General features: G+C 45.1%; 2 protein-coding genes across 3 annotated transcripts; both read left to right on the top strand.

The window, feature by feature from the left end:
• Window positions 1-73,280: 73,280 nt before the first annotated feature.
• Window positions 73,281-132,337, top strand: paxbp1 (PAX3 and PAX7 binding protein 1). 2 transcript variants are annotated; one of them, XM_086007072.1, is made up of 19 exons: window positions 73,281-73,802; window positions 90,505-90,630; window positions 94,342-94,515; window positions 95,157-95,372; window positions 96,579-96,682; window positions 97,443-97,663; window positions 99,785-99,971; window positions 106,605-106,728; window positions 107,843-107,945; window positions 108,428-108,543; window positions 110,132-110,331; window positions 111,442-111,589; window positions 115,408-115,529; window positions 121,309-121,385; window positions 128,353-128,419; window positions 129,291-129,437; window positions 130,503-130,657; window positions 131,707-131,860; window positions 131,966-132,337. In XM_086007072.1, exons 1-18 carry the CDS (start codon window positions 73,358-73,360, stop codon window positions 131,822-131,824), a joined length of 2,850 nt encoding a protein of 949 aa, XP_085863198.1. In that variant the 5' UTR covers window positions 73,281-73,357; the 3' UTR covers window positions 131,825-131,860; window positions 131,966-132,337. The 2 variants fall into 2 exon arrangements, with proteins under 2 accessions (XP_085863198.1, XP_085863196.1); XM_086007070.1 differs by having other exon boundaries at window positions 131,707-132,337.
• A 15,386-nt stretch (window positions 132,338-147,723) lies between these two features.
• On the top strand, window positions 147,724-261,478 carry LOC147107770 (sorting nexin-9-like). The gene is made up of 18 exons (XM_086007069.1): window positions 147,724-148,041; window positions 152,648-152,731; window positions 157,370-157,444; window positions 168,723-168,806; window positions 170,427-170,466; window positions 180,517-180,604; window positions 185,410-185,491; window positions 189,233-189,358; window positions 191,131-191,248; window positions 195,608-195,738; window positions 196,560-196,660; window positions 197,769-197,869; window positions 228,247-228,324; window positions 239,544-239,620; window positions 239,786-239,875; window positions 246,511-246,625; window positions 249,494-249,585; window positions 254,990-261,478. Exons 1-18 carry the CDS (start codon window positions 148,030-148,032, stop codon window positions 255,032-255,034), a joined length of 1,539 nt encoding a protein of 512 aa, XP_085863195.1. The 5' UTR covers window positions 147,724-148,029; the 3' UTR covers window positions 255,035-261,478.
• The last annotated feature ends 26,880 nt before the right edge of the window (window positions 261,479-288,358 follow it).

Below are 288,358 nucleotides of genomic sequence, written 5' to 3'. Positions count from 1 at the left end.
ATACTGTGTGACGTAAGAAAACTACTAGGCACTTGGTCTAAGCGTTAAACAAAGCTTTAATCAACTGTTTTACAACATGGAGGTCTAGTTGTGTCCTTCACTAGTTCCTGTTAAGAATGTCCTGCGCAAGCTGGGCCCGTGCCCGAGTATTTATACTCTCCCTGGACAGCGCCACCCGTAGGCCGCTCAGTATTACTTCATAAGTCTTTCTTTCATGAATGACCGATTCATGTCACTGTGCTTTTGTAAGAGGCAGGAAAGATAAAATGTTGCAAATGGGAATGGCAAAATCATACAGCATGAAAAATGGGGGCAGCGTTTATAGTTTGAAATTGTTGAACTCAATGTTGAGTCCAGAAGGCTGTAAAGTGCCTAATCGAAAGATGAGGTGCTGTTCCTCGAGCTTAGGTTGCGCTACATTGGAACAATGTAATAGGCCGAGGAGAGAGAGATCAGAGTGGGAGTGAAGCGATGAATTAAAGTGACAGGCGACCGGAAGCTCAGGGTCACCCTTACGGACTGAATGGAGGTGTTCCGCAAAGCAGTCGCCCAATCTGCGTTTGGTCTCCCCAATGTAGAGGAGACCGCATCGTGAGCAGCGAACAGTATACTAAATTGCAAGAAGTACAAGTAAATCACTGTTTCACCTGGAAGGGGTGTTTGGGGCTGTGGTAAACCACTGTCATACCTGTCTGTGTCTGTATGTGTATTCCACTAGGTACAGGTCTGGACATGCCTCGGCTGACTCCTCCCACTATTCCAGGTATATAAGTGACTACCTCCCAGTCCCTTAGTATTCTGGACGGGTCGACCACTCGAGACAAGACCTTCATTCTTTAGTTAATAAAAGCCTGATTGTTACTCGCTCAACTTCAGTCTTTTGAGTAATTGATGGCGCATCAATTTTATTAACTAAATTTTTTATAATGGAGAAGATCCTCACACCAGCATGCCTGGACCTGGACAGTCGGGAAGCGGACGCTTCCACCAAGTTTGCTCACTGGCTTACGTGCTTCGAGACATTCCTGACTGCCTCCACTGCGGTCGAAACGGATGCGGACAAACTGTCTGTCCTGATCTCCAAGGTGAACCACCGAGTGTACTCAGTCATCCGGGATGCGACCTCGTACACAGCCGCCCTCCAGCTCCTCAAGACCCAGTACACGCGCCCTGTGAACGAAGTATACGCTAGGCACCTTCTGGGGAGTCGCAAGCAACAACCTGGGGAATCGACTGAGGAATACCTCCAAGCACTGTCCGTGCTTGGCCGGGCCTGTGGGTGTAAGGCGGTAACGCCCACTAAGTACACGGAGGAACTGATCCGGGATGCCTTCGTAGCGGGCCACAGGTCCAACTACACCCGACAGCGACTGCTGGAGCAGAGTGACCTCACCCTCGACAAAGCCTCCGACATCGCACTAACGCTGGACGCAGCCTTCCGGGGCATGGATGCCTACTCCTCTGCACCGTGGACGCCGCGGGGAACGACAACCTGGGACACGGTAGGACAGCCCCATAGCACCGTGCCACCCCAGCCACAGCCCAACAACGGCCCAACTACCGCAGCAGTGTCCCAAAGCCAGACAGCAGTATCCCAAGGCCAGAAATGCTACTTCTGTGGCCAGGCCAAACACCCCAGAGCGCGCTGCCCGGCGAAGAATGCAACCTGCTCGGGCTGCGGGAAAAAGGGACACTACGCCAGCGTCTGCAAGGCCAAAGCCACCCCGAACGCCAGCAGCGCCGCGTGTGGGCCGTGCGAGCCGCCATCTTGGGCCTCCCCAGCCATGTGCGAACCACCGCAGCAGCAGCCATCTTGGACGACTCCAGCCACATGGGAATCATGGGCGCCGCCATCTTGGACACCAGCCGGGACGCAGCAGACCGCCAACCCCCACCCATCTGATACTCGCAGCGACACACCGACCCCTACGCTGGCCTCTGTGACGCTGGACCAAACGAGACCGCACCAGTTAGCTCGGTCCAAAATGGACGTTAAGGTAAACGGCCATGCAATAAACTGCCTTTTTGACTCCGGGAGCACAGAGAGCTTCATCCACCCCGACACGGTGCGGCGTTGCTCTCTCCCAGTCCTGCCTGCGCACCAGCGGATTTCTATGGCCTCCGAGTCCCAGTCAGCGGACATTGGCGGCTACTGCGTGGTGACACTAGTAGTAGACGGGACTGTGTTCAATAATTTTAAACTCCTGGTCCTGCCCGACCTCTGCGCTGCCGTTCTACTGGGGTTGGATTTCCAGTGCCACCTCAAAAGCGTTACGATGGCGTACGGTGGCCCCCTCCCCCCACTCACAGTCCGCAGCCAGCAGCCTCCAAATTGCCCGCCGCGCACTAGATGCAACCTCTCCACACTCAGAGTCCCACCCCCCCCACTGTTTGCTAACCTCACCCCTGACTGTAAGCCCATCGCCACAAAGAGCAGGCGATACAGTGCCGGGGACAGGGTTTTCATCAAAACCGAAGTGGAACGGCTCCTGAAGGAGGGGATTATTGAGGGCAGCTCCAGCCCCTGGCGAGCCCAGGTTGTGGTCGTTAAGACCGGCGAGAAACAACGCCTGGTCATCGACTACAGCCAAACAATAAACCGCTACACCCTGCTGGACGCCTACCCACTCCCCCGCATAGCTGACATGGTCAACCAGATCGCGCAGTACCGCGTCTTTTCGACCATTGACCTGAAATCAGCGTACCACCAGCTCCCCATCAGCCCTGAAGACCGCCAGTATACTGCTTTTGAGGCAAACGGCCGCCTCTATCACTTCCTTAGGGTTCCCTTCGGCGTTACCAACGGGGTCTCCGTCTTCCAAAGGGAGATGGACCGGATGGTCGATCAAAACGAGCTGCAGGCCACTTTCCCTTACCTAGATAATGTGACCATCTGCGGCCATGACTTGCAGGACCATGACGCAAACCTCGAGAAATTCCTCCGCACCGCCCAACTCCTGAACCTGACATATAACAAGGAGAAGTGCATATTCCGCACAGACCGCCTCGCCATCCTTGGCTGTGTTGTAGAACACGGGGTCATCGGTCCCGACCCGGACCGGATGCGTCCCCTTATGGAACTCCCACTGCCCCACTGCCTAAAAGCTCTGAAGAGGTGCCTAGGGTTTTTTTCCTACTACGCTCAGTGGGTCCCCTACTATGCAGACAAAGCCCGTCCGCTGATCAAGTCCACCTCTTTTCCCGTGACGGCAGAGGCCCGCTTAGCCTTCCACCGTATCAAGGAAGACATTGCCAAAGCCACCATGCACGCAGTGGACGAATCCATCCCCTTCCAGGTGGAAAGCGATGCGTCCGACTTCGCTCTGGCCGCCACCCTTAATCAGGCGGGGAGACCTGTGGCATTCTTCTCACGAACCCTCCAGGGCCCGGAGACCAGACACTCCGCGGTCGAGAAGGAGGCCCAGGCTATCGTGGAGGCTGTGCGTCATTGGAGGCACTACCTGGCCGGAAAACGATTTACCCTGCTCACTGACCAGCGTTCAGTTGCTTTTATGTTCAACAACAAGCAGAGGGGCAAAATCAAAAATGACAAGATCTTGAGGTGGAGAATCGAACTTTCCACCTACAATTACGAGATCTTGTACCGGCCTGGGAAGCTCAATGAACCCCCAGATGCCCTATCGCGTGGCACCTGCGCCAGCGCGCAGATCGATAGGCTGAGGGCCCTCCACAATGACCTCTGCCACCCGGGGGTCACCAGGTTCTTCCACTTCATCAAGGCCCGCAACCTGCCTTACTCCATTGAGGAGGTCAGGACCATGACCAAGAACTGCCAAGTCTGCGCTGAGTGCAAACCGCACTTTTATAGACCAGACAGAGCCCACCTGATAAAAGCCACTCGCCCTTTCAAACGCCTGAGCGTCGATTTTAAAGGGCCTCTCCCCTCCTCCGACCGCAATGTGTACTTCCTCAACATCATTGACGAGTACTCCCGGTTCCCGTTCGCTTTCCCCTGCCCGGACATGACCAGTGCCACGGTCATTAAATGTCTGAACAGCCTCTTCACCCTGTTCGGTTTCCCCAGCTATATCCATAGCGACCGGGGCTCATCGTTTATGAGCGACGAACTCCGCCAGTACCTGCTCGCTAGGGGTATTGCCACAAGCAGGACCACCAGTTACAACCCCCGGGGGAACGGACAGGTGGAAAGAGAGAATGCAACTGTTTGGAAGGCTGCCCTACTAGCCTTAAAGTCTAGGGGCCTTCCGACCTCCCGCTGGCAGGAGGTGCTCCCCGATGCGCTCCACTCGATTCGGTCACTTCTCTGCACTGCCACCAATGCCACCCCTCACGAGAAAATGTTTGTCTTCCCAAGGAAGTCCACATCGGGGACATCGTTACCGCCATGGCTGACGTCCCCAGGGCCGGTACTACTGAGAAGACACGTGAGGGCCAATAAAACGGACCCCCTGGTCGAGAGGGTCGACCTCCTCCACGCCAACCCCCAGTACGCTTACATTGCGTACCCGGACGGGCGGGAGGACACAGTCTCCATACGAGACCTCGCACCCTCGGGGACCGCTGTAACCCACTACCCATTACCACCCCCCCCCACGACCCGATATCCAACCCCAGCAGCCGGCTCGCCTTGGACCGTCACCCATGAGGACTACACTCCAGGGCCCCAGCCTACACGGGACGCGACGCCGGAAGCTCCACCACCCCTGCCGTCGCCACGTCGATCACAGCGGCAGACAAGACCTCCGGAGAGACTCCAATACACGAACTTTTAAATACACTTCACCCCGCCGGACTCATTTTTAAACAAGGGGTGAATGTGGTAAACCACTGTCATACCTGTCTGTGTCTGTATGTGTATTCCACTAGGTACAGGTCTGGACATGCCTCGGCTGACTCCTCCCACTATTCCAGGTATATAAGTGACTACCTCCCAGTCCCTTAGTATTCTGGACGGGTCGACCACTCGAGACAAGACCTTCATTCTTTAGTTAATAAAAGCCTGATTGTTACTCGCTCAACTTCAGTCTTTTGAGTAATTGATGGCGCATCAGGGGCCCTGGACAGTGGGAAGGGAGGAGGTAAAAGGGCATGTGTTGCATCTCCTGCGCTTGCATGGGGAGGTGCCAGGCGAAGAGGAAAGGCTGTTAGGGGTGATTGAGGAGTGGACCAGGGTGTTGCGGAGGGAACGGTCCCGTCGGAATGCTGAAAGGGGAGGTGAGGGGAAGATGCGTTTGGTGGTGGGATCACGCATTTGGTGGTGGGATCACATTGGAGGTGGTGGAAATGGTGGAGGATGATCCGTTGAATGTGGAGGCTGGTGGGGTGAAAGGTGACAAACAGAACCCAAACTGATTTCAAATTTTATTCATAGAGAGTGAAGGCTTTCAACCCATTAGTCAGACTACATTTGAACCCAAGTCTATATGGCACTACCCTTATCTTCGAATGATAAAGAGAATAAAGAGTAGAAATGAAGCAATACAGTGATTGGCGATAACAGTGAAAATGCTGAAAATCTGAAACATAATCAGAAAATACTGGAGAAACACAGGTGGTCAGTCAGAATCTGTGGCGAGAACAGATAGAATGATAGTTCAGGTGTACAGCGCTTCATCAAAACTGAAAGCAATGAAAGACAAATAAGCATTTTAATAGAATCAGAGCAAAGGGAGAGAGGAGGTATTGCTGGAATTAACTATAATCAGTTTAAAGAGAAACAGGAGATTGCTAGATAGCTGAGATGATCTTTACATTAGAAAGTGGAAAGAAACATTAAAGACATTAGAGAAACAAAGAATGGAGGATAAGCTAAGGCAGCGGGAGGCAACACGAAGAAAAGAACATGGAACTCTTCTGATAAAGGATGATATCTAAAATATTAGCCTATACTTTCTCTTAACAGATACGTTGTTGTTGCGTTGCCAGCTTGTGCAGTGGATGTTGACTCTATGTAAGACTTCAAGAAAGAGGGGGCTCGTGGCTAGGGCTGAGATCGCATCAAATAGAAGGTAAGTGGATATACAGCTAACATACGCATGGTCAGTTTGATGATCTGGACTGCTTTTGATAGCCTGAGGAGGGTCAAGGAGGAATTTTCCAGATATTTTTTTCACTTGTTGGCCTTGTGTTTTTCCTGTTTTTATGCCGGTCCCAGGAGATTACATGGCTGCTGGGGGTTAAGAAGGCTCTCGTCATGATGCTCCAGGCATCATGTGTGTGGGGCAGGTGTGATGGACAGGCTGGTCTTTACCCACCCGTCATTTTCGTATGTTCCTATACTGATTGCCCTGCTGTACGTTTCCAGCAATTTCTGTTTTTGTTTCTGATTTCCAGCATTTGCAGTTTTTCTTTTTACTTGTAGCTCAGTCGACTAATTGCTTTGTAAGTCTCGACTGAGTACAAGCTATAGTCCCAAACTAAGACATTAATTCACTGGGGGGAATTTTTACCTGAAAAAACAGGTGGGTTTTGTAGTGTATGTGCCTTTAAGTCAGAACTACTTTTACAGCTCCTGTATACTGTAGTACCGGCAGTGACCACACCTGTATATAAGCTTTGCGCATGCCTCTGTACCCCCAGTCTTGAGACTACCCTCCTCCAGTAAAGACCTGTTTATTGTTAACTTACAGCATCCGTGTGATTATTGAATAACAGCATATCCTCAGAATCACGGATCTAACAGTGGCGACGAGTGTCGATTCGAATCTACCTGCAACGAAAAAAAAAAAGTCGAGGCCAGGAACACGGGCGTCGACCACGAGCACGCGCCCAGTCGTCAGGCAGTGAGTGAACATCGCAGGGGAGGCTGTGGAGAGCCGGGCTTGGTTCCCCAGCCACGACGATCTGCAAGAGACTGACGACAGGTCCAGCGCAGACCCTTCCCGAGCAGCGGCGGCTGGAGCCGACCGACGGCGGAGAGAAAGCCGAGCAGCGTCGACGGGGTAAGACAGGGGGTGAAGCGCGCAGGGCGCAGCCGGGGGTTGAACACCGAGCGGCGTCGAGAAAAAGAAAACAAACCGGAGACAGGGTAAAGAAACAGCCGGGTTCAAGACCGAGTGGCGTCGAAAATTTTTTTTAAAAAGGAAGAACGCGCAGAGCACAGCCAGGGCTCACGGGCTGAACAGGGTCCGCGGGGAGAAGAAAGGAGAGCGCGGGAGACGCCATTGAGCCGTGGAGAAGAAGGAAGAGCGCGGGAGACGCCATTTTGTGCCAGCGGAGAAGAAGGGGAAGCGCGGGAGACGCCATTTTTGACAGTTAACTCACACCCAGGGATGCCGAAGAGTGGCAGTATCTCTACGTTCGACAATGAAGTCAAAGATTGGGCGACATATGTGGAACGTATTGAGGTGTACTGCAGGGTGAATGAAGTGCCAGATGCTAATAAAGCACTGGTTTTGTTAAATTCCATGGGTGCAAAAACTTATGGGTTACTGCGAAATCTAATAACTCCAGAGAAGCCGGTGAACAAGAATTTCGAAAGCGTAGTAGAAATCCTACAGGACCACTTAAACCCCACACCGCTGCTGATAGCAGAATGATTTAAGTTCCATAAAAGGAACCAACACAAAGACGAAAGCAATGCTGAGTACCTAACGGAACTGCGCAAGCTATCGAAACACTGCCAGTTTGGAGCGGGACTAGCAGATACGTTAAGGGACAAGTTTGTGTGCGGGCTACAAAGTGAAGGAACCCAGAAACGGCTTCTATCAGAAAAGGATCTTACGCTGGACAAAGCTTTCAGTATGGCAGTACCATACGAAGCAGCCGCAAGGGGCACTGCAGAGATACAACGGAGACCGCAAGAATATGGCACCAATGAAATGTCCTATGGAACAGGGAAGTGCTATCGCTGCGGCAGAACAACACATGACCAGAAAGATTGTTGGTTCAAGGACCAAGTGTGCAGACAGTGTGGGAAAGCAGGACACATAGCAAGAGCCTGCAGGTCTGGGAAGAAAACCAACAATAAGAAATCTCCACAGGAGAAGTACAAAAAGGTACATCAGGTGATGGACAGTGGTTCAGACGAACAGAAAAGTGACACAGACTCCGGAAGCAAGGAGCTGGGTTGTCTGAAACTACATAAGGTAACCGAAATGGAGGATCACCAGACTATCTGGGTTACACTCAAGATAGACGGAGTCCAAGTGAAAATGGAATTGGACACAGGATCGGCCCTAACAGTCATAAATCAAAGGGACTACAAGCGACTATTTTCACATATACCCTTGAAAGCTACAGAGATTGTCTTGAAGACGTATACGGGGCAAAAAGTCTACCCCAAAGGAAAAATAAGGGTGAAAGTGATATATAAAGGCCAGGAAATACCTAAAATGGATATATATGTATTGCCAGATGGAGGACCACCACTGCTAGGACGTGAATGGATCCGGAAGATACAATTAGATTGGCATTCCATACAGGCACTGAAGGTTGAGGCCAAAAAGGATGACAACGTCACACCTGGACGACTGTCAAAAATGCTAACTGATGCAAAAGAAGTGTTCCAGGAGGGACTAGGAACACTAAAAGGCATAACAGCAACGATTAAAATAGAGGAAAATGCAAGCCCAAAGTTTCTTAAGGCCAGACCAGTGCCTTATGCGATCAGACCAGCTGTTGAAGCAGAGCTGGAAGGGTTGGAACGTTCAGGAGTACTGTCCAAAGTGGACTGGAGCGAGTGGGCTACACCCATCGTTCCTGTAATGAAGAGGTCGTTGAGTAATACGCCTGGGGAACCAAAGAAGGTCTGCATCTGTGGGGATTTTAAGGTGACAGTGAACCCAGTCCTTCACACGGTACAATATCCACTTCCACGAATTGAGGATATTTTCGCCTCGCTATCTGGAGGTAAACGCTTCACCAAAATTGATCTAACCCAGGCGTACTTGAAAATGGAGGTAGAAGAAGCTTCGAAACAATACCTTACGATTAACACTCATAAAGGTCTCTATCAATACAACCGGCTGGTGTTCGGAGTAGCCTCGGCTCCGGCTATCTGGCAAAGGGCGATTGATCAGGTCCTGCAAGGGATTCCAGGGACCCAGTGTTATTTGGACGACATCTTGGTCACGGGCGAAAATGACAGCGATCACCTCGCCAACTTGGAGAAGGTGCTCACCAGATTAAAGGAGTATGGGCTACGAGCTAATCGCCACAAGTGCGAGTTTTTCCAGAAACAGATCTCGTATTGTGCCCACGTCATCGATGAAGAGGGGTTACATAAGTCCCCTGACAAGATTGAGGCAGTAGTCAAGGCTCCAGCACCGGAAAATGTGTCACAACTGAGGTCGTTCCTTGGGCTGGTAAACTATTACCACAAGTTCTTACCAAATTTGTCTATGGTATTACACCCGCTGAACACCCTACTGCAAACAGGGGTACCATGGAAGTGGGATGACGAACGTAGACGAGCTTTCCAGAAGTGTAAAGAATTGATCACATCAAAAGAGGTGTTGGCCCATTTCAACCCAGCACTACCAATTCGTTTGGCATGTGATGCATCACCCTATGGTATTGGAGCGGTGCTGTCGCACAAATTCCCAGACGGGTTGGAGAGGCCAGTAGCCTTTGCATCTCGGTCACTAACCTCGGCCGAGCGCAACTACGCCCAGATTGACAGGGAGGCCCTCAGCCTAGTATGGGGAGTAAAAAAATTCAACCACTATCTGCATGGGCAGAAGTTCACCTTGCTGACTGACCACCAACCACTTGTCTCCATCTTTAATCCTAAGAAGGGCGTTCCAGTGATGACTGCACAATGGTTACAAAGATGGTCCCTGTTTCTAGGGGCGAATCAATATGAAATAGAATATAAAGGCACGAAACAGCATGGGAACGCTGATGGGCTATCGCGCCTGCCACTGCCTACTGTGGAGGAAGCACCAGCAGTGGACCGTATCGAGATATTTTATTCGTCAATAATTGAACGATTGCCAGTAACGAACGCGGATATAGAGAAGGAGACCCGCAATGATCCGACGCTGTCTCGGGTATATGATTTGACGGTGAGGGGATGGCCAACACATGGCGACTCACTGTTGCCAGCATTCTCATCCAGAAGAGAACAGCTGTCAGTATGCCAGGGGACAGTGATGTGTGGGTCCAGAGTGGTGATTCCACCCAAGTTAAGGGAGAGAGTGCTAAATGAGCTACATGAAGGTCATCTGGGGGGAGTGAAAATGAAAAGCCTTGCTAGGGCTTATGTGTGGTGGCCGGGAATCAATCAACAAATCGAAGACCTAACTAAGAGCTACTTAGGATGCCAGAAGGTCCAAAATGCACCACCACATGCCCCTCTACACCCATGGGAGTGGCCCTCCTCTCCATGGCAACGGGTGCATATTGATTTCGCTGGTCCATTCATGGACTCAATGTTCTTAATAGCAATGGATGCTCATTCAAAGTGGCCTGAGGTGATAAAGATGTCTTCAACCCCTACAGAGAAAACGATTGCAGTCCTACAGACCATATTTGCCAGAAACGGTTTGCCAGAGCAGATTTGCTCTGATAATGGACCACAGTTTGTGTCCGACGAGTTTCAAAAATTTATGAGAAGGAATGGGGTAAGGCATTACACATCCGCCCCGTATCATCCAGCCACAAATGGATTGGCTGAGAGGTTCGTACAAACCTTTAAGAAGGCGATAAAGGCCATGTGCGACGATGAAATTCCACTACAGCATAAGATGGACAATTTCTTATTAGCCTACCGAAACGCGACACATGCAGTTACCAACCAGACCCCGGCCATGATGTTCTTTAACCGAAGGTTGAGATCTCGTCTGGACTTGCTCAGACCAAATGTGCGAAGAAATGTTGAGGACAAACAATTCCAGCACATCAATGAGAAGCCGACAAGGAGCTTCAATGTAGGGCAACCAGTCTTGGCCCGTGACTATCGAACAGAGAAATGGCAACCCGGAACGATATGCACAAGGCAGGGGCCATTAATGTACACAGTGGATGTTGGGGAGAACATTGTGAGACGCCACGTCGATCAGATCTTAGCGTCACAGGAACGCGTCAACCCCATGTCTCGAGTACCTGGGGATGAACCCGACATACCGGTAGCATCTACCTCAGAACCAGTAGCAGTGGAACCCGATGAACTACCCGATGAAAAGGGGTCAGAATCGCCTCTGCACCAAGAACAAGAACCTCCGGAAAGGTGCTATCCCGAAAGGGTCAGGAAGCCGCCCCAAAGACTGAATCTATAAATGGACTATTGTTGTTTAATGTACATGTTAAAGTGTTAATTGTTATTTGAATATTAGGGGTACTACTAATCTAAAAGGGGAGGAATTGTAGTGTATGTGCCTTTAAGTCAGAACTACTTTTACAGCTCCTGTATACTGTAGTACCGGCAGTGACCACACCTGTATATAAGCTTTGCGCATGCCTCTGTACCCCCAGTCTTGAGACTACCCTCCTCCAGTAAAGACCTGTTTATTGTTAACTTACAGCATCCGTGTGATTATTGAATAACAGCATATCCTCAGAATCACGGATCTAACAGGTTTGGAGCATACGGGTAGTTAAATTGTTAAAACTTGGAATCCCAACCTCAACCCGCATGGCAGCTGTCTCTCATTCTGCCTGAACATTTCACACCTAATCTGAGCCGTCTTTTGTCTCCACTAGTCCTATCACCATCTCGTCTCGTTTTGAATACCTCTTAATGTCTCTTCACTTCTTTTGTTCTCTCCCAGCCCTGCCTTTCCATCTATTTCATTTCCTTTCCAGTTTTGAAAAAGGGTTAGACCCGAAACGTCGACTCTAATTTCTCTCCACGGATGTTGCCTGGCCTGCTGAGTTTTTCCAGCATTTTCTGTTATTTCAACCCGCACACTGCCGGTTTTAACGGGGGTGGGACGGGGGGGGGGCGGGGGGGTGGGGGGCAGACAGCCAACCCACTGTCAGGAGGCAGAACGTCAATTTAAATATTACAATGAGGCTGGAAGCCTCTTTAACCACCAGTTTGCTTTTAACTTATCTTGTCGGGTTTTACACACTTCGTAAAACCCGGCAGGTACTGCAAGACGAGGATTGCTGCATCCAGGAGGTAAATGCATTTACACTCACCTCCTGGATCCAGGGTCCCTACCCAGAGCACCACCCCGCGATCGGAGACCCCACCACGAGGCCTCCAATCACCTTCCCGGACCCCCCCCCCCACCCCCTCCTCCCCACCCACAACGATCATCCTGAGGCTGGCCAGGATCGTCTCTCCTCCCCCCACCCCGATGATCTTGAGGCCGGCCTCGATCTAATCCTCTTCCTCCCGCCCTCCTGCCCCCCCCCCACCCCTGCTGTCCCACCACATCAGCATAAGGCTGGTCACGATCCTCTGGTGGCCAGCCCCAATCTGATCTTCCCTCTGCCCACCCCCACCCCCCAATGATCTTGAAGCCTGCCCCGATCTTCCTCATCCCCCCACACTCGCCCCTCGACGGTCCCGATCTTTCCCACCACCATGTCCACCGCAGCCGCCCCCCCCCCCCCAACCTGCCCCGGTCCACCAAAGGCCGGCACCGACCCCCACCCGATCCCTCCCTCCCTCCTCCGTGCGGCCTTGTGTCACAGGCCTACCTGCCCGCAGCCAGTCAGCCTCTCCATCTGGCTGGCTGCGAGCGGGAAAAAGAAGCTTCAGATGCAAATCAGGCCCTGCCGTTAAAGTCGGCAGGGCCTGAGGGAAACCCATTCTCCTGGGGTTCCCGCCCGCATCAGAGCCCCACGCCCCCAACCTGCCTTCCCCATGAAAGTCCAGCTCACTGAGACTCTAGCTGCTTTTATAGTCCTTAAGACCGATGCTAGCACTACCAGTTCCTGATGTGCGGGGCAGCACTATTCCCGACGACCGGGTCTTGCACGGGTAGCTGCAACCTAAAGGCGAAACTGCCGGGATTTGCTACGGTGATTTATAACAAGTCTTTCTGGCGGCCTGGCCGATTTACCTTCAGGTTGCAGCTGGCTGCATGAGACTCTTGTGTCAGGAACCGAAGGTGCTGGCGTGGTCTCGCATAACATAAAGGCAGCTTCTAAGGCATTGGCACACTGAGACACAGAACTCACTCCTGCATTGACACCAAGAGTTGCACTGCTAATCATCTGTCAGCTTGGCCTACATTGCATTAGAACCATCCCTTGACCATTTTGTAGAATATATCACGTTAGAACTACACAGGGTGATGTACCCCATTGGGCAGTGGTTTCCTCACAAGTTTCCAACCTCGCTATCGGCCGAAGTGGTGATTAAAGGCAAAGGTCTTCTCTCCACGTAAGGAGAGAAGAAAAATTCAGGGAGTCAGTGATCAGTAATTCTCTTGTGCACCTCTCCCAGCAACCAGCTCAAAAATGCCACTGGCAGAGACCTTGGAGGAGATTAGTTGCCTGCCTTCTAAGATGTAGAATGGTGCATAATGCAAGCCTTGTAAAAGGATCTTGTAAAGGAAAGAATAACAAAATATGGGAGGGGAGAGAAATTCCAAAGGATCTTATAAAACTGAATCTATAGGACTCTATAAGACAATTTGAAAACTAGAAGTATGTAATAGGATCCCATAAAAAACTCAGTTTCCTTTTGGAGTATTGGCGATAAATGCAAATAACAAATCCGAACTGGTACTGCAGGTAATGCCTGTATTGGTACAAGCTTGAAGTTGTAGCACAGAACTCAGTTACTTATATCTACTACAGCCAGACTGCATCTCTGATGCCATATAATTTTCAAATGTTAAAATATCTTTTGATACAATCTGAAAGAGAATTGGTGAAAATGAGCTGGATTGATATAATTCAGACTGATTAGTAAGGGATGTTAAAAAGACTGCCATATTTGATCATCCAAATTAGCTCTATTGGTTTTCTGATTACTTTGGTTATACATTTACAAATGCTATTATTAGTTAGGATAAAAGTGTTAGAAATATCATAATAAATAGTTACAGGTATTGTAATTGTACAATCCCTCCTACTAAATGGGATCAGTGGTATTTGGATCTGTCAGGCTGCATTGTCGGATGACTGGCAGGTTGACACTGTTTTGTCACTGTTAATTTGGGCCCTTCATGCGACACATTGGCTAGGTTGCTGCTGATCTGTACCCAATAACAGCTGAAGCTGCATCTGCCATGCTTCATGGGTCTGCCAGTCCATGCTGGGTGACCAGATGCTTCTGTTTATAGTTGGCTCATTGCTGCCTTCTGGCCAGACTACAGCAAGCAGTAGCCTAATATTCCAACACTGGTTTACACATTGCTTCATGAGAATGCATCTATCTCCTAATGTTTCTGTGCAATGTACAGAGATTGAATTCTTTTCTACCATGCTACGGAGAAGCTGAAAGATAAATGGCAACCAGTTAAAAGGCTATTTCTTTCTGCCTTTTGAATCACTTGCTACAATAAATAAATGAAAAATTCTCTATAATATTAGGAAGTTGTTCGCCCAAACCCTGAAGCCTCGAGTCTAACTCGGACCGCAAATGCACCGTGGGGGGGTGCAAACGGCAGGCTCGCGGTGCTGTGCCATCGTGAGGCCTGGGCCATTTTAACTCCTGGGCCACATTTCCATTTGACTTACGGGCTACCCTCACGATCGTATCGGGAATCAGAAAGTCCGTCCACCTGCCGCACGCAATTTCTGGCGCAACTACCGAGGACTATTTAAAGCGGGAATGCACCTCTTAAAGCCAGGCTGAATCCCCGGCTTGGATTTTCGGGTGTCCAACTCTGCAGCATTAGTTTGCTACTGAGATGTGTCGGTCTTCCCTTTGCTTTTCAGATGCTTTCCTGGAGGTCCTAATGGAGGAAGTGAGGGCAACGAGGGAGGTTGTCTTCCTCACAAGCTGCAGAAGCATCCCGAGGCCCACAGTTGTACAGGTGTGGAAGGGACTGATTGATGGGGTCAGTGCCACCAGCATCACCCCTAGGATTTGGCTTTGATGTAGAAAGAAGTTCAATGAACAGATATGAGAACTTCAAGGGTCCAGCCATGAAAAGAAAACTACTTGCCTCACACAAGCAGTAGTACCAGGTATTGGAAAGCCTACTCGGGAGTTTCCGCACTATGGCTGAAAGTGTGGAGGAGTCCGCTTCCAACATATGTAGTGTCATCTTGCACGGCAGCAGCACTCTGTAGTCTACCCTGGAGAGTGTGATTGCCTCTAGGGACACTCCAGCTAGGCTCTCACAAAGGCAATCACTGTCAACAGCCTTTGCAACTTCGGTGAAAGCTCAAATGGTTGCCGTGCAGGCTCTGGGCTCCACCTTGGAGAGATTAGTGGACTGAATAGATAGGGGCTTTCCAGGAGTCACTCAGCTTCTGCAGATGAGTGGAAGTTCCCTGGGGGTGGCAATGGCACGATGGAACTTGTACGTCTTGTCCTCTCTCTGGATGTCAGCACATCTGCATCTTCGCCACCCCTTCAAACAATACCCGCCATGGTGCCAGAAAGTCAGCTGGGCCAGACTGCCCCAACAGCAGCCAAGGTGCAGCAGTCTGCAGCCAGACCCTCACAGGCTCGAGCACCCAGAAATCACTGGCCACGAGCATCTCAAGGGTCCCAACATGAGGAACAGCAGCTTTCTATCAGCCTTGCTGACATCACATCATAGGATTAATTGAGTTAGTAAACCCTCCTTTCTGAAACACACTATGAATTGATCACTTGGGTGTGAAATGAATGGAAGGCAATTAGTATGTTTGCCATTAAATTAATTACCTTTATCAAATTTGGCACTTTGGTCTGCTGTTCACTTTGGGTATCATCTGCAAATTTGACCACTTTGCATTGATGTGGCACTATTCTGTGGGCTGAGCGCTTGGTGCATGCACAGTCCCTTACTCTGAGTAGGCAGCCATTAGTGTTCCCTACCTTGACATTCTTCCTCCCATGAGCAAAGCACAGAGGAGACAGCATTCACATGACTGACCACTTCATGTATTGATTGCCTCCTTGCATAGTAGCTCTGTTAGGAGGGTTCCTCTCTTCTGCAAAAGTTGAAACTTATCCGAGCACCTTCTCCTTCAGCTGGATCTCCAGGCTCTCTCCAGTGAAGGGGTCAGTTCTTGTCGTTTATCCAGCCACCTCCGTTATCCAGCAGTCAACTTCTACCAAAAATAGTGCAGTACCCCTTTAGGTGTAGCTCCCCTTTAAAAGCTGCTGTACTTTGGCATTCCCCCACTGCCCCCACCCCCCCCCTCCCCAGATGACTCAGTGTTCCATGTATATACTCTTCTGTGAAACATCTTGGGACATTTTTCTACATTAATGGCACTATATAAATGTAACTAGTTGTGGCTGTTTTTTGGTATTCTCAGGATGTGGGCAATGTTGCACTTATTGCCCATCCCTTGTTGCACTGAGAAGGTGGTGATATTGATCCTTTGTGACTGAGTGTCTCGCTAGGCCACTTCAGAGACTTAAAGTGTCAACCACGTAGGGTTGGATTTGGAGTTGTGTGTCAGCCAGACACAATAGGGGTGGGAGGCCCTCTTCCCTGAAGGACATTAGAGAACAAAAAGAGTTTTTACAACAATCTAGCAGCTTTCAGGGCATTTTTTCCCCCTGCTGCCAGTCCACTGATCACCAGATTTATTGTATTAAATTCAATTTCACAACTTGCAGTGGTGGACGTAAACTCCGTCTATGGGTTACTAGTCCGGTACCTTATATATTACACTTCACTACTATACTTATACTATAATGGGAGGGTTAATGTACCAGAGGGATGAGTTTTAATGGCTCTCTCATCCCTGATTTTCCTTACGTTCTTGTATACCCACCGACTAATCACAATGAGTAATTCTTGCTGGCAATTTGAGAAACATTGGCATTTAAGTTAACACGGTGGAGGATTTAAATTTAGACTTTGTGAGTCTCCTGTGAGCTTTGGAAAAGCTGGAGACCTTCTATGTAAAAATCATTCACCCGATTCACTTTTTTTTGACATACGAGTTTAAATTGTAATGTCAATATGGAATAAATTTATCAAACGTAAAACGTTCCATCTGTTTGGAAGCTGTAGCAACAGTTCTTGCCATTCAGCGAGTGGGCACAAATGCCAATGGATTGCTCATCCATCTGCACAGAAGGAGAGCACTTTCATATTTGTGTGTGACCGTACATGTTTTAATTTCAGGTCATGCTAAGTAAAACGGTGCAATTTACTGTGAGCAGATGGCCACAAATGCAGACTGCCTTAATTAACCAACTGTACAACGCGGGGGCTGCAGGCCGAAGCATATTGCAAATACCCTGCTGTAACCGACTGCATAATGTGCGTAACCGAAACACACAAGGAAAAATCCCACATCATGGTGCTCGGAGCGGTGGGGGGTCGTCATCCAGTGTCTTCTTTTCGCAGAGTACAAGTCCACTTCTTTGGCTGCGCTCAACTGCCAGCATCTGTAGAAATGGTGGCTGTCAAACTAAATTAGGTTCCACGGTTCATCAGTACAACAATTCAGAGCTGGCACGCCCAAGGAAATGTTCCAAACAGTGAACTGGGATCAGACTGCGGCTTCCCAAGGAAAGCGACGGGCTGATGGCTCGGTATGGTGCCCAGAATCTTTTAACCTCCACAGTTTCATATTAACTTATTAACACAGCCTGATCAAAAGGCAACTTTTGGAAACTATGCGAGATGCAAGCAGCAGGAATTCTTTAAACAAAAGAGCTCGCGATTTCTTCAGCAGTGAAGGAATTTTTAGAGTCAGCGTTTGCCAAAAAAAAAGCCGAACTCTGAATTTATGACTTTAGTCAAATCCTAATGATATTTTTTTTAGTCAATAATTTATGTAGTTGAGTTTACATTTTATTTTTGTCAGCTGTGACTTATTCTCGTTCAGCTGTCTAGATGACACCTGTCAATCCAATATTGAGTGCAGTCTTTTGCAATCTAGTTTTGTCAACGCTTGCAACTTTGTTCATGCAAATGTAACACCGCTTTTCAAGAAAGGAGGGAGAGAGAAAACAGGGAACTGCAGGCCAGTCAGCCTGCTATCAGTCGTCGGGAAAATGCTGGAATCCATTGTTAAGGAAGTGGTATCAGGGCACTTAGAAAATCATAACATGATTAGCCAGAGTCAACATGGTTTTATGAAAGGGAAATCGTGTTTGACAAATTTATTAGAGTTTTTTAAGGATGTATCTAGCAGGGTAGATAAAGGGGAATCAGTGGATGTAGTATATTTGGATTTCCAAAAGGCATTTGATAAGTTGCCACATAAAAGGTTATTACACAAGATAAGGGCTCATGAGGCTGGTGGTAATATAGTAGCATGAATAGAGGATTGGAAGTCTTGCTACAATTGTACAGGGCCTTGGTGAGAGCACACCCGGAGTACTGTGCACAGTTTTGGTCTCCTTATCTGAGGAAGGATATACTTGCCTTGGAGGCAGTGCAACGAAGGTTCACTAGATTGATTTTGGTATGAGAGGGCTGTCCTATGATGAGAGATTGTGTAGAATGGGCCTATACTCGCTGGAGTTTAGAAGAATGAGAGGTGATCTCATTGAAACATACAAGATTCTGAAAGGGATTGACATGGTAGATGCTGAGAGGTTGTTTCCCCTGGCTGGAGTGTCTAGAACTGGGGGGCATAGTCTCAGGATAAGGGGTCGGCCATTTAAGAGTGAGATGAGGAGGGATTTCTTCACTCATAGGGTTGTGAATCTTTGGAATTCTCTGCCCCAGAGGGCTGTGAATGCTGAGTCTTTGAGTATATTCAAGGCTGAGATAGATAGCTATTTGGACTCTAGGGGAATCGAGGGATATGGAGATCGGGCGGGAAAGTGGAGCTGAGGTCGATGATCAGCCATGATCTTATTGAATGGCGGAGCAGGCTCAAGGGGCCGTATGGCCTAATCCTACTCCTATTTCTTATGTTCTTATGATTTATTGACTTTGCACTCTTGTGTGAGATTCTCTGGGAGAGAAGGGAGCAGAACAATCTCTTTCTCTTTTTCCTTTATCTCCATATACATTAAAACAATAGTGCAAAATCAATAAATTGCTAATGTAATCGTGAGCACTAGCAATGCTTGGAAATAGTAATAAACAGCAATAAAAATCATTGCATCAATCAATTATAAAATTAGACCCATTTTTTTCTCATCCTATTTTCCCGATATTTCTCCTCTTTTTCTTTGACACAGACTAATCAAAAGTCAGCTTTTGAAAAGTTTGTGTGTGTCCCCTCCCCCACTTTTGTGTATTTCTATTTCCTTTCATAGCGTGCCTGGCTATGGGATTTGCAAGTTTTCAGTCGCAGGTGAGTGGGGAATTGCTCATCTCACTCAGAGAGGATGCAGGATAGCTGGTGTAGGAAATGAAAAATGTCCAGTGGTACAGTAGAAAGTGCTAATATGCTTCCCTCTTGATGATAAAGAATTAACTAAATAACCAAGACAGGACTGCAGTGTAGTAAAATGATATGAAATGCAATATTTCCCTACCTCCACCCCACCCCAATTTTGCCCCTTTTTCTCCTCCTGATCATAGCCCGAGCATGGTTCCACGGGCTCTGGAAACCCTTGCCCTGGTGTTTCTTCAAGTATGAGCCTACGCAATGAGGTGTTGTCAAGGTATTTGACTATTTGACTACATCACAGTTAAGTCCTGCATTCCTGTCGTTACCTGATATCGAACAGCATGTATTTTCCAAAATGGGTGACTGGATCAAGAGCGGGTACCTGGGTTGATTTTTCCTCTCCCTAGCTCAGAGATGCTGAGGATTAAGCACTTTACAGCCTTCTGGACTCAACATCGAGTTCAAACAATTTCAGACCATAACCTCTGCCCCATTTTTTCAGATGGCTGCTGTTGATGATTCTGCTATTCCCATTTACACCTCTTCTAGACTCACCTTTTGTTACTTTACTTGTCCCATTACCATCCCCTTTTGCCTTGTACAATCATCCCTTAAAGAAGGGATTAATACAATTGTAATGAAGGATATTAGCTCTGATGATGTGGAATCTGTATGGGTAGAATTGAGAAATACTAAGGGGAAAAAAACATTAGTGGGAGTGGTATATAGACCTCCAAACAGTAAGGTGGAGGTTGGGGATGGCATTAAAAGGGAAATTAAAGAAGCGTGCAATAAGGGCACAGCAGTCATCATGGGTGACTTTAACCTACATATAGATTGGGCCAACCAAATTAGTAACAATACTGTGGAGGAGGAATTCCTGGAGTGTTTACGGGATGGTTTCCTGGACCAATATGTCGAGGAACCAACCAGAGATCAGGCCATCTTAGACTGGGTATTATGCAACGAGAAAGGATTAATTAGCAATCTTGTTGTACGAGGCCCCTTGGGTCAGAGCGATCATAATATGATCGAATTCTTCATTAAGATGGAGAATGAAGTAGCTGACTCAGAGACAAGGGTCCTCAATTTAAATAAAGGAAACTACGATGGTCTGAGGAGCGAGTTGGGCAGGATTGAGTGGGGAATGGCGCTCAAAGGGTTGACGGTGGATAGGCAATGGCAAACATTCAAAGACCGAATGGATGAGCTACAGAATTTGTTCATCCCAGTTTGGCGTAAAAATAAAACAAAAAAGGTGACTCAACCGTGGCTAACAAGGGAAATTAGGGATAGCATAAGATCTAAGGAGAGGACATATAAATTGGCTAGAAAAAGCAATAATCCTGAGGATTGGGAGCAGTTTAGGAGTCAACAAAGGGGGACAAAGGGATTAATTAAGAAAGGGAAAATAGAATATGAGAGTAAGCTAGCAGGGAACATAAAAGCTGACTGTAAAAGCTTTTATAGATATGTGAAGAGAAAAAGATTAGTGAAGTCAAGCGTAGGTCCCTTGCAGTCAGAATCGGGGGAATTTATAATGGGAAACAAGGAAATGGCAGACCAACTAAATGCATACTTTGGTTCTGTCTTCACAAAGGAGGACACAAATAACCTCCCAGAGATGCCGGGGAACATAGGGTCTGATGAAAGCGAGGAACTGAAAGAAATCAGTATTTGTAGGAAAATGGTGTTAGGAAAATTGATGGGACTGAAGGCCGATAAATCCCCAGGGTCTGATGGTCTACATCCCAGGGTACTTAAGGAAGTGGCCCTAGAGATAATAGATGCACTACTGATCATCTTCCAGAACTCGATAGACTCTGGAACGGTACCCATGGATTGGAGGGTAGCTAATGTTACCCCACTATTCAAAAAAGGTGGTAGAGAAAAAGCGGGGATTTATAGACCGGTAAGCCTGACATCGGTAGTGGGGAAAATGCTAGAGTCTATTATAAAAGATGTAATAGCAGAGCACTTGGAAAGCAGTGACAGGATCGGACAAAGTCAACATGGATTTACAAAAGGTAAATCATGCTTGACTAATCTACTGGAATTTTTTGAGGATGTAACTGGTAAAATAGATAAGGGAGAACCAGTGGATGTGGTGTATTTGGACTTTCAGAAGGCTTTCGATAAGGCCCCACACAAGAGATTAGCATGCAAAATTAAGGCACATGAGATTGGGGGCAAGGTATTGACTTGGATAGAGAACTGGTTGGCGGACAGAAAGCAAAGAGTTGGAATAAACGGGTCGTTTTTCGAGTGGCAGGCAGTGACTAGTGGGGTACCGCAAGGATCTGTCCTAGGACCCCAGCTGTTCACAATATATATTAATGATCTGGATGAGGGAATTGGATGTAATATCTCCAAATTTGCAGATGACACAAAGCTGGGCGGGAGGGTAAGCTGCGAGGAGGATGTCGGGAAACTCCAGTACGATTTGGACAGGTTGGGTGATTGGGCAGAAACATGGCAAATGCACTATAATGTGGATAAATGTGAGGTTATCCACTTTGGTGGCAAAAACAGGAAGGCAGATTATTATTTGAATGGCAATAGATTGGGAGAAGGGGAAGTGCAAAGAGACCTGGGTGTCCTTGTGCACCAGTCGCTGAAGGTAAGCATGCAGGTGCAGCAGGCGGTTAAGAAGGCAAATGGTATGTTGGCCTTCGTAGCAAGAGGGTTCGAGTACAGGAACAAGGATGTCTTGCTACAGTTGTACAGGGCCTTGGTGAGACCGCACCTTGAGTATTGTGTGCAGTTTTGGTCACCATACCTGAGGAAGGATGTTCTTGCCATGGAAGGAGTGCAGCGAAGATTCACCAGGCTGATACCTGGGATGGCAGGAATGACGTATGAGGAGAGATTGTGTCGATTGGGCTTATACTCACTGGAGTTTAGAAGATTGAGAGGGGATCTCATCGAAACCTATAAAATTCTGTCAGGTCTGGACAGACTAGATGCAGGAAGGATGTTTCTTATGGCCGGGGAGTCCAGAACCAGGGGTCATAGTCTAAGGATAAGGGGTAAGCCATTTAGGACTGAAATGAGGAGGAATTTCTTCACCCAGAGAGTGGTGAACCTGTGGAATTCTCTGCCACAGAGGGCGGTGGAGGCCAGTTCATTAAATATATTCAAGAAAGAGTTGGATATGTTTCTTGAGGCTGAAGGGATCAAGGGATATGGGGAAAAGGCGGGGACAGGGTACTGAGTTTGGATGATCAGCCATGATCACATTGAATGGCAGAGCAGGCTCGAAGGGCCGAATGGCCTACTCCTGCTCCTCTCTTCTATGTTTCTATGTTTTGTCTTTTAATCTATCCTCCCTTCCACCCTATCACAGACCTTCCCTTTTGTCCTTTCCTCCCCTCCCGCTTTTCCCTGCCTCTGTACTTGCTTAAAACCTGTTGCATATCTAACTTTTTCCAATTCTGACAAAAGGTCATCGACCTGAAACGGTAACTCTGTGTCTCTCTCCACAGATGCTGCCTGACCTGCTGAGTGTTTCCAGCATTTTCTGATTTTATTTCTGATTTGTAGCACCCCATCTCTTTCCCAGCTGAGATTAGCTAACTACGTTCTGATCAGGGATTGAATCTGAGACCTTCCTACTCTCTACGGTTCAGTACCACACAAGACAATACATTTACCCACTGACTCATCGAAAGAGTTATGAAGAGTGGTTGATGAACAGTGACACTAAAATGAACTGTACTTGGAGCAATAAAGTTGTCATTATTACCTTGCAATGGACAACACAGTGGCCCCTGCTGCATACGAATGGGAGTGACTTTAGAACTCATGTACCAGAAGTTACTTTTACTCTCTGCATTTTAAAGATGAATAACTGTAGATGGGGAACCTTCAGACTTGGTAAATTCTTTAAAGTTGTCAGGATCTCTTAAGCAGATGTTTATATTTATTTGGAACTGCGATAATGAAAAAATTAGCTTTTTTACCCTCAGAAGTGCTAAAGAAATTTTACAGTCTGTTCTGTCAAAGATCAGTTAGTTTTTTTTGCAGTTAATATTAATGAATGGATGATTAATTATTGGAAATAACAATAATTGAAGAAAGCAAATGTACATATCAGAATTGCAGTTATATGAGCCTGGGATTCTATGCAACTGAGTGAATGGAAAGGTTTTTTTTCCATTGGAATTCTACCCTTAAACCAGATATACTCTGCTTAAAGATAGCGGCACCTGATATATGTGCACACAGCAGAGGCCAGTGTTCTGAGGCAATCAGTGGAGAATGATGAGAAAAGTCCATCTTTTAAGTTTCCTAAAATCAATGATTCCATTTGTAAGGCCATAGCTCACCTCCTCAAATGTTACAGATGGCACTGGCAGCCCTATGGATTTCATAAGGACCACAATTAAGGAACAGCTTATTTGGACAAAAGCTACATGTCCCACAAGTGCAGATTACTTTTTTTTGTGTGTTTCAAACCAAGCGTAGACTTTGTGTGCATCTGTGTCTTTCAGGGAAGGGAAGCAAAGGGAGGCCATTCAATCAACTCAAATCAACAGGAAACTTGTTTGTTGTTTCTTTTCAGAATGAGGGGACACTTGTTCATTTGATCACTGAACAATTATTTCCATGCTGGAATCCAGTCAGTTTTATCTTGTACATTATCTTTGTGCTTTTGATTAGGAGATGTATTGCTTGAGTAGGTGTCTGTGGTAGGCTGAGCAGCCCCAGCTTCTGTTATTCTTTCACTGATGTTAATGCTTATCATTGCACAACAAACAGATGAGACTATCTTTTTGGCAGCTTCTCTTCCCCTTATTAGCATCGACTTGTGCTGTTTTGGGAACACCACCAGCATTTAAGCAGCAAGAGTTTGCGCTTAACATCAGTAAATTAGTTTACAGATAGTTAACTCCTGCATTGCAGTACCTTGAGTTTGCTGACAGAATGGAAGTCATATAGACATATAGACAGTTTGAACAAAAAAGCACCAACAAACATATGTAACTCAGGAGTCTTAATTATAAGCGAATTACACGGATGTAACCCATTCTGTGGTTTATCTTTCAATAAACAACTAAGTCCTAAAAATGTTTCTTCTTTCTGTCACACAACGGGATAAATTTGGACAGTGCAATAGTGTAAAATGGGTGATAATGAATCAGCAGCCCATTTTACAACTCTCCCAACTTTATTTCCTTCAGTGGAAATAAAAATCAGGAGAGAGGTAAAACAGGCTGCCAACGCTCTAGCACCCGTTTTACGCTGTCGCACCTAGTCAAAATCTACCCCATTGTGTGGAAGAGGTAGTTTCAGGTTGCTTATGCTGAGCATATTTTTAATAATCATTTCAGCCCTCTTACTGCTGCACAGAAGCAGGCTGTACACTCAATAATACACGTTAGGAAATGCAGTGGTTTAATTATAAAATTCTAACCGGACTAGACAGACTAGATGCAGGAAGGATGTTCCCGATGGCGGGGGAGTCCAGAACCAGGGGTCACAGTCTAAGGATAAGGGGTAAGTCATTTAGGACTGAGATGAGGAGGAATTTCTTCACCCAGAGAGTGGTGAACCTGTGGAATTCTCTACCACAAAAGGCAGTTGAGGCCAATTCATTAAATGTATTCAAGAAGGAGTTAGATATATTTCTTAAGGCTAAAGGGATCAAGGGATATGGGGAGAAAGCAGGGACAGGGTACTGAATTTGGATGATCAGCCATGATCTCATTAAATGACGGAGCAGGCTCGAGGGGCCGAATGGCCTACTCCTGCTCCTATCTTCTATGTTTCTATGTTTCTGTCACGGTCAATTTCTTTTTTTTAAGTTTAGCATATTGGTATGAACATGGCCTTAAATTTTTTATTAAGTGGTAGAGAAAAATAATTGTATATATTGGGGTCAATTTTCATCTTCGGTTGACATCGGGCGGGAGCTGGGCAGAGCGATCGCAATGCCCACCCAATGTCACCAGCGAGACGCCCGTACCATTTTGATGGTCGGGCCTCATTTGCATTCTACTGGCGAGCTTCCTGGTCATTTCCAGCGTTGCTGGACTGCTCGCAGTCTTGGAAGGGTGGGATTTCCAACAGGGCAGCCATATAAGCATGGGTTCAACAGAAACGGGTCAAAGAGGATGGCAGGGCCGATCGGGGGATGGGGAGGGTGAGAGGCGACAGAGGGCATTACTAAAGGCATTGAGGACTTTGAACAAGGATCAAGAAGAACAATTAAACTGATGCTGAAGCCACAAGACTGCAATAAACATAGGCCCTGAATTTGCAGTTGGAGGCGTACCGGAAGAATACGCCTCCGACCCGAAAAAAAAAGTCCCGAAAGTACCTGTTGTCTTTGGAACTTTGGAGTCTTCGGGTCCTGGGCCTCCAGGCATACGCCTGCGTAAAGGCCCACGGATCCCATTTTATTCCGGCCCAAAATTTACATGAACTAATTTTAAATGTTTTTGTATGTTTTAATCATTTTAAAATTAATTTAACATTTATTTTAACCCTTACGCTGGTAAAACCAGGCCTTATGCTTGCTTTTACCGGGCGTAAGGGTTTCGTGGACATTCGCTGGGCAATAGTTGGGCAAATAGCCCCACTCTACGCCAGTGAAAGTGTTTTTGGGGCGCATGCGGATGATCTGTCAAGGAGAAACTTGACAGATTGCAAGTTCCGAGTTTTCGCGCATGGGCAGCGCATGCACAGCACATGCAGAAACCCGGACCTTGCGGGGCCATTCTGAGGACTTACGATGGCGTGCGCTGTGTGTAGGCTGTCATTGGCCCCGTAAAATCCGGGCCAATAATAATCTACTTACCAGAGGGGTACATAGATACATAGAAGATAGGAGCAGGAGTAGGCCATTCGGCCCTTCGTGCCTGCTCCGCCATTCGATGAGATCATGGCTGATCCTTTAATTCAGTATCCCGTCCCCGCCTTCTCTCCGTAACCCTTAACCCCTTTTGCCCATAGAAATATATCTAATTCCCTCTTAAATATATTTAATGAGCTGGCGTACACTGCCCTCTGTGGCAATGAGTTCCACAGGTTCACCACTCTCTGAGTGAAGAAATTCCCCCTCATCTCTGTCCTAAATGGTTTAGCCCTTATCCTTAAATTATGTCCTCTAGTTCTGTTCTCACCCGCCAAGGGAAACATTCCTTCTGCATCCAGTCTGTCTAGACCTGTCAGAATTTTATACACTTCTATGAGGTCCCCTCTCAATCTTCTAAACTCCAGTGTGTACATCCCTAAACTACATAGTCTCTCCTCATAGGTCATTCCCGCCATTCCTGGTATCAGCCTGGTGAATCGCCGCTGCACCCCCTCCATGGCAAGAACATCCTTCCTCAGATGAGGCGACCAAAACTGTACACAGTACTCGAGGTGTGGTCTCACCAGTGCCCTGTACAGCTGCAGCAAGGTATCCCTGTTCCTGTATTCTAACCCTTTTGCTATGAAGGCCAGCATACCGTTTGCCTTCTTGACCGCCTGTTGCACCTGCATGCTCGCCTTCAGTGACTGGTGTACAAGAACACCCAGGTCTCTCTGTACTTCCCCCTCTCCCAATCTATTGCCATTTAAATAATAATTTGCCCTCCCGTTCCTGCACCCAAGGTGGATAACTTCGCACTTGTCCACATTATAGTGCATCTGCCATTTATCCGCCCAATCGCCCAGTCTGTCCAAATCGCTCTGGAGCTTCCTGGTCTCTTCCTCTGAGCCCACCCCCCCTCCTAGTTTAGTGTCGTCTGCAAATTTGGAAATGCTGCATCCGACTCCCTGATCCAGGTCATTAATGTAAATTGTGAACAGCTGGGGGCCCAGGACAGATCCCTGTGGTACCCCACTTGTTACTGCCTGCCATTCAGAAAATGAGCCGTTTATTCCAACTCTCTGTTTTCTATCTGACAGCCAGTTCCCTATCCACGCCAAAACTTTCCCCTTTATCCCATGAGCCTCAATTTTCCATGCTAATCTTTTATGTGGGACCTTATCGAAGGCCTTTTGGAAGTCCAGGTACACCACATCTACTGGCTCTCCCCCATCTATTCTACCAGTTACTCCCTCAAAAAATTCCAATAGATTAGTCAAGCACGATTTACCCTTTGTAAATCCATGTTGACTCTGTCCTATCCTGTCCCCATTTGCTAAGTGCTCCGCTATTTCATCCTTAATGATGGACTCCAGCATTTTGCCCACAACTGATGTAAGGCTTACAGGTCTGTAATTACCTGCTTTTTCCCTACCCCCCTTTTTGAATAGTGGGGTAACGTTAGCTACCCTCCAATCCATCGGTACTGTTCCCGAGTCTAATGAATTCTGAAAAATCATCCTTAGTGCATCCGCTATCTCTAGGGCCACCTCCTTCAGTACCCTAGGATGCATGTTATCAGGCCCTGGGGATTTGTCCACCTTCAATCCCTTTAGCTTCCTTAACACCATATCCTTAGAGATATTGATTTGCGTCAGTTCCTCCTTTGCCAATGTCCCTATTTTTCCCGATATCCCAGGGAGGTTTTTTGTGTCTTCCTTCGTAAAGACTGACCCAAAGTATGCATTTAGTTGATCTGCCATTTCCTTATTTCCCATTATATATTCCCCCGTATCTGACTGCAATGGACCAACTTTGGTTTTCACCAGTCTTTTCCTTTTGATATACTTATAAAAGCTTTTGGAGTTAGTTTTTATATTTTCCGCCAGCTTGTTTTCGTAAGCTATTTTGCCCCTCTTGATTATGCCCTTTGCCCTCCTTTGCTCTATCTTAAACTGTTCCCAATCTTCCGCTCTGGCGCTTTTTTTGGCTATTTTATACGCCCTATCTTTGGATTTTATGCTGTCTCTAATTTCCCCTGTTATCCACGGTTGAGTCACCTTTTTAGATTTCCTTTTATGCCAGATTGGTATAAACAATTTTTGCAATTTTGTCATTCTATCTTTAAATGTTTGCCATTGTTTATCTACCTCCAGTCCTCCCAGGAACGTTGTCCACTCAGACCTACTCAGTTCCCGTCTCATGGCATCATAATTCCCCTTGTTTAAATTCAGGACCTTAGTCTCTGAGTCAATTTCTTCGCTCTCCATTTCGAGTGAGAAATCGATCATGTTATGATCGCTCTGACCCAAGGGTCCCCGTACAACAAGATTACTGATTAGTCCCTTCTCATTGCACAGTACCCAGTCCAATATAGCCTGTTCCCGAGTTGGTTCCTCGACATATTGATCCAGATAACCATCCCTCAAACACTCAAGGAATTCCTCCTCCTCATTATTTTTACTGATTAGGCTAGTCCAATCTATATGTAAGTTAAAGTCACCTATGATGACAGCTGTGCTCTTATTGCACGCTTCTCTAATTTCCCTCGTGATGCCCTCCCTAACCTCTATTTTACTATTTGGAGGCCTATATACCACTCCTATTAATGTTTTTCGCCCCTCGCTATTTCTTAGCTCCACCCATATAGATTCTGTATTAACTGAGTTAATATCCTTCCTTTCAATTGCATTTATCCCCTCTTTTACTAGCAATGCTACCCCTCCTCCCTTTCTTTTTTGTCGATCCTTCCTAAATACTGAATACCCCTGTATGTTAAGCTCCCAGCCCTGCTCACCCTGCAACCATGTTTCCGTAATCCCAATTAGATCATAATTATTAACCTCTATTTCCACAGCTAATTCATCTACCTTGTTCCTGATGCTTCTCGCATTAAGGTATAAAACCCTCAGGCTTTTTTTATGCTCACATTTTTTATGAATTAGTTTGGCCCTTTGTTTTTTGTTCCTCACCCTTTTATCATTTATTTCTGTCTGCCTTTCACTTTCCTCTATTTCACTACATAGGTTTCTAGCCCCCTGCCATACTAGTTTAAATGCTCCCGAACTGCTTTATCAAAAATTACCCCGAGAACATCAGTTCCATCTCTGCACAGGTGTAGACCGTCCCTTTTGTATGGGTCTTCTAGAAATTCCCGTTTTTATGGAATTATTCAGTGAAGGCCCATAGATTGATACCCAGACAGCACCCCATCTTCCAATTAGGCACTTTACAGCCTTTCAGACTCAATATCGAGTTCAACAACTTCAGATCATAACCTCGGCCCCTATTGTATTTTTATATTTTTTATCCACACTTTTGGTTTGTGCCTTTTCCTTTTTTTCCTCTCTCTCCCACATGGCAGCTGTCTCTCACTCTGCCAGCGTATTTCACACTTCATCCAGAGCCATTGTGTGTTTCTTTACCTGTCCTATTACTATCTCGACTCACCTTGAATATCTCTTAATGTCTCTTCTTTCATCCCCTCCCCCATTTCCCAGCCCCCAAACAGCCTTTTGTTTCATTTCCTGCCTTTTCTCTCAGTTCTGTAGAAGGGTTTCAACCCGAAACATTGACTCTATTTCTCTCTCCACGGATGTTGCCTGGCCTGCTGAGTTTTTCCAGCGTTTTCTGTTGTTATTAGTATTCCAGCTTTGTTTATTTTTGGTGAAATAAATGTTTAAGTCGCAATTTGAGTAACTGTCCTATGAAGGGATACACAAGAACGGTCTATATTATGGCCATTGATTCATTGTGTGGAGCGGATCTGAGTGACGTGGTCAAGCGCTGTATAAATGTAAGTGTTGTATTACAATGGCCCTGAATTTGTGGTCGGAGGCGTACCTCTGAAGTACGCCTCCGACCCGCGAAATATTTCCGTACTTACCTCCTGGCTCCACCGCTATGGAGAGTTCCCTTCTCGGGCCTTCCGGCGTATTCCAGGGGCGCATGCAGTTCGCAAGCATTAACCAATCAAAAAGGGAGGGTTCCTTTGATGCTTATGGGGTTTCCATTTATTAGAAATCCCCAAATAAATAAGAATTCACACCACTTGAATAAAAATATATGTTCAAAAATATATGTTCCCATGTTCAAAATTAATTAAAAGACCCTTTAATTAAGCATTTTAAATAAAAATATCATTTTTTGAAAAATAAATTGAAACATTGTAAAACGGGCCAAAGTTTACCTAAACTAATTTTAAATGCATGTGTATGTTTTAATCATGTTTAAAATTTTATTTTAACATTTATTTGAACCCTTACGCTGGTAAAAGAAGGCTGAGCTAACCTGTCGAAACCACCGTAACTTCAGGCCCATCATTTTAAAATCGTGTCAGACCTGTTTCCAGCAATCGGGTGAAGTGATGCTAGTCCTGGTCGTTTCCTAGTAGCTATGCTGTACTTAACCAAAATGTAATTGGGTTCTTAATAACATCATACAATCCTGATTTGCATGACATACTGAGGTTCTTGCCTGTTTCCTGCGGGAGCGTTGACTGCATAAATCGAGGTCTACTCAAAAATTGTAACATGCGTGCCTTCGGCGGGAAGTTGGCAGGAGTGTTTTTATTTAATTTTGTTCTCGCTACTGCCCTGTTGCCACTGAAAGATTGGGCCATCGTGTCTGTTCCCCTCCCTCAAGAACATGAGGAGCAAAATGAAGGTTCTACTTGGTGATGTTGAACCCAGAAATTGGTAATAATTAGTCACATCAAAAGAAAACTACTGATTCCTGTCTACAAGTGCGATATAAGTTTCTTTTTTTTCTTCCTTCCCCACCCCCCTCCTCACCCCGGAATTTACCGAGGTTCCATGGATGATGCTACCCTTCAGTGTCTGACCTAAGGGGCCATTCTTCATGAGCACGGGCAGTAAATGTCAGCAGGCCATTCAACCATGGCGGGCAAGGAATAATAACCAAACCCCACTCACCAGACATCTATGCATAAGTACTTTCCAGTGAGGTTCACTAGATAACAATCAGGAATCTTCATTGTTTCTAATCTGCCTAGCCCAGGGACATTGAAATTAATGCTAGTATTTCCTCCACTGTCCCAGATCACTCCGCATAGTCACAGATTGAACCTGGGGCTCAATGCTGCACCTTGTAGTGTATTATCTACTAAGCTATGGGGGAACCTATTTAATTTTGTTTTAAGTACCACTGTCGTCCATATAAGGGTCATGCAAACTATTTTCCAAAGTTTGAGAAGAGGTAAGAAAGATTGTACTGCAATTTTATAATGAGATTTTTGTGAGCCATGAAAAAATGTTAACAATAATTGGATATATAGTTCTGATGGAAGGTCATCGACCTGGAACATTAACTCTGTTTCTCTCTCCACAGATGCTGCCTGACCTGCTGAGTATTCCCAGAATTCTTTTTTTTTAAATTTTCACAAACTTGTTTAATAATGTATATACAGTAAACTCTTGTTTAAACAGCACTTTAATCATCCGGAATACTTTAATAACTTGCAAAATAGATATATCTCAATACAAAACAACACCTCAATAACCGGTAATCTTGCCGAATCCATCCAGCACTCGTTTTGCCGAGTCCGAGTCTCCTGCGGTGGCCGAGTTAGTCAGTGGTGATGGTGAGTGGAAAAGCAGCACCGTGGTAGGTATTCCTCTCTGTTATCCAGAATTTTTCATCAACCGGCACCATCCTGGTCCCATAGGTGCCGGATAAGAAAGAGTTTACTGTATATATATATTGGCCCATAAACTCCGTTCCCTATGGGTGTGTACGCGCTGTGTACTCACCCGTAGGGCCAACGGAAGTGCCGGTTTTAGGCATGTACTGCGCATGCGCTGGAAACTGGAACGTCCGTTCTGTGAAGAAAGGGCTTGACACGTCAAATGCCTGCGCCGGAGAGGCAGCGCGAATGCCTGGAACTTCCGTTTTTTTCACAGTTGCTTCAGTCCAGTTAAGTCGAAAACTGCTGCGCCTGGAAAAGCAGGCACAAGGCCAGCAGCTCCGCGGCGCAAGGCTTGCTTTTACCAGGCTAACAGTTGAAGAAAGTATTTTTTTTTCCACTGATTTATCATTTTTAAATACTTTAAAGAAAGGTACTGTTGAGATACCGCGGCAAACGTGGGAGTCGAGACCAGAGCCAGTGAAACAGTACAGCTTTTTATTTCAGCCTCATGGCAAAACAGGAACTAGAAAAGCCCGCGCATCCACTTAAATACTTCCCAGACAGGAAGTGCTCCCGGCAGCCTGTCCCTGCGGGAAACAAGTTGCTGGAGGAAAGGGCCCCCGGCTGGGGGCTTCTGCTTAGACTGTCTGTGCTGCCGTGAGTGGATTATGTCCAGTGGTGGCGTGTCGCCACAGAGCTCCCCCCAGAATCCGCTTAGGAGGAGTGGACGAGTCGTGACGGTGGTCTAATGGTTCTGCCGCAGCGGCTCGGAGTGGTCGCCGGTCTGGTTGGTTGGGTCGGGCGGTTCGCCGCCGGCTGTGCTGGCTTGCCGGGGAGACGGCCTCTAGTTGGAGGCTGGGCCACGGGGACCTGTTCCCCTGGTTCGGTGTGTGCTGGTTTGAGCCGGTCGATGGAGACTGTGTCGACCCTGTCGCCGAGTCGCAGCTTGAAGACCTTGTCCCTGGTTTGTAGTACCTCGTACGGTCCGTCGTACGGGGGTTGCAGGGACCCGCGGTGCGCGTCGTGTCGCACGAAGACGAAGCGCGCCTGCTGTAAATTTGGCGGGACGTGAGGTGCGAGTTCGCCGTGTCGGTTGACCGGAAGTGGGGCGAATTGCTGAGCGGAAGAGAAAGAGTTGAGCCGCTGCTGTTCGGCCGACCAAGGCTTGGTAGGCTCCGGAAGGAATTCGCCTGGGACGCGCAGCGGTTGTCCGTAGACTAACTCCGCTGCCGAGGACTGGAGGTCTTCCTTGACCGCGGTGCGTAGGCCGAGTAGCACCCACGGCAGGCGGTCAGTCCAGGTACTGTCCTGCAGGCCGGCGCGGAGTGAGGCCTTGAGTGACCTGTGGAAGCGTTCACAAAGTCCGTTGGCCTGCGGGTGGTACGCCGTGGTGTGGTGGAGCGTCACCCCGAGGTTGCGTGCTGTGGCCGTCCAGAGTTCGGAGGTGAACTGGGCGCCTCTGTCGGAGGTTATGTCGGCCGGCACGCCGAACCTCGCAACCCAGGTGTTAACGAACGCCCTGGCGATGTCGGCTGTGGTGGTGGAGGACAGCGGCACTGCCTCAGGCCAGCGTGTATAGCGGTCGACCATCGTGAGGAGATAAGTTTGGCCTTGCGATGGCGGCAGGGGACCGACGATGTCGACGTGTACGTGGTCGAAGCGGCGGCTGGGTACCTCGAAGTCTTCCAGGGGTGCTTTGGTGTGCAGCTGTACCTTAGCCCGTTGGCAGGCGAGGCAGGAGGTGGCTCAAGTCCGAACATCTCTGCTGAGGCCGCGCCAGATGAAGCGCTTGGAGAGGAGTTTGACGGATGCGCGGGAACCCGAGTGAGAGAGCCCGTGGAGCGCGTCGAAGACGCGGCGGCGCCAGGTCTCAGGGATGACCGGCCTGGGGTGGCCGAGTGAGACGTCGCAAGTGACTGCCGTGGCTTCGGGCCTGTGCACGACCTTGGCTAGGCGTAGCCCTGGCAGGCTGGTAGCCGCCGAGAGGAGGTCTGGGTCCGTGAGCTGGTCCGCTGCTAGTTGTGCGTAGTCGACCGCGAGGTGATTCGCACAGACGGCGGGACGGGAAAGGCAGTCGGCGACCACGTTGTCTCTACCGGAGACGTGCTGAATGTCCGTAGTAAACTCGGACACAGCCGCGAGCTGGCGTTGCTGCCTAGCGGACCAGGGTTCGGTGTGCTTGGCCATCGCGTATATGAGTGGCTTGTGGTCCACATACGCGGTGAAGGGGTGGCCTTCCAGGAGGGACCTGAAATGGCGGACCGACAGGTGGAGCGCGAGAAGCTCGCGGTCGAAAGTGGAGTATTTGACCTCCGGGGGGCGCAGTTGGCAGCTGTAGAAGGCAAGTGGCTGCCACGCGCCATTGACCCACTGCTCGAACACGGCCCCGACCGCGTGGTCGGAGGCGTCGGTGGTGAGCGCGACCCGGGCATCGGCCCTCGGGTGCGCGAGCAGAGTGGCGTCGGCGAGCGCGTTTTTGGTGGCGTCGAAGGCGGCTGCCGTGTCAGTGGTCCAGGCTACGTCCATCTTGCCGGATTTTCCTCGGAGGGAGTCGTATAGGGGCTTCATGAGGGCTGCAGCTCTGGGGATGAACCTGTTGTAGAAGTTCACCATCCCGAGGAACTCCTGGAGGCCCTTGATGGTTGTGGGGCGGGGAAATTGCTGGACGGCCTGCACCTTGTTGGGCAGGGGGACAGCCCCAGCAGGGGTGATGCGGTGACCGAGAAAATCGATCTCGGTTAGGCCGAATTGGCACTTCGCCGGGCTGAGGATGAGCCCGTGTTGGGCTAGGCGCCCGAACAGGATGCGAAGGTGTTCGAGGTGTTCCTGTTTGGAGGAGCTGGCCACGAGAATGTCATCTAGATAGACGAATAGGAAGTTCAGGTCCCGGAGGACTGAGTCCATAAGGCGCTGGAAAGCCTGTGCTGCATTCTTGAGGCCGAAGGGCATCCTCAGGAACTCGAACAGGCCGAATGGGGTGATGACGGCCGTTTTGGGGATGTCCGCGGTGTGTACGGGGACTTGGTGGTAACCGCGCACCAGGTCGACTTTGGAAAAGACGGTTTGTCCGGCCAGTCGGGCCGAGAAGTCCTGGATGTGTGGCACCGGGTATCGATCGGGGGTGGTGGCGTCGTTGAGGCGGCGGTAGTCCCCGCAAGGGCGCCAGCCTCCACCGGGCTTGGGGGCGATGTGGAGGGGCGAGGCCCAAGGGCTGCTGGAGCGGCGGATGATGCCGAGTTGTTCCATGGTGGTGAACTCGGCCCGCGCGATTTCCAGCTTGGCCGGGTTGAGTCTGCGGGCGTGGGCTGAAACTGGGGGGCCGGTGGTGGGGATATAGTGTTCCACACCATGCTTGGCGGCTTTGGCCGAAAAGGTCGGGTAAGTGAGGGCGGGAAACTCAGCTAGGAGTGCCGAGTAGTCGTCCGTGGCTCTGGCGAGGCAGTAGGTCGTCAGGCCGGCCGAACGGGCCGGGGTAAAGGCGCCGGGGATGGGGGCCATAGTGTTGATGTCGACAAGGCGGTGCCTCGGAATGTCGACAAGGAGGCCGTGGGCGCGTAGGAAGTCGGCGCCGATGAGTGGGCAGAGGACCTTGGCTGTGAGGAACTCCCAGCGGTAGCGGCGGCCCGCGAGGTCGAGCGTGACCATGCGGGTGCCATATGTGCGGATGTCAGAGCCGTTGGCTGCAGCCAGTGTGATACCCCGTGTGCCGCGTTGGATCTCGAGGGCGGAGGCGGGGGTGATGCTGTGCTGGGCCCCTGTGTCGCACAGAAATCGGCGGTTGGTTCTGTCGTCAGTGACGTACAGTAGGGGCTCCTTCTGCCCCGCGGCCATCGCGGGGGCCGGTGCGGGGGGGGGGTTTGAAGGTACACGGTGGCGTGCAGCGTTGAGCCCTAGTGCCAAAACGGGTGTGGTAGTAGCAGTGACCCGGAGTGGTAGGGCGGTCGGGCCTAGCGGCCCGGGAAGACCGCGTGGTCGTTGCCGTGAGGTCGGGCGCGACGTCGCGAGCGGCCTGTGCAGAGAGCAGCCGGTCGGCCTTTTCGGCTATATCATTCAGGTCCGTGGAGTCGGACTCCACAATGAGCGGGCGGATGCTGGCGGGGAGCTGCCGAATGAAAAGCGTGCGAAAAAGGGCGCCGGGATTTTTGTCGTCTGAGAGGGACAGCATGTGGGAAAGCAGGTCTGATGGTGAAGCGTCACCAAGGCCGGGGAGGTCCAGGAGTTGGCAGTGGCGCTGGTAAGAGGACGTTTGAAATTTTTTAAGCAGTGCAGCCTTCAGATGTTCGTACTTGCCCTCCGTTGGTGGATTCTGCAGCACTGCCCAAACCTTGGGGACTGTAGCGTAGGTGAGCGAGGCGACGAGGTAGTCGTACTTCGTGGCGTCGACTGTAATGCCTTTCAGCCGGAATCTGGGCTCAGCTTGAACGAACCAGGCTTCGGCGAGGTTCTCCCAAAAGTCTGGTAATTTAACCGTGACTGCGTTTGTATCCGCCATGCTAGCTTTGGATTCGTCCTGAGCATCGGGGTCACCAGTGTTGAGATACCGCGGCAAACGTGGGAGTCGAGACCAGAGCCAGTGAAACAGTACAGCTTTTTATTTCAGCCTCATGGCAAAACAGGAACTAGAAAAGCCCGCGCATCCACTTAAATACTTCCCAGACAGGAAGTGCTCCCGGCAGCCTGTCCCTGCAGGAAACAAGTTGCTGGAGGAAAGGGCCCCCGGCTGGGGGCTTCTGCTTAGACTGTCTGTGCCGCCGTGAGCAGATTATGTCCAGTGGTGGCGTGTCGCCACAGTACGTTTATTTTTAGCCCCGTTAAAAATTTTAATTATTTTTTTCAAAAATTTAAATTTTTGTTTAAAATAGTTAATTTATGTAATTTATAGTCATTTTTAAAATGTGATTTAAAAAAAAAATGTATTTGCAGTTTTACTTATGTTTTGGGGCTGATCTCTATTCATAGATTTGACAGGTCTTCCTGTCAAATCTATGAATGGAGATTCCCTGCTCTGATTGGCTCCCCATGGCCCACGTGATCCCAGGGACGCTGCGAACTACCTGCGCCCCTGGGATACGCGTGCCCTGCACACCGGCAGTTTGAAGAGGCACAGCAATGGAATTCTGCGCCTCCCGGTGTTGCGTCCGTGTATAATAAGACACAGACTGCGGAGAACGGTACAACAGGTGTTTACTCAACATGGCTCACACTGCAACTGATCTGTACAGATTACTACTCAGTGTTATATACAGGTGTGGTCACTGCCAGTACTACAGTATACATGAGCTGTACAAAGTAGTTCCCCCACTTAAAAGTATATACATTACAATTCCTCCCCTTTTAGATTAACAGTACCATAACACTCATTTAACAATTAAATATCGAACTAATTATAATTAACACTTTTAACCTGTAACATTAGCTGAAAATAGTCTATTTATATATTCAGTCTTTGGGGAGGCTTCCTGATCCTTTCTGGATAGCGCCTTTCCCGAGTGTCTTGCTCTTGGTGCGGAGGCGATTCTGGCCCCCTGTCGTCGGTTGGTTCATCAGCTTCCGATGCTACTGTTTCTGGGGTAGATGCGACCTGTACGTCAGGTTCATCACCAGGTGCGTATGGGCGAGGCATGGGGTTGACTTGTTCCTGTGACTCTAGGATCTGGTCAGCATGGTGTCTCACGATGCTCTCCCCAACGTCCACTGTGTACATTAGTGGGCCCTGCCGTGTGCATATCGTTCCTGGCTGCCATTTTTCTGTTCGGTAGTCGCGGGCCAAGACTGGTTGCCCTACATTGAAGCTCCTTGTTGGCTTCTCATGGATGTGCTGGAATTGCTTACTCTCAACATCTCTTCGTACGTTTGGTCTGAGCAAATCCAGGCGAGATCTTAACCTTCGGTTAAAGAACATCATGGCTGGGGCCTGGTTGGTGACTGCATGTGTCGCATTCCGGTAGGCGAACAGGAAATTGTCCACCTTGCGCTGCAGCGGAATGTTGTCATTGTACATAGCCTTTATTGCCTTCTTAAAGGTTTGTACGAACCTCTCAGCCAATCCATTTGTGGCTGGATGATACGGGGCGGATGTGTAATGCCTTACCCCATTCTTTTTCAAGAACCTCCGGAACTCTTCGGACACAAACTGTGGTCCGTTGTCGGAGCAAATCTGTTCTGGCAAGCCATTCCTGGCAAAAATGGTCCGTAGGACTGCAATAGTTTTCTCCGTGGTGGTGGAGGACATTTTGATGACCTCAGGCCATTTTGAGTGCGCATCCACGGCTATTAAAAACATTGAGTCCATGAATGGACCAGCAAAATCAATATGCACCCGTTGCCATGGAGATGAGGGCCACTCCCATGGGTGTAGAGGGGCCTGTGGTGGTGCATTTTGGACTTTCTGGCATCCTGAGCAGCTCTTGGTCAGGTCCTCGATTTGTTTATCGATTCCCGGCCACCACACATAAGCCCTGGCTAGGCTTTTCATTTTTACCCCTCCCAGATGACCCTCATGAAGCTCATTGAGCACTCTATCCCTTAACTTGGGTGGAATTACCACTCGGGATCCACACATCAAGGTCCCCCGGCACACTGACAGCTGTTCTCTCTGTTAGATCCGTGTATCTTGATGTTGTGTCATTCAATAATTAGACAACAAGACTGCAGGGAACGATTCAACAGGTGTTTACTGAATGAGGGTTACTCTAGAACTAACTGTACAGATCACTACTCAGGGTTTATATGCAGGTGTGGTCACTGCCGGTACTACGGTATACAGGAGCTGTAAAAAGTAGTTCTCCCCTTAAAGGTACATACATTACAATTCCTCCCCTTTTAGATTAACAGTACCATAACACTCATTTAACAATTAAATATCAAACTAATTACAATTAACACTTTTAACATGCAACATTAACTGAAAATAGTCTATTTATAAATTCAGTCTTTGGGGAGGCTTCCTGATTCTTTCTGGATAACGCCTTTCCCGAGTGTCTCGCTCTTGGTGCGGAGGCGATTCTAACACCCTGTCGTCAGTTGATTCATCAGCTTCCAATGCTATTGTTTCTGAGGTAGATGCGACCTCTACGTCGGGTTCCTCACCAGGTACGTATTGCCGAGACATGGGGTTGACTCGTTCCTGTGACTCTAGGATCTGGTCAGCATCGCGTCTCACAATGTTCTCCCCAACATCCACTGTGTACATTAATGGCCCCTGCAGTGTGCATATCGTTCATTGTTGCCATTTCTCTGTTCGGTAGTCGCGGGCCAAGACTGGTTGCCCTAATTTGAAGCTCCTTGTCGGCTTCTCATTGATGTGCTGGAATTGCTTACTCTCAACATCTCTTCGTACATTTGGTCTGAGCAAATCCAGACGAGATCTCAACCTTCGGATAAAGAACATCATGGCCGGGGCCTGGTTGGTGACTGCATGTGTCGCATTCCGGTAGGCAAACAGGAAATTGTCCACCTTGTGCTGCAGCGGAATGTTGTCATTGTACATAGCCTTTATTGCCTTCTTAAAGGTTTGTACGAACCTCTCAGCCAATCCATTTGTGGCTGGATGATACAGGGCGGATGTATAATGCCTTACCCCATTCCTTTTCATAAATCTTCGAAACTCTTCGGACACAAACTGTGGTCCGTTATCAGAGCAAATCTGCTCTGGCAAGCCGTTCCTGGCAAAAATGGTCCGTAGGACTGCAATAGTTTTCTCCGTGGTGGTGGAGGACATTTTGATCACCTCAGGCCACTTTGAGTACGCATCCACGGCTATTAAAAACATTGAGTCCATGAATGGACCAGCAAAACCAATATGCACCCGTTGCCATGGAGATGCGGGCCACTCCCATGGGTGTAGAGGGGCATGTGGTGGTGCATTTTGGACCTTCTGGCATCCTGAGCAGCTCTTTTTCAGGTCCTCGATTTGCTGATCGATCCCCGGCCACCACACAAACGCCCTAGCAAGGCTTTTCATTTCCATCCCTCCCAGATGACCTTCGTGAAGCTCATTGAGCACTCTCTCCCTTAACTTGGGTGGAATTACCACTCGGGATCCACACATCAAGGTCCCCTGGCATACTGACAGCTGTTCTCTTCTGGATGAGAATGCTGGCAACAGTGAGTCGCCATGTGCTGGCCATCCCTTCACCGTCAATTCATATACCCGAGACAGTGTCGGGTCATTTCGGGTCTCTTTCTCTATACCAGCGTTAGTTACTGGCAAGCATTCAATTATAGTCGAATGAAATATTTCGACAGGATCCACTGCTGGTGCTTCCTCCGCAGTAGGCAGTGGCAGGCGTGATAGCCCATCAGCGTTTCCCTCCAGATAGCGAGGCGAAAATATCTTCAATCTGCGGAAGCAGATATTGTACAGTGTGAAGGACTGGGTTCACTGTCACCTTAAAGTCCCCACAGATGCGAACCTTCTTTGGTTCCCCAGGCGTATTACTCAACGACCTCTTCATTACAGGAACAATGGGTGTAGCCCACTCGCTCCAGTCCACTTTGGACAGTGCTCCTGAACGTTCCAAACCTTCCAGCTCTGCTTCGACGGCTGGGCGGATCGCATAAGGTACCGGTCTGGCCTTAATAAACTTTGGGCTTGCATTTTCCTCTATTTTGATCGTCACTGTTATGCCTTTTAGTGTTCCGAGTCCCTGCTGGAACACTTCTTGTGCGTCAGTTAGCATTTTTGACAGTCGTCCAGGTGTGACGTCGTCATCCTTTTTGGCATCTACAGTCAGTGCTTGTATGGAATGCCAATCTAGCTGTATCTTCCGGATCCATTCACGTCCTAGTAGTGGTGGTCCTCCATCTGGCAATACATATAGGTCCATTTTTGGTGTTTCCTTGCCGTTATATATAACGTTCACCCTTATTTTTCCTTTGGGGTAGACTTTTTGCCCCGTGTACGTCTTCAAGACAATCTTTGTATCTCTCGAGGGTATATGTGAGAATAGCTGCTTGTAGTCCCTTCGGTTTATGACTGTTAGGGCTGATCCTGTGTCCAATTCCATTTTCACTTGGACTCCTGCTATCTTGAGCGTGACCCAGATAGTTTGGTGGTCCTCCGTTTTGATCACATTATGTAGTTTCAGACAACCCAGCTCCTTGCTTCCGGAGTCTGTATCACTTTTCTGTTCGTCTGAACTACTCTCCGTCACCTTATGTACCTTCTTGTACTTCTCCTGTGGAGATTTCTTGCTGCTGGTTTTCTTTCCCGACCTGCAGACTCTTGCTATGTGTCCTACTTTTCTACACTGTCTGCACACTTTGTCCTTGAACCAGCAATCATTATGGTCGTGTGTTGTTCTGCCGCAGCGATAGCACTTCGCTGTTCCGTATGACATTTCATTTGTGCTATATTCTTGCGGTCTCTGTTGTATCCCTGCCGTGCCCCGTGCTGCTGCTTCGTGTGATACTGCAATGCTGAAAGCCTCGTCCAGCGTAAGATCCTTTTCTGATAGAAGCCGTTTCTGGGTTCCTTCACTTTGAAGCCCACACACAAACTTGTCCCTTAAAGTATCTGCTAGTCCCGTTCCAAACTGGCAGTGTTTCGATAGCTTGCGCAGTTCCGTTAAATACTGAGCATTACTTTCATCTTTATGCTGGTTCCTTTTGGAAACTTAAATCTTTCCGCTATCCGCAGCGGTGGGGGGTTTAAGTGGTCCTGTAGGATTGACACTATGTTTTCAAAATCCTTTTCCACCGGCTTCTCTGGGGTTACTAGGTTTCGTAGTAAGCCATACGTTTTTGCACCCATTAAATTCAACAATACCAGCGCTTTCTTGTCATCTGGCACTTCATTCGCCTTGCAGTATACTTCTATGCTTTCGACATATGTCGTCCAATCTTCGACTTAATTGTCAAACACTGTGATACTGCCACTCTTCGGCATTTTTGGGTGTGGTTAGACTGGCTTAAAATGGCGTCTCCCGCGCTTTCCTTTCTTCCCCGCTGCGGCTTAAAATGGCGTCTCCCGCGCTTTCCTTTCTTCCCCACTGCGGCTTAAAATGGCGTCTCCCGCGCTGCTGCCAACGCCACTCTCGGCGGTCCTCGTGGCAAATGGCGACGCCCTGTGGGTTTCATGCGCTGCTCCTGCGCTGCTGCCAATGCCGCTCTCTGCGGTCCTCGTGGCAATGGCAGCGCCTCGCATTTTCCTGCGCGCCTCTCTCCCCCGTTGACGCTGCTCGGCCCTTGAACACCGGCTGCGCTCTGCTCTCTCTCGCCTCTCTCCCCCGTTGACGCCGCTCGGTCCTGAACACCGGCTGCGCCCTGTGCGCTCTACCCTCTCTCTCTCCCCCGTCGACGCTGCTCAGCCTTTTTCTGTGCCGCTCGGTCGGCTCTAGCCGCCGCTGGCCGGGAAGGGTCTGCACAGTACCTGTTGCCAGCCCGTTTCGCTGGACCATCGTGACTGGAAAGCCAAGCCTGGCTCTCGACAGCCTCCCCTGCGATGCTCAAATCTCCACTGGATGTCTGTGGGGTTGCCCGTGGTCGACGCCCATGCTTCTGGGCTCGGCCTTCTTCCACTGTTCTCCAGGAGCGAATCCCTGGGAGGTGATGCAGATTTGCAGGTAGGTTCGAATCTGCTCGTCGCCAATGTTAGATCCGTGTATCTTGATGTTGTGTCCTTTGTAGGGGGTTTCTCTTGCTTGCTCTGGTCTCCTGCCAGGCTTCTTGCAATAATTACCCGTGAGTGGTTCGACCCACTCGCCCCTACGGTTCTCGACCTTGGACTTCGATGCAGGGAGCTGTAGTGCAGAAAAACTCAATAGACCAGGTCGAATAGCACGAAATGGATGCCTTTATTGAACAATTTGCAGCATTATAAAATACATGTCATATGCACAGATTAAAGCAACTACAAGCATGCACACATCTATAAACTTAACTCTATGGAAATGGGGAACACACGGCACATCGTAAAAGGGGTAACACATTACAACTACCCTTAACCCCCTCCCTAGACCTAACTAAGTATCGATTTGAGGAACTCGGGATCATGCTCACCACTTTAAGAATTGCGAAAAGGGGTTTGCAGCCTTTCGACACAGCTTTCCGTCGTCACGTGGGTTTGGAAAGTTCTGGCGCAGCTTGTTTTCCTCTTGGTCCTCCTGCGATGTAGGCAGCCGGTACAGCCTTGGTGAGCGCTCGCCACGGATGAATCCGTTACCGACGTGATTTTAAGAACTGGACGCACATGGGTGAATCCATTGCCGATGTGATGTTGAGACACTGGAGTGCCGGGCCCTGAGTGTCTTCTTCTCCGGCCTGGGTCGTCGATCTCCCGATGGTCTTCCTCGGGGCGGGACGCTGGTCCCAAAAAGCTCTCTTTATGCAGTCATAAATGTCCTTCTGATTTGAAGCAGAGCTGGAGCACAGGGTGTCTTCTTCTTCGGCCTGGGTCGTCGATGATCTCCCGACAAAAGTACCCGGGCCACCCTTGTCGTCTTCTCGTCGTGGCCGGGCCTTGCCTGCCCGAGCACCGAACACGGTTCGAACTGAAGTGCTGCTTGGTTCCGATGGAGTCTGTCCCGAAGCGTACCGATGGAGAACTCGAAGAAGTACCGTAGAAGTTCCGAAGCTACTCCGAAGCGTTGAGCGTACTGATGGACCTTTTCAATCCACAGTTATACCTTTTTGGAACATTCTTATCTCCCGCCAAATCATAGTCCTGTCTTTGTAATAATTTTGGCGGGCAGAACTCTCTGCAGGGGTGTTTTGTCTTCATAACGGGAGTCGGTGATAGCTTAACTGGCCTTCCTGGGCCGATAATGTCTTTGCTTTGTCACCGTAACTCGGCTTGTATATTGATCGGTCTGGAGATTGCCCTTGATGGCTGTTAAACGGCTTTTCTTTGTACAGTAAATGGGTATAAGTGTTCGTTCAATTGTCCGCCCATTTCTAGATGGGTCTCATCCTGCTACCCAAATCTGTCCTGTACTTATAATCTAATCAATATGTATACTCAGTTCCATGAGTTTCGGTTTCCCAAAACTGGTTTTCGCGGGCTTTAATGTCCTCAAGCCACAAGCCTGTCTGGCTTGCAGTAACAGAAATTCAAATGGTTCCAGAAGCTGGTCATGAGGTCTGGCGGCCATTTTGTGTGCCCTTTTATCAAAGGTTTCTCTGTACAAGCTCCTTTTGGTCAATAAAGCTGTTTTATTAACCCTAACTTCTTGCGTGATTATTTATGAAAATTTCGCGAATCTTACACCTTCAATAATTAGACAACAAGACTGCAAGGAACGATTCAACAGGTGTTTACTGAATGAGGGTTACTCTAGAACTAACTTTACAGATCACTACTCAGGGTTTATATACAGGTGTGGTCACTGCCGGTACTACAGTATACAGGAGCTGTAAAAAGTAGTTCTCCCCTTAAAGGTACATACATTACGCTCTCCTTGTCGAGAATGCTGGCAACAGTGAGTCGCCATGTGCTGGCCATCCCTTCACCGTCAAATCATATACCCGAGACAATATTGGGTCATTTCAGGTTTCCTTTTCGATACAAGCGTTAGTTACCGGTAGGTATTCAACTATAGTCGAATGGAATATTTCGACAGGATCCACTGCTGGTGCTTCCTCCGCAGTAGGCAGTGGCAGGCGTGATAGCCCATCAGCATTTCCATGCTGTTTCGTGCCCTTATATTCAATCTCATAGTGGTGCGCCCCTAGAAAAAGTGACCATCTTTGTAGTCGTTGCGCAGTCATCACCGGAACGCCCTTCTTCGGATTAAAAATGGAGACAAGAGGCTGATGATCAGTCAGCAAGGTGAATTTCTGCCCGTGCAGACAGTGATTGAACTTTTTCACTCCCCACACTAGGCTGAGGGCGTAGTTACGCTCGGCTGAGGTTAGTGATCGTGACGCGAAGGCTATTGGCCTCTCTGAGCCGTCCGAGAATTTGTGCGACAGCACCGCTCCAATGCCGTAGGGTGACGCATCACATGCCAACCGAATTGGTAATGCTGGGTTGTAATGGGCCAATACCTCTTTCGATGTGATTAGTGTTTTGCTCTTCTGGAAAGCTCGTCTACATTCGTCACTCCACTTCCATGGCACCCCAGTTTGCAGTAGGGTGTTCAGTGGGTGTAGTATTGTAGACAAATTTGGCAAGAACTTATGGTAGTAGTTTACCAGCCCGAGGAACGACCTCAGTTGTGACACATTTTCCGGTGCTGGAGCCTTGACTACTGCCTCAATCTTCTCTGGGGACTTATGTAACCCCTCTTTATCGATAACGTGGCCACAATACGAGATCTGTTTTCTAAAAAACTCGCATTTGGGGCGGTTAGCTCGGAGCCCATATTCCTGCAATCTAGTGAGCACCTGCTCCAGGTTGGCAAGGTGATCACTGTCATTTTCGCCCGTGACCAGGATGTCGTCCAAATAACACTGGGTCCCTGGGATCCCTTGCAGGACTTGTTCCATTGCCCTCTGCCAAATAGCCGAAGCTGATGCTACCCCGAATACCAGCCGGTTGTATTGGTAGAGACCTTTATGGGTGTTGATTGTGAGGTATTTTTTTGATGCTTCTTCTACCTCCATTTGCAGATACGCCTGGGCCAGATCAATCTTAGTGAAGCGTTTCCCTCCAGATAGCGAGGTGAAAATATCTTCAATCCATGGAAGTGGATATTGTACGGTGTGAAGGACCGGGTTCACTGTTACCTTAAAGTCCCCACAGATGCGAACCTTCCTTGGTTCCCCAGGCGTGCTGCTCAATGACTTTTTCATCACAGGGACAATGGGTGTAGCGCACTCGCTCCAGTCTACCTTGGACAGTACACCTGAACGTTCCAGACTCTGCAGCTCTGCTTTGACGGCTGGGCGGATCGCATAACGTACCGGTCCAGCCTTAAAAAATTTTGGCTTGCGTTTTCTTCAATTTTAATCGTCGCTGTCATGCCTTTTAGTGTTTCGAGTCCTTGCTGGAACACTTCTTTCGCGTCAGTTAGGATCTTTGACAGTCGCCCAGGTGTGACGTCGTCATCCTTTTTTCAGCCACAGTCAGTGCCTGTATGGAATGCCAATCCAGTTGTATTTTCCGGATCCATTCACGTCCCAGTAATGGTGGTCCTCCATCTTGCAATACATACAGGTCTAGTTTTGGTGTTTCCTTACCGTTATATATAATGGTCACCCTTATTTTTCCTTTGGGGTAGACTTTTTGCCCCGTGTACGTCTTCAAAATAATTTTTGTGTCTCTCAAGGGTATGTGTGAGAATAGCCGCTCGTAGTCCCGTCAGTTTATGACTGTTAGGGCTGATCCTGTGTCCAATTCCATCTTTACCTGGACTCCTGCTAACTTGAGAGTGACCCAAATGGTTCGGTGATCCTCCGTTGTGATCACATTATGTAGTTTCAGACAACTCAGTTCCCTGCTTTCGGAGTCGTTATCACTCTTTTGTTTGTCTGAACTATTCTCCGTCATCTTATGTACCTTCTTGTACTTTCCTTTGGTAGGTTTCTTATTGCTGGTTTTCTTTCCCGACCTGCAGACTCGTGCTATGTGTCCTACTTTTCCACACTGTCTGCACACTTTGTCTTTGAACCAGCAATCATTCTGGTCGTGTGTTGTTCTGCCGCAGTGATAGCACTTCTCTGTTCCATATGACATTTTGTTTGTGCCATATTCTTGCGGTCTCTGTTGTATCTCTGCAGCGCCCCGTGCTGCTGCTTCATATGATACCGCAATGCTGAAAGCCTTTTCCAGCGTAAGGTCCTTTTCAGATAAAAGCCGTTTCTGGGTTCCTTCACTTTGAAGCCCACACACAAACTTGTCCCTTAAGGTATCTGCCAGTCCCGCTCCAAACTGGCAGTGTTTCGATCGTTTGCGCAGTTCTGTTAAATAATCAGCATTGCTTTCATCCTTATGCTGGTTCCGTTTGTGAAACTTGAATCTTTCTGCTATCAGCAGCGGTGTGGGGTTTAAATGTTCCTTTAGTATCGTTACTATGTCTTCAAAACTCTTTTCCATTGGCTTCGTTGGGGTTACTAGATTTCGTAATAAACCATACGTCTTTGCACCCATTAAATTTAACAATACGACGCTTTCTTGTCATCTGACACCTCATTTGCCTTGCAGTACACCTCTATTCGTTCGACATATGTAGTCCAATCTTCGACTTCATCGTCAAATGCGGTGATACTGCCACTCTTCGGCATTTTGGGTATGGTTTAAAATGGCATCTCCCAATGGCTTAAAATGGCGTCTCCCGTGCTTTCCTTCCTCCCCCGCTGCTGCCAACGCCGCTCCTGGCGGTTCTCGTGGCAATGGCGGCGCCCTGTAGGTTTCGCGCGCTTCTCCTGCGCTGCTGCCAATGCTGCTCTCAGCGGTCCTCATGGCAATGGCGGCGCCTCGCGGGTTTCTGCGCGTCTCTCTCTCCCTCTCTCTGATGCTGCTCGGCCCCTGAACACCGGCTGTGCCCTGTGCGCTCTGCCCTCTCTCTCTCTCCCCTGTCGACGCTGCTCGGCCCTTTGCTATGCCGCTCGGTCGGGATCTAGCCTGCCGCTGTCCGGGAAGGGTCTGCGCACTACCTGTTGCCAGCCCGTTTCGCTGGACCACCTCGACTGGAAAGCCAAGCCTGGCTCTCGACAGCCTCCCCCGCAATTCTCGAGTCTCTGCTGGATGACTGGGCGGTTGCCCGTGGTCGACGCCCGAGTCTCTGGCCTTGACCTCCAATCCACTGATCTCCAGGAACGAATCCCCGGGAGGTGATGCAGAGTTGCAGGTAGGTTCGAACCTGCCTCATCGCCAATGTTGCGTCCGTGTATAATAAGACACAGACTGCGGAGAACGGTACAACAGGTGTTTACTCAACGTGGCTCACACTGCAACTGATCTGTACAGATTACTACTCAGTGCTATATACAGGTGTGGTCACTGCCGGTACTACAGTATACATGAGCTGTACAAAGTAGTTCCCCCCCTTAAAAGTATATACATTACACCCGGGAGCCCTCCGGTCCAGGCAGAGATTTTTCCAAATCGCAGCCCTCCGCCCATGGGAGGGCTGCGAACGGAATTTCTGGGCCATTAACTTAAACACAATGGGGGTAATTTTGACTTTGGGTGATCATGTAAAATGGACATTATCGATTTAGCCGCCTGATGTACAATTCTCCCAGTAAATGAAAATTGGGAGAAATATAAAACAGGCAGCTGAATCAATATCGCTCATTTTACACTCTCACCCATAGTCAAAATTACCTCCAATCTGTGATGCAATATCACCCCATCACTGCTAACTTTTGTTTACAATATACCTTGTACGAAAGGCTGATATTTAGAGATATTTAGTAGATGAGAATCATGTATGTATAACTTCAAGTGTAGCCATTGACCAAATAATATTACCCATAATTACTCCTGGGTAACTAAGAAAGCCAAGACTTGTTCAAAATGTAGCTGCAGACAGTCAAAAGCAGTTTTGACTAAGTTTTGATAACAAGCAGCCACAGACTGCGAGTGAAGGTTAAATCATTAAATAACATATTATAATGCTGTATAGAACTTAGAATTCACTTACCAAAACTAATTGCAGTGATATTTAAAAAATAATTAGGATATGTAGGGAAATGGTGTTAGGAAAATTGATGGGACTGAAGGCCGATAAATCCCCAGGGCCTGATAATTTACATCCCAGGGTACTTAAGGAAGTGGCCCTAGAAATAGTAGATGCATTGCTGATCATCTTCCAGAACTCCATAGACTCTGAAACGGTACCCATGGATTGGCGGGTAGCTAATGTTACCCCACTATTCAAAAAAGGTGGTAGAGAAAAGGCGGGGAATTATAGACCGGTAAGCTTGACATAGGTAGTGGGGAAAATACTAGAGTCCATTATAAAAGATGTAATAGCAGAGCACTTGGAAAGCAGTGACTGGATCGGACAAAGTCAACATGGATTTACAAAAGGTAAATCATGCTTGACTAATCTACTGGAATTTTTTGAGGATGTAACTGGTAAAATAGATAAGGGAGAACCAGTGGATGTGGTGTATTTGGACTTTCAGAAGGCTTTCGATAAGGTCCCGCATAAGAGATTAGCGTGCAAAATTAAGGCACATGGGATTGGGGGCAAGGTATTGACTTGGATAGAGAACTGGTTGGCGGACAGAAAGCAAAGAGTTGGAATAAATGGGTCGTTTTCCAAGTGGCAGGCAGTGACTAGTGGGGTACCACAAGGATCGGTCCTAGGACCCCAGCTGTTCACAATATATATTAATGATCTGGACGAGGGAATTGGATGTAATATCTCCAAATTTGCAGATGACACAAAGCTGGGGGGGAGGGTATGCTGTGAGGAGGATGTCCTGAAACTCCAGCACGATTTGGACAGGTTGGGTGATTGGGCAGAAACATGGCAAATGCACTATAATGTGGATAAATGTGAGGTTATCCACTTTGGTGGCAAAAACAGGAAGGCAGATTATTATTTGAATGGTAATAGATTGGGAGAAGGGGAAGTGTAAAGAGACCTGGGTGTTCTTGTACACCAGTCGCTGAAGGTAAGTATGCAGGTGCAGCAGGCGGTTAAGAAGGCAAATGGTATGTTGGCCTTCGTAGCAAGAGGGTTCGAGTACAAGAACAAGGATGTCTTGCTGCAGGTGTACAGGGCCTTGGTGAGACCACACCTTGAGTATTGTGTGCAGTTTTGGTCGCCTTACCTGAGGAAGGACGTTCTTGCCATGGAAGGAGTGCAGCGAAGATTCACCAGGCTGATACCTGGGATGGCAGGAATGACGTATGAGGAGAGATTGTGTCGATTGGGCTTATACTCACTGGAGTTTAGAAGATTGAGAGGGGATCTCATTGAAACCTATAAAATTCTGTCAGGCCTGGACAGACTAGATACAGGAAGGGTGTTTCTGATGGCCGGGGAGTCCAGAACCAGGGGTCATAGTCTAAGGATAAGGGGTAAGCGATTTAGTACTGAAATGATGAGGAATTTCTTCACCCAGAGAGTGGTGAACCTGTGGAATTCTCTGCCACAGAGGGCGGTGGAGGCCAGTTCATTAAGTATATTCAAGAAAGAGTTGGATATATTTCTTAAGGCTAAAGGGATCAAGGGATATGGGGAGAAGGCAGGGACCGGGTGCTGAATTTGGATGATCAGCCATGATCTCATTGAATGGCGGAGCAGGCTCGAAGGGCCGAATGGCCTACTCCTGCTCCTATCTTCTATGTATCTATGTATCTATGTATAAGGACATAAAATGAGAGAGATCATGGAGATAAAGTATTTATCTGGCCGATTAAAGTGAGATAGTTTGGATGCCTCAAGATGAGTGAAACAGCGCTGATATGGGCCCTTGGTATTATGGCCTTGTACCAGGGAAGCTAGAAATGAAAGAGATAAAGTAAATTCCAATGGAGTGAAAAACTATAAACAAGATAACACTGAACATTGGCAAAGTTGGTGGAAAAATACTGGAAAGGCGGGATGCTACCTTAGTCTGAGTGACAATGGTACTTTGACCATTAGAACCAATTAAAAAAGGTGATTTTGTTAAAGACCATATATGGACACTGGCCAAACCAACTTTTGATAAGAAAAGGGTTAAAACCTCGATACCCAAAGAACAACTTCACACAGACGTACTGCGAGAACAAAGGAACAGACTTAAGACGACATCATCTGTGTCCGAGAGGTTCCAGAGATCTAGGACTGCGAGCTACTCGTTAAAACTATCGCCTAATATTAAGTATATTATGCTGTTTGCTTAATAAATCTTGATCTATTGCTCAAACAGACTGGCTGCTGCCTATTGGTGTCTTGTCCAAGAACTCAGAGATCGTTAAGATCTTACAACCTGGTAAAATATTTCCATCACATCCACCTGGAAGACAATACTCTTTAAATCAAAATTAAAGGAAGAAACTTGTTCAGACGTGGAGCTATATTTTCATTTTCTTTGGCTAATTTTGTTAAAATATGGATGAGTATAACGTTCTTCAGCAAACTGAAGAAAATCTACCCCACATGGAGTGAAATTGCTTCAGATGATATTAGCATACAAACATTTTAATTCACAGCATAATTTTGCGCCAGCAGTATCAAACACAACCCAGTTAACAACATTGTGTAGTTTTAGTGAGTTTTCAAAATGAGCTGTTTCAGAAAAGCTCCTCATGACAGCGATCATATGCATTTACAATTAAAGAAATCACTTTGCAGTTAAATGGTTAATTGTGTTGCAGCTATTTGATGACTTTTGCAGTGATAACAATGGCCCGTAATTTCCGATAGGAGGCTTCCTGCGTGCCCAATTAAAGTTTTTTTTAATGAGGCTAAAAATAAACTTACCTTTTTTAAAGTATTTTTAAATTATAAATGAGTGAAAAAATTTTTTTTTTACTTTTTAATTCTCTTATGCTGGTAAAAGCAGGCCTTACACCTGCTTTTACCAGGCGTAAGATTTTTAAGTAATTTCAGCGGGTGGAGGTTCTGCAGAAAGCGGAATGCTCCCCCGCAGAGGCCCTTCTCCAGGGCAGGCGTCCGATCTGTCAAGAGTATTCTTGACAGATTGGAAATGCTGGTTTTCAGCGCATGTGCTTTGCATGCCTGAAACCGGCATTTCCGATGTCCCTACGGGTGTGTACACACCCGTAGGGATCAGAAAATACGGGCCAATGAGTTAACAACTTGGAACTGGACGAGTGAGATTCACACATATACAGTTCTCTGAAATTGTGAATACTACTAATGCTGCCAGACCCCAAAATGTTGGACCCGATGTACATGTCACTGTTGCGTCCTATTTATGTTTTGCCACCAGTGGCATATTCAATTGGAAGCAACAAGTGAAATCCCCGTGCCAGGAGGATTCTGTTGTCGCCTACATCAATACTATCAGGTTATTTAAGTTGCCTGATAGTTTAAAAACCAGCTCAGAATAATATTGGCAGATACCTGACAACAGGTTGCCTGGCTCCTCTTTTAAATCATCATGTGGTGCTGGAGGAAGAGCACAGCATGAAGGAAAAAAACAACACAAAAGAAAGTGGAGTTGAAAGGACATGAAAAGCAATTTTCTGCAGCAATACTATGATGTCATACTCCTTTCATTAAAAAAATACTTCTTCCAGATATTTGAAGTTCATAGGTAACATTTGTAAACCTTTTTCACAGTGCAAACACTTCAAAGGGGCATCAATTAAACGTTGGGTGGGAATGTAAGTTGTGAGGAGGATGCAAGGAGGATTCAAGGGGATATAGACAGGCTAAGTGAGCGGGCAAGAACATGGCAAATGGAATATAATGTGGTGAAATGTGAAGTTAACCACTATGGTAAGAAAAATAGAAAAGCAGAGTATTTTTTTAAATGGTGAGAGATTGGGAAATGTTGGCGTTCAGAGGGACCTGGGTGTCCTTGTACAAGAATCACTGAAAGTTAACATGTAGGTACAGCAAGCAATTAGGAAAGCAAATGGTATGTTGGCCTTTATTGCAAGAGGATTTGGGTATAAGAGTAAAGATGTCTTACTCCAATTATATAGGGCCCTGGTAAGACCACACCTTGGAGTATTGTGTACAATTTTGATCTCCTTACCTAAGGAAGGATATACTTGCCACAGAGGGAGTGCAATGAAGGTTCACTAGACTGGTTTCTGGGATGGGGGGATTGTCCTATAAGGAGAGATTGAGTAGACTAGGCCTATATTCTCTAGAGTTTAGAAGAATGAGAGATGATCTCATTAAAACATACAAAATTCTTACAGGATTTGACAGGGTAGATGCAGGGAGGATGTTTCCCTTGGCTGGGGAGTCTAGAACCAGGGGTCACAGTCTCAGAATAAGGGGTTGGATATTTAGGACTGAGATGAGGAGAAATTTCTTCACTCAGAGGGTGGTGAATCTTTGGAATTCTCTACCCCAGAGTGCTGTGGAGGCTCAGTCGTTGAGTATATTCAAGACAGAGATCGATAGATTTTTGAATATTAAGGGAAGCAAGGTATATGGGGATAGTGTAGGAAAGTGGAGATGAGGTAGAAGATCAGCCATGATCTTATTGAATGGCGGAGCAGGCTCGAAGGGCCAAATGACCTACTCCTGCTCTTATTTCTTATGTTCTTATGTTCCTGACCCTTGATAATGCTGGGTTATGTTGCCAAATCAGTTCAGCTCAAATCTCCAGAAGTCTTGCTGAAGCTGTACTGTGTCCTGGTCAAGCCATGCCTAGAGAACTCTGTACAGTTCTGGTCACCATGAAATAAGGGCCATCCAGGTCCTAACTAATCCTCGGTGTCAGAGGAAAGAGCTATGATGAACACTCGATAAGTTAGAACCCTTCAGCTTCGCAGTGATGTTGCAAAGGAGAATTTTAGAGCTTCATGATAAAGTTAACATAGAGAAAATAAACAAAAAATTATATTTATAAATACCATGGGAAAGTATGATAAGACAACACAGGTTCGTGTGCTGAAGAGAAAATTTAAGACGGAAGTCAGGAAAGATTTCAATATGGAGGGTAATCAACAACTTCTAGTAGCTTGCCAGGAAGGGTAGATGAGGCTAAGAAACTGGGTTCATTTAAGAATTTTGTAATAGGAAAATGGTAGGATTGGTATTGCCCCTGGCATGCCCCAATGCTCCCATTGAGCCAGCATTGGTCTCCCAGCTCGATGGTGATGAAAGTGTAAGGAATGTCAGGCCACGAGGTTACAGATTGTGGCAGTATACAGTTCTGCTGCTGCTGATGGTGCACAGTGCTTCGTGGATGCCCAATTTTGGGTGAAGCGTCTTCTTCACCTGAACCTATGTGTGTTTACCGATCTCCACAAACCTTTTGGAGTTTTAAAGAGTTTTTTGCAAAGTCCAGCTCCTGCAGTAGTGCAGCTGTAGGGCCACCCTGCTGGAAGTGTGGGATAGGACATGTTTTCTCTGATATTCCACAGCCTTTGTTAGTGCAGTTTTCATATTTTGGTCTAATTAAATTAAAACTAAGGATTGGGAAAAAAATGAATGTAGAGGCACCAGAAATGATCGGTGACTAAAATGATATTGTCATATCGCAACTTTTGTTCTCTGTGTGGAAAGAAATTAAATTGGGTTGAAATTACGTTATGCGACATTGATACATTTTGATGAAATTCCTCTGATCACTATTTTAAAAATGGCATTTAACTTGTTAGCATAAAATAATTGGGTGAATGCCTTTTCCAAAAAAGAAAACGAAAGCATTTCATATGAATGCATAAATATGTTTGGTTTGCACAGCATAATTTCAACCCTTACGCCTTGACTTCCCTTTGCCAGGTCGAGACTGGGCTTTAAGTAGAGAAAACCATTGGATTAGATTGAGTGTCAAATATTTTTCCATAATCTGTAATTCACAAGTATGTCACCAGACTGCCTGCATCCTATATCTTACTTAAAGGAGCTATATCATTTTGCAACAAAGTAAGTTGCCTCAATTTTAAACACATCTGCAACATGGATCACAGTACATACAGGCAGTTGGGTCTGTGCACACTGAAGCCTCCGTGCCACCCCTGCACTTCTGAAGATCGCACAGCCTCTTTAATCTGTTGAAATTGCATTATTAATTTACTCGAATAACTTTAACCACAGTTATAGAATAATTAATGTCAAAAAATTAAACTTGCCATAGGAATACTCATTCCCCATTCTAATTAAGTATTTTAATCTGTGCTTGTATCTTATTCCCAATGAATCCGTCCTTTAATTGGAAAATGTAGAGGACTATAGCTAATGAACGCCACTAAACAGGGTGATCATCAGACCATTACAGACCCAGCACTTGATTATCTCAAATTACCTTCAGTTCTGTCTTTTCATTCACCTGTGACACCAATTACTAATAGCTCCTGTGTGATACGGTACTTTACTCAAACTATAATTACCTCTTACACTTTTATACAAAGCGAATAATGCAGGGAAATTAAATAAAATGTCCGGATTTAAAGAAGTAAGAGTTGGTTTATTAATTATCTTCAGGCTGACAATGGTTATGATCCAGGTCATTTAAGGGGACTAAATAAATGTTTATTTCGTGAGATTTTGGCATTTTTATTAAGGTGTTGGGCGTCACTTCTGTGATTCCATCCAATTCGCCAAATGTAAAATATAAAAAGGGCTCCCTTTACTCAGGGGCACTGCTTTACAATAACTGAGTGAGTTCAATTCTGTTTTCATTATGTGGAATGCCCAAATTAACCAAGTGTTGTGGGGAATGCATTCTGCAATTTCATCCAATTTTCTGTGAAAACATTGGAATTTTTACAATTCAATAATTCTTTCTTTCGGATGAGACGTTAAACCGAGGCCCTGTCTGCTCTCTCAGGAGGACGTAAAAGATCCCATGGCACTATTGCAAAGAAGAGCAAGGGAGTTATCCCCGGTGTCCTGGCCAATATTTATCCCTCAAATCAACATCACTAAAAAAAAAAATTATCTGGTCATTATCATGTTGCTGTTTGTGGGAGCTTGCTGTGCGCAAATTGGCTACATTTCCTACATTACAACAGTGACAACACTTCAAAGGTACTTCATTGGCTGTAAAGCACTTTGGGATGTCCTGAAAGGTTGTGAAAGGCGCTATATAAATGTAAGTCATTTTTCTTTTTCTTTTCTGCTGTTTGTTACTAACCCTACATAATTAGATGTGCATTCCATTTGCATGCACCCTTCTTAGGCTGCATAGTGGCATGGTGCTTCAGAAACAGATTTGTGCTTCATCACAAAATGAATTGCAAAATGTTGTGCTATTGTGAGGTTGGAATTATCAGGGACCAGACATTTCCATAAAGAAAGGGTAAATCACCCCAGGCTAGCTTCACATACATCCTAGTGGCCAGTTTACACAGCATCATTGGCAGGAGTCTGGGAGTGGATTGCATGCCTGATCATTCTGCTGGGAACGATGTACAAAGTGAAGCGATCAAGAGAAAAGGAAAGAAAGTAATAACTGTAAGATTTATTTTTTTAAACTAACCCACTCCTCATTTTAACACACTTGGCACCCAAAAATGTTTATTGTCACCTTACAACTTCAGTTACCTACCTGTCCCAGTTATGAGGTGACTAAACTAATGCTTTGTAATGATTATTCATAGTAAGTTTGAGTCTGAAGTTGGAATCATTTCTAAAAGCAACAGAATTTATGTGCACATAAGAAACCATGCTATTCTTCCCTTAGAACCATTCCCTCCAATGTACCATTACCAACTACAATGTCATGTCCAAACCCAATCCAAAATCCCTGCAGAAGATTTGCAACAAAATAGCCAAAACAATCTATTTGCTCCACATATTGCTATCATATACTGAATAACATACCACAGTGCTCCATAACTATTTAATCAACTAGATACCTACATTTAACTAACTCCAAAATTCATTTGAACTTCACTCAAATGGCCACCTTTCAGGTGTGAGCTATGTCGGTGTCTGCTGGCTATTGGTCGATGGAGGGCATTAAAGCCACGCCTAATCCTCTCCTCACCAAATGTACACATATTCAGATTACCAGCATGGGTCACTGAGTAGATACAAAATAGCAGGAACTCTGACCAAGCTTCCTCTTTCTAGCAAAGGGGTGTTGAGGCCAATTATACCGCCACCCTAGTTCGGATTATCTAACTCAGCACTGACGAGGGCTCAAACCAGGGTCTTTGTATGCATTTACCAGTTGAGCTACTAGGTGGAGCCCTCAACAGTGCAGCTTTAGGAAGCAATTATGTTTGGCATATTTTGCGTGTATTCCTCATTATCATATTTCCTAAACATTCCAAACTGGCAAAGTATCATCTTGGAAGCTTTTGAATTGGAAAAAATATGTTCATGATCTGTAAAGCAGTAAACTATTTGAAGGTTAATTGAATTAATTAATTTATTTCAAAGAAAGCATTTGAATGGCAGAATTCATGACCGCTTTCTACATTGTCCCTACAACTCGTGTAAATCACCTTCGCCTGCAGCTTTTCAAAATATCTTCAGCATTCGGCCAACATGTGTACAAACACTGTGCAAACATTCTTTGGCTGAGTATTTTCAAAGACTAAACGGAAGAAGTCTGATTCTTCTATCAGCATTTGAATGCAATTTTTGCAACAAAAAAACAGTGTAAACATTCTTTCCGATTTATTGACTATTTTAAAAAGTTATCTCAGAGAAGCGTGGTTATTTTTAAAACAGTAATCGGTTAAGTAAAATGAGGTAAACAACCTCAAATAGCACGGGCCTTGTACTTGGGCTCTTCTCAACTGCTCATTTGTGTTGCTCACGTATGAACCCATATCGCTCCATAAATCACCCATTCTGCTGGACAAAATCAAGGTTTTCATAGACTAAAATTGATTATACCTGCTGCCAAGTCAAACGTGTGAAGGTTAAACTAATAGGGTCATTACTGAGTTCTCTACAGAAGCAAGGGATGGGACCTGGAATAATATAACCGCACCTGTTACTTTGATTTTAAGCAGGACACGAGGGAATTAATTTACTTGACTGCTTATGATTATTGCATTTCCCTCTTAATTCAACACTCTTTCCAGTGACTCCCCTTAAATACATGCAAGGTTTGGAATCATATGGGGGGGTAATTTGAAGCCAGCAGTGATAGGTCCCCCAGGATGCAATTCAATCTTTTGTAAATTACAATCAGCAGACTCCCAAGTCACTCCAGGATGCCATTTCCATGCCTGTTTGATATGACAAGGTTCTGTGTTTAAAGGGGGGAGTTATAACTCCTTTCATCTGGTGGACCGGGAGTTAAAATTGCTTATTGCTTGTTTCCCCGCTATGCAGCTATTTTAACGCCACTGCTTTCTTGGGTGGTGGAAGCCTCATAAATATATGCAAATCGGGATCCTATCACTTAGGCAGGAGCCCGGTGCTATTTTAACTGTCTGCTGAGCGGGGCGCCTGCTGCAACATACTGCTCAGTGAAACATGCCGGACATCCAGCAGTGCCCTGTAAGGTAAGTGTAAAATTTTCTTTGTGTGCTCCTCCGGGCCCCACAGAGAAGTTTGGGCCGCTGCCACCCTGGGCTCCCCTGCCCACTCCCTGTCTTGTTTTACACACTTTGTATAAAAATAATGGCCCAGAAATTAGGTTCGGGGGCTTGCCGCGCGTGCAAGCCCCCGATGTGCACTTACCCGGCGCGCCGGCCGTTCTGCTCCCAGGATGCGTGGAATTCCTTTTTTCAGTTGATTACTCCCGGGAGTGCAGCCAGCGCGAAGCCTCGAACGCGGAGTGTAAGTGAGACACGCCCCTTGAGGTCTCCTTACCATAGGCCACGCCCCCAATTTTTATCACAAGCTGCAAAGCATTTTTACATGCAGAGCAGCATTTTAAATAGGTTTTTTGTATTTTTATTAATCTTTTGCTAACTTTTATAAAGTTTTAAATACTTTTACATTATTTTGAAGAATGTGAAGTAGTTTTAAACAGAATTAAAGCGTAGTTATTTTGATGAGTCGGCTGGGATCACGTGAGCACTGGGCAACCAATGGGAGGTTGCAAAAGTTCATTCATGAGTTTGATAGTAAGAACTGTCAAACTCATGAAAACTCAGGGCGCCCAAAACAGCACTTAAACTACAAATAAAAGTTTTTAAAAATCCCACTAAATAAATGAACTATGAATAACTGTAAAAAAAACTATTTTAAACAATTAATCAAATTTAAAAAAAAAAAAATTTTTTAACAAATCGGGTATAAAAATACACTTACCTTACTGTAAATTCTTTAAAAATAATAAACCTGTGGAAAAAAAATTCTAAATTGTATTAATAAACCACTTACCTTTTAAAACTAAGTACTTACGTCTGCTTTTTTCACGCGTAAAAACCGGAGGCCTTTATGCACGGGCAACTCTTTACAAAAAAAGGAATTTCAGCGCGCACGCGCTGCCTGAAACGTCGCACGCGTTCTGCCTCTTAACCCCTTGGTTTAGAGGACAGAAAATGCCGGTTTTCAGCGCATGCGCTGTGCATCCTGAAAACCGGCACTTCCATCGGGCCCACGCGTGAGTACCCCGTCCATACTCACGCGTTGGGACCCAAATTACTGGGCCAATAAATTGCAGGACAACGGAGTATTACAGTTTAACTCTTACAGCACAGTGGGGAAAAGATGGCGTTAGGACCCCTAGCCTGGGTCTTCAAAACAATAGTAGTCCTTACAGATGCCTGCAGGCCAATGACAACTCAGCATGTGATCACATGTGAATATAATAGGTATTCCTTACAGATGCCTGCGGGCCAATGATAATTCAATATGCAAATGTTACATCTTTTAAAAGAAAAATGTTATGCATTGCTTTTAAACCTTTCTTCTACATAATGTTCTCGGTAGCATAAACATATAAGTAAACTCAGCATTTAACTAGCACTGAAAACATCACAACGTTTCAATAACGATGTACAGTTTTTTTAGGGCAGCGATCCGCCTACACCCTTTGACAGTTCACAAGTCACGGATAACTCTAGGCTTGACCTCTCGTCCCGACCTTGTGTGGTATGGAACTGAGCATGCTCCTGAATCGGTCAACAATTCAGGTTCAGGTTTAGGTTCAGGTAAGTATGATGTGTTTTGTGTATTGCTCTGTTCATCACACTCTGTTGAACTGATCCTCTCGTTGAAATGACGATGTTGTTCCTTGGTGTTCAGGAGGTGCCTGCGATTGCGGCGGTACACCTTAATCATAATCAACTTTATTGTCATTGATAGTGCACAAGTGCAGGACAACGAAATGTAGGCTTGCGGCTCCCGAGAGTGTACATTTAGATTAAGACATTTAAACATTCAACATTCATTTGGCTTGTAATACATTAACATAAACATAATAAAGTGCATTGGCAGATGTGCAGGCTTTAGAGTTTATTTGTGGAGTTCAGTAGGATGACAGCCCTGGGAAAGAAGCTGTTCCTAAATCTGGTCATTCGGGTGCGAATGCATCTGTAGCGTCTCCCAGATGGCAGGGGGGCAAACAGACTGTGGCTGGGGTGGGTAGGGTCTTTGATGATGGTCAGTGACCTCCGTAAACAGCGTTTCTGGTATATGTGCTCTATGGTCAGTAGCCGGGTGCCGGTAATGCATTGGGCAGTTTTGACTACCCGCTGCAGGGCTTTCCGGTCATAGGAGCTACAGCTGCCATACCATACTGTGATACAGTTTGTCAGGATGCTCTCTATAGTGCAGCGGTAGAAGTTAGAGAGGGTCAGGGGTGACAGGTTACATCCCTTCAGCCTCCTTAGGAAATATAGGCGCTGCTGGGCCTTCTTCACCAGAGAGGAGGTATTGAGGGACCAGGAGAGGTCTTCCGTGATGTGGACTCCGAGTGTCCTTCTGGGGTGCAGACGTGATACGATCGCTCAGTGTCAACTGGCTGGATGACGACTGCTGGCTTCCAGTAGTCATGCTCCTGGATTCTGACGGATTCTCCATTGTGCAGCGGCGGCAGTAGTCTAGCTGACCTGTCATAGTATCTCTTTTGGTGTTGCTGTCTCCGTACACGTTTTGCATGCACTTGCCTGCAGCTGACGACCTCTGGCTGCAGCTGCTGGCTGGTGCTTGGAAGGATTGTGCGAAGTCTGCGGCTCATCAACAGCTGTGCTGGTGACTTGAAGTTGTCAACCGGAGTGTTGCGGTACTCAAGGAGACTGATGTAGGGGTCTCTTTTGTCTGCTTTGGCTTTGTCCATGAGTGTTTTTGCAATCTGGACAGTTTTTTCAGCAAAGCCATTACTTTGAGGGTAATGTGGGCTTGATGTGATGTGTGAAATCCCATGCCTTGGCAAACGACTTGAACTCTTTTGATTTATATTGGGGGCCATTGTCTGAGACTAAAGTCTCTACTATGCCATGCCTGGCAAAGGCTGCCTTTAGCTTGTGGATCACAGCTGCAGATGTGGTGCTGTGAAGCTTGTCCAGTTCAAAAAATCTGCTGTAGTAATCAACAGTCACTATGTAGTCCTCATTGTTCCATGTGAACAGGTCCGTTGCCGCGACCTGCCAGGGCCTGTCTGGGATATGGTGAGGTATCATGGGCTCTTTGACATTTGATGGGTGGCATTCTAGACAAATGGAACATTTTCCGACAATGTCCTCAATGTGTTTGCACATTCCGGGCCAAAACATAATGTCACGTGCTCTTTGTTTGCATTTTTCCATGCCCATATGTCCAGCATGAATTTTTGTCAACATCTCTTCTCTGAGACTGGTAGGAATGATAATTTTCTCCCCTTTGAAGACAATTCTGTTGATTTGTGACAGTTCGTCTCTGTGGTTCCAGAATTCAGATATGCTCTGAGGGCATTTCCTCCTTTCCTCAGGCCATCCTTCATGTATGACTTTGTTCAGCAGCGTGAGTTGTGCATCTTTCTCTGTTCCTGCTCGGATCTCCTTCAGTTTTGATTCACTCACAGTTAAGCTGTTGTACACCATGTGCACCTGCACATCCATGCCTTCACTGAGGCTGCTGTCCTGGTAGCTAAGAGACTTTCTGGAGAGCGTGTCTGCGACAGGAATGTCTTTGCCTGGACGGTGAATGATTGTGAAGTCATACTTCTGTAGCTGAAGGATCATTCTCTGTAGCCTTGGTGGGGTTGCGGCTAGTGGTTTCCTCATGATTGACTCGAGGGGCTTGTGGTCAGATTCCACAATGACTTGTCGGCCATAGACGTACTGGTGGAAACGCTTACATCCAAACAGAATTGCATATAGCTCTTTCTCGATTTGAGCATCGTTGATTTCACTGTCTGTGAGAGATTTGGAAGCATAGCCGATGGGCTTTCCTTCTTGCAGTAATACTGCGCCTAGTCCGTACTTTGACGCGTCCACTTGTAGTCTGAGCTCTTTGTTGGGGTCGAAGTAGGCAAGAACTGGTCCTGGTTCTCTGGTGATTAGGTCTTTCATTTTCTGAAATGCTGTGTCATGTTGTTTGTCCCACAGGAACTCATTGGATTGTTTGAGCAACTGACGCATAGGTGCATTGATTTCGGAGAGGCTCGGGGCAAACTTCGCTAAGTAGTTAACCATGCCTAGTACTGTCTCTAGCTCTGCGCGGTTCTTCGGCGGCTCCATCTTCTTGATGGCGGAGATTTTCTCTGGATCCGGCTTAATGCCATCAGTTGAGAGGCGATGCCCAAAATAACTGATCTCGCTGGATCTGATTATGCTTTTCTCGGGGTTGAGCTGGATACCTTTCTCCCGTGATCTTTGTAGCATCGCACGGAGGTTCCTGTCATGTTCCTCTCTATTCCTGCCATAGATGAGGATGTCATCTACGATTGCGACTACTCCGTCGAGGCCTTCATAGGTTTCGTCGATCTTCCGCTGGAATTCATCCTGAGCTGAGATAAGACCAAATGGTAAACACAGAAATCGGTAGCGTCCAAATGGTGTGTTGAACATTGTTAGCTTAGATGACTCTTCCGTGAGCTTGATAGTCCAATATCCTGATCGCGCGTCCATTACACTGAAGTAACGTGCTCCCACTAGCTTGGGTGTGATGTCATCTAGCGTTGGTAGAGGGTAGTGAGGGCGTTTGATAGCCTTGTTCAAATCTCTGGGGTCGAGACAGACTCTGAGCTTGCCTGTACGTGGTTTCTCAACCATTACTAATGCGTTGACCCACTCTATCGGTTCTGTTTCCAGGACGATGATTTCTGTATTCTCCATGCTCTGCAGCTCCTCCTTCAGGCGACTATGTAGAGCAAGGGGCATCCTTCTCGGTGGGCAAACCACAGGGGCTGCTGCTGGGTCAAGGTGAATAGTGCATTCACCTGGGAATAGTCCGATTCCTTTGAAAGCGTCAGCAAACTGTCAATGATAGCACTAGCTTGACGAGGTCCATGTCTAAACATGCCTTTAGACCTAGCACTGGAGGTGCTTGAGTGTCAACAGTGTAAAAGTCCAACATCATGCCGCTTTCTTTGTACTTGCATTTCAACACGCATGTGCCTTTTACAATGAGCTGCTCACCCCCATAGCTAGTCAGTCTGTGTGAGGTGGGCTGTAGCTCACACTCATCCTTCAAGCTGTGATATTCACTCAGAGGAATTACATTAACCTGAGCTCCAGTGTCTAGTTTAAACCTAAGCTCTGTGCCCTGTTTTCCTATCTCAATATCAGCAAAGGCTTGCTCAGTCTCTGAAATCTGTTTTTTCTGTGACACAGAATCAATAAACAGTTCCTCTGCATTTGGCTCTCTATCTGGCATTTGGCTGTCACTCACTGTGTGTACTGCTTTCCAAAAACAGTCCTGCAAACTTTAGCAAAGTGGTTCTGTTTACCACATTTAGCACATTGCCTTCCTTTGGCAGGGCAATGCTCCTTTTCCCCATGCACCTTATTTCCACAATATCCACAGTTTTTGAAGCGTTTTATGTCTATGTCGCTCATTTTTAGAACTCTCTCTGTTCTTTCTGTTCTGAAACACGCTCTCTGGGTGGTGTTCTTTGGTGTGTGTCCATTAACTGCGTGCACTGTCTGTTCACGCGAGCTGCTCGTGGCGCCAGTTATGGTTTTCAACTGTGCTTGGGCTATCTCGGCGATCTAGCTATGTCCATAGCTTTGTCCAGCGTTAGCCCGGACCTAACATTCAAAAGTTTCTCTCTCACTTTAGCTGAATGTATTCCAAACACGATGCGGTCTCTGACCATCTCATCTTTATCTGCATATTCACAGTCTTTTACCAGCAGTTTTAACTCAGTCACGAACTGTTCAAACGACTCACTAGCTCCTTGTACTTTCTCCTGAAACTTGTACCTAGCGAATATCGTATTTGTCTTGGGCATCACATATGACTCAAAATGGTCAAAATAACTTTTCAGTACCTTTGCTTCATCTGCGGTGAGAGACCATGTGTTAAAAATATCTCTCCCTTTTTCTCCGATCCACAGGAGTAGGTAGCTGCATCTTTCTTCCTCCCCTTTGCTTTTCAGCGGACCCGAGAACATCAACTCCACATGTTGCTTGAACTTGCGCCATTCTACAGGTAAGTTCAAAGATCCCCAATCGATTTGAGGCAAGGGAGCTCCAACGATGTCCATTTCCAATCCCTGTTCTGACAGCATGTCTTGTTTTACACACTTTGTATAAAAATAATAAATTGCAGGACAACGGAGTATTACAGTTTAACTCTTTTATTAAGCATTAGGTCTGTGATCTTACTCATACAGCACAGTGGGGAAAAGATGGCGTTAGGACCTCTAGCCTGGGTCTTCAAAACAATAGTAGTCCTTACAGATGCCTGCAGGCCAATGACAACTCAGCATGTGATCACATGTGAATATAATAGGTATTCCTTACAGATGCCTGCGGGCCAATGATAATTCAATATGCAAATGTTACACTTCCCACCCACAAAACCCTCCCAAATCCGCCCTCTGCAACTTACCTGACAGCTGGCCTGACAACCGCCCAATCTTCATCGCCCCGAAGCAGGCCTGCAGCCGCTGGATGCCGGTTTTAGGTGGGCATCTGGCCAGTGGGATGTTAAAATGGACCGGGCCTCCGACTGCAGCTCCCGGGCGGGTGGCTCCTGTCTGTCCCTTAAATGTCAGAAAGACCAAATTAGGGTAATATTCAACAAATGTGATTCCATATGATGAACTTTATTACAGGCGCGATGCCTTTCAGTTTTGATAAAACGGAGCAGATTTTCGTGTGACTGCTTCCACTGGGCAGGAGGTGGGTGGAATGAGCCTGCTGTCTGCCTGATGGAAGTGGTCGGAGGCCTGAAGCTTCAACATGGCAGGCCTCATTTAAATATAATTGATGAGCTGCAAGTGCTAAGTGAGTGCTGATCAGGGGGAATGGGAAACCTGGAACATTACTGCTCCTCCTGGCCCCACAAACACTGTGCTGCGAGGTTTTTGGAGCGGCCTCCAGCTATTAAGGACCATTGGTACTTTAACATTGCATCGGGGTCCTATTAACGACAAAGGATTCAGATTTGCAGGGGCTAACAAGGCGCCCACTCATTTCCAGCGGGCACCTGTACCACCCATTTCAAGGCCCCAACCAAAATGGTGGAGGCTAGAGCAGCAGCGGGAACAGGGCAATAAGTCCTCCGCTGCAATTTGCATTGTGCTACCGTCCCGTTTCCACCCGAGGCCCTTAAAAAACACCCCCAATCTATCAAAGAGAGAAAGAAAGAACTTGCACTTATTTAGCGCCTTTCACGACCTCAGGATGTCCCAAAGCGCGTCACAGCCAATGAAGATACTGTTGAAGTGTGGTCACATTTGTAATGTTGGAAACACGGCAGCTAATTTGCGCACAGCGAGGTCCCACCAACAGCAATGTGATAGTGACAAGGTGATCTGTTTCAGTGATGTTGGTTGAGGAATAAATATTGGCCAGGACACCGGGGAGAACGCCCCCGCTCTTCTTCAAAATAGTGCCGTGGGATCTTTAGCGCCCACCTGAGAGGGCGGACCCTCAGTTTAACGTCTCATCTGAATCAAGGTAAACAATGTGCAATTGTACACTACCATGGCATCCTCCTCCCTCCCGCTGGTGGCTGGCAGCGAAGGCTGACTGGCTGGTTGCAGGCTGTTTGTTCTGTATGCTTCAGCTATTCATTAGATAAATTCGCATGTTTTGTTTGTATTTAATTGTATGGTTTTGCGCAAGATGAAGTAGGGTACACATTATAAAATATTTATGTATATATCAATCATCTACTCCAAAATACTGGAAAATGTACCAAATACATTTTTTGGGGAGGAGAACATATCACGAGATCTCCTAAAAATAAATCTACATAATGTACAGGTATATCCACTTTTAAAATGGCCACTACACCATTAGGTGGAGGTGAGGATGGTGGCACAATGTGACACTCCAGTACACCATCCTTAGAGGATAACACTGCAACATGCTTTTCTGGGGATAACATCCAGGATCATCACAACGTACATTACCCATAGCACCTGGAAAAAGATGGCATATCTCAAGGAAGCTGCCATGGTCAGGGTATCCAAGAGTACCGAGAAGCTGGATTTGTTTCCATTAGAGCAAAGGAGGTTGAGGGACAAGATTATGACGGGTTTGGATAGGCTAGACGGGAAAAGGCTGTTCCCACTAGTTGATGGTACAAGGACTAGGGGACACAGGTTTTGGGCAAGAGATACAGGGGGGACGTGAGGAAAAACTTTTTTACGCAGCGAGTGGTGAGGACCTGGAATTCGCTGCCGATGGAAGTGTTGGAAGCGGCGACACTCAATGTTTTCAATGGAAGACTGGATAGGCACTTGAGGGAAATAAACTTGCAGGGCTATGGGGATCGAGCAGGGGAATGGGACTGACTGGATTGCTTTACAGAGAGCCGGCACGGACTCGATGGGCCAAATGGCCTCCTTCTGTGCCGTTATGACTCGACTCTATGACAAGGTACATGGCCCAATATACTTATCGCAAAGTGCGACTTGACAACCTGTTGAATGGTTACTGCTGCCTCATGCCAAGCCCTCACACAACCTTATAACTCTTTCACTGCTTACCAGGCATATCCATACTCCAGCAGAGCACAGGTCTGAGACCAGTAGCAGAGTACAACTGCAGTCACAGCAGTAATTCAGTTTCAGAGTTCTCCTAAAGTTGATAAACTGATCAACTTTTCAAGACATCATCAGACCCACTCAGCTGAGCTTTATAACTCAGTGCCACTTGTCTATTCCACTGCATTCAGTCACTGAAGTGCACTGTCAGTTTTTCTTTTACCTCACGAGGCTGGTACAGTAGAAGCTGTCAAGAATTTCATGATATTTTGTTGTAAAATATTTTAACAAAAAAAGTGCAATTTCACCCTCCAAAGCGGTCTCAGTGTGATCAGAATTGTGCTGAGACCGTCTCTTTGTACGCAGTCTTCTGAATGCTTTGATTTTTTTTTTATAGGTTGTTCAATCTGGTTTGTCCAGAGCTCGGACAGCAGGCTAAATGATGCTGAGTTAACGGATCTCAGCGGAGGGGGACAGAGATGTTCCACAATTGGCCTCAGTGTTGCTGGGCCAGAGATGGTGGGCGGGGGGGGGGGGGTGGGGGGGGAACAATACACAGGGAGGGTTCTCATTCTTGATTGTTATCCTTGCTGAAAATTGCATGTGCTGACGTCGGGTAAAGACAAAATAAGGGAGGAGAAAGGGGCAGAAAACTGGAAAAAATAATAGAGCCAACTTCTGATAGAGCTCTAGTGCCATCAGCTGGATAGTTTAGGAAAAATGTAAGAAGTCACACAACACCAGGTTATAGCTTTATTTGAAATCACAAGCTTTCGGAGCGCTGCTCCTTCGTCAAGTGAAGTGGAGAAATGCATAAATACACAGCTTATATAGTCAGAGAATAATGTCAGATGTTTACAGGTAATCTTGCCAACTGCCATTTATCACACCTCGGCAGAGAGATAATCACAGCAATCAAAGGTGTGAATGGTGTCCAAACAGGTCAGTCAGGAAAACATTACATCAAAGAACAATGAGGTGGGGTCACAAGGGGTCAAATATTGCAGATGCTGGGGTCTGTATGAAAAACAAAAAAACAGACAAAAAACTTTTTTTTTGCTGGAAATCACAGCAGGTCCGGCCGCATCTGTGTAGAGAGAACAAGTCAATGTCGACTCGAGTCTGGATGACCCTGCGTCAGGTGGGGTTACATCGAACAGAGGTCGATAAATTTTTGGGAACTAAGGGAATTAAGGGATATGGGGATAGTGCGGGGAGGTGGCGATGAGGTAGAAGATCAGCCATGATCTTGTTGAATGGCGGAGCAGGCCCAAAGGGCCAAATGGCCTACTCCAGCTCCTAATTCTTATGTTCTTATACCTTTAAACAAATGAATCCAATACTCTTTCTATATACACAAAGCATAACTGTGAATCACAAAAACATTTAAATCAGATTACAACTGGTGCAATAGATTTGCTTTGATGTAAAGCATGGTTGATCATTAACTCACGCAACTACTCACACTGTAGCTTCATTAACTTACGCCACTACCAAGTCACCAAGGGTTCATCAGCGCCATTCTGAAATGGTCCAAGTGGCAGCAGTGATCGTAGTGGCGTTAATTTGGCAAACTGCCGATCGCCACTGATCTTAATCAGGTACATAAAGTCATAAAAAAGCCCAGTATAAGTTTGGTTGTATAATTTTTTTAATAAAGTGCAAAAGTCAACAAGTAATGAAATGATGCAAAGCACTGGTTGGGACACAGTTGGAGTACTGTGTGCAGGTTTGAAAATCCCATTATGGAAAGGATATTTAAAGCCAGAGAGGGAAGACAGCATCTGAACGTCACAGCGCCTCCAAAGTCTGAGCTGAGTCACAGCGCCCCCAGAGTCTGAGCTGAGTCACAGCGCCCCCAGAGTCTGAGCTGAGTCACAGCGCCCCCAGAGTCTGAGCCGAGTCACAGCACCCCCAGAGTCTGCGCCCAGTCACAGCGCCCCCAGAGTCTGAGCCCAGTCACAGCGCCCCCAGAGTCTGAGCCCAGTCACAGTGCCCCCAGAGTCTGAGCTGAGTCACAGCGCCCCCAGAGTCTGAGCCCAGTCTGAGCTGGGATGATCCCAGGGATCGGAAATGGTAGTTAGACTCGGCGCTGACTCTGGGGGGGACGCTGTGACAGGCCGGGCGCTGACATTGGGGGGGACTGGGACGGGTTCGGTTAAGAATCTGGGGGCGCTGTGACGAGCTTGGCTGGGACGCTGGGGGCGCTGTGACTGGGCTCAGACTCTGGGGGCGCTGTGACTCAGCTCAGACTCTGGGGGCGCTGTGACTCAGTTCAGACTCTGGGGGATGCTGTGACTCGGCTCAGACTCTGGGGGTGCTGTGGCTCGGCTCAGACTCTGGGGGCGCTGTGACTGGGCTCAGACTCTGGGGGCGCTGTGACTCCGCTCAGACTCTGGGGGGCACTGTGACGGGCTCAGCTCAGACTCTGGGGGCGCTGTGACTGGGCTCAGACTCTGGGGGCGCTGTGACTGGGCTCAGACTCTGGGGGCGCTGTGACTCGGCTCAATCTCTGGGGTGCTGTGACTCAGCTCAGACTCTGGGGGCGCTGTGACTCAGCTCAGGCTCTGGGGGCGCTGTGACTTGGCCTAGACTCTGGGGGCGCTGTGACTGCTTTGCTGATCATCTTCCAGCATTCGATGGAATCTGGAACAGTACCCATGGATTGGAGGGTAGCTAATGTTACCCCACTATTCAAAAAAGGTGGTAGAGAGAAAATGGGGAATTACAGACCGGTAAGCCTGACATCGGTAGTGGGGAAAATGCTGGAGTCCATTATAAAAGATGTAATAGCAGAGCACTTGAAAAACAGTGACAGGATCGGACAAAGTCAACATGGATTTACAAAAGGTAAATCATGCTTGACTAATCTACTGGAATTTTTTGAGGATGTAACTGGTAAAATAGATAAGGGAGAACCAGTGGATGTGGTGTATTTGGACTTTCAGAAGGCTTTCGATAAGGTCCCGCATAAGAGATTAGTGTGTAAAGTTAAGGCACATGGGATTGGGGGCAAGGTATTGACTTGGATAGAGAACTGGTTCGCAGACAGAAAGCAAAGAGTTGGAATAAATGGGTCTTTTTCCGAGTGGCAGGCAGTGACTAGTGGGGTACCGCAGGGATCGATCCTTGGGCCCCAGCTATTCACAATATATATTAATGATCTAGACAAGGGAACTAGATGTAATATCTCCAAATTTGCAGACAACACAAAGTTGGGTGGGCGTGTGTGCTGTGAGGAGGATGCCGAGAAACCCCAGGATGATTTGGACAGGTTGGGTGATTGGGTAGAAGCATGGCAGATGCAATATAACGTGGATAAATGCGAGGTTATCCACTTTGGTGGCAAAAACAGGAAGGCAGACTATTATCTGAATGGCAATAGATTGGGAGAAGGGGAAGTGCAACGAGACCTGGGTGTCCTTGTGCACCAGTCGCTGAAGGTAAGCATGCAGGTGCAGCAGGCGGTTAAGAAGGCAAATGGCATGTTAGCCTTCGTAGCGAGAGGGTTTGAGTACAGGAACAAGGATGTCTTGCTGCAGTTATACAGGGCTTTGGTGAGACCACATCTTGAGTATTGTGTGCAGTTTTGGTCGCCTTATCTGAGGAAGGATGTTTTTGCCATGGAAGGAGTTCAGCGAAGATTCACCAGGCTGATACCTGGGATGGCAGGAATGACGTATGAGGAGAGATTGGGTCGATTGGGCATGTACTCGCTGGAGTTTAGACGAATGAGAGGGGATCTCATTGAAACTTATAAAATTCTGACAGGACTGGACAGACTAGATGCTGGAAGGATGTTCCCGATGGTCGGGGAGTCCAGAACCAGGGGTCACAGTCTAAAGATAAGGGGTAAGCCATTTAGGACAGAAATGAGGAGGAATTTCTTCACCCAGAGAGTGGTGAATCTGTGGAATTCTCTACCACAGAAGGCAGTAGAGGCCAATACATTAAATATATTCAAGAAGGAGTTGGATATATTTCTTAAGGCTAAAGGGATCAAGGGGTATGGGGAGAAAGCAGGGACCGGGTACTGAATTTGGATGATCAGCCATGATCGCATTGAATGGCGGAGCAGGCTCGAGGGGCCGAATGGCCTACTCCTGCTCCTGTCTTCTATGCTCAGTCCCTGGAAAGGCGCTGTGACTGGGCTCAGACTCTGGGGGCGCTGTGACTCGGCTCAGACTCTGGGGGTGCTGTGACTCGGCTCAGACTCTGGGGGCGCTGTGACTGGGCTCTGACTCTGGGGGCGCTGTGACTCGGCTCAGACTCTGGGGGCGCTGTGACTGGGCTCTGACTCTGGGGGCGCTGCGGCTCGGCACAAACTCTGGGGGGGCATTGTGAGTTGGCTTAGAATCGTGGGTGCGTTGTGACAAGCTCATCTCTGACTCTGGGCTGTGACTCGGCTCAGACACCAGGGGGGAGGTGTGATTCTGCTTAGACTCTGGTTGGGCCTTGTGAGTCGGCTCAGAATCTGAGGGCACTGTGACTCAGTTCATGTGACTCAGCCATGATCTTATTGAATGGCGGAGCAGGCACGAGTGGCCATATGGCCTAATCCTCTTATTTCTTATGTTCTTATGGTTCAGACTCTGGGTGGCGCGGTGACATGGCTCAATCTCTGGAGGGTGCTGTGTCTCAGCTCGAACTCTGGGGGCGCTATGATTCGGCTGAGACTCTGGGGGCGCTGTGACTCGGCTAAGACTCTGGGGCCGCTGTGACTCGGCTCAGACTCTGGGGGATGCTGTGATTGGGCTCAGACTCTGGGGGCGCTGTGACTCAGCTCAGACTCTGGGGGCGCTGTGACTTGGCTCAGACTCTGGGGGCGCTGTGACTGGGTTCAGACTCGGGGGGATGCTGTGACTGGGTTCAGACTCGGGGGGATGCTGTGACTGGGCTCAGACTCTGGGGGCGCGGTGACATGGCTCAATCTCTGGAGAGTGCTGTGTCTCAGCTCAAACTCTGAGGGCGCTGTGACAGGCTCGGCTCAATCTCTGGGGCGCTGTGACTCAGCTCAGACTCTGGGGGCGCTGTGACGGGCTCGGCTCAATCTCTGGGGCGCTGTGACTCAGCTCAGACTCTGGGGCGCTGTGACGGGCTCGGCTCAATCTCTGGGGCGCTGTGACAGCTCACTCTGGAGGTGCAGTGATTTAGCTCAGACTCTGGGGGCGCTGTGACTCGGCTCAGACTCTGGGGGCGCTGTGACTCGGCTGAGACTCTGGGGGCGCTGTGACTGGGCTCAGACTCTGGGAGCGCTGTGACTCAGCGCAGACTCTGGGGGCGCTGTGACTCAGCTCATACTCTGGGGCGCTGTGACTCAGCTCAGACTCTGGGGGCGCTGTGACTCGGCTCAGACTCTGGGGGCGCTGTGACTGGGCTCAGACTATGGGGCGCTGTGACTGGGCTCAGACCCTGGGGGCGCTGTGACTGGGCTCAGACTCTGGGGGCGCTGTGACTCGGCTCAGACTCTGGGGGCGCTCTGACTGGGCTCAGCCTGTGGGGGCGCTGTGACTCGGCTGAGACTCTGGGGGCGCTGTGACTGGGCTCAGACTCTGGGGGCGCTGTGACTGGGCTCAGACTCTGGGGGCGCTGTGATTCGGCTGAGACTCTGGGGGCGCTGTGACTCGGCTGCGACTCTGGGGGCGCTGTGACTGGGCTCAGACTCTGGGGGCGCTATGATTCGGCTGAGACTCTGGGGGCGCTGTGACTCGGCTCAGACTCTGGGGGCGCTGTGACTCGGCTCAGACTCTGGGGGCGCTGTGACTCGGCTCAGACTCTGGGGGCGCTGTGACTCGGCTCAGACTCTGGGGGCGCTGTGACTCGGCTCAGACGCTGGGCCCGCTGTGACTCGGCTCAGACTCTGAGGGCACTGTGACTCAGCTCAGACTCTGGGGGCGCTGTGGCTGGGCTCAGACTCTGGGGGCACTGTGACTCGGCTCAGACTCTGGGGGTGCTGTGACTTGGCTCAGACTCTGGGGGCACTGTGACTGGGCTCAGACTCGGGGGGATGCTGTGACTGGGCTCAGACTCTGGGGGCGCTGTGACTGGGCTCAGACTCGGGGCGCTGTGACTCAGCTCAGACTCTGGGGGCGCTGTGACGGGCTCGGCTCAATCTCTGGGGCGCTGTGACAGCTCACTCTGGAGGTGCAGAGATTTAGCTCAGACTCTGGGGGCGCTGTGACTTGGCTCATACTCTGGGGGCGCTGTGACTGGGCTCAGACTCTGGGGGCGCTGTGACTCAGCTCAGACTCTGGGGGCGCTGTGACTCAGCTCAGACTCTGGGGGCGCTGTGACTCGGCTCAGACTCTGGGGGCGCTGTGACTGGGCTCAGACTATGGGGCGCTGTGACTGGGCTCAGACCCTGGGGGCGCTGTGACTGGGCTCAGACTCTGGGGGCGCTGTGACTCGGCTGAGACTCTGGGGGCGCTCTGACTGGGCTCAGCCTCTGGGGGCGCTGTGACTCGGCTAAGACTCTGGGGGCGCTGTGACTCAGCTCAGACTCTGGGGGCGCTGTGATTCGGCTGAGACTCTGGGGGCGCTATGATTCGGCTGAGACTCTGGGGGCGCTGTGACACGGCTCAGACTCTGGGGCTGCTGTGACTCGGCTCAGACTCTGGGGGCGCTGTGACTCAGCTCAGACTCTGGGGACGCTGTGACTCGGCTCAGACTCTGGGGCCGCTGTGACTCGGCTCAGACTCTGGGGGATGCTGCGATTGGGCTCAGACTCTGGGGGCACTGTGACTCAGCTCAGACTCTGGGGGCGCTGTGGCTGGGCTCAGACTCTGGGGCCGCTGTGACTCGGCTCAGACTCTGGGGGCACTGTGACTGGGCTCAGACTCGGGGGGATGCTGTGACTGGGCTCAGACTCTGGGGGCGCTGTGACTGGGCTCAGACTCGGGGCGCTGTGACTCGGCTCAGACTCTGGGGGCGCTGTGACTCGGCTCAGACTCTGGGGGCGCTGTGACTCGGCTCAGACGCTGGGGGCGCTGTGACTGGGCTCAGACTCTGGGGGCGCTATGACTCAGCTCAGACGCTGGGGGCGCTGTGACCGGCTGATCACTGCGAGCGGAGGAGCCACCGTCACTCGAGTTTGTCGCGCTGCCGGTTTCGATGCGCCGAGCGCCCCGGCGAAGATGTTCAAAAAATCGCGCAGGAATTTTCGGCGGCGGAACGACTCTGAAGAGGAGGAGCGGGAGGACGGGGCGACCCAGGAGGCGGCGCAGTCCGGGCCGGCGACCGAGGCCCTGCTCACCAACAACAGCCACGAGAAAAGCGCCGAGCCGCCGGCCCCGCCTCTGCCTGTGGGCAGCAGCGAGCCGGCTGCCGGCCTACTGCCACCGCCACCGCCGAGGCTCGCCATCTGCGCGCCGGTACTCGGCCCTCCCAAGCCCGGGCCCGGTCTCTGTCCTGTCAAAGTCGCCCCGGGCCTAGGTGCTGCTAAACCCGCGTTAGGTCTGGGATTCGCCAAACCCGCGTTAGGCCTGGCTGCTGCCAAACTCTCTGCCAAGGACAAGAAACGAAGCCGCGATAAGGACGCGCCCAGGGCGGCGCTGCTCAGCTTCCAGGATGAGGAGGAAGGTGAGGAGAGGCCGCAGGCCCGGGGCTCGGCTTAATGCGCAAACGCGGGGAGGGGAGGCTGAAGGCTGATCAGAGTTCAGGGCATTTGTAATAGTAGTTATAATAATTAGATGCTGTTGCAAAAAGTTCGAAGTAGTTGATGTGTAATGTTAAATTTGAATATAATATAATATAACATGTTAATAACTAATTACAGAGCCTAGTTCCATTTTGTTCCACAGGTCTGGGATTTTTCCTGGGAATTTGTGGATCGAATTTCACTATTCTGTCCCATTTTTCTGAGCAAACTGTAAATCATTTTGAGTGCAGTCTGCATGAGAAGTGGCAAGGAACATACAATTGAGATCTATATGTGAGATAAACAGACCGTTGAAGTTGGAGAGGATTATAGCAAGGGTTCTGTCCAGTCTCAATGCGCGAAGATTCAATTTTGTAATCAAAACAGAAAATACTCGAAATACTCAGCAGGTCAGACAGCGTCTGTGGAGAGAGAAACAGAGTTAACGTTTCAGGCCGATGCAATTTTGTGTTGAGATTGTTCAAGAAAGGATAAAATGGGTAACCATAGTGCAGTTTAATGTCTTAACTCTTAGAATCCATAATTTTAGATCAAATTAATAGAGAGGCTTGTTAGAAAAACTCAAATGTACGGTACAGGAAGCAATGCAGCAACATGGACAGAAAGTTGGCTGACAGGCGTAACCGAGTTAGAGTAAATGTGTACGATAGCAAAATACTGCAGATGTTGGAAATCCGAAATAACAACAGAAAATGCTGGAAAAACTCAGCAAGTCAGGCAACATCCGTGGAGAGAAATTTGAGTTGACGTTTCGGGTTTGACCCTTCTTCAAAACTGGAGAGAAAAGGAACTAGATCGAAGGCAGGGCTGCGATCGGACAAAAGAATAAAAGAACCAAAAGAAGTAAAAGAGATTAGAAGCTAGACGAGATGGTAATAGGCTGTGATTAGGTGTAAAGTGTAAGAAGGTTCCGGAGGGGCGTTGGTGTCCAAGAGTTGATGAAGCTTGCGATCCTTGACATCGGAAAGGAAGAAGAAAAGTTTTTTGTTGAAGCGTCGGATGAGTCGAAGGATGAAGTGGAACTGAGGACCCGGACAGCTTTGAGATAGAGTGCGCCGGTGTTGCTGAAGAGAGAAGTCGAGTGTGTTCATGTGGCGCCGCATGGCGTTGAGCGTGGATCTCAGGATGCGGCGAGAGCAGTAGTTCGAGGAACGATGAATATCTTGGAGATATTTGTAATCCTGGGTGGATCCGAAGCACGAAGGGTGGAAGTTTAGTTGGAATCCACGTGGAGTAAGTCGGAACTGGAGACAGTTGCTGAGGAAAATGATGTGGCTGTGAAACCGAGTCTTGGCAGATACCTGATCAAACACGAGAAGGGAAACTGAAAGTAATGAAGATGAACAAGGTTGAAGAGCCAAACGGAGATCCCGTCGCAGAGAAGAGCAGAACTTCTTCAAGGTAGGCATTCCTAGAAGAGGTGTGGCAGTGAACCAAACACTAGTACGATAGCAAAATACTGCAGATGTTGGAAATCCGAAATAACAACAGAAAATGCTGGAAAAACTCAGCAAGTCAGGCAACATCCGTGGAGAGAAATTTGAGTTGACGTTTCGGGTTTGACCCTTCTTCAAAACTGGAGAGAAAAGGAACTAGATCGAAGGCAGGGCTGCGATCGGACAAAAGAATAAAAGAAGGGTCAAACCCGAAACGTCAACTCAAATTTCTCTCCACGGATGTTGCCTGACTTGCTGAGTTTTTCCAGCATTTTCTGTTGTTATTTCGGATTTCCAACATCTGCAGTATTTTGCTATCGTACTAGTGTTTGGTTCACTGCCACACCTCTTCTAGGAATGCCTACCTTGAAGAAGTTCTGCTCTTCTCTGCGACGGGATCTCCGTTTGGCTCTTCAACCTTGTTCATCTTCATTACTTTCAGTTTCCCTTCTCGTGCTTGATCAGGTATCTGCCAAGACTCGGTTTCACAGCCACATCATTTTCCTCAGCAACTGTCTCCGGTTCCGACTTACTCCACGTGGATTCCAACTAAACTTCCACCCTTCGTGCTTCGGATCCACCCAGGATTACAAATATCTCCAAGATATTCATCGTTCCTCGAACTACTGCTCTCGCCGCATCCTGAGATCCATGCTCAACGCCATGCGGCGCCACATGAACACACTCGACTTCTCTCTTCAGCAACACCGGCGCACTCTATCTCAAAGCTGTCTGGGTCCTCAGTTCCACTTCATCCTTCGACTCATCCGACGCTTCAACAAAAAACTTTTCTTCTTCCTTTCCGATGTCAAGGATCGCAAGCTTCATCAACTCTTGGACACCAACGCCCCTCCGGAACCTTCTTACACTTTACACCTAATCACAGCCTATTACCATCTCGTCTAGCTTCTAATCTCTTTTACTTCTTTTGGTTCTTTTATTCTTTTGTCCGATCGCAGCCCTGCCTTCGATCTAGTTCCTTTTCTCTCCAGTTTTGAAGAAGGGTCAAACCCGAAACGTCAACTCAAATTTCTCTCCACGGATGTTGCCTGACTTGCTGAGTTTTTCCAGCATTTTCTGTTGTTATTTTAGAGTAAATGTGTGTTGCTTGGAGTAGAGTGGTTGGAAATGGTGTACCCAGAGATCTACACTGTATCCACTATTCCTTATACAGTATATGTAAATTACAATCTCAAATTTTGCTAATGGCACAAAAGTATGAGGTTTGGCAAACAGTGAGGAGATCTGTAAGAAGGTGTGGATAAGTTAATGCAATGAACGGCCAAGTGATAATGTGGATAAATAAGTGAGGTCATATATGTTTGGCTTAAAAAACAAAGGATGACAGTGGAGGATGTGGATAAACGGAGACCTGGGGGTGGTGGCGATTAAATATATATTTCCCTGAAAATTAGAGTGCAGGTATATAAAGCCATAAAAAAGCCAGTAGCATTTTGGTTGTATAAATATGGCCATAAAGTGCATGAGTAAAGAAGTAATTAAATTATGCAAAGCACTGGTTAGGCCACAGTTGGAGTCCTGTGTGCTGGTTTGGATACCCCATTATAGAAAAAATATTAAAGCTATGGAGAGCATACAATACACCAGGGTGATGGTAGGGATGGGAAATAATAATAATCAACTTTATTGTCATTGTTAGTGCACAAGTGCAGTACAACGAAATGTAGGCTTGCGGCTCCCGAGAGTGTACATTTAGATTAAGACATTTAAACATTCAACATTCATTTGGCTTGTAATACATTAACATAAACATAACCATAATAAAGTGCATTGGCAGATGTGCAGGCTTTAGAGTTTATTTGTGGAGTTCAGTAGGATGACAGCCCTGGGAAAGAAGCTGTTCCTAAATCTGGTCGTACGGGTGCGAATGCATCTGTAGCGTCTCCCAGATGGCAGGAGGGCGAACAGACTGTGGCTGGGGTGGGTAGGGTCTTTGATGATGGTCCGTGACCTCCGTAAACAGCGTTTCTGGTATATGTGCTCTATGGTTGGTAGCCGGGTGCCGGTAATGCGTTGGGCAGTTTTGACTACCCGCTGCAGGGCTTTCCGGTCATAGTAGCTACAGCTGCCATACCATACTGTGATACAGTTCGTCAGGTAGCTCTCTATTGTGCAGCAGTAAAAGTTAGAGAGGATCAGGGGTGACAGGTTACATCCCTTCAGCCTCCTTAGGAAATATAGGCGCTGCTGGGCCTTCTTCACCAGAGAGGAGGTATTGAGGGACCAGGAGAGGTCTTCCGTGATGTGGACTCATCACTTGAGATACTAGGACTATTTCCATTGGAATAGAGAAAACTAAGATACGCCTATCCTTCAAAAACAGCATATCCTCTGACCTAAAGTGTTCAACCTAAAATGTATTCTCCAAAATTTGAATGATTGAGCCACTTAAGTGTTGCTCTCAATATTTATAATGGCTTTCAAACCACTCGCGAGTTATAACCTATTGATGCATTCCCTGCCATTATATATTCTATTACAACAAGTTTAAAAATGTATTGTTTTAATTAAACTTTTCCTGTTCGTTATCTTAATCTTGCTGCAGAGCTAGTATTGTTGGATCAAAATGAACCTGAAGAAAATTGCTGTTTTAGTGGATTTGAATGGGAAAGCTTAGAAATCAAATACGTAAGAACAGTTGCTTGAGAGCAAATTCAATACCATAACACTGAGTTCAAATGACATCTGTAAATTGCTTGAGCTTCGCTTTTGTAATTTATGGACACTCCAAGTGTGTATTTTTAAAATTTTGCATAGGACTATTGCAATCTAGTAAATACTTATCTCAGTAGGATGCTCTTTCCATTTTATTTTTAGGAAACTCTCCCTTCTCTCCCCATTAATGTCTAGTATCGGCTTTATACATTTCTTTGCTTCACCTCTGTGTTGTGATATGAAGCTGCCCAGCAAATCTCAACAACCATATGTAGTTGTTGGCAAAGATGAGGAAAAATCATTTGATATGAAAGATTGATGAGTTTGTTCAGTGCTTCAACTGCCAAAGCTCAAACTGTCCACATGAATGTCTTGAGTATGCTGTCGTCTTGTAATGCACTCCCAAGTCTGTGCATTGGCCGCTTACCACATGTTCAGGAGAAGCTTTATGCAGCTTATTAGGTTTCATGCACATCGTTCCATTCCCTCTTGAAGAATGTGCTTACACATAGCATGTACAGTAGCTGAGCTTTGCAACCATATTCCAATATAAAATGGTGCAAGTGTACGCAAATCCTCTCTTCCCTCCTCACCAATGTCTAGTATCAGCTTTATAAATTTCTTTGCCTCTCCCATTCTGTGTTGTGATGTGAAGCTGCCCAGCAAAACTCAACAGTCATATGCAGTTGTTGGCAAAGATGAGGAAAAATCAGTAACAAAAGATACAAATGAGAACTGGGGAGCATTGAAAATGGTGTAATTTTGTTATAAAATGGCAAATGTAATGTGTACCAATATTTTCTCTTTTGAAGAAAGCTTCGACTTTGAAACTTGCATGAAATGGTCCTAAAGATCAGCCTGGAGGCATTAGAATAGGCTGCAATCGCCTGTGAAGCATTTTCAGACTATAAAGAGCTCGACCTCTACATTTTCCAATTCGACCTTTTCATTTTCCAGTGTTTTCAGTTGCCAGGGTTAGAAAATAGCTCGCCGACCCTTTTTTCACATTCAAAGGTTGACTTTAATGAGACCATGTCAATCTCCACATTTTGGGCTTTCGCTTGCCGGCAAACAAAAATGAGCACTGCAAAAATTCATCTTCTGAGTTCTGGGAAGAGGTTTGCACTATTCCACATACTTGTACACACTTTCGTGCTGTTACAAAGCTCTGAAAATGTTGACATGCAGAGGTGGATTAGAGCAAGGGCAATTCGGAACTATTTTCAGAATAATTGCAGACCCAAATCATGCCAATTTGTTAGGCAAGCAGAAACCGGGCATAGCTTTAACATGTATAAAAGAATAAAGCCAGACTAGCTGGCTGTCTGCTGAGAGAATTGGCTGACTTTTAAGTTGGCATGGTTCGTAGTAACTCTTGATATTAAAATTATAATTGGAGAAGGCAGGATGAATGAGAAGAATTGGGGCTGCCTTGTCATTGCATTATGTAAGTTGCAGTTCCTTTTGATATTAACATTGTGCATGTGTCAGTTTCACAACACACCATGTTGCAAAATAATTTGATCTGTAACTCACTTGAGAGGTTTGGAAGCTAATAACGAGTGAAGCTTAAGTGGTTCACACAGTCATTAAAACTCAGGATATATTAAAGCCTTGGACACCTCTTGCACCTTTACAGAGTTTTTGCTGTTGGTGATATTACATTATATAGGATTATTACATTACATAGGATATACGTCACAGAAACAGGCCATTCGGCCCAACCAGTCCATGCCGGTGTTTATGCTCCACTTGAGCCTCCTCCCGTCTTTCCTTATCTAAATCTATCAGCAGAACCCTCTCTTCCCTTCTCCCTCATATGTTTGTCCAGCCTCCCCTTAAATGCACACTACAGGAAACTTTGTATTAATCCGGAGGCTAAATGTCCGGCAAGCTCGAGCCACCGGCAAAAATCAGGAGCCGTTTTGTTAGGTTTTTTTTCAAACAGTCAGGCTCTGCAAAGTCTCTCTGAAGCTGTTGCTAAGCGACAGATGCTTCCAAGGTACGGCCGACTGTTTAGAAGCAACAGTGTTTGTTGCCAGATACGGAGCCTCCGTATGCTTCAACATTAGCGCTGGTTTGTCTGGCAGTTTTGAGGGAACGGCAACAGCTCGATCCCGTCGGTGCCGGATAGCACAAAGTTTCCTGTATATTATTTGCTTCAGCCACTCCCTGTGGTAGCGAGTTCCATATTCTCACCACTCTTTGGTAAAGAAATTTCTTCTGAATTCCCTATTGGATTTCTTGGTGACTATCTTATATTGATGGCCTCTAGTTATGCTCTTCCCCACAAGTGGAAACATTCTCTCTCTATCCACTCTATCAAATTCTTTCATCATTTTAAAGACCTCTATTAGGTCACCCCTCAGCCTTTTTTCAAGAGAAAAGAGACCCAGCCTGTTCATCCTTTTCTGATATGTATACCCTCGCATTTCTGGTATCATCCTTGTAAATCTTCTCTGCACCCTCTCCAGTGTCTCTATATCCTTTTTATAATATGGTGACCGGAACTGTACGCAGTACTCCAAATGTGGTCTAACCAAGGTTCGATACAGGTTTAGCATAACTTCCCAGCTTTTCAATTCTATCCCTCTAGAAATAAACCCTAGTGCTTGGTTTGCATTTTTAATGACCTTGCTAACCTGTGTCACAACTTTGAGATTTGTACTCCGAGATCTCTTTGTTCCTCTACCCCACCTAGGCTCCCACCTTTCAAGTGACAAGTCATAGAGTCATAACGGCACAGAAGGAGGCCATTGAGTCCATGCCGGCGCTCTTTCTCTCTCTCTCTCTCTCTCTCTCTCTCTCTCTCTCTCTCTCGAGAGCAATCCAGTCAGTCCCATTCCCCCGCTCTATCCCTGTAGCCCAGCAAGTTTATTTCCCTCAAGTGCCTATCCAGTCTCCCCTTGAAAACATTGAGTGTCTCCGCTTCCACCACTTCCATCGGCAGCGAGTTCCAGGTCATAACCACTCACTGCGTAAAAAGTTTTCCCTCACGTCCCCCCTGTATCTCTTGCCCGAAACCTTAAATCTGTGTCCCCTAGTCCTTGTACCATCAATTAGTGGAACCAGCCTTTCCCCGTCTAGCCTATCCAAACCCGTCATAATCTTGTACACCTCTATCAAATCACCCCTCGACCTCCTTTGCTCTATAATGAAAACAAATCCAGCTTCTCCAACCTGTCCTTGTAGCTAAGATCCCTCATCCCCAGAACCATTCTGGTAAATCTCCTCTGCACCCTCTCGAGGGCATTCACATCCTTCCTAAAGTGTGGTGACCAGAACTGGACGCAATTCTCCAGTTGTGGCCTAACCAGCGCTTTTTAAAGGTTCAGCATAATTTCTCTACTTTTGTACTCAATACCTCTTTTTATGAAGCCCAAGATCCCATATGCTTTGTTAACCACTCTCTCAATATGTCCTGCCACCTTCAGGGACCTATGCACATTAACTCCCAGGCCCCTCTGTCCCTGCACACTCTTTAAAACTGTGCCATTAAGTGTATATTGCCTCTCCCTGTTCCTTCTGCCAAACTGCATCACCTCACACTTCTCTGTATTAAATTCCATCTACCCATTCTGCTAGCCTTTCTATGTCCTGTTGTAGTCGACTGGTATCATCTTCACTGTTTGCCACACCCCCAAGTTTGGTGTCATCGGCAAATTTAGAAATTCTACTCTGTATTCCAATATCCAGATCATTTATATATCAAAAAAGCAGTGGCCCCAGCACTGACCCTTGGGGAACACCACTATCTACCATCCTCCAGTCTGAAAAACAGCCATTTACCACAACTTGCTGTTTTCTGTCCTTAAGCCAATTCCTTATCCAAGCTGCCACTGACCCACCTATTCCATGAGCCTCAATTTTGTTAACCAGCCTTCTATGTGGTACTTTGTCAAACGCCTTCTGAAAATCCATGAGGACAACATCCATTGCATTCCCTTCATCAATCCTCTGTTACTTCATCAAAAAATTCAATTAGATTAGTCAAACATGATCTGCCTTTTACAAATCTGTGCTGGCTCTCCTTAATTAACTTAAACCTCTCCAAGTGCCCGTTAATTTTTCCTTGATTATTGTTTCTAAAACTTTACCCACCACTGATGTTACACTGACCAGCCTGTAGTTACTAGGATTGTCCTTGCACCCTTTCTTGAACAATGGTGTCACATTTGCCACTTTCCAATCCTCAGGCACCTCTCCTGCATCTAGGGAAGATTGGAAAATTATGGCAAGCCCTTCTGCTACCTCCTCCCCCAATTCCCTTAGCAACCTGGGATGCAAGCCATCTGGACCAGGCGACTTGTCCCTGTGACCTCCCTATTCTTCCTACCAAAATGTAATACCTCACATTTGTCTGTGTTGAACTTCATTTGCCAATTATTTGCCCATTCTGCAAGTTTATTAATGTCCTCCTGTAATTTGTTGCAGTCCTCCTCAGTATTATCTATCCCCCCCTAAAAAAAAAATTGGTGGTATCTGCAAATTTAAAAATTGTGTTTTTGATTCCAAAGTCTAAATCGTTAATGTAAATTGTGAACAGCAGTGGTCCCAGTGCTGATCCTTGTGGAACACCACTACCCACCTTCTGCCACTGTGAATAGCTACCCTTTACTCCCATTCTCTGCTTTCTGTTTTGAAGCCAGCTAGCAATCCATTCTGCTACTTGTCCCCTGACTCTGCATTCTCTGACCTTGTTCATCAGTCTATTATGGGGTACATATTGAAGGCCTTTTGAAAATCTAGATAAATTACATCTACTGCATTACCCTTGTCTACTCTCTCTGTTACCTCTTCAAAAAATCCAGTGAGGTTTGTCAAGCAAGATTTTCTCTTTTGAAATCCATGCTGACTATTCATTATTGTGCTTTTTGTTTCTAGATGTTCTTCTATTCTCTCCTTTAGTAGAGATTCCATTATTTTTCCTACCACCAATGTTAAGCTGACTGGTCTATAATTCCCTGGACATGTTCTCGCCCCCTTCTTGAATATAGGTATTACATTAGCTATCTGCCAGTCCTCTGGCACTACACTTTTTTCTAATGAATTATGAAATATGTGTAGTAATGCCTCTGTTATCTCTTCCCGAGATTCTTTTAAAATGCGTGGATGCAATCCATCCAGGGGTTTTATCCTTTGAGTTTGATTAGTTTATTTAATATATCTCCTTTTTAAAATTTAAAATGCACTTACCTCATTACTCATCTTATCATCCAATGTTATGTCCACCTGTTCTATCTCCCTGGTAAATACTGAAGCGAAATAATTATTTAATATTTCTGCCATCTCCCTATCGTTACCTGTGGTATTGTCCTGTCCATCCCTTAATGGCCCTATTCTCATCCCAACCTTTTTTAATTGATGTGCCTGTAAAATACTTTACTGTTTTGTTTCACGTTCCTTGATAATTTAATTTCAGTTCCTCTTTGCCTTCCTAATTTTTTTTGACTTCTCTCCTAATCCCTTCGTATTCTCTCTTGTCATGCACTCCTCTGCTGTCTATGTATTTACTGTATGTCTCTTTCCATACCCTCAATTGTTTCCTTATGTCTTTATTCATCCATGGAGCCTCATTAGTGTTTAGTTTGTTCTTTCCTTTTAGCGGAATATATTTTTCCTGCACTCTGTTGAACACCGTTTTAAATGTTTTCCATTGTCGTTCTACATCGTTGTTTGCCAATATTGTTGCCCATTTTATCTTCCCAAGCCATGTATTGTAAAATCACTTTTCATGCTTACCCATTTAAATTTAGGTTATTTAGCCCATTACACACTAAATTACTGAATCTTGCAGTTTACTATTGACTTAGATTAAGCCTTTAACTCAATGGCTCCACAATAGCTGAAACAGTTTTCTTTCAAGTTGTTTACTGAATCGATCCCTATTGTATCCCGCACGGATGCCTTTCGGTATTCCCGGTGATGCATTATGTTTTCGAGGTCAATATATCAGTGAATTCTCTTGGGGATTCATTGTATAGCATCACTAAGGAGAAACCCAAGCAGTTCCCGTATCCGCATAATGTTTGACAACCTTTTGTTTTTATTCGTTTATGGGATGTAGGCGTCGCTGGGAAGGCCAGCATTTATTGCCCATCCCTATTTGCCCTCGAGAAGGTGGTGGTGAGCTGCCGCCTTGAACCGCTGCAGTCTGTGTGGTGAAGGTACTCCCACAGTGCTGTTAGGTAGGGAGTTCCAGGATTTTGACCCAGCGACGATGAAGGACCGGCGATATACTTCTAAGGATGGTGTGCGACTTGGAGGTGGTGGTGTTCCCATGTGCCTACTGCCCTTGTCCTTCTAGGTGGAAGAGGTCACGGGTTTGGGAGGTGCTGCTGAAGAAGCCTTGGCGAGTTGCTGCAGTGCATCTTGTAGATGGTACATACTGCAGCCACGATACGCTGGTAGTGGAGGGAGTGAATGTTTAAGATGGTGGATGCGGTGCCAATCAAGTGGGCTGCTTTGTCTTGGATGGTGTTGAGCTTCTTAAGTGTTAGAGCTGCACTCATCCAGGCAAGTGGAGAGTATTCCATCACAGTCCTTATTTGTGCTTTGTAGATGGTGGAAAGGCTTTGGGGAGTCAAGAGGTGAGACACTCGCTGCAGAATACCTAGCCTCTGACCTGCTCTTGTTACCACAGTATTTATGTGGCTGGTCCATTTAATTTTCTGGTCAATGGTGACCCCCCAGGATGTTGATGGTGGGGGATTCGGCGATGGTAATGCCGTTGAATGTCATGGGGAGATGGTTAGACTCTCGCTTGTTGGAGATAGTCATTGCCTGGCACTTCTGTGGTGCGAATGTTACCTGCCATTTATCAGCCCAAGCCTGAACGTCATCCAGGTCTTATTGCATGCGGGCATGGACTGCTTCATTATCTGAGGAGTTGTGAATGGCGCTGAACGCTGCAGTCATCAGCAAACATCCCCATTTCTGACCTTATGTTGGAGGGAAGGTCATTGATGAAGCAGCTGAAGATGGTTGGGCCTAGGACACTGCCTTGAGGAACTCCTGCTGCGATGTCCTGCGGCTGTGATGATTGACCTTCAACCACACAACCATCTTTCTTTGTGCTAGGTATGACTCCAGCCAGTGGAGCGTTTTACCCCGGATTCCCATTGACTTCAGTTTTATTAGGGCTGCTTGATGCCACACTCGGTCAAATGCTGCCTTGATGTCAAGCGCAGTCGCTCTCACCTCTGGAATTCAGCTCCTTTGTCCATGTTTGGACCAAGGCTGTAATGAGGTCGGGAGCCGAGTGGTCTTGGCGGAACCCAAACTGCTCATCAGTGAGCAGGTTATTAGTGTGTAAGTGCCCCTTGAGAGCACTGGTGATGACACCTTCCATCACTTTGCTGATGATTGAGAGTAGACTGATGGGGCGGTAACTGGCCGGGTTGGATTTGTCCTGCTTTTTGTGGACAGGACATAACTGGGCAGTTTTCCACATTGTCGGATAGATGCCAGTGTTGTAGCTGTACTGGAACAGTTTGGCTAGAGGCGTGGCTAGTTCTGGAACACAAGTCTTCAGCACGATAGCCGGAATGTTGTCTGGGCCCATAGCCTTTGCTGTATCCAGTGTACTCGGCCGTTTCTTGATATCACGTGGAGTGAATTGAATTGGCTAAAGACTGGCTTCTGTGATGGTGGGGACCTCAGGAGTAGGCCGATGTGGATCATCCACTCTGCACTTCGGGCTGAAGATGGTTGCAAATGCTTCAGCCTTGTCTTTTGCACTCACGTGCTGGGCTCCACCATCATTGAGGATGGGGTTTTTCATGGCGCCTCCTCCTCCCGTTCGTCGTTCAATGGTCCTCCACCATTCACGACTGGAAGTGGCAGGACTGCAGAGCTTTGATCTGATCTGTTGATTGTGGGATGCTTAGCCCTGTCTATAGCATGCTGCTTCTGCTTTTTAGCATACATGTAGTCCTGTGTTGTAGCTTCCCTAGGTTGGCACCTCATTTTTAGATATGCGTGGTGCTGCTCCTGGCATGCTCTTCTACACTCCTTATTGAACTAGGGTTGGTCCCCTGGCTTGATGTTAATGGTAGAGTGAGGGATATGCTGGGGCATGAAGTGACAGATTGTGGTGGAATACAATTCTGTTGCTCCTGATGGCCCATAGCGCCTCATGGATGCCCAGTTTTGAGCTGCTAGATCTGCTCTGAATCTATCCCATGTAGCACATTGGAGGGTGTCCTCAGTGTGAAGACGGGACTTCGTCTCCACAATAACTGTGCGGTGGTCACTGCTACCAATACTGTCATGGACAGATGCATCTGCGACAGGTAGATTGTTGAGGACGAGGTCAAGTAGGCTTTCCCCCTTGTGTTGGTTCTCTCACCACCTGTCGCAGGCCTGGCAGCTATGTCCTTAAGGACTTGGCCAGCTCGGTCATTGAATCCCCCACCCAGAGTACATTCTGTTCTCTTACTACTCTCAGTGCTTCTTCCAAGTGGTGTTCTACATGGAGGAGTACTGATTCATCAGCTGAGGGAAGGCGGTAGGTGGTAATCAGCAGAAGGTTTCCTTGCCTGTGCTTGACCTGAAGCCATGAGACTTCGTGGGATCCGGATCCCATGTTGAGGACTCCCAGGGCTACTCCTACCCGACTGCATACCACTGTGCTGCCACCCCTTGTGCGTCTGTCCTGCCGGTGGGATAGGACATACCCAGGGATGGTGATGGAGGAGTCTGGGACATTGGCTGAAAGGTATGATTCTGTGCGTATGACTATGTCAGGCTGTTGCTTGACTAGTCTGTGGGACAGCTCTCCTAGATGTTGGTGAGGAGGACTTTGCATGGTCGGCTGCGCTGGGCTGAGGTCGATGCCGGGTGGTCTGTCCGGTTTCATTCTTATTATGGTTTTTCGTAGCGATTGTGTACAACTGAGTGACTTGCTAGGCCATTTCAGAGGGCAGTTAAGAGTCAACCACATTGCTGTGGGTCTGGAGTTACATATAGGTCAGACCAGGTAAGGATGGTAGATTTCCTTCCCTAAAGGACATTAGTGAACCAGATGGGCTTTTACGACAATCCGATAGTTTCATGGTTACCATTACTGATAACTAGCTTTTTATTCCAGATTTATTTAATTAACTGAATTTAAATTTCTCAGCTGCCGTGGTGGTGTTTAGTCCAGGCCTCTGGATTACTAGCCCAGTGACATTATCACTACGCTACCGTTCCCTTGGCCTGTAAGGTTTCATTTGTAGGGGGAAAGGGGATTGATTTGATTGCTTGGGGTATTTTGAGATAAGAAGAATTAAAGAAGCAATTAGGCCACATCTGTAGTTGAATACTTTGACCAGGTGAAAAGGGAGGAATTATGACAGAAGTATTGAGAACTGACTATATTAAAAGTGGTATCATCCTGGGAATTGAAGGCGTACTTGTAGTTGTTACCTCCAGCTGACGGTGATAGCTCTGGATAGATTATCAACTGCAACCCAGGCTTTAGAAAGATTATAAACATTAATGAAGGTACTTGGACACATTTTTTTTATTGATATGTTACTGTGAAATATGCATTTTTTGTCATAATAAACATTAGTGTCAACATTAGAAATTTAAGTTCTTGAGAAATAATGGCAGCAAAAGCACTTAGTTTATTTTAATCCAGTTCAATTTTTGGGGTTAGATTTCCTTCACTGCTCATAGTTACTGACTTGTTGCTGTTTTACAAATATGAAATTTAAATCAGTCAGTTGCTAGACATTGGTCTGTGACCTCTCTTCCGTACACCCAATTCCTCCATCTCCGTTGCATTTGTTCTGATGATGCCACATTCCATGCCAGTGCTTCCGATGTGTCTTCCTTTTTCCTCAACCGAGGATTCCCCTCCACTGTGTAGGAGGCCACGGTCAGAGTGGGAGTGAGGTGGTGAATTAAAATGACAGATGACCGGACGCTCGGGGTCACGCTTGCAGACTGGACAGAGGTGTTCCACAAAGCAATCACCCAATCTGCGTTTGGTCTCCCCAGTGTAGAGGAGACCGCATCGTGAGCAGCGAATACAGTATACTAAATTGGAAGAAGTACCAGTAAATCGCTGTTTCACCCGGAAGGAGTGTTTTGGGCCCTGGACGGTGGGAAGGGAGGAGGTAAAAGGGCAGGTGTTGTATCTCCTGAACTTGCACGGAAAGGTGCCATGGGCAGGGGTGTTGGGGGTGATTGAAGAGTGGACCAGGGTGTCACGGAGGGAATGGTCCCTTTGGAATGCTGAAAGGGATGTGGAAGATGTGTTTGGTGGTGGCATCAAGCTGGAGGTGGTAGAACTGGCAGAGGATGATCCGTTGAATGTGGAGGCTGGTGGGGCAGAAGATGATGACAAGGGGAACCCTGTTGTGGTTGTGGGAGGAAGGGGTGAGATCATAAGTGCGGGGAATGGGACGGACATAGTCGAGGGCCCTGTCAACCATGGTAGAAGGGGAATCCTCAGTTGAGGGAAAAGCAAGACATATTGGAAGCACTGGTATGGAAGGTGGCATTGTCCGAACAGATAGGAACAGGAGTAGGTCATTCAGCCCCTCGAGCTTGTTCCGCCATTCAGTGAGATCATGGCTGATCTGTGACCTAACTCCATATACCCGCCTTTGTCCCATATTCCTTAATACCTTTGGTTAACAGAAATGCATCAACCTCAGATTTTAAATTATCAGTTGACCCAGCATCAGCTGCCATTTGCAGGAGAGAGTTCCAAACTTCTACCACCCTTTGCATGTAGAAGCATTTTCCTAACTTTGCTCCTGAAGGGTCTGGCTCTAATTTTTAGGCTATGTGCCCTAGTCTGAGATTCCCCAACCAGTGGAAATAGTTTATCTCCGTTCCCCATAATATCTTGTAAACTTTGATCAAATCACCCCGTAATTTTCTAAATTCCAGGGAATACAACCCTAGTTCGTGTAATCTCTCGTAATTTAACTTTTGGAGTCCAGGTATCATTCTAGTAAATCTACGCGGCGCGCTCCGATGCCAATATATCCTTCCTACGGTGTGGTGCCCAGAACTGAACACAGTACTCCAGGTGTGGTCTAATCAAGACTTTGTACAGCTGTAGCATGACTTCAAATCCCGTGTATTCTAATCCTCTGAATATAAAGGCCAACATTTCATTAGTCTTTTTCATTTTCTTTTATACCTGTCCATTTCACTGCTAACTTTTCACCATTTAGAAAGTACTCTGGATCTATCCTTTTTAGGTCCAAATTGGATGACCTCTCACTTGCCTATATTGAAATCCATTTGCCACACTTGCCACAGAGACGGAGAACCTGGGAGAATGGAATAGAGGTAGCGAGGTGGGAGGAAGTGTAGTCAAGGTAGCTGTGGGAGTTGATGGGCTTATAGTAGATATTGGTCGACAGCCTATCCCCAGAAGTTGAGGAAGGGAAGAGTCTGGGGTGGACCATATGAAGTTGAGGGAAGGGTGGAAATTGGAAGCAAAGTTAATGAAATTTTCCAGTTTGGGGCAAAAGCAGGAAACGGCACCAATACAGTCATCAAAGTACCGGCAAAAGAGGTGAGGGAGTGGACCTGAGTAGGACTGGAACAAATAATGTTCGACACATCCCACGAAAAGGCAGACATAGCTAGGATCCATACGGGCTCCCATAGCAACACCTTTTTATTTGGAGGAAGTAAGTGGAGTCAAAGATGAAATTGTTCAGTGTAAAAAGTTGTTTAGCCAGGCGGAGGAGGGTGGTGGTGTATGGGGACTGGTTGAGACTCCGTTCAAGGAAGAAGCGGAGGGCCCCCAGGCCTGGTGGGGGATGGAGGTGTAGCGGGATTGGACGTCCATCGTGAAAAGGAAGCAGTTAGTGGCAGAGGGCGTGGGAAGGGTCATGGATGTAGGTGGGAAGAGACTGGACAAGGGGAGAAAAAATAGTCACGGTAGGATGAAATCAATTCCATGGGGCCAAGAACAGGCTGAAACGGTGGGTCTACCAGGGCAGTCCTGTTCATGGATCTTGGGAAGGAGGTAGAAGCGGGCTGTGCGGGGTTGGAGGCCATGGAGGGAAGCTGTCCAGAGGAAATTGGGTCAGTGACAGTCTGGGAAATGATGGCTTGATGTTTCGTGGTGGGGTCCATGGTCTAGGGCGAGGCAGGAGGAGGTGTCGGAGAGTTGGCGTTCAGCCTCTGCAAGGTAGAAGTCGGTTTGCCAAACAACAAGAGCGCCACCCTTGTCAGCATGCTTAATGACAATGTTCGGATTTGATCTGAGAGAACGGAGTGCTGCAAGTTCAGAGGGAGGTAAGTTAGAGTAAGTGAACGGAGTAGAAAAATCCTGGTTTTATATCTATGGAGAAACATGGCTTGTTTCATGCTGAATTTGTTTTATTTTCCTTTCTGTTCACTAGATCATTGATATGATGATGCTGTTTTTTTTAAAGAATGTTGAACTTTCAAATAACCTGTTTTCTGATGGTGGGAGAACTCACGTCTGTAAATTCCACACTGCCTGCTGTTTAAGTATCCAGCTTTACTTTGTTTTTCCCTTCTACAGAAGAAGAGGTTTTTAAAGTGAAGAAATCAAATTACAGCAAAAAGATTGTAAATAAACTCAAGAAAGAGTACAAGGAGGATCTTGAAAAATCCATGGCAAGAAGTGATGGGAACTCTCAGGTTTCAAGTAAGTATTAACATTGCAGAGGTTCACAGCTTAATATTTCTCTTGCTACTGCTGGAAAAAAATAGTGCTGGTTGTATTGTCACCAGAAAACTAACTTTATTCTGTATATACTTTTATTGTTGCCTTGACTTGCAGAGTTTTACTACAAACGACCAGCCTCTAAACTTCAGCTCATCCAAAACAGTGCTGCATGTATCCTAACTTACACCAAGTCCCGTTAACCCATCACCCCTGTGCTTGTTGACCTACATTGGTTTCCGGTCCTGCAACGGCTCGAATTTAAAATTCTCATTCTTGTGTTCAAATCCCTCCATGACCTCGCCTCTCCCTATCTCTGTAACCTCCACAAGCCCTACAACCCCCCGAGAACTCTGCATTCCTCCAATTCTGGCCTCTGGTGCATCCCTGATTTTGATTGCCCCACCATTGACGGCCGTGCTTTCAGCTGTCTCTGCTCTAGACTCTGGAAATTCCTCCCGAAACCTCTCCGCATCTCTAACTCTCTTCCCGTTTTAATACGCTCCTGAAAACCTACCTACCTACCTCGATGTCAAAATCTGTCTGATAACGCTTCTGTGATGTTTTACTAAATTAAAGGTGTTATATAAATGCAAGTCATTGTTGTATGAATCCACATTATAAAACTGCCCATAATTTACACTAAATTGTAAGTCTCGCTCAGACTTTGGCAGCTTATGCATATTCTTTGGACAGTGTGGAGGGAGCTTTGCCCTATACTTGATCAGGGAGTGCTTGATGCTCCTGGTAAGTGCCTGGGTGCTATCTTTCAGTTTGGTGAACAAAAAGATTCCTTCAAAAAGAAGTGTCCAATCTGCCAAAAAGAAACACTTACTTTTCTGTTATTGATTCCATAGCTGAGAACTATGGAATGGGGCTCGGAAAAGGGGCAGCACTAATATTTTAAAGAGTAAATATATTGCAGGAATTGTAGAACCCAGTTTGAATGAGAACTAGAAAAGTATGAGACAAAATTAGATTTATCAGATTCTTTCTGACTGAACACTGCACATGTATGATTGAGATCCAGTCGGTACTTGCTGTTCCTGGAAATCAAATGCAATGTACATTACATTCTGGCTAATTTTCACACTTCAGCATAAGGCAGAGATCTATATAGTTCAAATGATCTTGGTTTGTATGGTTTCATTGTTGCCATTATACTTGGATGGGGTCCTAATAAATCGTTCAAAGTATTTGAAACAGATTGATGAATCAAACCATTCCATTCTGTTCGGTTTAGTCAGCTTGACATTTTGATCAGTTACATACCGAGAGGCTGAGAGAATGGCTTTAAACTTTATTGTACTTGTCTGGACAAGCATTTTGGATAATTGACAACTGTTAACCTGATGTAATTGAGCGATACAGTTGTCTGATGTTCTTGTGCGATACAGTTGTCTGATGTTCTTGTTTCAGTATGTCTTCAAAGATGTTGAATGATGCAATTGTCTGATTTTATTAATCAGCAGTCAATCTGAAGCCAGCAGGGAGACGGAGCTAGACTAGTGCTCCGTGATGGCATGTCGCCACATAAGAAAGGAGTGGCCATGTTTTGAGGATTGATTTTATGTTGATTGTACAGGGGAAGCATCTTTGTTGTTTTGGCATTTCAAGGAGGATAGTGTAGTTTGTAAATTACTGTAAATATGCTGTTTGTACTGAGTACTGTTCATTTACCTGTTTAATGTTAAATAAATTTGTTGGTTTATAGCCTGAGACTCTGTCTGAAAAGTGTGTATTTATCATCTACCAAAGTTGAGGAAATCATGTGACGGCACATGATATACTCCAGTAAACCAAAAAATATAGTGGCAAGAGTTCTGTTCAATCATTGCAGTTACAGCATAGGGGACGCAAGGTCCACTTACGGGTTCAGACATTGATGCTGAGCTCATATATTTAACATAATTCAAAATTGAATGCTGTGGAAGTTATTGCTTCTAAGATAAGATAATTTAACAAGCAATTCTTACATCGCCACCTCTTTTAGAAATGTTGGTGTGAAGAATAATCCAGCTTCTAATCTAGTTTTTGCATACATTTGCGCGCAAGCCTACATTTCGTTGTACTGCACTTGTGCACTAACAATGACAATAAAAGTTGATTTGATTTGATTTGAAAATTGAATGTATACAACAAACTTATTTTCACAATGCATAGAATAAATTTGAACAATGTGCTGTCATCACATAAAACAAACCTGGATTAACATCTTCATTTATGCACTGTTTGCAGATTGTGGTCACTGATGTAGCTGTGCTTTTCATGAGAATAAAAACAGAAAATGCTGGAAATACTCAGCAGGTCAGGCAGCATCTGTGGAGAGAGAAACAGAGTTAACGTTTCAGGTCGATGACCTTATGTCAGAACGTTCTGACGAAAGGTCATTGATCTGAAACGTTGGCCCAGAAATTTGGGTCCCAACGCGTGAGTACGCACTGGGTACTCGCGCGTAGGCCCAACAAAAGTGCAGGTTTCGTGCATGCGCGGGAAACCGGCACTTCTGTTCCCCTGAAAGAAGGGGTTGACAGGTGGAACGCGTGCGCTGGAGAGGCAACACGTGCGCATCGAACTTACATTTTTTTTGCAGGTTTCTCCGGGAGGGTAAATCTCCAGCAGTTACACTTTTAAAAAGCAGGCGCAAGGCCTGCTTTAACAAGGTAAGTGGTGAATTAATTAACATTAAAACATTTTTTCCACAGGTTTATTATTTTTAAATACTTTAAAGAAAGGTAAGTTTATTTTTAGCCCCGTTAGAAAATGTAATTAATTATTTCAAAAATTTAAATTATTGTTTAAAAGTTATTTCATGTAATTTATAGTTATTTTAAAAATGTGATTTAAAAAAAAAAAAAAAAAATTATTTGAAGTTTGTGATGTTTTGGGGCTTATAGTATTTATAGCTTTGACAGCTCTTCCTGTCAAACTTATGAATGAAGCATTCCCTGCTACCATTGGCTTTCCATGGCCCACGTGATCCCAGGGGACGCATCGAACTAACTGCGCCCCTGGGATACGCAAGCACTGCGCGCCGGCAGTTGGAGGAGGCCCAGGATCGGAATCCCACGCGGGCCCACAGCTCAGCGGCCGGCGCGCTCGGTAAGTGCAGGTCAGGGGCTTGCACCCGCGGGAAGCCTCCGACCCGAATTTCTGGGCTGTTAACTCTGTTTCTCTCTCTACAGATGCTGCCTGTCCTGCTGAGTATTTCCAGCATTTTCTGTTTTTATTTCAGATTTCCAGCATCTAGTATTTTGCTTTTGTATTAGCTTTTCATGATAATGTAGGACTGGACAATATTATTTCCTAATTGTACTTGAAAACTTTAAAAATTTGTCTTTGTGACTACTGAAAATATGAGGCAACCCCCCAAATGAACTCATTTGTCCCAACCAGGAGTTGCAGTGAAAACAACCATTCAGCTTTTTAAAACAAATATAAAGTTGATCCTTGCGACTTGCAACATCCTATCAACTTGATAGCATCATCTCACTTTAGGTTATGTATTCCGAGCAGTGGAAATCCTGTTCGCCATATCAAAATATGCTAAATGTTACTGTTTGACTTTGGTTAATTTCCTATTTGTAGAAATACAGATTTCTTGTTGAATTGACAAGTATCCAATGCTCTTTTTTCTTAAGTGCTTTTTTTCAATTATGTGGCTTGATGCAGCTGTATTATCTTTCTTGGCAGATGTCACAGCAGAGAAACCTGCTTTGGTGAAGGAACTTGTTCAAGATGATGGCCAAAGCGAGAAAGGAGAGGAGGAGATGGAGGTAGACAGTGATGAGCAGGATGAAGAAGGCAAAGCAAAACCTGTGGGAGCCTTTGCTAACACTCTGTCGACACTGAATGCACTTCGACCAGGTGTGAAATACATACAAGCATGAAACATTTCGAAGGAGGAATTTCACTTTGACACCCAGTGACCAAGTTTCTACACATAACTCATGTAATGCATTCTGTTGCCAGTGTACTTAAATTTACCATAAAATGTCCTGGCAACAGTAAAAAGTATCATTTTCTGAAAGGAACTGAGCAATAACCAATCACTATAAATCACTTGTCATTCCTAATCTTTATAAAACTGCCTGAACTATATTGCAAAACAAATTCTGCCTTTATTAGGAATTAAAATTGAAGCTGTCTTTTATTTATTGTTATATATTTAGTCCTTTAAATTACCTTTAGCTTTCTACCATATACTGAATATTATAAGTTAAGTTTAAAAGGATATTGGAAACCAGTTAGCATTTCTATATTAACAGTATTTTCTGAGTGAAATCAAAAACTTCTTGCATTTATTGTAGCTGAAATGCTATTGTATTATTAAAGAGAAGCTTGTTATGAAGGCATATTTATGGTACAGAATTTAAATCAATCTATTTGTATCTGAATATGTGCAGTGTATAACTTTCAGGGATGCAAATAGAAGCCATATGTCTTAATTTAGAGGAACTATGCAGTTCAAGCTTGCGTTAATGCAGCTGACTGTGATTATTTTATAGGAGAAATCCCAGATGCTGCTTTTATCCATGCTGCTCGCAAGAGGAGGCAGATGGCTCGTGAGCTTGGGGATTGTCCAGCCGTAGAAATTGAGACAAGTACAAACCGACTTGTACGTGAAGATGAGAACGATGCCAGTGATGATGATGATGAGAAACGCAGGATTGTTTTTTCGGTGAAGGAAAAAACGCAAAGACAAAAGATTGCAGAAGAAATAGGTCAGTACTTGCTCTGGGCAGCTATAGTACGCTAAACGATCATTTTTAATGGCCCGGAATTTGTGGTCAGTGGTGAACTAACGGCGCCAGCTGTTCATTACACTTGCCCACAGACTTTCAATGGGCTTTTGCACTGGAACTTGCAGTGATTAGAAATCCATTTCAGCGCCGCGCCCTCTACAGGGGATCTGGGGCCTGTGTGAACAGGGCAGTATGATCAGTGTATCTGCTTAACTAATCAGATTGAAGAATCCTTACTGAGGCACGCAGAGTCTGAATCAGGAAGTGTAAGTTAGAATAGTTAATTCAATGCCAAATCATGTATAGAAAGCAAAATAAAGAGAAGGAAAGAAAGATAGGATTAGGAGTGAGAAATAAGAGACCGAAAGAGTTTAAAAAAAATAATTATTTACATTTTTACATTTTTTTAAATCCCACAATAATTAAAATCTGAAGTAATGAGACCCCGCACTTGGTATAAGTTCATTTTCAGTGCTAGAGAGGTTGTTTAATTAAGACTTATCGCGCCATTAAAAATGTACTTACACTGGAATAGACAAACCCTGCCTTTTTCTGGTGAGTTTAGTGGGTATCTGTTCAGTAAGTACCGCAACTTCATGCCATGTATTTGAATGCCGAGTCTCTCGGCGAAATACTGTTCTAGTGAAGCTTGTGGAGGAGCAGAGCAACTCTGACAGCAACTTCCTGATTTCCGTGTTTAACTGCTCGTGTGCGGTCGCCGGAAGTTCTGCCTGGTTCACGCTTTAATGGTGAGCACTGATAGCCTCACCGTTATTTTCACTGCATAATCCAGGCCATTGTGTTTTGAATATTAATGAGAAAATAGTTTTTTGAATTAAAAAGATTCTTTTCATCTGTTTCGTATCCTGTTTTATTTTCCTCAACCATATGCTTCAAAAAAAATTCAAGAATTTAAGTAGAGCCACAATGTGTTTCTTCAATTTTTAAAAAAAGTAATCTTCCATATTTAACAAATAACCAAAGGTAGGCAAAATATCTTTTTTTTTGTGCTGATCTAATTAGTTTGTGGTGCTAAATTATTAGCCCACTACAGTATTGCAATACATAATAGTAGTACTAACACAAAACTTTTAATATGGGTAGAGTTATCAATTCAAGCAGTAGGAATTAAGGAGGAGTTTTTCTAACTTGTAGTGTTTTACTCTTGTTTCTGTGTGTGAACAGGGATTGAAGGAAGTGATGATGAAGCACTGGACACAACAGATCAGGATGAAGAATTAAAGATGTGGGAACAGGAGCAGATCAGGAAAGGAATTAGCGTCCCTCAGGTAACTTTTTGCTGTACTTGGCCTGTTATTTATTTGTGTTGACTAGTATGCAGTTAATAACTAAGATGTGAAATTTTGATTTAAGTTCACTCTTCATTTTTTAAATAGTTTTGTGAAAGTCTTTATAGAATTGTATGTTCTGAAAGTGAACATTAATGACATTTTCAGTCATTACCAAAGTATTGCTACAGTGTTGACAATCTGATAGCCCTGCACCCTACAGTAAGCTGTAAATGTTTGATCATAGTCTCATCTTGGATCTGGCTACTTCAGATAGTGAGCACATTTGCTACCAAGAGACACAATCACTCTGGAAAATGCACTTTGAGCAAAATATTTTTTACATCCTGTCACTTTTGTAGTTCCCAAAAATATACTATAGATTTTTTCCCCACAAGTTACTTTATTAAAACCTATATGTCTATGGACTTGCATTCTGTGCAAAACAAAATGCAAAGCTCTTGGGAAAGGGGATGTGCTCCAAATATAGATTTTTTTTAAAGTGTGTGTGTATGAAGTATGTTGAAGTGGTGGAAGTTGCAACAATTAATTGCTACTTTGTTGCTCCAAAGAGCTTGGGTTAGAAGTATTGTGACATTTGATCCTGATCGGTATTTGCAAAACTCTATACAGTATATTTTTGTGTATGTGTGTGTTATATACAGTAAAGCTCTAAGTATTTGTCTTGTCTCTCAGGGGATTAGCCACTTGCTGTAAGAATTTAGTATATGTGCTCATACCTGTATCTTTTTTTATATAGGTGCAAAGCAGCCATCTTACAGACTCAGCTAGCATTTACTACCAGAACAGCTACCAGGCTATACCATATGGTTCTTCCTACAACCTTCCTTATACATATAACACCTATGGAACAACAGAGTCCAAACCTATCAAGACAGATAATGCTATTGCTTTCAAACCTTCCATTAATGAGATGCCTCCTGTTACTATTGATTTGGTAAAGAAACGCCTTAAAGACAGGTAGGGCAGACCAGCTCTCTCAAACAGGCTTCTGAGACCTGTGCTGTAGCTTTCTATCCTTCAGGCACAAAGCAGCCTGCTGAAGAAGTGACAGAATTGTGTCGTGGGACATTCACTAAGCAGCGCACATTCTACATAAGAAGACATCAGCCAGTACTCGATGTTGTCTTGGAACACGACATCGGTTATGACTGTATGACTACAGTCTTTGTGTTTTAAGAATGCAATATCATATTTGCACTTCTGAAACTGTTCCCAATAACTTTTAAAGAGTTGGATCTTAGAGAGTCTTGTGCAAGTGTGACAAGGCAAGATTTAATTGACTGAAAATGTATTATACGCTTATATTGTGAAGTGAAAGTTTATCTGACCAATTGTGTTGAATCAATTGCAACTTTTAGTACAGTGAGATTAAGTTTATTTCAAAGACTGCAGCTGTTATTTTATTCAGTTGACGTGAATTATAAAGTCCGTTCACATCTATCCATGAGGTCCAAGAAAGGGAAACTCTAAGCTTTCTAAATAGAGGTAATTTGCATGTAAACATCTTAGCTCTTTGCAGCTGCAAGTCTTGCAATAAATGTTGCAGGGTGTGAGGATAGCAGATTTTTGTATTAGTGAAGAATGTTACAAGAGGCTGAAATCTGTAAAAGAGACAGTACAGGTACAGTGGAACTCTTATCAGTCTCTAATCTCTAAAGTAAGAACGACTTGCATTTATATAGTGCCTTTCATGACCTCCAGATGTCCCAAAGTGCTTTACAGTCAATGAAATACTTTTGAAGTGTTGTCACTTCTGTAATGTAGGAAACTAGAGGAAGGTGGGATTAGCATTGGGGGAGGGGGTGTAGAGAAAGAGGTGGATGCAGGCAATCTTAAAAATAAAAAGTACTTGTCTGTGCAATTTAGAACCATTAAGAATAGGTATAGCTTTATTTTACATTACCGTTTTGACCCATTTGGGGTTGCCGGCCTAACCCCCTCTTTTGTGTTAAATGAGCGAAGAAATGTGTATTCTTGAAAAACACGAAAGGGTCATCTAGTTTCTGATATAATCTTAGAACCAATCTGATCTATTACCAGGTAACTTTTCATGATTGACATCAGTTAAACAAATTAATACTGGGATAATTGCTCTCCTGTCCAGCTGAACAGCAGACTTTACTCCACTCAACGATTTTTCAGTCTTGCTGTAGTTCCCTTACGCTCTCAAGGCTACTACTCTTGGCTTTGTTTTATTTCTTTGCTATCAGGTTGATCCAGGACTACTTTTAGGTCAGTTTCTGCTACTGAATCAAAAAGAATAGAAATGGTATAGAAAACAAGATCATGCCTAAAAAGTGATTGAATTCGTAGTTAGTTTTTGTTTAAAAAATCAAAGGAAACGTATGATTGTACTCGGTGAGTTATACCACTACTTCTGCATTGCTGCAAAGTGGTTTCCTCACGTAATCTGTCTCTCGCTCTCCTTGGGCTTGACACCACGTAGAGTATAAATCAGATGTGGTATTGAGCTAGATTTTAAAGTGCTTAGGTAGTCTATTGGACCTCCTTAGCTCTTTATAAACTAAACTAGAGGTTTATTTTATGTTCTTAAGAGTGCAAATATACTTGCCTTCGCTCTCAAACATTCAAAATTTACCAGCCGGGGTGGATCTCTCCGCATGCGTCAGCATACATGCACAGAGCTCTGTCCTGATGCTCAGAGTGCAGTTCACAACCAAAGGCTCCTTGCATTATAGCTTGGGGTTTGCTGGCTATGAATTGGACTTTTAAGCTAGTAGTCTCAAATCAGTAGCTCAATAAGAGTTTGCATTTATTAATGGTGCAGCATCTTGTTATAATGCACAAAGCACTTGGCCCCTCAGGAGTGTTTTGAAGGTGGAGTATATTTGTACTTTGATACTCCTGAGACAGCATTCAGCAGTGTACGGATGTTTGCGATTGTTTCTTTCTAAATCTAAATATTAGGTAATTCACAATAATGCAATATCACAGTAGATATGTAATAAAATTTGGGTAGAGAGTAGATTTGATATTTTAATTTTGACTGGTAATATTCCTATTTAGTCTTTAAAGTCAGTGTTCAAAATAACTTTCATGGATTGCTGTTGTTGTTAGGTTGGATTCAATGAAAGAAGTACACAAAACAAATCAGCAACAGCTCGACAAACTTCATGAAGATGTGGAAAACTCGTCTAAAACAATAGAAAGACTTGAAGGCATCACAGATGATAGTGGACGGTATAGATTCTTTCAAGAAATGCGAGGGTATGTCCGAGACTTGCTTGAGTGTTTCAACGAAAAGGTAAGTTGAAGTAATTGTTTATGGACTTCCTGCTTGTAAGTAAAAACAAAACATTTAGGTGCTATGTATTAAGGGTCCTCACCACAGATGCCACTGCAGCGATGAAGTAAAGTGAACGGCGATCTGTGCCTGCAACCTCTTGTTTTGGGTAATTGACATTCCAGCCACCGTCCACCAGATTCCTTTCAAATAAAGTGAATACTGCACCTTTAGTATAAACGTGTGACAGAAAAATGGCTGGGAAGCTGCTTTCTGTAGTTGAATATTTTAAAGGTAGAGGAGGAATTAATGGAACAGTAAGAGTAATTCCCTATATTGGAAAAAAACTGTTGAAATCTTCTCCATTTAACCAATCATCCTGTGTTTTGTGAAAATGGGCAACCGCCATGGGTGTATAACTCATTCTGGAAAAGCGGACAAGGTTTTGCATTTGTTAAAGCCAAATATAACTGTCCAGGTAATTGCTTAGAATGTAAGTACTTATCCCTTTCTTTGTATTTTTTAAAATTATTTTCAATTTCCTGAGAAAACACTAGTTGAAGGGTTACTCAGTAGACTTCATATGCCACATAATTGGTGAAGTGAAATGGCGTAGACCAATAATGCCATGAAGGAAGTTCCTGTTTAATATGTCTGTCACCTGGTGTTGATCAATTAAATTGATTTCGTTCCAAGCTGATCAATTTATTCAAAACATCAGAAAGATGCATTTAAAAGAATAGTGCAGACTGTGACATTGGGTTTCAGTGCATGGTGAACTTGGGCTTGTCTATAGTCCACTGGGCATTGTTACTGTGGTGAAAGCGCCACGTGGAAACCAATCACTTCCAAAAACAGGAGCTGTGTTGTCATTGGGCCACACTCATAGTTACCAGAGGCCAACTCAAGAGCAGCATTGCTGAACGGCCTGGGCCTCTCTGGGCTGGCTTAGTGGGAATAAAAGGAAGGTGAAAATAACTTGGGGAAAGTAGAGGATAGGCAACCTCACCAAAAAAAAAACTACTTGACCATTCAGAAAACAAGCCAGTTGCATGCTCATTAATGTTAGACAACGAACGTGCTCTATAGGAGCAAAGTAGTTGTACTCAGTTATGCCTTCAGCTTTATAGAGGAGATCTTCACTAACCAATTTCTTGAGAACTATGACTTCAAAGGGGGGGGGGAACCACATCAAGTGATAAATACTTATCATTAGACACCTTTGTTTCTAGCCATTCTTAACTCTTCTGCATCAACACATTTTGTAGAGCTGTAGGCCATCTCATATTTTACTTTATCAGTAACTGTTATCTAACCCTCAGAGTGCTAGTCACAAAATTGTTTGACATTCTAGAGTTTCTGTGCTTTCATGGTGAGTTGAGAATCCTCCCCATCAAACCTTGAAAGGAATCTGGATGAGTGAAACTGAAACTAAACTTTCAAGTTGCCAGTTTTACTAAATGAGTTTGGAGGACATCTTGGGTTATAGGTCATCTGCACTCCTTTTATAAAGTGACTTGTCTAATGTACAGGATTCTGTTTATGCAATGAATTTAATGGCAATTTGTCTGAAAACAGAACTTTGCCACGAGTGTGATTTTCTTTTTGTATTAAATCAAGTCATTAGTTATCTTTGAATTCTTAGCCAGTTAGAGTTTCAGCTCACGAGATAGCAAAAATACCATCTGGGGGTCGGAAAAAAATTGTCACTTGTCAGATAAGCTAATGTAAAATACTTTTTATTGTTAGTAGTGTGGTGAGAACTCTCAATACATTTGTTGGAGGAAATGAACTGTGAAGATGTCATGCAAATGGAATAGCAATAAAATGACCAGAATTTAATGTATCCCTCCCTCCCTTACCCACCAAAGTAGTTTCTATCGTACCGGGCACTGCTGAGCTATATGTAGCCTAATGAGGTAAAAACTCGAGGTCAGAGTGACCGGTTAAGCTTTGTTTTAACTTCAAGCTTAAAGCACATCCTGTTTGCAACTTCCATGGTTTGAGTTTTGTTTGGAACGTTCTAGATTGCTAGTCAAGCATTTCTGTTGATGGTGTTCCTTGAAATAAATGGCCGTTTATCAGTTTTAGACTGCGTACCAGCTTTCAAACCTGAAATCTGGTGACTTTAACTCCAGTTAGTGAAATTCATAAATTTAACTTGTAGCTTTTTTTTGTACTGGAAGCAGTTAATTCTCCATCATTGTATGTTTAGAGTTGTGCATAAAATACAATACTTAGGAATACAAAACAGCCATTTAGGCCAACAAAATCTCTTGATTTTTGACCTCACGCCCTCCCCCCTGGTTTCTCATCATACCTCTCAATCCTGTCTGTCTCCAGGGATAGCTCTCTGCTTATTCACTCGGCTTTCCCTTGTGTAATGTTCCACCCTTCCTCCCTCTATCTCCCAAGATTTGTAATGTATTTAAACCAGTGTACAATTTATCTTAATGTACATTGTCAGTCCCCTTTACAATCTTGAAAACCTCAGTTAGGTCATCTTGGAGTCTCTCTTTGAAAGAGGACAAACACAGTTTTCTTCAGTAATTGACTAATAAAATGAATACAGTGGGTTTACCTTTGAATTTCTCTGTAAATACTGTGAAGCAAAACTGCCTAATGCAAAGATTGAAAATTGACTCTTTTTGTAGAAGCCAGCAATTGGAGAATGTCCTCTTGCATCTCAAAGTGCTGGCTGCTCAGTGTCATTTTTCACTTTCAGTCCTTGTTTCATGTCATTAAAAAGAGCATGCTATTCTTCAAATCTGTATGCGTATTTTTGTTTCCAAAACATTAAGAATTGTGCCCAAAGTACATTTTAAACAGAAACTTTAGGGTAGGGGTAAGTACGTCCCTGGATGAATTCCACATCTTTTTTCAATCCAGAGATTTGAGCACATATTCTAGGCTGACATTTTAGTGCAATACTGCACCATCAGAAGTGCCGTCTTTCAGAGATGTTAAAACAAGGCCCAATCTGTTCCCTCCGGTAAATACAAAAGATTCCATGGCATTGTTTGAAGAAGAGCAGTGTCCTGGTGAATATTTATCCCTCAGCCCGTACCATTAAAACAGATTATCTGGTCAAGTATATCATTGCTGTTTGTGGGACCTTGCCATGCACAAATTGGCTCCCGCATTCTTCTACATTACAACAGTGACTACACTGCAAAAACATTTAATTAGCTGTGACGTCTTGAGGACATGAAAGATGCTTTATAAATACAAGTTCTTTAATGGAATGCAGTTAACTGTTCAAAATGACATTAAGAAGCTTTGTCATTTTAGTTGCTATTCTGAAATAGATGTGTTGAGGTAACTTAGCTGAAGGGTATCCTTTGGAGCATGCCCATTTATTATAGACATCTTCCCCCCCGGCCCTGCCCAATTTGTCTCAAGTACTTAGCCACATTTTTCTACAGTCCCCATGATCTCAAAATGGTGCCCCTGTGTTTTTAAATCTCCTCCTTGAGATGATGTTTTGAAATGGTACATAATAGTCCAACCAACTTGTCTTAATTTTTCACTGAAATCTAAGAAATGCAGATGCTCATTCTGAGAGCACAAAATGTTAACAAAATAAAACATTCTTGTTTGGAAAGATGAAAATACACTTTTTCTACAGAGGTTCACAAGCAATGCAGTACTAATTTTCTGGAATCATAGTATTTATTTATATAGTTAGCCAATGCTTCATCTGAGGGGCAGGAAGCCATGCTTCATAGTGCTGTCCACATTTTGTCATATGATATAAACAAGGAATCCTTGGGAGCATGTCAATTGTAACAATCAGATCAATGTGTTTAATGTCCTGTTTATATTATCTTCAAGATCATATGCTGCAGGATGAATTGCTTGTGTCCTGCATCACTCAAATCATGTTGCATAATTGGCCATGAATTTGGAGTGATTTTGCAGCAGTCAGCAATGGCATGTATCTCAATGTTGCAGTGAAGACGCACATAGTGACATCTTCGTTTCAAGTGCATGACTGTCTTTTGTGTACTCAGTATTTGAAGATCTGAAATGTTCATACCACTATATCTGAAATCCCCGACTAATAATTGATATAATTTGAAACACTGCACATTCTTTTGGGTATGTAATATCAATTAAAGATTGTAACACTGCATTGTCAAGATTCTCAGTTGATTGGAATAATTCATTTCGTCACAGAAAGCATAGTCGATAAGTCCGAAATGGGACGTCATACCATGAGCTGAACAGTGTGGAGCAAAAGGTTCACTGCAATCAATTGTTTCATACTCTGCCAGTAAACTACCTACTGACATGGTCTGTAGCAATCTGATCTATTTGCTCTAAAGCAGCTGGGTAGTGCATTCATTGTCACTTGGAAATCAGATTGCAAGTGAAAAACTCTTTCTAATTGACAATATAAATAGGGATAAGAGTCGTAAGAGACTCTTAACAGGTGTAGGACATTTACATATTATAATGGAATGTTACTTTATTGTGATGGGTAAAGGGTGATGAAAATTCATGGCATTTTTTACATTTTTCAATTGTTTATCTTTATACCTTGCGATTGTACCGTCAGCTTTGAGACTTCTACAAGACAACAGTTATGAGCTTATAGGTTTTTAAAAAAAAAAAAAACTGGAAATGACACAAATCTGAACTAAAAGGTAGAAAATGCTGGCAATACGCAGGAGGTCTGTCGGCATTTGAAAGGTGAAAAAAAAATGGGTTAACGTTTTGGGTAAAAGCTTTATTAGGTCAGAACAGTTGTGGGCATAGACCTAGCCCCACAGTAACCATTTGACACGAGTTAGGGCAGGCTCTGGTTTAAGTTGGACGAGCTTTGTGTAACTTTCATAAGCACAAGACTGTTTCATCTAGTGATTGAAAATGGGGAAAAAAGCAGAGGCAACAAACCGTCAGAAGAAAATACCAAATTAACTGTGGATGATGCTCATATAAAAGGAAACCTATGACATGGGAAGCACTTGGTGCCTCAAATAGGGAGAGTAATCTACACTGCAACAGCAATTGCTTCCCAATGCAATTTAAATCTATAAAATAGCGAAAACAATGAGCCGGAATTTGCGATCGGAGGCACACCTCCGGAGTACACCTCTGACCCGGTTTTTGAAAGAAAATCCGCACCTAGCTTCAAGATCCCGGGCTTCAGAGACTTTGAATCCTGGGCGTGCAGGCATATGCCCAGGGACGCAGGCAGTTAGGAAGCGTCCCTGGGATTACATGGGCCAGGTCCTCCAATCAGAAAGCAGGATTCCTAATATGCTTATGGGAATTTGATTTATGAACGGAATCCCCAAATGATTAAATAATTTATACAACTGGAATAAAAATAAATGTTCCCATTTTCAAATTTAATTAAAAGTCCCTTCAATAAAGCATTTACAATAAAAATTTAATTTTTTCAAAAATAATTTTAACCATTTTAATCTGGGCCAAAATTTACATAAAAAATCATGCACATTTAAAATTAAGTTTAAAATAATTTAAGGTTTATATTGACCCTTACGCTGGTGAAAGCAGGCCCTACACCTTTTGCCATGCTTTTACCAAGCATAAGGGTTTCTGGGCATTTGCTGGGCAGTAGTTGGGCAAATAGCGAACCTTGACAGATCGCAAGTTCCGGGTTTTCGCGCATGTGGAAACCCGGAACTTGCGGGGTCTTTAGCAAGGCTTACGTGAGCGTACGCTGTCATCGGCACCGCAAAATCCAGGCCAAAACTTACAAGTCTGTTTCTTGCATATTACTAGTCATTGTTGCAATGGAGTCTGGAGTTCTATTTTCGAATAAATATGGATAAAATATTATTCTTAAAAAAATGTTTCCCCATCATGTAGAAGGCCTTTATAATCCATTCAGACTAAACTACTATCCTCTATAGGATACATTGACTCCTGAACTCTTTAATTTTCCAAATGATCATTTGTAACATTAAAATATTCATTTTGTTTAATGGCCAAACTTGGAAGACACTGGGTTAAAGTGCTTCCTACCTAGAACATTTCCATTATGGCATTCAGTTTTCAGCCTGTACATTGCAGACCAGCGCAAACACTGCTTAAATCTTTTTTGTTTAGTAACGCTATACTTTACAGTGATGCAGAAAATACATTGTTGGTTTAAACTATCACATCAGTGTACATGACTGCTGGAATTGGATTCTTGTGTGAAGGCCAGAAATTCAAGATGGGAAGGTTCGCTTTATTGTGCATTTTTTTTGCTTTAACTTGCATTCTTTTTATACATCTATATCCACTGGCTGGTTTTTGTGAAAAGTATCGGTGACTGAAATGAATGCATTAAATACCATTTTTGTCCACTTACTGTAAAAGTGTGGGTTCCAGTTTGTACTGTAAAAATACATCATTGTGCCATTAACTTTCCAGATACATTTGACTAAATATTGTGTAGCAGACTGAGTGAAAGAGTTGAAATTAACTCAGTAAGAAAATACGTGGAACTATCTTTCTTAACCTTGCTTCATTTTTTTTCATTATGAAAACAGCTGATTTTCATCACTTTGGCCACTTTAGTTGAAGAAGATTTGCAGGGGCTAGCTGGAATTTAAAACTGTACCCATGGTATAACTAGCGCAGGCCAGGGCCTATTATGAAGGGCCTAGGTATTACGTAGTGTGTTCTATTTTTCAGGTACCCCTGGTTAATGACCTTGAATCTGCCATGCACCAGCTGCTGAAACAGCGGGCTACCCGGTTTGTCCAGAGACGGCAAGATGATATTAAAGATGAATCATCGGAATATTCAAGCCATTCAAGTCAGTCCATCTTGAAGGTTTTTATTTTTCATTGAACAGCCTTGTTCATTGTAATACATTAGATTAATAAAAATGCATATTAATCCAGCAGACAAGACTGGTTTGAGGCTACTGAGGGAATAGTTTGATGTGGTTTCTTTTTTTTAAAATTATTTAATACAGCTAGGCTAAGTGCAGCAAAATAGCTTATTCAGAGATTGCAAGGTGTTCTAATTATATGGGGAAATGTTGATTGGACACTTGTGTTACTCTTACGTGATAGATAGGTAACGTTTGTGTTCCAGTTTTGAATTAGATATAGCTAGTACTTATAAACCGATAAACTCACAAGTATACTTCAAAAAATAAATTCATTCAGCTAGAGAAGAAGTTTTAAGTAAGATTTGTATTGCTTGATATTTTTTGCACCATGAGGGTTCATTTCACCCTTCGATTATTCCCTGTTTTATCAGGTTATGATTTGAACAAAAAGAAACTCATAGAGGAGCGTAACGGCTTTCTAGGGCTTGCATGAACAGCTGCTTTTACCAGCTGATCTCCTTCAGCACAGAAGCACCACGATACAAAGAATCCTTTCCTGTGTTCATTTTAATACAGCTTTTTGTGCGCTGTGTCACACTTCAGTGTGAAATATTAAAATCTACCAGTTGGTGGTTCAGCTGGGGGAAAAAATTGTTCAATGTTTCAAGCTTTCCATGTGTCTCAAAGCTGATCTCTCAACAAAATCTTTTATAAAAGTTACATGCTTATTTCATAGCATTTTCTCATTTTGAATGCGCAAGATATGTATACATTAATTAATTGGTAGAGTATTGCATCGTTGCCTGTGAAATCGTGTGCTGCCAAGAATTAAATTATTGTTATAATTTAACAATGACTGCATTTAAAAAAAAAAAAAAGTTTTACACACTTTCTTTCTCCTCGCTGACCTCTAACCAACTTAGCTTCAGTGCTAGTTGCATTAGTTTCTTACTCAACCTGACTCAATTTACGAACTCCTAATGGTGTGGGTCCCAGTAGGCTTAATTTTTGTGGTCAATGAAAATTGAACTTGGTGTTACTTTATACTTTTTTAAGAGAGCTTTTGGTAATTTTGTCAACTTTATATTTGCAGGCAAAACCGTTATGACACCAAGTCTGGATTCATTTGGTCGTGATCGTGCTTTGTATCAAGAAAATGCCAAGCAGCGAAGGATTGCAGAGAGAGAGGCTCGTAGGTATGATTGCACGTTTAAAGTCAACCTTTTTACATTTTAAAACTGCGTTGCCCTTTAAATGGAGGCAGCTGCATTATTCATCCCTAGATCCTGCCAATTGTTTTTTGCCATGTATATACCATGCTGTTCCCATCTCAGTTGCAATTTCAGTTTGATTAGAGCATTAATAAACACACTTGGTGTTTGTGAGCTAAACTGAATGTAATGGAATGAGATTCCCAGACTATTATATTGCAGAACACAGTTAGACATTTAGCAAATATGTACACAGTACCTAATGACTAAGATTCTGTATCCAATCTATTGTAATTCAGAGCATATCAAAGAAATAGGGAATAATTAGGAAATTAATAAACATAAAAGTGAAGCATATATATTTTTGAGACTTTCTACAGTTTGAGTTTGACGAGAAAAATGTATATTGATGAGAAAACCGTCCTGATGAAAATGCCAGGCATTAACTCTGGATTCTTCTTATTTAGAGCACGTCGAAGGCTGGCCAGAGAACAAGCAGGAAAGATGGCTGAACACCATGAAGGACTATCAAGTGATGATGAAGAAACTTCCACAGACATCACTAGCTTTAATATAGAAAACGGTATGCCTATTGCAAGATATACTGAAATGACTATTTCAGTTACAAAATCAAGGAAGGAGATGCTTTGAAAACTGTAAACTTTAGTACATTGTCAACAAAGTGTATCCTGTGGGAAAATTCACCTTTTCTCATTAGAAATTATAATCGCATGTGAGGGATGAGCTATTTGAGCTAACTCAGTGGTGGCCTGTTTTCATTTTTCTGGTGGGACGTGTTGCCCAAGGGCTGCTTCAACTAACGAGTAGTTTGCAAATAACTTCTCCAAGTAATGCTCAACAGCAAGGACCCATCATTGTCTGTTGCGAAATTATAAATTTACAAACTGAAATTGTCTGCAACAGGAATAAAATCTATATGGTCAGCAGAGCGGGCTAGGAATGTGCTATCGAAGTGCCTCTTAAACGGTGCCTTTCCCTTCAGAGACCTGTGGATTGTAGATCTTAAATAAATTAATGTAGAAAATCAATTTTTACATGCGACTCCCCATCCTCAAATATTTGCAATTAATTAAATGTAATTATTTTGTATCAGCTATTTGAATTGTTCTTAAAATTATGGCACAGATACCTCAAGCTTTTATGTATGTGAAAACAGTCCCCACCACACATACCATCCATGCTTATCACAGGCAGCCACATTCATCAGGCAAATAACGCTACCATTTTCCAGTACCATAAGAGCCAATTACAAAGGCACCATTTATAACACGTTAAGCTTGCCAACTATTTCAGGCAGCCCATTTAAGTTCTTTGCACCTTATCATATTTGTATTTAAATACCCCAATGATCGCTCTGTGCCTGTTTTGACCCCACGGTCTCTTAACCGCTCTGAATTGGAATCTCACCCATGGTCCCGTTACCACTAACTGCTTCAGAGATTTAAGAAAGCCAATCCCTCCCTCATTCCCTGCATTTTACGAGCTCCTGATTCTTCAATTGGTAATTTGGGAACATTGGAAAACCCTTGTTTTAAAACCTGGACAAACAATTTCTTGATCCCTTTCCACGTTAAATTTTGTTAACAGTAACTGCGATGGTGGAATTCGAATCCAGTCAGCTGTTGGTTTCCTTCTCTGTTGCCGTTCTCTTTCAGTGTCTGTAAAACCTACACACTGATCAATGCTTTTAGCGGGTGAATTACGTTAACACCGCATGCTATAAACAGTGTGGACATTGTGTGTGTGTGTATACATACAGGAAACTTTGTGCTATCCGACACCGACGGGACCGAGCTGTTGCCGTCCCATCAAAACTGCCGGACAAACCAGCGCTAATGTTGAAACATACGGAGATTTTGAGCTCCGTATCTGGCAACAAACCCTGCAACAGCTTCTAAACAGTCGGCTGTACCTTGCAAGCATCTCTGTAGCTTAGCAACAGCTTCAGCGAGACCTTGCAGAGCTTGACTGTTGAGAAAAAAGCAACGAAAAGAAAAAAAACCTAACGAAACGGCTCCTGATTTTTGCCGGTGGCTCGAGCTTGCCAGACATTTAGCCTCCGGATAACACAAAGTTTCCTGTATATAGGTGTGTGTATAATGCAGAAACAATTTTTGAATGAATACATAAAATGCTCAAATCTTTTGCAGATCGAATTGTTAATGAATCCAGGAAAGTGTTTGAAGATGTCTTGGATGATTTCTGTACGCTTGACTGCATCAAGACCCGATTTGAAGTCTGGCGACAAATGTATTATACTCATTATAAAGATGCATATATTGGTCTATGCCTCCCAAAATTGCTTAATCCACTTATTCGGTTACAACTCATCAAATGGAATCCTTTTGAGGTGAGAACTGGAGGTTGCTTGAAAAAAAATACACTTCTGACTATAAGGTGTTCTCAGTTTATCAAATAATTGTGTAGTGGAGCATTAAGTCTTGGCTTTGTAAACACGATCCCCCCCCCCCCCCTCATTGACAATCCCCAATCTTGACTTTCCCACCAGAGGGATAAAATGTGGCTTGGTGAGTCACCAGGGCTGTTCATCAGCATCCCCTAGTGGATGGTTAGAGAGTAGCACTGGCAGAGAGCAGATGGCCTGCACAGTCTTAAGAAATCGTGTGTGGTTGGCAGGGAATGGAGTGAAATGGATAAATTTTATTAATTTGGAAAAAAATTCTGCTTTCTCTATGTAAATAAATTACTAAAGAGACAAAGATGAAGGGCGAGTACTTCAAATTATGAGGATTGAATCTGCAGCAGCACCAAGCTAATATTTTTTATGGCTTATGTAGCTTTAGATCATGGCCCCAACCTCCCACTCCAAAACTACTCAAACAATGATTGCCATCTATCTCAGTAGAGCTGTTCTGAAAGACATGCTGATTGTCTCGTCTACATGTGGTTTGGGGAAGAAGTGAAGATCCAAAATGGAGGGTCTCCATGAGCTCAGCTATCAACTCAATATTTTCTAAAAACTATGAGATGCAAGAGTGATTTCAACCCCTTCCCCTGCCTTGAGAGATAATAGAGTACCAGCAGAACATACTTCCCCTAGTTTTTTTTTTCTCTCTCTTGACTAATTGGGTTTTGCTGTGTTTTGGGTGAGTGCAGTTGTGCTATCTATCTGTATGTGAACCTTTCAATGACATAGCTCATGATTATTTTTTAAAACTGCCCATTGGAAGCCAAGTTTGTATATCACTGTATTTGTAAAACCAAATCTTCCAGTAATCCTGAAAAATCATGTAATATTTTCTGTTGTAAATTGGGAAATGAAAATACCCTTTAATTCAGGCAGGACCTGGGTAAAATTTGTTTACTTTAAGGTGCAAATCTCAACATTTTAGGGACAGGGGAAAGGTAATTAAGGCACTACTTTACAAATTGTTAGTTTGTGTATTAACCGCAGTAGCTAAATACACGTTGCATAAATCACTGTGTGTCTTTCTAATAGCCAAATTGTCGTGACTTTGAAAGTATGCTCTGGTTCGAGTCTTTGCTGTTTTACGGATGTGAAGAGGGGCAAGATCCACAGATGGATGATGTTGACACATACCTGTTACCCGCAATTGTAGAAAAAGTGGTTTTACCAAAATTGACAGGTAATTAATGTTTTAATACCTCAGACCTGTGGCGGAATGCATCCAATTAACACTATCCTCTGATTTGCCCAACATTTCCTCACTTCAGTGCTATTATATATTATTTATATATATCTCTAGGTATCCAATTAGTTATTGAGGTAGCTGCTATGGTCAGATTACAGAACTCTTAACAAATTCAATTTCACGTATTTTATGGGGACGTGTTATGCAATAACATGTATACTGAAATGTATTTGTATTTTGGAATGACTGCACCAAAGTGTTTCTGTGTACGACTAGAAATTGTACCATTTATTATAATTCACGATTTCAAATAGTCATAAGAACATAACATAAGAAGTAGGAGCAGGAGTAGGCCATACGGCCCCTTGGGCCTGCTCCGCCATTCAATAGGATCATGGCTGATCCGAATCTAGACTCACGTCCACTTCCCTGCCCTCTCCCCGTAACCCCTAATTCCCTTATCTGCTAGGAAACTGTCTATCTCCATTTTAAATTTATTTAATGTTGCAGCTTCCACAGCTCTCTGGGGTAGCAAATTCCATAGATTTACTACCCTCTGAGTGAAGAAGTTTCTCCTCATCTCAGTTTTGAATGGGCAGCCCCTTATTCTTAGATTATGCCCCCTAGTTCTAGTCTCACCCATCAGTGGAAACATCCTCCCCGCATCCACCCGATCAAGCCCCCTCACAATCTTATATGTTTCGATAAGATCGCCTCTCATTCTTCTGAACTCCAATGAGTAGAGACCCAACCTACTCAACCTTTCCTCATACGTCAACCCCCTCATCTCTGGAATCAACCGAGTGAACCTTCTCTGAACCGCCTCGAGAGCAAGTATATCTTTTCTTAAATATGGAAACCAAAACTGCACGCAGTATTCCAGGTGTGGCCTCACCAGTACCCTGTATAACTGCAGCAAGACTTCCCTGTTTTTATACTCCATCCCCCTTGCAATAAAAGCCAAGATTCCATTGGCCTTCCTGATCACCTGCTGCACCTGCATACTAACTTTTTGTGTTTCATGCACCAGGACCCCAAGATCCCTTTGTACTGTAGCACTTTGCAGTTTCTCTCCATTTAGATAATAACTTGCTCTTTGATTTTTTTCTGCCAAAGTGCATAACCTCACACTTTCCAACATTATATTGCATCTGCCAAATCTCTGCCCACTCACTTAGCCTGTCTATGTCCTTTTACAGGTTTTTTATGTCATCCTCACTCATTGCTTTCCCTCCCATCTTTGTATCGTCGGCAAACTTGGATATGTTGCACTCGGTCCCTTCCTCCAAATCGTTAATATAGATTGTAAAGAGTTGGGGTCCCAGCACTGACCCCTGCGGAACACCACTAGTTACTGATTGCCAGCCCGAGAATGAACCATTTATCCCAACTCTTTGTTTTCTGTTAGATAGCCAATCTTCCACCCATGCCAGTATATTACCCCCAATCCCGTGATTTCTTATCTTGATCAGTAATCTTTTGTGTGGAACCTTGTCAGTTTAATTATTTCAGCAGAATAGTAACCTAGTTAGCTACTTTCATACGATAGCAAAATACTGCGGATGTTGGAAAACCGAAATAACAACAGAAAATGCTGGAAAAACTCAGCAGGTCAGGCAACATCCATGGACAGAAATTTGAGTTGACATTTCGGGTCGAGCCCTTCTTCAAAACTGGAAAGAAAAGATAGATCGGGGGCAGGGCTGCGATCGGATAAAAGAAACAAAAGAAGTAAAAAAGAGACAATAAAAGGTGTTAGAAGCTAGACGAGATGGTAATAGGCTGAGATTGGGTGTAAAGTGTACTGGCAGGGCAAGGGATAGCTGCCAGGTGTGAGAGCGAAACAAAAGGAAAGGGGGTGGAAAAATTACAAGAAAAAATGAAATAGGGGCCGAGGTTATGATCTGAAATTGTTGAACTCGATATTGAGTCCGGAAGGCTGCAGAGTGCCTAATCGGAAGATGAGGTGCTGTTCCTTGAGTTTACGTTGAGCTTCCGTGGAACAATACAAGAGGCCAAGGACAAACGTCAACTCAAATCTCTTAGCTACTTTCATATATTTTTTAAGATGGTACATATTTTAAATTTGTCATTTCTCTGATGGTTTGTTTTGATTTTATGGGTGCGCATCGATTTACAAAGTACGGTTTAAACGAACACAGCGAATGTACTTTGTATTATATAAGTAGAATATATCCAGCCTGCCCTCACCCCAATAAATTGGGATAAATATTTACACGGCTATCAAGCTATTTTGGAAAGTTCACCTTAACTGGGATTTGAGCTTCAACTATCTATACTGGGGTCTTGACTGCAGTGAAAATTGGGAGGGGAATGCAGAAGTAGAATTCTGTCACCTAGATGTTGCTTGTTTACTTGTTACCAGTTTACATTTGTGCTGTATTAGCATGGACCCAGTTGTTTCATACAACTGTTGTGCTTCAAATATTAGCATCTAAAGCAATATTCAAAGTAGCTAAAAAACATAATAGATATTGCCATGGATTTACAACATGCTCTAAACATGGATGTTTAAGCTGGTGGATGGGATGCTGATCAAGCATACTGCTTTGCTTTGTCTTGGATGGTGCCGAGATTCTTGAGTGTCGTTGCAGCTGCACCCATCCAGGCAAGTGGAGAGTATTCCATCACATGCCTGACTTGTGCCTTGTAGGTGCTGGATTTGCTTTTGGGAGTCAAGAGGTGCAACATGTGCTGCTGAATATCCAGCCTCTGACCTGCTCCAGTAGCCACAGCATTTATGTGGCCGGTGCATTTCAATTTCTGGTCAGTGGTGACCCCTTCTTTCCCCCCGCCCCCCCCCCACCTCCCAGGAACCATACTGCTGCTCAACTTCCCCGTGGCCCCATAGCCTGTGATCATTGAACCCAGTTTACAGCGCCTTCTACCACCACCCAAGCTGAAATCAACCAACTCCGCATTGAACTGTGAACCTTCCTGGATCATAAGGCTCACATGGTGCTTTGCTTAATGAACCATTGAAAGCGCTATTTTGTGTTAATCAAACTTGCTTTTTCTCTCTGCCTCTGCTGACCCACTGTTTATTTGAATTGGGACCACATTACTTAAAATCAATTTTCAAATTTGTTGAAAACTGGTCTTGGGTTCTAAATTTTCACAGTTCGAGAATGATATTGAGCTTTGATATGATTGTATCAGCAGAGCAGCAGGTCATACTTTTGACACTTGTAGGCTGAGTCCAGGAAATGCAAACTATTTTGGGTGGCGGGGATATAACTTAAAAAAAAAAAAAATCAAGAAATGAGGGGGGGGGAAAAAACCAAGGAATGTAAAAGTTGATCCTAATTTTAGCTGGTTGATTTTAACAGGGGTACTAATTGCAAGACTCCCTCTAAAGCAGGATTTGACATTACCAGTAACTTCCATACACGGGTGCAATGTACAAGTGCATAAACCTACTACAAAAATAATGGTGGAATGGTGACCGTAAAGTAAAATTGTCCCTCCATTACTCATTCCCTTATTTTTTAAAAATTGTGACATGAACTACCCTGACTAGTTCAAGTAAGTTCTCCTTATGAGTACTGCATCATATCTGCACATGTGAATTATAATATCCACTATTCCAGGCTAAGAGCTCTTTCTCTTTCAATCTTTTGCCATTATTGAGCTTCCATTTTGTACAACAAAGGTGACTGTTTGAAATAGGTGTCTTTCGCGAGGGAAAAGGTGTAATGTGTACCTTTCAAAAAGAATTTTCACTGCGACTAAATAATTGAGTACTAGAAAATCTCAAGCAAGAAAAAAATGTTTTTTGATCCTTACCCTAGGTCTAGCAGAAAAAGTTTGGGATCCTCTGTCATCATCTCAGACATCCCGACTAGTCAAATTAATACTGAAGTTAATTGAAGGATATCCTTCGGTTGTAAATGGAGAAAATAAATACACACAGGTATGTCTTTGTTAACTTTTTATCCATTTCTATTGTTCATCCTCGCTTTCTGCTCCTATTAGAACAGAGAAGGTTAAGAGGAGATTTGATAGAGGTGTTCAAAATCATGAATGCTTTTGATAGAGTAAATAAAGAGAACTGTGGCAGATGGGTCGGTAACCAGAGGACACAGATTTAAGGTGATTGGCAAAAGAACCAGAGGTGACACGAGGCACCAACACGACGAGTTGTTGTGACCTGGAATGCACTGCCTGAAAGGGTGGTGGAAGCAGATTCAATAGTAACATTCAAAAGAAAATTGGTTAAATACTTGAAGGGAAAAAATTTACAAGGCTATGGGGAAAGAGCAGGTGAGTGGGATTAATTGGATAGCAATACCAAAGAGCCGGCACAGGCACGATGGGCTGAATGGCCTCCTTCTGTGCTGCATCATTCTATGATTCTATTTAAATTTAGGTGATATGCCTATCAATTAGTCCAATAAAAGGCGACGAGTTAAGAACGTAACTGAAGGTTTTTATTGGCTAAATAACAGAGCCCACCCTCGTGGGTGATCCGATCCAACAGGGAGGAATACTAGCCAGTCAGCTACCTTTATACCTGGGCAGGTAATGGGCGGAGTCGGAGGTGGTCAGCCCAGGTATAACAGTGCGACAAGAGGCGACCTCGTGTAGTGATGTGACAGTGAGAACAGTGAGAACAATATACAGTGATAACTATAACAGTGGTTTACCACATTCACCCCTTGTTTAGATTAGAGTCCGGCGGGGTGAAGTGTATTACCAGCTCTGGTATGTCAGTCTGTCCGGAGGCTTCGTTAGCCTCTCCGATCGTCGCAGCGGCGGTGTTACATTATCCGGTGTTAAAGCTGGTGTCTGCGTAGTCGGCAAAGGCTCGTGGGGTTCCGGCATGCCGTCTACCTCGGCTGGACTCGGGGGGTTGGGAGGGGGGGGTGAGGGTGCGAGGTCTCGTAAGGAGACAGTGTCCTCCCGTCCGTCTGGGTAAGCCACATAGGCGTACTGGGGGTTGGCGTGCAGGAGGTTCACCTTCTCGACCAGGGGGTCCGTTTTATGGGCCCTCACGTGCTTTCGCAGCAAGACGGGTCCCGGAGAGGTCAGCCAGGTTGGTAGGGTGGTTCCCGTAGTCGACTTCCTGGGGAAGACAAACATTCGGGCATGGGGGGTGGTGTTAATGGCAGTGCAAAGTAGTGACCGGATGGAGTGCAGCGCAATCGGGAGGACCTCTTGCCAGCGGGAGGTTGGGAGGCCCTTAGACTTTAAGGCTAAGAGGGTGGCCTTCCATACCGTCGCGTTCTCTCTTTCCACCTGGCCGTTCCCTCGGGGGTTGTAGCTGGTGGTCCTGCTTGCTGCAATACCCCTCTCCAATAGGAACTGACGGAGTTCCTCGCTCATGAAGGAGGCGCCCCGGTCACTATGTATATAGTTCGGGAACCCGAACAAGGCGAAGAGTTTGTTCAGGCATTTAATGACCGTGTTACTGGTCATGTCTGGGCAGGGGAAGGCAAAGGGGAAACGGGAGTACTCATCAACGATGTTGAGGAAGTACACATTACGGTCGGATGACGGTAGGGGCCCCTTGAAGTCGATGCTCAGACGCTCGAAGGGGCGGGTGGCCTTGATCAGGCTTGCTCTGTCCGGCTTATAGAAGTGCGGTTTGCACTCAGCACAGATCTGGCAGTTCCTGGTCATGGTCCTGACCTCCTCGATGGAGTATGGCAGGTTGCGGGCCTTAATGAAATGGTAGAGTCTGGTGACTCCGGGGTGGCAGAGGTCATTGTGGAGGGTCTGAAGTCTATCACTTTGCGCGCTGGCGCATGTAATGCGTGAAAGAGCATCAGGGGGGTCGTTCAGTTTACCGGGCCGGTACAAGATCTCATAATCATAGGTGGAAAGCTCGATTCTCCACCTCAAGATTTTGTCGTTCTTGATCTTGCCCCTCAGCTTGTTATTAAACATGAAGGCAACCGAGCGTTGGTCGGTGAGGAGGGTAAATCGTTTGCCTGCCAAGTAGTGCCTCCAGCGCCGTACTGCCTCCACAATTGCCTGGGCTTCCTTCTCGACCGACGAGTGTCGGGTCTCGGGGCCCTGTAGGGTCCTTGAGAAGAAGGCTACCGGCCTACCCTCCTGGTTAAGGGTAGCGGCTAGGGCGAAGTCGGATGCATCGCTCTCCACTTGGAAGGGGATTGACTCATCCACTGCGTGCATTGTGGCCTTGGCTATGTCTCCCTTAATGCGGGAGAAGGCCGCGCACGCCTCTTCCGTGAGGGGGAAGGATGTGGTTTTCAGGAGGGGTCTGGCTTTGTCCGCATAATTGGGTACCCATTGGGCATAGTAGGCGAAAAGCCCCAGGGTTCTCCTAAGTGCTTTTGGACAGTGGGGGAGGGGTAGCTCCATGAGGGGGCGCATTCTTTCGGGGTCGGGGCCGATGGCTCCGTTCTCTACTACACAGCCAAGGATGGCAAGGCGCGCTGTGTTAAACACGCATTTCTCCTTATTGTAGGTGAGGTTCAGCCGTTGGGCCGTACGGAGGAATTTCTCCAGATTCACGTCATGGTCCTGCCGGTTGCGGCCGCAGATGGTGACGTTATCGAGATAGGGGAAAGTGGCCTGTAGTCCGTTCTGGTCAACCATCCGGTCCATCTCCCGTTGGAAAACCGAGACCCCGTTGGTGACACCAAAGGGGACCCTAAGGAATTGGTAGAGGCGGCCATTCGCCTCGAAGGCGGTGTACTGGCTGTCCTCCGGGCTGATGGGGAGTTGGTGGTAGGCCGACTTGAGGTCGATGGTCGAGAATACGCGGTATTGTGCAATCTCATTGACCATGTCCGATATGCGGGGGAGGGGGTATGCGTCCAGCTGGGTGTATCTGTTTATGGTCTGGCTGTAGTCGATAACCAGGCGATTTTTGTCGCCGGTCTTGACTACCACCACCTGGGCACGCCAGGGGCTGCTGCTCCCCTCAATAATGCCCTCTTTCAGGAGTCGCTGCACCTCAGAGCTAATGAAGGCTCTGTCCCCAGCGCTGTACCGCCTGCTCTTAGTAGCGACAGGTTTGCAGTCGGGGGTGAGGTTAGCGAACAGGGAAGGTGGCGGTACCTTGAGGGTGGATAGGCTGCAGGTGTTACGCGGTGGGCGGTTTAACTTTCGCTGGTTGTCGACTGTGAGTGGGGGGAGGGGTCCACCGTATGCTAGGGTTACACTTTGGAGGTGGGATTGGAAGTCCAGCCCTAGTATGACGGCAGCGCACAGCTGGGGGAGTACGAGGAGTTTAAAATTTTTATACTCTGTCCCTTTAACCGACAATGTCACGACACAGTAGCCGCTGATGTCTGTGGCGTGCGACCTCGATGCCATCGAGATGCGGCTGCGCGTTGGCAGGACGGGGAGGGAGTAGTGGCTCACCGTGTCTGGGTGGATGAAGCTCTCCGTGCTTCCGCTGTCGAACAGGCAGGTCGTGGCGTGGCCGTTGACTTTGATGTCCATCATTGAGCTGGCCAGGTGGTGCGGGCGGGCTTGATCCAGGGTCACGGAAGCTAGGGTGTAGATGAGCGCGTCGTTGTCATGACAAGATGGCGGCGAAGATGGCGGCCCCCGTAGTTCACATGAGGCTCTGTTTAAATCGTTTGCCCCGCACAAAGATGGCCGCCCCTGCTGTTCCCATGAGGCTCTGCAGGCTTCGGCTGCCCCGCACAAAGATGGCCGCCCCTGGTTTTCCCATGAGGCTCTGCAGGCTTCGGCTGCCCCGCACAAAGATGGCCGCCCCTGGTTTTCCCATGAGGCTCTGCAGGCTTCGGCTGCCCCGCACAAAGATGGCCGCCCCCAGGGTTCGCATGAGGCACTGCTGGCTTCTGAGGATTTGCTTCTGCAGGCCTTGGAGAAGTGGCCTTTCTTGAGGCAGGTTTTGCAGGTCGAGTTTTTGGCTGGGCAGCGCGACCTCGGATGCTTCTCCTGGCCGCAAAAGAAGCAGCCAGCGGCCCGATCGGGGTTGCCTGATGTCGGGGCCGGTACCGGGGCTAGCGGGCCCGGTCGGATCCGTGATGCAGACGCTGAGGTAGGTCCCGGGGGCAGCGCTGTGAAGGGTGGTGGGGTGGGGGTCGGGCCCGAGTCCCAGGGTCGCGAATAGTACCTGGCAAACGCTTCCTGGTCTTGCTGGGTGGCCTCTAGGGTGAGGGCGAGGGCTTCGGCCTTGTCCAGGTCTATGTCCTTAGCTTCAAGCAGTCTTTGCCGTGTGTAGTCGGAACGTAGGCCTCTCACCAAGGCGTCGCGGACATTGTCTTCCATGTTCGCAGTAGCCGTCACCGCTTTAAAGTCACAGTTCCTGCCGAGTTGTCTCAGCGCTCGTGAAAATTCAGCTATCGATTCTCCTGGCTGTTGCTGGCGAGATCTTAAGAGATGCCTAGTGTACATGTAGTTTACCGGGCTCCGGTACTGCTGTTTCAGTAGGTTGATGGCGTCGTCGTACGTAGTCATGTCCTGGATGAGTGTATATACTCTCGGGCTCGCTTGGGCTTTCAGGACTCTTAGTTTGGATCTCTGAGGGACGACGGCTTCCTCCAGGTACGATTCGAAGCAGTCCAGCCAGTGTTTGAAGTCGTTGGCTGAGTTTGGTGCCTGTGGGTTTAGATCCAGGTATGGTGGTTTCAAGGCTTGCAGCCAAGCCGGCTGGTGTGGCCCGTTGTCTGGAGGCTGCTGTTGCTGTGCTGCTGGGTGAGCTCCTTGCTGTTGCTGTTCATTATCAGACATCTTTAAAATTTAGCCAATAAAATTGATATGCCTATCAATTAGTCCAATAAAAGGCGACGAGTTAAGAACGTAACTGAAGGTTTTTATTGGCTAAATAACAGAGCCCACCCTCGTGGGTGATCCGATCCAACAGGGAGGAATACTAGCCAGTCAGCTACCTTTATACCTGGGCAGGTAATGGGCGGAGTCGGAGGTGGTCAGCCCAGGTATAACAGTGCGACAAGAGGCGACCTCGTGTAGTGATGTGACAGTGAGAACAGTGAGAACAATATACAGTGATAACTATAACAGTGGTTTACCACATTAGGTATGGGCAGGAACAAAAGCAAACATTTCTAAAGGGGTTTCAGAAGTGATCCCAAAGAACGACACTAGTTGTCCAGCTAGCCTTTGTGTGTCCTATGTTCCCCAGTATAGTGCCTCCCTCCTGCGATTACCCTGCTACTCGCAATAGCAGCCATTAAAAGAAACAAAACACATTGTGAACCCTGAACATTTGAAGTTATGTTTTTGTGTGGGAAATGGAGTTTGCAACGGTTTAATTTGATTTGACCACAATGACTAATAATGTATTACAATGCTCACGCACCAGTTCTTGTGTATTCTGGAAAAAATTTGGCCAGGACACCAGAAAAATTCCCCTTTGAATAGTGCTATGGGATCTTTTACGCCCACCTCAAGAGGCCAAATCTCTGTTTTATAGCTCATCCGAAAGATGGCACTTCCAACAGTGCAGCACTCCCTCAGTAGTGCACTGAAGTGTCAGCCTAGATTATATGCTCAAGCCTCTGGAGTGGCCGTGCATCCATGACTTTCTGACTCAAGGTTAGATTGGTACCGCTGGCTGGCAATTTTAATGTATACTCAATGTATTTTAAACCTTGTACATTGTTAAAATTATTCATTTTTATTTCTATTTAGTAACTGTCTTTAAAACTGCAATACTGGCATGTACAAAAGTGCCTGCGGTGGTTTTTAATTGTTAAATGAATAAAACACTTTAAATTTTCTCTCAGACTTTGCTAAAGACTATCGTCTTGAGAATCAGGAAAACAGTGGATGAAGATGTGTTTGTGCCACTTTATCCAAAAAGGTATGTTTTGCTATTTAATTGTGTTTTTCAAACTTTTATTTCTTGGATTTCAAAATCACAAACATTATATAGTATATCTTTCTTAATGTGTTGTTTGCTTATGTTAAGCTACATGTGTAGTACAGAATTTCATGACATGCTTTCTTGCAGTAAGACCAATCAGGCTTTAGGGATGGAGGTATTTCCCAAATTTGAATTTACTTTAGTGAATACCACCAGTGTTCCGGGCTTACTTTTGTACCAATTGGAATGAATTCTCCAACATAGCTGCTTATCTTAATGTCATCATAATGCCGTACTGTCCTGCTAATTTACCCAAGCAGGAATGTAACAGAATCTCTGATGAAAGAACCAACAGTGTATTGATTTGAATCTGAATTTTTGATTCTCTCTGCATAATTTTCCTGTTTCCAGTACCTTATTCTAACAAGTTTGAAATCTGTGGAAGATGCAGCATATAAGATGCAAAGTACACAGCACTGTGGATTTCCAATAAGTCACTGTTACCATAGGGTTCTCCCCGAACTTAGATTGATACTATCATCGCTAGCAGTGAGCAAACTCTGGTTGATGACTTAGTTAGGTGACACCAAGTCATCTGGCAGCTTGACTGAGGAAATTTCTTGCTCTGTTGGTTGTTGCTTCAGTGAATAATCTTAACTGCTTCATGTTTGTCTCCAAGCCCATTACATTGTGTATTAATAAACCTCATCAACTGTGAGGGGCATGACTGTCTTCAGTGATGATCCAGGAATCTACCTTTTTTTACACTTCTCCAATTCAAGAATACTTAGTACTTGGGATATTTGCTTGGTCTGGGTGTAGTTTTCAGTTCATCCTTGTTGTTCCCTACATTCACATTAGTATGATATTGCTCACGGTAATTCCCTTGAGACATTCCCAAAAGAGAATAGGAACAACTTGAGAGCTTGTTATAAGATCAAATGTCTTCCCACTGAAACCATGTGTAAGACAGGAACTTGGTGTGCCGAGCGTTCATTGATGGTGTTCAGTTGCCACTTCTGAAGTTTGAGTTTGGTAATATGAACGCTTGCGTTCACTGGAGTGTGTACTGATAAAACAGCAAATCTAGTTTAACACTTAATACCTTTTTGTATCTGTTATTTGTGTGGGGGTATACCATTTGTGAGCTGGAATAGAACGTGTGAAATCCAGTGCCTTTGGATTAATTGTTCCCCACACACTTTCTGCCATTGAACCTTTCTGTCTTTGTGTGGGGATTTGCTGTGATATGCCTTGTGTATATGAAAATATTAATATGTTGCAAGGATACAGTTAAAATACAGTATTCCAATTTTTGATGTCATTGAACCCCCCTTCATTAAGCCCTTCTGTTACAAAGTCTCACCCATTCTCTCTTTTTTAACCTTTATATACTCGCTCCTTGAAAACAAAAGGTTTTACTATGTATTCAATTTGCAGTTCAAGTACAGCTATCACTGTCAAACTTTTACTTCCCTTTTTAGTAACGGAAAATCACACATGCTCCAAGTTGGAAGCCACTTTTGCCGACCGACAGCTCAGGCAATCAACATAAGTATTTGAAGCAGTAAACCCCCCCCCCAGATAAACACTCCTGTGAAAATCAATACCATCAATCCACATATGACTCAGTTGCTGGTGTCGCCCACTTAGCGATGAAGCACCAAGTAGAACCATAGGGAGGAAAAACAGACGAGTCATACCCAGGTCATTCTTGCATATTGTTGAGGAGCATTGAAAGAGATGTTGGGAGCAGATTAGCGACAAATAATGTATAGATTAGACAGACCAGAATATGAAACATATTTTTCCAAGAGTGTAAGTCATACTCTCCCAATAAAGTCTATACCGTAATATGTTCAATGTACTGTAATATGTGAGGTTCCTTTCATTTCTGCATTAGCCTTTTTGTATCCCAGTTCTCTGTACATTGATGCTCTAATGTACAAGTGGGAAAAACAGTTTGGCCAGATTGATTTTACTAATTAACATTTCAAGTTTCATTCACACACAGGTAAGATATTCTAGCATTCCTAAAAGAAACAAGCAAAATATGCATTCAAAAGAAAAGACTTGCATTTATATAATGCCTTTCATGACCACTGGACATCCCAAAGCGCTTTACAGCCAATTAAGTACTTTTTGAAGCGTAGTCACGCGGCAGCCAATTTGCGCACAGCAAGCTCCCACAAACAGCAATGTGATAACGCCAGATAATCTGTTTGTGATGTCGGTTGAGGGATAAATATTGGCCAGGACACCGGGATCTCATCGAAACTTATAAAATTCTAACAGGACTAGACAGACTAGATGCAGGAAGGATGTTCCCGATGGCGGGGGAGTCCAGAACCAGGGGTCACAGTCTAAGGATAAGGGGTAAGCCATTTAGGACTGAGATGAGGAGGAATTTCTTCACCCAGAGAGTGGTGAACCTGTGGAATTCTATACCACAGAAGGCAGTTGAGGCCAATTCATTAAATATATTCAAGAAGGAGTTAGATATATTTCTTAAGGCTAAGGAGATCAAGGGATATGGGGAGAAGGCAGGGACAGGGTACTGAGTTTGGATGATCAGCCATGATCTCATTGAATGGCGGAGCAGGCTCGAGGGGCCGAATGGCCTACTCCTGCTCCTATCTTCTATGCTTCTATGACACTGCGGAGAACTCCCTCTGCGCTTCCTTGAAATAGTGCCATGGGATCTTTTACGTCCACCCGAGAGCAGACGGGGCCTCGGTTTAGTGTCTCATCCAAAAGACGGATTCAGTGGATCATGTGTCAGTGTTAATGCTTTGAAGATAAAAGGAATTGCATGATTTCAAATTAACTTTATACTAAAATTGTTTTTACTGATGACTAATGACGTCCAAGCTTACTTTGAAAAATCCACTGTGAATTTAAAAAGTCGGCCTTGTACTGCTAAAATATGGATTAGATGTCCATTTTCAGATGACTGAGAGCTACTATGATTTCTGCTACGATTTAATTTATTTAGCCACTTAGACAAGTTGGCTCCTAGACTAATGTCCATGACCTGCTAAAGCATCTTAGGATAGAATAACCAAGAGCAAGCTGCTGATGTACATGAATTCAAGGAAAATTACCCTTATTTTGTGTGACAGTATGTCAGTGTCAGACATAAGGCACCTTGATTAATGGTACTGTGGAAAACAGTAGCCCGGATTTTATGGTTGTAATGGTGAAACTGGAGGCGTTCACCGTCATTGCCCTGTGAAACTGACAGCAACTTCTGGTGTATGCATATGTGCAGTTAAACGTGGAAATCCAGAAGTTGCTGTCAGTGATTCCCTGCTCCTCCACAGGGCGTGCTGTTGAAGACCCTGCAGACGGCAATCTTTGAGAGATTACTAAACTGATGAAAACTTCCTCTTTTAGGCTGTAATATTACTGTTAAAAAACCTCAAAAATGTTCAGCCTTGTTCAGTGAGGTGTAACTGGGTTCTTAATGGCGTACTAAGTCATAATTACTGCTGAACAACCTCTCTGGCCCTGAAAAACTCATTTTATATTTGTGGAATGTCAAATTTTTCCAGTATGATTCCATATTTTTTAATAATTATTTTGTTCAAGTTTTTGATACTTCAGCTTCCACCTTAATCCCATGTGTATGTTCCAGTTTTTATTTTGCTCTCTAAAATTAATATAAAGTGAAGGATAAATCAGTGCATTATACTTCCTGGGTTTGCTGTCTGAGGATTCTTCAGTGTGATTGGCTGCTTAGCCTGCTTGATGACATCACTGTTGCTGGACACTGGCGATCCCCTGGACTTGGTGCCAGAATCAAATTAACGTTGGGAAAGGTGAAATCCACGCCACAGAGATCGCTAGATCTTTGTGGGCAGCTTTCTTCGTCGTCAGAGGCGAGCGCCGTCACCCCGCCGCTGACCGCAAAATCCAAGCCATTGTCAGTGAGGTCCTTCTGCGGGGCTGCACAATCCCACCTCTAGCCATGTTGGTGGGAACAATGACCCAAACATATTCTGCTCATTGTGAAGGGCTTCCTAAAGATGGGGTGATCTGCCGGGTTTCCTAACAGTTGTCTAAATACCCCAAGGCATCACTTGATGTCTTGTGGCAGATGTTTACAGAAGACCTCTGAGAAGCATTCCACAACAACACCGCACATCTGATAACTGGCTCATGCTCAGGTGACTGAAGGTTATGGCCAAGGCTACACACGGGTTGACTTGTCCAAATACTTTAGCTACTGGCTGAACTTTTCTTGAAAACTTACTTAAGAGTTTTGTGGAAATTACTAATTTAATCATTTTTTTTCAGTGCATGAGCAAAATACAGCCATACTGGTTTTGTTGTATATATTTATAGTAATATATCCCAGATAATATAACTCACTTCTTTGGGCAAGATTCTAATGTGTTAAAGGAAACTGGCACATAATCATAATTATAATATGGTGATATCTACAAATCTACTGTTTCTCTTGTTCCTGGATGAATGAATTTTCACACTGCCCTTTTACCTCTGGGATTTGGGATCAGCACATTCTGATAGGATGAACATCTTCTGTCATTTGTTATGGCTAGTCCTGAATAAAATGTGGTTGGGAAGTCTTTCAAGTACCTAACCCACAGTTTTGCACTAAATTGATAGTACGACAAAACGCACCCAAGCAACTACATACCCATTGGCCTAGAAATTCAGTGGGCTTTGCGCCCAGTTAAGGCCCAAAGAGGGCCTCTGCGCCAGTAGAGGAGTTTGCGCTGATATTGAGCGCTGCGGTAATGGCGGCGGTAGCCGGTAGCGCTGCGCCGGCACCGATGACGTCATCGGTGTGCGCAGTGCCCCGGTTCCGCCCCGATGCCGGCCCGACCCCCATATTTAGTTGCGGCCGCCTCCTCCGTGGCGGCCGCTACTAACATCCGGAGACCAGGGCCTTCCTGCAGCCTTAGTGGGGCGCATAAAGGTGGAGGTGCGGCTGGCCGCTTTTTCGGCGGCCGCCTGCCCGCACCTCCTTCCCCCCCGCAGCATTGCCGGCTGCTTTCCGCGAGCCCGGCACTTCTCCGTGGTGCCGGGCTCATTTGCCGGCACAATCCAGCGGCGATCTCCCCGTTGCAGGCACCTCCCCTTTAAGAGAAGGAGGAGGCCTGCAGTACCGCAGCCTGCCGCACTGCATCGGGTGGCGCAGCGGCACCTAGAGCGCTGAAATTCAGTTTCAGCGCCCCAAGCGGGGGCGGGCACACCCTGGAACAGCGCCCGGTTCCGACTTGGGGCGCAAAAACTGAATATCTCACGGGCGCAACTGGCTCCGCGCGCAGCGCTAACTTTTGGGCGCACGCCAGCTGGCGGGCCCAAACTGAATTTCTAGGCCATTATTTTTACATGTCTAAAATACTTTATTTGGAGCTAACTTGAGGGTCTACTGGTATAATCTAGTAAGCAGTAGCCAATGATGATTCAGAGGGAGTCGATCCTACAGGATTAACCTGGACTTTCTGGAGAAAGCTCTATTGTATATCTTGACTGCATTTGATCAATTTCTACTCAAAAGTCTAGTACTTAAGATTAAAGCAGTGGGGATTCAGAGTAAAACCTGGGGCTTGGTGTTGAAAACCTGCTGTTTCTAACTGTCATTAACAACTTGGGTTTAGAAACTGGTCAAATTCACATGGTGCGAAAAAAGGAAGAGCGGTTGAATCTGAGAATTAAAAAAATAATTTGAACAAAAGACGCAAGATCAATGGCAGATGAAATTTAATATGGCAAGTGCAAAGTACTGCACAAAGGAAAAAAGAATAGGCAACATAAGCACTGAGTGGTAAAAATAGTTATGGATGAAATGGTCCTCACCCTGACATAACTCCACTAACAAATACTTGCTGCTTCCAATCCTGCAACCCGGTTTTTACTCTGAATCGCCACTCCTTTAAGCTTAAATATTAGCCTTTTGTCGAGAAATACTGTCAAGATCTACCGCACTAGAGCTTTTCTTAAAAACATCAAGGAGGTTAGTCCAGTAAGATCTGTTGGGTTCTTGTAGACTCGATGCTCAAGATGTCCAACCACTACAAAGCAGCAATCAAAGAAGCAAAGCAAATGATGAACTATATAGCCAAAACAGTAGCATACAAATCAGAGAAAGCCCTGCTGGAACTGTGTAGTGCTCTGGTCAGACCATAACTTGAGTACTGTGTCCAGTTCTGGTCACTGAGACACAAAGGAAACATTCAAGGCCTGATAGCAATTTCAAGAGGACACAGACTGATTGCAAGTTTTGGAGGACTAAGTTATGAGAAAAGATGAAAGGTGGCATCTGAGAGGTAATCTTATAGAGGCATACAAAAAGATATGGAAAAGGTGGATCGGGAATGTTACTTCAAAGAAAATAAGCTGTTAAATAAGAAAAAGAAAGGTTCAAACAAATTTAGCACTGATATTGGGGAGTTCTTCGCTCACAGACTGATGAATACATAAGATGCACTTCATGAAAGGCCCAAATTTTTCCAGTAGGGTAGTGGAAGTGAAAACCCTGGAATCATTTAAGAAACAGTTGGATGCTGAGAGGAAGTAATGTAGGGTATTTTTGGGTAGATAAGCCGGGGTGGGGGTGGGGGGGTCAAATGGCCTTCCTCATCTTCTGCTACCTTGTGGAGGTTCCAAAGATGACTGGTGTGGGTAACAGCAATGCCTTCGTGCACTAGGGATGTCCTTCTAATGTAGGAGATTAGGTCAATCAGGAAACTTTGTCCTGATTTTAGTCTGTGTTACATCTGATCTGGCAACGATTGCAGACACTAGTTGCAAAAAGTGGAAGAAATGGCCATTTGCTTGTGCTCGTATCTATTTCACCCCCAAGTGTCCTACCCTTTCCACCCTGCGCCCCCCCCCCCCCAAAAGAAACTTAGATTAAATGTATTTCAGATTGCATATTTCATGTCTTGCCCTTAAATTTTGATGTAAGTAATTTATTAATGTATTATTTTAGTGTGCTGGAAAACAAGAACTCTGGACCCTACCTGTTTTTTCAGCGACAGTTTTGGTCAGCACTTAAGGTGAGAGCTTAAAAGTGGACTGTTTTAATATTACTTTTCTTTCATTTGGCTGTGCCTGGTTGCCCTTTTTGTAATTTATTACTTTGGGGGCTACTCTCCAGTTTAGGAAGAAGAGCATGGATTCCTCTTTGGGTTCTAAGGTGTACAGCAGGAGTTGCATTAATCTGAATCTACATATAGATTACTGCAGATCTTAGGGGCGTCAGTTGAGGATTTATTTTACCAGTTGGAATGTTTGAGATTTATATTAAGACTTTTTTTGGTGGTGGAAAAAAAGGCAAGAAACCAAAGCGTTGCAATTTAAAAGGAGTGTAAGTGTGTTAATTATTTGATTCAAGTGAAGGCCAACAGTCCAGCCTGCGAAATTTAGTGCATTAACCCTATGGCGGTTGTGATTCTGCAAAAAAGACTGTCTGCAAAGTTTTCAGTCAATTTGCAACTGAATTTTTCTCCAATAACTTGCAATTCTGCAATTTTTATTGAATCCGTTTCAGTAGTGCGTTTCATTCACAGAATATCACACAGATAAATTTACTTTACATCAAAGGGCTATTTTAGGATAAACTGAGCGGTCGACTATTGATCTGATCTGAGTGCATTTTGCTGTACGTAGATTCGAAGGGGTTTAGTTAGCTGCTTATTCATTGTTATTTTTAAATGTGATCAGTAGGATTCCATTTGGTACAGCAGAATTTGGATATTTAAAAAAGTGTCCATGTAATGGCAACAGATTCCACCAGCTGCAGAAAATTGTGCTGTCTTGTATAATATGTTTAAATACAAAATATTGGCCAACAATAGATGCAGGTAACCAAATAGAATCCTGACTACTACTTAATAAATTCAGCTGAATCGTATACTACTTTTTCAGTTATTGGATAACATCTTGCACTGGACTGGCATAATCTCAAATCGAGTGTTGCAGGAGCTAACTGTGGATAGTCTGTTAAATCGCTACATCCTCCTCGCTCTGCAGAACTCAGACCCGGGGGATGACAGCCTGAAGAAATGTCAAAGTGTAAGTACGCTGAGGAACAGGGTGAAAAGTTTCAAGGATCTTAGGCCATTAAAACCCAGACACTATGAAATGTTGGAACCTAACAGTAAATTGAAATGTTGTGTAGTATTGTATTTCTCTGCTGGTTATTTTGCTGAGAGTTGCTAGTGATACTATAAGCTTTACACCAACAAATGGACCCTTGTAAAGTGTCTGAGGTCACAGAGTTACAAAGTTGTTTCTGTGTTCCAACTTTATGCCTGGTTTTGGTTTCCCTTTTTCCTGACATCAGTACATTTAAAATACTGCATTACAATAACTTTTCTGATTTGTTTATTAAAGAAAGAACTTGCATTTAACTAGCACCTTCACATCTTCAGAATGTCCCAAAGCACTTTACAGCCAGTGAAGTACTTTTAAAGTAATCATTGTGTAATGTAGGGAAACACAGCAATTTGCACAAAACAAGTCCCACAGATGATGAAATCTGTTTTTGATGGTGTTGACTGAAGGATAAATGTTGATCAGTACACTGGTAGAATTCCCCTGCTCCTCTTGTAAAAGATCCCATGGGACTATTTCATCCACCTGAGGGGGCAGATGGGGCCTCGGTTTAATGTCTCGTCCGAAAGACGGTATCTCCAACAGTGTAGCACTCCCTCACTACTACACTGGAGTGTCAGCCTAGATTATGTGCTCAAGTCTATGGAATGGGGCTTGAACCCCCAACCTACTAACTCAGATGCAAGAGTGCTACCACTGAGTAAAAGCTGACACAGTTGGCTCAATGATGGGGACCAGTTCTTGGGCTAGTACTGTAATACTGCAAACCTCTTCTGTGCCTCCAGAGCTTCTATTTGTTCAGATCAGACTGTGAGCCATACGCTTTCATGGAATTAAAATCATAACACGAGAATTGCTAAAGCTTGATTATCCTTGCATCATGTCCTAACATGCAGTGTAAAGTGCAAAACCGATTTCTCATTATGTTCTAGAGACATAACTGTGCAAAAATTGTATTGATTTTAAAGTAAAACAAAAGATGGACACCAGGCAGAATTTCATGGTACCACTTTTATCTTTTAGCTGATCACCTGTTTACCAAAGCACTGGTTTGTCAACCTAAAAGGAGATAAGAGTATCCCACAGATGGAAAATTTCTGCTGTTACCTTGTTCACTTGGCCAATACCATCTACAGGCTAAGCCTTGGCTGCTCCGATGTAGAAAAACGCACAGCAAGGTAAATACAGTGGCATAGGCACATGTGTTTTAATTTACCATCCGCATTGACAGCTGGATCTAAAGCAGTTATGGTGAAGGATAATCTATTCTATATCTAGGTGTGGTTCCAGTTTGTAATTTGACAACTTGTGTTGTGTGATGCTGTAAAGCAGCTTCCCTGCCTTTAGGGCAATGTTGATTTGCAATGTGAATTCATTAAGGGAAAAGTGACTCAGAATAAATTTGCCCTTTTTAGGTATACCCTTTCTCTCGTTCTCTTACCCCCTCCCCCCACCACCATTTGATTTTCCTTCCTTTTTCCATGCACCATCTGTGGTTTATAAGATGGATGACCTGCTCCAAGGCCTCCGCTGGGTGTGGCTGTGCCTCTAGTTGATCCCTTCCTTTATGCACATGTGAGGAAGGATCTAACCTCTGCTCAGCACCTCCCCACTGAGCACAGCTGGGTTCACAAGTTAAGCATGTGGCGCAGGTGCATGCGGATTCACGTTCTGTTGCTCTCGGGTACCTTGTTCCAGGCACTTTTTTTCCTTCAAATCTGATGACTGAAGCAAACTGCTTTAAAAATTTTCCTCTACACCACAAAGTACTTCATATAAGTGCATAAAATTGAAAGCAGGAAATGCATATCGACATTAGCTAAGAATTAGGTGGTCTACTTCCTGAAATGAATGCAGTATGTCTGGTATGTATTCAGACAGACTACAGGTCTCCCTTTGTTTAAATGTCTGCTGAAGCTGGGTCTACAGTCAGATTGCAATACAGGTTGTATTTAGGGAAGTGCTGAAGTATAAAATAATAGAAAATTAATATGAAAAGTTAATTTTTCTATTTTTGATAAATTTAGAATGACAATAACTCTGCAGTCTGTTTTGGGATACAACGGTTTGTATGCCAACAGAGGAAAGGTTTCATGAGACAGAATGAGCATACTTGTTTGTCCCATAATAATGATCGAGTGTTCTGAGGGTGGTGTGTAATTGTGTGTATTTACATTTTTATTCTGTGAATGTAATTTGTCTTTTTCAAACTTCATTTGCTTTGTAGGGAGAATATCAAGCAAGTGATTAAATTTCTGGCCATCGTCCATGCTTTGGACCATGTAACAACTATAGCAAATGAATATGGTGTGAAGGACATCAAGGCATTACTTGATGGGAAGTGAGATTGTGGGACAGAAACATGAACATTCCTGCCATTTGTATGATTTTGTACATATGTACAGATGTTTCGTAACAGAAAATTGATGGCGTTGTCAAATAACATTTGTTTGATATTTAATATTTTCCATCTCTTGTGCTCAAAGGTACAGCTAAACACCTGGAAGAACACCCTCCTTCAGCCAGCATCCTTTACACAACAAACTGAGAATGTAATTTTTTTTAAATCCAACCTTGGCTGGGTTTCTAACTTTTGAATATTCACTGGTTTCTCTTATCAGAAGCAACTGAATTTACAAGATTTTTGGTTGTTGCCATCCAACTATTTGTGGACTATGACCAGAGAGGATTACATCAAAGCAAGTACTGTACTGGGAACAAACTGTGAAATTACAAGTTCAACCTCTGCAGATAACCTTTACGTTCATTGGGTTGCATTTGTTTAATTTAGTAGACGATGAATGACATTTGTTTTATGGTTTTAAGAACATAATAAAATAAACTGGCTATTCAGTGTGTTGAAATTGTGATGTTTTGTCTGCTAAGACAGCTTTGGTACAAGTTGAATTTCTAGGTTTATTGAGGGAATGCTTTACAGGAAACTTTGGTTTATCCGGAGGTTGTATGTCCGGAATACTCGATCTAACGGCAAAAATCAGGAGCCGTTTTCTATAAGATTTTTTAGTTCTCATTCTTTTTTTTCCCCAGTCAGGCACTGCAAGGTCTGTAGCTATAGCAACAGCTTCAGCTAGAGACACTTGCAGCTGCAGCCGACTCTTTAGAAGCTGTTGCTAAGCAACAGTTTGTTGTCAGATACAGAGATGAAAACCTCCGTATGCTTCAACATTAACTTTGTATGTCCGGCAGTTTTGATAGATCGGCAACACGCCGGTCCCGTCGGTGCCGGATATCACAAAGTTTCCTGTACATAGAAAGCACTTTCTTTCCCCTCTCCCTTACCCCTCCCCCACAAGTGAAATTCCTTCCTTTACATTCACCTTGCTGCATCATATTTGAGATAAGAACCTAAAGAATGGAATGAGAAAAGGCCATTCAGCTCATTTGTTGCACAGCTGCATACAATCTGCCACATCATGTACTCAAACCCACTGATTTAATCCCTTGGAGTGTTCTGCATAATTTCCAAAGCCTAGAAGATGAATAGATGCTAGGATCAGCAGCTCACCTCCATGCATGCCCAGAAAATAAGAGTGTAAACCCAGAAATGCCATCGTTGGTACAGTTTTGTATGTCTTTAGATGTGCCACATCTTTATCTAAAACAAAGGGCTAAAATGCACGTTACAACTCATAATTCAATGTAGTGTTTAGAAGTAGTAACTATTTGTATCATCAGATTCCCATTGTAATTGAGAAATGGAAAGTTACAAAAAGGTAAAATGATCTAGAAAGGGTTTTAATACCCAGCTGTTTTTTTGTCAGTATCCGGTTTGTACCTGGATTGTATTGGGTTTGATGGGCTTCATTTATATCACTTCTAATCTACAAACTTCTATTGCTATCTTTCTAGTCTGTTTTATCAAGACTACAATGGCTAATGTTCTGAACATTCCACGTTCCTATTCACTGCATCCTCATTATGTTGCTATCAAGACTCTTCACACTATCTCCTAATCTAACTCATCCTTTTCCATTGACAAAAGTGGACAACTGCTCGGTCTTCCCTTCCTCCTAGAATCTACAGATGTTTAAAGTACCAGCTTAATGCTATCTAACCACTATTACTTGATCTGCCTAATCTAACCACTATTACTTGATCTGCCTAATCTCTCCGTTTCAATCATGATGTGTATTATATTACGGGCCTTGGCCTATATTTCTCAAAGAAAATGCTATATTGAAGGGAAAAAGATATTTAGCCTGTGGTAGATCAATCTCAATGCTTTAAGTATTTTTCTGCCCTTGGGACAAATTTAAATTATGTATTCTTTCTAGTACACAGTGTTCCAACAGTAGATAAATGATGAGCATAAACTTCCTTCTGTAAACTGGTAATTGCAACAAATTAATGGTAAATTTAAAAAAATTCCCAGAGCTCTTAGTCTGTAAACAAGTCACAGAAAACTTGTTTCTCATTCGTACTAAAAAACCCGAAGCATTGATACGTGGCTGTCACAATCTATGGAGGTTGCCGCACAATGCCTCCTACTTAGTTCTTTACTCAACTTGTATCTTTTACAAATATACAAACCAAGATAAAGATCACAAAATTGGTCTAGAGCCTAAAATAAAAACTGATAAGGTAACTGGGTATATTGCTAGGAATATTAAGTATTTCTATAAATATATTTACGGGAAAAGAGAAATGGGATCATTCAAAGATTACAACAGGATTGTCCCAACATGTTAGCTACAGGAAACTTTGGTTTATCCGGAGGTTAACTGTCCGGAATGCTCGATCCACTGGCAAAATTCAGGAGTCGGTTCAGTGAGTTGTTTTTCTTTTCGTTGCTTTTTTTTCACCAGTCAGGCTCTGCAAGGTCTAGCTAAAGCTGTTGCTTAGCTACAGAGACGCTTGCAAGCTACGGCCGACTGTTTAGAAGCTGTTGCTAAGCAACAGGGTTTGTTGCTAGACACAGAGCTCAAAAGCTCCGTATGTTTTAACATTAGCGCTGGTTTGTCCGGCAGTTTTGATGGGATGGCAACAGCTCGGTCCCGTCGGTGCCGGATATCACAGTTTCCTGTACATATGGCTAATTAGGAATCCAGATGTAGATAATTGCATTTTTGATTAATAAACGAAAAGTAATTGATAGTCTTTAGGCATGTGACCTCGCTGCTTATTTGCATAGCGTCTGCATGTGTACTTGAACCTGTTTGTACATTTGGTAAGATGAAAAGCAGAGCGTGCAAGTGTTTTTTTAATCGTATGTGCTTTACCTCCTTGGTTACTGCTTATTGGTTATTTGCTAACATGGTATGTAACACTTGTGAAAATGCCAGACTTCAGCACCATGGAAACGCCAACAATATTGTATGGAATCGAAATGACCACTCCAAACCAAGCCAATAATGAGCAGCTCCAACAGGGCAAAGGACAAGCAGCATCCAATCGTGTTCTGAATGGAGAGCAGTGGCGTGTCTGGCACATCTCGAGAGAGAGTTAACATTCTCGGCAATCACTCTGGAAGTCAAAGTACCGCTCCCAACTGCTGGACAAAAACTTGGAAGCTGCACTAAGATTTGCCGTGTCTGATAGCTTCATATGCCAGAATTCCAAACTTTGGTGAAAAAGACTGACAAGTTTTGCACTGAATGGTGGTAGATGTTAAGTAAATATATGCATATAAAGTACATTTACTTGTAATATATAATTATGTACGGTGTTGTCTACTAAAATTAGTGCATGTGGCTAAAACAGCATTGCTGTAGCCACACCTGTGGCTAGTTGGCGATTTCTATTGGACAACACTGGATTACATGAAAGTAAGTGATCAGGACATAGCAAATATAGTACTGTAAATAAATTCTTCTCGGTGCTAAATGGGAAGATCATTGTTTGTCTTCCCAGCATGGAAATTGAATTTCTGGAAATAGAAGTATCAGATAAGATGGTGACTGATAGACTGAGGATGACAAAGCACTTAAAGAACATACGATCATACATACAAACATACGAATTAGGAGCAGGAGTAGGCCACTCGGCCCTTCGAGCCTGCTCCGCTATTCAATAAGATCATGGCTGATCCGATCACTCCACATTCCCGCCTACTCCCGATAACTTTTCACCCCCTTGCTTACCAAGAATCTATCTACTTCTGCCTTAAAAATATTCAAAGACTGCTTCCACCGCCCTCTGAGGAAGAGTTCCAAAGACACTCAACCCTCTGTGAGAAAATTTTTCTCCTCATCTCTGTCTTAAATGGGTGACCCTTTATTTTTAAACAGTGACCCCTAGTTCTAGATTCTCCCACAAGAGGAAACATCCTCTCCACATCCACCCTGTCCAGACCCCTCAAGTTCTTATATGTTTCAATCAAGCCACCTCTTACTCTTCTAAACTCCAGCAGATACAAGCCTAGCCTGTCCAACCTTTCCTCATAAGACAACCAGCCCATTCCAGATACTAGTCTAGTAAACCTTTTCTGAACTGCTTCCAATGCATTTACATCCTTCCTTAAATAAGGAGACCAATACTGTACACAGTACTCCAGATATGTATACAATGCCCTGTATAACTGAAGCATAACCTCCCTACTTTTGTATTCAATTCCCCTCGCAATAAACAATAAAATTCTATTAGCTTTCCTAATTACTTACTGTACCTGCATAATAACCTTTTGCGATTCATGCACTAGAACACCCAGATTCCTCTCTATCACAGAGCTCTGCAATCTCTCACCATTTAGATAATATGCTTTTTTATTTTTCCTGCCAAAATGGACAACTTCACATTTTCCCATATTATACTCCATTTGCCAGATCTTTGCCCATTCACTTAACCTATCTATATAGAAACATAGAAGATAGGAGCAGCAGTAGGCTATTCGGCCCCTCGAGCCTGCTCCGCCATTCAATGAGATCATGGCTGATCATCCAAATTCAGTACCCCGTTCCTGCCTTCTCCCCATATCCCTTGATCCCTTTAGCCTTAAGAAATATATTCAACTCCTTCTTGAATATATTGAATGAATTGGCCTCAACTGCCTTCTGTGGTAGAGAATTCCATAGGTTCACCACTCTGGGTGAAGAAATTCCTCCTCACCTCAGTCCTAACTGGCTTACCCCTTATCCTTAGACTATGACCCCTAGTTCTGGACTCCCCAGCCATCGGGAACATCCTTCCTGCATCTAGTCAGTCCAGGCCTGACAGAATTTTATAGGTTTCGATGAGATCCCCTCTCAATCTTCTAAACTCCAGTGAGTACAAGCCCAATCGACCCAATCTCTCCTCGTACGTCATTCCTGCCATCCCAGGTATTAGCCTGGTGAATCTTCGCTTTGTAGCCTCCTTATGTCCTCTTCACAATTTACTTTCCTACCTATCTTTGTGTCATCAGCAAATTTAGCAACCATACCTTCGGTCCCTTCATCCAAGTCATTTATATAAATTGTAAAAAGTTGAGGCCCCAGCACTGATCCCTGTGGCACACCACTCATTACATCTTGCCAATCAGAAAATGACCCATTTATGCCTACTCTCTGTTTCCTGTTAGCTAGCCAACCTTCTATCCGTGCCAATATGTTACCCCCTACACCATGAGCTTTTATTTTCCACAATAACCTTTGCTGTGGCACCTTATCAAATGCCTTCTGGAAATTTAAGTACAGTACATCCACCGGTTCCCCTTTATCCACAGCACATGTTACTTCCTCAAAGAACTCCAATAAATTGGTTACACATGATTTCCCTTGCACAAAACCATGTTGACTCTGCCTGAAATTTAAAATTTTATAAGTGCCCTGCTATAACGTCTTTAATAGTAGCTTCTAACATCTTCCCTATGACAGATGTTACATTTGCTATTTTCCAATCTAATGGAACCTTCCCTGAATCTAGGGAATTTTGGAAAATTAAAACCAATGCATCAACTATCTCACTAGCCACTTTTAAGACCCTAGGATGAAGTCCATCAGGACCCGGGGACTTGTCGGCCCGCAGCTCCAACAATTTGCTCTGTACCACTTCCCTGGTGATTATAATTTTCTTGAGTTCCTCCCTTCCATTTTCTGATTTACAGCTATTTCTGGGATGTTACTTGTATCCTCTGTGAGAAGTGGCTCGGAAAATCGGTCACACCCTTGCCACCATCCTTAAGGAAATCATTAGAGGTGGGAATAGTGCCTGAGGATTGGAAAGTAGCTAATGTAACACCAATCCTTAAGGGGCATTGGGCAACTATGGATAATCCAGGCCTGTGAACCAAACAGCTGAAGGAATCCTAAAAGGGGATAATAACACAGATAGTGGTCATGTTAAGAGGGGGGTCAGCATAGATATATGGGAGAGAAACCTTACCTAACAAATTTACTGGAGTTCTTTGGAGAAATTATGAACGTTGTTGGCAGCAGTAACTGGATTTATTGGCCCTCCTCTTCCTCATCTACATGATGCTGCTTGCAGACAGCATCCACAAACATGGGCTGAAAACCGGCATTTCCTCTCCTCTAACCCAAGAGGTGAAGAGGCTAGTGTGTGCGCTGTAGGGGGCAGCGCGTGCGTCTTGGATTTCCTCTGTTTTGGGGGATTTGCACATGTGTAAAGGCCTCCGGTCTTTACGCTTGTAAAAAGCACACGTAAGTATTTTTACAGGTAAGTGGTGTTTTAGTGCAATTTAGAATTTTTTTCCACAGGTTTATTTTAAAGAATCTACAATAAGGTAAGTTTAGTTTTAGACCCTTTTTATTAAAAATTTATTTTTTTCAACAAAAAAAAATTGTTTAAATTATTTTTTTAAACTTATTTATACTTAATTTAATGATTGGGATGTTTTTTTAAATTTTATTTAAAGTTTAAGTAGTGTTTTGGGGTGCAGTACTTCTCATGAGTTTGACAGTTCTTACTCTCAAATTTATGAATGAAGTTTCCCCTCCTCTGATTGGCTGAACAGTGCTCACCTGATCCCAGCCGGCACATCGCACTAACTACGCCGCTGGGTCAGGTTAGCACAGCGCGCCGACATCAGAACCGGGCCACTGACAGGAAATCCACTGCGGGCCAGGTTTCAGATGTCGACGCGCCGGGTAAGTGCACATCGGGGGCTTGCATGCGCGGCAAGCCCCCGACACCAAGTTCTGGGCCATTGTCTTTAGCCCCCAGCACAAACTCTACCCTTGCCAATGACTCCCATTTCCCCACCCCCTCCCCGGCCAAAGTTTGAGGCTGAACAGACTTCACAACTTTTGCATCCTTTTTGACCCACATAGCACCTCCATCACAAAGACTGCATACTTCCACAATTACTGTCATGGTCTGCCTCCACCCCTACCTCAGTCCATCTGGACTGAAACCCTCAACCATACAGTCTCATCTCCAGACTCCGCTAATCCAATACTCTACTGGCCAGGCTACCATCCTCTACAAACTTCATCTCATCCAAAACTGCTTATATCCTATCACACACCAAGTCCCATTATCCCTATCCTTGCTGATTGGCCCAGGTTTAAAATTCTCATCCTTGTGTTTAAATCCATTAATGGCCTTGATTCTCTCTACCTCTGTAACCTCCTCCAGCTGTATAATCCGCCTGAACTCTCCATTCCTGTGACACGTCTCTCATGAAGTTTCACTATTGGAGGTCATGACTTTAGCTGCCTAGGCCCTAAGCTCTGGTGTTTCCTCCCCCGCCAGCTCTCCATCTCCCTCGCCTCCTTTAAGACTGTAAAACCCACCTCTTGGACCAAGCTTTTGGTTTCTCCTCCTAATATCCCCTTTGATGGTGTCCATTTTTGAAGTACTTTGGGACATTTTTCCCTGTTAAAGGCTCTATATAAATGCTTGTTGTTGTTGAAGCATTGGCTATGAGGAGAAGTCGAAACACCTCGGATTGTTTACTCTGGAGAAGAGACTTGGTGAGATTCTATTCGTGTTCTAGATTCTTAAGGGAGTAAATAAATTGAACATATTCAAGATTGTCACAAACATTTGAACCAGACGACTCGAGCTCCAGCATAGAAAAGGAATGGTATTTTAGTTGAAACTACTTTCCACAGAGGTTGGTGAATGTGGAATACGCTGCTCAGGGAGGGAGTGGAGGCAGGTAGTTTTTTTTTTAATCGTTTATGGGATGTGGGCGTCGCTGGCAAGGCCAGCATTTATTGCCCATCCCTAATTGCCCTTGAGAAGGTGGTGGTGAAGGTACTCCAATAGTGCTGTTAGGTAGGGAGTTCCAGGATTTTGACCCAGTGACAGTGAAGGATTAGCAATATACTCCGAAATGAGGATGGTGTGTGTCTTGGAGGGGAACTTGGAGGTGGTGGTGTTCCCATGCGCCTGCTGCCCTTGTCCTTCTAGGTGGAAGAGGTTGCTGGTTTGGGAGGTGCTGCCGAAGAAGCCTTGGTGAGTTGCTGCAGTGCATCTTGTAGATGGTACACACTGCAGCCATGGTACGCTGGTGGTGGAGGGAGTGAATGTTTTAAGGTGGTGGATGTGGTGCCAAACAAGTGGGCTGCTTTGTCCTGGATGGTGTCGAGCAGTGTGGAACATTTAAGGGAAAATTGGATCGATATTTGAAGGAGTAGTTGATTGAAAGGCTTAATGTCTGGGACCAGCCAGATGGACTGCATAGCCTTTACAAGCCCTCGGTACCTCTTGAAAGCCAGGTGATAAACATTTTCAAAGTCAGAGATGGGTTGTTGGGTCAGGTGAGGAGAGGCCTGTTGGGAGCAGGCAGACAAAGGACATAAGGGAGCGGATGCTATATGCATGGATAAGAGAGAAGCTGGAAGCTGAGCCCTGATAGGAAATAGCAGACACAATCACTACATGGGTAAAAAACATTCTAAAAATAAAACTACCTTCCCCAACAAGGCAACAGCGTCTTTCTCCTCATCCCCATACCCCAAACATCATATAAAAAAAATTAATGTAATGCTCCCACACACATATGACATGGCTTTTATTTTTCATTTCACAAACTTCTGGCAATTCACCGCTGCTTCCATAGCACAAAGCATTAGTGGTACTCCAATGTCGATTATGTTTAAAATTCATAGTGGATGTAGGAAAAAAACTTGCCTAATTTGTCAGATTGTTAGTAGAAGTGCTTCAAGTTTTTTTTAGACTTTTTTCCTCCAATTTCCCTGTCTCTTGAAGGCACTGAGTACAGTTCCACAGGCCCCTACAAGGTCATTCAAGATGAGACAGAGGAGAAATTTTTATAGAGAGAGTGAAATAGGGAGGAATAAAGTTGGAGACAGAGATAGAGGACAGAAAGGTCATAGTCATAACGGCACAGAAGGAGGCCATTCGACCCATCGAGTCCCTGTCAGCTCTCTGTAGAGCAATCCAGTCAGTCCCATTCCCCTGCTCTATCCCCATAGCCCTGCAAGTTTATTTCCCTCAAGTGCCGATCCAGTCTCCCCTTGAAAACATTGAGTGTCTCCGCTTCCACCACTTCCGTCGGCAACGAATTCCAGGTCCTCACCACTCACTGCATAAAAAAGGACTTCCTCATTTCCCCCCTGTATCTCTTGCCCAAAACCTTAAATCTGTGTCCCCTAGTCCTTGTACCATCAACTAGTGGGAACAGCCTTTCCCGGTCTAGCCTATCCAAACCAGTCATAATATTGTACACCTCTATCAAATCACCCCTCAACCTCCTTTGCTCTAATGAAAACAAATCCAGCTTCTCCAACCTGTCCTTGTAGCTAAGTTCCCCCATCCCCAGAACCATTCTGGTAAATCTCCTCTGCACCCTCTCAAGGGCATTCACATCCTTCCTAAAGTGTGGTGGCCAGAACTGGACGCAATACTCCAGGTATTTATAAAGGTTCAGCATAATTTCTCTACTTTTGTACTCAGTACCTCTATTTATGAAGCCCAAGATCCCATATGCTTTGTTAACCACTCTCTCAATATGTCCTGCCATCTTCAGGGACCTATGCACATTAACTCCCAGGTCCCTCTGTTCCTGCGCACTCTTTAAAACTGTGCCATTAAGTGTATATTGCCTCTCCCTGTTCCTTCTGCCAAAATGCATCACCTCACACTTCTCTGTATTAAATTCCATCTGCCACTTGTCTGCCCATTCTGCTAGCCTTGCTAGGTCCTGTTGCAGTCAATTGGTATCATCCTCACTGTTTGTCACACCCCCAAGTTTGGTGTCATCGGCAAATTTAGAAATTCTACTCTGTATTCCAATATCCAGGTCATTTATATATATCAAAAAAAGCAGTGGCCCCAGCACTGACCCTTGGGGAACACCACTATCTACCATCCTCCAGTCTGAAAACAGCCATTTACCACAACTCATCGTTTTCTGTCCTTAAGCCAATTCCTTATCCAAACTGCCACTGACCCACCTATTCCATGAGCCTCAATTTTGTTAACCAGCCTTCTATGTAGTACTTTATCAAACGCCTTCCTAAAATCCATGTAGACAACATCCATTGCATTCCCTTTATCAATCCTCCCTGTTACTTCATCAAAAAATTCAATTAGATTAGTCAAACATGATCTGCCTTTTACAAATCCGTGTTGGCTCTCCTTAATTAACTTAAACCTCTTCAAATGCCCGTTAATGTTTTCTTTGATTATTCACACACGGTGGTTGGAATCTGGAACTCACTGCCTGAAAGTGTGGTAGAGGCAGGAACCCTCACAACATTCAAGAAGCATTTAGATGAGCACTTGAAACGCCATAGCTTACAAGGCTATGGACCAAGTGCTGGAAAATGGGATTAGAATAGATAGGGCTTGATGGCCGACGCGGACACGATGGGCCGAAGGGCCTCTTTCTGTGCTGTATAACTCTATGGCCTAGAAATTCGGTTGGTAGCGCCAGCGGTTAGCGCCTAAAGAGCCCGAGAATTGGGGCGTAACCAAATGTTGGGGTGGGCGCAATGAAGATAGCGACAACTCCCATATTGACTATACATTTAACGTCTGCGCTAAGTGTTTGCGCACGCAAGCAGATCATGACATTTCAGTGTGCAACGCCTTTTAGGCGCCGCTGACCGGATATTGGGTGGCGCCCGGAACCTTTACGCCTAGCGCTGTTAGTGACAGTTCGAAGGAACATTAGCAGGCCCTTCTCGGAGTCGGGGGGTGCTATTTAAAGGGGACAGCTCTAGTATAAAAGCTGCAGCCACTTGGCCTGTTCATTGCGATCGTTGCTGGAGAGAGTTGGTGAGCTACTGTGGAGCAGAGTTTTTGGAATTTAGCATTAGAGTACTTGGGACCTTCAAACCTGTCCGGAGCAGTTGGAGCACTACACCTAACAGCGTTTTGACCAACTGGCATCGGAATGGGAGCTGCTTTGCAGGGCGACGGCCTCATGGCCGAACACACTGAAGGGGCAGAGAGACGGCGGGAGAGAGGGCTGGGATTGGCCAGAAGGAGGAGGGGCAATGGAGGTCGGCCAATCCGAGGGTATGCTGCGGGGGTCTTTAGGCAGCAGGTGTCATACCTTGACATGTCGGAGGAGCAGTGTGTGCGAAGGCTCCGATTCGGGAGGGATGTTGTTACTGAGCTGTGCCACCTGCTTGCTGAGGATCTGCAGCCGCGTCTACGGTGCAGGACCTCTCTGTCGGTGGCCGTAAAACTGACTGTTGCCCTCAATTTCTATGCCACCGGATCCTTTCAGTCAGCCACTGGGGACATTGCGAATATCTCTCAGTTTGCAGTCCACTGTTGCATCCGGCAAGTTACAGCTGCCCTTTATAGATGAAGGCATCAATTCATCACCTTCCCTCTGACCCTGGAGAAGCAGGCGGAGCACACGCAGGGCTTCGCTGCTGTTGCGGACTTCCCCATGGTGCAGGGGGCGATTGACTGCACACACGTGGCTTTGAGGGCGCCATTCCAGAGTCCTGAGGACTTCCGCAACCGCAAGGGGTTCCACTCCCTCAACGTGCAGCTGGTCTGTGACCACCGCCAAATCATCATGGCAGTTAACGCCCAATTCCCAGGGAGCAGCCACGATGCCTTTATCCTGCGGCAGACCTCAATTTGTGACCTTTTTGAGGGGCCGGCTCGACCACGAGGCTGGCTTATTGGGGACAAGGGCTATCCTCTCTGCCCATGGCTGATGACACCACTCCGTCTGGCCGCCACCACAGCAGAAGAGCTGTTCAACAGCAGCCATCAGGCGACCAGGAACATTGTAGAGCACACTATTGGTGTGCTCAAACAGCGTTTCCGCTGCCTGGACCATTCAGGGGGAGCCCTGCAGTACTCGCCGGAGCAAGTGGGTCACATCGTCGTCGTCTGCTGCATGCTCCACAACTTGGCGATTCGACGCACCCAGCCAATTCCAGCTGTCCCTCAACGTCCAGCAGAGCAGGCGGACGAGGAGGAGGAAGAGCAGGCGGAGGAGGAGGAGGAGGAGGAAGATGGAAGGGCCATCCGTCAGAGGCTCATCAGGACTCATTTCAAGGCCCCTCTGGCGGAATGATGGGTGTGTTTACTCCTGCGCACTTTGGATCTTTGAAAGCCTCTGAAGGCCAGCATCACTGTAAATAGTCATGTGCACCATAGCACGTTAAAACTTTTCTTTATTGTCACAAAAGTCTTTCATTATAGCAAAACAACGTCAAGTCAACAGAAACCATAACTAACAAAATAACAGTTAACTCTTCGGCAAAGCCGCAAAACTAAACAAACCATTTCCAACAATTACAACAGGTGAGGGTGTCCTTGAATTTGGCCAAAGAAATGTCTCAGCGCCTCCCTCTACTGCTGGCCCCTTGATGGAGACCGACTTCTCTTTTGCGGTCGGCCCCTTCCCTCCCTGCTGCTCCTGCGTAATTGAACCCCAGTGGCGGGGTCAAGGCTGGGGGACGCCTGCTGACTGTGTGGAAGCGCAGAAGCCCCTGAGGGACGGCCTGGCCGACCTCTGGTCTTGGAGGGTGCGGACGCAGGCTGCTTGATCTGAGCATAGCTGGAAGCAGTGTGCCCTGCAGGTGGTGGCAGCTGCACTGCAGACATACCAGCGCTGGCATGAGCAATGCTCACCTGCCGAGAGAGGACACCTGCACCATGGTCGGATGACACACTGGCTCTCTGAGGGGACCGGTTCGGCTCATCCGCCACAATCGCATGCTCCACTGATTCCTGGCCTTGTATGGGACTGGAAGGGCCCGGGGTGATCCTAGCTGATGCAGATAGGGTGGCTGCAGTGAGAGTTCACGTTGCCTCAATCTGGGTGTGGACGAGGCCAGCAAGTGACTGCGTGGCAGCAGTGAGGACCTGTGTGGCAGGTGCCAGTGCTTCGGAGAAGCCCTGGACAGTTCTTTCCATTGCTTCGGACAAGGCCGGAGCAGTCCGTTCCACTGCCTTGGACAAGCCCCGGACAGACCTTTCCAGGGATTGTCCGAAGCCCTGAACAGTCCTTTCCATAGCGGCCTCGAAGCCCTGGACAGTCCTCTCCATTGTTGCCCCGAAGCCCTGGAGAGTCCTCTCCATTGCTGCCCCAAAGTCCAAAACACTCTTTGCCAGTGTTTCTATTGACTGAGGCATCCTCCCCACTGCAGCCATCAGCTCAGTGTGCCTGAGCCGGGCCTGGGTGCTCATTTCAGCCAGGCGACGCACCTCCTCTGCACTCTGTGCAGCAGTCATCACTCCCTGCCTTGCTCTCCGGGGAGCCGGTGGCCGAACTTGCCTACCCCCCTTGCGTTGCTGCATGCCGCTTGTTCTGGCAACTGGCTCATCATCAGAGCCCCCCCCCCCCCAGTCTGCAGATGTGTATGCTCCCCTGAGATTGGAACGGATGCTCCGGCTTCCTCCTGATCCTCGCCTCCGGAGGCACTGGCACTGGCAGCTTCAGGGCGTTGATCCCGAGCTGGTGATGAATCATCTGAAAGCAGGGAGGTGGAAGAGTGGCTTTAGCAAAAGGACAGGTTGGCGGCAAGGCATGCCAGATTGCGGCAAGGCTCTGACATGGCTGCACACTGAGGAAGCATGCTGGCGGGGACACCAAGTGGAAGGAAACAGCTGAAAAAGGTGAGAGCCTTACCCTCGCTGTCGAGAATGGGGTCGGCAGCTGCAGTGGTAACAGGACCACTCAGACGTCCTCCAAGAATCTGGTGCACTCTCTCCTCGAGATCCGTGAGAGTGATGACTTGTGGAGGCCCGCCACTGGTTCGAAGCTGGTCCTTTCGCATTGCCGCCAGCTTGGACTGCAGGGGAAAGAAGGGGAAGTTCTGTAACATGATGCCTTGAGAGATCATCTCATGCCCCCCATGGTGCAAGAGCCCTTACATGAGGCCTTGAGAGATCATCTCATGCCCCCCATGGTGCAAGAGCCCTTACATGTGGCCTTGAGTCAAATGTCCATGTGTGTGCCCAGAAAGGGCCATGGGTGCTTGCTGACAGATGGCCATTGGGGCATCATGGCAACAGGGTGCTCGAAGTCAGGTGCAGATGGAGGGAATCAGAAGTTTGCATAACCAGCACTCACCCTAACGACCCGAGTGAGGTCGTTGAATTTCTTCCTGCACTGAACAGGGCTCCTGGTCGCCATGCTGCTGGAGTTGACCCTCAGAGAAACCTCCCTCCAAGATCGTCGGTAATCCTTTTGATTTGGCCTCCTGCCATTGTCAGGATACAGAACATCTCGACAGCGCTCCACTGCGGACACGAACTGGTCCAGAGCCTCAGTGCTGAAGCGCTCTGCTCTCTGTCTCACCTTCTCCATCCTCACCAAGTTTTTTGCGCCAGAGAAGGGCGAGCGCCGATTCTGAGGCCTACAGGGCGTTGAGTGTGGCAGCTCAGGCTGACTGACCCACCCCTTTAAGAGCCGGCCGGCGCCTGGAAGTCTCGTGGTTTTTGGTAATTGAGATCACCTGCGCTGCGCCTGTCCGCGCCGATATTGGGTAGCGCCTGAACCTTTGCGCTTTAGGAGCCCCGTGCAACGTCTGAATTTGCGCCTCAATCCCCTTTGGGGGCGATGCAACCCAATATCGCGCCAGGCAGCGATAAGTTTCGTCTGGCTATAAACTTTGCGCAGCGCCTGTTCTAACGCCTCAAGCGGGGCTATACCCAATTTCTAGGCCTATGACTCTAAATCTGTGTTGGCTCTCCTTAATTAGCTTAAACTTCTCCAAGTGCCTGTTAATTTTTTCCTTGATTATTGTTTCTAAAACTTTACCCACCCCGATGTTAAACTGACCGACCTGTAGTTACTAGGATTGTCTTTACACCCTTTCTTGAACAATGGTGTCACATTTACCATTTTCCAATCCTCAGGCACCTCCCCCGCATCTAGGGAAGATTGGAAAATTATGGCAAGCCCTTCCGCTATCTCCTCCCCCAATTCCCTTAGTAACCTGGGATGCAAGCCACCTGGACCAGGCGACTTGTCCACTCTAAGCATACCCAGCCTTTCTAGTACATCCTGTCTATCAATTTTCACCCCTTCCATTGCTTCTACCTTTTCCACTTCTACCAATATTTTGTCAGCATCCACCTCCTTAGTAAACACTGATACAAAGTACTCATTGAGTATTCTAGCCTTGCCCTGCACCTCTAAGCATATATCACCTTCTTTGTCCCTAATAGGCCCCACCCTGCCTCTTACTACCAGCTTACTGTTTACATGCTGGTAGAAGATTTTTGGGTTCCCTTTTATGTTAACATATAAAGACATGTAGAGAGAGGAGACAGCAGAAGGCAAACAGAAAAAAGATAACAAAGAATGTGGATTCGGGGAGGAGCTGAGGCAGTTACAGAAAAAAATACGATAGCAAAATACTGCAGATGCTGGAAATCCGAAATAACAACAGAAAGTGCTGGAAAAACTCAGCAGGCCAGGCAACATCCGTGGAGAGAGAAATAGAATCAACGTTTCAGGTCGAAACCCTTCGTCAGGACATTAAAAATACATGGGTTTTCTTTTATTTTGCCTGAGAATAATGCCAAAAAATATCATCTGGTGAAAAAGTGTAAGTACTGTTTTCAAGAATCTGACCACCTGCTCTGAATAATACGCAGTATCTTCAAGTGTCCCCATCCCCATGTGCTATATGGTGGAAAACTCTTGTAGCTATTTTTCCAGATACAGCCTAAATATTTTCACTCCCTCTTTCTGTTTGGCTTTCCATTTACTGGAAGTTGTCCCTTTGCTCCTAATGTATAGCATTAAACAGAATAGCTCCAATTATTATTGTTATATATCTGTATTATTGATTCTGTGTAACTCAATTTTAAGTATAAGTTTGAAAGCGTTTTCTAAATTGATCGGCTCTTGTATTTTTACAGGAATTAATGTATAATTTATCCTCGGAATGCTATTATTTTTACGTTGACGCTAGAATTTGAAATGCGAGGTCTTTGCCAAGTTGGATGATCAGTCAGCCAGACCGAATCTTATAAAACGATACTGATTGATGTCCAGCAGGGGATGGTAGATCCTACCGTTATCAGGGACAGCACTGCCTTTGGGGAAACAACAAGAAAGTTGACAGTAAGCGAATGACGTGACGTTGTTGGATGAGCAGGCGAGCTTCCATTTCCACAGCAATTTAGCCACTTCTCTCTGCTGCCGTTAAAGATCAGTGTTCCAAGTTACATCCTGGGGCACCTGGCAAGAATGTCCATGCAGGTAGGAGATCTATCGGTCGGGACAGTTTGAGCTTTCTCACTCAAGTCCAACTTAATGGGGAAAATGTCACTCTTTTCATTTCGCTACCCTGGAAGTGAGAGTCGCCCAGAATTGCAGTCCGTTTTATACTTTAGGGAAATGTGTTTAGATCTGTACATTGGTTATGGCTTAAAACATAAATGTTAATTAAAAAGCACCAGACAAATTAGGCTTTTGCTTTTAATGGAACGTAACGGCTGTCCTGTAACGTTGACTTGCAATCTAATTAAAGAGCAAATATTATTGTTCTAAAGCAAAATACTGCGGATGCTGGAAATCTGAAATAAAAACAGAAAATGCTGGAAACACTCAGCAGGTCAGGCAGTATCTGTGGAATTAACGTTTCAGGTGATGACCCTTCGTCGGAATTATTTTTCTAAAACTAGGTGTGAGTTGGAGTAAATCACTCGCTGGAGTAAGATATCTTCATTGGACTTGAGAAACGCTTGGGGATTTTACTTCTGTCCCAGGTATCAATGTGTGATGAATTAGACCCTTGCTGTACATTAGAAGATCGAATGATAACGTTTAAGTATTATAATTAAAACAAATCAGGTTTCCTTGTGTTTAGCAGATGACAGGGCTAAGCAAATATGACGGAGATTGATTTAATTTGTTAAAGGTTTGAGGTGTTGCACTAAGAATGACCTTTTGAGTGAATTTCGGATGTGAACGAGCGCACATTCCGAGGCAGACCGCAGTGGCGAGTTATATACCGGTGCCTTTGAGACTGATTCTCTCCCCCCACCCCCTCTAAATTCTGGGAATAGCCAAATAACGAGTGCAATTTGAAAACAAAATGCAAAATACGGCGGACGCTGGACATCTGAAAAAAAAATCAGAAGGTTTTAGTGCAATTTTAAATGCGGATTGAAACGTAGAGTTTTCTCGTCCTTAAGCGGTGACATTTAAAGGCTAGCATTAGGCAAACTTTCCACGGGCGGGGCAGGCACTTGTCAGTGTAAGGAGGAGTTCAGTTTCCTCTGATCGTGTCCGATGCTGTGAGGTTATTTGGCCAGTTCACCATCCAGATGGTTGTGTCGCATGTGAAATCCAAACAGGATTTTTTTTAAAAAAACTGCATAGTTCTAAACTATTCATTTTCGACCCTTTCCCCAGGATATGGGAATAAATCCTTAATTGTGAATATCTCCCCACTTTCATTCAGTCAAACGACTTTCTCCACATTCTTGGAAAACGGGTAGAAATGTATCAACTGCTCTTCCCGCCCGCTCCCAACATCCACTGCAGTGCCAATGTTTGGAATACTATTATTCGAGATATTGCTGGATTTTAAGGTGAAAGAGCGCGGGTGTTTGTGACAGCGCCTCGGGAAGCGAGCTCCAACCCCCCACCCCCCTCGGGAGAGGCGGGTTGCCACTTAACGTTGACCTGGAATTTGCGGTCGGAATGACGGCGAACTGGCGGCATTCGCCGTCATTCCGCCTGTGAAACTGGCCACAACTTCGGGATTTGGTGCAGGCGCAGGTGGAAATCCTGAAGTTGCGGTCAGTCATTGACAGCTCCGAAATTTGCCCATTTTAATACAAATAAAAAAAATTAAGAAACTTTACAAAAAATAATTCTAATTTAAAAAAAAAAGTTTGTCCATCTTTATTTCAGTTTTTCCTTTTCCCCACGTGAGAGCCCCAATCTTTCTTTTGCTCTCTCTATTTTAAAAAGTTAGAATTTTAAGAGCTTACTCACTTCCTCTGAGAATTCTGCATTTTGATTGTTCACACAAGGGAATCCCCACTACAGTCCTTTTGAGTTGAAGGTCGGAAAACCCGAAGTTCTCGACACAGGGATTGCGAGATCCTCGTGCGAAGCGTACTTCGGGGCCGGCAGCGAACGCCTTCGCTTCTCCGCTGACCGCAAATTCCGGGCCAGTATATTAATCGCGCAATTAGAGCGATATTGACATCGACTTTTCAGTTTAACTTTGGGTTTTCGGGTTTCCTGGGCTTCCTGGAACTCGCCAGTGAAAGCAAGGCGAGTGCACAGTGGCAATTGGGGGGCTGAAGCAATCGCAGGGAAATATGCCAGTAAGCACTCAGTACTCACAGCTGCTTTCTTGTCTGTTCACCTGATGGATGGAGAGCATTTGTCGAGGGTGACTATGAGGGAGAGGCATGATATTGCCTAAGGATGAAGGCAAGTGTCGGTGGGGAATGGATGGGTGGGGATGTGAGGAAGTGCATAGACAGAGAGGGATGGGTGCTCCTGCAAGGTAAGTGGGTGTGAGGAGTGATGAGCTGCAGTAGGCTTGAGAAGGCAGAGTGAGGGGTTTGGGGTGATACGCACATCAGGATGTAGGTGAATGTGCCACTGCTCTCACCTTTCCTGCCCTGATTAGGTTATTAAACCGCTTCCTGCTTTGGATCCAGGAGCGTGACACTAGCTAGGCAGAACCCTCAAATCCTCTGATGCTGGAATAGAGCTGCTACTATAGGAAGTGGGGAAAGGTAGGTGATCCAGTTTCGCACATCAAGGGATTCTTTCCACAGGAGAGTGGTAACAGTGGCAGTGGTACAACTTGTTCAAAACTACCAGAGGCACCCGGAGAAAATAGTCAAAGCAAAGCAATCCATCAGTACCTTAGACCAAGTCGATGGGTAATTTATGCATGTCACAAAGTGTTTCCTTGCACACTGTTGCACTTGACTCCTGTCCCATGCAAAGCACTGAGACTACCCAACAGCCTACTGAATGCTTACTTCAGCAGGGCACCAGTTCCAACTGCATCTCAACATCTTAAATGGATTCACACACAAAAAAACTTCTTTTGATGAAACCCAGATGCATGTTCAGGGACTCACAAACACAATGGGTTGCAGCATCATCCCTTGGGTGTCACTGTTTGTGCTGACACTTGCGGCATTTCAGCACTTCTATGACTTGTAGGTCAAGGCAGCACATAAGAAAAGAGAGCAGAGCACTGGAGAAGGACCACATTACATCAAGCCCTTGAGTTCCTCCAAGAATACCACCTTAGAAATTCTTGGCATTGAGAGCATGTAGTGAGTCAGGTAGAGTGAAGCTGATGGCCTTCTCTAAACTGAAGGCTGGTTCCCATGTTTCATGCTGCTACTTCACTCATATACTGAAAGGCAGCACCATGGTACACGGTGTATTGCTAAATAGTTAACATTTGAAAGGGTGTCATGCAACTCACTTCCTAATTTATGATTCTTTTCCTGCTTTTACCAGGCGTAAGTGATTCGTGGGCATTCGCAGGGCAGTCGTTGGGCAAATAGCCCAACTCTGCGCCAGCGAAAGTGTTTTTGGCGCGCATGCTTGACAGATTGCAAGTTCCGGGTTTTCGCACATGTTCTGAATGCATCGATTGAAAATTGTATCGGGGGGGGGGCCCTTTGGCATCAATGGAGAAGCCGAGCTGCTCCCCCCTTCCGAATATTCAATTGCTGGCTGCCCATTTTTCAGCAAGAAACAGGCAACCAGCAGTTGAAAATTACCCCCTCTGTGTTCTTAGTATCTGCTTTCTGATCATTTATCCCTTCTTCATATTAATAGATTAAGCATATGGGCAAAACTGTGGCAAATAGATTTCAATGTAGGCAAATGTGAGGTCATCCACTTTGGACCTAAAAAGGATAGAACAGGGTACTTTCTAAATGGTGAAAATCTAGAAACAATGGAGATCCAAAGAGACTTGGGGGGTCCATATACATAGATCATTAACATGTCATGGACAGGTACAGAAAATAATCACAAAGGCGAATGGAATGCTGGCCTTTATATCTAGAGGACTAGAATACAACGGGGTAGAAGTTATGCTGCAGTTATACAAAACCCTGGTTAGACCACACCTGGAGTACTGTGAGCAGTTCTGGGCACCACACCTTAGGAAGGACATATTGGTCTTGGAGGGAGTGCAGCGTAGGTTTACCAGAATGATACCCGGACTCCGAGGCTTAAATTACGAGGAGAGATTACACAAACTACATAACGTTATATTCCCTGGAGTTTAGAAGGTTAAGGGGTGATTTGATCGAAGTTTTCAAGATATTAAGGGGAACAGATAGGGTAGATAGAGAGAAACTATTTCTGCTGATTGGGGAGTCTAGGACTAGGGGGCATAGTCTAAAAATTAGAGCCAGACCTTTCAGGAGTGAAGTAAGGAAACACTTCTACATGCAAAGGGTTGTAGAAGTTTGGAACTCTCTTCTGCAAACAGCAGTTGATGCGAGATCAATTGTTCATTTTAAATCTGAGATTGATAGATTCTTGCTATTGGTATTAAGGGATATGAGGCTAAGGTGGGTATATGGAGTTAGGTCGCAGATCAGCCATGATCTCATTGAATGATGGAACAGGCTCGAGGGGATAAATGGCCTACTCCTGTTCCTATGTTCCTATATTCTAATGTTCTTGAATCTATGCCCAAAATAAAGAAATGTTACTTATAATCCTATGATGTTGCACAGGAAATTAAAGCAGAATTAATGAACATATTACCATTTTATATCTTCATGCCGAGCCATAGTGAAACTCTGGAGGCTGCAGGAACTGGATACTTTGGACTTAACTTACTTTCTTTACTTAGGCAGTGGTTCGATGCATCTTCAAACGTCGCAAAGAGGGTGAACTGACTCTAATACCAGGAGAGGTTATTACAGTTACCAACCAGGTAAAGAATCTTCGGCAATCAAAGCGTAAAATAATGTACATGATAATTTTATCATAAGTCAACATTTAGTAATGCACAGTGGGTAACACCTATTATGCATTTTCTAGACATTTTTAAACATCGGTCCCTCTTTTCATCCAAATGGTTATGGTCAGCTGGGGCAAAAAGAGCTGTAACAATCGTCTAATGTGTACAATCACCACTAGGCGATGTCTGTGCCATTTTGCCTCAAGTGAGGCAAAGACTCCTTTCACTGCATCTATCCAGAGGGTCCGACCTCTTTGTTATAGTTGTTGTTTACCATTTGCTGAGGTATGTAGCCTCACTGCTGGCTGTTATTTCAACACTGTGAACACTAACTGATGGTAGATCTCTTGTCATATTATGCTGATACTGAACTCGTCCAATGCTTGTGTTTATATCATTGAACGTGCACTATTGAACGTGCATGTTGCCGATCCTTGCTGCTTAGCAGCAATCTCCGCAGTTCTTCTCTCCATGCATTATCATATGCTTGCTTGAGAGCTGTGGAACAGTAGAAGACAGGCTTATTGAATTCCTGTGCTGATTTGAGTAGTTGTCATATGAGGAGTGATTCCATATTCCCAGCATGGAACCCATGCTCACAAGGAACATAGGCCAGATATAGGCCTACAGCATTGTAGCCCCAATGCTCCCTCTTGGAGTGCAGGATTGCAGAATCATCCCTATCATTTGTATTTGGCCTGTATTAGATTTGTCAGGCCAAAAGCCTGTTTGTTCTTCTAACATAACGGGGGTAATTTTAACCTAAGCCGCCAGGTGGGAAACGGGCGCATTCAGTTTGACCGTCTGTTTTACACCTCGCTTAAGTTTAAGTTGTCTTCAGTAGAGAGTATAATCGGGTGGGGTGAAGAGTGGGCAGTCGAACTGCGCCCATTTCCCACCTGGCAGGTTAGGATAAAGTTGGCCTCAACATTTCTAGACCTTGGCTGGTAAGATTTCAGCAGTGCAGATGGAACACCATGGATGCTGGGGACTTTGTTGCTTTCCTGCTAGTTCGGTGACTCCTGTGCTCCAGCCCTACTTGGTGGATAACCATCATCTGTTCATTCTGAGTGCGTACGCGCTTATTTCTGACAGCTGTAGTTCTCTCTGGCTGATTGTTCCTGAATATATAAAAAGCCCAATATTACAAATATTTTCATTCTCTTTTAAAATTCTTTTGATTTGGAAATATTTATGAAACTCTTTAATTTGAAGGCTAGCTTGTCGCCTCCATTTTGACCTGTTTGTCTTCCTTGCCCCAGTACTATAGTACTGGTTGTACAACTGTTTACAGGAACCATTTAGTTGGCATTTTAGGCAATTAAAATGAACAATACCTGCTGTGTCTTCAGTGCCTTTTAACATGGGTTGCACTTTACTTTTGACCAAAGTGCATCCTTCTTTATAACTCAAGACAACTCAACTCCTTTGAAACATGCTGGTGTAAAAGCTTGCTTGTTTCCCTGGTTTGAAATTTCTGGATGCTGGTCCCTTTTAGCTGTTGCAAGTCTTTAAATGCTGTCACACCACATGATTTTCCATCATCCAACAGGTGAGCTCCCAAAGAGAGATATTTCCCACCCATCATATCATAATTAGACAAAAATTCACATGGGATCAATACACTACAGATCAGATAAGGAAGAAAGAAAGACTTGCATTTATATAGTGCCTTTCACGACCACTGAAAATTTGCACACTGGGCAACTTCTGGTTGAACTTATGTCAAATTGGAAAATCTAGCTTCTAAAAATGGACTGTTGCCTAGCTTAGTAAATACTGACTGCATTGTATTCAAAAAGCAATTGGATCAAGGTACTCAATGAAGAGTAGAGACATATATGTTTGATGTAGAAAAAATATTTAAAAGATCGGATCAGGCTTTTTAGCACATAGACAATGGAATGCGTTGGAACACCTACGTGACCTTTGCCCAATCTTACATGCTTAACCATTTAATAAGCACTTTCAGCTTAACCCACCAAAAATGCACTGAGACGTTTCGGCTTAACCACATGATATGATCTCATTTTAAAACACACTAATGTCGATGTATCATTTACGTACCTGCATTTTGCAGGAATATCGGTCATCCCTGGTGCTATTTAAAAGCAGCCTGCTCTTCTTAAAGTGGAGGTGCACTTTGGCTGCAGGCAGCTGTCACTAAAGATTTCTCATAATGGTAGGCAAAAGAGAAGTTGCAAAGGTTCTTGGACGCTGCCTTGGATGTATTGGTGGAGGAGGTCGGCAGGAGGAGGGATGTCTACTTCCTACCAGACAGGAGGAAGGTCTCCAGGCAAGCTGCAGTGGGCAAAGTGGGCAGAGTAAATCAGTGGCAGGAGCATCACTCTGGCTTCTGGCTGCAATGCCGGAACAAGTTTAATGACCTGACCAAGGTTCATAGAATCATATAGCACAGAAGGAGGCCATTCGGCCCATTGTGCCTATGCGGGCTCTTTGAAAGAGCGATCCAATTAGTTCCACTCCCCTGCTCTTTCTCCATAGCCCTGCAAATTTTCCTTTTCCAATTCCCTTCTGAAAGTTACTATTGAATCTGCTTCCACCACCCTTTCAGGCTGTGCATTCCAGATCATAACAATTCGCTGCGTAAAATAATTCTCATCTATCCTGAGTTGCCGGGCCCTCAAGGGCCAGAGTTGTTCGAGGTCACCCATCACGGCCATCTCCAGTGCTCACAGTGGATGATCAGCATTCTTCCACCTGCCAGGCTGCAGCGACAGGGAAGCACCTAGTAGGAGCACTAGAATGAGCAGGCTAGGCACTAAGGAATTGCACTCGAATTATTTCATTTCAGTGTTAAGAGAACAAAAATTTGTTTAATCCAGAATGCACATGATGTGGAGTAAAAAGCTTTTTTTTGACTTTGATGTTGGTCTTCATATTCTTAAGTAAGTAAGAGGAACACCCATGAGGTAGTAGTGTTTGAGGTCATTCAAAGAGTGGGTGGAAGGACTGGGTCAGATAGTAGATGAGACTGTTAGTGTGCTGGGGAGAGGAAGGACTGCTCAAGAGAATCTCTCTTCAATAATTTGTTGCCTTACAGTTCTGGCAGCTGGCAGCGTTGCTCGACCGCGGTCTTCCTCATTATCCTCTGCATCCTTGGCCTCTTCTTCACCATCCTCTTCCACTGGTTCCTTCTGTGGCAGCTCCAAGGCTTGGCCCCTCTGGATGGCATAATTGTGGAGCATGCAGCAAACCGCAACAAACCTAGAGAATCACTCGGGACTGTTTGAGGACTCCTATGGATTGCTCAATAAGAGCTCTTGTTCTTGTGTGGCTCTCATTGCATCGGCAGTCTGCGTCTGAGCCAGGTGCAGAGGGGAAACCCTCTGTCTCCAAGGATCCAAGCTGACATCAATCTGGGTGGAAATGGGAGGGATTGAGTACTAGGGCAATATGAACGCATCATGACTATTGCCAAGAAACCAGGCACAGACCAGCATTATTTGTTGACTATGATCACACATCAGCTGCAAGTTCAAGGAATGGAACCCCTTCCAGTTATAAAACAGGGCAATGTGTGTGCGGTCAATCATGACCTACACCTGTGGAAATCCAACGATGCGGGTAAATCCAAGAGCTCTGGTGTCCTGATCGGCAGCCTGGGTGGGGCAGGTGATGTATTACTGTTTCTTTGCTGAGAGTATCTGTCACCTGCCTGATGGCAATGATGGAAGTTACCTGTTGCACCCATGAATGAGCTTGTGGTGTAGAAATTGCAGGCTGCCGTAACCTATCCAGCTGTGTGTGCCTTGGTGTTTGGCTCCAATCCCTGCTGCAACAGGTGACATAGGTCAGTGACTGCCTGCCTGCTGAAGCACCACCTTCTCATACACTGCTCCTCTGTTATGTTCGGATATGATATTCTGTTCCAGAAGTCTCACATCCTGTGAGGCCTCCTGTCCCCTTGAGTTCTTTGTGTGGCAACCTCAATGGCAATTCCAGCAACGTTCCCATTTTTCCTACTGTAGCCAATGAAGTGAAAAAGAGCAGCCGCAGCCAAAAGTCAGTCTCTGTAGTATCAAACACTTCCCAAGCTCAACCAAAAGAGCCAAAAATTGGCTTTAAAACTCCCCAGCAACCTAAAATGACCATCCAGAGACTTACCTTAATGGAGGTGAGGATCCCTTTAAGTTGCAGCCTGCTTCCTGAGTGTTTGTGCTATATTTTGCTGGGCAGGCTTAAGAATGATCGAATCAAACGCTCGCAGGCATCAATTTCCCAGAAGGATCCTAATACAAGCACAGGACCCCCAGCAGTCATTTCGGGCCACCGCCGGGGATACCTAAAGAGCTCCTTAACTAATATGGCGGACACTGCATTTCATGCACAATGGGGGATGTCCCACCATGAAATTGATAGTTTGAACAACCATTTAGCAGCCGAAAACTGAGCGAAACACTGTCAAAATTCTACCCCAGCATCTTTATTCCAGGCATAGAATGTGGTAAAAGTATTTTTAAAAATAAATATCTACATTATTCAGATACAATTTGCACTTTAGAGGGTGGTGTTTCTTCAAAACTATGCCCTTAACTTAAAAGAATAATACAAGCCACACCTACACATCTGATGCAATTGTTTCTTCAGGATAAAGACAATGGCTGGTATGAAGGTATCAACTCTAATGGAGAGCATGGACTGTTCCCAGGAAAGAATGTTGAGGTAAGATGCAGGAAAATTTAGTGCCAATTATTATAAATTGTAATTGAATGCAAAACTTAATCAAGCAAGAAACTCCCATATACTTAATTGCTTCTCATTTGCCTCATTACCTGGACTTTAAGAACATAAGAACAAAAGAAATAGGAGCAGGAGTAGACCATTCGGCCCCTTGAGCCAGCTCCGCCATTCAATAAAATCATGGCTGATCTTCTACTTCAACTCTCTTTCCTCCACTATCCCCATATCCCTTAATTCCCTTAATATCCAAAAATCTATCGATCCTTGTCTTGCCTTTGCCCTTGCCTCAGCTCATCCGCTGCTGAAACCCTCATCCATGCCTTTGTTACCTCTACACTTGAATATTCCAACGCACTCCTGGCTGGCCTCCCACATTCTACTCTACATAAACTTGAGGTCATCCAAAACTCGGCTGCCTGTGTCCTAACTCGCACCAAGTCCCGTTCGCAAATCACCCCTGTGCTCGCTGACCTACATTGGCTCCCGGTTAAGCAGTGCCTCGATTTCAAAATTCTCAACCTTGTTTTCAAATCCCTCCATGGCCTCGCCCCTCCCTATCTCTGTAATCTCCTTCAGCCCCACAACCCCTGAGATATCTGCGCTCCTCTAATTCTGCCCTCTTGAGGATCCCTGATTATAATCGCTCAACCATTGGTGGCCGTGCCTTCTGTTGCCTAGGTCCTAAGCTCTGGAATTCCCTGCCTAAATCTCTCCACCTCGCTACCTCTCTTTCCTCCTTTAAGACACTCCTTAAAACCTACCTATTTGACTAAGCGTTTGGTCACCTGTCCTAATTTCTTCTTATGTGGCTCGGTGTCAAATTTTTTGCCTTATAATACTCCTGTGCAGCTCACTGGGACGTTTTACTGCATTAAAGGTGCTATATAAATACAAGTTGTTGTTGTTGTTGAATATACTCAATGACTGAGTCTCCACAGCCCTCTGGGGTAGAGAATTCCAAAGATTCACCACCCTCTGAGTGAAGAAATTTCTCCTCATCTCAGTCCTAAATGGCCGACCCCTTATTCTGAGACTGTGACCCCTGGTTCTAGATTCCCCAGCCAGGGGAAACATCCTCCCTGCATCTACCCTGTCAAGCCCTGTAAGAATTTTGTATGTTTCAATGAGATCTGATCTTGGCCTCAACTCCACTTTTCTGCCTGTTCCCCGTAACCCTTGACTCACCTGTAGTTCAAAAATCTCTCTACCTCAGCCTTGAATATATTCAATGACCCAGCCTCCACAGCTCTCTGGGGTAGAGAATTCCAAAGATTCACCACCCTCTGAGTGAAGAAATTCCTCCTCATCTCTGTCTTAAATGGGCGACCCCTTATTCTGAAACTATGCCCCCAGTTCTAGATTCCCCCATGAGGGGAAACATCCTCTCAGCATCCACCCTGTCAAACCCCTCAGAATCTTATATGTTTCAATAAGATCACCTCTCATTCTTCTAAACTCCAATGAGTATAGGCCTAACCTGCTCAACCTTTCCTCATAAGACAACCCCTTCATCCCAGGAATCAACCTCGTGAACCTTCTCTGAAATGCCTCCAATGCAAGTATATCCCTCCTTAAATAAGGAGACCAAAACTGTACGCAGTACTCCAGGTATGGTCTCACCAGTGCCCTGGACAGTTGTAGCAAGACTTCCCTACTTTTATAATCCATCCCCCTTGCAATAAAGGCCAATATTCCATTTGCCTTCCTAATTACTTGCTGTACCTGCATGCTAACTTTTTGTGTTTCATGTACGAGGATACCCAGATCCCTCTGTACCGCAGCATTCTGTAGTCTCTCTCTATTTAAATAATATTTTGCTTTTCTATTCTTCCTACCAAAGTGGATAACCTCACATTTTCCCACATTATACTCCATCTGCCAAATTTTTGCCCACTCACTGAACCTGTCGATATCCCTTTGCAGACTCTTTGGCTGCAAATTTAATGGAGGCGTCAGAATAGTGGCGGGATAGCTGATTTCTGGGTTCCAGTCCCGCTCCCAGCTGCAGCCGCTCTGTAAATGTAATTTTCCCTTGATTGGCCTTGTTAAGCCTGCCCTGCGGGCTTCCCAGCCAACTAACAGGAAGCGGATCTGATGACATCATTTGATGTTGCATCATCAGCTGGTTTCCTTAAAGGGGCCACGTCCACATGGAGTTTGACAGTTGTTCTGTCAGTGTTTGACAGCATTGAGGTGCTGCAAACTCTGACAATCACTGCACAAAGGTGAACACTTTCACCCAGGCTCTCCAATGACTCCCTCCATATGCACGCAGGAAGGTTCTCTTCCCTTCCAAGGGAGGAAGAGACCTCCCCAGGACACCAACTTACCTTGCACCTCCACCCAACCCGCTCTACCTACTTTATCACTTCCCCATCTCACTAGCCACCCCTCACACTCCCTCATCCTATTGCAAGCATACCAACTAACAGCACACAAGCCACTTGAGAGGTTTAGCCAATGTCCATATGAAGTTTCTGGTAATGTGTTGTCATACAGTGATATCTCTTTTTCCAAAAGTGCCCCTTATTGGACAGATCTGAGCGCACATTGAGAAGTGTCTTACTGAGTTCCAGTGACTGTTCAGACATAACTTCCCCCCTCCGCCCCCCCCCCGCTATAATGATGAGTGTGCATGGAATAGCTTGGACATTAAAGGGATGCTTCACAGTGCTGGTGTGGGATGGTGTCAACCTGGCGCATCATGTGGCAGCCAGGGTTTACATTGTCAAGTGAAGAAAATCTGGCTATGGTACTGCCATCGCTGGCCTCCCGGGCAGCAATGTTGTCAGGGGCTGATGCTTGGTGTCCAGTGCAGCATCAGGTGATGGTGGAGAAGGTTGGTGATATTGGTGTGCCTGGTGATGTTGGTGTTGGGGCTGATCGTGGAAGGATTCGGAGGACCAAGGTCTGATTGTTTCAATGGCTCCGATGTTGCTGGAATAGATGGCAGCTGCAGGTGAGGTGACAGAAGCGATCTGTCAATGGTGAGAGAGGTTCTCCCAATGAGGTGGCACTGGACATACAGTTGGATCTAAAAACTTGTAAGCTAAAGAAATCTTTATGGGGGAGAAATTCAGTGGAGCCGCAAACGGGGCGCCCAGCTCGCCTGGGCGCCGGAATTACGACTGCGATCGGAGCAGTTGCGCCCGCCGGAAATTCATCTTGAACGCCCAAGAGGGACTCGGGGCGCTGCTCGAAGCGCCCCGCATCCCTCTTTGGGCGCTGAAACTGAATATCGCAGCGCAAAGTGCCGCAGCGCCACACGCTGCGGAACGGCGCGCTGCGGTACTGCAGGCCTTCCTGCCCTTCTTAAGGGGGAGGGGCCTGCAGCAGCGCGATGAGCGATCGCGAGTGCCGGCAAAAGAGCCCGGCACCGAGGAGAAGTGCTGGGCTCTCGGGACACAGCCGGCACTGCCCGGGGTGGGGGGGGGGGGGGGGGAATCAGGAGGCTGGGGACGGAGGTGCTGGCAGGCGGCCACCAGAAAAAAAGGCCGACCCGCACCTCCACCTTAATTTGCGCCACTGCCGCCACAGGTAGGCCCTGTGAACCGGCCGCGATTTGCGACTGGCGTTACAGAGGCGGGCACTAACAAATATCGCGATCAGGGCGGTAGCGGGGCGCTGCGCACACCGATGACGTCATCGGTGGCGGCGTAACGCAACAGGCTAACGCCGCCATTAGCTCCCCGCTAAATATCGCGGGAGGCGTGGCCAGTGGCGCTAAAGCCACTGAGTGCCCTCTTTAGGCGCTAACTGGTGGCGCAGCCCACCGAATTTCTAGGCCTATATGTATTAAAAATGCAGTAACCAACATTTTCTGTGCTCTGAAACTCACCATCTGCAACATGGCATCCTTTACACCACTCCTGCAGCAGTCAGCTTTCAGAAACATCAGAGCAGACTCAAAACACACCAGGTTGAGCTGGAGTGTTCCCCGAACAGTGGGCAACCCGTGGGGGAGAACGTAAAAGTAGAAGTAAGCCTCAAAATAGTCTTAAATTGGTTCTTAACAAGCCATTTAACAAGCTGAATTGTATTCCCCCGCCGTTTGGTGTCGGGTCAGTTCTCCGCTGACAGGCCCGACACCTGGAAGATTCACGTGGAGGCGGGTTGACAGCGGGTTTCCTACCCGCTGTTCATCTTTGCTATTTTGAAAGTGGACCTGCCTCCAAACACGCCCCCTGAGCGCTATTAAATTGTCCTCCCCACAACTCCCAAATGAAACACTCTGTTTACGTGCACTCCGTTTAATTCCGCTCTGTGCAGACCGCACATTGAAAGTAAAATCAGTTGCACACATCATACCACAGGACTATTAGTTGTTTCATTATTAGTTACGTTCTTTAGAAAAAATTGGAAAAGATATTTTTCAGCAGAAACCAGGTGCAGGTGAGAAGAAGAGAATTATTGGAGTCATATAAATTTGTTAAGTTGATTTTCCATAATTTTTAGGGCAAGTTATTGTAGAAGAGACTTCATAAGTAATCTGTAGAACCACATGACATTTCTTCACACACAGTATGATCTAAAGTGAGGATAAAAGTAGGAACTGAGTCTCTGCTTGCCACTTCCCCACAGCAATGTAGTTAAGACCAGTAATTCTGTTTCTGTAATTGTCTTTCAATTCATCTCCCACTTTTTAATAATTTCAACTTTCTTTCTCTGTAGGGCATCGCCTCTCACATACTTTCCCTCTGTCATCACTGTCAGTTTGCCTCCAACTCTTTTTCTCATTCTTGATGTCTCGCTCTTTCTTACTTAGCCTCACTGTTTCCTTTCTCTGTTTATCTCCAACTCTTGCTCTCTCTATCATTCTCCAGCATGCATTCCTTTATTGGTTTATTCATGTTCTATCCTTTGGGGGAGAAATTCGGTATCGCCCCGTTTGGGGCGCAAATATCGGCTGGGTGCAAAGTTTAGCGCCTGGCGCTAATTATCACCTCCGACTGCAAACTTGGCTTCTATCGCCCCTGGAGGTGATTGGAGCGCTAAATCAGGCGCTACACACCTCTCAAGGTGCTAACGCCGAGGAGCGAGGCGCTACCTCAGAGCGCTGGCGAAGCTCATGTGATGTCAGTCAGCAATGGAACACAGACACACTGGCGCCGGCCAGTTCTTAAAGGGGAGGGTCAATCTTGCTCTCCATCCACATCCTGCTCATTGCAGCCTTGAATCTCAGCCTGGAGAGACCTGTACATCAAATCTGCTGGAAAGAACAATGGAGAGGCCCAGGGAAAGAACTCAAAGTGCAGCCCCCATAGTCTCTTCTAAATTGATGCAAGGAAGGTCAAATCAAAATGAACCTGCAAAGTGCTGCTCAGTACCCAAAACTCCTTCACACAGCGTTGAATCTCTCCAGAAGTCTCTCTCTCTCTCTCTCTCAGAATGCATGGTGCAAAAATGTCACCAACAAAAAAAGGCAGGAAGAGGTCGCCTTTAAATAGCGCTCCCCCAGTCCCTTCCTGACTGCAAAACGCTCCCCTCAACCCATCATTGCTAGCGGCAGGTGGGAAGGCAGGAGATGCCACTCAATATCTGGTCCGGGGCGTTGCACGCTCGACTGACATCACGACCTGCGGGCACAGCAAATCGTGGTGGAAGTGTTTAGCGCTGCCCCAAAATGTCTGGTCAATTTCACGAGCGGCGCAAACATCGCCACGCCCGGGCGCAAGTTGCTTTGCGACCCATTAGCGCCCTCGTAGGGCGCTAACAGGAGGCATAAAGCAACCAAATCTTTCCCCCTTTATCTTTTTTTAACGCCCAGGCACACACCAAGATAGCAGCCAACTGAGTAAGTTGTGCCTACCAAACTGGGCAGGGAGGCCTGGGCTAGGAGGAAGTGGGAAGGCTGTTGAGTACAAGGCCTGAGGTTGGATCAGGGCGGGAGCAAGCTTGAGGCTGGAGCCACAAAAAAGCAGAGGCTGAAGTTGAAGAATGGAGGGACCAGGGCTGAGCTGCAGCTGGGAGGAGAAAGCAGAACAGTTGAATCTGATTGCTCATCGGAAAACTTGTGACAAATAATACATTAACAATCACATAGTTACCACAGACCAATGAGATAGCTGCAATAGTCATAAACAGAATCTTATTTTAATTTTCTAGATAACTGTAAAATAGAAAGTCACAATTAATGGTCAATCTGTCCTCAATTTTGCACTCCCAGCTGAAATATAGAACTGATGCAAGAAAAGAACAATATTCATAGGCTTATGCAATATTTTGGATCTATAATGTATAGGATGGATGAATTAAGATGGGCCAAGTGGCCTTCTTTCTCCATAATTATCTTGTAATAATGGAATGCTAGAATACTTAAAGAATGAGCTAATAATGGGAAATACACACTAATATTAAAAAGCAATATATTATTATGGGGATTATTAATTATAAAGTTAATACCATTCAGAATAATGAAATGTGTTTCACCTACCTCTTGCCAGTTTTTGATTGTTAAGCAGCACCATGCATTAGAATCGACCTTTATTCCTGATCTTTAAATAGCCTTTTTCCAGCACAGAGTTACATAAGAAACATACAAAATGCAAGAATGAAAAAAGGCCTATCAAAGTTTGCCCATTTAATGTCATCTCATCCAGCCCTAAAGTCTTTGACTGCTACCTTAACAGGTAAACTATTTCAAATGCTTTTGAGTAAGGATTTTTTTCCAAATATTTGTTTTAAATTTACTCTTCACTAATTTAAATTGTTGTGTCCTTATATCCTACTGGCCCGATTTACCGAGAAGCAATATTATGGGTTAATCATATTTATAAAAAGAAAGACTTAGAATCAAAGAATCATTTAATAATACAGCAAAGAAAGAGGCCATTCGGCCCATTGAAGAGCAATCCAGTTAGTTCTTCTCCTCCACTCTTTTCCCCATATCCCTGCAATCCCTGCAAAGTGTCAGTCTAGACTATGATCTAAAATCTCTGGAGTGGGGCTTGAACCTAAGACTTGGGACTCCGTGTGAGAAAAGATCGACACTATGAACATAAGAACATAGAAAAATAGGAGCAGGAGTAGGCCATTCGGCCTTTCGAGCCTGCTCCGCCATTCAATATGATCATGGCTGATCCTCTATCTCAATACCATATTCCCGCGCTCTGCCCATACCCCTTGATGCCTTTAGTGTCTAGAAATCTATCTAGCTCCTTCTTAAATATATTCAGTGACTTGGCCTCCGCAGCCTTCTGTGGTAGAGAATTCCATAGGTTCACCACCCTCTGAGTGAAGAAATTTCTCCTCATCTCAGTCCTAAATGTCCTACCCCGTATCCTGAAACTGTGACCCCTCGTTCTAGATCCCCCAGCCAGGGGAAACATCCTCCCTGCATCCAGTCTGTCTAGCCCTGTCAGAACATAAGAAATAGGAGCAGGAGTAGGCCATTTGGCCCTTCGAGCCTGCTCCGCCATCAATAAGATCATGGCTGATCTTCTACCTCATATCCACTTTCCTGCACTATCTCCATATCGCTTGATTCCCTTAATATTCAAAAATCTATCAATCTCTGTCTTGAATATACTCAATAACTGAGCCTCCACAGCCCTCTGGGGTAGAGAATTCCAATGATTCACCACCCTCTGAGTGAAGAAATGTCTCCGCATCTCAGTCCTAAATGGCCGACCCCTTATTCTGAGATTGTGACCCCTGGTTCTAGACTCCCCAGCCAGGGGAAACATCCTCCCTGCATCTACCCTGTCGAACCCTGTAAGAATTTTGTATGTTTCAATGAGATCACTCCATCTATGGCAAGTATATCCTTCCTTAGATAAGGAGACCAAAACTGTACACAATACTCCAGGTGTGGTCTCACCAGGGCCCGATATAATTGCAGTAAGAATGTGGATTAAACCCCCAAACCAAATTGCCAGTTTCAGTCACACTTGTGGAAGCATTTTCTAACAGAAAACTCTTGCACACCTCATTCCTGTTAGTTCAGAGAAGCAACCTGAAGTAAACTGCCTTTTCTCAGATAGATAGATAGATAGTGTATTGTGTGAAGAAAACAGGAAAAAGAAACAAACTTGAAGAAAAATTATAAAATTGAAAACAAATGATTACTTTTCATTACTTCCATTAACTAAATCCCCAATTTAATGTTATTATACAAGAAAATAAATAAGAAGTATCAGAGAATTTCTTCTCACCAATTCTTCCCTCCCTTCTGAAAGCACGGACTACTACTTGGGATAAAGTTCCATGGACTCCTTCCATTACCCTTCCCAGTTATTCATGAATTAAGTCTTTGCAGTGAGTGCCTGTAGTTTATTGAATGATGTGGGGCTATAACAGCTCTTCCCAAACCTGTCCTGAAAATTAATGTTGCATATTTAAAAAAAAAAAAAAAAAAATTTTTTAATAGTTTTTCTTTTTTATGTCTTTCCCCTAATCCCATGTGTATGTCTCAACCTTCATATCTCTTCCTGTACAATGATTTAAATGTAATATATATTTCCTGTTTTTTACTTTCTGCTTTGCAGTCTGCATGTCTCAGTGAGGATTTCTCAATCTGATTGGTTGCAAAGCCTCCTTGATGCTTGCACTGCTCACAGATGGCACAGATCCCCTGTAGAGGGTGCCGTATTGGATTAGATGCCTGAAAGCTAGAAATCTCCGCTGACAAGCCCACGAAAAGTCTTTGGGCAACTATACGCGAGGTGAACGCCGAAAGCTGTTCCTTTGCTGCTCACAGCAAAATTGGGGCCATTATCATTTAATACTTTACACACCTCAATGAGGTCCCCTCCTTAACCTTCTTTCTGGACTGTAGAGCTTAAACTTTTCTCATTTTTCCTCATAGTTTATCCCCTTTATAGATCCTTCTTGTAGTTCTCCTCTTCAAGTTCTCCAGTGCATGTGTTACATAGAATTTACAGCACAGAAACAGGCCATTCGGCCCAACTGGTCTATGCCAGTGTTTCTTTGCTCCACATGAGCCTCCTCCCACACTACTTCATCTAACTTTATCAGCATATCCTTCTATTCCTTTCTCCCTCATGTGCTTATCTAGGTTCCCCTTAAATGCATCGATGCCATTCGCCTCAACTACTTCTGGTTGCAGCGAGTTCCACATTCTAACTACTCTCTGGGTAAAGAAATTTCTCCTGAATTCCCTACTGGATTTATTGGTGACTATCTTATATTTATGGCCTTGAGTTTTGGACTCCCACACAAGTGGAAACATCTTCTCTATGTATGTATACCAAGCAGGATCTGACAACAGCATTATTACGTCTCAGCATAAACCCTTGGGACTTACAACTCAATTGTTCTGGCTATGTAACATAACGTTCCATTTGATTTTTAATTGCTTCTCCACATTGTTTTGACATTGAAAGTGACAAGTCTACTGTTACTCCCAGGTCCTCCTCTTAGTCTTCCCATGCTAATTGTGTTCCCTTCATTATAACCAACCTCAATAAATTTTTCACCCGACACAGAATATTTTGTATTTGTCAATATTAAATTTCATTTGTCGTTGGTCTTCCCAATTGCATAACTGATCTAAATCCTTCTGCAAATCACTAACTATCCATACTGCTCTCCCTATTTTAGTGTTGTTTCCACATTAAAGCTGACAATTGGTTTCTTCATCCCAGTTCATTTATATAGATAAATATAAACAATAGAGGCCCAAGTGTTGAACTCTGTAGTATTCCACTTAACACCGCCATTCTGTTTGACACAACACCTCAAGACTACTCTCTGTTTTGTATTTTTATTCACTTTCTTATCCAGTCCCATATTCTACCTGGAAACAGATGGTTTCTAGTTTTGTTAATCATCTCACGTGTGGGACCTTGTCAAAGGTTTCTGAAAATTGAAATAAAGTATATTACAAGGAGTTCCACTATCTATTTTTATTTTTAACATCCTCAAGTTGAGGAGATTTAGCAAGCATGATCTCCTCATCTCAATGTATGCTAGCTGTTTTTTATTAAGCTATCACTACACTATTCCTTAGACTGGTTTCCATTATTTTACTTGCTATTGATATTAGCCTAATGGGTCTATATTTGTCTTGGTTTGTTTAGTATACCTAAATTTATTATCTGTTTTATCTTATTTTCTTATTTCCTTTCATCACCCTGCATGTTATCAATAGTTATGATTTGAATCTTTATTACTTTCATATTTAATTTAAAAGAATGGCAGTTCTACCTACTATATTATTCACTAGTTGAATCTGCTTGTCAGGAATTTGGAGTGAATGAGGCCAGGATGCGGAGTGAGGAGACGAGGGTGGGGTGGGAGACGCCGGGAGGCTGTGGCGAAATCTGAAGCCGAGAGTCAATGGTGCAAAGTCTAGAATTGGGAGTTGGTGATGGCTTAGTCCAGGACCAGGAGCCAGTTATGGATGGGGCCTACGGATTGGCAGCGGTGAGGCCAGGAGCAGGGAGAGTGCTGTTGGGCAGAGGTTTGGCCAAGGAGGGAACAGAGTATTAGCATGGTGACTGTATGCCTTTGTTTTTTGGAGTGAAATGTAATTGGTTGAGTCACAAAAAAGGACCAATCAGAAATGACAGTGTAGGAATGGTTCTCAGATATGATTTGATTTTGTTTCTGGGGTCTGATTGGTTAAAAAGACATAATGAAAGGACAATAATTCCCAGGACCTGTTTGATGGAAGTTCTGGGATCTGATTGTTCAAAGGAGCACTACAATAATTTCCACAATAATACATTCCTACATTTTTACTAATGCAAAACATTTAAATGTACAGATAGATACATCAGAGGGTAGTTATGGTATTCAATTTAGAAAGGCTTGTTGTCACTTACATAGAACTGATTGGATTAGTTTTAGTGTCCTCCAGTCATCTGAAAGTCATCCCAAACTAAAAATAAATGCAAAATAATGTAATAGAAACCTTACTTCTGTGATATAATCTTCTAAAATTAATACTTAAGAATCTGCCAAAAATTGTAATGCTTATATTTTACACTGAAATGCTAACAACCATAACAGAAAAACATTACCTAGATTTTCAATCCTAGAATCTTACAAGTACAGAAGGAGGCCATTCGGCCCATCGTGCCTGTGTCAGCTCTTTGAAAGGAAGAGGTCAATGCGGTTTTATCACAAGCCACTTCAGGTCGCTAGGCTGATGATGTTTACATTTGTCAACTTTACTCCCCCCTTTCCTTTAGGAAACAACCATTTTCTAAATATATTACTTTCAAGGTATTGTTCTTGTAGCTGTTTGTTCAATAATTAATATGATTAACATCTAAACGTCATTATTTTTTAAAAGTTGGTGATGGATTCTGTGTCACATGCTGAGATTGAAGGAACATGTGATGTTGACTCAATTTATGAAGAACCAGATGCAGTTGAGGTAAGTTGAGGTGCAGAAACATAATTAAAGGGATGCTACATTATTTCTGATTTTGATCTGGCAGATGTTAAATAGGCTTTCTTGATGTATTACTGCAACACTTACAGGATTTATGTGCAGCAGGCAGATCAACATAGTCCTTGTGTACATATATCTTTACTGCATGTAACAAGATAGTGCACAAACCTTCCTCTGAACTCACCTCTGAGTCAGAAGGTTGTGGGTTCAAGTCCCGCTCCAGGGACCTGAGCGCATAAAGCTAGGCTGTCACTCCAGTGCAGTGCTGAGGGAGTGCCGCACTGTCAGAGGTGCCGTCTTTTGGATGAGACATTAAACTGTCTGCTCTCTCAGGTGGATGTAAAAGATCTCATGGCACTATTTCGAAGAAGAGCAGGGGAGTTATCCCCGGTGTCCTGGCCAATATTTATCCCTCAACCAACATAACAAAAACAGATTATCTGGTCATTATCACATTGCTGTTTGTGGGAGCTTGCTGTGCGCAAATTGGCTGCGGCGTTTCCCACATTACAACAGTGACTACACTTCAAAAAGTACTTAATTGGCTGTAAAGCGCTTTGAGACGTCCGGTGGTCGTGAAAGGCGCTATATAAATGCAAGTCTTTCTTTCTTTCCATACCAGACTGATAGCAACATTTTACAGGTATCTGTGGTACTGTTTTGATCTGCTGCAGAATGATGCCGTATATACAACAGGCATGCTCATGCCTACAACTGAAGCTGGTGTACCTGCTGCTTCTATTGGTTCACTTTAAAGTGGCCTGTGGCAAAATGTTGTGAACAGATTTTAATATTCACTGATTCCAAGTAAAGCAAATGAACCATTGCAGCCTTGGATTCATTCTGAACCAATCTAGCTGTGTCAAGGGGAAAGATTTGCTCTGGCAATGCAACTGTAAACCTTGCAGTGGTAAATACTGCAGTGGTGCCAGAAACATTATCTGATCGGAGAATAAACTGAAATGTCAGCGTAACACCCTGAAAGATTTATTTATAGGCCTGAGTTATTTTGTTTCTTTCCACTTTTTTCTTTTCCACATTTTCTAACAATATTTCTTTATGTTTCTCTAAATGATTCATGGCCTTTAAGTTACATACAGATCATTACTCTTGATCAGTGCTCTTGAACCCTGAACACATGCAGGATGCACAGTGTGGTATTTTATCCCACTGTAAGAGAAGGTCACACCCCTCCCCCTCCAAGGGTTACCCATTTAAAAATAGATTTCCAACTACTGGAATCTTTAACAACTGGAAACAAAAAAACCTAAATTTCACACCATTGACTCATTAGCCATAACCCTGAGATAGCCTTGTGCCTCTATAAAATGTTCACTGCTGTGAGAATCTTTTCATATTGCACATAAAAGCTGCCTGTTAAAGCAAATAAAATGAATTCCTGTCCCTTGTCATTGAGGGGTTTTATTTATTCCTGAAACACTCTGTTTTAATGTAAGCATGGTCATTACAAGTAGTGTAAATTACCGTGGATTTCTTTGACCTCCGCTAAGTCAGTGATTTACTACAGAATGTTTTTTGTTCACTTAATACAGTAACAGTCTTTGAACAAGTTTTTTTCTTATTATCATTCCTCCTTCACAGCTCAGATCAAAGAAATCTAACAGCTATTCAGACACTTCTGGTATGTATCCCGCATTCTTATATTAATGAATTTCTTTTCATGTATTTTTATTTTCTCATTGTTGCAGTTATTTGTTGCTCATTCTATGCCCCCAGCCACAAAGTTAAGGAGACAAACTGTTTCTGAGCCTCTACACTCAGCCTTTAGGAGTTGCATAAGAGTAATTTTGGGTAACTTGTAACAACTTACATTGTTACAGCACTCTTTTTTTATTATTTGTGCCTGGGATGTGGGCATCGCTGGCAAGGCCAGCATTTATTGCCCATCCCTATATCTTCATGTACAGAAACACGTCTCAGAACACCTTGCAGGGCAGCAGACAACCAGTTAACATTGAGCAGTAGAGTGAGTGAAGGAAGAGTGAGAGCACAATCAAAGAAAAGTCAATTTACGATGTTTTTGAAGATAGTGAGGGAGGTGATAACACAGAGAAGCTGAAGGACAGAATTCCAAAGGGTAGGATGGCCATTTATGGTGAAGTGAGGTGAGGGGGGGAGGTGCGGAGGAGAGCAGGAAACAAGAGTGGGTCTGTGTAAGATGAGTGGAGGATGCATGCAGGAACATATGGATGGAGGAGCATTGAGGGTATGACCATGGAGGGATCTGAAGCTGAGGATGAGAATCTTACAAGTGAATTCTCCGGCTAATGGAACTTGACAAGGTTGGAGGTGATGTGGTGATGTTCTTAGTGCTGGTGAGAATGCAGGCTGCAGTGCTATGAATGCCTTGCTGTTTATGGATGGTAGAAACCGGAAGGCTAGGAAGAAGAGGACAGGAGAATTCCAGATGATAAAGGCATGAATTACGGTTCCGGTGGCAGAGATGTACAGGTAGAAGCAGAGCTGAGCAACGTTTCAGAGCTGAAAGAAAATGGTCTTGGTTATGGATCAGATGTGGGGGAATAAACTGAGCTTAGGGTCTAGCAAGACACCAAGGTCTCACACCACTGGGCTTTGATTTTGCTGATGTTTAGCTTCGGGAATTTTGGCTCATCCAGGTCTTAATATTGGATAAGGAGCAGACGGAGTGGCAACAGTCCTGGGCCTGATGGAAGAGCGATAGAGCTGAGTCCTTTCCAAGATTGTAATCAAATTTTTGAAGATTCTCTTGCAAAAGTTGAGCTGTCCATTTTGTAATAAATCCTAATCAGAAGATTTGCATAAGTACTTAACAGTTTTATTTCCCCATCAGTTTCTTCTTATCCCCTCTTTCTGTTCTGAAGAAGTTGATTCTTTACTGGGGTATGGTTCCAGAGGAGCTGGTTGCCCTCTGGTCCCTCACCCAAGTGGCCATTCTTCATGTGTGAGTGTCAGCAGGCTAATCCACGTCACTCAGCCTGGTTCTGGCCTTATCTCATGACTGCAAGCACAGGCTTCCAACATGTGTCACAGAATAGCAATCAAGAGCAGGAATCCCAGCTGATTTCCCTCTCCTTAGCCCAGGGCTCTGAGGAAATTGTAGCACCTTGGCTGATATCATCAAACTTCAGGACAGACCATGGAGATCTAGCTGAAGATCTTCCTGAGCTGTTTGGCTCAGCTACTCACTGCCTTAACCAGCTGAACCACCAAAGGCTGGAATACTGCTATTGTGTGCAGATATGTGTATTGTGCAGCTATTTTGCAGGAACAAAGAATGATGCTCACTTCATTGAACCACAATTGATGAAAACAAAGTTTTAAGGTATGACTATCACACTTCAGGTGTTGCACTATTGCATATGCAAATTTCTGGCCGGCATTTTCTATACCTGGAGAGATCAGGTGTGGACAGTCGCCATGGCGGGTTGCAACCCCGTTCTTTATTCCATCCCGCTCCTGAGAGCGACTTTCCGTTAATGGCGCCTATTAAGGCAGCCCGGCGCGTTACCCGGTCCTATTAAATGGTGCGGGTCAGATGGCATCATCAATGATGCTTTTTCAGCCAGGATATTTAAAGGAGCCATGGCCACATTGCATTTGAAGGTTCACCTAGGATAGTGCAGGCACTGCACTGCACCATTGGAGTGTTGCAAAGAATAGCAAACATGACCGCACAGTGGCAGAGGGCTGCACCCAGGTTCTCAGATGAGTCCCTCCATATGCTTGTGGAGGGAGTCAGAGCACGCAGGGAGGCCCTCTTCCCTTCCAATGGGTGGAAGAGACCTCCCCAGCAGACCAAAGGAGCCTGGCTCCAAATAGCAGAGGATCAACAGCAGGGATGTTGTCAGGAGGACCTGGGTGCAGTGCAGCAAACGTTTCAATGATCTCATTAGATCAGGAAAGTTAAGTGCAAAGCTACACTCAACTTCATCCTGCTGTGCCTCTCATCACATCCCCATCACTCTGCCTTCTCAACCCTACTCCTGCACATCATTACTCGCACCAACATACCTTGCATGTCCACCCATCCCTCTCTATCTACCTTATCTACCCCATCTGACTAACCACCCCTCACACTCATCCTAATGCAGTTATACCAACTAACAGCACACAAGGAGGCCACTTGGCATTGCTACCCCAATTCATCATTGTCACCCTTTAAAGATGTAACTCACCTATTCCTTACACTCAGTCCATCATTCTCACTTATCCTTCTCTTCTTTCTCTCCTTGCAGGAGAAGAGAGCCCACAATAAGAGGGAGAGGGAGAGAACCGGAGGTGGCCCTCCATCATTAGCCACCGTAACATCAGCAGAGGAGGTCACCCTGGTAGTGTCAGGAGTCGCAGAGCAGCTGGAGGTGGAAGATGGAGAGAGGGGGACATCTCAGCAACCTGGTGATAGAATTACATCTCATACAGCCACATGGTATACAGCAGTCACTCATAAGGGGACTGATGTCAGCAGCCAGTGAATGTTCATCATGTGCATAATAGTATCTGTACCCATTCTTGATATGACATATCTAACTCATCTCTTTACTGTCCCACAAGTCCATCAAGAGCCCCCCCCCACTGTTCAGGAGGAAGAGGAAGATGACTCCTCAGAGGAGCCTCCAGCCTCTGAGAGCGCATCGTCACCAGACATAAGCGCACCCAGCACCAGCGCAGATACCCACACCTCGGTGGGTGCCACATGACATAAAGTAGTGTTGTCACCTGGTGTCTCACACTGCACAAGTGAGCAAGAGGAGACGGTGGAGACAGGGACAGCATGACACTGGAGGGCGCAGGACACTCCCAGCTCTGCTCAACTGCATGCAGATGCTGAGCCTCGGGGGCCATCGAGAAAGAGGGCGATCCTGGAGGTGTAGCAAGAAGTGCAGGAAGCTTTGACAGGTTTTGCAACGTGATGTCTGTAAATGTTCAGAGAATGGAGGTGTCCATCTCCAACATGAGCACCACCGTGTCGCAGGTGATGGCAACTGTAGGCTCGTCCATGGATTGGATAGCCACCTGCATGGAGCAGCTAAGGCGCCACTCACAGGAGCACATGGTCTCTAAGGAGAATAGATGGCTATCTATGGAGAATAGATAGCAGACACTCATAGACCTCCTGTCTCGGAGGGATCTCAACATAGACATGGATCCTCATGGCCCCACTGCTGTGCAGCAAGGTGCTCTCCAGCTCCTTGCTAGCAGGGAAGTGTGAGTGGCCCATGAGAGGGATGATGGTGAGAGGGGACATGGAAGTGGGGGCTCCTCTCAAAGCACACTCACTTCCCCCCCGTTGCGCCGCCCCCTCCTCAGTCAGTGCCCCAGATGGCTCCTCTGATCGCGATGGCCAAGTCTGCCCCTGCACAGTCACAGGAGCAGCAGACTTTGGCCGGGCCATCACAGTCTCCAAAACCCAGAGGACGTCCGCCAACAGTGTCCATGCAGTCGCAGCAGGGAAGTGAGCAGGCTGCCTCTACTCCTGCTGAAGCCACAGGGGTAGCACCTCGTAGAAGCACATGTAAGAGGAAGATGACACACAGGTAGATTCTCATGTGTAAAGTTTCTGTTACTGTGATGTCACAGATAAAAATATTTATTTTCACTACTTTCCAGTCATGGACAAATTTGTGTGCAACTTTGGAAGTGGCTTAGTGAGTTGGAGTGATTGGTGAGACATAACGTTACCTCCAGCAATGGTGGTCAGTGTGAAATGAATGGCTTGGTCATTGTAGGGATGCTGTGGTGTTGCTGTGAGGTGGTGTGAACCTGGCGCAGCATGTGGCAGCCATATGGGTGTAATGCGTGAAGCTAAGTAAATCTGGCCATGATGAGCCCATCCCCGGCCTCCCGGGCAGCAATGTGCTCGGGTACTGATGGGATCTGGTTCCTCCTGCTCTTCCTCCTCCTGGTCTTCCAGCTGAAGCTCCTCCTGCACCACCTCCTCCTCCTCCTCTGAAGAGGCTGTGTGCTCAGTGCCTTGCTCCTCATGCAGCGCTAATCCTCGCTGCTGCGCTATGTTGTGCAGGGTGCAGCAAACCACAACGATTCTGGAGACCCTGGCTGGTGCATACTGAAGGGCTCCTCCAGATCTGTCAAGACATCTGAAGAGCATTTTCAGCATGCCTATTGTCTGCTCTATGACACATCTGGTGGAAATGTGGCTTTCATTATATCTCTTCTGGGCCTCAGTACTTGGCCTCCTCAAAGGTATCATGAGCCACGTCTTCAGTGGATAGCCCTTGTCTCCAAGCAGCCAGCCAGAAAGTCTGTTTGGATGAGTGAAGAGCTGAGGGAGGGTGGACTGGCGCAGGACGAAAGAGTCATGGTAGCTGCCAGGGAATTTGGCACACACATGCATGATGATCTTCCTATGGTTGCAGACCCACTGCACATTGAGGGAGTGGAAACCCTTGTGGTTGACAAAGACTCCTGGGTGATGATGGGGTACCCTGATGGCCACATGTGTGCAGTCGATGATGCCCTGCACCCGTGAGAAGCCAGCCAGAGCTGCAAAGCTCAGGGCACACTCGGTAACACTGGCTTCATCAATGACAAAGTTGATATAATTGGTTGACTTGTCAAAGAGGACATCGGTGACCTGTGTGATGCATCTGTGGGCGGCCAACTGCGAGATGCCGCAAATGTCTGCTGCAGATCCCTGGAAGGAGTCTGAGGCGAAGAAGTTGAGGGCGCTGGTGACTTGACAGCCACTGGTAAGGTGTGTCCACCCGCTCCTCTGGGCTGCAGATCTTGCTCCAGCAATCTGCAAATGTCTGCGATGACCTGGTGCGATAGCTTCAGCCTCCTTTGACACTGCTGCTCAGTCATGTTGAGGAAGCTCATCCTCTGCCTGTATACCCTGTGTTGGGGGTATCGCCTCCGGTGCAGTGCAGCCCTGTGCTGATGCCCTCTGTCCTGTGCAGCATCAGATGGTTGAGGAGAAGGTTGGCGGTGGTGTTGTTGGTGCTGCTGGTGTACCTGGTGCTGCTGGTGTTGGGGCTCATCGTGGTCCAATTCTGAGGACCAAGGAGAGACAGTATAAATGGCACCCATGCTTATGTAATAGATGGCAGGTCAAGTGGAGATGACAGAAGCAATCTGTTAATGGTGTGATAGGTGGTACCAATGAGCTGACAGTGGATCCCGACTTTGCTGAAAAGACTTGCAACGTCTAGAAAGCTAAATCTGTGCTGACAATGCACTCAGCAACAACATCTGCCTTAGGAACATGACCAGCTATTAGGTGGGAGTTTTTATTGTACTTTTTATGCTGTGCACTAATGAGGTGGAGCAATGGCCACTCAACGTCCGCCTCAGGTTCACAGACGTGGTTACCGAGCTGCGTGATCCCCGTGCTCATCCAGAGAAATTTGAAAGGTCAGTGTAAGCCTTTCTCTTACTACTGTTCGGACCTCGAGAATTACGAATAAGCGTAACAATGACAGATAAGTATGTGATCAATAAAATTGGTCTTTATTCACACTACAGTTCAAAATTCAAGTGTACATAGAAGCATTCTCTCGCAATCAATATGCTCCCAATTTATCGCACGTAAAAGTACCTCCCCAGCAACTTATATGCTAATTCCCAAGTCAACCGTACAATATCTTTAACAATATCTAAGCTCTATGTCCGACTTTCATACATACTCCTTATTTCTGGGTGATCGGTCCAGAAAAGTCGTAGATTGCAAACATAGACTGGCCAGCTTTCTTTGTCCCTCTTTTCTTCCTTTGCTTCCTTTTTGAACTTCCCGCCTCTGGGTCATTTCATTATAGGGTCTTTCTGCCGGCCTCCCTTGTATATCACCATCTGCCTCTCTCTGATAGGTCAGTTTCACTCCAAACCTTCCCTGATTGGAGTTCCTTCTGCATGACACGTTCATGTTCCTGTGATGTGTGTGGGGGCGGGACTTCCTCTTCACCCGGTGTTTCTCCTTCCTGACCATGTGGTCTCACAAACAAAGGACCATGCTGACCACCAGGCAAAGGACCCCCCGCTGACATCCTCCATTTTGTGTCTTCACAAATAAAGGAACACATTTTGAGTATTTCGTTACCATTTCACAATTCGTTCGCAATTTCGATCTCCACATGGTAGCAGTGGTTTTATTATGGTTTTTAGAATCTTACATCGGGTTAAAGAGATACTGAAGGGTCTGACAAGTACCTCATAATGATCTAAATTACCATGGCCGCCTCTGCCGTTCAGGTCGTTGCCGCGCTGACAAACACGCCCAAGGGAAAGGCGCGTGAGGGTGGGATGATGGCGGGTTCCCAACCTACTCCAAGGTTTATCCAATTTCCCTCCCGACCTGCTTCCAATCGCGGCTGCATGAATGCCAGAAAGTTCCGGCCTCTGTGTCCCAATTTAAAAAAAACTCAATCATTTCCAATCTATAAACCAACAGAAAATACCCTTGATTGATCTCAGGATGCCACTAAAAGCAACATGCCTCTAATTTATCTCAGGATGGTACAGAAATTGGACTTTGTGGCCTGAAAGGAACAGGTCACTTTACACACAGCTGTCCCTTAGCAGCAGAACAATACATTGCGCACTACATTACATATTCCTTGTAAAGCAGTGCATTCTCTGACATATTCTCGCCAAGGCTTCTTCGGCAGCACCTCGCAAACCTGCAACCTCTTCCACCTACAAGGACAAGGGCAGCAGGTGCATGGGAACACCACCACCTCCAAGTTCCCCTCCAAGTCACACACCATCCTGGCTTAGAATTATATCGCTGATCCTTCATCGTCGCTGGGTCAAAATCCTGGAACTCCTTACCTAACAGCACAGTGAGAGTACCTTCACCACACGGACTGCAGCAGTTCAAGAAGGCGGCTCACCACCATCTTCTCAAGGGCAATTAGGGATGGGCAATAAATGCTGGCCTTGCCAGCGACGCCCTCATCCCATAAACTAATAAAAAAAAATATAACGAATGTCATGGGAGATCTACTCGTTTATACACACCTAATCCTGGATCATCTACCTTCACAGATTCCTTTGTGATTCCTAATTCTGTGTTGGCTTCACACATTGTGGGTCATCTGAATTAAGGATAAAATGGTAACCAGATTCTCAGGAAAAGGTGTACACCAAAACATACCAGTGTGGCACTCTATAGGCTAGCAGGGTTTGTTACGTTTCCCTTTGTGCCTGGCAAGTACTTAGGATTCCCACTAACTATAAGAATTCCGGTGCTGAATTGTATAGAAACAGTTGCCACGGAAAATGGAATGCTCAGGTGTATAAGTAGATCTATAGAGTATGAGCCCTCAGAAGCAGTACATCACATTTTGAATAACACTGGAGTATTATGCCCATTTTTTCTCATTATACTTTAGTTTGTTTTGGTTATGTGCAGAATAGTACACTTTGATTTAGTAATATACAGAGTAATACACAGTTACAATATGTCTGGCAGATATTATACAAAACTTACATAAATAAAGTGGTGTGGTGGCACAGTGTGGTGTTTTGTACAGCTGTGTTGTTCTATGAGTGGAAGTATGTGGGTTAGGGATAATAATTCCTGCCTGCAAAAATGCAAAGTTTTCCTTTAATTTTTTTTCATTGCTGTTCCTGAGGTGTGATTGCATAAGCTCCCCTGTGAAGAAAGCTCTGCTGATCTTAGAATGCTAATCGGCAGGACCTAACAGGAATCCCTGACATCCAATATTCAAATAGGGCACATTGCAGGAAGTGTAACAGTGGCTGTATTTCCGTTATTTTAATCTCTGCCTCTCTACCTCTCCTCTTTTAAGATGTTCCTTAAAATGCTCTTTGACCAAGCTTTTGGTCACCTGTTATAATATCTCCTTATGTGGCTCGGTGTCAAATTTTGTTTGATAACGCTTCTGTGAAGCACCTTGTGACGTTTTATTACGTTAAAGGCGCTATATTAATCCAAGTTTTTGTTATTGTTTCACATGCGCCCGGTCACATTTGGCAGATATATTTTTTCCAGTTGGCCTGCCCTCCAGAAAAGGGGGAAGACCAAGAAATGGCAGAGAGCTTCCTGAGCAATGTTCCAGCCTCGTCTACCCCAGATATTCCAGAAAGCCTAGCAGGAGGGGGCTGGAAAGTCTAGGCCAATAAGTTTTGGGACTGACTTGTGGGTGATCTGTTTAGTTGGGTGGTGCCCCGTTACAGGTCCAAGTTTAAGTCATTAATCTATACACAGTTGACAGTTTCCTTACAAATGCCCCTGCCCAGGAACCATTTCACAGTAAAGTCCTAAATTACTTTTTCTTTTTAACTATGCATGCATGATTAAATCATGTGTAATTCAATAATTTCATATTGCCACAAATAAGAGACCAAAATAATTGTCTTGAACTTGGTATATAAATATACCTTCTACAGCTCTTAATTTTCAAACTGCCGATTACACATCACCTAAGTGTAGTCATCAGATTATCAGAGTTACACCACATAATAGCATGAGTCATCCTTGCCTTCAGAAGAGAAGGTCTTGGAAATGGACCATATAAAGTTTGAACCAAAGGTATTTGAAGTGTATTAATATGGGGTTGGGGGTAAGGTACTGACTTGGATAGAGAACTGGTTGGCAGACAGGAAGCAAAGAGTTGGAATAAACGGGTCTTTTTCCGAGTGGCAGGCAGTGACTAGTGGGGTACCGCAGGGATCGGTGCTAGGACCCCAGCTATTCACAATATATATTAATGATCTAGACGAGGGAACTAGATGTAATATCTCCAAGTTTGCAGACGACACAAAGCTGGGTGGGCGTGTGTGCTGTGAGGAGGATGCAGAGAAACTCCAGTATGATTTGGACAGGTTGGGTGATTGGGCAGATGCATGGCAGATGCAGTATAATGTGGATAAATGTGAGGTTTTCCACTTTGGTGGCAAAAACAGGAAGACAGATTATTATCTGAATGGCAATAGATTGGGAAAAAGGGAAGTGCAACGAGACCTGGGTGTCCTTGTGCACCAGTCGCTGAAGGTGAGCATGCAGGTGCAGCAGGTGGTTAAGAAGGCAAATGGTATGTTGGCCTTCATAGCGAGAGGATTCGAGTACAGGAGCAAGGATGTCTTGCTGCAGTTATACAGGGCCTTGGTGAGACCACACTTGAGTATTGTGTGCAATTTTGGTCACCTTATCTGAGGAAGGATGTTCTTGCCTTGGAGAGAGTGCAGCAAAGATTCACCAGACTGATACCGGAGATGGCAGGAATGACGTATGAAGAGAGATTGGGTCGATTAGGCTTGTACTCACTGGAGTTTAGAAGAATGAGAGGGGATCTCATTAAAACTTATAAAATTCTAACAGGATTAGACAGAGTAGATGCAGGAAGGATGTTCTCAATGGCGGGGGAGTCCAGAACCAGGGGTCACAGTCTAAGGATAAGGGGTAAGCCATTTAGGACTGAGATGAGGAGGAATTTCTTCACCCAGAGAGTGGTGAACCTGTGGAATTCTCTACCACAGAAGGCAGTTGAGGCCAATTCATTAAATATATTCAAGAAGGAGTTAGATATATTTCTTAAGGCTAAAGGGATCAAGGGATATGGGGAGAAAGCAGGGACAGGGTACTGAATTTGGATGATCAGCCATGATCTCATTAAATGGCGGAGCAGGCTCGAGGGGCCGAATGGTCTACTCCTGCTCCTATCTTCTATGTTTCTATATGTACCTGAAAATGTTTGCCATTCCCGTACAGAATCGGTTGACCAAGATTATGAGATGATAAGCCCTGAGCCAGAGGACATGAGCGGCAGTACCGAACAAACTCCTAAAAGGACATCCAGGTAAAAGGTCGCCTCCAGCAGCTCGTAACAGTCATGGCAAAATCAATTACTCAAACAGGCTTCGCCTCCCAACTGATGCTGGATTCATTTTGGTGATCAACTTGCAAGGGAGATTAAAAAAAAGGCCAAAAAAAGATCAAATTTTTTTGCAGCAAGTTACATCATCTTTAATTCTTTTAAGAATAATATAAGAGATTTTCATGAAATTCTGAACCGGACAATAAGTTTAAGCAGTTCATATCATTGGAAGTATCTTAAGCTTGAGTGATAGATTTAAAGTACTCAGCGAGCTGGTACTAATGAATTTCCATTTGATTAACTTTGGGAGATAATGATCTTTGCAGTTCTTCTTCTTCTTCTTAGGCAGTCCCTCGGAACCGAGGATGACTTGCTTCCACATTAAAAATGAGTTCTCAGGTGACTGATGAGTCCAATGCGGGACCTACAGTCTCTGTCACAGGTGGGGCAGATGGTGGTTGAAGGGGCAGGTGGGTGGGGTGCTTGGGTTAACGTGCGCTCCTTGCGCTGCTTGCACTTGGCTTCCGCTTGCTCCCGGCGAAGAGACTCAAGGTGTTCGGCGCCTTCCCGGATGTTTCTCCTCCACTTTGTGCAGTCTTGGGCCAGGGATTCCCAGGTGTCGGTGGGGATGTTACACTTTTTCAAGGAGGCTTTGAGGGTGTCCTTGAAGCGTTTCCTCTGCCCACCTGGGGCTCTCTTGCCGTGCCGGAGCTCCGAGTAGAGCGCTTGTTTTGGGAGTCTTGTATCGGGCATGCGGACAATGTGACCCGTCCATCGGAGCTGATCGAGCGTGGTCAAAGCTTCGATGCTGGGGATGTTGGCCTGAGAAAGAACACTGACGTTGGTGCGCCTATCCTGCCAATGGATTTGCAGGATCTTGCAGAGGCAGCGTTGGTGGTACCTCTCCAGTGCTTGGAGGTGCCTGCTGTACATGGTCCATGTCTCTGAGGCATACAGCAGGGCGGGTATCACTACTGTTCTGTAGACCATGAGCTTAGTGCCGGGTTTGAGGTCCGGGTCTTCAAACACTCTCTTCCTCAGGCAACCAAAGGCTGCACTGGCACACTGAAGGCGGTGTTGGACTTCGTCGTCGATGTCTGCCCTTGTTGACTGTTTACTGTTACTCTATATCACTTGCCAAGGAAGAGGCAATGTAATCTTTAAATATCACAGGATGGGAAGTGATAGTGTTACAAGAATATGCATTAGTTATTGTTAGTGGAATACTGACAGTATCTTGTGTTTATTACAAAATGCCAGCTGATGTTTGTTGCTCACTGGTTGTTGCATTTATTTGAATGTTATCGCCAGAAGATTTTGATTCTTCATATCAACAATCTTTCTAGTTCTTCACTTTTTATGTCCCTTATCTCCGCCTTGGTTTGTTTGTCACTGTGGTTCAGACGCACCACCGTATGTTATGATAAATACCTCATTGCCATTTGTGCTGAGGGTCTTTAAACTTACAAACACAACTGACTGCTATGTTAAAATGTGTAGTGGGACATTCCACCCGCTTTGAAAAAGATAGCTGTAGCGACATCAGCCAATCAGTAGAAGATTTCATTGAATATAAATAGCAAGAAATTTCAGTCTACGTTCATAGAACAACCAGTTCACTACAACGAAAACGGCACACAACTCCACCATAGCGTACACCAGTGCAGATCCCTGTATCTGCTCAAAAGCAAATCTTTGTAATACAGCTTTTCTGTTATCTCCTAAGTTTAGAAATACATTGCTTATGTCACACATGGCAAGGGCTACATAAATCATTTTGTGACTTTCTCGTTTGTGAATTATTTGGCCCATCATTTTGGGGATAAAGTCCGGCAACGCAACACAAAAAGCAAAATACTGCAGATGCTGGAAATCTGAAATAAAAACAGAGAATGCTGCAAACACTCAGCAGGTCAGGCAGCATCTGTGGCGAGAGAGAGAAACAGAGTTAACGTTTCAGGTCGATGACCTTGCATCAGAATGGTCATCGTCGATTATACAACAGTCGCGTTTGATGGCAAATTTTGTACATTCCCAGCCCAACCTACAATTAAATCTGTGGCTGTATGCAGTCAAGTTGTTTGTAGTCAATGCTACTGCACATTTCATATACCATTATCATCTCCTTTCTCTTGTCCCATCATCCCTTGTCTCTCCTGCCTTCCACCCTATCACAGACCTTCCCTTTTGTTCTTTCCTCCCCTCCCCCCTTTCCCTGTCTCCGCATTTGCTTAAAACCTGTTATATCTCGAACTTTTTCCAGTTCTGACGAAAGGTCATCGACCTGAAACGTTAACTCTGTTTCTCTCTTCACAGATGCTGCCTGACCTGCTGAGTATTTCCAGCATTTTCTGTTTTTATTTCAGATTTCCAGCAGTATTTTGCTTTTGTATGCGCATTTCATAGACTGCCTGGCTGTCAGTTGCTAGGGTCCAACACGGCTCCTCTTATGAGGTTTTTACATTGGGTTTTGTGGCATGCTGGGTCTCTCGTCTCTTGAAAAAAGAAGACTGAAGGGTGACCTAATAGAGGTCTTCAAAATTATGAAAGGTTTTGATAGAGTGGATACAGAGAGAATGTTTCCACTTGTGGGGAAGAGCATAACTAGAGACCATCAATATAAGATAGTCACCAAGAAATCAAATAGGGTATTCAGAAGAAACTTCTTTACCCAGAGAGTGGTGAGAATGTGGAACTCGCTACCACAGGGAGTGGTTGAAGTGAATATTATAGGTGCATTTAAGGGGAAGCTGGACAAGCATATGAGGGAGAAGGGAATAGAGGGTTACACTGATAGATTTAGATGAGAAAAGACGGGAGGAGGCTCGAGTGGAGCATAAATGCTGGCATGGACTTGTTGGGCCGAATGGCCTGTTTCTGTGCTGTATATCCGATGTAATCCTATGTAGTGCGAACGACTTGTGTGTAGATCTTGTGCAATTGGCAGCAACTCCACAATAAATTTATTGGAATCATGAAGGCCAGAAGCCATGAAGATCTGCTTTTTTTTTTTACAGGGTCTTCCCTGCAGTCAGCCTTAGTAGATATGGCAAGTTTATTTTGGAGTTGCCACTAGCTGTAGGATACCATGCGCCAGAAGCCCTCGGTGCTAGCATGCCACTAAACCAATATATAAGCAAATTTTTCCTCAGTCTCCACTTGAGAGAAAGCAAGGGTGATACTATGAAGAAGGAAGACTACCTGAGCACTTATTGTGTGAGTGAAAGGAGATAAATATAGTGGTTCTCATCCTGTGTTTTCAAATCCCACCATGGCCTCACCCCGCCCTATCTCTGTAACCTCCTCCAGCCCTACAACCTGTTATATCTGTGTATCTTAATGTTGTGTCCTTCAATAATCAGACTGCAGGGAACGATTCAACAGGTGTTTACTGAATGAGGGTTACTCTAGAACTAACTGTACAGATCACTACTCAGGGTTTATATACAGGTGTGGTCACTGCCGGTACTACAGTATACAGGAGCTGTAAAAAGTAGTTCTCTCCCTTAAGGTATATATACATTACATACATTACACAACCCTCTGAGATCTCTGCGCTCCTCTAATTCTGGCCCCTTGTGCATCCCCGATTTTCATTGCTCCACCATTGGTGGCTGTGTCTTCAGCTGCCTAGGCACTAAGCTCTGGAATTCCCTCCCTCCCTACTCCAGGTGAGACCACACCTGGAGTAGTGTGTGCAGTTTTGGTCTCCTTACCTAAGAAAGGATATACTTGCCATAGAGGGAGTGCAGCGAAGGTTCACCAGACTGATTCCTGGGATGTCAGGACTGTCGTATGAGGAGAGATTGGGTCGACTAGGCCTGTATTCACTAGAGTTTAGAAGAATGAGAGGGGATCTCAATGAAATGTATAAAATTCTGACAGGGCTAGACAGACTGGATGCAGGGAGGATGTTTCCCCTGGCTGGGGGGTCTAGAACAAGGAGTCACAGTCTCAGGATAAGGGGTAGAACATTTAGGACTGAGATGAAGAGAAATTTCTTCACTCAGAGGGTGGTGAATCTTTGGAATTCTCTACCACAGAAGGCTGTGGCGGCCAAGTCACTGAATATATTTAAAAAGGAGATAGATTTCTAGACACAAAAGGCATCAAGGGGTATGGGGAGAGAGCAGGAATATGGTATTGAGATAGAGGATCAGCCATGATCATATTGAATGGTGGAGCAGGCTCGAACGGCTGAATGGCCGACTCCTGCTCCTATTTTTCTATGTTTCTAAACCCCTCTCCTCCTTTAAAACCGACCTCTTTGACCAAGCTTTTAGTCACCTGTCCTAATATCTCTTTATACAGCTCGGTGTCAAATTTTGTCTGATAACGCTCCTGTGAAGTGCTTTTGGACATTTTTACTACATTAAAGGCGCTTATATAAGTACAAGGTGTTGTTATTGCTGTTCTGCAGTAACTGAGAAAACTTTAATCAGCCGATGTGCTGAAAGTGCCTTCTGTTTGCAACCCTGCTAATGTATTCCACTATATATTTTACCATGGTTCCTAGGTTCCTACTTGGCATAGGATGTAGCCACTTTTTTCTGAGACACCCTCAAGCATAGGGCACTCAGTCGCGCAAATTGTCACCGTAATTACACTCCGCACTGTGTCTGTGCCATGATAAAAAAAAAATAGCAGTCAGAAACAACTTGTGGATCATTGTCCTCATTTTCTGTACATATGAAAATGGTAGCTGCTGTTATAATTAGACGCAACTGTGCAGCAGGTTTCCGTTTGGTTCTTAATGAGAAATTAATCACTTCTTCTGATACCTGCAGATTATATCATTTTACAAAAACAGAAGCTGAGCCCTTCATAGAAGGAAAAACTGTAAAGACAACCACAAAAATTCAACTAGCAGTAAGTGGAATTTATTCATTATATTTGTATTTTTAATTAGATGCTAAATTCGAACATGCTTCAGCATACAGAATTTGTAATACAAATCATTCAGTTTGTGCAGAGTAAAGTTTGAGAAATAGTGCCAGATTATCAAACTGTTTGGGGACAGCGAGTACTAAGATGAGTTCAAAGGGGAAGTACAGCTTCTTTGTTCCTCAATATATCACCGATTTACAAAAAGGAGGATATCGTGGGCTGTAGCAACAACTAGTATCCATCAGGAGTTCACATCATTGAAGACATGTTACACTTTTTTTTTCTTACGTTGTTACTTCTACTACTTTCAGTCACTTCTGGCGTTAGATAGCAGTCATCACCACTCAGCTTATGGAAGTGTTGGTTAGATATACCCAAAGAATTGTGAACCCGCAGCTCACATATTCAGATGAGGCCTGCACCCGGAAACGGTTCTGGCCTCCTGACTGTGGCCTGGGGTGAGCACCTTGAGCACACTGCTGACTCCCGCTCGTTTTGGACCGAAGTTGAAATCCCTCTGCCCCATCGTTTTCAGTCCCTGCCATGAACTCCAAACTCTTGGCAGTAACTCCATCATTTGTCACTGCCTCAGGCTGAATAAGGCTGTGCAAAACATTGGCATCTTGTTTGATTAGGACAGAGCTCCAGTCCCCTATATCCTATCCAACATCCAGATTGCTTTCTTCCACTTCCACTGTTGAAGAGCTTATCCACGCTTCTGTCACTTCTGGACCTAATTTCTCCAAATCCTCCTATTCGCCACACTCCACCAATTCCAGTTTATTCAAACCGTATACACCTGTAGCTCCTGTCCCACACTAAGTCCTGCTCACCCGGTACTTCCATCCTCGCCAATCTGCACTGGTTCCCTGTCCCCAAATGCATTGAATTTAAAATACTTTTCAAATCTCTCCATGGTCTTTCCCCATCCTACCCCTGCAAGCTCCTTTTTTAAATATTTATTTGTTCCTAGGATGTGGGCATTGCTGGCAAGGCCAGCATTTATTGCCTATCCCCAATTGCCCTTGAGAAGGTGGCAGTGAACCACCTTCTTGAACCGCTGCAGTCCATGCAGTGAAAGTACTCCCACAGTGCTGTTAGGGAGGGAGTGCCAGGATTTTGATCCAGCGACGATGAAGGATCGGATATATTTCCAAGTCGGGATGGTGTGTGACTTGGAGGGGAACTTGCAGGTGATGGTGTTCCCATGTGCCAGCTGCCCTTGTCCTTCTAGGTGGTAGAGGCCGTGGGCTTGTGAGGTGCTGTCGAAGAAGCCTTGGTGAGTTGCTGTAGTGCATCTTGTAGATGGTACACACTGCAGCCACGGTGCGCTGGTGGTGGAAGGAGTGAATGTTTAAGGTGGTGGATGGGGTGCCAATCAAGTGGGCTGCTTTGCCCTAGATGGTGTCGAGCTTTTTGAGTGTTGTTGGAGCTGCACTCATCCAAGCAAGCAGAGATTATTCCATCACACTCCTGACTTGTGCCTTGTAGATGGTGGAAAGGCTTTGGGGAGTCAGGAGGTGAGACACTCACCGCAGAATACCCAGCCTCTGACCTGCTCTTTTAGTCACAGTATTTATGTGACTGGTTCAGTTAAGTTTCTGGTCAATGGTGACCCCCAGGATGTTGATGGTGGGGGATTTGGTAATGGTTATACCATTGAATGTCAAGGAGCGATGGTTAGACTCTCTCTTGTTGGAGATAGTCATTGCCTGGCACTTGTGGGGCGCGGATGTTACTTGTCACTTATCAGCCCAAGCCTGAATGTCGTGCAAGTCTTGCTGCATGCGGGCATGGACTGCTTCATTATCTGAGGAGTTGTGAATGGAACTGAACACTGTGCAGTCATCAGCAAACATCCCCACTTCTGACCTTATGATGGAGGGAAGGTCATTGATGAAGTAGCTGAAGATGGTTGGGCCTAGGACACTGCCCTGAGGAACCCCTGCAGCGATGTCCTGGGGCTGAGATGATTGACCCGCAATAACCACAACCATCTTCCTTTGTGCTAGGTATGACTCCAGCCAGTGAAGAGTTTTCCCCCTGATTCCCATTGACTTCAATTTTACTAGGGCTCCTTGATGCCACACTCGGTCAAATGCTGCCTTGATGTCAAGGGCAGTCACTCTCACCTCACCTCTGGAATTCAGCTCTTTTGTCCATGTTTGGACCAAGACTGTAATGAGGTCTGGAGCTGAGTGGTCCTTCAGCCTAACATCCCTTCCTGTGCCCTCTGACTACAACCTTCTGTGCATCTCCACCTTTACTGCAAGATTGATGGGAGAGATTTCAGCTGCTTCACCCCACCCTTTGGAACTCCCTCGCTAAATCCCTCCACTTCTCCAGTATTCAAATCTTAAAACAGGATGGAGTGATGTGCACAGGTGGGTGGGGTAGTGAGCCATGGCATCTTGCTGCCATGGGCATATGTTAAATGTCAGCAGTAGTCTAAAACTTGGCTGCACCTTCTTGCAGGCATACTGCAATGTTGACCAATGGGATGGTGCTATAGAGTGGCACAGAGGAAACCCTCCTCACAAGCAGCTCAGGCAGCACCACCTCAACTTCCGCAGCCATCAAAGAGGAGGCCTAATGGTGAGCTGTACCTTCACTTGCCTGCAGACTAATGCCTGCAGCTACAGGTCCCTTTACCTCAATCCTGGTCTGCCACTTCATAATCCTTCATCCTTGGCAAAGGTTGCTGATGCGTTGAGATGCCTTTTAGTGATCTCCAGAGCTTTCTAAATTTATGTCCCCCTCCTTGAGACATTCCCCTTTAAACGTCATCATCCTTTAAAATTTGACTGGTGCACAATTTTCCTCTCCTACCAGTGGTGTCATCCCTCGACCCACCTGAGTTTGCAGCTGAAGTGCTGAATAGTTATGCAAATTAGGTTAGACCAGAAATATATAAATATATATATATATATATAACAGTACCTTCCACATCCTCGGGATGTTCCGAAGTGTTTCATAGCCAATTCATTGCTTTGGTCACTGTTCTTTTGTAGGGAGATGTGGCAGCAAGGACCACAAACAGCAATGAGCTGAATGAACAGTTAATTTGTTTTGGTGGTGTTGGTTGAGGGATGAATGTTGGCCATGACATTGGGAGAACTGCCTGCATTTCTTTGGGGAAAAAGTGCCATGGGATCTTTATAGTACTGCTGCAATCATGTTTGAAACTGGCTCCATGGGGTTGAAATTGATCTTTGGTGAAAGCACGACACGGGTCATAATGAATCGGCAGCCACTTTTAAACCGTGCCTGATTTTTGCCAAAGACCAAATTCACCAGTGATAAGGAAGGGATTTCAATATGGCTTCATGCTGAGAAATCAGCATAGAGTGCTTCAGGTTCCCTCGAATTAGGGAGCACATTGCTGTTGTTGATCAAGCGGCTGGCTACAGAGTAGGAGAATAATGTCGTTTTTAATTTACAAATGTCCATTTATTTAAACAAACAATGATATTACAATCGGGCAGATATAAAATTAAGGTAACTCCAGTACCAGAACATGATGCTGAAGTATTCCTTTAAATTGCTAGCATTATCATAATGTTTCTAGCACGCTTATACAATAAGTTATTATGTTGCTTTGTAATAATATACATACTGGTAATTTGTAATACTGTTGTAATAGTCTTAGCTCATTTATGCTGGCTGTATGATTATTTTTTATCCGAGATGAATTAAATTAACACTGTTTTATTTTTGTCTTAGTTCAATGAAAATGGTGCATCCTGGGTGTATCCAGTAGTACCACTGGAATGCACTGTAACCAATCCCCAGGTGGAAACTAAATATTCGGGGATGAAGAAATACATTTCTTACCAAATTACACCTAATGTAAGTATCAGTGACATTCCATGTACTTGGGTGGGTGATAGAGCTCGTAATGAACTGGTAAAATCATTAGGCTGGAAATGTTTGTTGGTGGCAACAGTGGATGAATGTTCAGCATGTTTATTTTAAATGTTAACACCAGCATCAAAATAATGGACAGGAGAATATCATACGAACGCCTTTAATGTCCATCCATTATTATCACCCACAGTAATTCCTACACTATAATCTCAAACTCATCCTAAACACTATTCCTACACTATAATCTCAAACTCATCCTAAACACAGCGTAACAGAGCAGTGGAAAATGCTTCTAAATTCATGGCTATGTTTTCATATACCAATGACTAGGTTAGCTTATTACTAACTCCCCAAAGTACGAGAGCAGATTAAGTGGGTGGTATGGTCTGTTAGATTGTGACTACAGACTGGTAGCAGACAAGTTTCTGCCCAAGGTTCCTTCATTGCAGCTTCACCTTCAGGGCTGGCATAGCGGGGAGACTAAGGGCACATTCTAGCTCCTACTTACAGAATGGCCCGGATTTTGCAGTCAGTATGGCGGCGAAATCCTCTGGAAGTTCGGGATTTCAAGCGCGTGCGGAAAATCTGGAACTTGCGGTCTGTCAACGCACGCATTGACAGACCATCCGCGCAGGCCACGAAAAGCAATTGCTGGCGCAGAGTTGGACGTCTGGCCAGCAATTGCGCACGGAAATGTTACGGTTGATGCAAACAGATGCAGGGCCTGATTGCATCAGCGTAAGGGGATTTTTCTGGCATGATTGAAACATTTTCATATCGTAAATTATACACATATGCTGAATCAAACGAGTTTCTGCAAATATTGGCCCGGATTAGAGTTTTAATGATGTCTAAAATTATTAGCAAAAATTTTTATTTTGAGTGAGGCTGGTGGAATGAAGCTACTTATGAATTAAATTCCAATTCTGTAAATTGTAATTAGATCTGATTTCGGGATTCCATTACATCTCATTATGGGATTCCCTTTGGAAATGATTAAAATGGAATTCTGCTTTGTGATTGGAGGACCAGGCCATCGTGATTCCAGGTACGCTTCTGCACCGCCTGCCTCCCTGGGATCCGTGGGCCATTACGCTGCCCTCCGCCTCGCATCCTCAGGTTTTCACGGCCTCCCGCCAGCAGATAGGTGCATAATTCTTTCACGGGTCGGAGGCGTACTCCAGAGGTACGCCTCCGACCGCAATTTTTGGCCCAATGTCATTTGCAGAGGCTTGGAAAGAAATCATCTCCTGATCTCAGCAAAGGTATGGTATGTGGCCTAGGATGACAGAAGAAGAAGGGAAAGGTATAAATATAAAATAACAAAAATATAAGAAGCTAGAATCATTGTCTAGACTACCCTTTAGACCTCCTGAGTCAGTCAGATATCTTTGATTTCTGGACAGGTAGTTAAAAACATTTCATCCTCTTCAGATTTTTCCCAGATCAACAGATATTGGAAAACTGCTTGGAACTTGCAGTCTACAGCACGAACTTACCACCAGAAGGTCATAAGTTCAAGTGCCAGGCTGGTGGTGGCAATCTCTTCAATGTACTGCCACAAAAAGTCTGCTTTACCACAGATGACTGTTGAATTTGGTGATCGGGAAGAGGTTTTGCTGTACTTTTGGAAAGTGCATTGAACCGTTGCAAACTATTTTGCCTGGATTTGTTATTCAAATTTATTTCATATTTTCTCTTAAAATGTTTTGCTCTCGGACTGTTTTTAAAGTTAATTTGTCAACATTTTGTAGGACACGTATGTATCGGTTTACCATCGATACAAACATTTTGACTGGCTGTACTGTCAACTAATAGAGAAGTTTGGGTCAATAATCCCAATTCCTCTACTTCCAGAAAAAGACATTCCATGTAAGTATTTACTAAAATATGTTATGAGTGGAATTTTTATGTTTTAATGTTGACTACCACCATCAACCTCCGCTGATAATAAAACCAGACAATATTGAAGAAATCGTAAATTAACCAGGAGAAAACACTCACTCGCTAATTATGGCAATTTGCCAGTTGCCAGGTCAATTTGTATTCAGTATTCATATACATTACATACATACCTAGAGACTGAAACTAGCAAACATATTCCAATTTGATTGACCTCAGCTGATTGAACTCAATTTTGAGTGGAGGTAGTGTTTACTTAATAGCGATTAGAATTTACGATCTTAAGAGGGACACAGATCCACCTTTGCAACAGAATTATACGTTATGCATTACGTGAAATAATGCTCCTGTTCTTATGAAACCGTATACCACCCAACTTCCCATGAGCAACACCGTGGAAAATCCAATAGTGTGATTTAAGAACATAAGAAATAGGAGCAGGAGTAGGCCATTCAGCCCCTCGAGCCTGCTCCGCCATTCAGTAAGATCATGGCCGATCTGGTCTTGGCCTCAACTCCACTTCCCTGCCCGCTCCCCGTAACCCTTGACTCCCTTATCGTTCAAAAATCTGTCTATCTCCACCTTAAATATATTCAATGACCCAGCCTCCACAGCTCTCTGGGGAAGAGAATTCCAAAGATTCACGACCCTCTGAGAGAAGAAATTCCTCCTCATCTCCGTTTTAAATGGGCGACCCCTTATTCTGAAACTATGCCCCCTAGTTCTAGATTCCCCCACGAGGGGAAACATCCTCTCTGCATCCACCCTGTCAAGCCACCTCAGAATCCTATATGTTTCAATAAGATCACCTCTCATTCTTCTAAACTCCAATGAGTACAGGCCCAACCTGCTCAACCTTTCTTCATAAGACAACCCCTTCATCTCAGGAATTAACCTCGTGAACCTTCTCAGAACGGCCTCCAATGCAAGTATATCCCTCCTTAAATTTTTTAAAAATTGAATGTGTTGAATTTTGCTTTTGAACAATGGACAATTTTTGAGTGCTGTAATTGAACCATGGGGGCAATAGTCGTGAAATTGAACTGGCGCGAAGTGGCCAATAGCTTATTGGCAGCCGATTCTAAACCTTGTCCGATTTTCTATTCTGTTGAAGTCAATGCAAAAGAAAAACAGGTGGGGTGTAAAACGGGCTGGCGGTTCACTAGCGCCTGTTCTGCGCTACCGGCCTAGACCAATTTCACCCCAAGATGACCAGAAAGTCTCATCCGTCCTTGGTCACTGGTAATCATGTGACCAATGCAAGGAATTTCATTACAACAACAAAATAACATCAAACAGCAGTTTCTACTGACGTTTCTTTGGCTACAAAAGAAAACTCCCTTCAAAAATATGATATTAGGGTGGTAAATAAGAAAATAACACAAGCAACTGAAAAATAGAATAGCATGAAATATATAAACATATATAATATAGTAAATAAACTTTAAAATATTTTTATCCATGAGCTACGCCACAGTAAATCACTCGGTATTCTAAATCCTGTTACCAAATTTACGATAAGGTACCGATTAAAATGTAACATTTTACAATTACAATTGAACTAGTTGGTCACCAATGGCACGGCTCATAGGCAAAATAACAAAGTTTCTCTCTCTTCGCTTATTTCCTTCTATATGTCTTTATTTATTTTCCACCCTCTATCTATCTATCTTTCTCTCTCTTTCCCAGCTCTCACATTTTCCCTTATTGGCTTCTCTATATCTATCTGTTTAATTTCACTCTTTTTTTTCTCATTCTTTCTTCTTATTTTTTATTTAAGAGAATTTAGTGGACATTCATGTTTAAATAAATCTCTGCCACCTTGCTAGAGTTGCTATGGCAGTGGTTGTGGGCATTACTACAGAGGGTTTTGTGGCAAATATGACACGTTACTTTATTTGATCTCACATGCTTTCCATACCAATCATGCTGGGGAATGTCAAAATCGAAAAGGATAAGAGTCAAGGATAAGAGTCAAAGATAAAGGCACATTTCAGTGAAATAATGAGGGATCTGGCCCAAATTAAAAGGGAAGAGAAGTTTGCAGACAGGTTGATGAATCAGCAGTGGGAAATCTTCAACTATGAGATGGATAGAGTACAAAATTCCTACAAGGCAAGCAGGGGGTGCATCAAAGAATAGAGTTCCATGGATAAATAGAGATTAAAACTAAACTGTAACTTAAAAGGAGGCACATGATAAAAGTAAGACTACTAACGCCAAATAAAATCATGAGGAATATAGAAAGTATTAAGTAAGGGATGAGGGGTCATCAATGTAAAATTGTCACTAAGAGAGTGAAGAGAGAGGTTAGGAGAAATTTAACACAGATGGTTGTTGGAGCATGGAAAGGGTGCCACAGGGAGATGTTGTGGCTTTTAAGGGAAAATTGGGTAAATATTTAAAGCAGAGGGATATAAAGGGCTATGGGTAGAGCATGGGGTTTGGGAATAGTTTTGGATTACTCTAGCAATTTGCCAGTTATGACACAAATGGCTGAATGGCCTTCGTCTGTGCTGTAAATTTCTATGGTGCTCTGGAATCTTACGACATTAAGGAGGTCAGAACTTCCATCTGTCGCAGAGCTTACACACTTGTATTTATCACAGCTCTTGTAATAATAGATGTTTTATATTATTAGCCAAAAAGGTGAAAATGCTGGCAGATATTAAAAATCCTAGGTTTTAGTAATGCTACTCACTCTGCATGGGGTCTCAAAGCCCTACCTATTTTAATTCCCCCCTGTTATCCAGTGTTGATTTATTCAAGTAGAAAGCAGCAAACTACCTAAATTGGGCTTCCATAGACCAACTACAATCTGCCCTAGAATGGATTTGTTTCCTCACTCATTTAAATTCTTGAGGGAAAGTTCAGCATAATTACTCTCTAACCCCAAAAATGTTTAAACACAACTCCAGAATATTAATTGATCCCCTATCTTCACTATCAGCTACTGGCCCGTTGCCCTGCTCAGACAAGACTCCTCCACTCACAGCCTCAGCAACTTGGGGACCTTTGTTCTGCACAGCATTTATCATCTCAATGATTATCTACCTAATCATCTCCAGCCAGATTATTTATCCAGCTTTTTATTTGAAGGACAACTGCTTTTCCACATAGCCAGTAACCTGTGGAATAATCAGTTTCAAGATCATCAAATGACACTGTAATGAATTCTAATGAAACTCACCCCAAATATTTGGATTCATGGTATTTTTTCTGATGATAATCTATTACCGCTGCATGAAACCAGTGTTAGAAAATACAATGCCGCGTTAATACAGCTGAAGGTTTCTGCTCAGTAGTGAATGGTAGCATTCCTGCATTTGTAAAAATTCCCCCCCAAAACATTCCTTGAATACGTGAATAAATTAGATGAATAATGTAGTAAACAGTGATGAAAATAGTAGCAAACGTCAGGAGGAAATAGGCAGACTAGTGAAATGGGCAGACACACAGCAGATGAAATTTAATGCAGGGAAGTGTGAAGTGATGCATTTTGGAAGGAAGAATGAGGAGAGGCAACATAAACTATTTAGTACATTTTAGTGGGGGTGCAGGAGCAGAGAGGCCTGGGCGTTTATGTACACAAATCTTTGAAGGTGGCGGGACAAATTATAGGCTGTTAAAAAAGCATATGGGGATCCATGGCTTTATAAATAGAGGCATAGAATACAGAAGCAAGGAAGTTATGGTAAACATTTATAAATCACTGGTTAGGCCTCAGCTGGAGTATTGTGGCCAATTCTGGGCACCACACTTTAGGAAGGATGTCAAGGCCTTGGAGAGGGTACAGAGGAGAGTTACCAGAATGCTACCAGGGATGCAGGACTTCAGTTATGTGGAAAGACTAGAGAAGCTGGGATTGTTCTCCTTAAAGCAGAGAAGGTTAAGGGGAGATTTAATAGAAGTGTTCAAAATTATGAGGGGTTTTGATAGAGTAAATAGGGAGAAATTGTCTCCACTGGCAGGAGGGTCGGTAACCAGAAGACACAGATTTAAGGTAATTGGCAAAAGAACCAGAGAGGAGATGAGGAGAATTTTTTCTTACACAGCGAGTTGTTGTGATCTGGAATGCACCACCTGAAAGATTGGTGGAAGCAGATTCAACAGTAACTTTCAAAAGGGAATTGGATAAATAATTGAAGGGAAAAAATTTGCAGGGCTACATGGAAAGACATAAAGAAGATACGAATTGAAATGGGCTGAATGGCTTCCTTCTGTGCTGTATGATTCTCTGAATAATTTATTACCTATCCATTGCTTATTGAACTGTTAGCGTATGCTATACTTTTGAAAGCTTTTCTTTTTATTACTTTCAATCTGCAGGGCGGTTTAGTGATGACTTTGTGCAGGGTCGAATGAGTGGCTTGCAGGCCTGGATAAGCCGCATATCTCGTCACCCTATTATCTCCCAGAGTGAAGTTTTTCAACACTTTATCAGAAGAAGAGACGAAAAAGTGAGTGAGTACTTAAACCAATATTTTAGAGGAAAAAACCCCCCACTGTGAGTAGAAAAACATCCTGAAGTAGCATGCTCTGCCTTGATTATTTATCTTCACATTTACTCATTCCACAGGATTCACAGCTTTCCCATTTACTCCTCTTAAACTCCTGTGATAGTCTGAACTGGGATAACCAATGAAAGCCCAAACTAAAATAGGCCAACATACATATAAATAGTGTAGGTGAAAGATGCTCAATTTTTAGAAGGTTAGAAAATTTGATTAGAAGGTGGCCAAAGCCAGCACTGTTGTGACCAATAGCACGTTAATGCTTAGTGCCGTAGAGCTGGGACCCATGGAGGTTTTGAATCCCACTCTGCTCAGTTCCCAATCCAAACTGTTTCAGCTGGGGATTTGTGAAGTGATGACTGCAGTCCCTCCCAACAAAAAGGAGAGAAATTGGAATGGAGAATCATGCTTAAGTGGTCCATATTGTTTCCGCTCCCAATACCTAAATTTAAATGTGTTTGTGTGTATCAGATCAGAAGATTTACTCTGCACCTGCCCTGTGCTATATCTGACTCAGGACTATTCGATTATGGCAATGGGTGCCAACAATGGCAAAGTATTCCACTGCCTTCATAAGCACAACGATTCACCAGAAAGATATAAATTTAAGAAAACCAATAGCAGTATTGAAAAGATTGCAGCAGCACACTGTTTGGCACCAGGCCCAGCCTTGTGGTCACTGCTTTTACATTTGTATAGGTTTTTGCTTATTACTGCGCAATTTTCTGATTTTGAATGAATAAAGTTGAATCATTAATCCCTTCCAGGAATGGAAAACTGGTAAAAGAACCGCAGAGAAAGACGAAGCTGTTGGAGGAATGATATTCTCTGAAATTATACCATCATCAGAGTTTAGGCTGCTGGATGGGTAGGTTTTTCTGCCCAGGTACAAAACTCTTTGGCCAACAATTAGTTACGACAGCAATCAGTTCTAAAATTACCATTTTGCTGAAAGCTGAATAATAAGGATTAAAGCAAGTAAAGGTTTTTTTTAAAGTATGAATACATCAAACTTCTCCTGGTTTAGAACGGGGGCATGCAAAACATGTCTTTGTGGGCACTTCAGATGCACCGAAGGAGCCTCAAGAGCCACATATAGGGGGGAATTTTAAGCCCAAAAAATGGGTGGGTTGGATCGGATGGGAGGTTAAAGTGTTCAAAATCTGAATCCCGACGCCATCCAGTCCACATCTGGTTATAACAAAGGTAGGGTGGGTTGGGGGGCGGGGGGGGTGGAGGGGGGTAGTTTGCAGGTCTTACTGCGACCGGCCGGGGTTCCCGGGCCTCGAGAATCCCGGCAGCTGCAGCAAGGCGAGGTCAGCCTCGGGGAGTAATCCTTGTGGGCCAGGAGGCGCAGGAGTGCTTCCTCCTGCTCCCCCACCATTGCCCCCTCCTCCAATCCATCAGCCCCCCACCCCCATACAAACCCACCACACCCCCTTAAATTGGACCTCCCCCCCGGGGTCAGGGGTCGGCCTCCCCGGGGTCAGGGGTCAGGCCCTCACCCCCGGGGTCGGGGTTCGCACCTACCTAGGGTTATGGCCGCTTGTCCACCGTTCCCTGCCCATAATGGAAGCCAGCCTGTCAATCAGACTGACTTCTGGGCGGGGAACTTATCCCTGACATCACACGCACTCTGTGGAGTTAAAACTCTACAGCGTACGGGGAAACCCGGCCTTTCCACGCTCTACCCCCCCACCCCCCACCGCCACCCCCCCCCCACCCCCCACTCTCAGTGCGTCTCCAGGTAAAAATTCCAACCATAAAGTTTGAATAAATGACTCATTAAGATGCGTATACCACAAGTTGCCGCGTCTATCTCTGTCATGCTGTCCTAGGGTGGTGCTGAGTGGAGGTCATTAATTTGGTTTAACCATTGAATTTTAACAAAATTATAATGTTATATGTTAAAATGTTAAACGTGGTTGGTCGGCTCTTTATATTTCTTGACGGATTTTTTTTCTTTCAATTGGCAGAGAAGAAACAGAAAAATATTTGACTTTTGGCAAATGTATGGGAGAAAGTGTTAGAAATCTTCTAACAGTGACAGAGGAACACATGGCACGGTGCACTGGAAGTATGTATATTAATGCTTGGTAAAAGTATATAAGTAAAAATGGTATCTTCAGTACCAGCACCAGTACAGTTCTGCTACAAGTATCTCCCAGTAGTGGTACTGGGATCACTAATGTATCTGGAACTGAAGTCTAACAGTAATGAGTGTTGTGTGACCAGTATGTTTTTTTTTATTCATTCATGGGATGTGGGCATCAGTGACAAGGCCAGCATTTATTGCCCATCCCTAATTGCCCTCGAGAAGGTGGTGGTGAGCCGCCTTCTTGAACTGCTGCAGTCCGTGTGGTGAAGGTACTCACACAGTGCTGTTAGGGAGGGAGTTCCAGGATTTTGACCCAGCGACGATGAAGGAACGGCGATATATTTCCAAGTCAGGATGGTGTGTGACTTGGAAAGGAACTTGCAGGTGGTGCTGTTCCCATGCGCCTGCTGCCCTTGTCCTTCTAGGTGGTAGAGGTCGCGGGTTTGGGAGGTGCTGCTGAAGAAGCCTTGGTGAGTTGCTGCAGTGCATCTTGTAGATGGCACACATTGCAGCCACGGTGTGCCGGTGGTGGAGGGAGTGAATGTTTAAGGTGGTGGATGGGGTGCCAATCAAGTGGGATGCTTTGTCCTGGTGTTGAGCTTCTTGAGTGTTGTTGGAGCTGCACTCATCCAGGCAAGTAGAGAGTATTCCATCACACTCCTGACTTGTGCCTTGTTGATGGTGGAAAGGCTTTGGGGAGTCAGGAGGTGAGACACTTGCTGCAGAATACCTAGCCTCTGACCTGCTCTTGTAGCCACAGTATTTCTGTGGCTGGTCCAGTTAAGTTTCTGGTCAATGGTGACCCCCAGGATGTTGATGTTGGGGGATTCGGCAATGGTAATGTCAGGGGGAGGCTGTTAGACTCTCTCTTGTTGGAGATAGTCATTGCTTGGCACTTGTATGGCACGAATGTTACTTGCCACTTATCAGCCCAAGCCTGAATGTTGTCCAGGTCTTGCTGCATGCGGGCATGGACTGCTTCATTATCTGAGGAGTTGCAAATGGAACTGAACACTGTGCCATCATCAGCGAACATCCCCACTTCTGACCCTATGGTGGAGGGCAGTATCCTCAATGCCAATCACTACATCCAGCCAATTAGTAAAAATGACCAACACTATTGGTTTTAAATTTCACCAGTCTAGGACAAGGATATTGGTGGTTAAAACAAATCTGCTTTCTTGCCAACACCTAATCAATGAACTCACTGTAGCTTTATATCAAATCACATTGCTATGAAATTAATACATATCCCTAAACCTTATGCCATATCTTCTCCCTAATCCAGTATAAGTCTGTCTTATCCACAGTAGGATAGAAAATACGCTGTGACAATTGAGAATCTATTAAATATTAAATACAGTGCGTGGAGCACATGTTTCATTCAAAATGTTCATGTGACCCTTACTCTTATGGGTAAATGGGATGTTTCCCCTTGTGGGGAAATCTAGAACTTGGGGGCATAGTTTCAGAATAAAGGGTCGCCCTTTTAGAACTTAGATGAGGAGGAATTTCTTCTCTCAGAGGGTCGTAAATCTGTGGAATTTTCTGCCCCCGAGAGCCGTGGAGACTGGGTCATTAAATACATTTAAGGTGGAGATAGACAGATTTTTTGCAAGATAAGGGAGCGAAGGGTTATGGGGAGTGGGCCCAAGATCAGCCATGATCTTATTGAATGGCGGAACAGGCTCGAGGGGTCAAGTGGCCTATTCCTGCTCCTATTTCTTAAGTACAGTAAATCCGTTGCTAGAACCTGTAATACCAGTTACACCTATAGATGGCACTGTAATAGCATTCCTGGTGCCACACACTGTAGGTGCTATTTTATACTGAGAGTGTAACTATTTACTTTAATTTCTTATTAACTTCTTTTATATGATATTTTAATGCATTTCCCTGCTGCTAGACCTCCTGGTCCTGTTTTTCGTCATCTATCCACTTCCTTTCCGCTGTCTGACCACCAAGAATATATAGCTGCTAAACAAAACTGAACTGCTCCTCTTGCAATCTCTGACTAATTTTTCTCAAATGCATATATTTGTTTTCTCTCCCAATTTAAAGTTGTAATTCTTCAGAGCTCGAACTTTCTTTGCATTCTATGCCATCGTTCTTCATCCACTTGCTGACCTCCCTCAGGGCCTGTCGCCGCCATCAGGATTCCTCCACTGTTTAAACTGCTTACTTTTGTTTACTTTTTTTTAGTCTCTGGTTTAACTTCACTTACTTTTGGCCTATGATTCTCGTCCTTCTGTGACGTTTGCCACTCCCCAGCCCTCGGTGTCTGTATGTGTCCTGCTCCACAGTTCGGCTTGTTCAGGTACCTCCAGGATTTGCTCTGCGTCACCCGCTGAATGCCGTCAGATTGTTTTTCTGGCCTCCGCTACTCGCTGTTCGCCAGCGGGTCCATTCTGTGCCGCGACTACTTCCTCAGTTGGCCGTTTTGGCCAACTGCGAAAGTCCTCTACAGCCAAACTCACTGTCCACATCTCGGTACTACACTGGTGCCTGCCAAGCTTCAGGAGCCACAGGCGCCCAAAATATCAACTGACTTGTGTTTTCTTGACAGATGCTGCCTGACCTGTTGAATGTTTCCAGCATTTTCTGATTTTATTTGAGAATTGCAGCATCTGCAGTATTTTGCTCTCTGGGCATCTTTTGCTACTGTCTTTTCCTCCTTTCAAAGAGTCCTTCAATATTCACCTCACAACCTCACTGCTGTCTGGCACCTACTGCAGGCCCAGTCTGGCAACTTCAGGACTCGGCCAGCTCGGTCAGTAGTGGTGCTACCGAGCCACTTTTGGTGATGGACATTGAAGTCCCCCACCCAGAGTGCATTCTGTGCCCTTGCTACCCTCAGTGCTTCTTCCAAGTGGTGTTCAACATGGAGGATTGATCAACTGAGGGAGGCCGGTAGGTGGTAATCAGCAGGAGGTTTCCTTGCCCATGTTTGACCTGAAGCCATGAGACTTCATGGGGTCAGGAGTCAATGTTGAGGACTCCCAGGGCCACTCCCTCTTGACTGTATACCACTGTGCCACCATCTCTGGCAGGTCTGTCCTGTCCTGCCAGTGGGACTGGACAATACCCAGGGATGGTGATGGAGGAGTCTGGGACATTGGCTGAAAGGTATGATTCTGTGAGTATGACTATGTCAGGCTGTTGCTTGACTAGTCTGTGGGACAGCTCTCCCAATTTTGGCACAAGTCCCAAGATGTTAGTGAGGAGGACTTTGCAGGATCGACTGGGCTGGGTGTGCTGTTGTCGTATCCGAAGCCGGTGCCGAGGTCGAGGCCGGGTGATCTGTCCGGTTTTATTCTTTTTATTGTTTCTTGTAGCAGTTTGTTACAACTGAGTGTCTTGCTAGGCCATTTCAGAAAGCAGTTAAGAGTCAACCACATTGCTGTGGGTCTGGAGTCACATATAGGCCAGTCGGGGTAAGGATGGCAGATTTTCTTTCCTAAAGGACATTGGTGAACCAGATGGGTTTTTACGACAATCCGATAGTTTCATGGTCACCATTACTGATACTAGCTTTTTAGTCCAGATTTATTTAATAAATACAACAACTACTTGCATTTAATTAGCGCCTTTAACATAGGAAAATGTCCAAAGCACTTCACAGAGGTGTAGTCAGGCAAAAATAGATATCAAGCCAAAGAAGGAGATATTAGGGGTGACCAGTAGCTTCATCAAAAAGCTGAATTTTAAGGATGGTCCTAAAGGCGGTGAGGCACAGAGGTTTACGGTGGGAATTCCCTAGGGCCTAGATGGCTGAAGGCATGGCTTAAAAAAATTAATTTTCAGGATATGGCATCACTGTCAAGACCATCATTTATTGCCCATCCTTAGTTGCCCTTATGAAGGTGGCGGTGGGCCTTCTTCTTGAACCATTGCAGTCCATGTGATGAAGCTACTCCCACAATGCTGTTAGGTAGGGAGTTCCAGGGTTTTGGAGCGAATGTAGTTCAGCGAGGACAGGGATGATTGATGAGCAGGACTTGGATAAAGAGAGTTGGGTGTCGTCAGTGGACATGTGGAAGCTGACCCTAAGTTTATGATTGATGTCGCCTAGGGGCAGCATGTGGCTGAGAAGGGGGCAAAGGATAGATCCTTTGGGAATTCTGGATATAACAGTGCAGGGGTAGAAAGGGAAGCCATTGCTGGAGATGCTGTGACTACGATTTGATAAGTAAGATGCGAACCAAGGAAGGGCAAACCCATTGAGTTGTGCAACTGAGGAGAGGTGTTAGAGGACGATGGTGTGGTCGACCATTTCAAAAGGCTGCAGAGAAGTTGAGAAGGATGAGAAGGGATACTACACCATAGCACGGTCACAGAGGATGTCATTTGTGACTTGGTTTCGGGCTGTTTCAGTGCTACAGCAGGGGTGGGAATCTGATTGGAGAGATTCAAGCATAACCAATAAAACATTTAGGCCTAGAAATTCAGTTGTTAGCGCCAGCCGCTAGCACCTTAGGAGCAGGAGACGTGGGGCGCTAAGCGGCTAGCGCCCGGGCGCGGCGCGATCTGCGCCTCTCGCGAACTTCACTCAAGATTTAGCGGCGGCACAAAACCGCAGCGCCCGCTCAGCTGCGCGCGCAGATCCTGACGTCATTCAATGGTGCAACGCCCTTGGTGCGCCCCGAACCGGAACTTCTGTGGCGCCGCCCTTCTGTGCGCCTGGCGCCCCCAGCGACTGGTAGAGGGGAACGGTTCCCAGTCGCTGCGGGGTGCGGGGGACGCTAATTAAAGGGGACTGCTCCTGCATTATAAGTGGCAGCCATTTTGTTCCACTCCTTCTTTGTGAGAGACAGATATTTGGAGAGAGACAAAGGGAAAGAGCTTTCTGGTTTGACTCAGCGCTCGCACAGGTACGTACTTCTGGCTTCAGGCCAGAGCTTTGCACTTGGATTTAACTTTCAGTGCCATAGCCTTGAGTCACCACATATAATGGGGGCTGCAATGGGTGGAAACGTTGGCTTACTGCATTGCATTCAAAGGGCTCAGAGACACCGTGAGAGAGTGCCAGTCATGGCCAGACAGAGAAGGGCCAACAGGCGTCGGCACATGAGGCCTTACCCACCCAGGGTGTACCGCCAGCAGTTCTCATATCTGAACATGTCTGAGGAGCAGTGTGTTCGGAGGCTGCAATTCAGAAGGGAGGTGGTCACTGAGATCTGCCACCTGCTTCAGAGAGATCTGCAGCCACAGCTGAGGAGAAGGACGTCTCTGTCGGTGGCAGTGAAGGTGACGATGGCTCTCAACTTCTACGCCACCGGCTCCTTCCAATCCGCTACTGGGGACATTGCCAACATCTCCCAGTTCGCGGTACATTGCTGCATCCGCCAGGTGACCAATGCCCTTTTCAGAAGGAGACGTCAGTACATCTCCTTCCCCATAACCCTGGACAAGCAGCAAGAGCGTGCAATGGGATTTGCAGGAATAGCGGGCTTCCCCATGGTCCAGGGCGTCATTGACTGCACGCATGTGGCTTTGTGGGCACCTCTACAGAATGCCGAGGATTACCGCAACTGGAAGGGCTACCATTCGCACAACGTGCAGTTGGTGTGTGACCACAGGCAGCTCATACTAGCTGTCAATGCCTGCTTTCCAGGCAGCAGCCACGATGCCTTCATCCTGCGCCAGACTTCTGTGGCAGACATTTTCGAAGCCCAGGCTCACCCACGAGGATTGCTTCTCGGGGACAAAGGCTATCCTTTGTGCACCTGGCTGATGACCCCGCTCCGTGCGCTCAGCACCCCTGCTGAAGAGCGATACAATGATCGCCATCAAGCAACCAGGAACATCACTGAGCACACAATCGGCGTGCTCAAGCAACAGTTCCGCTGTCTGGATCGTTCCGGAGGAGCCCTACAGTACTCGCCTGAGCGAGTCTCCCATTTCGTGGTAGTGTGCTGCATGCTGCACAACCTGGCTATCCTCAGGACACAGCCACTGCCAGCAGACATTGGAGGGCCACCAGAGGAGGAGGAGGAGGAGGAGGAGGAGCACCAAGACGGGAGGGAGGCACAACGTGCAAGGGCCGTCCGTTGGCGGCTTATTGCAACTCGGTTCTAGGCCCCCCTCTCAGGGAATGGCTTGTGCCAATGAAAGTAAATGAATGGACCTGCTCCGCAAGCCCTCAGCCGGTCAAGGCAACAAATAGTTCAAAATGCAAACATGGACAATGTGATTAAAGAAAATTTTTTACTGTGCAAACTCTGTGCCCTTCCCGCATGACAAACTAATTCAGAGAAACCCCCCAAAAAACAGTCAGAGACATAACTGGCTCTCACAACCTTCAGAAAATGAAAAAAACAGTTAAACAAAAATGACCATGATCCTCGGCCTTTATAAAAAACAAACACAACAGTCTCGGCCTTCATCTATAAAAAAATTAACACAACAGTCTCGGCCTCATATCTAAAAAAAACTCCGAGGCCTCATATATAAAAAAAACATTTGGCCACAGCTTCTACTTTTTCCCCTGCGAGGGTGATCCGCCTTGCTTCCACGAGTGGCCCCTTCCCGCCCTGCTGCTCCTCTTCAATGGGACCCCAGTGGCTGCAGCAAGGCTGGGGGAAGGCTGCTGAGGGTCAGATGGTGAGACGGCAGATGCTCTTGGGGGACGGCCTGGACCAGCTCTGGGCCTGGAGGGCCCGGCTGCTGGCTGCTCCAACTCTGCTTGGGCGGCAGCAGTCTGTCCTCAGGGTGGTGGCAGCTGCAGTGGAGGAGTGACCGTGTTGGCTGCAGGAATGCTGCCAACCTGACAGAGCACAGGCACTCCCTGGTCGGCTGATACACTGGCACTCGCACAGGCCAGCACTGCAGCATGCGCAGCAATCTGCTGAAGCACAGACTGCTGGGCTGCTGTGGTGCGGCAAGGGCCCCGTCGATGCCTGGCCGATCCAGCGAGGGTGGCAGCAGTTAGTGCCCGTGTGGCCCTGGTCTGTGTCTGCATCACACCAGCCAGTGAATGCACGGCACGACTGAGCACTTGGCTGGAAGCCGCCTGTGATGCAGCGAAGTCCTGCTGACTCCTAGCCTGTGCTGCCGCGAAGTCCTGCAGACTCCTTGCCTGTGCTGCACTGAATTCTTGCAGACTCCTGGCTTGTGCTGCCCCGAAATCCTGAGCACTCCTTGCCAGTGACTCTATGGAGTCAGGCATCCTTGCCACTGCAGCCATGAGCTCAGTGTGCCTGCGCTCAGCCTGGGCGCCCATTTCAGCAAGGAGCCGCACCTCCTCTGCACTCACCGTAGCAGGACTCGAGGCCAGACTCTCCCTCCGGGGAGAAGGCTGCCGAGCTTCCCCACCCCTTCCGCGTTGCTGCAGCCCACTGGGCCCCGGAGCTTCACTCTCCTCAGACCCTTCCCCCCTGCTCCCCTCCAGGGAAGACGTGTCCCCATCATGGCCATGGGCTGCCTTGGCTGAGGGTGGCACTGATGGGCTGGCTTCCTCTTCCTCCTCCTCGATTTCAGAATCAGACACAGTGCCAGCTTGAGGGCCCACCTCCTCACCTGGCGATTCAGCATCTGAAAGCAGGGAGGCACAAGAATTGCTTTAGAGTGAGGACAGGGCGGCAGCGAGGGAGGCATGAGTGCTGCTATGCACTGCATTGGTTCGATAGTGGCAAAGGATGCTGGTGTGAGGCGCAAGTGGAAAGAGAGAGGTCAAAAAGGTGATGACCTTACCATTGTTGCCCAGAACAAAGTCGGCATCTCCACTGGTGATGGGGCCAATCAGCCGGCCTGCCATAATGCGCTCCACACGCTGTTCCAGGTCACTGAGCTCTTTGAGGTCAGGACAGCCTCCCCCGGTCCATCGCCACTGCCTGCGATTGTGGGCCAGCTTGCCCTGCAAGAGAAAGGACGGCCTCTAAGTACAGTGTCAAGCTCTGATCTTGCCTGCACTGCCTCCCATGGTGGAATAGCCCTGACAGTGTCAAGCCCTCATCTTGCCTGCACTGCCTCCCATGGTGGAATAGCCCTGACAGTGTGTAAAGTGCTGAATGTGCAAGTGATTTTCATGAGAGTCCCATAGCTGCTGGATGAGGGCTGGGCATTGGGGCTTTCAGGTCCCTTTGGCCATAAAGTGAGGTGCACATGCAGGGATGAGGAGGATACTGGAAAGGGTACTCACCCTGACAACCCGAGTGAGGTCGTTGAACTTTTTTCTGCATTGCGTTGGTGTCCTGGGGACCATGCTGTTGGACGTCACCCTGTTTGCCACCTCCCTCCAGGCTTTTCTATACTCGCTGGGCAGCAGCCTCCTGCCACTATCAGGGAGGAGGACAAGTCGCCTGCGCTCCAATGTGCCAACCAGTAGCTTCAGGGCACCCTCGCTGAAGCGCTGCGCTCGCTCCCTAGTCTTCTCCATAGTCGTGGGCGTTGAACTGTTGAAGCAGCTATATTCAGGCCTTGATTCAGGGCTGCAGTGTGCAGGGCGTGGCAGCCAAACAAATCCACCCTCCCCCTTTAAGAGCTGACCGGCGCCAGCATGTCTGCCTTCAATCAGCAACTCGCTGCACCTGCGCTGCGCCCGCCCTCGGTGGTAGCACCCTGGCTCGCCGGCTTAGCGCCTTATGATAGTCGTGCATCGCCTGCTTTAGCGCAGCAGCAACCTCTTGAGGCGATGCAACTGAATATCAGCGAAGGTGGCGCTAAGTTGCGCCGGGCGCTAAATTTAGCGAACGCCCGGCTGTAGCGCCCCAAACGTGGCTATACTGAATTTCTAGGCCTTAATTTCCTACATTGCAGCAGTGACTACACTTCAAAAATATTCCATTGGCTGTAAAATGTTTTGGGACACACCCCTTAGGTTAAGTAGCACTTTAGAGTTAGTCAGTGGTCAAGGACAGGAGGGTGTGACTGCAAGTCAGGCTGGTGTGGGGACCCAGGATGTAGTGATGGAGGAGTCTCAGCCCTTGACTTTATCCAACAGGTACGAGGTACTTGCCACCTGTATGAATGAGAAGAAGGACTGCAGGGAGGATGGGCAAACTGACATGGCACCGTGGTACAGGGGGCCAGCCAAGAGTGGGGAGAAAAAAGGAATGTGGTAGTGGTAGGAGACAGTATAGTCAGGGGGATAGATACTGTTCTCTGCAGCCATGAAAGAGAGTTCTGAAGGCTGTGTTGCCTGCCCGGTGCCAGTGTTAAGGATATCTCCTCGCGGTTGGACAAGATCTTGGAGTGGGAGGGGGAGGATCCAGTTGTCGTGGTCCATGTAGGAACCAATGACCTAGGTAGAACTAAGAATGAGGTTCTGCTGAGGGAGTTTGAGGAGCTAGGATCGAAATTAATAAGTAGAACTTCAAAGGTAATAATCTCTGGATTACTACCTGAGCCACGTGCATATTGGCACAGGGTCAAGCAGATCAGAGAGTTAAATGCGTGGCTCAAAGAGTGGTGTGGGTTGAAGGGGCTTGATTCATGGGGCACTGGCACCAGTACTGGGGAAAGAGGGAGCTGCTCCGGCGGGACGGGCTCCACTTAAACCGGACTGGGACCAGTGTCCTGGCGAATCGAATAATTAGGGCTGTAGATAGGGCTTTAAAGTAAAATGTGGGGGTGCTCAGGTGAGGGGAAATTTAGAAATCTAAAGAGAAAAGTCAAGGCAATAGCGATTTGGGTAAAGATAAGCAGAGTGTGACAGGAAGGGGCAGAGAGTTGAACGGTAATAGTGCATCAGCGAATAACGTGAAAGCAGGGAATAATGGTAAAAAAATTAAATGAAAGGCTCTTTATCTGAATACATGAAGCATTCATAACAAGATAGACAAACCAGTGGCACAGATAGAGATAAATGGGTTTGATCTAATAACCATTACAGAGATGTGACCAAGGTTGGGAACTAAATATTTCAGGGTACTTGACATTTCGAAAAGACAGGTAGAATGGAAAAGGTGGGGGTGGGTGGGGGTAGCTCTGCTAATAAGGGATGACATACGGACAGTAGTGAGAAAGGATCTTGGCTTGGAAGATCAGGAAGATCTTCCAAGCGAAGTATGGGTGGAGATAATGAATAACCAGGGGCAGAAAACACTGGTGGGAGTAGTATATAGGCCCCCTAACAGTAGCTATACTGTTGGACAGAATATTAATCAAGAAATAATAGGAGTTTGTAACAAAGGTAATGCAATAATTAATCATGGGGGACTTTAATCTTCATCTAGGCTGGACAAATCAAACTGGCAAAGGTAGTCTGGAGGACGAGTTCATGGAATGCATTTGAGATGGTTTCTTAGAACAATACGCCATGAAACCAACCAGGGAACAGACTATTTTAGATCTTGTGTAATGAGACAGGGTTAAGTAGTAATCTCATAGTAAAGGATCCTCTGGGGTAGAGTGATCAAAATATAATAGAATTTCACATTAGGTTTGAGAGTGACATACTTAAGTCCAAAATTAGAGTCTTAAACCAATAAAGCCAATTACATAGGCATGAGGGGCGAGTAGGCTAAGATAGATTGGGAAAATAGATTAAAAGGTATGATGGTAGATAAACAGTGGCAAACATTTAAAGAAATATTTCAAAATTCTCAACAAAAATCCATTCCATTGAGTAACAAAAACTCCACAGGAAAAGTGATCCTTCCGTGGCTAACTAAAGAAGTTAAGGATAATATTAGATTAAAAAAGAGGCGTATAATGTTGTGAAGAATAGTAGTAAGATTGAGGATTGGGAGAGTTTTCGAAACCAGCAGACGATGACCAAAAAATTGATAAAAAGGGAAAAATAGAACATGAGAGTAACTAGCAAGTAATAGAAAAACAGATTGTAAGAGCTTCTACAAGTACGTAAAAAGGAAGAGAGTAGCAAAAGTTGGTCTCTTAGAGGCTGAGACAGGAGAAATTATAATGGGGAATAAGGAAATAGCAGTGAAGTTAAACAAATATTTTGTATCTGTCTTCAGAGTAGAAGACACAAAAAACATGCCAAAAATAGTGGGGAACCAAGGGGCTAATGAGAGTGAGGAACTTAATGTAATGAATATCAGTGGAGAAAAAGTACTTGAGAAACTAATTGGACTAAAAGCCAACAAATTCACTGGAACTGATAGCCTACATCCTAGGACTTTAAAAGAGGTTGCTGCAGAGATAATTGATTCATTGGTTGTGATTTTCCAAAATTCCCTAGATTCTAGAATGGTCTCAGCGGATTGGAAGGTAGCAACTGTAACACCACTATTCAAGAAGGAAGAGAGAGAGAAAACAGAAAACTACAGGCCAATTAGCCTGACATCAGTCGTCGGGAAAATGCTGGAATCCATTAAGGAATGGTATCAGGGCACTTAGAAAATCAGGATTAGGCAGAGTCAATATGGTTTTAGGAAATGGAAATCGTGTTTGACAAATTTATTAGAGTTTTTTTCAGATGTAACTAGCATGGTGGATAAAGGGGAATCAGTGGTTGTGGTATATTTGGATTTCCAAAAGGCATTCGATAAGATGCTACATAAAATGTTGTTACACAATGTGATGAAATATGCCATTCATCAGGCACGCTGTATTCTCTGTGTTTGATTGTGACTGTGACAAGCAGGGGAGTTTAGTTTCAGTTCCACTTCCTTACCTGTATTGTATTGTGTGTAGGGCTCCGCCCATACCTGGCCCCTACTTAAGCAGGCCCCAGCGTGTCTCACAGGCAGTACAGCAGATCTCTGGATGAGAGACACTTCTCCACTGTGTATTACTTTCTGAGTTAATAAAAGCCTTGCTTTGCTCCGTTAACGTTGGGTCTCGGATTCATTGAGGCACATCAATTTTATTAACTCAATTTTCAACGCAATGGATCAACTCTTGAAACCCGAACGTTTGGATTTGGACCCGCATGCTTCGGACGCATCGGCACGATTCGGACACTGGTTTAAGTGTATGGAATTCTTCCTGGACAATTCCGCAGCCATCACAGATGCTACGGACGCTGAAAGTATGAAACTCGGAATCCTGCGGAATTGGGTAAGCCACCGGGTTTACCCCCTCATCCAAGACGCCGACACGTACCCGGCCGCCTGCGACATCCTAAAGGCGCATTACCAGCAGCCTACGAACGAGGTGTACGCTAGGCATCTGCTCGCGACTCGCACACAGCGACCTGGGGAATCGCTGGATGAGTTCCTAGTCACCCTGAAAACGCTTAGCAAAGACTGCAAGTGCCAAGATGTAAAAGCCGCAGTGTACACTGACGAGCTTGTTCGTGATGCCTTTATCACAGGCCTCAGCTCCACTTACATCCGGCAGAGACTACTGGAAAAAACGGGATTGGACCTGAAACAGGCTGTGGACACAGCGCGATCCCTGGATGTGGCCCAGAGAAACTCGGACGCCTACTCTTCAGCCTGCACCGCCCACATCGCCACGTGTGCACCAAGGGCGCCGCCATCTTGGAAGGCATCTTCCCCGCCCGGCAGCCCGACACCGTCGGGGCCCCGCTCTCCCCCCAGAAGCCCTACGACAGCCGCGACGCGTCGGGGCCCCAACTGCTACTTCTGTGGGCAGCCGAAGCACACCAGAAACCTGTGCCCGGCGAAAGGCACCACCTGCTTTAAGTGCGGTAAGAAGGGGCACTTTGGGAAGGTGTGCAGAGGGAACCCCGCTGGAAAACCCGCCACCGCCGCGTGTGCGCCGTGGGAGCGGCCATCTTGGACGCCATCTTGCCCGACCTCGTGGGGTCCGCCATCTTGTGAGCAGACAGCGTGGACGCCATCTTGTCTCGATCAGGGCCCTACAGTGGCATCGGTCACAGTGGACCAGACCAGATCGCACCCGCTATCCAAATCAGTGGTGGACATCGAGGTAAACGGGTGCGGGGTTAAATGTTTAATTGACAGTGGAAGCACGGAGAGTTTTATTCACCCTGGACTAGTACAACAACTCTCTCTAACGGTGGTCCCTGCTCGGGGCACCATCTCTATGGCTGATAAAACCCAGACATCGACCATTATGGGTTACTGCGCGGTACAATTGTCCGTTAACGGAACTGTATACGATAATTTTAAATTACTAATCATGAAGAGTCTATGTGCAAGCGTGATCTTGGGCCTAGACTTCCAGTGCCACCACCAAAGCATCACGCTCAATTACGGTGGGTCCCAGCCGCCCCTCACAGTGTGCGGTCTGGCTACCCTGAAGGTAAAGCCGCCTTCGCTATTCGCGAACCTTACTCCCAACTGCCGGCCAATAGCGACCAAAAGCAGGAGGTACAGCTGGGAGGACAGGCGGTTTATCGCGACCGAGGTGGACAGGCTGCTGAGGGAGCGCGTTATTGAACGCAGCAACAGCCCGTGGCGCGCCCAAGTGGTGGTGGTGAGGGGTAGCGAGAAGAAACGGATGGTGATCAACTATAGCCAAACGATCAACATGTACACCCAACTAGACGCCTACCCGCTACCCCGCATATCAGAAATGGTGAACCAAATTGCCCAATACCGGGTGTTCTCCACCATCGACCTCAAGTCAGCGTACCACCAGCTCCCTATCAGACCAGAGGACCGCCCGTACACTGCCTTCGAGGCGAACGGACGCCTCTACCAATTCCTCAGAGTCCCCTTTGGGGTGACGAATGGGGTCTCGGTCTTCCAGAGGGAGATGGACCGCATGGTCGATGACCACCACTTGCAGGCAACCTTCCCCTACCTCAACAACGTCACCATCTACGGTCACAACCAGCAGGATCACGACTCGAACCTCGAAAGGTTCCTGAAAACCGCACAAAAACTCAACCTCACCTACAACGAGGACAAGTGCGTTTTCAACACCACGCGCCTCTGCATACTAGGCAGCGTGGTGGAGAATGGGGAAATCGGACCAGACCCCAACCGATTGCGCCCCCTATGGGAGCTGCCCCTGCCCAACACTCCCAAAGCCCTGAAAAGGTGCCTGGGGTTATTTTCTTATTATGCCCAATGGGTCCCCAACTACTCCGACAAAGCCCGCCCCCTCTTGAAAGCATCCTCTTTTCCGCTCTCTGCTGAGGCCCACGCCGCCTTCAAAAGCATTAAGCGGGATATTGAGCAGGCCACGCTACAGGCAGTGGACGAGAACACTCCCTTTCAAGTGGAAAGTGATGCGTCTGACTTTGCCTTGGCGGCCACCCTCAACCAGGCGGGGCGGCCCGTAGCTTTCTTCTCGAGGACCCTCCAAGGGCCCGAGATCAGACACTCCTCCGTGGAAAAGGAGGCCCAAGCCATCGTGGAGGCAGTGCGCCACTGGCGCCACTACCTAGCCGGCAAACGCTTCACCCTACTTACCGACCAGCGGTCGGTAGCGTTTATGTTTAATAATAAACAGAAGGGGAAGATTAAAAATGATAAGATTCTCAGGTGGCGGATCGAGCTCTCCACCTTCGAGTATGACATCATTTACCGGCCAGGGGCCCTTAACGAATCCCCCGACGCCCTCTCACGAGGGATGTGTGCCAGCGCCACCGGGGATCGGCTACAGACCCTCCACAACGACCTCTGCCACCCAGGGGTCACACGGCTGTTCCACTTCATAAAGTCCCGCAACTTACCCTACTCGATTGAGGAAGTTCGGTCTCTGACCAGGAACTGCCGCACTTGCGCCGAGTGCAAGCCTCGGTTCTACCGCCCAGATAGAGCCCACTTAATCAAAGCTGCACGGCCCTTTGAGTGGCTCAGCTTAGATTTCAAGGGCCCCCTCCCATCAGTCGACCGCAATGTTTACTTCCTGAACATTGTGGACGAATACTCCCGTTTCCCATTCGCCTTCCCCTGCCCAGACATGACCAGCGCCACGGTCATTAAATGCCTCAACAGCCTGTTCTGCCTGTTCGGTATGCCGAGCTACATCCATACAGATAGGGGGGCGTCCTTCATGAGTGAAGAGCTACGCCAGTACATGCTGTCCAGGGGGATCGCCACGAGCCGTACCACCAGCTACAACCCCCAGGGTAACGGTCAGGTGGAGTGAGAGAACGGGACAGTATGGAAAGCAGTCACTCTAGCTCTAAGGACCAAGGGCCTCCCTACCTCCCGCTGGCAGGAAGTCCTCCCAGATGTGCTCCATTCGATACGGTCGCTATTGTGTACTGCCACTAATGCCACGCCTCATGAACGAATGTTTGTCTTTCCCCGGAAATCCACCTCAGGCGTATCCATGCCATCATGGCTCTCCACCCCAGGTCCGGTATTTGTACGAAGGCATGTGAGGGGCCACAAGACGGACCCTCTCGTGGAGTCAGTGCACCTACTCCACGCCAACCCCCAATACGCATATGTCCGGCACGCCGACGGAAGGGAGGACACCGTGTCCATAAAAGACGTCGCCCCAGCCGGTAACGACAACAACCACGACAACAACAGCAACAACGATCACAGCAACTCTTACCCACCCACTATTCTTTCATCACCCTCGGAAGAACATAGACCAACGGTGCCCCCACCAACTACCCCTTCAACAACCCTGGCGGCGCCCCCGGCAGAGACCCAGGAGGCCACCGGGGACACCCAGCTGACACCCGCGGCACCACAACAGCTACGTCGGTCACAGAGGACTACCAAACCCCCGAACAGACTAAATCTGTAGAAGGGGTGAATGTGATGAAATATGCCATTCATCAGGCACGCTGTATTCTCTGTGTTTGATTGTGCCTGTGACTGTGACAAGCAGGGGAGTTTAGTTTCAGTTCCACTTCCTTACCTGTATTGTATTGTGTGTAGGGCTCCGCCCATACCTGGCCCCTACTTAAGCAGGCCTCAGCGTGTCTCACAGGCAGTACAGCAGATCTCTGGATGAGAGACACTTCTCCACTGTGTATTACTTTCTGAGTTAATAAAAGCCTTGCTTTGCTCCGTTAACGTTGGGTCTCGGATTCATTGAGGCACATCACACAAGATAAGGGCTCATGTAGTTAGGGGTAATATATTAGCAAGGATAGAGGATTGGTTAATGGACAGAAAACGGAGTAGGGATAAACAGGTCATTTTCCGGTTGACAGGCTGTAACTAGTGGGGTGCTGGAGCCTCCGCTATTTACAATCTATTAGTGTTAATGGCTTAGATGAAGGGACCGAGTGTAATGTATCCAAGTTTGCTGACAATACAAAGCTAGGTGGGACAGTAGCTGTGAGGAGGACACAAAGAGCCTGCAAAGGGATATAGACAGGTTACGTGAGTGGGCAATAAGGTGGCAGATGGAGTAATATGTGAGGAAATGTGAGGTTATTCACTTTGGTAGGAAGAATAGAAGAACAGAATATTTTTTAAATGGTGAGAAACTTTTAAATGTTGGTGTTCAGAGAGATTTGGGTGTCCTCGTACAAGAAACACAGAAAGTTAGCATGCAGGTACAGCAAGCAATAAGGAAGGCAAATGGCATGTTGGCCTTTATTGCAAAGGAGTTGGAGTATAAGAGTAAAGAAGTCTTGCTACAATTGTACAGGGCTTTGGTGAGACCACACCTGGAGTACTGTACACAGTTTTGGTCTCCTTATCTGAGGAAGGATACACTTGCCTTGGAGGCGGTGCAACAAAGGTTCACTAGATTGATTCCAGGGATGAGAGGGCTGTCCTACGAGGAGAGATTGAGTAGAATGGGCCTATAATCTCTGGAGTTTAAAAGAATGAGAGGTGATCTCATTGAAACATATAAGATCCTGCAGAGGATTGACAGGGTAGATGCTGAGAGATTGTTTCTCCTGGCAGGAGAGTCGAGAACTAGGGGGCATAGTCTCAGGATAAGGAGTCGGCCATTTAAGACTGCGATGAGGAGGAATTTCTTCACTCAGAGGGTTGTGAATCTTTGGAATTCTCTGCCCTAGAGGGCTGTGGATGCTGAGTCGCTGAGGCTGAGATCGATAGATTTTTGGACTCTAGGGGAATCAAGGGATATGGGATAGGGCGGGAAAGTGGAGTTGAAGCCGCAGATCAGCCATGATCTTATTGAATATCGAGCAGGCTCGAGGGGCCGTATGGCCTGCTCATTGGAACATAAGAACAGGAGTAGGCTATTGAGCACCTCGAGCCTGTTCTGCCATTCAATGAGATCATGGCTGATCTGCGATCTAACTCCATATACCCGCCTTTGGCCCATATCCTTTAATAGCTTTAGTTGACAGAAAGCTATTAATCTCCGATTTAAAATTAACAATTGATCTAGCATCAATTGCCATTTGTGGAAGTGAGTTCCAAACTTCTACCACCTTTGTGTGTGAAGTGTTTCCTAATTTCACTCCTGAAAGGTCTGGCTCTAATTTTTAGACTATGTCCCCTAGTAATCGAATCTCCAACCAGCGGAAATAGTTTCTCCCTATCTGTAGTGTATGTGCCTTTAAGTCAGAACTACTTTTACAGCTCCTGTATACTGTAGTACCGGCAGTGACCACACCGGTATATAAGCTTTGCGCATGCCTCTGTACCCCCAGTCTAGAAACTACCCTCCTCCAGTAAAGACCTGTTATTTGTTAATGTACAGCATCCGTGTGATTATTTATCCACTGAACCACGGATCCAACAGTGGCGACGAGTGTCGATTCAAATCTACCTGCAACATAAAAAAAAATAGTCGAGGCCAGGAACACGGGCATCGACCACGAGCAACCGCCCAGCAGTCAGGCAGAGATCCAACTTCGCTGGGGAGGCTGTGGAGAGCCGGGCTTGATTCCCCAGCCACAACGAGCAGTAAGAGACTGACGACAGGTCCAGCGCAGACCCTTCCTGAGCAGCGGCGGCTGGAGCCGACCGACGGCGGAGAGAAAGCCGAGCAGCGTCGACGGGGTAAGACAGAGGGTGAAGAGCGCAGGGCGCAGCCGGGGGTTCAACACCGAGCGGCGTCGAGAAAAATAAAACAAACCAGAGAGAGAGAGGGTAAGAAACAGCCGGGTTCTAGACTGAGCGGCGTCGAAAAATATAAAAAGAAGAACGCGCAGAGCACAGCCAGTGCTCACGGGCTGAACAGGGTCCGCGGGACGAAGAAAGGGGAGACGCCATTGAGCTGCGGAGAAGAAGGAAGAGCGCGGGAGGCGCCATTTTTAGAAGCCGCAGCGGAGAAGAAGGGCGAGCGCGGGAGGGAAGGAAAGCGCGGGAGACGCCATTTTGTGCCAGCGGAGAAGAAGGGGAAGCGCGGGAGGCGCCATTTGTGATAGTTAACTCACACCCAAGGATGCCGAAGAGTGGCAGTATCTCTACGTTCGACAATGAAGCCGAAGATTGGGCGACATATGTGGAACGTATTGAGGTGTACTGCAGGGCGAATGAAGTGCCAGATGCTAATAAAGCACTGGTTCTGTTAAATTCCATGGGTGCAAAAACTTATGGGTTACTGCAAAATCTAATAACCCCAGTGTAGTGTATGTAACTATACTACCTTTAAGAGAACTACTGTATGTAACCGTCCACCTTTAAGAGAACTATTTTATGTGTGGCACTACTTTGCCTTGGCTGCTGTATACTGTAATACCAACGGTGACCACACCGGTATATAAGTGCGGTGTCAGGATTTATTGGGCAGATTCGCCCTGACCTTCGAATAGTAAAGTCCTGTTAAAGTTACTCTTGTAGTCTGTGTATTACTTCGCTATACAACCCACAGACTTTACAGTGGCGACGAGTTCGATCTTACCCTACGTGCAGCAATACGTCCGAAGCAGTTAACGAAGCGTCGAGAAGAGGCAACCGCCCTCGTCGTTCTGCTGAGAGAAAACTCGAGTCTGCACAGCAAGAAAGAAGGAAGACTTCAGACACGAAGCCTTCCATCAGCAACAGGCACGGATTGTCCCTTCTGCCACGGTGGTGCTTGAGCCGAGCAGCACGAGAAGCAAGTCGGCCATGGTGACTGTGAGTAAAGGGAAAATAAATAAAATCAACGAAGGAGAAGGGCGGTGAACTCGACCACGGTCGGGGGGGAAAGGAGCCGGACAGAAGTCGGGCCCAGAGGCGCTGAGACGGGGGCAGCGTGGAGCACGGAAGCCGCGGTACAAGCGGGCTGGGAGATGCAACGGCGTCGTGAGACAGCTAGACCGCGACCGGCGAAAAAGGCCGGCAGCGACCGGGGCCACGAAAAGCGGCGACCGGGATCGTAGGGCGCGGGAAGAGATAAAATAAATAAACCGCGGAGAACTCAGCCACAGCCGGGGAGGGAAGCACCGGACTGCGAGAGGGCTGGGAGGCGCGATTGGGAGCCCGAGCGAGCGGGAGAGACAGAGCCCGAGCAAGGAAGGCCGAGCGAGAACCAGCCCAGCGGCTGAAACTGTTCACCGCCAACGGGTTGTACCCAGCGCCGGTTGCCCTGCCGAGAGAAGGGAACGCGCTGAAGCCGACGCACAGGCTGCGAACCGCGAAAGCCAGCGGCCGTCGCCCGAGGGAAAGCTTACCCCTCCCGCCAGGGGAAGAAACGCGGGAAGCCGCCAGTAGGCGGGGAAGAAGACAGAAGCGGGAACCGCCATTTTGAAAGTGGGCGGGGAAAGAAGATAAGCGCGGGAAACCGCCATCTTGGAAAAAAAAAGAAAAAGTTAAAGAATATTGTTGTTGTTTCTCAGGAAGAGGTGAAGATGCCTAAGCATAGTAACATCAACGGGTTCGATGCCGAGGTGGAAGATTGGCCCACGTATGTAGAACGCATCGAGATATATTGTACGGCCAATAAGTTAGCAAATTATGAAAAAGCTCTAATCTTACTAAACTTAATGGGTGCGAGAACATACGGGCTATTGAAGCATCTTCTATCACCAGCTAAACCGGCAGATCAGTCTTTCGCTAATATTGTTGCTGTCCTGAAGGATCATTTTAACCCCGCACCGCTGATGTTAGCGGAATGATCTAAATTTTACGTGAGAATGCAACGAAAAGAGGAAAGCAACGCGGAGTACCTGGTTGAACTGCGGAGGCTAGCAAGATACTGCCAGTTTGGGGTAAATCTGCCAGAGGCACTGAGAGACAAGTTCGTGTGCGGGATGTCGAAGGAAGGAACACAAAAACGACTGCTCGAAGAGAACGATCTTACACTTGATAAGGCTGTCCTTATTGCAGCATCGCACGAAGCCGCAGCGAGAGGCACGGCGGAAATGCAGCGGAAGACAGCGGTACTCAGTATGGATCAAATGACTTCGAGTACAACGAAATGTTATCGTTGTGGGAAGACAACACACGACCAGAACCAATGCTGGGTTAAAAACCAGGAATGTAGGAAATGTGGCAAGCTTGGCCACATAGCTAAGGTATGCCGGGCAGGAAAGAAGACCAGCAATAATAAGTCACCGCAGAAGAAGTACAGAAAGGTACATGAGGTGACTGGGAAGAGTCCAGATAAACAGAATTCAGACGCAGACTCCAACAGCAAGGAACTGGGTAGTCTGAGGATTCACAATGTGAGTAAAGAAGCTGACCGACAAACTATCTGGATCACACTACAGATTGCAAAAGTCCAAGTGAAGATGGAAGTGGACACCGGATCGGCGCTGACGGTCATGAATAAGCATGATTACAAAAAGTTATTCAAACATATTCCCCTACGGGATACAGAGATGGTATTGCAGACATACACGGGGCACAAAGTATACCCCATCGGAAAGATAGAAGTCAAGGTGAGATACAAGGACAAAGATCACCAAAGGATGGACATGTATGTGCTGCCCGAGGGAGGTCCACCACTTCTGGGACGGGAATGGATCAGGAAAATAAAGATAGACTGGCATTCGCTAAACACAATGACGGTAGATTCCGGAAAGGAAGCGGTCAAACCTGAACGGTTGTCCAGAATATTGGACGAAGCTAAAGAGGTATTCCAGCAAGGACTGGGAACACTGAGAGGAATTAAAGCAAAAATCAAGATTGCAGAACATGCAAGCCCAAAATTTTTCAAAGCCAGATCGGTACCTTACGCGATACGACCTGCTGTGGAGGCAGAACTGGAAGAGCTTGAACGTTCAGGGGTACTGTCTAAGGTGGACTGGAGTGAGTGGGCCACGCCCATTGTTCCCGTCATGAAGACTTCATCAAGTAACAAGCCAGGGGGACTGGGAAAGGTCCGCATCTGCGGAGACTTCAAGATCACAGTTAATCCGGTGCTTCACACGGTACAATACCCGCTTCCGCGGATTGAGGATATCTTTGCTTCATTGTCTGGTGGGCAACACTTCACCAAGATAGACCTGGCACAAGCATACTTACAAATGGAAGTAGAGGAAGAGTCGCGCCAGTATCTCACAATCAACACGCACAGAGGCTTGTATCGTTATAATAGACTGGTTTTTGGAGTAGCTTCGGCTCCAGCAATTTGGCAGAGGGCAATGGAGCAGGTCTTACAAGGTATTCCAAGCACGCAGTGTTACTTGGACGATATCCTGATTACGGGAGAAGACGAAGAGGAACACCTCACAAATTTGAAACGGGTGCTCACCAGGTTGAAGGAATATGGCCTTCGAATTAATCGCCAGAAATGTGAGTTCTTCCAGAAACGGATCTCGTACTGCGGTCATGTCATTGACCAAGAGGGGCTACACAAGTCGCCTGGCAAAATAGAAGCTGTCGTGAAGGCCCCCGCTCCGGAAAACGTATCACAGTTGAGATCGTTTCTGGGGTTGATTAATTATTATCACAAGTTTCTGCCAAATTTATCCACGGTGTTGCATCCGCTGAATACTCTGTTGCGGAAAGAAGTGCCATGGAAGTGGAGCGAGGTCTGTAAAAAGGCCTTTCGCAGAAGCAAGGCGTTGATTACCTCTGAGGAAGTGTTGGCTCATTTCAACCCAACGTTCCCTCTTCGGCTAGCTTGTGATGCTTCCCCTTATGGAATTGGAGCAGTACTTTCACACAGGTTCCCAAATGGCTTGGAAAGGCCAGTCGCATTTGCGTCCCGATCATTGACCTCCGCTGAGCGAAATTACGCCCAGATAGATAGGGAGGCCCTCAGCCTTGTGTGGGGAGTAAAGAAATTCAATCATTACCTGCAGGGCAAGAAGTTCACATTACTGACAGACCACCAGCCGTTGGTGTCCATATTCAACCCTAACAAGGCCGTTTCCACTATGACAGTGCAAAGGTTACAGAGGTGGTCCGTGTTACTTGGGGCACACCAATATGACATTGAATACAAAAGCTCCAAACTGCATGGAAATGCTGATGGGTTATCGCGCCTACCGTTGCCGGTAGTTGAAGAGGCGGCTGCAGTGGACCCGGTAGAGATGTTCCACTCGTCCATAGTAGAATGTCTACCAGTGACAAATTCGATGATCGAGAATGAAACAAGGAATGACCCGACTCTCTCACGAGTCTACGATTTAACAGTGGAGGGATGGCCAGCACATGGCGAACCAACGCTGCCAGCATTTTCGCAAAGAAAAGAACAGCTGTCAGTGTGCCGAGGAACCTTGATGTGTGGATCGAGAGTGGTGATTCCACCCAAACTTCAGCATAAGGTGCTAAAGGAGCTTCACGAGGGGCATCTGGGTGGAGTGAAAATGAAGAACCTAGCAAGAGCGTTTGTGTGGTGGCCAGGTATTGATGGAGACATCGAAGAAATAACCAAGAGCTGTCTAGGATGCCAGAAGGTCCAAAACGCGCCACCACAAGCTCCTCTGCATCCATGGGAGTGGCCCTCATCTCCTTGGCAAAGGGTACACATCGACTTTGCTGGTCCATTTATGGACTCAATGTTTCTAATAGCGGTGGATGCACACTCCAAGTGGCCGGAGGTAATAAAGATGTCCTCCACCACCACGGAAAAAACCATCACAGTATTAAGGACCATGTTTGCCAGGAATGGGCTGCCGGAACAGGTCTGTTCTGATAATGGACCGCAATTTGTGTCCGAAGAATTCAGGAAATTCTTAAAAAGCAATGGGGTCAAGCACTACACGTCAGCCCCATACCATCCCGCCACCAATGGATTAGCTGAAAGGTTTGTCCAGACCTTCAAGAAGGCCATAAAGGCCATGGGTAATGAAAACATCAACTTACAACATAAAGTAGATAACTTCTTGTTGGCGTACAGGAATGCAACACATGCGGTCACAAATCAAACTCCCGCCATGATGTTTTTCAATAGAAGACTGAGATGCCGGCTGGATTTGATTAAGCCAAACGTCAGAAGGGACGTAGAGAACCGGCAATTCCAGGGCATGAATGAAAGGCCAACTAGATCTTTTCAGATAGGTCAACAAGTTTTGGCCCGGGACTACCGTACCGAGAAATGGCAGCCTGGAACTATTGTAAAAAGGCTAGGGCCGCTGCTGTATACCGTGGACATTGGTGACAGCATAATAAGGCGCCATGTTGACCAGATCATAGGGTCACCCACAAAAAGCCAACCTACTCCACAACCTTACACTGCTAATGTTGAAGCAGAGATACCCAGAACACCTACCTCCGATCTGGTGATACTGGAATCAGATGAACCTGACACTGTCCTTCAAGCCGACTCGACCTTACCAGAAGAACCTACTACCCCGCCGAAAACTACTACACCACTGAGGCGTTATCCGGATAGAGTCAGGAAACCTCCAGAGAGACTGAATCTGTGAGCTGTTTTGCATAAAGTTGTATATATGTTATGATGTTATGTTAATGGGGAATAAGTATGTTGTAAGCTAAAAAGGGAGGATTGTAGTGTATGTAACTATTCTACCTTTAAGAGAACTACTGTATGTAACCGTCCACCTTTAAGAGAACTATTTTATGTGTGGCACTACTTTGCCTTGGCTGCTGTATACTGTAATACCAACGGTGACCACACTGGTATATAAGTGTGGTGTCAGGATTTATTGGGCAGATTCGCCCTGACCTTCGAATAGCAAAGTCCTGTTAAAGTTACTCTTGTAGTCTGTGTATTACTTCGCTATACAACCCACAGACTTTACACCCAGAGAAGCCGGTAAACAAGAATTTTGAAAGCATAGTAGAAATCCTACAGGACCACTTAAACCCCACACTGCTGCTGATAGCAGAACGATTTAATTTCCATAAAAGGAACCAACACAAAGATGAAAGCAATGCTGAGTCCCTAACGGAACTGCGCAAGCTATCGAAACACTGCCAGTTTGGAGCGGGACTAGCAGACACGTTAAGGGACAAGTTTGTGTGTGGGCTACAAAGTGAAGGAACCCAGAAACGGCTTCTATCAGAAAAGGACCTTACGCTGGACAAAGCTTTCAGTATGGCAGTATCACACGAAGCAGCCGCAAGGGGCACTGCAGAGATACAACGGAGATCGCAAGAATATGGCACCAATTAAATGTCCTATGGAACAGGGAAGTGCTATCGCTGCGGCAGAACAACACATGACCAGAAAGATTGTTGGTTCAAGGACCAAGTGTGCAGACAGTGTGGGAAAGCAGGACACATAGCAAGAGTCTGCAGGTCTGGGAAGAAAACCAACAGTAAGAAATCTCCACAGGAGAAGTACAAAAAGGTACGCCAGGTGATGGACAGTGGTTCAGACGAACAGAAAAGTGACACAGACTCCGGAAGCAAGGAGCTGGGTTGTCTGAAACTACATAAGGTAACCGAAATGGAGGATCACCAGACTATCTGGGTTACACTCAAGATAGACGGAGTCCAAGTGGAAATGGAATTGGACACAGGGTCAGCTCTAACGGTCATAAATCAAAGAGACTACAAGCGGCTATTTTCACACATACCCTTGAAAGCTACAGAGATTGTCTTGAAGACGTATACGGGGCAAAAAGTCTACCCCAAAGGAAAAATGAGGGTGAAAGTGACATATAAAGGCCAGGGAATACCTAAAATGGATATATATGTATTGCCACATGGAGGACCACCACTGCTAGGACGTGAATGGATCCGGAAGATACAATTACATTGGCATTCCATACAGGCACTGAAGGTGGAGGCCAAAAAGGATGACGACGTCACACCTGGACGACTGTCAAAAATGCTAACTGACGCAAAAGAAGTGTTCCAGGAGGGACTAGGAACACTAAAAGGAATAACAGCAACGATTAAAATACAGGAAAATGCAAGCCCAAAGTTTCTGAAGGCCAGACCAGTGCCTTATGCGATCAGACCAGCTGTTGAAGCAGAGCTGGAAGGGTTGGAACATTCAGGAGTCCTGTCCAAAGTGGACTGGAGCAAGTGGGCTACACCCATCGTTCCTGTAATGAAGAGGTCGTTGAGTAATACGCCTGGGGAACCAAAGAAGGTCTGCATCTGTGGGGATTTTAAGGTGACAGTGAACCCAGTCCTTCACACGGTGCAATATCCGCTTCCACGAATTGAGGATATTTTCGCCTCGCTATCTGGAGGTAAACGCTTCACCAAAATTGATCTAGCCCAGGCGTACTTGCAAATGGAGGTAGGAGAAGCTTCGAAACATTACCTTACGATCAACACTCATAAAGGTCTCTATCAATACAACCGGCTGGTGTTTGGAGTAGCCTCGGCTCCGGCTATCTGGCAAAGGGCGATGGATCAGGTCCTACAAGGGATTCCAGGGACCCAGTGTTATTTGGACGACATCTTGGTCACGGGCGAAAATGACGGTGATCACCTCGCCAACTTGGAGAAGGTGCTCACCAGATTAAAGGAGTATGGGCTACGAGCTAATCGCCACAAGTGCGAGTTTTTCCAGAAACAGATCTCGTATTGTGGCCACGTCATCGATGAAGAGGGGTTACATAAGTCCCCTGACAAGATTGAGGCAGTAGTCAAGGCTCCAGCACCGGAAAATGTGTCGCAACTGAGGTCGTTCCTCGGGCTGGTAAACTACTACCACAAGTTCTTACCAAATTTGTCTACGGTATTACACCCGCTGAACACCCTACTGCAAACAGGGGTACCATGGAAGTGGGATGACGAACGTAGATGAGCTTTCCAGAAGTGTAAAGAATTGATCACATCAAAAGAGGTGTTGGCCCATTTCAACCCAGCACTACCAATTCGTTTGGCATGTGATGCATCACCCTACGGTATTGGAGCAGTGCTGTCGCACAAATTCCCAGATGGGTTGGAGAGGCCAGTAGCCTTTGCGTCTCGGTCACTAACCTCAGCCGAGCGCAACTACGCCCAGATTGACAGGGAGGCCCTCAGCCTAGTATGGGGAGTAAAAAAATTCAACCACTATCTGCATGGGCAGAAGTTCACCTTGCTGACTGACCACCAACCACTTGTCTCCATCTTTAATCCTAAGAAGGGCGTTCCAGTGATGACTGCACAGCGGTTACAAAGATGGTCCCTGTTTCGAGGGGCGAATCAATATGAAATAGAATATAAAGGCACGAAACAGCATGGGAACGCTGATGGGCTATCGCGCCTGCCACTGCCTACTGTGGAGGAAGCACCAGCAGTGGACCCTATCGAGATATTTTATTCGTCAATTATTGAACAATTGCCAGTAACAAACGCGGATATAGAGAAGGAGACCCGCAATGATCCGACGCTGTCACGGGTATATGAATTGACGGTGAGGGGATGGCCAACACATGGCGACTCACTGTTGCCAGCATTCTCATCCAGAAGAGAACAGCTGTCAGTATGCCAGGGGACAGTGATGTGTGGATCCAGAGTGGTGATTCCATCCAAGTTAAGGGAGAGAGTGCTAAATGAGCTACATGAAGGTCATCTGGGGGGAGTGAAAATGAAAAGCCTTGCTAGGGCTTATGTGTGGTGGCCGGGAATCGATCAACAAATCGAAGACCTAACTAAGAGCTGCTTAGGATGCCAGAAGGTCCAAAATGCACCACCACATGCCCCTCTACACCCATGGGAGTGGCCCTCCTCCCCATGGCAACGGGTGCACATTGATTTTGCTGGTCCATTCATGGACTCAATGTTCTTAATAGCAGTGGATGCTCATTCAAAGTGGCCTGAGGTGATAAAAATGTCTTCAACCACTACAGAGAAAACTATTGCAGTCCTACGGACCATATTTGCCAGAAACGGTTTGCCAGAGCAGATTTGCTCTGATAATGGACCACAGTTTGTGTCCGACGAGTTCCAAAAATTCATGAAAAGGAATGGGGTAAGGCATTACACATCCGCTCCGTATCATCCAGCCACAAATGGATTGGCTGAGAGGTTCGTACAAACCTTTAAGAAGGCGATAAAGGCCATGTGCGACGATGAAATTCCACTACAGCATAAGATGGACAATTTCTTATTAGCCTACCGAAACGCGACACATGCAGTTACCAACCAGACCCCGGCCATGATGTTCTTTAACCGAAGGTTGAGATCTCGTCTGGACTTGCTCAGACCAAATGTGCGAAGAAATGTTGAGGACAAACAATTCCAGCACATCAATGAGAAGCCGACAAGGAGCTTCAATGTAGGGCAACCAGTCTTGGCCCGTGACTATCGAACAGAGAAGTGGCAACCCGGAACGATATGTACAAGGCAGGGGCCATTAATGTACACAGTGGATGTCGGGGAGAACATTGTGAGACGCCACGTCGATCAGATCTTAGCGTCACAGGAACGTGTCAACCCCATGTCTCGAGTACCTGGGGATGAACCCGACATACCGGTAGCATCTACTTCAGACCCAGTAGCAGTGGAACCCGAGGAACTACCCGATGAAAAGGGGTCAGAATCGCCTCTGCACCAAGAACAAGAAGCTCTGGAAAGGCGCTATCCCGAAAGGGTCAGGAAGCCACCCCAAAGACTGAATCTATAAATGGACTTTTGTTGTTTAATGTACATGTTGAAATGTTAATTGTTATTTGAATATTAGGGGTATTACTAATCTAAAAGGGGAGGAATTGTAGTGTATGTGCCTTTAAGTCAGAACTACTTTTACAGCTCCTGTATACTGTAGTACCGGCAGTGACCACACTGGTATATAAGCTTTGCGCATGCCTCTGTACCCCCAGTCTAGAAACTACCCTCCTCCAGTAAAGACCTGTTATTTGTTAATGTACAGCATCCGTGTGATTATTTATCCACTGAACCACGGATCCAACACTATCTACCCTATCTGTTCCCCTTAATATCGTGAAAACTTCGATCAGATCACCCCTTAACCTTCTAAATTCCAGGGAATACAACCCTAATTTGTGTAATCTCTCCTCGTAACTTAACCCTTGAAGTCCGGGTATCATTCTGGTAAACCTACGCTGCATTCCCCCCAAGGCCAATATATCCTTCCTAAGGTATAGTGCCCAGAACTGCTCACAGTGCTCCAGGTGTGATCTAACCAGGGTTTTGTACAGCTGCAGCATAACTTCTGCCCCCTTGAACTCTAGTCTGCTAGATATAAAGGCCAGCATTCCATTAGCCTTTTTAATTATTTTCTGTACCTGTTCAAGACATTTTAATGATCTATGTACCTGGACCCCACAAGACTCTTTGGACCTCTGCTGTTTTTAGCATTTCACCATTTAGATAGTACCCTGTTCTATCCTTTTTAGGTCCAAAGTGGATGAGTTCACATTTGCCTACATTGAAATCCATTTGCCACAGTTTTGCCCATTCATTTAATCTGTCAATATCCCTTTGTAATTTTATGCTTTCACCTACACTGCCGCCTATCTTTGTGTTATCGGCAAATTTGGATATATGGCTTTCTATGCCATCATCTAATTCGTTAATAAATATTGTGAGTAGTTGAGGCCCCAACACAGATCCCTGCTGGACACCATTAGTCACATCTGCCAATTTGAGTACTTGCCCATTATCCCCACTGCCTGTCTCCTGCTGCTCAGCCAATTTCCTAACCAGGTCAATAATTTGCTTTCAATTCTGTGGGCTTCTACCTCAGTTAACAGTCTGTTATGTGGGACTTTATCAAATGCCTACTGGAAGCTCATATGAATAACATCCATAGACATTCCCCTGTCCACTACTTTAGTCACCTCCTCAAAAAATTCAATCAGGTTTGTCAGACATGACCTACCTTTCACAAATCCATACACCTGCTCCTGGTTCTTATATCCCGAGGTCATGGTAAGCACTATATAAACGCAAGTATTTTATTTTTTTAACCACAATAAATACTAATCAGACAGGTGAACATGATGAAAAATTGGTTTCTTATATATTGCTCTTGCATTTTTGTCAGTTACTGTGTGTTTAGAATGACAGAGTTTACGAAGATATATTTGGATTCCAATATAAAAATGTACGTGTTCTGTATGTAATCACTTAACAAAAGGGTATTAAAATAAATGTTGGGAATTCCAATCATGCAACGTTTAATTACAACTTTATAGCAAGCATTGTTTGAATGTATTCGAATGTGGAAGAGTTGCCGTAAAAGTTGTTGGGTCTACCGACTTTACAAGAAATCAGTAGAACTAAGCCAGACGTATTGGAATGTTGTACTTATTGTTTGATTTTACTTGCATCCCTCCTGATACGATATCGCTATCTCCAGCATCTCACCTCGTCTTGTGGCACTACTTCCAATAATAGTTCAGGGATGGCACCATTTGGACAGGCTTGCTGTTAGTGTCCTTAAAACCAATACAAGTCTGATTCCAGAATTTCCAATACCAATACGGTAGGTACTAGAGAATCCCTAATACTAACACAGATCATGTGCTGGAGAATGGGAGCCATGGAGTAGTAGTGCATTAATACCCTTCAGTGGTGGACAAGGGTGTGTTTTTCGTCTGCCTAGCACCCTGTTCACATTGAGAAACCAGGCGGTAGGCAGACAATTTTTTTTTAGAAAGCCTAGCGCCCACTGGCCACCTGAGACCCATCCGAATCGATTTTTGAGCGGGCTGTGAAATTGTTCGAAACAGGCAGAAGCCTTGATAAAATATTTAATTCGGGGTCCTACCTCCGTTTGTAGGACCATGACACAACTTTGATGGAGCCTTTGACTACAGGCCACTCCTAAACACTCAAAACAATTCCTTGCATTCATGCTTCTCCTGGCCCCACAAGAATCTTTCCCACCCCTTGCCAGTTGCTCAGTAGGCCTCCCGAGATTGCCTCCTCCACCCACCCCTCCCCATTAAAGGCTTGCTTCTGGCGGAGCAGTCAGTTTTTTACCCCCACTCTACTCAACCCGCCCCCACTAACAGTCGGCAAGCTGCCTGTCAATGCTCATTGAACGCTGGCAGCTCGCTGGCTCTATTCTAATGATGTCCGACCATAAAAATGGTTTGTTCCTCCTACTGGATCCATCAGGCGGGCTGAACAGACCAATGAATACCCTTTGCATCAGGCTGCCAAGTCACTGGAAGTTTTGGTAAAGAATTTCCTGTTGTTCTGCCAATTGTTAGATTATAGTTCAAGTAACCACAGGTTCGAAAAGTTACATACAGATAGGGTTAACTGGATTAACCAAGGAACAAATAAAATACATTAAAAATATTGTAATTAATGAAAGACTGGTAACATGGCGATATTCCCTCAGCGTTGCTGCAGCATGGTTTGAATTGTGGTAAGATGTATTTTGTAATGTCTAATTTTTAAACCTGTTTTTTTCAGCATTGAAGTCAGAATATCTCAAAATAGGAAGAGCCTTCTCGGATTTCTCAGCAGCATTTGCTAAAAGCACCTACCATGGTAACGTACATTGTTCGGTTTTGCTTCTGCCTTATCCTATTAATAGGCCCCAGGATCTACTTTCAGCAACTTTAATACTTTATTTAGAAACATAAGATTTAGCCTCTGCCTTGTCTTGTATTTTTCATCGATCATAGTAAAAAAGCGATACGTGTCCATATACTTAAATGTAGACAGCTTGCTGGATGAACCTTGGATGCCTTGACTTTCAAGCTACCCGCAGGACTCGAGAATACACTCCCCTTTATATCTCTTCTACTTTGGTCATGTAACCATAGCACCACATGCAATTCTCTTTGTTTGAAGATGACTGAAACTAGTTTTGTCCAGTTTTGCAGTAGAAAAATGGAATTTAACCCTGAAAAGTGTGAGGTGATGCATTTTGGGAACACTAACAAGGCAAGGGAATACACAATGAATGGTAGGACCCTAGGAAGGACAGAGGATCAGAGGGGCCTTGGTGTGCATGTACATAGATCCCTGAAGGCAGCAGGACAGGTAGATAAGGTGGTTAAAAAGGCATATGGAATACTTGCCTTCATTAGCTGAGGCATAGAATATAAGAGCAGGGAGGTTATGATGGAGCTGTACAAAACGCTAGTTAGGCCACAGCTGGAATACTGTGTGCAGTTCTGGTCGCCACACTATGGGAAGGATGTGATTGCATTGGAGAGGGTACAGAGGAGATTCACCAGGATGTTACCTGGGCTGGAGCGCTTCAGCTATGAAGAGAGACTGGACAGGCTGGGGTTGTTTTCCTTAGAGCAGAGAAGGCTGAGGGGGGACCTGATTGAGGTGTACAAAATTAGGAGGGGCATAGATAGGGTAGATAGAAAGGAACTTTTCCCCTTAGTAGAGGGGTCAATAACCAGGGAACATAGTTTCAAGGTAAGGGGCAGGAGGTTTAGAGGGGATTTGAGGAAAAACTTTTTCACCCAGAGGGTGGTTGGAATCTGGAACTCACTGCCTGAAAGGGTGGTAGAGGCAGGAACCCTCACAACATTCAAGAAGCATTTAGATGAGCACTTGAAATGCCATAGCATACAAGGCTACAGACCAAATGGTGGAAAATGGAATTAGAATAGACAGGGCTTGATGGCCGGCGTGGACACGATGGGCCGAAGGGCCTCTTTCTGTGCTGTATAACTCTATGACTCTATGGGGGAGAAATTCAGTATTGCCCCATTTGGGGCGCAATTATCGGCCGGGCGCAAAGATTAGCGCCTGGCGCTAATTATCGCCTCCGACTGCAAACTTGGCTTTTATCGCCCCTGGAGGTGATAGGAGCGCTAAATCAGGCGCTTCACACCTGTCTTAAGGCGCAAAGGCCGAGGAGCGAGGCGCTACCATAGAGCGCTGGCGAGTCAGGCAGCAATGGAACGCAGACACACTGGCGCTGGCCAGTTCTTAAAGGGGAGAGTTGATCTTGCTCTCCATCCACACCCTGCTCATTGCAGCCTTGAATCTCGGCCTGGAGAGACCTGTACATCAAATCTGCTGGAAAGAACAATGGAGAGACCCAGGGAAAGAGCTCGGAGTGCAGCCCCCACAGTCTCTTTAAATCGATACAAGGAAGGGCAAATCAAAATGAACCTGCAAAGTGCTGCTCAGTACCCAAAACTCCTTCACACAGCGTTGAATCTCTCCAGAAGTCTCTCTCTCTCTCTCTCTCTCTCTCTCTCTCTCAGAATGCGTGGTGCAAAAATATCACCAACAAAAAAAGGCAGGAAGCGGTCGCCTTTAAATAGCGCTCCCCCAGTCCCTTCCTGACTGCAAAACGCTCCCCTCAACCTGTCATTGCTAGCGGCAGCCGGTAAGGCAGGGGGCGCCACTCACTATCCAGTCCGGGGTGCTACCGGGACGTTGCACATTCGACTGACGTCACGATCTGCCGGTGCAGGAGATCGTGGCGGTAGTGTTTAGCGCCACCGCAAAATGTCTAGTTAATTTCGTGAGCGGCACAAACATCGCCGCGCCCGGGCGCTAGTTGCTTTGCGCCCAATTAGCGCCCTCTTAAGGCGCTAACGGGAGGCGCAAACCAACTGAATTTTTCCCCCTGTGAATATAACATTAGGTCTCATTCCTTATTGCTTCAAGGTTTCTCTGTTCACCCCTTTCCATTTTGCTAAAGCTGTAGCCTATCTATCCAGGATAGCAATTGTTTGACTTTAACCCTTAGCTATAAATCGTTATCTATCTTATCTCACCCAGCCTGAATTGCTCAAAGATGAAGAAATCCATGCCGAATGCAGAAAGCTTTGTGTATTCACTTAGGCTAACTTAATTTACTGCCCCCCCCCTCCCCCACCCCGCTCTACTCACCTCCCCCCCCCCGACAACAATAACATAAAATGAGGTGCCAACCTGGGGAAACTGCAACACAGAACTACATGCATGCTAAACAGCGGAAGCAGCATCCTGTAGACAAGCTAAGCAATCCCACAATCAACGGATCAGATCAAATCTCTGCAGTCCTGCCACATCCAGTCCTGAATGGGGGTGGACCACTAACCAGCTAACGGGAGGAGGAGGCTCCAAGAATATCCCCCATCCTCAGTGATGGAGGAGTCCAGCATGTGAGTGCAAAAGACAAGGCTGATGAGTTTGCAACCATCTTCAGCCAGAAGTGCCGAGTGGATGATCCATATCGGCCTCCTCCTGAGGTCCCTATCATCACAGAAGCCAGTCTTCAGCCAATTCGATTCACTCCATGTGATATCAAGAAACGGCTGAGCGTACTGGATACAGCAAAGGCTACGGACCCCGACAACATCCTGGCTGTCATGCTGAAGACTTGTGCTCCAGAACTAGCTGCACCTCTAGCCAAGCTGTTCCAGTACAGCTACAACACTGGCATCTATCTGACAATGTGGAAAACTGCCCAGTATGTCCTGTCCACAAAAAGCAGGACAAATCCAATCCGGCCAATTACCACCCCATCAGTCCACTCTCAATCATCAGCAAAATGACGTAAGGTGTTGTCGACAGTGCTATCAAGCGGCACTTACTCACCAATAACCTGCTCACTGATGCCCAGTTTGGGTTCCACCAGGACCACTCAGCTCCCGACCTCATTACAGCCTTGGTCCAAACATGGACAAAGGAGCTGAATTCCAGAGGTGAGGTGAGAGTGACTGCCCTTGACATCAAGGCAGCATTTGACCGAGTGTGGCATCAAGGAGCCCTAGTAAAATTGAAGTCAATGGGAATCGGGGGGAAAACTCTTCACTGGCTGGAGTCATACCTAGCACAAAAGAAGATGGTTGTGGTGATTGAATGTCAATCATCTCAGCCCCAGGACTTCGCTGCAGGCGTTCCTCAAGGTAGTGTCCTAGGCCCAACCATCTTCAGCTGCTTCATCAGTGACCTTCCCTCCATCATAAGGTCAGAAGTAGGGATGTTCGCTGATGACTGCACAGTGTTCAGCGCCATTCACAACTCCTTAGATAATGAAGCAGTCCATGCCTGAATGCAGCAAGGCCTGGACGACATTCTGGCTTGGGCTAATAAGTGGCAGGTAACATTCGCGCCACACAAGTGCCAGGCAGTGGCATAGTGGTTAGCACTGTTGCCTCACAGCGCCAGAGACCCGGGTTCGAATCCGGCCTCGGGCGACTGTCTGTGTGGAGTTTGCACATTCTCCCCGTGTTTGCGTGGGTTTTCTCCGGGTGCTCCGGTTTCCTCCCACAGTCCAAAGATGTGCGGGTTAGGTTGATTGGCTATGATAAATTGACCCTTAGTGTTAGGGGGATTAAATACGTGGGGTTACAGGGATAGGGTGGGACATGTGTTGGTGTAGGGGTTACGGGGATCGGGTGGGATATGTGTCGGTGCAGGATCGATGGGCCGAAATGGCCTCTATCTGCACTGTGGGGTTTCTGTGATTCTGTATGAGGAGCGAATTGGCTAAGGTAGATTGGGAAACTACATTAAAAGGCATGACGGTAGACAAGCAATGGCTAGCATTTAAAGAATTAATACATAATTTACAACAAATATACATACCTTTAAGGCACAAAACTCCCACAGGAAAAGTGGTCCAACCGTGGCTAACAAGAGAAGTTAAAGATAATATTAGATCAAAGGAAGAGGCTTATAATGTTGTCAAAAAGAGCAGTAAGCCTGAGGATTGGGAGGATTTTAGAATTCAGCAAATGAAGACCATGTAATTGATAAAGAAAGTGGAAAATAGAATATGAGAGTAAACTAGCGAGAGACATAAAAACCTGTACCTGGGTGTCCTTGTACACGAATCACTGAAAGTTAACATGCAGGTACGGCAAGCAATTAAGAAAGCAAATGGTATGTTGACCTTTATTACAAGAGGATTTGATTATAAGAGTAAAGACGTCTTACTGCAATTACATAGGGCCCTGGTGAGGCCACACCTGGAGTATTGTGTACAGTTTTGGTCTCCTTACCTAAGGAAGGATATCCTTGCCATAGAGGGAGTGCAACAAAGGTTCACCAGACTCATTCCTGGGATGGGGGGATTGTCCTATGAGGAGAGATTGACTAGACTAGGCCTATATTCTCTCGAGTTTAGAAGAATGAGAGGTGATCTCATTGAAACATGCAAAATTCTTACAGGGTTTGGCAGGGTAGATGCAGGGAGGATATTTCCCCTGGCTGGGGTGTCTAGAACCAGGGGTCACAGTCTCAGAATAAGGGGTCAGCCATTTAGGATTGAGATGAGGAGAAATTTCTTCACTCAGAGGGTGGTGAATCTTTGGAATTCTCTACCCCAAAGGGCTGTGGAGGCTCACTCGTTGAGTATATTTAAGACAGAGATCAATAGATTTTTGGATATTAAGGGAATCAAGGGATATGGGGATAGGGAAGGAAAGTGGAGTTGAGGTAGATCAGCCATGATCTTATTGAATGGTAGAGCAGGCATGTGGGGCCGAATGGCCTACTCCTGCTTCTATTTATTATGTTCTTATTAAGTCAGAAGTGTAATGGAATACTCTCCACTTACCTGGATGAGTGCAGCTCCAACAACACTCAAGAAGTTCGACACCATCCAGGACAAAGCAGCCCGCTTGATTGGCATAACATCCACCACGTTAAACATTCACTCCCTCTACCACCGGTGCACCGTGGCTGCAGGTTGTACCATCTACAAAATGCACTGCAGCAACTCGCCACGGCTTCTTCGGCAGCACCTCCCAAACCTGCGACCTCTACCACCTAGAAGGACAAGGGCAGCAGATGCATGGGAACACCATCACCTGCAAGTTCCCCTCCGAGTTACACACTATCCTGACTTGGAAATATATTGCCATTCCTTCATCGTCGCTGGGTCAAAATCCTGGAACTCCCTCCCTAACAGCACTGTGGGAGTACCTTCACCACAAGGACTGCAGTGGTTCAAGAAGGCGGCTCACCACCACCTTCTCAGGGGCAACTAGGGATGGGCAATAAATGCTGGCCTTGCCAGCAACGCCCACATCCCGGAATGAATTTTAAAAAAGAATGAGGGACATGCCAGACCATGAGGTTACATATTGTGGTGAAATACAATTTTGCAGCTGCTGATGGCCCACAGCGCCTCATGGATGCCCAGAAATGAAGATTTCCCCCTTTCTTACAGTTCACTCCTTTGAGGGAGAGGAGGAACCTCCGACCCCTAACATAGGTTCAATTCACTGTTCCGGTGTTCCAATTCTGCTCCGCCTGTGGTATCCTCTGTTTCTTCCATCTTTCCTGTTCTTAGCCCGCCTGGGTCTCCTCTACGTTGCTTCGGATCTTCTCTTTCGGTGTGCTCAATTAATTTGTTAGTACTGGTTAGTCATAGGCATGAGTACACAATTGGCTTATGCATTAAAGTCTTACTACACGGGTTACATATACCAAATACATTATCATTACAAGTTGGAGAACTATCATAGCGTGTGAAATAATACGAACCTAAGGGTGTGCTGATATATTAAGCCCAATATCCCATCAGTGTGAGTTGTCCTCTGTGCTGTCAATTTCAATATCTATTCTCGAGTTGTCTTGCTCCAAAACATAAAAATGCTTTAGAGAGTTCAGTCGCATCACAAGCTCACTGAAGCCCTCAGACAACAAGGGAATGTCATACCCGAATTGTGCCACATAATTGTGCAGCTCATACTTAAGTATCTCATTTACTGTCGGTTTCACTTGAGCATAGGTTTTGATATTGAGTAAAACGTGTTGGTTGATGGTTTTGGGTAGATGTGGTGTGAAGCAGAAACTGGGGCTATTAATTGGACAGGTCCTGTTAGACCTTTAAAGCATGGTAGTTGTGGTAGCAGTGATACAGGAGGCACCACCAAAACCATCTCATACTGGATTTGTACTAGTTTTCCCCATGCTCTGTTACCTACAAAACACAATTATTACAGTTACAAGTTATAATTCAGTCTTACAATTATTAGCACATCGACCAAGTACATACATTTCAAGCAACAATGATGCAGACAAAGAAAACAGACATTGTAAAGAAAGCTACAGTTTAACATCTAACCAACAAATTATGGACTTAAAAGATTCTCCAGATCTCTCTTTTACTCGTATCCATCTTGTGGATAATTCTTACTAAATTTATTTCTCCCTAGCCTCAATTGTCCCAATCCAAATTCCATGTAACTCTCCACTTCAACTTCAATTTCAATCCCTCTAACGGGTACCAGTGTGTTTAGCTCTATTCTGATTGTTTCATTAATGAGTTTGTTTCTCGATGGAGTACGTGTCAATACTTTAAAAGCTGTCTCACTATCCTGAGCCACATTAACCATTTCATGTCTTGCTATTGTCAAGTAACTGAGCATGTCTGAGACCCATTCTTCAATGCAGATTTACCACATTCTTCTTCTTCTTAGGCAGTCCCTCGGAACTGAGGATGACTTGCTTCCACACTAGAAATGAGTTCTCAGGTGACTGATGAGTCCAATGCGGGATCTACAGTCTCTGTCACAGGTGGGGCAGACGGTGGTTGAAGGGGCGGGTGGGTGGGGTGCTTGGGTTGACGTGTGCTCCTTCCTCTGTTTGCGCTTGGCTTCCGCTTGCTCCCGGCGAAGAGACTCGAGGTGTTCGCTGCCTTCCCGGATGCTTCTCCTCCACTTTGTGCGGTCTTGGGCCAGGGATCCCCAGGTGTCAGTGGGGATGTTGCACTTTTTCAAGGAGGCTTTGAGGGTGTCTGGATGGTAATTGCACATTTACACACTCATCCCAATATCATGCCACATATGACATCTGATACAAGCCATTCTCAGGCTTTCAGGTGATCTTATCAAAAAATTGTCTGGAATTCTTTGCTCATCTTCCACTGCATGGTCCCGATGTCTTGGGTAGTGGCCGAACTATCAAATTCAGTTTTCTTAAAAAGTTCATTATAGGCAGGGAGACAAATGTTGCCAAGCGAAAGCTATCAATTTAATATTCTTAACTACACTTTCCTGACTTTCACTAGAAATTCAGGAAAATTCTCATTTGGTAGTGTAATTTTCCTGTTTCAATCTTACACCCTCAATCACTTCCTCTCTCCATTTTACACATCCCATTAATTACCATTCTATCTCATCATGAGCCCTGGAGGAACTTTACTGTCCAATACAATATTAAAGATAGAAAACATAGATCAAACGTTCCCACTTGGTCCAATTTATTAACACATTAAAAAAAAATCTTTATAACCCACTGTATTGTGCATGAGTCCACTTTATCATTTCAGTATTGCTGGACTGACAGGTTTTGCAATGTTCAATTTTATTTCTCCACAAACTTTCTTCCTTGATACACAGCAATTAGCAGGACCACCTAGACTGCTCTCAACCAGTTTATTTGAATGAAAATTTAATTATCCCCTTTAACTTCAGGTAGATTTCCCCTTCTCGTATCAATTTATCTTATCAGCTCCAGTTTCAGAAACAAGTGCTTCCCAGGCTAGGTGGTTTACATGGTTTTTCCTTCTGTCACCGTGGGGAAATATTCCCTTAATATTAAAAAAAACTTAAATTTAATAATGTCCAATTATCTTTAAATTTCATTCAGTAATACAAAAGTTGTGTGGTGAATTAAAAAGAAAACAGCTGTCAGCGGAAAGGGTTAACTCCTTGGTGGGTTTATAAGAAGGCGGAGCGAAACATTGCCAGACACACGCAATTGCGTCACTTCACGTAAATTTTAAAAAATCTTTCCCGATCAAAAAAGACAGTTGGGTTTTCACAATTTAATCGTAGTTAGTTAACTTCAATAATTCCAATTTAATTCAGACCAATATCTTCTTAACTAAACACAATGCAGAACCGATAAAACAAAACAAAATAGCACATGCTTACAAAAACCCAGGAAATCACATCATATTTCTCTTTATCTTTCTTCAGATGCCTTTCCAAATGACTGTAAAAATACTGAATATAATTAGAGAAAAAATTGTTTTCTCTTTCAACCAAATTTATAATTACTGATTACTTGTCAAGAACTTAAAGAGTGGGCGTCTCAGACTTGCAGTAACCAAATTGATTTAAAATAAAATCACACATTTTTAATTTAAACCACAAAAAAAGCGCATTTTTTGTAATCCAATTAAAAATGTGTACTTTCAAAAAAAATACTTTCAAAAGTCCAAATTTATTTTCTGCCAGACATGATCAGAAACCATGGCAACCGTAATTTCAAGGCTGATGCTTATCTTTTGTCTTTCATGCATTTCATAGCTCCGTAAATCTTAGTCAAAATAAATCCGCACCTGCGTCTTTAACTTAAAATGTAATTCAATTCAGTGTGAAGACAGGACTTCATCTCCACAAGTACTGTGAGGTGGTCACTGCTACCAATGCTGTCATGGACAGATGCATCTGCGACAGGTAGATTGGTGAGGACGAGGTCAAGTAGGTTTTTCTCTCACCATCTGCCGCAGGCCGAGTCTGGCTGCTATTTCCTTCAGGACACAGCCAGCTCAGTCAGTAGTGGTGCTACCGAGCCACTCTTGGTGATGGACATTGAAGTCCCCTAATCAGAGTACATTCTGTGCCCTTGCTACCCTCAGTGCTTCTTCCAAGTGGTGTTCAACATGGAGGAGTACTGATTTATCAGCTGAGGGAGGGAGGTAGGTAGTAATCAGCAGGAGGTTTCCTTGCCCATGTTTGCCCTGTTGCCATGCGACTTCATGGGGTCCAGAGTCAATGTTGAGGACTCCCAGGGCCACTCCCTCCCGACTGTATACCACTGTACCACCACCCCTGGTGAGTCTGTCCTACCGGTGGGACACAACATAACCAGGGATGGTGATGGAAAAGTCTGGGATATTGGCTGAAAGGTATGATTCTGTGAGTGTGACTATGTCAGGCTGTTGCTTGACTAGTCTGTGGGACAGCTCTCCCAATTTTGGCACAGGTCCCCAGATGTTAGTGAGGAGGACGTTGCTGGGTCGACTGGGCTGGGTGTGCCATTATCGTGTCCGAAGCTGGTGCCGAGGTCAATGCTGGGTGGTCCATCAGGTTTTTAAAATTCTTTTTATTGTTTTTCGTAGCGGCTTGTTACAAATAAGTGCCTTGTTGGGCCATTTCACTGGGCAGTTAAGAGTCAACCACATTGGGTCTGGAGCCACATATAGGCCAGACCAGGCAAGGACGGCAGATATCCTTCCCTAAAGGGAACCAAATAGATTTTTATGACAATCCCAGATTTTCATGGTCACCATTACTGATACTAGCTTTTTATTGCAGATTTATTTAATTCCCCAGCTGCCATAGTGGGATTTGAACTCTCTTGTTTGGGTCATTAGTCCAGGCCCCTGGATTACTGGTCCAGTAACATAACAACTATACTACCGTTCCTGTAGCAGAATGTGCATTGTAATTTTATGCTTTCATCTACACTGCCTACAATGCCACCTATCTTTGTGTCATCGGCAAATTTGGATATGTGGCTTTCTATCCTATCATCTACGTTGTTAATAAATACGATAAATAGTTGAGGCCCCAACTAAACTCACCAGAAAAAGTTAGTGCATGTTCATTCCATGGTAAGTCTTAATTACTGCCAAACAACCTCTCTGGCACTGAAAATTAACTTTTACAAATGTGGAGTCTCATCTCTTCAGATTTTAATTAATGTTGGAGATTTAAAAAACATTCAAGTACATTTTTTTTACTTTTTCTTTCTGTCTCTTGACTCTCTCTTAATCCAATCTTTCTTGCCCTCTCTTTATTTCGCTTTCTGCACCTGATTTGACATTGAATTCAATATTCTAACTGACATTTCCTGGTTCAGACTCTGCGCTGCTCATTAACGATTCTTCAATCTGATTGGTTAAGAAGATACACAGTTGCTTGCCCTGTTCACACAGGTCCCAGATGCTCTGTAGAGGGCGCTGTGCTTTTTGGATAAGAAAGTCTATGGGCAAGTGCAAGTGTAACAAATGGCTGGCGCCATTCGTTCACCGCTGAGATCAAAATCCAGCCCAATAATTTTGCAACAGTCAATGTGTGATTTCAAAAGCATCTGCATGACCAGAATCAGGCGGTTATAGGTTTATGGACAGTTGTGACACAGTGCCATGTAATATCACTGAGCTCAGCAACAATGGTCATTTATATCGTTATTGACCTCTTTCTGCTGCTCAGCTAGCTGATTCCAATTTGAACACAGTCAGTTGGTTGCAAACATGCTGGCCCAGGTGTAGATCTAGGAGGGCAATCTGAACAACACAAATAAAGAGAGGGATCCTAAAAGCGCTTTCTCTGGGTTGAATTCACACATCAGCTAGTAGTGAAAGTAGAATCCTAGCATACAGTTACGGTGCAACTTCGCTACTGCAAAACAAAACAGTATAAATCCAGAGTCAGGAGAGAAATGGTGCAAGAACAGGTGATCTCACACCACTTGGGATTGGCACCATATGGAGTGCAACTCCAACAGGGTGTCAAATACGTTTATGAAATGTCCAGCAGATCCCTCAGACCTCTACGTACCTTTTAGGTCAACCTGCAAATAATTTCAAAGTTTACAGAGTGCGGATGCAGCTGTCTATGCTCTCTAAGCCGCATGTGAACTAGCTACCTCATGGGCTGGAGATTGAAGTTCTAGCCAGGTAAATGAGATCCTGCCTGACCAGAACCAATACTACAACTACAGGATACTGTAATGCAGCACTAAAGAACAGTGCTGCCAAATGCTATATTGCAGATTCCAAAGTGAATTGTCATATCAGCATAATCCAGATTAAACTTTTTATTATTTTTCAAAAGGGAAAGGCTCAATTGGAAATGCATTATCATTTGTTGGAAAAACGTATGATGACATTGGGAATCTTTATTTTGATCAGGTAAATTGGGATAATTAAATGCAATTATTTGAAAACGTTTGATCATGATTTTATTAATTCTTTGTTAATTCATATTTAACTTTGCTGTTTTGTAAAATTAACGGTTTCATAAATATTTAATGACACTTTAAGAAGTACCTGGTATGTTTCTTGTTTCTCTTGTAGCCAAAGAAAGATGTTCACTGCTTGATTGAGATCAATAAAGAGTACAAAGGGCTGCTGACCTGTTTCCCTGATATTATAAACGTCCTCAAGGTTAGTTACAGATTGAATTTGCTCTGAATTACAAAACTAGTGCACTTACTGAGGACAACTATGATTGCTAGTAATTTAAATAGTTACTAGGGTATAATTAGAGTGCAGTTTCCAGCAGAGATCACCAGGCAGCCATCGGTTGCAGGAAGCCTCACTAGCCAAAGGTTCCCAAGGCCAATTGGAGTGCCGCAAAAATCTGTGTAAGAATAAACTGGCGACTTAGTGAACCTATTACTCTCAAAAGAAAAGTGAGGCAACTTGTCTTTAACAAATCCGTGCTGGCTTTCCTTAATTAATCCACACTTGTCCAAGTGACTGTTAATTTTGTCCCTGATTATCATTTCTAAAAGCTTCCCCATCACTGAGGTTAAACTGACTGGCCTGTAGTTACTGGGTTTATCCTTACACCGTTTTTTGAACAAGGGTGTAACATTTGCAATTTTCCAGTCCTCTGACACCACCCCTGTATCTAAGGAGGATTGGGAGATTATTGTGAGTACCTCTGCGATTTCCTCCTTAACCTCCCTCAGCATCCTAGGATGCATCCCATCTGGTCCTGGTGACTTATCTACTTTAAGTACAGCCAGTCTTTCTAGTACCTCCTCTTTATCAATTTTTATCTCATCCAGTATCTCCACTACCTCCTCTTTCACTATGACCTTTGCAGCATCTTCTTCCTTGGTGAAGACAGATGTAAAGTACTCATTTAATACCTCAGTCATGCCCTCTGCCTCCATGCGCAGGTCTCCTTTTTGGTCCCTAATCAGCCCCACCTCTCTTCTTACTACCCGTTTATTATTTATATGCCTATAGAAGACTTTTGAATTCCCTTTTATGTTAGCTGCCAATCTATTCTCATTCTCTCTCTTTGCCCCTCTTATTTTCTTTTTCACTTCTCTATATTCAGCCTGATTCTCACTTGTATTCTCAACCTGACATCTGTCATACGCGACCTTTTTCTGCTTCATCTTACTCTCTATCTCTTTTGTCATCTAGGGAGCTCTGGCTTTGGTTGGCTTACCTTTCCCCCTCGTGGGAATGTACCTCGACTGTACCCGAACCATCTCCTCTTTAAAGGCAGCCCATTGTTCGATTACAGTTTTGCTTGCCAATCTTTGATTCCAATTTACCCGGGCCAGATCCGTTCTCAACCCACTGAAATTTGCCTTCCTCCAATTAAGTATTTTTACTCTGGATTGCTCCCTGTCCTTTTCCATAGCTAATCTAAACCTTATGATACTATGATCACTGTTCCCTAAATGTTTCCCTACTGACACTTGCTCCACTTGACCCACCTCTTTCCCCAGAACCAGATCCAGCAATGCCTCCTTCCTCATTGGGCCGGAAATGTACTGATCAAGAAAGTTCTCCTTAACACACTTCAGAAATTCTTCCCCATCTCTGCCCTTTACACTATTATTATCCCAGTCTATATTAGGATAATTGAAGTCCAGAGATGAGGGGGTTGACTTATGAGGAAAGGTTGAGCAGGCTGGGCCTATACTCATTGGAATTTAGAAGAATGAGAGGTGATCTTATTGAAACATATAAAATACTGAGGGGGCTCGACAGGGTAGATGCAGAGAGGATGTTTCCCCTCGTGGGGAAATCTAGAACTCGGGGGCATAGTTTCAGAATAAAGGGTTGCCCTTTTAGAACTGAGATGAGGAGGAATTTCTTCTCTGAGGGTCGTAAATCTATGGAATTCTCTGCCCCAGAGAGCCGTGGAGGCTGGGCCATTAAATACATTTAAAGTGGAGATAGACAAATTTTTGCAAGATAAGGGTTATGGGGAGCAGGCTGGGAAGTGGCTTTGAGCCCAAGATCAGCCATGATCTTATTGAATGGCGGAGCAAGCGCGAGGGGCCAAGTGGCCTATTCCTGCTCCTATTTCTTATGTTCTTATGTTCTTAAGTCCCCCATTATTACTACTCTATAGTTCTTGCACCTCTCTGTAATTTCCCTGAAAATTTGCTCCTCTATATCTTTCCCACTAGTTGGTGGCCTACAGAATACACATAGTAGTGTAATGGCACCTCTATTATTTCTTAACTCTAACCAACTAGATTCTGTCCTTGACCCCTCCAGGACATCCTCTCTCGCCAGCACTGTAACAATCTCCTTAACCAATACTGTCACCCCACCTCCTTTCTTTCCTTCCCTATCTCCTGAACACCTTATATTCAGGAATATTTAAAACCCAATCCTGCCCATTTTTGAGCCAGGTCTCCATTATCGCCACAACATCATATTCCCATGTCACTATTTGCGCCTGCAGCTCACCAACCTTATTTACCACACTTCGTGCATTTACACACACGCACTGTAAACCTGTCTTAGACCTTCTTGTATTCTCTCTTAATCTGAACCCACCTAATTCTTACTCTCGTGCTATCTAGTGCTATTTGTCTCCCCCCATCCTTTGTGCACTTTGTTTCTCCTTTCTAATGCTACATCCTGATGCCCACCCCCCTGCCAAATTAGTTTAAACCCTCCCCAACAGCACGAGCAAACCCCGCCGCGAAGACATTGGTTCCGGCTCTGTTGAGGTGCAACCCATCTGGCCTGTACAGGTCCCACCTCCCAGAACTGGCCCCAATGCCCCAGGAATCTGAAGCCCTCCCTCCTGCACCATCTCTCCAGCCAGGCATTCATCTGCTCTATCCTTCTATTTCTATACTTAAATCTTACATTGAATGAAGCCACTGAAATACTGAACACTCACAAATGAGATTTTGAAAACAGAAATTAAAATTTATTTAAAAAATGAATTTTACTTTGCATTATATGTAAGTTATATTTTTCTTGATAGCTTTTTAATAACCTTGCGTTCAAAAGTAACTTTCTGAGTGACATCCATTATGTGGTTGAAATTGTGCTAAATTGTGTGATATATTAATGGACACATTAATAAATTTGTTAGTACAGTAATATCACACAGCATACAGTTAATCTATTAACCCCTGATTCTCTGGATTTTTCATTCTACTGCTAATCATTGCTGCCTTGACAGAATCCTACTTCACCCTCATCCTTTGAGCTCTGTACTACATCAGTAAGATACATTGTACAAATCAGTAAACCATTTACATTTATACAATAGCAAAATACTGCGGATGCTGGAAATCTGAAATAACAACAGAAAGTGCTGAAAGTGTCGAACCCTAATGAAGGATCATCGACCCGAAATGTTAACTCTGTTTCTCTCTCCTCGATGCTGCCTGACCTGCTGAGTGTTTCCAGCACTTTCTGTTGTTATAACCGTTTACATTTGTTCACCAAAAATGTATTAAAATGGAATGCATTACACTGTTTCATTTTGGATACTATTATCCGCATTGTTTTCATGAAAATTAAGTATGGATATTGAATCATAAATAACCAATAGGAGATTAAAACTTGATAGTACTGTAAAGGTAACTCCTCCAGCACAAACATTGTAAAAGGAAATCATACACAGTTTATCAGTTCCTTTCCCTGCACAAAGTTTTGCGTATACCTCATCACTACACTGCATCAAAACACGTTCGGGCCACAGTAACAGGGTTTGGCCATAAACAAAAGTCAGTGCCATGTTGGCGCAAAGGATTCCTAATTTGATCTTTAATTCGGACACTTCCGAAGGAATCATAAATGTAACAGTCTTGAATACAGAAATGATGTGAGCTATTAAGTAAAAGCACATTGTTGAAAAGATTCCCTTTTCTTCAGAATGCCACAGCATACACAACAAAATAAAAGAAAATGTTAGTTTCACTCCATATATGGATTTTGGCGTAATAATAATCAGTCCTTGTTGCATAATCCGACGTCTGGTGTAATGATGGTCCATCCAGTACAGTAAAGAAGCCAAACATATGCATACAGTTGAGGCTACTATAAAGTGAAAGTCAGACAGCCAAGTTGGAGTGGGTTTAAAATGATACTGGCCAGGTTGCAACAGCATACCCATCTCAATAACACCGATAATTTGGACAACAGCCCCCGTAGTGAATGCTACAGCAAGACTGAAAATGCCCATTTCTGTGAAATGTGACAGATGACGACATTGGTCCTTACTAGCACCAGTCTCCAGGAAGAGAACAATGCTGTTCATTGTAATGCACAATACAGCACAGAAAAGACAGAACACTGTCCATTCAGAGTCAGCTGGACCTTTCAGGATGTTGAGGGAAAAACAGGCAGAACTGAACAGCAGTTCCAACCAGCGCAGAACAAGAATCCTCTTCCTTGGGACATCCATACTCGAAGCCGAATGGTTAAAAAAAAGAGTAAGGCTTTAAAATAAAATTTAAAAATGACTTTAAACTCACTCAGTTGTACTTCACTTTAATGCTTGCAGAATCCGAAGCAAAATCCTCCTGCCCACACACAGCGGAATTTTCCCACCTACTGCTAGTGCTGACTGCTCGTAAACTGAATAAATGTAAACCTGGCACCAAATGATACTGCTTTTATTGGCTTATTTCATAATGACCTTTCATTCAAAATAGCTGCATATGGATATCCCAGAAATGAAAATAGGATAATTGTATTACACTATCACTTTCATACTAACTGAACTGAATTCAACCTTGAATAATAATTAACACCCTCCCCAAGCCAACGTCCCTAAAGGTCACAAATGTATAGCCATTTTAGTTGAAACATTAATATGTTTGGTTTGAAATGTAAGGTCTAAAGAATATTCGAAATACAAATGTTGAAATGTTTTCCTATACAGTAGATTTCCTTTACTCTGCTGAAGTATATGCTCAGGTGTTTAAAATCATGAAAGATTTAGATAGAGTAAATAAAGAGAAACTGTTTCCAATGGCTGAAAGGTTGATAACCAGAGGGCACAGATTTAAGGTGATTGGCAAAAGAACCAGAGGCGACATGAGGAAAAACATTTTTATACAACGAGTGGTTAGGATTTGGAATGCACTGCCTGATAGGGTGGTGGATACAGATTCAATAGCAGCCTTCAAAAGGGAATTGGATAAATACTTGAAGGAGAAAAAATTGCAGGGATAGGGGGAAAGAGCGAGGGAGTGGGACTAACCGGATTGCTCTTCGAAAGAGCCGGCGCAGACTCGATGGGCCGAATGGTCTCCTTCTGTGCTGTACTATTCTATGATTCTATGATTCAGGGTGCTTGTGGATTTTTGAAGACATCCTGGCCTAGAAATTCGGGCGTGCCCATTTTTGGGTGAGCAGGGGGCACAAAGAACGGTGAGGCCCCAGCTGCCCCTGATATTGGGCCCCATTTACATTGAGCTGGCAATTGAAGATCGGCTGCTGCCGGCATTGCAGCGGCCCTCAGGTAACTGAGGAAGGGAGGGCGACTGAGAAGAGGAGGCAACTGGGTCGGGAGATAGCAAGGACAATCATCAGCTGGGGGGTAGCAGCGGTGAGGGTGCAGAGGCAGAGAGTGGCAAAGGGGCGGAGGGGGGGGGAGGCGGGTAGCGGCAGCTGGCAGAGGCCTGTGCTCTTTGAATGTGGGGTCCTGGCTCCACATTTCAGGTAAGTATTTTTTTAAAAACCTACCTTGTTGGTTGCGGCCTAACACTCCATCCCTTTAAGGGACCACCTGTTAGACCACATGCAGACCTGCTTTGCCTGAGCGTAGCTGGCGCTGGCACCAGCTGCCTCAGGGTAAACCAATCTTGCAGTGGGGGAATCAAACAGGCGTTTGGCCCCTTACTTGCGCATGCAAAAGGACTATTGCTTGTTTCAGACGTGCGTACCACACGCCGATATCTCGGCCTTTACCAATATGGTGAGTTTCTGGCTCTTAATTAACATGCGCTTCCTACCCGCCATATTGGAGGCCACTAATATTGTCAGGCTTCAGTTTTGTGTTGAAATGCATATACACCTGACTTTTACTTTACTGGCTTTACATTTCACAATGGAGTGTATTTTTAGTAGCTCTGTCAGTTTTAACACCTATTTCAGATAGGAAAAGGTTATACTGTAGTTCCATTTTCAGAATAAAGTTCAATTATGTTTGCCTTGAGGCAAAAAGGCATCGAGTGACTCTAGTATATTTCGCCATGCAACAAACCAGATTTATATTGTGGGCTGGATCTTCCTCTGAGGCAGGCTCGCTGCTAGAGGAGGGATGGGCAGGACTTCCACCCCCTCTGACCCTGCTGTGACCCCGACCTATTTTCCTGGGTCAGGGCTGTTTCAGCGTGTTGGGTGGGCTCCTGGCAGAATGTCTACTGCAGCGCAAGAGGAGGAGGAGCATCATTTAAAGGGGGTAGAAGGGTCCTGAAGACCAGCCAGGAATTTTTCTATTAGATCTCAGACAGGGTCGATGTCTTTATACAGTGAGCGGTTCAGATGTGAGGAGAGGAAGTGGTGCCCACTACCGCACCCTCTGCCTCCAAAAGGGGCATCAGCGGGCCTTCCGCAATTGCCCCAGGGTCTACCACCCTCCCTCTCGTGTCATCTTAAGAATTATTGCTACTTGACTTTAATGCATGCAATTATTGTTTTCTATTTTGAAGTACTACAATTTTTAGCCTTTTGCCAATGATGCCAATTAAGGAATGCATTTTATTTTTAACACCCTAAACAGAGATTCTACCACATTTTTGTAGATTTGTTTTAATTGAAAAAAATATTATGCAACTGTGTCTTTTCAGGGAGCGATAGAAAAGGCTCATGAATATGAAAAGCTTGCTCAAGCCAATAAAGTCACATTGAAAGAAAAAGAAGCCATAGTTTTCAAAGCTAGAATCGTGTCTTCAGCTATACAAGGTATGAGCTCTTTCAAATCTTCTAGGTTTTCCTGACCTTTAACCCTTAAGGGGCAAATTTAATCCTCTCGTCAGCCCGGTGGGAGTGGAGTGGGTGGAGGGCGGGGGGAGGTGGGAGGGGTTAAAATGGTGGGGGGTTTGCACCATGTTCCCATTCCCCACCATTTTTACTTACCTGAATTCAGGCACGGGAAGGCTGCCCACCCTAGAGGTGTGGGTCCTAATTTAAATTGAGTTGCATCCCGATGATGTCAACGGGACGAGCACACCATTTTAACCACTGGCCTGACAGTGAAAACTGGCGGCAGCGGGGATCTCAGGAGGCCCAGGTACATAAGAACATAAGACATAGGAGCAGGAGTAGGTCATTTGGCCCCTCGAGCCTGCTCCGCCATTCAATAAGATCATGGCTGATCTGATCTTGGCCTCAACTTCCCTGCCCGCTCCCCATAACCCTCGACTCCCTTATCGTTCAAAAATCTGTCCATCTCCACCTTAAATATATTCAATGACCCAGCCTCCACAGCTCTCTGGGGAAGAGAATTCCAAAGATTCACGACCCTCTGAGAGAAGAACTTCCTCCTCATTTCCGATTTAAATGGGTGCCCCCTTATTCTGAAACTATGCCCCCTAGTTCTAGATTCCTCCACGAGGGGAAACATCCTCTCTGCATCTACACTGTCAAGCCCCTTCAGAATCTTATACTTTACAATAAGATCACCTCTCATTCTTCTAAACTCCAATGAGTATAGGCCCAACCTGCTCAACCTTTCCTCATAAGACAACCCCTTCATCTCCGGAATCAACCTCGTGAACCTTCTCTGAACTGCCTCCAATGCAATTATATCCTTCCTTAAATAAGGAGACCAAAACTGTAGGCAGTACTCCAGGTGTGATCTCACCAGCGCCCTGTACAGTTGTAACAGGACTTCCCTACTTTTATACTCCATTCCCTTTGCAATAAAGGCCAACATTCCATTAGCCTTCCTAATTATTTGCTGTACCTGCATGCTAACTTTTTGTGATTCATGTACAAGGACCCCCAGATTTCTCTGTACCTCAGCATTTTGTAATCTCTCCCCATTTAAATAATAATTTGCTTTTTTATTTTTCCTACCTAAGTGGATAACCTGACATTTTCCCACGTGACTTTAAAAAAAAAAAAAAATGTTTCTTGTGGGCCAGGAGGAGCAGGAGTGCTTCTCCTGGCTCCAGAAGTATACCGTGGGCCTCTCCTGTCGGCTGCACCCCTCCTCACATCCTTACTTACCTTGCTGGGGGCCAGTTCCGTGGGTCCCCAGCGGCGGCCTGACTCCCCACCAATTATGACTGCCATCCGCCGGCGGTGACGTCAATCCTGCTGGCGTCAGGCAGGAGTCGGTGTTGGGTCAGGTCCGGGATGCTCCAGGGGCAGATGGTTCACCACTTGCTTCGACCCCCGTACCACCCCCACCCCCCTTGCACACCCGATTCTCGCCCAGAGTTAAAATCGGTCCTATAGAAACAACTGAGAAAGCACTAATGACATTGCAACAGAGGGTCCCCAGTTATCCTCAAGTAATAATGCATGACGTAATAAAACTCACTACGCACTTGGTTCGAGTATAAAGCAAGGCTTTAATCAACTTGTTTCAAAACATGGAGGTCTAGTTATCTTTCACTAGTTCCTGTTTACAAAATGTCCTGGGAAAGCTGGGCCCACGCCCGAGTATTTATACTCCTTGGACGGCGCCACCAGCAGGCCGTCCAGTGTTATTTCATGAGCCTTTCTTCATGGATCATAAGATTCATAACAATGCACTTCCATAAGACACCTCCAGACAGTTACACACGCCCCCTACCTTCCAAAAATGCACTTTTCTTGGGTCTTCTTTAGACCTATTTTAACTCATTAACTGTAGAAGCGAGAATTGCCTTTAGGAGAATGCACTAATTTTTCTCTGCTTTATTGGGGATTCCTCTGATTTATTTTGAAATAGATGATAAAGACCTAAAAGGAGTTATTGAGCCCAAAACCTTCTTGTGGCAGTTGAATAAACACTTACAGATAAAATTATAAAATGAACGTGCCCCAGATTAATAAATATCTCTGCTAATGTTAATTCAGATCATTCACACTGTCCACGGCAGGAATTTCCCCAAGCAATCCCACTGATGAAGACAGCAATTATCATTATTCAACATATTCATTTAAGGACCTAGCCTTGTCTATTAGCCTCTGTATAGAAGAAGAAAACTGGCATTTATATAGCGCCTTTAACGACCACCGGACGTCTCAAAGCGCTTTACAGCCAATGAAGTACTTTTGAAGTGGAGTCACTGTTGTAATATGGGAAACGCGGGAGCCAATTTGTGCACAGCAGGGTCCCACAAACAAGCGATGTGATAATGACCAGAGAATCTGTTTTTTTATGTTGGTTGAGGGTTAAATATTGGCTACGATAACTCCCCTGCTCTTCTTCGAAATAGTGCCATGGGATCTTTTATGTCCACCTGAGAGAGCAGACGGGGCCTTGGTTTAATGTCTCATCCAAAAGACAGCACCTCCAACAGTGCAGCGCTCCCTCAGTACTGCACTGCAGTGTCAGCCTAGCTTTATGTGCACAAGTCCCTGGAGTGGGACTTGAACCCACAACCTTCTGACTCAAAGGCGACTGTGCTACCCGCTGAGCCACAGCTGACAATGGTTGCTTTATTTCTTTCTGAATGCTGCACCACGAGAAAGAAGAGATTGTTTATATAAGCACTTGCATTTTCGAAGTGCTGAACCCTGATAGACTCGCATTTATAAAGGAGAAATTCTTACTAAATAGCTGTATTTGAGAATTTTGAGTTCAATAACTGTGCATGTTTGTTTTTGTGATTGCAGCTGAAATCAATCATTTTAACCATGAACTTACTAATGATTACAAAGAAAGAGTTCAACATTTTCTCTATGAACAGGTTCAGATGTATAACAAGGTAAATATTTCACACTCTTCACTCAGAGGGTTGTGAATTTTTGGAATTCTCTGGCCCAGAGGGCTGTGGATGCTCAGTCGTTGAGTATATTCAAGGCTGAGATCGGTAGGTTTTTGGACTCAAGGGATATGGAGATCGGGTGGGAAAGTGGAGTTGAGGATGATCAGCCATGATCTTATTGAATGGTGGAGCAGGCTCGAGGGGCCGTATGGCCTACTCCTGCTCCTAATTCTTATGTTCTTATTAATCCATATGGCTACCCTACAGTCCTAATGAACAATATGAATCTTTATCTCCATTTGAACTGATTAAAATATTCTCCAGTCTTCATAAAAATAAATAGCAGTCGATATATTCGGTCTTTTTTTTTACAAACCCAATTCTTGGAACAGAGGCCATTCTGGATATTGCAAGTTGCAATGTAGTGGATTGTATATTTTTGCTACAACAAAGATTTATACAATTCAGTTTTAAGATGCTACATAGTGCAACTGTGCCAAAAATTATTTGCAATGACCACGGAAAATCTTCAAGTTTGACATGAGCTTGGATTCAGAGCTACCTTGGACCAGGAGCTAGGTATATGGGAGGAAAAATTCAGTTGGTTTGCGCCTCCCGTTAACGCGATGTTTGCGCCGCTCGCAAAATTAACTAGACATTTTGCGGCGGCGCTAAACACTACCGCCACGATCTCCTGCGCTGGCAGATTGTGACGTCAGTCGAGTGCGCAACGCCCCGGACCAGATATTGAGTGGCGCCCCCTCCCGCTAGCAACGGCAGGTTGAGGGGAGCGTTTTGCAGTCAGAAAGGGACTGGGGGAGCGCAATTTAAAGGCGACCGCTTCCTGCCTTTTTTTGTTGGTGACATTTTTGCACCACGCATTCTGAGGGAGAGAGAGAGACTTCTAGAGAGATTCAACGCTGTGTGAAGGAGTTTTGGGTACTGAGCAGCACTTTGCATGTTCATTTTGATTTGCCCTTCCTTGCTTCGCCAGCGCTCTGAGGTAGCGCCTCGCTCCTCAGCCTTTGCGCCTTAAGACAGGTGTGAAGCGCCTGATTTAGTGCTCCAATCACCTCCAGGGGCGATAAAAGCCAAGTTTGCCGTCGGAGGCGATAATTAGCGCCAGGCGCTAAACTTTGCGCATGGCCGATAATGGCGCCCCAAATGGGGCGATACTGAATTTTTCCCCCATGATGTTAAAACGGGTTAACTTTAGAGAAATGGGGAAACAATTTAAGCAAATTGATTGGGGTGGTTGTTCAACAACACTTCAGTTCAACTCAGCCAACATCTTTATTCTGTGAGTTGTAAGGACAATACCTATAGAATGATAAGTTGTCTACCTTAAGCTAGAACAGCGCATCTTCAGGAAAAATTAGAAGGGCTACTGAAAGGAACAGGGAGAGACCCAGTGCAGATAGTCCATCAACAGTAAGAAAAAATAATGGCTAGCCTCAAAGGAAGCAAAATAATGTTCTTCCGTGTTAAATAAAAGAAGGGGACTTCACCAAGAAAAATGAGGATGCAAATAAGTTACAGGCCATTTGGCATAAAAATAATGATGCTACTTTCATAAGTAACTAGGAATATGCTGAAGACAAAAAAGACTGGTACAAAAGAGACAAGCTGCACCTGAACAAAGCAGGAACTATGAGACTTGCAAGGAACATTGAGGCAGCTATCGAGGATTGTTTAAACTAGATAGTTAAAGAAAGAAAGAAAGATAGGTATGGGTGGATGGGGAGGAAATTGGATGCCAGGAGAAACTGCTTGCAGAGTGGAAGGTATTCAACACATGTATGAATACATAAACTCATTCAATACCACACTAAGCAATTTATTTCCAACAGGGGTTACTTTATTGATTGATTTACCTATTGTAACATTTATTCATGACAGAACTGGCACCAATTTTATATCTTCCACACAGTTCCTAGAACTCCCTCACACATGATAATTCAGAAGTAGTATAATTTAGGGTATGATAGGCTAGTGGTTATGGTACTAGACTTGTATTATGGAGGGTGCAAGTTCAAATCCCACCACAGCAAGTTGTGCAGTTGAACTTAAAAAAATCCTGGTAATTTGTGGGCTGGCAGCAGAAAAATAAAATACAGATTGTCATAAAAATCCAACTGGCTCACTAATGTCCTTCAGGGAACGTACCTGCTATCCCTATTGGCCTGGTAACTATGTGACTCCAGCCCCAAACTAAATGGTCAACCTTTAATGCCCTCAAAGCAACTAGGGATGGTCAATAGATATTGCCTTCCCAGTGTCACTAAAGTCCTATGAACAAGTTCAAAAAATAAAATAATGTGCTCATCTAAATTTTTGTGTATGTAACTCATTGACACTGTAAAAGTAATACTGATAAGTCAGAAAAGAATTAAAGTGAGAAATATATCCCTTTATGGTGGCTAGAAGGAAAGCTTCCTGCCAACATTCATTACATGTATTTATTTTCTTAATATTGTAACTAATTCCCTACATTCAGTGACTACATTTCAAAAGTACCTAATTGGTTATGGAATGTTCTGCAATGTCCTGGGGTCCATGAAAGCACTAAATAAATGCAAATTCATTCTTTCTTTAATTCATAATGGGCTTTTTTGTAGTATTTGAGTATTCGGCAAAAAAAAACTGACAAAAAGTGGTGGCAGCTGCTTCACAAACACTTGGCAGGTACTGAAATGTCTGCTGCATTTAAAATAACCCACAGCAAAATACAAATGTATTTTATGCAATAATAAAATAAAATAATATTCAGCATTCAGTCCCATACAATAAAAAGGAAAAGCTGAAAATCTGAAATAAAGAAAGAAAATGCTGGAAATACACATCATCTGTAAAGAGAAAGGACAAGTTATGGCATTTTGGGGTGTGCACCTTTCAGCGGTCATCATCCTCATCAATTAAATTCAGTATTCAGTGGCTCACTAATGAGTTATCATTGTTTGTGTGTATGTGTGTGTGTGAGAGAGTGAGAGGGATTTTTTTCCCAGTGCAAATAAACATGAAGCATTTTAATATTTCAGAACATCCGACATTTTGAACAGTTAAATGAGAGAGGTTACCAGGGCTTTACTTTTTTGAAAAGGACATATATTTCCAGAGAACAGTTCAGTTTAAGTTTTGATGAACAATGGGGAGCTGAGCCAAACCTTAGCTGCCTCACTCATCTCTGTAGATATGCTGAAAATGAAATAATTAAAAAAATCACAATAAACTAGTGTTCAACTGAACAATTGTGATTGCCTAAAATATGACTAAATTGGTAGGAAACGTATCAGTGAAGAACCAAACGAAAAAAAAGCAAACTATCAGCAAGTCGGTGAAGGGCGATCAATAAAATTGATCACAATGTTTTATCAAAATGCTTTCAATTGCCATTGTTTACTCAGTAACATGAGGATACGAGCTAAAACACATTTCCAACATAATACGTAAACAAAATCAATAAATGTATCCACTGAGTTACCTTTTTTGTGTTTCAAATCTCTGTAATAATTATTCTCTCCAAATGTTTGGCTCTCACTGGGGCTTAGGGATGAGTTCAGTTAAATACTCAGCGGTTATTATCTTCCCCGCTGATATAGCGGGTCAATCAGATAGTGAGTACAACTCCTGATACTAGTACTGCTCTACTGGACTATAAGTCGCAGAATGCAGCTTAAGCTGACACCTTCTTTTCAAAAAGCGGGGGATCATGGGGCTTACAGATCGAAAGCTGTTCCATGCTGTGTCAATCATTTTTAAAAAATCAGATACAAATACCTCAAACTTTTTTTGATATATACATCAGAAGAATGTTATCATTGCCATTCACGAAATGTGCCAGGACTTCCTCCTTGTGACTGCTGACCTCTGACCGGTTCAGTCAGCTAAAAGACAAAAGACACCAAATGAATAAATCAGTAAAGTAGCACTTTTTTGAGATATTTTGAAAAAGTGGGAGATATGCAGAAGATCAGAGGAGAGGAGAAATGTGAAGAGCAAAAAGCGTACAAAGAAAAGGTAATCGGAAACATGTAGACAACAAAAGTATGAGCGACATAGAGAACGAGAGAGAGGGTTAGCCAGAAATTTGGAAGACGAAAACAAAATGGAGACAGGAAGAATTAGTACAAGACTAGAAGTCACAGTCCCAGGAAGTCAGTTTTATTTTCTAATTTTTATCCTTTAACAATGCAACAGGAGATTCACTAGTAACATATAGGCCCTGAAATCGCGGTCTCCATGACGATGTTTGCACAGCGTAAGCCTTGTAAAAGGCCCCGCAAGGTCTGGGTTTCCCCGTGCGCTGCGCATGCGCGAAAACTTGGAACTTGTGATCTGTCAAGGTTCGCCTTGACAGATTGTCTGCCTGCAACCCAAAAACACTTTCACTGGTGCAGAGACTACTGCCCATGAAACACTTACGCCTGGTAAAAGCAGGCATAGAAAGAAAGAAAGACTCGCATTTATATACAGCGCCTTTCACGACCACCGGACGTCTCAAAGCGGTTTACAGCCAATGAAGTACTTTTTGAAGTGTAGTCACTGTTGTAATGTGGGAAACGCAGCAGTCAATTTGCGCACAGCAAGCTCCCACAAACAGCAATGTGATAATGACCAGATAATCTGTTTTAGTGATGTTGTTTGAAGGAGAAATAGGGCCTGCTTTTACCAATGTAAGGTTAATATAAACGTTAAATTAAAATTAAAAAAATAAAAACACATACTCAAACACTTAAAATATATACTTAAAGTACAGATGCATTTAAGGGGAGGCTAGATAAGCATATGAGGGAGAAGGGAATAGAGGCTTATGCTGATAGATTTAGATGAGGAAAGACGGGAGGAGGCTCGAGTGGAGCATAAACACCGGCATGGACTGGCTGGGCCAAATGGCCTGTTTCTGTGCCGTATATCCTCTGTAATCCTATCTAAAATGAGTTTATGTAAATTTTGGCCTGGATTAAAATGTTTAAAATTATTTTTCAAAAAATTTAATTCTTATTTTAAATGTTTCATTAAAGGGCCTTTTAATGAATTTTGAAAATGGGAACCTTTATTTTTATTTCACTTGTGTAAATTATTTATTTATTTGGGGATTCCTCATACGCTTATGAGGATTCCGTTCGTAAATCGAATCCCCATAAGCATGATAGGAATCTTCCTTTCTTATTGGAGGACCTGGCCCACGTGATCCCAGGGACGCTTCCAAACTGCCTGCGTCCCTGGGATCCGTGGGCCTTAACACAGATGTACGCCTGCAGGCCCGGGGCCCGAAGACTCCGAAGCCCAGGAGCCAGCAGCTAGGTTTGGATTTTTGGGGGGTCGGAGGCGTACTCCGGAGATACGCCTTCGACCACAAATTTCGGCCCGTAAATTTCTAATCTGAAATCTTTTTCTTTTTCAGATAACAGATAAGCTGAGGGAAGCGTATGCTCGTTTCGAATTCTAATGGTGCCCATGGGACCCTTTAGACACCTCAGAAAATGCAATTCTTGTAACTTGACATGTGAATTTTCTGTAAAAGCCCTCTTAATATTTTAGTTCCAATTATTATTCATTTATGTTATCTATTTTAATACTGGTTGGATTGTTTGCAGTATCGACACTAGCTCCAATTATTATTCATTTATCTTCTCTATTTTAATACTGTACTGATTGAATTTTTGCAGTATTGACAAATTATTTCCAGATAAATAAATCTATGTATTCCAAGGCACTTTGCTGAATGTGCAACTTTCATCGTCATCGTCGCTGGGCCGAAATCCTGACCTCCCTCCCTAACAGCACTGTGGGAGTACCTTCACCACATGGACTGCAGCGGTTCAAGAAGGCGGCTCACCATCACCTTCTCAAGGGCAATTAGGGATGGGCAATAAATGCTGGCCTTGCCCACATCCTGTGAATGAATAAAAAAAAAAGAGAGGCCAAGCAATTCCCACAATGAGGGAAGCAAAAACAAACGGTCCTATGCCACTTTCCCACACCTGCAAATAGCTGGTTACAGAAATAAGTAGGAGGGGAAATACAAAAAAGTTTGTTTTGACAGAACTCTTATTGTGGCACACAGATGCTTCATAAGTGCTCCCAAACCTAATTCTGATGCCCACGATATCTGTAATAAGCCTACATTTTGTAACTTCCCTATCTTCTATGAGCTAAATTTTTAAAATTTTAATATTTAGCTAAGCTTGACATTTCCTAAAGAATTGCATATTTTAGGTTGTTCCTGTAGACCAAATTGAAATAAAGTGTAAACCTATATTCATAGCATAGCCGAAATGTCAAAGCATCTTGGTGTTGCTTTCGTTGTAAATGATCCCATTGCATACTCAGTGAAACACTGGGTGGTGAGGGGAGTCATTTTAAAGTCAATTATGGCGATGTTATTGAAAAAGATAGCGGGCTTCTCCATTGGAATGGAGGGGGAAAATAGTGGGCAGTACCCCAGGATGCTACCATTCAACTCTTGGGGGGCGATTTTGTCAATGGGGGTGCGATGGAGGCGGGACTGATGCTTGTCGGGTTGTAGTCCCGCCTCCATCGACTTGTGGCCAACCCATGCTATTTTCCCTTGATTGATCTTGTTAAGCCCGCCCAGTGGGCTTAGCAAGCCAATTAAGGGGAAGCCGGTTACAGAGAACATCAGCGTATGACGTATCATCTGTCAAAACTTTTTGACAGATGAATTGTCATCGTTTGACTGCTCTGTGAAGCTGTCAAACACTGACATTCTATGTTGTTTGATGAGTCCTTGTATTCAAGACTCATCAAACCTATTTAGCAGAAATTAGATGGATGTTGCATCGGAGAATGCAGCAGCCATCTGTCATCTGAGCTGGTGAGATGCGAGGCTCTCCGCATCCCCAACTGTTGAAGCCTGCAGGAAGAAACAAAGGTAAGTAAACATTTTCTATCACTTTCCACTCACCTCACATACACTCACCTCTCCACACTTGCACCCATCACTTACCTTCACAGCGCACTTTTGCACCCCTCCAACCCCCGCAGACCCACTGCTCGCCTCGCTGACCCTGGCGGGGTTTCCCGACGTCGGGAAGCCCGCGCCTCTGTTGGAAAAATAGGGATAATCCTCTTAACTGCCTGTTAACTACCTGTTAACAGGCAGTTAAGTGGCTGTAATCCCCTTCCCACTTCCAGGAGACAGGATCCAGCACAGGTTGGCTGCCTGCCTCCCGGGAAGATGGCATGGAGGCGGGTTGGGGGCGGGATGGGCACCCGCCCCCAGATTTTGCCATTTTCCCGGCAGTCCTGCCTCAAAACCTGGCTCCCCAGGGCTGGCAAGATCGCGCCCTGGGCATTCAGTTACACAGCAGCTCAGACAGAGCCCGAAGGGTGCGGTCATGCAACAATAGTAGAACCCGCGCCAAGTGACTTCATACAGCATCAGGGCCCAACCTGAGACCGAAGCAAAGCGGAGTGAGGAGAGATAGCAGTCTCATTCTGCTTCTGAGGCACTTTGGGACTTGATAACCAATGTCCCCCGTAAGCAGCATTGACTCCTGCGTGACTTGCCTCCCCCAGTGCGCGGCCCAATTCAAATTTTTGCGCATGCGCGGTATCTACAAAAGCCGGTGAGCGGCCTGCCCGGGACCTTGCAGATGACTGCGCAGCCGCACAGCTTAGCAGGAACATTTTTGATAACCAATTCACACTCCACAAGTTTAGCATTAGTGGGAAACCAAATATCCTACTTCCCTCTTTATTTGGGGAACTGGGTAACATGGGAGACTTAATGAAGGAGGAAAACAAACTACTAAAACGCTTGCGTGCAGAGGAAAAAATTGTAATTTTAAAGAAGACAATACAGATTTAGAAGTTTTTTTATTATTATTACTAAATATGTTGCTTTGAATACTCACCTCTTGTTTGTACTTAACTGTAAATATTTTATAGTATATTAACATATTTAATAATTGTTTGATGTTTTGAATATTTTCCGTTACTGGTTTCAGTTATGTTTTGTTAAGTCGAGAAGAGTAAGATGGAAAATATGATCTTTTGTGGTTTGCTTTGAGCATCATAAGTAAAGTTTTATATTTTTGCTATATGTTACAGTAGTTTTGTTATTACAATGTGCTTCAGAAAAAAAATCTGTTATTTCTCAGCTTTATTTTAAATGATTATGCTCCATGACATTCAGACTTATGGAATTTCCTTTTCAATATTCCAATTGCTTACCAAAAAATTAGAGCGTTGTCATATTGATATTAACATCCCTGTTTTAGCATACATTTCCTTTTCACACATCATCTAAGGAATCTTTGCTTAATTCATATTTTTACTATACATAAGCTGCAGAACTATAATGCTAATAACACTGTGCAAAAAAATTTTAACAGAAAAAATACTGGTTTAAGCTTATGTTAAAACAGTCACTGATCATAAACATTTCTGTATGCTATTTTTATAAACTTAATTTTTTTTGCAAATTTTGAATTACAGAGCAGCCACTACAATAAGCAAGGAGAAAAGAAACCAAGCAAAAGCACAATAAAGGAAAATTTAAAAAAATCAACATTACACTATATACAAGATAGCACCATTACAACACTAATAAACTTAAGTACAAATTTGTAACAGTCAGATACTCAAAACAAGCTTAAAGTCAATAGTAAGTTCAAACAATCATTGAAATTAAACAAGGGTTGTTGTGACAAAAGTCTTGACAAGGACGAAGGTTCTTCTGTCCACCCAATGCAATGGGAGAATTACAGACCCTTCCAGAACCCCAGGTAATGTCTGGAAATAGACTCTAGAATCCACTAAGAACCAAACTAACACAGCCCACACTCCCATTGTGTGCAATAAATCAAAAAGAGCAACTATGAGCAAATAAATATACCTGAGTTGGATGACAAAAATATATAATTCTCTCTAATTAAGCTACCTGCCGTTATCACTCCTCACAAACCAAGTGAGATGGCAACACCGCCTATTTCCAGAGAGCTGGAAGGCAACAGTAAGGCTGGAATTTTTGGTTTTAATGGAGGTGGGATGGGGCAGGACAGGGGCCGGGTGACCAACCCCCTCTCGGGGCGGAATGTCAATTTAAATATTGTAATGAGGCTGGAAGCCTCTTTTCTAACCTCCATTTTGAAATTAACTGCATGTGGACAGGTTTCACACAATTCGTGAAACCCGGCAGTTACAGCAAGGCGGGGGCTGGTGGATCCAGGAGGTAAGTGGCTTCATACCTACCTCCTGGATCCAGGGTCCCTGCCTAACCCACCCCCCGCGATCGGAGACCCCACCACGAAGCCTCCAATCACCTTCTCAGCCTTCTGATCCCCACCATGAGGCCTGCCCCCACACCCCACCGATGATGCTGAGGCCGGTCACAATCCTCTGGTAGCTGGCCCCGATCCTCACATGCAAATCAGACCCTGCTGTTAAATTCGGCAAGGCCTGCGGGAAACCCGGCCTCCCAGGTTTCCCGCCCACCTAGGAGGCCCCCTGCCCTCTACCTGGACAAAGTTCCGGCCTAAGATTCCACTTCACACCGGTGCTAAAATTGTGGTATACAATCTGGAGGCAGGGCCCAACCTGGCTCTGGAGTAAAGCACAGCGCGACTCCTTCCTACATGGGCTTTCCAGATAATATTTCCTAGGCTCTAAGCATATGCCACCTCTGTTACAATTATAAAGGAGCAATTTTCATGCCTGGCATAATTTGGCTTCTCACAAAATCTCACTCTGCTGCAGTAAATAAAGTCAGGCATTTGTACAGCCTCTTTTCCAATGGTTATACCATAAAACTGTGGTCCTAGAATCTGATGAACTTGTCAGTCATTCTCTTCCTGTATTTTGTCCACTCCCCCTCCTGCTAGGAACGCCAAGCACTGAACTTCTAATGCTCCCTCCTTTCTGATAACTTTGAAACCTAGACCTGCCCCTCTTCCTCCCTTCCATTAGTATCCGCAAAGCCCAGATCTCGCCTTCCCTTTCCTCTTGATAACAGCCCCAACCTCTAGGCACCATTGGTCTTTGTGTCTTGCTCTGCTCCAATCTCCAATCTCTGCTGCTTCGCTCATTGATCGGCTCTGGTGCTCCACTTCTAGCTGGTGTTAAGCCTGGTGTTATCCTATGCTCCTAGATCCGGTCTTGCACTGTATTCCCAGGCTCTTCCACCCCTATCTCACTGCTGCCCCTTGCACTCGCTGCTCCCCCTCCCCTCCACCAGTACTCCCCACAACCATAATTTTCAACAAAACAAATTAGAAAATGGGAATTGAGTTAAACGACTGTAGGATGACAGGAAAAAGGAATAAGCCAGGAAATTTTGCACCAATTAGTGTTGCCTCCATTATGTGTAAACTTCTACTGTGAGGTGAAATTAATGAACAGAAAAGCACAGGAAGATTGATATTGAAGAATGCAGTTTGTTGATGATGCAAATTAGCATGGTAAACTATGAGGAAGAATACAGAAGACTGCAGAAGGACATAGGTTGGGATAATGCGCAAACTTTAAAAATTGTTTTTACCTGGACTTTTAATTGTTAGATGTTTGTCAGTTTTCCTGTTTAACTTCTAATTTATTTGTTTGTAATGTTTAGTTTCTTGAACTAAAATGTTGAAGACGGAGGTAAATTGGTCCTAATATACATAATGTCATTGTAGACAAAAACAAGGAAGTGACATTTGAATTTGTACAAGACATTGTCCAAGTTTTGTACAGTTAAGGCTACAGCAGATAACGATACAATAAATAAGATGTTACAGTTATGAAGAAAGGTTAATAAAGAGTTATTAGAACATAGAATGCTTTATTACAGGTCATTATTGAGGCAGAGACTAGTGCCCCAGTATTTAAACCACATTGTTGAATTCTGGAAAAATCCAAAGTGTTAAGTCTGGAAAATTCAGAAAACACAAAGGACCTTTGGAACTAGCAGCTGTTTCCAATAAATAGCTTGCGATGGGTAGTCCTAGACTAGTCAAGATCACAAGCTTAAAGAGAATGGATGGATATTGATGTTTGTGTAAGAAAAGGCGTACCTGGGAGTGACCCAAAGGGAAGGCACTTTTAGACAGCGCTCTCTGGCTTTTCATTATTTAAGGCCAAGAAAGTAAAGGAGATTTAAACAGCTAATGAGCAAGCCTGATCTTCATAAAATAATTAAAATGTGCTCATTACAAGTCCCTAACATACATCTGTTTAAAGTAAAGTAATTAGTACCAAAGGTGCATCTTTGAGATTATATGAGTCGCCTTCAGGCATCAAATAGAGACTTACTTTGTGAAAGGAAGTGTTTATGAACAGAAAAAGACAGACAGGAAAAGACCCTCTGGTCCATCAGGCCTGTCCTAAACAATTGTGATACCTCATATCGCAATATATTCACTCTTCACCCCACCCAAAACCATGTGATCTCCTGGGAGAGGTGAAAAACCAGCTTAAAAACCCAGGCAAATTTGGGGGGAAAAAATCTGGGAAATTCCTCTCCGATCCATCTAGGCGATCAAAACTAGTCCAGGAGATCACTCTGGCCCTGGTAATTCCATACAATACCTATCTTCTGTAGGAGGTGATCTCTGTCCAAGGCAGAAACAGGTCCAGCTCCTGCTTAAAGGAATTCAGCGAATCGGCGTCCATCGCTCGAACCAATAGCCTGTTCCAGAGGTCCCCTATTCTCTGGGATCCACCTCCTGACATTTAACCTAGATGTAGTGTATGTACCCGCCTACCTTTAAGGGAACTATTGAATGTAACCGTTCACCTTTAAGGGAACTACTTTAGGTGTGGCACTATTTGTTTGGCTTCTGTATACTGTAATACCGATAGTGACCACACCAGTATATAAGTGTTGTAGCAGGATTTCTGGGGCAGATTCGCCCGGACCTTCGAATAGTAAAGACCTGTTTGTTTGTTACTTCTGAAGTCTGTGTATTTATTAACTGCACAACCCACAGACTTTACACTAGACATGACTTTATACAACTTAAAATTGTGACCCCTAGTCCTTCCTATTTAATTGGAACAAACTGTCAACTCGAACACAATCTATTCCCTTCATCATCTTATAAAAATTTATAAATCAGATCATCCCCAAGTCTACGCTTCTCTAAAGAGCAGAGGCCCAGATCGTTTAGTCTATCTTGATAACTAAGATGCTTTAAACTGGAAATTCGTCTAGTGGCCCTCCTCTGCATCCTTTCTAAAGCCTCAATATCACCCCCCAGGTGAGGAGACCAAAAGTGGACACTATATTCTAACTGAGGCCTGACCAAGGTCTTCTACAGGGACAAAATAGAATGCTTTGTCTTCTAATCAATTGTCCTATAAATGCACCCCAACACCCTATTCGCTCTAGCTAATACTTCATGGCATTCTTCATGAACCTTTAGAGCACTGGAACGCCCAGATCTCTTCCTTTCTCCACCTGCTTTAATGCTCGTCCCTGAAGGGTGTATGCATTTTCAGCATTCACCCTGCCCACATGCATAACGCTGCACTTTTCCAAGTTAAACATCATTTACATAAGAACATCTTAGACTGGGTACTAGTTAATGAGAAAGGATTAATTAGCAATCTTGTTGTGCGAGGCTCCTTGGGGCGGAGTGATCATAATATGATAGAATTCTTCATTAAGATGGAGAGTGAAGTATTTCACTCAGAGACTAGGGTCCTGAATTTAAATAAAGGAAACTACGATGGTATGAGGCGCGAGCTGGCTAGAATGGATTGGGGAATGTTACTTAAAGGGTTGACAGTGGATAGGCAATGGCAAACATTTAAAGATTGCATGGATGAACTACAGAATTTGTTCATCCCTGTTTGGCATAAAAATAAAACAATAAAGGTGACTCAACCTTGGCTAACAAGGGAAATTAGGGATAGCATAAGATCCAAGGAGAGGACATATAAATTGGCCAGAAAAAGCAACAAACCTGGGGATTGGGAGCAGTTTAGGATTCAGCAAAGGAGGACAAAGGGATTAATTAAGAGGGGGAAAATAGAGTATGAGAGTAAGCTTGTAGGGAACATAAAAACAGACTGGAGAAGCTTCTATGGATATGTGAAGAGAAAAAGATTGGTGAAGTCAAGCGTAGGTCCCTTGCAGTCAGAATCAGGGGAATTTATAATGGGGAACAAAGAAATGGCAGACCAATTAAATACATACTTTGGTACTGTCTTCACAAAGGAGGACACAAATAACCTCCCAGAGATGTCGGGGAACATAGGGTCTAATGAGAGGGAGGAACTGAATGAAATCAGTATTTGTAGGGAAATGGTGTTAGGGAAATTGACGGGATTGAAGGCTGATAAATCCCCAGGGCCTGATAATCTACATCCTAGGGTACTTACGGAAGTGGCCCTAGAAATAGTAGATGCATTGCTGGTCATGTTCCAAAATTCTATAGACTCTGGGACAGATCCCATGGATTGGAGGGTAGCTAATGTAACCCCACTATTCAAAAAAGGTGGTAGAGAGAAAACGAAGAATTACAGACCGGTAAGCCTGACATCGGTAGTGGGGAAAATGCTAGAGTCCATTATAAAAGATGTAATAGCAGAGCACTTGAAAAACAGTGACAGGATTGGACAAAGTCAACATGGATTTACAAAAGGTAAATCGTGCTTGACTAATCTACTGGAATTTTTTGAGGATGTAACTGGTAGAATAGATAAGGGAGAACCAGTGGATGTGGTGTATTTGGACTTTCAGAAGGCTTTTGATAAGGTCCCGCATAAGAGATTAGCGTGTAAAGTTAAAGCACATGGGATTGGGGGTAAGGTACTGACTTGGATAGAGAACTGGTTGGCAGACAGGAAGCAAAGAATTGGAATAAACGGGTCTTTCTCCGATTGGCAGGCAGTGACTAGTGGGGTACCGCAAGGATCGGTGCTAGGACCCCAGCTATTCACAATATATATTAATGATCTAGACGAGGGAACTAGATGTAATATCTCCAAGTTTGCAGACGACACAAAGCTGAGTGGGTGAGTGTGCTGTGAGGAGGATGCTGAGAAACTCCAGTATGATTTGGACAGGTTGTGTGATTGGGCAAATGCATGGCAGATGCAGTATAATGTGGATAAATGCGAGGTTATCCACTTTGGTGGCAAAAACAGGAAGGCAGATTATTATCTGAACGGCAATAGATTGGGAGAAGGGGAAGTGCAATGAGACCTGGGTGTCCTTGTGCACCAGTCACTGAAGGTAAGCATGCAGGTGCAGCAGGCAATTAAGAAGGCAAATGGCATGTTGGCCTTCATAGCGAGAGGATTCGAGTACAGGAGCAAGGATGTCTTGCTGCAGTTGTACAGGGCCTTGGTGAGAACACACCTTTAGTATTGTGTGCAGCTTTGGTCGCCTTATCTGAGGAAGGATGTTCTTGCCATGGAGGGAGTGCAGCAAAGATTCACCAGACTGATACCTGGGATGGCAGGAATGACGTATGAGGAGAGATTGTGTCGATTGGCCTTATATTCGCTGGAGTTTAGAAGAATGAGAGGGGACCTCATTGAAACTTATAAAATTCTAACAGGACTAGACAGACTACATGCAGGAAGGATGTTCCTGATGGCGGGGGCGTCCAGAACCAGGAGTCACAGTCTAAAGATAAGGGGTAAGCCATTTAGGACAGAGATGAGGAGGAATTTCTTCACCCAGAGAGTGGTGAACCTGTGGAATTCTCTACCACAGAAGGCAGTTGAGGCCAATTCATTAAATATATTCAAGAAGGAGTTAGAGATATTTAAGGCTAAAGGGATCAAGGGATATGGGGAGAAAGCAGGGACAGGGTACTGAATTTCGATGATCAGCCATGATCTCATTAAATGGCGGAGCAGGCTCGAGGGGCTGAATGGCCTACTCCTGCTCCTATCTTCTATGTTTCTATAAGAAATAGGAGCAGGAGTAGGCCATTCGGCCCTTCCAGCCTGCTCCGCCATTCAATGAGGTCATGGCTGATCTTCTGCCTTAACTCAATTCACCGGCCCTATCGCCATATCCCTTGATGCCCTTACTAGTCAGAAATCTATCGACTTCTGTTTTGAATATACCTAATGACTGAGCCTCCACAGCCCTCTGGGGTAGAGAATTCCAAAGATTCACCACCCTCTGTGTGAAGAAATGTCTTCTCATCTCAGTCCTGAATGGCCTACCCTTTATCCTGAGGCTGTGGCCCCTGGTTCTAGACTTCCCAGCCAAGGGAAACATTCTCCCAGCATCCACCCTATCAAGCCCTGTAATAATTTTGTAGGCTTCAATGAGATCCCCTCTCATTCTTCTGAATTCAAGAGAATACAGCCTAGTTTACTCAATCTCTTCTCATAACGACAGTCCCGCCATCCCAGGAATCAATCTCGTGAACCTTTGTTGCACTCCTTCTATGGCAAGTATATCCTTCCTTAGGTAAGGAGATCAAAATTGTACACAGTACTCCAGGTGTGGTATCACCAAGGCCATATATAATTGGAGTAAGACTTCTTTACTCCTGTACTCAAATCCTCTTGTAATGAAGGCCAGCATACCATTTGCCTTCCTAATGGCTTGCTGCCCCTGCACATTCACTTTCAGTGACTCATGTACAAGGACACCCAGATCCCTTTGAGCATCTGCATTCCCCAATCTTTCACCATTTAGGAAATACTCTGCCTTTTTGTTTTTTCTACCAAAGTGGATAACTTCATATTTATCCACTGACATAAATCAGTCATTCATGAAAGAAAGACTTATGAAATTATACTGAGTGGCCTATGGGTGGCGCTGTCCAGGGAGAGTATAAATACTCAGGCACGGGCCCAGCTTGCGTAGGACATTCTTAACATGAACTAGTGAAGGACACAACTAGACCTCCATGTTGTAAAACAGTTGATTAAAGCTTTGTTTAACGCTTAGACCAAGTGCCTGGTAGTTTTCTTACATCATCCACATTATATTCCATCTGCCATGTTCTCGCCCACTCGCTGAGCCTGTCGAGATCCCCCTGAAGCCTCTTCACATCCTCTTCACAGCTGACACTGCCACCTATCATCAGCAAATTTGGAAATGTTACATTTAGTCCCCTCATCTAAATCATTGATATAGATTGTGAATAGCTGGGGCCCAAGCACCGATCCTTGCGGTACCCCACTAGTCACAGCCTGCCATCCTGAAAAAGACCCGTTTATCCCTACACTTTGTTTTCTGTCTGTTAACCAATTCTCAATCCATGCTAGCATATTACCCCCAATTCCATGTGCCCTAATTTTGTTCACCAACCTCTTGTGTGGGACCTTATCGAAGTCCTTCTGAAAATCCAAATACACCACATCTACCGGTTTCCCTTTGTCTACTCCACTAGTTACATCATCAAAGAACTCCAATACGTTTGTCAAACAGGATTTCCCTTTCATAAATCCAAGTTGACTCTGTCCAATCTTACTATTAGTTTCTAAATGCCCAGTTATTGCATCCTTTTATAATAGATTCCAGCATTTTCCCAACTACTGATGTGAGGCTAACAGGTCTGTAGTTCCCCGTTTTCTCGCTCCCTCCTTTCTTAAATAGTGGGGTTACATTTGCTATCCTCCAACCTGCAGGAACCGTTCCAGAATCTATAGAAGTTTGGAAGATGTCAACCAATGCGTCCACTATCCCAATGGCCACCTCTTTCAAAACCCTAGGATGTAGGTCATCCAGTCCTTGGGATTTATCAACTTTTAGTCCCATTAATTTTGCTAGTACTGTTTTTTTACTAATAATTTCTTTAAGTTCCTCATTCTCGCCACACCCTTGGTTTTCTCGTATTTCTGGGAGGCTTTTTGTATCTTCCTCTGTGAAGACAGAAACAAAGTATTTGTTTAATTTCTTTGCCATTTCCTCATTCCCCATTATAAATTCTCCTGTCTCTGACTGTAAAGGACCTATATGTACCTTCGCCAGTCTTTTCCTTTTCACGTACCTATAGAAGTTTTACAATCCGTTTTTATATTTTTTGCTAGTTTGTGCTCATATTCCATTTTCCCTTTCTTTATCAATTTCTTGGTCCCCCTTTGCTGATTTCTAAAAAGATCCCAATCCTCAGGCTGACCGCTTTTTCTGGCAACTTTCTAAGCTTCCTCCTTTGACTTAATACTAGCTTTAATTTCTTATATTAGCCATGGTTGGATCACTTTTCCTTTTGGGTTTTTATGCCCTAGAGGAATATATGTTTGTTGCAAATTATGCATTATTTCCTTGAATGTTAGCCATTGTATGTCCACCTTCATACCTTTTAGTGTAGTCTCCCAATCTACCATGGCCAACTTGTCCCTCATACCTTTGTAGTTTCCTCTGTTTAGATTGAAGACCTTAGTTTCAGATTGGACTACATCACTCTCAAACTTAATGTAAAATTCAATCATATTATGGTCACTTGTCCCTAAAGGCCCGTTTACCACAAGATTATTGATTAGCCCTTTCTCATTTCACAGTGCCAGATCCAGAATAGCCTGTTCCCTGGTTGGTTCCTCCACATATTGATCCAGGAAACCATCTTGCATGCATTCCAAGAATTCGTCCTCCACACCATTAGTGCTAATTTGATTTGCCCAGTCAATATGTAGATTAAAGTCCCGCATGATTATTCTATTGCCCTTGTTACATGCACTTCTAATTTCTTGATTGATGCCATGCCCTACATTACGACTACTGTTTGGTGGCCTATACACAACTCCCACCAATGTTTTCCTCCCTTTGCTGTTTCTTAGCTCCACCCAAACTGATTCCAGTTCTACATCACGATCTGCCGAGCCAAGATCTTTTATCTCTACCGTACCGATCTCATCCCTTATTAACAGCGCTACGTCACCTCCTTTTCCTTTTTGTCTATCCTTCCTAAATGTTGAGTACCCTGGAACATTCAGTTCCCAGTCAGTCACGAGCCCAATCCCCTAACGCATCAAGATCTGCCTGAAGCCATTAAGCATCGTCTACAGTTCAAGTACTTGCACAAATCATAGCATCATCAGCAAATTTGCAGACCGTGCTCCCAACACCTACATCTCTACATGGAAAGATTGTGCTTTTTGATGCCCAAACTAGAAATCTGCAAACGATTGAAGAAGTCTGGGAATGGTTCAGAAGGTTAAAGAAGGACTAAGAGAGCTCTAACCCTAGAATGTGTTAAGAGTAAAAGTGGAAAGTTTCTGAAGTCTAGTCAGTTGGAGGCAAACACTTAAAAGGCATCATTTTGTTATGTGACAGTTCAAGTCTCTCAGAATAGTGAGCCAGAAATTAGAATTGAACCATTGTCCAAAATATAATAAGTATGGACAAGGTTGGATATACCAGGACATAGGTAGATGACAAAAGAGGGAAGGAATACCATGGTTATAGACAGATTAAACTCACATGTGTTCCAAAGGAAAACAGATTTACCTGCTCTACTATAGCCAACTCAAGGAAAAATATTGTTAAAAGTTATTAGCTTATCAGATATATGCTGAAATAGACTTTAAATGTACCTGGCTATATTTTTATTCAAAGCTGTTAACCTGTTAAACCTGTGCAAGAGATCTAACCATAAAATAGTCTTGCTGACTTTACACTCATATTAAATATACATTTTAAATACACTGGCTGGAGTCATACCTAGTACAAAGGAAAATGGTTGTGGTGATTGAAAGTCAATCATCTCAGCCCCAGGACATCGCTGCAGGAGTTCCTCAGGGCAGTGTCCTAGGCCCAACCATCTTCAGCTGCTTCATCAATGACCTTCCCTCCAACATAAGGTCAGAAATGGGGATGTTCACTGATGACTGCACAGTGTTCAGTGCCATTCACAACTCCTCAGATAATGAAGCTGTCCATGCCCACATGCAACAAGACCTGGAGGACGTTCAGGAATACTCTCCACTTGCCTGGATGAGTGCAGCTCCAACAACACTCAAGAAGCTCGACACCATCCAGGACAACGCAGCCCGCTTGATTGGCACCCCACCCACCACCTTAAACATTCACTCCCTCCACCACCGGCGTACCGTGGCTGCAGTGTGTACCATCTACAAGATGCACTGCAGCAACTTGCCAAGGCTTCTTTGGCCTTGCCAGTGACACCCACATCCCATCAAGTAATAAAAAATGTTTTAAATATTGAGTGTAACTCTTTCACATTCAGCAAAACCTAGCTGATGCTGAGCTACTGTGATATGTTTAAATTATTGTTTCTGCCTGTAAAGATTCAAACTCTTTCAGTTAATAAGATCTGCCAAAGTACATTGTATACTCCCCAATTCTTAATCATATGATGGTATTAATCATGTTATCATAGGTATGTTAAAAATGTGATGGTAGTACATGTCAGACTTTATGTCTGATGACTGCAGCTAGAGGGAGTTGGCTAATTTACTCAGTGATGTGATGCAATACACTGTAAGTTCAATTTGCGTAACTCTGAATTTTCTTAATATACTTTGGATTCTTTAAAATATATGTTGGATGGGGTAATGTAAGACAGTTTAAGTAAGCTAAACTTCAGGCATTTAATAAACCTTACATGTGGAAAGTAAATTTCCAAACTTATTTTTTAATGTAAAATTGAAAGAAAGGGTGTTAAAGATTCATCTGATACCCTTTCGTAGAGTCATACGGCTGAAAATTCAGTAGCCTTAGCGCCTCATTTGAGGCGCTAGAGGGCCTTGCGCCGGAGTTATGGCCAGTAGTGAAATTCCCTGGGGCCCTAAATCGGCGTTGCTCCGGTAGCGCTGCGCCGGCACCGATGACGTCATCGGTGTGCGCAGCGTCCCGGTTGCCGTGGTAACCCGCCCGAACTCCGAAATTGAGTTGCGGCCGCCTCGCCCGTGGCAGCCGCAACCAGCGTTTTGTCAGAGGTGCCTTACTGCAGTTAGCGCCGGCGCATTAAAGGCCCCGCGGCGGCCGGCCGCTTTCCCGCCGGCCGCCTGCCCGCAGCTCCCTCCCCGGACTTCTCTCCCCCACCCCCCCCCCCCCCCGGAACAGATGCAAGCCCGGCACTTGTCCGAGGTGCCGGGCTCATTTTTAAGCAGATTTGCGCGGGCCGCGGCCGGGTGCAGGCAGCTCCTCCTTAACGGAAGGAGGAGGCCTGCACTTCCCCAGCCTGCCGCACCGCATCGGGTGCCGCAGCGCCGGAATTGCGGCGCGAAACGGCAGTTAGCGCCCTTTTCCAGGCGCTAAGTCCCTTCAGTAGCGCCGGCAGCCGTTTGGGCGCGGCGCCACTGAATTTTTGGCGCGCGCAGGGGACTTAGCGCCGGCACTAATTTCCGGCGCTAAAGCCCTGGCTAAGCCAAAACCCAATTTCTAGGCCATAGAGTCATAACGGCACAGAAGGAGGCCATTCGGCCCATCGAGTCCGTGCCGGCTCACTGCAGAGACATCGAGTCAGTCCCATTCCCCCTTTCACCAGTACTCCTTACATTGTGTACAGATTTACCATTCACAGCATTCTGACAAGCCATACTCCCATGTGAAAGGGAATTGTATAAGCAATGGAAAAAGAAGAATATAAAAGCATATGAGAAAAGAGAAGGGAAATGGATTTTATAGTAGGTAGCTCCAACTGAAGAACTGGCAACATCCAAGGTTTGATGGCCTGAATGGTCTGCTTCTGTGCAGTAACTTCTATGAATCTATTAAGTCTTCACCAGCCCTCTACTACTTCCTACCCACCCCAACTGCTCACGGTCATCAACTCACCCCCTTCCTGAATACACACAAGCCCCTGGATTCTCTCCCTAATGTTTCCGTTTCCCAGCCTTCTCATCCCCTCCCACCCTGGCCCTATATGATCAGGTTTAAAAAAGGTAAGACAGAAACTGATCACATCAATAAAGGATTAGCAGGAGAGAGCAGAATCAACCAGATGATTTTTCATTTCCCCCCCCCCTCCACTTTGCTCAGCTCTGTTATGTTTAGGATAATTATTGGCCCAGAATTTGCAGTTGTAATGACGGCGAAACTGCCAGCCCTCGCCGTCATTACTGTGTAAAACTGACAGCAACTTCTGGCATCTGCACATGCACAGCTAAATGCAGAAATCTGGAGGTTTGTGTCAGTGATACCCTGCTCCTCCACAGGGTGCGCTGTTGCAGTCTTCGCAGATGTAATCAACACAGAATCAGTGATTTGATGTGAATTTCAACTTTTCATGCGCTGTAAAAACCCTTGAAAAAGTTAAGCCTTGTTGAATGAGATGTAACTGAGTTTTTACCAGCATATTAAGTCATAATTACTGCTGAACAACCTCTCTGGCCCTGAAAAAATGAATTTTATAAGTGTGGAGTGTCATTCCCTCCATTCCATGATAAAAATTCCAGAAATTTTTAAAATAATAAAAATGTATTGTTATTTTTTTTAAGTTTGATTATGATACTTCAGCTTTTACCTTCATCCCATATGTATGTCCCAATCTTTATTTTGCTTTCTGTAAATGATTAAAAATTAATGATAATCAGTGTTTTTAACTTCTTGGTTTGCTGTCTGTGAGAATCCTTCAATCTGATTGGCTGATCAGCCTGCTTGATGACTTCACTGTTCCTGGACACCACAGATCCCCTATAGATGGCGCCAGATAGAAAATCACATCAGGTTAGGGAAAATTGATGCCACAGAGCCCGCTAAATCTTTGTGGGCAGCTATCTTCGAGGTCAGCGGTGAGCGTCGTCCCTTCACCGCTGACCGCAAAATCTGGGCCAATGAAAACCTTTTTATTAAAAAATCCATTTTTTTATATAGCAATAAAAAAATTGCATTTATACCAACATCAATTAATCAAATGTTTTATTGAGAGGATGTTGATAATTCTGAACTATAGGTCTGGATAGAGTAATTGAACCCCTGAAATGGCTTATCATTGCGCTAATGCATCCAAATCTGCAGATCAAAGTTTTAAATCTGTTCTGTGTCTATTCGGAAATTTTCAACAAAACAGAGTTCAATATGTTCATGTAAAACAACAAACATGAAAATGTTAACATTAAAATATATCCTCAGAACTTAACTAGCTTCCTGCATCTTTTACTCGTCCTTTCTCGCACATCCATCAGTACACAAGGCTGCTTGCTCCACCTTCAGTCAAGGTCAGGTAATACAGTGAGAGAAAGTTTAATCCATAGATTTTCAAACTGGTTCACAGGAGTCCACAAGGTTAGCAATTTTTTTTCTGATTCTCATCAGATTTCTGCCTTTTATGACTTACTAACACAGCTGTGATAATAGTACTATTTTTCTTTGGATAGCTGACATGGTTTTTCAGAAGTTAGGACAGGTAGCCCCCCAACAGTGTAATCAATTGTCTCTCCCACAGAGAAAAGTTTTGAAACCTCTTGTTTAAGCTGTGAGGGAAGGTTTCCTCTGTTTACTATTTGTAGCAAAACCTCAAAGAACACCTTTACAATTTAGCTAAAAATAGCCAACACAGGAATTCTTCCCTGCATCTCCCTACTATATATGAAGAGTTTATTTGTGAATACTAATTTTTCCAACTGAAAGTAGGCTTATATGGCCACTAATAAATTACTCATGGCATTATCTATGGTCGGTTAATGAATATAAGGGGATAGAGTTTCCGCTCATTTACACAATCTGGGCAGAATTGGCCGAACCAGCGCAAACGATCGTGGAATTTGAATGTAAGTGAGATGCGCCCAAATCCACGTACATACGTGTTTTCCATGATCTTTTAAGCTGGTTCAACATTCAGTTTACCCGGATCAGGCCCCGCCCACAAATGGCCAATAATTATCAATAAAACAGAGGTGGTAATTATAGCTTTCAAAATTCAACTTGTTTGATTCTTATTTGAAAAATAAATAAATGAGTAAAGACACTTGTGTGGTACCAGTATTGGACTGGCAACCCAGAGGTTGTGAGTTTAAATTCTACCAAGAATACAATAAATTTGGTAAATTGTGCAGTAGCACCAGAAAAAATGAACATTAAAAACTCAACTGGTTCACCAATGCCCTTCAGAAAAAGAGAATGCTGTCCTAACCAGTCTCGCCTATATGGTTGTCTCCACTACACCAGGCTTAATTTCTATGATTTCACTAAATGCTTTTGAACCCTATTATTTTGAGGAGTAACTTATAAGTAAGATGGAAACAGAGTAGTGCGTATGTGTTAAATGCAACAAGTTCTGCAGATATTTATGGGAAAGCTATCAGCCAAGTGTGGTGCTTTAATTAAACAAAAAAGACATACAAGGCAACATAAATGCAATATTAGTATTTTCTCTTAGAATCTGTTCACAGAGCAAGGAGGCTCAGAAATCAGATGAAAAATATTAATTGCACAGCACCTCTTCCTGAATATCATGTAGCAGTTAGAGGCGGTGGGTCAAAGCTCCTCTTTCGATGGCGTATGCTGCTTCAGTTACATTGCTGGTTTACTGCCGATAGCAGCTACAATATCAACAAAAAGTGGCAGTATAAACACAGATTAAAAAGTCATTTTTTAAATTCTGATGTCAATTCTCTGAAAAATACCTTGATGTAATGCAACAGTTGGCTAAGCACTGAAACTGTTTGACAGTGTAAGGCAGACATTTCAAAGACAAGGGAAAGGTGATATATAAATGGACTTATAGAATAGGAACAGGAGGTTTTTTTTATTTGTTTATGGGATGTGGGCGTCGCTGGCAAGTCCAGCATTTATTGCCAATCCCTAATTGCCCTTGAGAAGGTGGTGGTGAGCTGCCTTCTTGAACCGCTGCAGTCCGTCTGGTGAAGATACTCCCACAGTGCTGTTAGGGAGGGAGTTCCAGGATTTTGACCCAGCAACGCTGAAGGATCGGTGGTGATATAGTTCCAAGTCAGGATGGTGTGTGACTTGGAGGGGAACTTGGAAGTGGTGGTGTTCCCATGCACCTGCTGCCCTTGACCTTCTAGGTGGAAGAGGTTGCGGGTTTGGGAGGTGCTGCCGAAGAAGCCTTGGCGAGTTGCTGCAGTGCATCTTGTAGATGGTACACACTGCAGCCACGGTACGCCAGTGGTGGAGGGAGTGAATGTTTAAGGTAGTGGATGGGGTGCCAATCAAGCGGGCTGCTTTGTCCTGGATGGTGTCGAGCTTCTTGAGTGTTGTTCCATCACACTCCTTACTTGTGCCTTGTAGATGGTGGAATGGCTTTGGGGGGTCAGGAGGTGAGACACTCGCCGCAGAATACCCAGCCTCTGACCTGCTCTTGTGTCCACAGTATTTATGTGGCTGGTCCAGTTAAGTTTCTGGTCAATGGTGACCCCCAGGATGTTGATGGTGGGGGAATCGGCAATGGTAATGCTGTTGAATGTCAAGGGGCGGTGGTTAGATTCTCGCTTGTTGGAGATAGTCATTGCCTGGCACTTGTGTGGCGCGAATGTTGCTTGCCACTTATCAGCCCAAGCCTGAACGTCGTCCAGATCTTGTTGCATGTGGGCATGGACTGCTTCATTATCTGAGGAGTTGTGAATGGGGCTGAGCACTGTGCAGTCATCAGCAAACATCCCCATTTCTGATCTTATGTTGGAGGGAAGGTCATTGATGAAGCAGCTGAAGATGGTTGGGCCTAGGACACTGCCCTGAGGAACTCCTGCAGTGATGTCCTGGAGCTGTGATGTTTGACCTTCAACGACCACAACCATCTTCCTTTGTGTTAGGTATGACTCCAGCCAATGGAGAGTTTTCCCCCCGATTCCCATTGACTTCAATTTTACTAGGGCCCCTTGATGCCACACTCGGTCAAATGCTGCCTTGATGTCAAGGGCAGTCACTCTCACCTCACCTCTGGAATTCAGCTCCTTTGTCCATGTTTGGGCCAAGGCTGTAATGAGGTCGGGAGCCGAGTGGTCTTGGCGGAACCTAAACTGGGCATCAGTGAGCAGGTTATTGGTGAGTAAGTGCTGCTCGATAGCACTGTTGATGACATCTTCCATCACTTTGCTGATGATTGAGAGTAGACTGATGGGGCGGTAATTGGCCGGATTGGATTTGTCCTGCTTTTTGTGGACAGGATATACCTGGGCAGTTTTCCACATTGTCGGATAGATGCCAGTGTTGTAGCTGTACTGGAACAACTTGGCTAGGGGTGTGGCTAGTTCTGTAGCACAAGTCTTCAGCAGGATAGCCGGATGTTGTCAGGGCCCGTAGCCTTTGCTGTATTCAGTGCGCTCAGCTGTTTCTTGATATCATGTGGAGTGAATCGAATTGGCTGACGACTGGCTTCTGTGATGGTGGGGACCTCGGAAGGAGGCCAATATGGATCATCCACTCAGCACTTCTGGCTGAAGATGGTTGCAAACGCTTCAGCCTTGTCTTTTGCACTCACGTACTGGGCTCCACCATCATTGAGGATGGGGATACTCATGGAGCCTCCTCCTCCCATTAGTTGTTTAATGGTCCACCATCATTCACGACTGGATGTGGCAGGACTGCAGAGCTTTGATCTGATCCGTTGATTGTGGGATCGCTTAGCCCTGTCTATAGCATGCTGCTTCCACTTTTTAGCATGCATGTAGTTCTGTGTTGCCTGGTGCTGCTCCTGGCATGCTCTTTTACTTATTGAACCAGGGTTGGTCCTCTGGCTTGATGGTAATGGCAGAGTGAGGGATATGCTGGGCCATGAGGTTACAGATTGTGGTGGAATACAATTCTGCTGCTGCTCATGGCACACAGTGCCTCACGGATGCCCAGGAGTAGGCTATTTAGCCCCTTGGGTCTGTTCCGGATAGCCTAATGCAACCTCAAGGAAACAAAACTGACACTCTGAAGCATCAGTGAGACCACATTTGCACTATCTTGTTAGTTTTGATCGCAAAAATTATACAGAGGGAGTGAAAAGGATTTAGCAAAATGCAAGTGTCCGACAGTGACACAATGCTTTCCATCAGAAAACTGTTAAGCCCGTCCGAGGAAGCGAAGTATATTCTACTGAGGAGAAACGATCAGGGTAAATCAATAAAGAGGATATATATTGTGCAAGATCTGGATCAGACTCAGCTATAAGCTAAAGATGTCATAAGCTCAATTTAATTTAAGAATAGAAGTATCAGCCTGGATATTCCTGGTGCTCCGCTTCACTGGCCCGAGCCAATCTGTCCTTCTAAGATGGAGTGGAGTACTCCGGAAGCTGAAATGGGCCGAAGAATTTAAAAACTCTTTGGCTCCCACTGGAGCCACTTTGACAATAGAAGGTAATTGACCTTCTCTGGGTTTGATTACCTAGCGGTATGGTAGCATAGTGGTTATGTTACTGGACTAGTATTCCTAGAGGCCTGGACTAATAATCCATGTACAGTAGTTCAAATCCCAGCAGCTGGGGAATTTAAATTCAATTAAATAAATTTGGAACAAAATGCTAGCATTAGTAATGGTCAATCATGAAACTACTGGATTGTTGTAAAAACCCATCTGGTTCACTAATGCCCTTTAGGGAAGGAAATCTGCTGTCTTTACCTGGTCTGGCCTAAATGTGACTCCAGGCCCATAGCAATAGTTGTCTCTTAATTGCCCTCTGAAATAGCCTAGTAAGCCACTCAGTTGTATCATCACCTTCTTGAGCGCAATTAGGGATTGGCAATAAATGCTGGCCTTGCCGGTGATGTCCACATCCCATGAATGAATGAAAAAAAACCTTCAGAAGGCCTCAAAAAGACCCATGCCAGGTCTTATGTGCTTCACTGAGGCCTTTCAAGGAGTTTCCAAGGGAAGCCTGGGAACTTCCCCCAACATGTCCCCTTGTCATAGGTGATGGGTGGCAGATCTGACCATGGCCCCTCCACTGTAATTTAAAGGTCTGGTCCAAATGAGGCAGAATCTCAGTGGAGCTGAGGTACAGCCGATATTCCGGGGCCCCCACCAAGCTTAAATGGCGTTTTCATCCTCTCTAGCCCATGAATTTTGCAGCTGTCACATTTAGAATCGAAGTCAGATTGATTCTTTATTCAGAGGGAATTAATCAGCATAGTTTCGGAGTAGAAACAATGAAAAGTGAGTAGAACAGGACCTGGATGATGGAGAGGGTTGGATGGATTACAGAGGCTTTATGGCCATTTCTTATGTTCCCATGTTCTGATGGATGAGCAATTGAACTGGATCGAATTGGATGAAATACCACCCCCAAACCGCCCTCCACAAAAGAAATCTTCCTCAATAGATAATCTCGGACTGGGAAATCCTGCCAATTCTGCAGGGAAAGAGATGTTCCTCTCCCAGGGAAATGGATGCCCTTGCCACAAAATCCTATGACACTACCACAGAAATAAACATTATGAACTGCCACTAAATAATCACATAGACTGAAAATAACAGTCTGCCACGAAGTGAATAGCACTTTGGCAGGATAGGCGCACCAAGGTCAGTGTTCTTGCTCAGGCCAACATCCCCAGCATCGAAGCTTTGACCACGCTCAATCAGCTCCGATGGATGGGTCACATTGTCCGCATGCCCGATACGAGACTCCCAAAACAAGCGCTCTACTCGGAGCTCCAGCACGGCAAGAGCCCCAGGTGGGCAGAGGAAACGCTTCATGGACACCCTCAAAGCCTCCTTGAAAAAGTGTAACATCCCCACCGACACCTGGGAATCCCTGGCCCAAGACCACACAAAGTGGAGGAGAAACATCCGGGAAGGCGCCGAACACCTTGAGTCTCTTCGCCGGGAGCAAGTGGAAGCCAAGCGCAGGCAGCGCAAGGAGCGCACGTCAACCCAAGCACCCCAGCCACCCACCCCTTCAACCACCGTCTGCCCCACCTGTGACAGAGACTGTAGGTCCAGCATTGGACTCATCAGTCACCTGAGAACTCATTTTTAATGTGGAAGCAAGTCATCCTCGGCTCTGAGGGACTGCCTAAGAAGAGAAGCACTAGAATATCATTTTTAAAAATTACGTGACCATTTATATTCCCTTTGCTGCCAACAACAGAAAGCTTTGAATATTAAATAGTTTACGTTCTTTTCTAAAAAATAATTTTTCTTTGCTCATCAAGGTGAGGAATATCGGTGCTAAAGAATTAATTTCCCCCACTTTTTGTAGTTCATGTCAGCATCAAGCATTCTCAGATTATGGATAACAAACCAGATAGATAGAATCAGAGACTGATACAGCACAGTAGGAGGCCATTTGGCCCAGCGTGACTGTGCCAGCTCTTTGAGAATTAGTCCCATTCCCTTGCAAATTTTTCCCCTTCAAGTATTTATCCAATTCCCTTTTGAAAGTTATTATTGAAACTGCTTCCACCACCCTTTCAGGCAGTGCTTTCCAGATCATAACAATTATGCATAAAAAAATATACTACATCCACTGGTTCCCTATTATCTACCTTGCTAGTTACATCGTCAAAAAACTCTAATAAATTTGTTAAACACTATTTCTCTTTCATAAAACCATGTTGACTCTGCCTAATCATATTATGATGGCCCGTTACCACTTCCTTGATAATGGATTCCAACATTTTCCCAATGACTGATGTCAGGATAACTGGCCTGTAGTTCCCCGTTTTCTCTCTCCCTCCTTTCTTGAATAGCGGTGTTACATTTGCTACTTTCCAATCCAATGGGACTGTTCTAGAATCTAGGGAATTTTGGAAGATCACAACCGATATATCCACATCTCTGCAGCCACCTCTTTTAGAACCCTAGGGAGACAGAACAGGTGGTGACACTGGATGATGAGATTAGAAATGAGATAATTACATTTAAAATAGAAAGAGGAGAAATATTAAATAAACTAATCAAACTCAAAGAGGATAAAACCCCTGGTCTGGATGGATTACATCTGCAGATTTTAAAATCTAGGGAAGAGATAGCAGAGGCCTTACTACGCATATTTAATAGTTCGTTAGGAAAAGGTGTAGTGCCAGAGGACTGGTGGATAGCTAATGTAATACCAATATTTAAGAAGGTAGATAGAACATGTCCAGGGAACTATAGACCAGTCAGCTTAACATCGGTGGTAAGAAAAATAATGGAATCCCTACTAAAGGAGAAAATAGAAGAACATCTGGAAACCAAAATTATAATAATGAATAGCCAGCATGGATGTCAAAAGGGAAAGTCTTGCTTGACCAACCTAATTGATTTTTTTTGAAGAGGTAACAGAGAGAGTAGACAAGGGTAATGCAGTAGATGTAATTTATCTAGATTTTCAAAAGGCCTTCAATAAGATACCACATAATAGACTAATGAATAAGGTCAGAGCATGCAGAGTCAGAGGACAAGTAGCAGAATGGATAACTAGCTGGCTTCAAGACAGAAAGCAGAGAGTATGGGTAAAGGGTACCTATTCAGAGTGGCAGAAGGTGGGAAGTGGTGTTCCACAAGGTTCAGTGCTGGGACCACTGTTGTTCACAATTTATATTAATGATTTAGACTTTGGAATCAAAAACACAATTTCTAAATTTGCAGATGACACCAAATTGGGGAGATAGTCAATACTGAGGAGGACTGCAACAAATTACAAGAAGACATTAATAAACTTTCAGAATGGGCATATAATTGGAAAATTAAATTCAACACAGATAAATGTGAGGTATTACATTTTGGTAGGAAAAATAGGGAGATCACAAATACGAATCTATGTAGAGTAGATGAACAAAGGGATCTCGGAGTACCAATACACAAATCACTGGAAGTAGCGACACAGGTTAACAAGGCCATAAAAAAGCAAACCAGGCACTAGGGTTTATTTATAGAGGGAATGAATTGAATTTATTTAAGTTTAAGATTTTTTTCAAATTTAGGTAATTAATTCTCAAACTCAATATGAAATTCTATCATATTATGAGCACTCTTCCCTAGAGGATTCTTTACTATGAGATTACTAATTAACCCTGTCTCATTACACAATACAAGATCTAAAATAGCCTGTTCTCTGTTTGGTTCCATGACATATTGTTCTCGGAAATTGTCTTGACTGCATTCCACGAACTCGTCCTCCAGACCACCTTTGCAAATTTGATTTGCCCAGTCTACATGAAGATTAATGTCCCCCATGATTATTGTATTACCTTTGTTACAAGCTCTTATTATATGTTGATTGTCCAATGGTATAGCTACTGGTTGGGGGCCTACAAACTACTCCCACCGATGATTTCTGCCCTTGTTATTTCTTATCTCCACCCACACTGATTCTACTTCCTGATCTTCCGAGCCAAGATCCTTTCTCACTACTGTCCCTATGTCATCCTTTATTATCAGGGCTACGTCCCCTCCTTTTCCATTCTGTCTGTCTTTTCGAAATGTCAAGTACCCTGGAATATTTAGTTCCCAACCTTGGTCACCTTGCAACCACATCTCTGTAATGGTTATTAGATCAAACCCATTTATCTCTATTTGTGCCATTAATTTGTCTATCTTGTTATGAATGCTTTGTGCATTCAAATAAAGAGCTTTTAATTTAAATATTTTACCATTATTCCCTGCTTTCACCTTATTTGCTGATGCACTATAATTGTTAAACTCTCTTATTTTTACCCAAATTGCTACACTGCTCCATTGCCTTGACTTTGCTCTTTAGATTTCTAAATTTCCCCTCACTTGACCCTCCACCCTTTTTAGTTTAAAGCCCTATCTACAGCCCCAGTTATTCGATTCGCCAGGGCACTGGTCCCAGCTCGGTTTAAGTGAAGCCCATCCCAACAGAACAGCTCCCTCTTTCCCCAGTACTGGTGCCAGTGCCCCATGAATCGAAACCCCTTCCTCCTACAGCATACTTTGAGCCATGTATTTAACTCTCTGATCTGCTTGTCCCTGTGCCAATTTCCGTGTGGTTCAGGTAACAATCCAGAGATTATTACCTTTGAGGTTCTGCGTTTTAATTTGGACCCTAGCTCCTCAAACTCTCTGAGCTGTAAGCATCAGCGCAGGCCCCAAGGATTTTTTTTTGTGTCGGACATCTTGTATGATTGTTACTGCCGACTGACCAGCAGCCTGTTTGGAGAAGATGGGAGGGGCCCAGGTGTTTGTGATGGACAGGAGATTCCAGCCAGGCCTACAAACTGATTACGGGAGAATGTCTGAGCAGACAGAGTTCTCTGGGACACAATGGGCCCGGGTAGGTGACCCATACGGTAATGGGCAGAAGATGAATGGCCATTGGAAACTAATGGGAAACCACTTAACCTGGGATTGGGTAAGAAGTGCAGCCCATCATCTGCCATTAACACTAGCACCTAGATGGGATAGCCCTGAAAGGCAGGAAACCAGACAAAGAAGGGTGATTAAAAAGACACCACTGCAGTACACAGACCTTAATGAACTTTTAGGGTGTAAGAGAGGCAGGTTTGTCATTCTCGCTCTCTCTCGCTTGCTCTCGCCTTTGCGTGCCCTCATCTCTGAACCAAGAACCGAGCACTCCGTCCGAGACGGAGAGAAGAAACCACCACGAGTGACAAGAGCTTCGCCTTGCTCTTCGACTGCAGGAACGAACCTCGAACTGGGACTTGGATACTGCATCGGCGATATGGAACCAGGAGACACGCTCTACACAGGGAAGCAGCGAGCAAGAAAATGGACAATCGGGGTGAGCATTGTCCAAGCCCACGCATCCTTAAGACCAGCGGTACTGAGTGAGGGGGTGCTGTGTGCCCCAACCAAACCAGAGGGGCTTAGTGGGGAGGTTCTGTGTGTATTATATAGTGTATGTTCCGGGGTTTGTGGGACAAGTCCATGCTATACTCTGTATAGCAACACAGTGTGATTTTAGGCGTCTTAATACGAGACAGGGGCCTGTTTGACGGGCCAAGTTGTATTGTTGTACTGTTTGTTTTATGCCACCAGGCATTTTACATGCTGGAGGCGGGTGTGTGTGTTAACCTTCTTAAACACCGTACGGTTGAGTCCGAAAAACTTGTCTGTGTTCCAATCCTGTTCACCGTAATTCCTGTCGTCTAGAACTAAGTAGGAGAGGTGATTCGAACCACCAAGGCAAACCGCCTACAGAGCTAACCTCATTCCTAGTTCTACCTATGTCGTTGGTTCCTACGTGGACCATGACAACTGGATCCTCCCTTCTCCCACTTCACATCCCTCTCCAGCCGCGAGGAGTTATCCTTAACCCTGGCACTGGGCAGGCAACTCAGCCTTCAGAACTCCCAGTCGTGGCTGCAGAGAACAGTATCTATCCCCCTGACTCTACTGTCCCCTACCACTACAACATCCCTTTTCACTCTCCCCACTTGAATGGCCTACTGTACCACCCTGCAGACTTTGCCCTCATCCATACAGCAGGACAAATCCAATCCGGCCAATTATCGGCCCATCAGTCTACTCTCAATCATCAGCAAAGTGATGGAAGGTGTCATCAACAGGGCTATCAAGCGGCACTTACTCACCAATAACCTGCTCACTGATGCCCAGTTTAGGTTCCGCCAAGACCACTCGGCTCCCGACCTCATTACAGCCTTGGTCCAAACATGGACAAAGGAACTGAATTCCAGAGGTGAGGTGAGAGTGACCGCCCTTGACATCAAGGCATCATTTGATCGAGTGTGGCATCAAGGAGCCCTAGTAAAACTGAAGTCAATGGGAATCGGGGGAAAACCCTCCACTGGCTGGAGTCATATCTAGCACAAAGGAAGGTGGTTGTGGTGGTTGAAAGTCAATCATCACAGCCCCAGGACATCGCTGCAGGAGTTCCTCAGGGCAGTGTCCTAGGCCCAACCATCTTCAGCTGCTTCATCAATGACCTTCCCTCCAACATCAGGTCAGAAATGGGGATGTTCGCTGATGACTGCACAGTGTTCAGCACCATTCACAACTCCTCAGATAATGAAGCAGTCCATGCCCGCATGCAACAAGGCCTGGACGACGTTCAGGTTTGGGCTGATAAGTGGCAGGTAACATTCGCGCCACACAAGTGCCAGGCAAAGACTATCCCCAACAAGCGAGAGTCTAACCATCGCCCCTTGACATTCAACGGCATTACCATTGCCGAATCCCCCATCAATATCCTGGGGATCACCATTGACCAGAAACTTAACTGGACGCTAGGTATTCTGTGGCAAGTGTCTCACCTCCTGACTCCCCAAAACCTTTCCATCATCTACAAGGCACAAGTAAGGAGTGTGACGGAATATTCTCCACTTGCCTGGATGAGAGCAACTCCAACAACACTCAAGAAGCTCGCCACCATCCAGGACAAAGCAGCCTGCTTGATTGGCACCCCATCCATGACCTTAAACATTCACTCCCTCCACCACCGGCGTACCGTGGCTGCAGTGTGTACCATCTACAAGATGCACTGCAGCAACTCGCCAAGCTTCTTCAGCAGCACCTCCCAAACCTGCGACCCCTTCCACCTAGGAGGACAAGGGCAGCAGGTGCATGGGAACACCATCACCTCCAAGTTCCCCTCCAAGTCACACACCATCCTGACTTAGAAGTATATCGCCGATCCTTCATCGTCGCTGGGTCAAAATCCTGGAACTCCCTACCTAACAGCACTGTGGGAGTACCATCACCACACAGACTGCAACAGTTCATGAAGGCGGCTCACCACCACCTTCTCAAGGGCAATTAGGGATGGGTAATAAATGCTGGCCTTGTCAGTGATGCCCACATCCCATATATGAATTTAAAATAAAATACTGCCCCTGTAAAAAAAAAATTCACAATTTAAAAAAAATACAAATTCTGCGATCCATAAAAACTTAAGACATCAAACTAAAAATAAAATTTATTGCCTAGCGTTTCCATTCGATTGCGCTGGTTTTTTCGTCGCAATTCCCCTGATATCGGCCTAATCGCTGCAAAGGATCGTGGTATTTTAAGCGCAAATTGCGTTCAGTGCCACCCGAGTCACCACGATCTTTTGCGCTAGTTTAAAAAACATCGCGCTAGAAGCCGGTCCCGCTCACAAAACTGGCCACGCCCCCCAGGTTGAATTAATCACCATTGGGAGTTTCTGCTAATCGCACTCGTTTGTAGGTATTCGAGGAGGCTCCAAAAATTAAGCTGGTACTTTTGGGCCCAAGGACACTAATAGTTATGTTGTCAAAGGTTTTAAATGATTTTTTTAAAAATTTATTAAGGAACTGACTAATGTACCCCAATCAAACTAGAAAATAGTTTTAGAATGTTTAAAAGTCATTTTTAGTCATTTAAAATTAGGTTACTCACAGGCGGTGAATTGACACTCTGATTAAAATGCTTATTTTTTGTGATATAACCATTGTGATATACCCCTTTTCAGCTGTACTATTCAAACTTTACCAATTTACCACTCTTAAATATAGCAAGGACTATTTTTAAAGCAAATTAAAAAAAAAACGTTTTACGACCTTGCCCGATTTCACTGGTTCATGGCAGAGTTTGCGTTCAGCGATATGCAAATGCATTTGAGCGGAAACTTGGGGGGAAAAAAAACACTTTTCAAAACGGGCGCAATTTTAAGTGCAATTTGCACCCAAAGCGGAAACTCTAACCCTACCTGTTCACAGTTTGTATGGTTAGAGCAAAGAAGGTTTGGTATAAATGCGGGTAGCAGAGCTGTTGACTGTTAGAACAGAACTGCCTCGCTGACTGTCAGACACAAAAAGATAGCATGCTGAAACCACTATATTTCTGTTCCTGGAAATTCAGGTAACTATAACGTTCTGTATTTTGCAATATTGTTCAATAAAGATATTAAACTAAATTATTGCTTTGAGTATGATTATCTGGTGTTCCAAAACCATAGGATTCTGCCTTTAGACGGCCAGCACTTACCATTTTTTCTAACTTCCCCATACATGGCCACATGTTTGTTCCCTTCCAACTTCCCCAAAACATGCTCATGCAGTTCTTGTCTCTCCTTCCTTCCCCAAACAGGGTCATCTACTTACTCTTTCCTTTTTCTAAAAGCGGTGACACAATACCCTCCCTCCTTCTTTCCACAAATGTGACCACACACTTCCCCTTCCATTTCCTTTCACAAAAAAGGCTACATACTCCACTCATTTCCATGGCCAAACATAACCACACACTTCCCCTTCTTCTCCAAATGCAGCCACGCGCTTTATGATTTTAACCGAAAAATTATAAAGCTGTTTCATTTGAAAAAGCAAATATAGTTACTTAATTGTTGATTGATTTTACACAGCCCTACTTTATGAATTTATTTCTGGTGCATGGACCTCTGGAAACAGGCGCTGGGGTGAGGGGGATAGTTTTGTGGGTGGCATTGATTGATTGGGAACAGAGTTGGCTTTAAGCACTCATGAAATCTGTCGCTCACGTCACATAGGGCATTCAGCCTGCTGGTGAATCCCAGTGAATCATGAAACTAAAGCTGCTTTTATACAATGTGAGACCCACGCGAGCACTCTCAGTTCCTGACCCATGTCTCGCATAGCCAACTGCAAACTGAAGGTAAATCTCCCAGGATTGCTAAGGCTGGTGGCTGGCAAGACTTGCTTTTTAAGTACAGTTGACCGTCAATAATCCTCTTGATCTCTATTATTTGTTATCATTCTCATCTTAACATTACCTGACCATTCAACACAGTAGTTCAGGTAAGCAGGATGAACATTACATCCTTCACCTAACTGCAGCTGCTTTACATTGCCTTTGGTGGGATGCTTGTGCCAATGCTTTTCCGATATGTGGGTCTTGTGCAACCCCAAACAAGGTGGCAACCTCAATGCAAATTTGCCAGATTTGCTGAAATCAGCTGCCAGGAAGAGCAGCTGTATTTTTACTGCATCTTCCTAGTAGCTGGTTATAATGAATTTGGCAAGTTTACATTAGGATTGCTGCCTTGTCAATATAAAAGCAGCTTCCGGAGCATAGTGACGCATGGAAATTTACCACTGGATCACCGATATTACATAGAATTACACCGAGTCTACAGCACGGAAACAGGCCATTCAGCCCAACTGGTCTATGCTGGTGTTTATGTTCCTCACGAGCCTCCTCAAACCCCTCTTCACCTAACCTTCTATTCGTCTGCTTATCTAGTTTCCCCTTAAATGCATCTATGCTATTCACCTGAACTACTCCTTGTGATAGCGAGTTCCACATTCTTACCACACTTTGGGTAAAGAAGCATAAAAGGATACAAAATATGCAACAGGATGAACTGGCTTTCACAGCAGTCAAACCAACCGCATGTGAGCAGACACTCGTCAGTTGTTTCAGTTGTCTGGCTGGTTTTGCATTCAAGTAGAAATAGCGAGTTTTGTGTAAGAGCAGGAGGATAGTGAGAAACTTTGGACTAGCTTTAATCTTGCTGAGAACTGCAACAGAGGCTCGTGACAGCCACAGCCTGTATAATTAATCCCCCCTGGTTTGCCTGATACCCAACAACATACCTTGCGCCCAACCTCAGAATAGTAGCATCTACTGTGCTAATAAGAAAATTTGAATACCAGCAATCCTTGCAGCCTTTCTGAATAAGACTGACAATTGAACACTGAATTACCTTTTTCAACTTGGGTGCCTTTGGCTTCAAAACTAATAATGTTAATGTATCAATTCCATACCAAAGGTTAGGTTTATAAAATATACATTGCAAATAAACACATCAAATCTGCCTGGGGATCTAAACCTGCAGCAGTTTTCCATATATGCACTTTATAACGTTTTACTAAAAACAAACAAAATATATACCCTTAATCATTGAAAACAGGGGATTCCTGCTTAATAGAGCATCAGGAACAGTCCACTAGGTGGCATCCTAAATTATTCAAATACAGTAATACATTTTTAGCATATCATAATTACCTCGATACACACTTTAGTCTAGAACAATATGCAGTTTGACACAGTTGCAATTTAGTTGACATCATGTATAGAACTTATAGGTTACGACATTCATTTTGCATTTTCCAATTAAAACCAATAAAATATTACAGTAATACAAAACTAAATTATTCGCTGCAGACCCAGGAATGCACACAAATGCATAGAGCCATGGAAACATAAGCCTGTATCATCAATTTCACACACAGCTAGACTGTTGGGTCAAATTCTGAACAAAGGAAAATGAAAGGATTTGCTGCGTATCTCAAAGCCTTCAAGTCCTCAGAATATCCCTAAGTGCTTTACAACCAATGAAGTACAACAGTTGTCACTGTTGTAATATAGGGAAACGTGGCAATCAAATATGCACACAGCAAGTTCCCACAAAGAGCAGAGATACATGACCAATGATGTGGATTATGGCCCCGAAATTTGGGTCTCCATGGGTGAGTACGCGCTGGGTACTCACCCGTAGGCCCAACAAAAGTGCCAGTTTTGTGCATGCACTGCGCATGCGTGGGAAACCGGAACTTCTGTTCCCTTAAAGGAAGAGGTTCAGAGGTCGAACGCGTACGCTGGAGAGGCAGCGCGTACGCCTGGAACTTACGGTTTTTTTTCATGTTTCTCCGGGAGGGTAAGTCTCCAGCAGTTACACTTTTAAAAAGCAGGCGCAAGGCCTGCATTTCACACAAATCACAGAAATTGCTTTTAACAAGGTAAGTGGTGAATTAATTAAAATTAAAACATTTTTTCCACAGGTTTATTATTTTTAAATACTTTAAAGAAAGGTAAGTTTATTTTTAGCCCCGTTAGAAAATGTAATTAATTTTTTCAAAAATTTAAATTATTGTTTAAAATAGTTATTTTATGTAATTTATAGTTATTTAAAAAATGTGATTTAAAGAAAAATTATTTGAAGTTTTAGTTATGTTTTGGGGCTTATAGTATTTATAGTTTTGACAGCTCTTCCTGTCAATTTTATGAATGGGCATTTCCCTGCTACCATTGGCTCTCCTTGGCCCACGTGATCCCAGGGGACGCTTCGAACTAACTGCGCCCCTGGGATATGCAAGCACTGCGCGCCGGCAGTTGGAGGAGGCCCAGGATCGGAATCCCACGCGGGCCCACAGCACAACGGCCGGCGCGCTAGGTAAGTGCAGGTCGGAGGCTTGCACCCGCGGGAAGCCGCCGACCCGAATTTCTGGGCCTATGTTTTTTTATTCGTTTATGGGATCTGGGCGTCGCTGGCAAGGCCAGCATTTATTGCCCATCCCTAATTGCCCTTGAGAAGGTGGTGGTGAGCTGCCTTCTTGAACTGCTGTAGTCTCTGTGGTGAAGGTACTCCCAATGTCGTAACCTATAAGTTCTATACATGATGTCAACTAAATTGGTGACGGTCCAGGAGAGAAATTGTGTGATATCTTTATTATGTTCATGTATTTGAGAAGCGTAGAGAAATGCATATTTCACTGTATTATGCTGGTAGTTCATTCATCTGCCTTATGTAAATAAAATCACAGTCCAAAGTTTCCATCTTAATTTGGGAAGAGTTTACATGCTTGTGTAGGCAGAGAGAATCATGTGGAAGCATATGGTAATCCCAAAAGCCAGTGTACAGAGCATGGCTTCTCAGTTACAATCCCTGGGTCTTGCTATTGTTGACCTAGATACTGGACAGGAGATCAAGAGGTCCATTTAAGGTGACGCTGAAACTGAGAGAATATGTGGCATAAAAATACAAAAGCATAACAAAGCAATTTTAGTGATATATATATTATATCCACAACACTTCCCCCACCCCACCCATTAAGTGTCAGCGTTCCATATTAATCTCCCACCTTTTTTCAAGGAGCAACAGTGCCACAAGTGTCGGATGTGCTGTTATAAATGGCTTATTTAAAAAAACATGTTTGATAGTGAGCAAGGTTAAAAGGACGCCCTTCAAACTCTTGGCATGAAAAATCCAGGAAAATGTACTCCTGTCAGTGTGTCAGCCATGGCTCAGTTGGTAGCACTCTTGCCTCCAAGTCAGAAGGTTGTGGGGTTCGAGTCCCACTTGAGCACAAAAATCTAAGCTGACACTTCAGTGCAGTGCCGAGGGAGTGCTGCATTGTCGGA

The sequence above is a fragment of the Somniosus microcephalus genome, chromosome 14, assembly GCF_052327205.1.
Source record: "Somniosus microcephalus isolate GS21.2 chromosome 14, FLI_Smic_1.0, whole genome shotgun sequence".
NCBI classification, from domain to species: Eukaryota; Metazoa; Chordata; class Chondrichthyes; order Squaliformes; family Somniosidae; genus Somniosus; species Somniosus microcephalus.
The sequence above is the reverse complement of the archived record's forward strand: the minus strand, read 5'-3'. Positions and strand labels throughout refer to the sequence as shown.

Bases quoted from the DNA above. Each gene is read 5' to 3' on its own strand.
- paxbp1 (XM_086007072.1), top strand. From the start codon at position 73,358: ATGTTCAAAAAATCGCGCAGGAATTTTCGGCGGCGGAACGACTCTGAA. The intron at 107,946-108,427 runs GTATGATTGCAC...CTTCTTATTTAG, and splicing joins GCAGAGAGAGAGGCTCGTAG to AGCACGTCGAAGGCTGGCCA. The intron at 128,420-129,290 runs GTGAGAGCTTAA...CTACTTTTTCAG, and splicing joins AGTTTTGGTCAGCACTTAAG to TTATTGGATAACATCTTGCA.
- LOC147107770 (XM_086007069.1), top strand. The intron at 185,492-189,232 runs GTAAGTGGAATT...TTTTTGTCTTAG, and splicing joins CCACAAAAATTCAACTAGCA to TTCAATGAAAATGGTGCATC. The intron at 246,626-249,493 runs GTATGAGCTCTT...TTGTGATTGCAG, and splicing joins CGTGTCTTCAGCTATACAAG to CTGAAATCAATCATTTTAAC.